General features: G+C 40.9%; 10 protein-coding genes across 16 annotated transcripts; 7 read left to right on the top strand and 3 right to left on the bottom strand.

The window, feature by feature from the left end:
- Nucleotides 1–6224: 6224 nt before the first annotated feature.
- On the top strand, nucleotides 6225–28478 carry LOC133019019 (uncharacterized; the record flags this gene model as incomplete). Its single annotated transcript, XM_061085354.1, has 28 exons — nucleotides 6225–6365; nucleotides 7699–7955; nucleotides 8558–8706; nucleotides 8810–8935; nucleotides 9747–9908; nucleotides 10499–10628; nucleotides 10733–10869; nucleotides 10955–11114; nucleotides 14850–14916; nucleotides 15026–15273; nucleotides 15364–15512; nucleotides 15777–15905; nucleotides 16008–16169; nucleotides 16273–16399; nucleotides 16496–16629; nucleotides 16749–16908; nucleotides 16999–17102; nucleotides 17224–17319; nucleotides 24746–24867; nucleotides 24978–25225; nucleotides 25316–25464; nucleotides 25712–25840; nucleotides 25938–26099; nucleotides 26203–26329; nucleotides 27542–27675; nucleotides 27795–27954; nucleotides 28047–28150; nucleotides 28272–28478. Coding segments are annotated over 28 exons (4083 nt in total), but the record flags the coding sequence as incomplete, so codon positions are not given.
- A 5463-nt stretch (nucleotides 28479–33941) lies between these two features.
- LOC133019018 (uncharacterized) lies at nucleotides 33942–43440 on the top strand. The gene is made up of 20 exons (XM_061085353.1): nucleotides 33942–34040; nucleotides 34191–34438; nucleotides 34518–34666; nucleotides 35425–35553; nucleotides 35660–35821; nucleotides 35985–36114; nucleotides 36199–36332; nucleotides 36417–36576; nucleotides 36667–36767; nucleotides 37209–37304; nucleotides 39718–39860; nucleotides 40924–41171; nucleotides 41296–41444; nucleotides 41516–41641; nucleotides 41716–41889; nucleotides 41972–42143; nucleotides 42662–42786; nucleotides 42904–43063; nucleotides 43153–43256; nucleotides 43337–43440. Exons 1-20 carry the CDS (start codon nucleotides 33942–33944, stop codon nucleotides 43438–43440), a joined length of 2913 nt encoding a protein of 970 aa, XP_060941336.1.
- A 1814-nt stretch (nucleotides 43441–45254) lies between these two features.
- On the top strand, nucleotides 45255–53341 carry acat1 (acetyl-CoA acetyltransferase 1). Its single transcript, XM_061085759.1, has 12 exons — nucleotides 45255–45355; nucleotides 45904–45951; nucleotides 46368–46485; nucleotides 46724–46819; nucleotides 47330–47430; nucleotides 48429–48572; nucleotides 48923–49073; nucleotides 49169–49264; nucleotides 49438–49551; nucleotides 50574–50638; nucleotides 50842–50999; nucleotides 52961–53341. Exons 1-12 carry the CDS (start codon nucleotides 45305–45307, stop codon nucleotides 53079–53081), a joined length of 1263 nt encoding a protein of 420 aa, XP_060941742.1. The 5' UTR covers nucleotides 45255–45304; the 3' UTR covers nucleotides 53082–53341.
- A 2239-nt stretch (nucleotides 53342–55580) lies between these two features.
- On the top strand, nucleotides 55581–64306 carry tmprss2 (transmembrane serine protease 2). 4 transcript variants are annotated; one of them, XM_061085251.1, is made up of 15 exons: nucleotides 55581–55654; nucleotides 56353–56469; nucleotides 56896–56952; nucleotides 57116–57311; nucleotides 58411–58503; nucleotides 58678–58794; nucleotides 58872–59001; nucleotides 59668–59784; nucleotides 59946–59986; nucleotides 60556–60724; nucleotides 60833–61008; nucleotides 61097–61192; nucleotides 61347–61489; nucleotides 62153–62305; nucleotides 62718–64306. In XM_061085251.1, exons 3-15 carry the CDS (start codon nucleotides 56938–56940, stop codon nucleotides 62727–62729), a joined length of 1458 nt encoding a protein of 485 aa, XP_060941234.1. In that variant the 5' UTR covers nucleotides 55581–55654; nucleotides 56353–56469; nucleotides 56896–56937; the 3' UTR covers nucleotides 62730–64306. The 4 variants fall into 4 exon arrangements, with proteins under 4 accessions (XP_060941234.1, XP_060941236.1, XP_060941233.1 ...); XM_061085253.1 differs by having other exon boundaries at nucleotides 56335–56469; nucleotides 62721–64306; XM_061085250.1 differs by having other exon boundaries at nucleotides 56335–56469.
- A 15442-nt stretch (nucleotides 64307–79748) lies between these two features.
- On the top strand, nucleotides 79749–187359 carry dscama (Down syndrome cell adhesion molecule a). The gene is made up of 34 exons (XM_061085352.1): nucleotides 79749–80003; nucleotides 101939–102203; nucleotides 122958–123275; nucleotides 123395–123544; nucleotides 154312–154458; nucleotides 155231–155509; nucleotides 155696–155971; nucleotides 156486–156782; nucleotides 158470–158745; nucleotides 159974–160252; nucleotides 160522–160641; nucleotides 161720–161899; nucleotides 171864–172060; nucleotides 172381–172477; nucleotides 172581–172709; nucleotides 172957–173124; nucleotides 173599–173669; nucleotides 174612–174855; nucleotides 175690–175836; nucleotides 177611–177766; nucleotides 178200–178333; nucleotides 178848–179001; nucleotides 179556–179673; nucleotides 179807–179970; nucleotides 180609–180707; nucleotides 180793–180981; nucleotides 181275–181565; nucleotides 182729–182905; nucleotides 183019–183049; nucleotides 183136–183251; nucleotides 183367–183516; nucleotides 184963–185160; nucleotides 185334–185636; nucleotides 186980–187359. Exons 1-34 carry the CDS (start codon nucleotides 79749–79751, stop codon nucleotides 187357–187359), a joined length of 6555 nt encoding a protein of 2184 aa, XP_060941335.1.
- Nucleotides 187360–192852: 5493 nt separating this feature from the next.
- On the bottom strand, nucleotides 192853–220521 carry pcp4a (Purkinje cell protein 4a). 2 transcript variants are annotated; one of them, XM_061086173.1, is made up of 3 exons: nucleotides 220334–220521; nucleotides 201316–201367; nucleotides 192853–193066 (listed from the first exon to the last, which is right to left on the bottom strand). In XM_061086173.1, exons 1-3 carry the CDS (start codon nucleotides 220340–220342, stop codon nucleotides 192936–192938), a joined length of 192 nt encoding a protein of 63 aa, XP_060942156.1. In that variant the 5' UTR covers nucleotides 220343–220521; the 3' UTR covers nucleotides 192853–192935. The 2 variants fall into 2 exon arrangements, with proteins under 2 accessions (XP_060942156.1, XP_060942157.1); XM_061086174.1 differs by lacking the exon at nucleotides 220334–220521 and adding an exon at nucleotides 215764–215824.
- Nucleotides 204564–205562, top strand: LOC133019629 (rab5 GDP/GTP exchange factor-like). Its single transcript, XM_061086172.1, has one exon. It carries the CDS (start codon nucleotides 204564–204566, stop codon nucleotides 205560–205562), a length of 999 nt encoding a protein of 332 aa, XP_060942155.1.
- Nucleotides 220522–231622: 11101 nt separating the features above from the next.
- igsf5a (immunoglobulin superfamily, member 5a) lies at nucleotides 231623–241795 on the bottom strand. Its single transcript, XM_061085351.1, has 8 exons — nucleotides 241729–241795; nucleotides 240120–240434; nucleotides 235108–235398; nucleotides 233514–233633; nucleotides 233131–233155; nucleotides 232935–233032; nucleotides 232718–232782; nucleotides 231623–231730 (listed from the first exon to the last, which is right to left on the bottom strand). The coding sequence occupies exons 1-8, from the start codon at nucleotides 241793–241795 to the stop codon at nucleotides 231623–231625; spliced, it is 1089 nt and encodes a 362-aa protein (XP_060941334.1).
- Nucleotides 241796–250395: 8600 nt separating this feature from the next.
- Nucleotides 250396–253429, top strand: hmgn1b (high mobility group nucleosome binding domain 1b). 2 transcript variants are annotated; one of them, XM_061085472.1, is made up of 6 exons: nucleotides 250396–250596; nucleotides 251792–251812; nucleotides 251978–252007; nucleotides 252093–252137; nucleotides 252229–252336; nucleotides 252428–253429. In XM_061085472.1, exons 1-6 carry the CDS (start codon nucleotides 250579–250581, stop codon nucleotides 252470–252472), a joined length of 267 nt encoding a protein of 88 aa, XP_060941455.1. In that variant the 5' UTR covers nucleotides 250396–250578; the 3' UTR covers nucleotides 252473–253429. The 2 variants fall into 2 exon arrangements, with proteins under 2 accessions (XP_060941455.1, XP_060941457.1); XM_061085474.1 differs by having other exon boundaries at nucleotides 250397–250596; nucleotides 252096–252137.
- A 4416-nt stretch (nucleotides 253430–257845) lies between these two features.
- On the bottom strand, nucleotides 257846–264237 carry slc37a4b (solute carrier family 37 member 4b). 2 transcript variants are annotated; one of them, XM_061086337.1, is made up of 9 exons: nucleotides 264090–264237; nucleotides 263342–263574; nucleotides 260537–260783; nucleotides 259399–259551; nucleotides 259236–259321; nucleotides 259033–259146; nucleotides 258890–258955; nucleotides 258675–258813; nucleotides 257846–258128 (listed from the first exon to the last, which is right to left on the bottom strand). In XM_061086337.1, exons 1-9 carry the CDS (start codon nucleotides 264235–264237, stop codon nucleotides 257962–257964), a joined length of 1353 nt encoding a protein of 450 aa, XP_060942320.1. In that variant the 3' UTR covers nucleotides 257846–257961. The 2 variants fall into 2 exon arrangements, with proteins under 2 accessions (XP_060942320.1, XP_060942321.1); XM_061086338.1 differs by lacking the exon at nucleotides 258890–258955.
- Nucleotides 264238–274870: the final 10633 nt, after the last annotated feature.

Below are 274870 nucleotides of genomic sequence, written 5' to 3'. Positions count from 1 at the left end.
ATGTGTGTTGGTAGTTTTCCTGTATTTGAACTAGGAAATATTGGGGTAGGGAGAGATAAACACTGTCTTATTTCTAACAGTGTCAGTTTATAGAGAAAAGAGCTGAGGTAAGGTAAACAATATCCAACCTTTGGAGTCATGTCTCAGTGAGCATTTATTGACCGCAAATATTTTCAGGCAAGAAAGAAACATTTAAAAATAAAGATTGCATATGTTACTGTATTGTAGATACAAAGCTTTGATTTACTTCCCCTATTACATCTGTTTCTCTAGTTTAATATATTGCCTTCATGCTTAACTTTGAAGCCACTTGCTAAAACATTTGGTTTTGTCATGGCAGCTTGGTGTTTGGATAGTTGGAACAGGTCAATAAATATGTACGGGTCAGGGGTCTCACACACAAAGAGACAAACAATCATTCACTCTTGGATGGTGGGAGGTGGGAGGAGGCCGGAGTACCTCGAGAAAACCCACACAAACATGGGTAGAACAAGCAAACTCCACACAGAAATGCCCAAGCCGAACTGGGATTCCAACCAGTTCTTTGAACAGTGCTGACCACCACACCACTATGCTGCAGCTGTGTTTATTAGGACTTTGCATTGACTTCCATTCTTTATGGACAGCCCAACCAAAACCCCATCCCTAACCGTAACCATAATAAGTTCATGCCTAACCCCAACATCTCAGATCTTTCCCTGAGAACAGTACACAGTACTCATTGCAAATTTCCCCATTGCAGGGATAATACAGGTTTTTCTTAAGGTTAATCAAACAGAACCTCAGAAATTATGTTATGCTCCATTAAGACCAGGCTTAGGTTCCTTTGGGGACAACTGGACCAGACAAGGTCACTGTTTGTCTGTTTGCAGGATTAAACTACTGAGCAAAGTTTCTTGAAACTCAGAGGAAGGGTGGGGGTATTACTGAAAAAATAATCCATTAAATATTGAAGTTAAATAAAAACATGCATCTACAGCATATTTTTTACTTTCATTAACATGGCGAGATTGGGTCTAAGCCTTCTGAGGGCCCTTCTAGTTCTTTAATACAATTCATAAACTGGATAGTGTGGATGAGACCTCTGTAAATTTCCTCTCATTGTTATATCTCCATCCTGCTGGTGTCACAACTCACCTCAATGGGTAACTCTTTGTATTTCACAATCTGTGAGTGTGTAGTTAGCGTCCAAGAGGGTTTGAGAGGCGGTGGACTAGTGGCAGAAACTTGGACTATGGGCAGAAAAGGTCTCTGGTTCGTCTCTGGTTCGACTCCACGGAGAAACAACAAAAAGATGAACCTGGATTGATCTGTCCAAAAATCCAAGAGGATTCTCCCTTCCCTGTCTAGTGCCCCTGAGCAAGGCACCTTACTCCCCTAACATCTGCTCCCCGGGCGCCATACATGGCTGCCCACTGCTCTGTGTGTCCTGCACCAGATGGGTTAAAAGCAGAGGTTAAATTTCCCTACAATTGCATGAGTGTGCTTGTGCATGTCTGTGCATGTGTTTGGGACAAATAAATAAATGTATCTTATCTTTATTGGTTGTTGATATATGTATCAAAGTTTGACACGAATGGCACTAAAACCACTAAATTACTGATGCTCAAACAAAAAGAGTTACTACCATCCCTGGTCTCGTCTACTAGGTTCAGTTCAGAGCTTCCTGTGGCTAGTGTTACGAAACTTCACTGTTTTACAACAACATTACTTCAACTTACTCAGCAGACCATGCAACCCACTGCAATTGCAGAGATTGAGGAAACTGTCACCAATTTGAGGAAGTGCTGACTTCATTTTTTATCATTTAAAGGCCGCAAACATTCAGAAAACAAACACTGTGGGCTTGTTCCTGAGTAAAACAACGTGTCTGTGTTGGACTCAGCTCAAAATATACATCACCAGGACTTTTCATCCAAACAGTTAGTCACTGGTTTTCTTGTAAAGTCATTGATCCCCTCCGTCAAATGAGTCACAAGGAATTGCTCACAGGTTCCATGAATAAAGAGTGATATATTCTTTGTTATGTTGTATGTGCAGTAGAGCATGATGGGACACACCCCTAAGATAAAGCCTAATGACAGTACACAGGAAATAAGCAATATATATCACAATATAATGGTACATGTTTTCAAGTTTTATATTGTGATACATAATTATATAACATGGAAATAAGTTGGACAAGGCAGTGAGTGAACATACGTGGGTTATTTTCCTTATCACCTTTTCAGCTGAAACCTACTGAATATATATACGTCTCACATATCGACTGGCTACTGACATAACAGGGGAACAACGTGACAAGAACAACCTGAGCATAAAGTCACAACAAAGAGATTCTGTGATGCATCATTTCCAAAAGTACATGGAGTCAAACCGGGATGTGCAAAATCAAGCAGGTAAACTGACGTGCGCTGACACGTACAGCTGTACATTACTAGACTGCAATCTTCCTCACGCATCTTTCAGTGTAGTATGAGAAGAGCAAGTTTTGACAAAGAATAATTACAACATCAAAAGGACCCCCTGCATTCCTGTCAGGCTATCGTACATAAACACTGTTTCGAAAAGGCACTCAATGCCGAGTGTTACATAAGGGCTATGGTGTTATGAACACACATCCTTCCAGTGTCAAATAATGTTTCAGCAGCGTTTTGATGTATGGTAAGCTGTGAAAACAGAACTGTCATACCACAGTTCCAGAAAATGACATCTTTCTGTGCAGACATCAATCAGACTTTGCCTTACAGCTTATAAAGACAATTAACTCATTGTTTAAAGCACACAACTATGGCCTTACGTGTCAGAGTTTCTGTAAAAAACACAGACACACACATTGTGACACAACCTCAATCATGGGTTGAGAGGAGGAGGAGGAGGAGAAGTAGGAGTAGAGCGTAAATTAGGTGACCAATCTGTGAAAATCCCGAGACTGTGGTACCACATATAAACATATTCCATAAAAGGAGAAAAAAAATACGTTGTTTATATGTGGGAGTTTTTGTTTTTGAGTCGCATTTCCTGTTTATCATTATCTGCACATGTTGACAAAAAGGGGGAAATGACAAATGGTTCACGCTATGCATTAATGCAACCACATAGTGCAGAGTCATGTGAAGTCAAGTGTATTCATGCTGAAAAAAACACCCCATCAGACATCATCTGGGAGAGAGAACTATCACTTCAAATCAAAACCTAATTCTTGCTAAACAACTGCACTTTGTTCATATAATGTTACAGGGATGCGGGTTTGGCCTGCAGGGACAACCGCAACAGTTTGTGAGTCAGTGTCAACATGTGTGTAATAGAATCTAAATGAGTGTCCTTAGCAGGTTTTCCCCAGTGCTCCCACCTCCTTTGAATCAAGCTCTGCTGTACCTGCTGGACCTGGTGATTAGATTGTGATCAGTCACTGAGGTTATGAGCTTGCTTCAAGTGTAAAACCACCTCAATCCCAGCAAGTCTTCGTCAGCGCTGAGGTGACTCATGTTGGGAATGCCTGATCTGCTGATGGCACTTCCTGAAAAGCAGCTGGTTCCGACATCACTGGTGACGTTTTGGCACACCTTTGAGTAGTTGATATACTTTTTTCAAGAATAGAATTTAGGCCATATTAAGAGTATAATGTCTTAATATTCTGAGCGTTGGGAAAAAAAATATATTTTTGTTTATCAAGCTCATTGAAACAGAGAAACAGTGAAATCCCCTCTACTGCGCAGATTGCAGTCAAATACCAATACCAACTTCCTCCAATTCTATCTGGTTCTTCCTTTGGAAAAGAGTCCTGCTACTTTGATTATGTGGTGCTGATGTGCTTAAATTGTTTTGTTATTTGTGAATCCTTTACTAAAGTATAACTTTCACATTCCTCATTTTGACACAGGCGACAGGCCGATCTTCTGATATTCCTCTAAAAGGACATGTAGCCTTACATGACTTTACGCTCATAATACTACATCTTTGATCTCATAAAGTTACGACTTCTTGTATTATTACTACTTTATAGCCTAAATACTCTCTTGCAGAATGGTTTTACATTGATGCTGAGCGTATTTCACTTTAAGGTGTCGGGTTATCTATATTTTTTTTCTACCAGGTTCCAGCTTTAGTTGCTGGTTGTTTTTAGAGTAATCATAGAATCTAGAAGGGTTGATTTAGTTCACATTCACATGTTCTTAAAAGTGCAGGTTACTTTAATGGTGGACATTTGTCTATAAGGAGAACTTGCCAAAGGAGCTGCATCAGCTTTAGAAGTGAAAAACGTTATATAAAGCCTTTTGTGGCTCCAGAGGAAGCAACAGAAAATGAGAAGGACAAGCAATGGACACAAGTGTGTGTTCCAAATTTTATGTAAATGCATCAAACATTTCAATAAGTAAGGGGATCGCCAAGACTCCATCTTCTCGCGATCACAGCCATTTAGTGTCAATCCAATCCATTCGATGATGATCTTTTTTACAGTGTTAGGGGTAAAATGGACCTGCTGGTGGCGTAAGTGGAGAAGTCTGAGGATCACCCACGTCAGTACAAATCATTGTCTAGGGACCACAAATATCTAAATTTAAACACAATCCTTCCGTTATGGAAGACAGTTGGGCCCATTGTAGTTTGGAGCAAAATGGTGGAACAACCGCTTGACATTGCCAAACAAACAATACATAAATTGAAATTAAAGTAATAGCGTTTATTGTGGATTCATGGATCGAATACTTTTTGTGGATTTAATGCTAGTCACTGGTGTGTTCCACCTTGTAGGCTGTCTACATGTCTTGGATCATTTTTGAGACAACATAAAGCCGAGTACTGCATCACACTCACAGTATTGCATGACCCTGTCTGTCGTGTGAATTTTTGAAGTTCACTTAAGGATGCACACTTGCAACATTCTAGACCTGAGTGAAACAACACTTGTTTTGCTTCTGTTAAAACATGTGTCCATGTGCACGGATCAATAAATGCAAAATAAATGAAGGATGCAGAGCAATAATTTTGCATTTTTCCCACCTTGCAGACAGTAAAACAGTAAAGATAAACACTATAATTTATTTTTGTCTGTAGGCTGTGAGCCAGAGTGCCTATCTGAGTTTTTAACCCGGCAATTTTCTGCCGCCATAAAATAACACTGTTATAGTTCATAGCACCTCATCTATGCAAATCCACTGCACACACCTGTACAGTAACTACATGTTATTACTAGACATACATCGATATACATACACACACACACAATCACACAGACACATACACACACACTATATCACTACAATGTGTAACAAGTCTGCATTAGTGGAAGAAGTCCTATAGAAACTCAGCTCTCAGGTGACTGAGAATGTGATGCCCCTATATTCACTGGTCGACACGTGAGTCCTCCCTCAGGTGGACGCGTGCATGTGTAGAGAAGAACGGCTCAGGAGGAGGAGAGGGTTGTCCAGTGGACAAAAGCTGCTGGTTCGATCCCAGGGTAATTCTGAAGTGTCCCTGGGCAGTGAAGCCAACTGTCTAAATACGGATAGAAGAGCTGGATGCATGTGTGTATGGGCTTGTACTTGTACTTCTGCTTTGACTGGTTGCAGTGAAAAGCACTCTATGAAGTCATTCCACAAGGGAATCTACAACTGCAAATTGTGGTTCGGGTCATCAAATGAGGGAATATTTTTTATCAGAATTGTGCTTTTCGAATCAAGGGTAAGATGCCTTCAAGCTGTTCTGGTCGCCCAACCCCTCACTAGGACACCTTATGTTGGTTTCTCTTTTAATTTGACAGTCTGGCCCATTAACAAGATTATACCTGGAAACACACTAATCCAAATTTCATTTCTGTAGCATTCTGGGTTTTTTTCAGTTCTTCCCATGTGCATATACCCTCTTTGTCATCTTAGTCAGCTGTAGATTCTGGCAGGTCTGCAGTTACCAGTAACCTTTGAGGGGATCTAATGGGAGAGTTTCCTTTACAAGGTAAGTATTCTGATCAAATTTGAACATATTAAGAGCAGAAATGCTGCTAATAAGGCCAGTCAAGACTGATGATCTACTCTGAGATTCCTTTATGGACACTGTTCTGAGATACATTTTGAAGAGACATTAAAGAAGACCCTGTTATGTGCGAAGCCACCTTGCAGTTCTTGTTGGGACAGGAGCATTTAATTAACAGGTGGTCCCCACTGCAGCTCTGCACACAGCCCTGTGTACCAGCGCAGCACAAGTCAGACTGACTCGCTGGGACAAACCTGAAGATGCTCTGGCTGAGACTCCTGACTCTCCTGATGCCCGGCCTGGCCCCTGGGACGGGCCTGCCTATCCGAGCCCCACATCTTCCTGCACAACCCCACGCTGGGCCATCTGAGGCTGACCAGGAGTTTGCAGAGGTATTTGTGTCTTTATACATGTCATACAATACCTGTTTAAAATAAAGTAAAGACATACTTAGATTTACAGGTCTATGTGTGGTGTTTTATTTCTAACCCTAACCCTACTCTAGTTAAGTTTCCCTAAAAGCTTCTTTAATGACCCAGGATGCACTACCAGGAAAATACTTTATAATGCAAATGTTTCACCGGCTTATAGAACTGTTTCTGTGATAGAAGATAATACATGTAATGTTCTTACTCAGAAAAATATTTCTCTGGAAGTTCCTTATCCCTGTGAACGTCTGCCAGGGTATGCACAGCCAGCCTTATCTGGTGATAATAGATAAATAACAGTAGAGAGAAGTGCAACCACACACAGAGTCAATGCTATCGCCACAGATCAATCCTCTGATTAAATGTCAGATTAGCGTTGCAATGACTTTGATTAAAGTTTTCCATATTTAACTTAATCAATTTATCATAAATAATGATAATAATGGCTTCTTTAACTGAGATCACAGATTTGGATTTTTTTTTTTACTTTAAATGATCTATCCTGCAGATTGTCTTTGATTCAATATTCCCAGGTGTAAAACTGTGATTATTTTATAGGCCTGGATATTGAAAGTCAATACATTCTGAAAACTGACAGCAGCATGTCTGTCACATCAAGTTTATTCAACTGTGAAGAATCGAAAAATGATATTTAATAGTAATTCGTATATGTTGTCTGATCAAATAGTCCCTTATTTGAATTGAAAACTTATCCAACTTAACAGTACATTTTATTACAGTAGAGTGCTTGTTTGTCTAACATTAATTTCATATTGTGTACACCAATATTAGCCCCTGTTGCTAGTTTTTGAATAGTTTATTTTTAGTTCCTAAATAAGTAAGATCATATTTAATATAGGTTTTATTTTCACATATTTTGTGTGCAAAACATTTAACAGGATGATTTCTATGTATGAAGATAAGAACATGTGATGTGTACTTGGACTTTTATCAATAATACTTCCACTACAGAAGTTTTTCTTATTATTAACTTGTTTACCCACTCATTGCTTTTCTGTGTTCATAGACCATATTACACATTCCTATCTCGAATTATCAGCACTGGTATTACAGGGCTGTGAGCAAAGACAGTAAACAACATCTGGCCATTAAGAATACTGTACAAATCTATATACAGAGCTGCAGGCTACACAGTCTTTATGTGTTGTGTGGCTGCCGCAGCACCTACACTCACGCGAGTACATCACAGCGTACCGTTATTAAAGGTGGGAGAAAATGTTTGGAATGTTTTGAGTAAAGACAGTTTTTTGCTGACAGAGTGACTGATCATTTTCAGGAGTATCTAAGGCACTTTTACGACCACCGGCCTAAACCGGAGAGACAGAAGAGGAGTGTGGACTCAGGTGGAGATGCCGAGTGGAGGAGTGGACTCTGTGATAAGCTGCAGAGCATGCAGCGTTTCTTTGGGTTACCTCCGAGCGGAGAGCTGACCAAAGAGACTCTGGCAGCTATGAAGAGGCCGCGCTGTGGTCTGTCGGATGTGGAACCATTTGGAGAGACCTTCCGATGGAGGAGGAGCACCCTCAGCTACAGGTTAGAAGTGATCGTATACAGCAGTGCAGTAAAAAGTTGTAGATGGGATTCTCAGGTCCCATTAGGTTAAGTCACAGTCTGCAACAGTGCAGAGCTATATCATCGCACAGCTTTTTGATTTGAGCTAAATGCTAATATCAGCATGCCAACATGTTAACAATGAAAAAAGGTGATCGACTCTTTTCCAATTGCCAGTAAGGGTTTGCCTTTCAGATTTTTACCACCATTCAGTATGTTCGAAGTAGCGAATGCACTAAAATCTGAGGCACTCTCTCTCACCTGTCTTGCCAAATGCGCACGATCACCCGGGTGTCACGTTTCCATCAATACCCATCGCCACAGCTCAGAGCACAAGACCAGTCTTCAGTCGGGGCCATTGCCTACACTGCTGAAGGAAAGGTGAAAGTCAGAAGTTAGAGAGCGAATTACAGAAAATTCGGCTTCTAACAGTGGTCAGTCATTGCACGTTCATATAGGCGTGGCTTTGAAGTGAGGGCCAATGGCTATGGTTTTCAGGTACTTGGTTGCAAACTAAGTGCTGGATAAACTGAAAGAAGAAGATGAAATATATCAAGTAGTAAAATTCTGCACATTTGCCTCAGGATTGCCAACTCCAACCCACCCATCTCAGCCTCCAGGTTTCGCAAAGTCATCAGGGCAGCATGGAAAGTCTGGTCCAGTGTTGTACCGATAAAATTTCGCAAACGAAGCAGGAAAGAGGCCGACATTGTCATCTCCTTCTACAATGGTGGTAAGCTCCTAACACAAACCCCTTTGCACAGCAATCCTGACACTGGTATATGACATATACAATTTACACAAATTCAATGCTTGGGATGCACTGTTTGTTGCAGACCATGAGGATGGCTCACGTTTTGATGGCAAAGGAGGAATCCTGGCTCATGCCTTTCTACCTGGGTCTGGGATTGGTGGGGATGTCCACTTTGATGCTGAAGAAGACTGGAGCCTTAATTCGACCGGTACAAGCAGGAAGAATCTCAAAAGAGACGTATTTCTCTCTTAAAGTGGTCTTTTGTTAACTTTGGAATTCAATTTCAATTAATATGATTTTTTTGCTGAGATTAAAGCACAGAGCCTGGAAATATAGCCTGGATGACTCTAAAGCTCACTATGAAACACAAGCCACAGCACCAGGCACATGTTTTAAAAGGTTTGTAATTAGTCTCCTAATTAATAACGGATGTGTTTAAGGCCTAATGTGAAAAAGACCCATCAGAATGACATCTACCACACCTGCAGCTTGGCGGATTGCTATTATAATGGTGGATCTGCCCCCACTTCTCTGCTTGGAAAAGTGCACAATCAGAACATCTGTGTGTGTAATCCAAACATTTGTATATTTCTTTCCGACCATGCCCCCTTAAGATAAAATTATAAAAGCACATTCGCGTTCATCTGCCTCATGATAGCAATGCTTCAACAATGTACGTGAGCACACCTCAATTCAAGACCATGGGCATCCAGATGAGTGCTAGTGCTTTAAAGGTCTGAACAACATGGCGGCTGGCGCTCTGAAACTTGCAAGTACATCGCTGCTTTGCATAAGGTGCCAGATATATAATATGGTCCTCCATCCTTTTTGTTTTACCCATTAACCCACCCAAACACATGTACCTACTCTTTATGTCAAGGTGGCTATGGGTTTATGTTTATAGAACTTAGTGGCATCCATCATCTCTACACTACATTAATGCTTACATATGTCTGCTGCTTTGTGCAGCCTAACAGCCTTTCCACCAAACCCTAACTTGGCTTCTCTTCCAGCACAAGGCTTCAACCTATTTGCTGTGGCAGTCCATGAATTTGGCCATGCTATTGGCCTGTTCCACTCATCTGACCCTGGAGCCATTATGTACCCAGCATACAACTTTGCCTCCAAAAATGAGCTGCAGCTCTCCTTCCGCGATGTTAAAGACATCCAACACCTTTATGGTGAGTTCAGCTGGTTTCACCGTATTCATGAGAATCATTTCACTGCTTGGATTGATTTGAATGCGGAAATATATTTTGGTTATTTTTTACACTTTACATATTACAAATATTGCCAGTTTAGATATGTAACACTTAACACATTTGTGTAGATTAGGATAATGTGTGTTTGATCACATCGCAGTAGTGTGGTAAAAAGCTACAACCCACAACATCCTCTATCTGTTTCATCATTATACTGCAGAAATTTGCTCAGTGACAGTGAAATAATTGTCCAGTGTCAACAATTTATTTTGAAATCTAAATTCTCCGTTATGTATTTCCTAATGCTCTCTGTGAAAATGTAAGCTACTTTCTGAATGCCTATTTTTTAGTCCTTTCAGCAATGACTGGATGGAAAGCATTACAACACAAACATGTTTAATGGATATATTATACTGCTTGCAGACAATTGAGGCCTTGCCTTTGAAGTGATTCTTGCATTTGCCTGCAGCTTTATTTGAATTTATCTAAAAAATGAAATGTGTTGGGAAAGTACAAGGTGTTGTTGTCTCTGTCAGTAAGGTACACATTCTTTCTTAACTCGCCTGCAGGTATCAGTCCAAATTTTGCTTCATTATTCTCAAAAAATCCGCCTCCGAGAACACCTAATAAATGTGATCCAGATTTGTCCTTCGATGCTGTAACAGAGTTACAACAGGAGCTCATGTTTTTCAAAGACAGGTATGTAAACTCTTCCAGTGTGTCTACATGATGAAGGAGCCAGACTCACATCTGGTGTTTTGTTGGTCTAAGGATAATGAAAAAAGAACTTCCTGACCCTTCAGATTTATGTGGCGCAAACATCCTCAGTTTGAGGAGACAGGGATGACTCTGATTACCAGTCTGTGGACAGACATTATACCTCCCTTCCTGGATGCTGTCTATCAGAATTTGGAGATGAATGTAAATGTGTTTTTTAAAGGTAACATCACAATTAACTTTTCTCCCCCCAAAAATGGCATATTTCATACCTGTGTATATGTATCTGAGTAGTGTTTCTGTTTCAGGTCATCAGTACTGGATGATGAAGCAGCTAAAACTGGAAGAAGGTTTTCCTAGAAACATCTCAGACTTGGGATTTCCCTCCAGAATAAAGTCTATAGATGCCGCTGTTCATTTAATGAATGACCATTACACTGTCTTCTTCACTGGCCTGGAGTGTTGGAAGTACGTACGATGCTACAGTCCCCTACAATTCTTTCCTTATTTCCAAAGTCCCGTAATCTAACTCTAGACAGGGAAACTATTTTCCAAAATTTTAAACAAATGTTACTATTTTATCTTATTATTAATGTCATATGTTATGGGTCATTATTTATAATCAGTATTTTCACAATTTAAGTATAGCTGTGGGGCATCTGGATACTTGGTATCATATACAGGAATTCTAAATTATTTTTAATAATTTATTTCTGAAGTAGTTGTTGGTTAGGATTGGCCTACAGCAGTGGACACAACACTATTCTCCTGTAATGAAATGCAGTGTAATGTGGTAAAGAGAATCAGGCTCACAGTTAAGCAAAGGCATGATTGTCAATAATCTAAGGACCATAATTAACCAAATTTATTACACTAATTTACCTCAAATGTAGCAATTGTAGTATTACAAATTTGAATATGTATACATTTATACATTCTTGAAAGTAAAACATTTCACTTTAAAGCCTTCAGGGCAAGTTTAAGATAACAGAGATTTAAGATCAGAGACTTGAGATTTAAGCTAATTACAGAAATGTCTGAAGAAGGTTAAGGCAAAAGACAGAGCTTCTATTGGAGAAGAAAAAAATGTAAACAATATGGTATAATCGGCATATAAACAGTTATATAGTTCTGTGTTGGATTAGTACTATCGATTATTTAGATAGGAAATATTAAAGGACAGAACCCTGTGGTACTCCCCTCTGGTTGTTACATGGTGGGATGATACTATCCCTGCAGTTTGCCTTATAACATTAGACTAATATAACTACTTTAAGATAGTGTACTTTGTCAAGTCAAGCAGAGCAGTCAGCTGTACTCAGTCTAACCCTTCCTTGATAATCGTCTCTGCATTGGATGCTTTGTGTTACTTTAGGTCAATAATAGATTTATAAAGATCCATGTCCTAATTATATCCTTAATGCCACGGTTTTTAAGGCAGTTGTTCAAAGAAGTTCACTTTGTTACGCATTGGCACTATGAAGCTGTATATTGAGTAAACCATACCACATGTTACCAGACTACTTCCTCATATTGTTTTGGGGTAATAACAACATTTCCCGTCTGAGTAAAAACAAATGTCATGTTGTCACCGACTCAGCTATTTCTCATACAACGCGGGTACAATGATACAATGATATTGGTGTCATAAGACACAGCAGGAACACTGTAACCATACTTACCCAAAATGTCCACCTGTCTTTGGAGTGTATTGTAACTGATGAGCAGGAAAAGTTCTACCCTGTTTCTTTCATGTATTGTACTCAGGTATAATGAGCAGCAGAAGATGATGGAGGGGTCACCTGTTCTCATAGAGCAGCTGTGGCCGGGGATACCAGCTCCAATAGATGCAGCTGTCTTCTATGATGGTAGATTAATTTCCTTCCTTCTCTGGATTCAACAAGTACCATGCATAGGATTTCAACAACATACTTAGTTTAATTAAATGCAACAGAAGAGATCTACTGTGCAGTTCTGACTGATTCTGTGTTGCTAGATTGATATTCAGCTCAAATATAATATGTTGCGTTCCTGGCCAATAAAGCACTAGCATTACTTTGAAGAAAGATCTGATATCTAAAAATGCTACACATTATATCATTTACAGCATTATACTCTTGATTCACATTATTCTTGATGATGAATATTGATTCTTCCACAGGAATTTTGCACATCTTCAAGGGAAACGTTCATTATACTTATGACTCTAACACCAAAAGTGTTGTCTCCACCAACCCTGCAAACGACGTGCTGGAATGCAACAGGGACAAGGAAAACAATGAAATACTGACGCAGAGGAGATGATTGAAGGGAGGTGCTCTATGAAGCTTGATGGTGATGATGCTGTGTATCTGCTGTGAGTGTACACAAGAAGAGTTACAAATCTGTATTCACCAATAACCACAATGTTCCTAATAACAAACTGGGAAGTGTTGAATAAAAGGGAAGTGGTTGTTTGTCAATGTGGCATAAAACCGTGTAATAAGGGCGTATGTACCTTTATAGTTTTTTATGTTGTGTTCCTTCTACTCCATAAAGTTGCATCCATGAATTTCTCTTTGCATCACTTTTACAATGTAATTAATTGGTCACTGATTATGGGGGGAAATGGAAATGTATATATTTTTTATCATTTAAAAAATGACTTGTTGCATTTGTTACTAACACATGCTAATTCCTCCTGAGGGTCTGCGTTGGCAGCTGTTGCTTAATTAACTTGAGACAATACATTTCACAATACAATGATTACTGTTCTTTACAGTTTCCAATATTAGCTAACAATGAACACACTGTAGCTTTCCACAGTTATGTAGAAAGTGTAGATGGAGTTTTACAGACAAATCAAACAGCTCTTCCATCAAGTACAAAACTAATAAAAATGTATATGCAGGACAGCATCCATAAAGGCGGCGGAAATACATTTTTCCATCAAATCGATGATTATAAGATTTGATTATCTGTATAGAAAGATTAATATAGTGCTGTATTGTAATAATTAATTTGCGCATATAGATTGGAAATAATAATGTACCAAGAGGAGAACCCTGTGGTACTCTCTGTATTTATCACTTGGAAGGATAATCTGAGTCAATCAGTTTGCCTTTGTTCCATCACACAGAAATAACAACTTAAATACAGTGTATTTTATTAAATCAAACAAAATGATCAGCAGTTTAAAGAATAAAGTTTTTTCATGTCTATGAGCCTTAAATGACGCACAAGTCAGGGTGTGTGGAGTGTTAGATTGTATGGGTGTGTTGAACAGACATTTATCTTTGTTATCTATAAACAGAGTGGCAATACATTAAAATTCCTATGCAATACAATAGCCATATGTGTGAAAGAAAGAACCTATTACATTTTTTCATCAAATCACAGCAGAAATGATTATCGATATTTCCCTCAAAGTGACATTAATAGATGTATTAATAAAGACCACTTGACTTTGTGACAACGTTACTGAATGCAGGTTGACGGTGGACAAGGTTGCCCTTGCCTGTGAGAACTTATATTTTGAAATGTAGTGAACAGGGATTGTATGATGACTGATGAATCATGTCTCTGCTTGTTTACGAGGCAACGTGACGTCACAGGCTCGGCAGCGGCAACAACAGCATCAGGGCAGGTGAAGAGGGTTTGTGATTCAAAGGTTCGACTATTGAAGAAAAGAGTAAAGCATATAATCCACAAAAGCACAAAAAAAAGCATAATTCGTTTATCTATCAAATCTCTTATTTAAATCACTAGAGAAAATGTTTAAAAATACTTGTAGGTTTATGATTATATTTCGCAAAATAAAATTGAAAAAATAAGCGAGGGAATTATGGTACCTTGCCAGATAGGATATATTTTTGAAACATATTGACATGAATATTGGTAGTTTCTACGATGTTTTTTTTTATGCTTTTTTTTGTATAACATTTTGTTTTCAATGACATACAATACAATCTCTGATTTACATAGTAAACCTGACGTTTCATCATAGTTACAAGGTCTGATTTGGAAAAGTTTTGGTTGTATGAGCAATCACATAGTCGCACTTCCTCTTCTGTCCATAAAAGGAATATGTCCTGAGTCACTTACTCCAGGAGTTTGTTGCTCAACCTGGCCAGTCCCCAGCCTATAAAGCAACAGCCTCTCCAGCACAGTGAAGTTCAGTTCAACGAGGAACATGATGACTTTCAACCTGAGCATTCTACTAAGCCTGGCAGCTGCAGTTTACTGTATGCCAATATCACAGGAAACAAATCAAGATGAGAGTTTTGCAGAGGTATGTATGCTTGCTTTTCTGCTAAATGCATATATACTATTTTACACTATTAGATCAGTGCAACTGATGCACATCATTATGACAAATCTAACAAAGTATTTTCTTGCAGAACTACCTGAAGACATTTTTCAACCTGACAGAGGAGAGCGGCCCAGCTGTCAGACGAGGGATCAGTCCGGTGACCGAGAAGCTGGCTGAGATGCAAAGATTCTTTGGCCTCCTGGTCACCGGGTCACTGGACACTGATACCATGGCCATGATGAAGAAGCCCCGCTGTGGCGTTCCAGATGTCAACATCGCCAGTTACTCCATTACTGGAAAAGACTACAAGTGGGAGAAAAACAGCCTAACCTACAGGTGCAGGATCTGAAGAATGTGCTAGAGAGAGCTGTGGTCACAACTTGTGATGATACTAATTATATTCAGTTTTTTTTCATTGTCCTACAGGATTGAGAACTACACACCTGATATGACCATGGCAGAGGTGGACGACTCCATGGAGAAAGCTCTGCAGGTTTGGGCCAAAGTCACTCCCCTGAGATTTACGAGAATCTACAGTGGCACCGCGGACATCATGATCTCCTTCGGCCGTCAATGTGAGTGCAAAAGAAACAGGAGCATCATTCTCTCTATCTCTCTCTCTCCCTCTCTCTCGGTTAACTGATAGGTCCTAGCAGGCATCTCAGTTTTTAGTTTGCTGAGTCTTGAATCTCATTGGACAGCTGATCTATGATAGCAGGATGCAGAGGATGCTTTTTTTTAAACTGTTGTAATTTGTTAGTTTTTACAGGAAACCAGTTCAGGCTTTGTATCTGTTTTTGGTTTAGAAAATCTGACCTGAATGTGCTCTTACTCAACAGCTCACGGAGATTATTATCCCTTTGACGGCCCTGATGGCACTCTCGCTCACGCCTTCGCCCCGTCTCCTGGCATTGGAGGGGATGCTCATTTTGATGATGATGAGACCTTCACCTTCCGTTCCAACGCAGGTGAGTTTACTATTCTTACAGAGAATAGTCTTACTAACTACTCTATCAGTGTGTTTGACTTAAAGCTGTAACTCAACTGTAAATCTGTGTTTTTTGCTATAGGCTACGTCCTCTTCATGGTAGCTGCCCATGAGTTCGGCCACTCCCTGGGCTTGGCTCACTCTAATGATGCTGGTGCACTCATGTACCCTATCTACACATACAGAAACCCTGAAACCTTCGTTCTGCCCCCTGATGATATCAAAGGCATCCAGTCTCTCTATGGTTAGTATTAGCTGGATCACAAATGCTTTGTCAAAATCCCTGATGCACACAAAAGTCACTGAGTTCACATGCAATATGACAATGTTTTTTATTTTACCTCCAGGTTCAAACCCTGATAAGGATCCTAACCTTGGACCCACATCCCCCACCACCCCTGATGCCTGTGATTCAACCATGGTCTTGGATGCTGTTGTCACCGTGAGAGGAGAGATGTTATTCTTCAAGGACAGGTAGCTGAAGGCTCAAATATCTGAATGCTACAATGTTTTTTCCCCACTGAAGATCTGGCCTGTGAGCTGATTTCTGATTTGAATGTGCATTCTTAGCTTCATGTGGCGTAGCCACCCCCAGAGCACCACACCTCGGCAGTTTCTCATCGCAAACTTTTGGCCTGATGCCCCAGACAGTATCGATGCCGGGTATGAGAGTCAGCACTTAGACAGGGTGTTTGTCTTTAAAGGTATGTGTTCCCTGTGTCATCTAGAGCTCTTATTATGTCGCACTGTTTTCAAGTCAAGATCATTTATCTTTACTTATGACCACTGAAAAATATTTTCTTTTGAATTTTCACTTCCGCAGGTCGCAAAGTTTGGGCGTTCAGGGGCTATGACCTCGTACAAGGCTATCCAAAGTCAATCTCCAGTTTTGGTCTGCCCAAAACCCTGGAGAGAGTTGACGCTGCTCTCTACGATGTGCACTCTGGCAAGATTCTGTTCTTTGTCGGCAGAACTTACTACAGGTGTGTTCACAGTAATTTCTGTGCCTTAGGCAGGATGTTGATGCAAATCTTTAAATAGTGAATCATTCTAATACCCGTCTGTTCCTTCAGTTATGATGAGGTTGAGAAGACTATGGACCAGGCACTCCCCAAACATGTTGATGAGACCTTCTCTGGACTGACCAGCAAGGTCACTGCAGCTTTCCAGTACAAAGGTCAGTGGCAATTCAAGCTCATTCATAATTTTCCAAGACAAGATGAAAATGTTGAGAGCTCCTGAGTCTTTCCACACTTTGCCTGAAACGGGAACTAACGTCCACTATCTTTGCTCTGCAGATTTTACTTACATCTACAGTGGACCCTTCATGTTCGAGTACGAGATGAGAAGCGGCAGATTGTTCCGCACCCTCGGTAACAACTACTTCTTACAATGCACTAACTACTAGACCCCTTTACCTATGCTGTTAATGTAGCTCCTCTGCACGAAAATGAAGGCACCAAAGATGAAACAAAAACATCCATGATATGTAATTTATATATTTTCTAATATATAATTTTATTGTTACACATTGATGGGTATACTGGCTTCAAGTCCTTTCCCAGAAAAGCACCTTGTTTTTTTTAAAAGCTTTTTTAAATTATCATTTTGTGATTTCAGTTACAATTTTTTTTTTGATTTAAAATCATATTATTTATTATGTTTTAGTATTGCTGTTGCATTCAATGAAGTTCAACCAAATGTATGTATTCAGGATGTTTACAAAACTGTGACACGGTCAAAATGTATTGGTGCGTGAATAAAAAAAAAAAATCATATATATTTTGATTGTGTTTTGTTATTATTAAGAATGTACATCAATATTTGCCATGAGCTTCCTGCTTCCTGTCACAGGAGGCTATATATATATATATATATATATATATAGTTGTACTTTACACTTAGTCAGTCAAATACACTATTATGGCTGGGCACATATTATTACAGATATAAAAAGTAAGTTTTTAAAATATACTGTCATATTTGGAGTTTGTTCTTAGTGAGACCCTCCAGCACCAGGATCAGCTCCAGGCCCAGGTCATAGTCTAGTAGAGACACAGGTGCTGATGCTCATCAAGAGCTGCCTCCCATTCTGATCCTCAAACATTAGAACAAATGAGGGGATGAGGAACAGAAACTCCAGTGATAATTAAAATAAAATATTATTCGTATAGCCCATATTCACAAATCACAAATTGTCTCATAGGGCTTTAACAAGGCGTGACATCATCAACCAGGAAACTTCAGAGAGAGCCACATGTGAGGGATCCCTCTCCCAGGACGGACACAAGTGCAATAGATGCCGTGTGTATTGTAAACCAGAAAAATAAGATTATTTACAACATTGATTAGAAGAAAACAGTTTGTAGCATAATGGGAATGAAATGAATTGAGGAGTTATTGTCAGAAATGGGGGAGTGTCTTTAGCAGACATATTGTATATCAAGCAGTCTTGTTGAAAATAGTACTCCAAGATCAACTGCTGCTACAATCAGGATCCACCACTACAATCAGATGCCACGATAGTCCACAATCCATCAACATGATCCAGTGCCACCATCAGGATCCACCATCAGCTGCCACTTTGATCAGGGTCTGACACCACTATCCATGATCAGATGCCAACTTGATACAGGCTCTGCCAATACGATCTTGATCTCTGATTCGTATTACACCATCATGTTGCACGATGTGGCCGCGGCTGCGGTCCTGGTTCTGCAAAAAATAAAGCACAAGGACTCCAGTAAAGAAGTTACGCCAGTAATATGGATGATAAGACATCAATGTCTATAATGTGATACAGAGGGAGAAGAAGAAAGAGAAACTCCATTTGTCATGTGTCCCCCGACATTGTAGACCTATAGCAGAATAACTAAGAGCAGGTCAAGACAAGAAAAGCCTGAACCAGCTCTAACTATGAGCTTCATCATATATAAAGGTTTTAAGCCTACTCTTAAACGTAAAGATGGTGTCTGCCTCCCAAACTGAAAGTGGGAGTCAGACACCATCTGTACGTTTAAGGAGAGGAGAGGAGCTTGATAGCTGAAAGCTCTGGCTCCTACTCTACTTTTAGAGACTTTGGAGACAAGTAAGCCTGAATACTGGGAGTGCAGTCATCTAGTGGAGTGATATGGTACTATGATGATGCCATATTATTAAGAGCCTTTTAGGATCAAGGAAACGAAAAGTGGACAATGAGTGCCGAGTGTTTAACACGGAGTCGACAACAAAATACTTTTTCACTGAAGTCCAATCGAAGGCTGTATGCCTGATATGCCGAGAAACTGTCGCAGTTTTCATGGAGTACAACATCAGCCGTCACTTTGCTACGAAGCATGCTAACTACGCTAGCAAGCAGTCAACGCAAGAAAGTTTTTGTTAAATGGCCCTGCAAATAAGTGCTTTGCTACTTGGTAAAGGCCAAATCCTTTCATGTAATGATTTTTCCATGTCATTTCAGAATCAGAATCAGAATTCTTTTATTTGCCAGGTATGTTTGCACATATAGGAAATTGACTTGGTGTCATTGGTGCACTGAACATAAAACAACAAATTAAAAAAACAACAATATATAAGAAATAGAATAAAATAAAATAGAATAAAGTAGAATAAAGTATAAACATATATACAGTTACAGAGTAACAGAGTTATGGGCACGTGCTGTGCGAAGGTGCAGAGATTGGTGATAGTGCCAGTAATATATAAGTTATAAATTATAAATTATGTGCAGGGGGGGGGGGGCTGGTGGGGTAGAGTCAGTGTGATGCAGGGGGCTTGTTTGTGAGCCCCACTGCCACGGGGCACAAAAACACTCCATCCATCTGTTCCTGGCCCGGCCCCTCTGTCAAATTTTAGAACCCATTGTGGCCCGCAAGTCAAAAAGTTTGCCCACCCCTGTGTGTGTGTGTTGGTCTTTGTACAAGGGACACCTTTTGATGTGCTGTCGGCTTGTGGTCGTTGCGGTCGCAGACAAACAGGAGTGTGAAGACACCCCTTCATCATTTTAGTCTGCTGTGTGGGAACACTTCAGTGTCTCAGTCAACTATAATGATGACGGACAAAGAGGAGTTAGAAACAGCATCACCAGAGTGATGTCCACTTACATCAGAAATAACACTAACATTAGTGGGACAAGGAAAAAACGCATTCAGCTCAAACCCAGCTCCCTGCAACATTAAAGGACCGTCATAGGTTGTGGGGGGGGGGGGGGTGCGACCATTCTCTGTTGTTGAGAACGCAGGGTTCGAACCATAGACTGTATATGAAGGTTCGAGCCCCTTACGAAGTTCCCTCTTGTCTGCATTTCAGCCAGCGAGTCATACCAGGCCTTTATAAACCTCTGTCCCTAGCGTGAGAATGTTCTCCACAGTGGAGACATTGTTAGTGCCAGCAGGGCAGCAAACACTCTCTGCAAATAATTTTGCCTCATTGTCACGGACAAGGTCTTCCTGTTTGCAAATCATTTTAACCCTATATTTATTTGAAAACATACAAAGACAATAAATCCAATTTTCAAACTGTTTGGATAAGGAAGAAAAATAATATAGATCACATAGAATTGCCGGGCTATTTTATAAATAACTATTAATGTTAGTACTCTTGAAAGCATCCCTACTCTCACGGCCTTAAACTTTTGGAGATTACTGTTTATTAGTGCTGTCAGTTAAACGCGTTATTAACAGCGTTAACGCAAACCCATTTTAACGCCGTAAATTTTTTTCTCACGAGAGTAACGCAGCTGCTCAGAGATGTCTTTCGCTCCATTAAACGCATGTTAATGCTCAGTAGTACATGTATGGTACTTTAATGTAGTTGCATTGTAATAAAATGTGATCATTTTCAATGGGCATATATGCAGCTGAAGCGGGTAGCCTAGTGCATCCCAGATTTTTCAACATAACATTTTAATATATCATTATAGTCATAATGGCTCTTAGAAAAAGGTTGTTTTTGGAGGAGGTGGGGTAGTGCACTAAAAACCCCTGAGACGCGGCTTAAGAGTTTGTCCTTAATGGGGAAAAAATAGCATATTGTTATTGATAGGCCTGACATGTCAAGGTTAGGCTATTGTTAATGTTAGGCCCATACAGACAATTATTATTGTTATTTTATCACTAGGCCTTTCTGATATTCGGCGGGACACAGTGTCATTTGACATAGGTTTTGCTGAGTTTAGCAGCTGCACTCTCTCCTATCATTATTCTACACGTCTTGCTCGGCCGGCAAAATCAGTGTTTCTGCAATTGTATGGGGTTTTCCAAGCTTAGCAATTCTACTAGCAACTACATACAATGCCTCCAGACACTGCTTGGAGACAGTGCTATGCTTGGATAAGGTGGCTTGTTGTAGCTGGAGGCCATCACGTTTACATTTAAAGAAGTCCACAGGCTTCTCTTTCAAGTCCGGGTGTTTGGTGTCGAGTTGCCTTTTTAATTTGCACAGCTTCATGCTGTCATTTGCCAGCACCTCGGCACACAAAACACACTGAGGACGTTGCTCAGTCGTGCCAGTGACCATGAAACCAAACTGGCGCATCGGTTGCCTGACTTTCACGAATCAGGAACTTGTCCATAGTACAGTGTGTGTGAAGTTAATAAAGTTTTAATTGCAACGTTGTGGTCTTGTGAGTGTGTTTGTATGTGTGGCTGTGAGCGACTTGTGCACGAATAATGAATAAGGCTGCGCTAGGCAGTGGTTCCTAACAAAACGAACAGTACACAATGTAGACAGGGACAGCACAGAATAGTATTCAAGTGCTGGTGTTTTATTCGTTGCAACACGGTGGAAGTTAGCTAGAAGGCTAGCTCTTGGGGCTACGAGCTTTCTAAAAAGACTGTGGAGCAAATGACTCCTTAGATTAGGTTACAAATAGCTTACTGCACATGCAGGAAGGTATTACTAAGGAAGGAGTGAGTCTTTAAGAAGAATGTTTATAAAGCAATGAATAAAAATTAATTAATTAATTTTAAAAAAAAATTCTCTGTCTGTGGCATCGCGCCCCCCCTGGAGAGTGTTTGCGTCGCCCACTTTGAGAACCACTGGACTAATATAACTACTTTAAGATAGTGTACTTTGTCAAGTCAAGCAGAGCAGTCAGCTGTACTCAGTCTTACACTTCCTTGATAATCGTCTCTGCATTGGATGGTTTGTGTTACTTTAGGTCAATAATAGATTTATAAAGGTCCATGTACTTTTTAATTATATCCTTAATGCCACAGTTTTAAAGGCAGTTGTTCAAAGAAGTTCACTTTGTTACACATTAGCACTATGATGCTGTATATTGAGTAAACCATACCACATGTTACCAGACTACTTCCTCAGAATTGTTTTGAGGTAATAACAACATTTCCTGTGTGAGTAAAAACAAATGTCATGTTGTCACCGACTCAGCTATTTCTCATACAACGGAGGTACAATGACAGAATGATATTGGTGTCATAAGACACAGCAGGAACACTGTAACCAAACTTACCCAAAATGTCCACCTGTCTTTGGAGTGTATTGTAACTTATAAGCAGGAAAGGTTCTACCCTGTTTCTTTCATGTACTGTACCCAGGTATAATGAGCAGCAGAAGATGATGGAGGGCTCACCTGTTCTCATAGAGCAGCTATGGCCGGGGATACCAGCTCCAATAGATGCAGCTGTCTGCTATGATGGTAGATTCATTACCTTCCTTCTCTGGATTCAACAAGTACCATGCATAGGATTTAAACAACATACTTAGTTTAATTAAATGCAACAGAAGAGATCTACTGTGCAGTTCTGACTGATTCTGTGGTGCTAGATTGATATTCAGCTCAAATATAATATGTTGCGTTCCTGGCCAATAAAGCACTAGCATTACTTTGAAGAAGCATCTGATGTCTAGAAATGCTACACATTATATAATTTACAGCATTATACTCTTGATTAACATTATTCTTGATGAGGAATCTTGATTCTTCCACAGGAATTTTGCACATCTTCAAGGGAAACGTTCATTATTATATGACTCTAACACCAAAAGTGTTGTCTCCACCAACCCTGCCAACGACGTGCTGGAATGCAACAGGTACAAGGAAAACAATGAAATACTGACGGAGAGGAGATGATTGAAGGGAGGTGCTCTATGAAGCTTGATGGTGATGATGCTGTGTATCTGCTGTGAGTGTACACAAGAAGAGTTACAAATCTGTATTTACCAATAACTACAATGTTCCTAATAACAAACTGGGAAGTGGTTGTGTGTTAATGTGTCATAAAATGTTGTAATAGGGGCGTATGTACCTATTCTGTTTTTTATGATGTGGTTGTTTTTCAGAGTTAAAACTAAAATGTGCTTTTTAATGTTTTCCTTAAATTTCACCATGAGATAGGGTTTTTCTTAATAATATTCAGGATCCGTCTACTCCATAAAGTTGCATCCATGTATTTAATGGATTTATATTTGAATCACTATGACACTGTTATTAATTAGTCAATGATTATGGGGGGGAAATCGAAATGTATATATTTTTTATCATTTAAAAAATGAATTGTTAGGTGTTTTATTAACACATGCTAATTCCTTCTGAGTGTCTGCATTTGCAGCTGTTGCTTCTTTTTCCTGAGAAAATACGTTTCACAATAAAATAATTACTGTTCTTGACAGTTTCCAATATTAGCTATTATTCATCTGCATAGAAAAATGGATAACGTGCTGTATTGTAATAATTCATTTGCTTATAAAGATTGGAAATAATAAAGGCCCAAGAGGAGAACCCTGTGGTACTCTCTGTATTTATCACTTGGAAGGATAATCTGAGTCCATCAGTGCAGGTTGCCTTTGTTCCATCACACAAAAATAACAATTTAAAGACAGTTTATTTTATTAAATCAAACAAAATGGTCAGCAGTTCAAAGAATAAACTAAGTTTTTTCATATCTGTCAGCCTTAAATGACGCACAAGTCGGGATGTGTGGAGTGGCAGGTTGTATGGATGTGTTCAACAGACATTTATCTTTATTATCTATAAACGGAGTGGCAATAGATTAAAATTCCTATGCAATACAATAGCCATATGTGTGAAAGAAAGAACCTATTTAATTTTTATATCAAAGCACAGCAGAAATGATAATCAATATTTCCCCATAAGTGACTCACATTAATAGATGTATTCATAAAGGCTACTTGACTTTGTGATATAGTTACTGAATGCAGGTTGATGATGGACTGTTGACACTAACAAGGGTGCCCTTGCCTGTCAGAACTTTTATTTTAAAGTGAAACAGGGATTGTATGATTACTGAAGAATCGTTTCTCTGCTTGTTTACGAGGCAACGTGACGTCACAGGCTCGGCAGCGGCAAAGGGTCGACTATTGAAGAAAAGAGTAAAACATATAATCCAAAGAGCACAAAAAAAGCATAATTTGTTTATCTATCAAATGTCTTATCTTAATCATTAGAGAATATGTTTGAAAATACTTTTGTAGGTTTTTGATTATTTTTTTACAAAATAAAACAAAAAAAAATAAGGGAGGGAATTATGGTACCTTGCCAGATGGGATATATCTTTGAAACATATTGACATGAATATTTGCAGTTTCTACAATGCTTTTTTTTGAACAACATTTTATTTTTCTTGATATACAATACAATCTCTGATATACATAGTAAACCTGACGTTTCATCATAATTACAGAGACTGATTTGGAAAAGTTTTGGTTGGATGAGCAATCACATAGTCGCACTTCCTCTTCTGTCCATAAAAGGAATATGTCCTGGGTCACTTACTCCAGGAGTTTGTTGCTCAACCTGGCCAGTCCCCAGCCTATAAAGCAACAGCCTCTCCAGCACAGTGAAGTTCAGTTCAACGAGGAACATGATGACTTTCAACCTGAGCATTCTACTAAGCCTGGCAGCTGCAGTTTACTGTATGCCAATATCACAGGATACAAATCAAGATGAGAGTTTTGCAGAGGTATGTATGCTTGCTTTTCTGCTAAATGCACGTATACTATTTTTCACTAGTAGATCAGTACAACTGATGCACATCATTATGACAAATCTAACACTTGTATTATCTTGCAGAACTACCTGAAGACATTTTTCAACCTGACAGAGGAGAGCGGCCCAGCTGTCAGACGAGGGATCAGTCCGGTGACCGAGAAGCTGGCTGAGATGCAACAGTTCTTTGGCCTCCAGGTCACCGGGTCACTGGACACTGATACCATGGCCATGATGAAGAAGCCCCGCTGTGGCGTTCCAGATGTCAACATCGCCAGTTACTCCATTACTGGAAAAGACTACAAGTGGGAGAAAAACAGCCTAACCTACAGGTGCAGGATCTGAAGAATGTGTTTGAGAGAACTGTGGTCACAACTTGTGATGAAACTAAGTATATTCAGTTTTTTTTCATTTTCGTACAGGATTGAGAACTACACACCTGATATGACCATGGCAGAGGTGGACGACTCCATGGAGAAAGCGCTGCAGGTTTGGGCCAAAGTCACTCCCCTGAGATTTACGAGAATCTACAGTGGCACCGCGGACATCATGATCTCCTTCGGCCGTCATTGTGAGTGCAAAAGAAACAGGAGCAGACTCTCTCTCTCTCAGTTTACCGACCTAGAAAGCATCTCAGTTTTTATTAGGTGTTTGCTGAGTCTTGAATCTCATTGGACAGCTGATGTATGATAGCAGGATGCAGAGGATTTTTTTTTTTTAAACTGTTGTCATTTGTTAGTTTCTACAGGAAACCAGTTCAGGCTTTGTATCTGTTTTTGGTTTAGAAAATCTGACCTGAATGTGCTCTTACTCAACAGCTCACGGAGATTATTATCCCTTTGACGGCCCTGATGGCACTCTCGCTCACGCCTTCGCCCCGTCTCCTGGCATTGGAGGGGATGCTCATTTTGATGATGATGAGACCTTCACCTTCCGTTCCAATGCAGGTGAGTTTGCTATTCATACAGAGTCTTACCAACTACTCTATCAGTGTGTTTGACTTAAAGCTGTAACTCACCTGTAAATCTGTGTTTTTTGCTATAGGCTACGTCCTCTTCATGGTAGCTGCCCATGAGTTCGGCCACTCCCTGGGCTTGGCTCACTCTAATGATGCTGATGCACTCATGTACCCTATCTACACATACAGAAACCCTGAAACCTTTGTTCTGCCCCGTGATGATGTCAACGGCATCCAGTCTCTCTATGGTTAGTATTAGCTGGATCACAAATACTTTGCCAAAATCCCTGATGCACACAAAGGTCACTGAGTTCACATGCAATATGACAATGTTTTTTATTTTACCTCCAGGTCCAAACCCTGATAAGGTTCCTAACCCTGGACCCACATCCCCCACCACCCCTGATGCCTGTGATTCAACCATGGTCTTGGATGCTGTTGTCACCGTGAGAGGAGATATGTTATTCTTCAAGGACAGGTAGCTGAATGCGAAAATATTTTTTCCCCCACTGAAGATCTGGGGTCTCATTTATAAAAGAGTGCGTAGGATTCATACTAAAAGTGTACGTACGTACAAAAGCCGGAAATGGCGTACGCAAAAGATAATTCCAATTTATAAAACTGTGAGCACGCTCACCTGAACGCAATGTTCGCTTTATAAATCATAGTCCACCTAGAAACGTTAGTTCGTTGATCTGCCTCCAAATCCGCCCTCCACACGCCCACTTTCCACCATAAATGGTCAATGCAAAGCACGGCGTGAATATTAAATTATGCTGCTGACCAATGGGTTTCCAACGTGAGTACTGACGGAGTCACGGCATCAAGCGATGTGAAGAGGAAATGAAACTTTCTGACACTGACATCGAGGTGTTTGTTAGTGAGGTGGAGGTGAAGAGTGACTTTATGGGACAGCAGTGATGTCACTAATAAAGAAAATACACTGATACTCTGCTGCTGCTGCTGTGGATAACACACTGTGTGAGATCAGAGATCGCTGAAGCCTCGCTTCCTCCTCGTACTCGCTTCCTCCTCGTCCTCCCATTCACATGCACACATCGAGCAGATCCCCGCTCCACTGTCACGGCAGTATTTATTTATTTAGAGCACTGGACCGATTCCCTCACATCAGTGGATCTTCACCTCCTCTGGGATATTATTTGGAAAGTTTCTTCATTTCTTATAAGTAATCTCCAGTGCGCTCTGTGCTCCTGATGGCTCAGTCCCGTTCACCGCAGTGATCTGATGATAAACGCACAGTGTTAGAAGATATTATTAAAACCTATTAATGACTTGGCTCCGTAACTCGGCTGTTAAATTGAATCTGAACCTAATTTGCTTTAAGATGTTTTATATTTTTTTAATTAAAAGGCTCGTGTGGAGCAGATATGTCGCGCGAGCAAAACTAAGCTGCTGGTTTCAATGTAAATTATGAATTGGATCAATAATCTGCTGCAGTTCACCACCTCACGTCTGTGTCGCCGTTTTCCCATCTCCAAAACAGTTGTAAGCATGGGTCTAAGTTTGCGTAGAAATACGCACATTTTCCCGTCAAGTTTGTTTTTATAAATCTAACGTTGGCGTGAGAGGTGGCGTACGCACGTTTCAGGCCCGTTTTGTGCTTAGGCAAAGGTTATAAATGAGACCCCTGGCCTGTGAGCTGATTTGTGATTTGAATGTGCATTCTTAGCTTCATGTGGCGTAGCCACCCCCAGAGCACCACACCTCGGCAGTTTCTCATCGCAAACTTTTGGCCTGATGCCCCAGACAGTATCGATGCTGGGTATGAGAGTCATCACTTAGACAGGGTGATTGTCTTTAAAGGTATGTGTTCCCTGTGTCATCTAGAGCTCTTATTATGTCGCACTGTTTTCAAGTCAAGGTCATTTATCTTTAGTTATGACCACTGAAAAATATTTTCTTATGAATTTTCACTTCCGCAGGTCGCAAAGTTTGGGCGTTCCACGGCCATGACCTCGTACAAGGCTATCCAAAGTCAATCTCCAGTTTCGGTCTGCCCAAAACCCTGGAGAAAGTTGACGCTGCTCTCTACAATGTGTACTCTGGCAAGATTCTGTTCTTTGTCGGCAGAACTTACTACAGGTGTGTTCACAGTAATTGCGATGCCTTAGGTAGGATGTTGATGCTAATCTTTAAATAGTGAATCATTCTAATATCTGTCTATGTTCCTTCAGTTATGATGAAATCGAGAAGACTATGGACCAGGGACTCCCCAAACATGTTGATCAGATCTTCTCTGGACTGACCAGCAAGGTCACCGCAGCTTTCCAGTACAGAGGTCAGTGGCAATTCAAGCTCATTCATAATTTTCCAAGACAAGATGAAAATGTTGAGAGCTCCTGAGTCTTTCCACACTTTGCCTGACACAGGAACTAACATCCACTATCTTTGCTCTGCAGGTTTTGGTTACATCTACAGTGGAACCACCATGTTCGAGTACGAGATGAGTAGCGGCAGATTGTCACGCAGGCTCGGTAACAGCTACTTCTTACAATGCACTAAGTACTAGACCCCTTTACCTATGCTGTTAATGTAGGTCCTCTGCACGAAAATGAAGGCACCAAAGATGAAACAAAAACATCCATGATATGTAATTTATATATTTTATTATATATAATTATATTGTTACACACTGATGGGTATACTGGCTTCAGTTTTTTTCCCCAGAAAAGCACGTTGTTTTTTTAAAAGCTTTTTTAAATTATCATTTTGTGATTTCAGTTACCATTTTTTTTTTGTTCATTTAACATCATATTATTTATTATATTCACTGTTTTGATATTGCTGTTGCGTTCAATGAAGTTTAACCGAATTTATGTACTCAGGATGTTTACAAAACTGTGACACGGTAAAAATTTATTGGTGCGTGAATAAAAAAAAATATAGATTTAAATATATTTTTATTGTGTTTTGTTGTTAATAATAATGTAAATCAATATTTGCCAAGAGCTTCCTTCATATATTGTTGTACTGTACACTTAGTCAGTCAAATACACTATTGGAGGTTGTTCTTCATGAGACCCTCCAGCACCAGCATCAGCTCCAGTCCCAGGTCATAATCAAGTAGAGGTAGAGACACAGCTGCTGATGCTCATGAAGATCTCTCTCCCATTCTGATCCTCAAACATTAGAACAAATGAGGGGATGAGGAACAGAAACTCTAGTGATAATTCAAATCAAATCAAATATTATTCGTATAGCCCATATTCACAAATCACAATTTTCTCATAGGGCTTTAACAAGATACATCATCTGACCTTAACCCTTAACAAGAGTAAGGTGAAACTATTTTAACACATTAGTCGTATTAGAGCGCAACAAACATCCGGCGTCTGTCCATTTTATAACAGTAGATCTTCGTTCCTCCTCCTCGGAAGTGCGCAGTCCATCCTCCTGGCACTTGAATACGGAAGTAGACAGGGAGACACTCCCAATCACGTTCCTTCTACTCTGATAGTTGCTAGACAACTCTATCCTGACAGTCTGATGTTGTCTCATCACCTAGCCTTGAGTAGAAAATGTCATGCTCCTGCCATCTCAGCTGCACCAAATTAACCATAACAAACTCTCCCTAGACTCTCCTATCAAGACAGCTGTGAGACTGACCATTATTAAATCATTTGTACAAAGCATAATATCTAGCTAAAACTACCAGCTAAAACGATGTCTTTATTTGTTAAGAGTACAAATATAATTTGAAATGCTTCTATCTTTATTTGTTTAGAATTCTGTCAGCACAGACTTAAAATTTAAAAGTTAAAATTTGAAATCCTAACAGGATCCACCACTACAATCAGATGCCACGATAGTCCACAATCCATCAACATGATCCACTGCCGCCATCAGGATCCACCATCAGCTGCCACTTCATGATAGGTTCCCTGTCAAAATCCTTGAGTCTATATACGGGGGGTATAGAGTAAATGTTTCGATCACCAAAGCTTTTAGGTCACTGGCTTAGCAAAAAGTACGATACCGTTCTTCATCATCAGAGCCTGAAAACTCTCGTTGAGAAATTCTTTACCGGCATCGGTTTGTATCTTTTCTGGGATGCGACTGTCAATGATACCACCTCGGTGGCAGCATTGATCAGCAGACCATCGGAGACATTCGTATTGAGCGCACATATGTGCGGTTACATTTTACACTTCTTGGTGTCGGATCAAACATATGAGTACCATCCTCCTCTTTCATTCAACAGATAATCCGTACTTTTTTAAATGTACGGAGGTTACGAAAACCTTACTCGCTGTATTTCATCCAGCATCACTCCTTATTTATATATTTTTATCTTAGGAGGATTGCAGTACGGAAGGGGGAAGCCTTCAAATGTGTCAAAATGTGTTTTCTATAGCTACTGCAACTGCCCTCATTGTTTTAAACAGTCGAAACACTGCAAGACATGTGAGAATAATTCCCTAATAAATTATAAAAAGGTCAAAGAGTGAACAGACCGATGAGCTGATACACTCTGATTAGTGTTTGTGCGTGTGTTTCTCAGGCAGAGCCGATGAGGAGCTTACGTCGTAAATACCACAGGCAGAACATGAAAGGAGCAGAGTAGGAGCCACTACCCATTTCAAAGAATAAATACCCTTTAATATTCAGATAAACTTATCTCCAATATATATGTATATTTATAAAATAAACTTTATTTGTATGTTCATGCGACCAAATGGCAGGGGTCAGGAAACCGACACACCCTCAGAGGGAGGGGGAGGGGGGGGCCTGGGGGCAGACTTTGATGACATGCAGCACTTGATTGGTCGAGGGGCGTGTCACTCAACCTGTCACTTTGACATACAATGTCCCTCTTTTCTCTCTAACTCCGATACAATCACGATCTCTGGTTTACGAAACACCATCATGATCCACGATGTGGCCGCAACTGCGGTCCCGGATCTGCAAACAAGTAAGCACAAGGTCTCCAGGAAATAAGTCAAGTCAGTGATATGGATGATTAGACATAAATGTCTATAATGTGGATAAAGAGGGAGAAGAGGAAAGAGAAGCTCCATATGTCATGTGTCCCCCAACATTCTAGAGTCTAGAATGATGGAGGACACAGGTCTAGAATCTAGACTGAAACTGAAACTTGGGCATGATTCCACAGGAGACGAGCTTGAGAGAGCTGGCTCCTCCTCTACTTTTAGAGACTTTAGGGCCTAACAAGGTGCGACATCCTCAGTCCTTGGTCCTACAATGTTAGCTCAGTATCCTGTGGTAGAAGTTGGCTACAACCATCACCTGAAATCGTAATCCAGGAAACAGCAGTGGTGATTCATGCACATGTATTCAATCTGTATTCACTCAGGATATCATCAATGCTGCACTTGTTTTTGTTGGAGGTACAATCTGCAGATATATATATATGTATATATATATATATAAAACAAAGACAGTTTTGTTTCTTTGATGGGACGTGAAACATCTTTAAAGGTGACATATTATGAAAATTCCACTTTTGTAGTGCTTCTACACGTTAATTTGGGTATCTAGCATGTCTACCGTCCCAAAAACTCTGGAAAAAAACAACTCCCGCCATTAGTTGTGGTCAGAAACCTAAAGCTAGATGGCGCCGAATGGGATTACGACCCGAGCCAACGTCATAGTCTCGCTATAGGGAGCCGGGCGGCCCGCCAGTCAGCTCGCGGCCAGGCTAGCGTTAGCTCGCCGAGCCGGGCCGTCTCTCCTCGGAGCCATGCTTCGGCCCACCTGACTGGTTCAAAACGATAGGGTTGCAAGATTGTATCTTCGTCTCCAGTAGCAATATTTCTACTGAGGTAATGGACAGCTAAAAATCTGGGCGCTTGTATCTCGTGAAGGAGGGAGGAGGGGTGAGGGGGGGGCACTCAAAACATCCAGATACAGAAGGTATAATTTGTGCTTTAGACTGATGTCACTGAGTCTGACATTGTGATTGTGACTCAGAGATGTGCTGACTGGCCTCTGCTCAGAAACCATAGTTTCCTCTTCTTTAGGGCCACCTTCTGGCCAATGTTCACATTTCTTGTCCCAGTAAGTATGCATCAACAATTTAGTGCACTCAAAACAGGTCAATCTGAGGAGGGCTGCTTTAGACAGGGTAAAAAGGGTGCTGTTTTAAATGATCCTTGGTTTTGACCAAAATATGTTTCAGACCTTTCATTAAGACCCCAATGAACCATATCAACTGCGGTAAAATGGGCATAATATGTCACCTTTAAGAAACACAAGCAAATCCAGTTGCCCTTGAACACTAGACAGCTCCTGAAGATTTTATTGGAAACCTCAGCAGCAATGATGGGACTCTATGTACAAATTCAGATGAAGTTTGGTTCAACAAGAAGATTCCATGATGGCTTATTTTAAATTTGTTATCAAACAGCGTTTTCAAAATTGTATCTGTTCAGTGTCTTAATTCCAGAAACTCTGAAACATTTTACTTTATTAATTTAAATAACAGCTGAAAATGGAGCTGTTCCATAAATATTGTACATCAAACCAACCACAACACTTGAACTAATGGCACTCATACCTTTGCAATTGCCCAGCAGTCCCCTTATGAAACCACAGATCGTGATTTTTATTTTGTTCTGCACCAAATTGCACATACACATATATATCAGTCCTCTAAACATGCCAATTTTTTTTCATCAAGATCCATTCATTATTCTCAGAAATGAATAAAAAAATTTAAAAAGCCATACCTTGCCATGTTTAAGAAAGTGAAAAATTGTGTTCTCTCCCAAGTTATGTGGTAATCTGTTCAGTTCTTTTTGTGTGCATAAAAAAAATACAACCACATTTTAGATTCCCCTGGAGACACAACAGATAGAATTGTTTGTGTGTATTAAATTAAAGGTTTTTGTTAACTGTCAATGCTTGTATCAAATTGTATGAGAAGTTTAAATTAGTTCTTTCAAAGCACTATTTAATTCTACATTTGTAAAATATAAAAGAAAAAAAAGAACAACAATTTGGACATTTTTTCACATCAAAGACCTCATGTTAAATTGGTCATAGATTTTGACAAAACATTTCAAATTTTGTGGTTGTAAAAAAATATTATATTTGGACTTAATTAGGGTTTTGCTTTTTTCTCACTTCATATTAATTTCCCCAGAATGTTTAAAGGTGAAGACATGTACTGCATTCTAGTCAAACCACAATATACATCTACACAATGTTACATGAATAGATTTGATTCACATAATGAATAAGAATCTCGCTCAGTTTATTCATTGAATCAGGTTATTATAAACTGGCTGAAACTTATCATGGATATAATGAAACAATATTTAGCTAATTAATAGTGAGTCATAACCACAAACCTAATTGTTACATGATGAGATAAGTTGCTGGGCATGTTGAGTGATCCCCAGTGGTAGCTACACATATCCCTAAGGACTTTGTTATGGCTATAGTCTGGTTGGTTTAGAGATAAGAGGGATTCTGTTGAAAACATGACCCAGCTTGCCGGTGTTTACTCACAAAAGACATCTCTATGTTACCAGCAGAAACAGCAGCCCCAGGGGTATAGAGAGGGCAAGGACCCTAAAATCAACTTCCTTCAGCTTTAAGAATCAGTGTAGAACAAAAGCATATTACTCATATTTTGATTTTAAGAAACAAAGACATCAGCGAACATGTTTAATACAAAATAGCAAGGTATTGTATTCCAATATTCACATTAAACTGCTCAGAAACAACAGTGTATTAGTGTAAGTACTGAAGGTAGTCTGATAAAGTAAAGTGTCTACATTCTCTATATTGCCAGCATCTGAGTTAAATGGTTGTATTTTTCACATATGATTCTTGGCATCTAAACTTCCTCATGACATATTCTATTCATACAGTTTGCGGTTGAAACTATTTCAAAATCTGTTATTCCAGTAAGGACATATCAAATGTCAAGTGTCATGTCATCATTGTCATGTTGAGCAAATCATAACCAATCCATAAATGGAATACTCCATACTCCCTGTGTCAGTGACTCAAAGACGTAGTTGCCCAACACGCCCACTCCTCAACATTTCCTCAGCCTATATAACAGCTGGCCTCCAGTGCAGACACACAACAAAGAAAGGATGAGGTCTTCTACTGTGTGCGTTTTACTGAGCCTGGCAGTGGCAGTTTACTGTGTGCCAGTAGCAGAAATTACTTTGCAGGATGAAAGCTTGGCAGAGGTACGTTTGCTTACTTTGCCTCGTCTGCATGCATTCTCAATATTTTGCTTTTCAGATATGTTTTTGATTTGTGCATTTTGGGAAGCGCCATAGCTTCACAAATTCAAAAAGACTTTCAGTAGACAACTGAATTCTCACCCTCTTTCACAGAGCTATCTGAAGACATTCTTCAACCTAACAGAGGAAAAAGGTCCAGCATCCAGGCAGGGGATCAGTCCGGTGACCAAGAAGCTTTCTGAGATGCAGAGATTCTTTGGTCTCCAGATCACTGGGACGTTGGACGCAGACACCATCTCCATGATGAAGAAGCCCCGCTGTGGCGTTCCAGATGGCAACATCGCCCGTTTCTCCACGTTTGGAAGCAACCTCAAGTGGGAGAAAAACAGCCTTACCTACAGGTGAATCTGCTGAAGAGAGAGTTTGAAAGGAAGAGTAATAGTAGTAAGTCCATTTAATAATACTGTTGTTGTCTTACAGGATTGAGAACTACACACCTGACATGTCCAGGTCAGAGGTGGACAACTCCATGGAGAAGGCCCTTCAGGTTTGGGCCAAAGTCACTCCCCTGAGATTTACGAGAATCTACAGTGGCACCGCGGACATCTTGATCTCTTTCGGCCGCCAATGTGAGTTCAAAAGAACTTAACTTATGTAGGAGTATAACACCAGTAAAAAGTCTTATCCGCAATATGCTACTCAAAGTACTCTTCATGCAGATGGTTCCTTTCAAATTATCTTTTTTATTTGTAGGACATAACTTATTATTACAAAGTTAATGCATATAAGCACTGCCTAAATGTCATAGTGTTTTCACATGGAGACAACATTGATAACATACTCCTATGAGTACAAGTATGATAGGATAAAATAGCACTGCAATATACTTGATAACCTCAAAATTTGTATCGGAGTAAAAAGCTTATATTTCCTTCTGATATGTGGTGGATTCGAAGTGTAAAGTATCTATAGATACTAAAGGGTATCACTCAATGACTGGCAGAAGATCTTTTTGAACTATTACATCATAGTTTTAAAGTGCACATCACTCAACACAACAAACAGGCAGCAGTCATTCCACAGTGGCATGTCAGTGCTCCAAGCTATTTTTTTCCCACTGTTATTATGGGTCTATGAGTTGTTGACAATGATCTGTCTTTCCTCAGCTCATGTTTGTGTTAAAGATATATCAAGGCATATTTTTGTTTTGTAAATTGCACAAACTTAGAGGTGATCCAACAGTGAGCAAAGGGATACGTTCCAAGCTTTCTTTCTGATACAGAAATGCAACAAGTGCAGAAGAAAATAAGATCACAAACTACATTTAATCGCAATAAAGATCTTCATTGTGTTGAAAATCTCATCTGAATGTGCTCTTACTCATCAGCTCATGGAGATTATTACCCCTTTGATGGCCGGGATGGCACTCTTGCTCATGCCTTCGCCCCGTCTCCTGGCATTGGAGGGGATGCTCATTTTGATGATGATGAGACCTTCACCTTCCGTTCCAACGCAGGTGAGTTTGTTATTTGTGATGTGTAAAGTGAGATATTTGACAGAAGCTGTCAGGATGTATGTTGACATGCTGTAACTTGCCTGTAAATCTGTGTATTCTGCTGTAGGCTACGTCCTCTTCATGGTAGCCGCCCATGAATTCGGCCACTCCCTGGGCTTGTCTCACTCTGATGATCCTGGTGCCCTCATGTACCCTACATACACATACAGAAACCCTGACACCTTCGTTCTGCCCCGTGATGATGTCAAAGGCATCCAGTCTCTCTACGGTTAGTACTGATTAGTGGACAATTGCTTCCTGTTTGCACAACCAGCACTTTGCCAAGATCTCTGCAGATCTCTTGCACAATGTGTTGTGATGGATTCAATGTTTTATGCAATGTGATGCAGGGCTTTCTAAATACTCAGCAGCTCATCTTGTTTCAATTCAAGGTCCAAATCCTGAAAAGGATCCTTCTGTATCTGAACCTACTGCCCCAGCCACCCCTGACGCCTGTGATTCTACTATGGTATTGGATGCTGTCACCACCCTGCGAGGAGAGATGTTCTTCTTCAAAGACAGGTATCAAACATTTTGTCCACCAGAGTGATACAACATCCAAATCTCTACTTGGATTGTTTCTTAACAGAACACTTGTGTTTACAGCTTCTTTTGGCGTAGCTACCCACAAAGCAGGACACCTCAGCAGAGCCTCATCACAAACTTCTGGCCCAGTGCCCCCGTCAACATCGACGCTGCTTATGAGAGCCGGCAGTCAGACAGAATCTTTTTATTTAAAGGTACGTGTCCTCTGTGTCAGACAACACAAATCTTCACATTTTATTTCAAAGATACCAACGTTTTTAATTTTTTCGTTCCTACAGGTCGCAAAGTGTGGGCCTTTAGTGGCTATAATCCAGTGCGGGGCTATCCCAAAAGACTTACCAGTATCGGTCTGCCAAGACGGGTGAAGAAAATCGATGCCGCCCTCTATGACGTACAATCTGGCAAAACTCTGTTCTTTTCAGGGCAATATTACTACAGGTGTGTACAGAGTATAAATAAATTCCTGATTTAACAATAATTAATTATTAACCCTTATTGAATGTAGCTAATTATTGCCTGTTTCTTCAGTTATGATGAGGTCAGGAAGTCTATGGACCAAGGATTCCCCAAACGTGTTGATCAGACCTTCTCTGGAGTGAGAAAGGTGACTGGAGCTTTCCAGTACAGAGGTGAGTAGAGAAATGACAAGATGTTCACAGTTAACCAGACAAACTGCAATCCTCAAAATGTTTTATGGTTTTTTGGTTCATACACCAGCTCAATGTTGATGAGAAGACCAAAACCACTCACACATCTGTGCATTGAGAAGTTATTTTATCTACCTTTAGTTGTCTATTATAACCTCTAAAGCTCCCTTTTGACTATGTCATATCTTGTTTGTTTTTGTTTTTTATTCAAAAGTGTCAAAATTACAAGTTCTGGCTTTACAAAGTGCCATAGCGAAATAGGGTTTCCATCAGTTGGCTGGTAATCTCATTACAATGACTCAAGGAAACAAATAGTCTCCAGTTATCAGTTTGGCATAAATTTTATCTAACTATTGAAGCCATGCATGCATTTAACTAAACTATTCCCATCACAGATGTTAACATTGAGCCTCTGTTCTGCAGGTTTCACATACATCTACAGTGGACCCTACATGTTTGAGTATGACCTGAGGACTGGGAGGTTGTACCGTGTATTGAGGAACAGCTACTTCTTGCGCTGCACTAACTTCTAGCACAGTTTACCATCTGAGTTGTTTATAGCCATGCATGTGAATGAGAGTGAATGTACAACTAACAGTGTTAAAATATTACATTTGAATATTTTTATTCAAGTCTATAAAATTCCTTTATTTTTGAAAAGTTCATACGTAAAGTAGACATTATTTTTGTATACTTATCTACATTTCAATTTTCTTTATGTGTTAAGTCTAAACATCACAAAGCAATTTATTGGAATCAACTCATTAACCTATGATAATATGTTTCATGTAATGTCAATCAACTTAAACTTTTTTTTATAAATTCCGACCACTTAAGAACTTATAAACATGAGTTCTAAATTTAGGTGTTTTGACGAGAAAAGATGATTAAATTAACTATTAATCGCTCACTCAACTCTCTAAATTAGGTATCTCAAGAAACTAGCATATTGGCAGACTGACCCCCCCAACAAACTTGCCACGATGAGTTGAAATTTCCACTTTTCAGAATATAGTTCTGCATTCCCCCTCTACACCTATTTCCTTTTCGATTCTTACGATATCACTGCCAGCAGCTGAACATGAAGCCTTTGAAAGAACAGTGGAATGAATTGGCTTCTATATCAGTGATTGTAAATGTAAATATGACGCTTTGGTGACTGGTACTTCATTCAGTTATAGAACAATCCACAAATGAAATAAATCCAACTTTCAAGCACTTTCACATATCAGCTACATTACGAAATAAGAATTCCTATAAAATGTATTTTTTATTTAATTTGGGTTTGGATTTTCTGACTGACCTTTACTTATTTTCTGTTTGCTGACGGTATCATTTATTTACTAAACTGCAGGCAAAATGTAGTAAAGGTTCAGTTCATGAATCAATTCCTCTTCATGTTATCAGGATCCTTGTGAAAACGTTTTATGTGCATGTTCAAATTTCAAAAGGTGACATTAATAAACAGTGTAGCATCACTAATTTACAAATACAAAATACATTGAATTGTTTTCATTTTGTGAATGTACATTTATTGGGAGATGTAAAAAACTTGTAGAGAGAACTTTTTATGTACGGTACTCTTCATAAAGCGCGCAAGACTAAAAACACAAAATTGTTTTCTGCAAATAAAAGTACGAACAAAGAACAAAGGAGGATATTGTGTTAATTTCTTGTCATTTGTTTAGTTTTAGTTGCAAAAAGAGGTAATTCAGCAGAAGGTAGTATTGCCTTATATTTTCTTTAGAGTGTATTTTTCTCATTGCTAATATTTTACTCTTGGTCAGGAGTCCTTTAACGTGTTATGAACAAATGAAATTATTTCATAAAAAGCAAACAGTGGACAAAGACTTGTTGACAGAGACTAGCCATTGATAGTGTTTTTTAATAAGAAATCAGGAATTTAGGAGTTTTTGTAAATTTTTCTCTCATAGAGAAACTGGAGACGTGGTCGAAACGAGATGACTTTGGGTTACAGCCAGTATTCATATTAAACCAAAAAGTAATGTTACAGGATTTTACACAAAAATAATGCATAACTGTAGTGTTGTGACAGAGATAAAATCCAACATAACAAAAATAATTAAAACTAAAAAGGAGTGATGCATATGTGTGCACATTGCACAGGATAAGATTTACACACTACATATATTATATTTGTCCTGACAGTGTTTCATAATAATCCAAAACTTTTTCACACAAAATAAAGGTTTTGTGTGAACACTTAACCGTCGCTTTCTATCTCTCTGTCTCACACTCATCGTCGGCCTCAACAGGATGATATAACGCTGGCTCATTAAAACATCACAAGACGCCATTCTCCCAACCAAAGATGCTATTTTGAGATATGACAAATATAAATATTGTGCTACTATTCTTTACTCTAACAGTTCCCAACCTATATGTGTGCTTCAGTCATCCAATTCTCAATACAGACAATTCTAACGGCTCTGGATATCTGACATATATCCGAATCAGGTATCTTCATCAGGTAATTTAACACAACGTAACAGCAATTTAAAGGGATACATTGTGTATGTTGGTATGACTGAAAGTAAGAAAAGAACTTTGTAAGGTGGGCTGGCAGAGCAAAGAGCAACTCTACTTCACCAAGAAACCCCAGATGTTAACTCTTGTCCTCTCTTGTCTCCTGTTGATGGTTCATTCAGTACAGTTTCTGATCAACGTCGTGTCCACACAGGCCCACGTTTCTCCAACTCTATCTAACTCCAAATCTCAACTCTTCTCCTCTCCAACTCCCCCGGACATCATCGCAGCTATTATCTCTCCCCTGTTCCTCTAATGGGCCTGTTGAGACACTTGCAGGAATGTTTTATTGCCCCATCATGCATCCCTCTATGCTCTTGCATCTAAAACACTGAAATTGACCGTTTCAGGAAATAACAAGTCTCAGTATCTGAGCAGAGCTGAGCAGAGACGGAGAATAAAGAAGAGAAGAAAGGAGTCATGGAGGGTGCATTGGCTGTTAAAACAGTGATGGTAGTGGTGGCTGTAGCCCTCTGCGGAGCAGTGCCCACAACTTCACCCAGACCAGAAGAGCTCTCTAAAGCCCAGGTAAACATGAGGTGTGGAGTTATTTAACCTGCTGATTTGGGAGAGAAGAGGGTTTAGTATTTTTGTTTGTGATTCTGTAAGAACTATTGATTTCAACCTTGTTAAACATTAAAGTTTCACATGTTTTAATGTTAACATTAAATTAATTATTTACTTACCAATTTCAGTTATATAAATTTCTTACTAAACCCTGTATGTATTTAAAGTCAGCTCTTCTGTATAACAACTGGTTTTAAGACTTTGAAGTTGAGGTTTCAATCAGGTATAGTTTAAAAAAATATAAAAACAGGTGGACCAAAGCCTCTGTCACACATCACGCTGGAAACAGCTTTTTTTTACCTGATGAGGAATCATCATACGATGATACAGATTTTCAGAACAGGCATGTTCATTTAATATGTTGTAGCTGGTGTTGCAACAGGAGAGCAGCTGGTAGTCACTAATCAACCTTTTTCCATTAGCAACAACAATCTGATTTCATGTTGAGCATAACTGCAGAACTCAGAAAATAGTTGGAACTGCAAACTGTAAGGAAAAGCCAATACTCCCTGCAATATTAGAGTTTGCTCCGCTGAGAATTAAGATGATAAGACAATGATCTGTAACCCATGTTTTGCCAGTTGAACACTTTTAATGTGAAGCAGCTGCAGGAAATAGGACATGTTCAGCTTCACCTTCTTAATACAGCTCTGACACAGAGTGAACAGTAAACTGCAGGGGCTGGTAGCAGTTAGATAAAATGCATGAACCGTATTTAATCTAGTGTTAATGCCTTATTACACAATTGTGCAGGAATGATGAACTCCATCAGTGAAACAGTGAAAAGGAAAGTAACTGGATTTTAGAACAGTGAATTGCTATTACAGGAAAAAAAAATGTTTTATGCACACAACTGAATTAAATAAGTTAGAGATTAGTCTATATTTTTCTATAAGGTTTGATTTCATGAAAACCTGAACTTATTCCTTATGAATGTTCACTTATCTTATCAAAAAACTCTGTATATGCTGCATTTTAATTGCATATAAGAATGTTTTATTTGTTATTTTTTGTCTTCGACCAGGATTATCTGTCTCAGTTTTTCTCCGAAGTGGGCGTCAGTGCACCCAACAGTGTCTGGCGCAGCTCTCTAGACTCCTTTGAAGAAACTCTGAAAAAAATGCAGGGCTTTTACGGCCTGGAGGTGACAGGGCAGTTAGACACCAACACTATGGACGTGATGAATCGCCCCCGCTGTGGCTTCACAGACGTCAGCCGATACAGCCACTTCGACGGTGGACCAAAGTGGGAGAAGACTCTGGTCACATACAGGTACTGAGCAAGATCTCCATGCCAGAACAAAAGGCAACAAGTCCCTGCCTGCAGTTCACACAAACACAGAACGAAACAAAGCTCTTAAATACTTAAAGCCTTGTCACTCTCACACTGCATGTAGGATAACTAACTACACACCGGACCTGAGTCAAGGGGATGTGGATGCCACCATAGCCAAGGCTCTACAACTCTACAGCGACGTCATTCCTCTGGATTTCAAGCAGATTTACAGCGGCACCGCGGACATCATGATCGTTTTCAAGAGTCGAAGTAACTCAGTACCGTCGATGCCTTTGAGAAAATGTTTGATCCAGTGGTAACTTTGTTCCTTTTCTTACCAGACCATGGAGACTTTTCTCCATTTGATGGGCAAAGTGGGGTGTTGGCCCATGCATTCTCCCCTGGAGAAGGTCATGGAGGTGACACCCACTTTGATGAAGATGAAACCTGGACTCTGACCTCAGGAGGTGCAGCACCATTGAGATGATATGATTCCATAGCTAATTAAGTACCTCCAGTAACTGTATATGTGTATGTGCAGGAACCAACCTGTTCTTGGTAGCAGCCCATGAGTTTGGCCATGCACTTGGACTGGCTCACTCTCAGATCCAGACAGCGCTGATGTTTCCCACCTACATTTATGTGAACACAGAGGGGTACAAGCTGCCGGATGACGACATACAGGGAGTACAAGCAATCTACGGTGAGATGCATGGTGTTATAAAATCAAAACAGTTTTCATGAATTCCCTGACAGAGTTTGTTTTTTTGCTTTTAAAGGAATCAGAGAACCATCAGTTCAACCAGAGGCTGAACCTGAACCAAATCCACAGCCTACTATAAAACCTTTGCCGAGACCACAACCTAGACCCGAACCAGATCCTGAACCCACACCAGACCGGTGCAGCAGGGACATGATTTTTGATGCTGCAATCGCCATCCAGAGAAACCTTTACTTCTTTAAAGATGGGTGAGACATTTCAGCCAATTATTTTGTTATGTTATCATTGAGGTTTGACGTTAAAGCGAGGGCCGGTGAGCCTGGAACAGTTAGAAGAGCAGGCTACAATGTGCAACCAATGACACTAGCCTTCTTTTCAAAGCTATGCCCCCAAAAAACATGAACGTGCTCTGACTGACAAGCTGACTTTTCCATGACTCGCCCACTAACTTCTGGCCATTGTTGCTGCTTCAGTCGTGTATGCCTTCGAGGCTGAAGCCTCCGGTCATATGCAGTGAGAGCACAGTCAGTAAGTGACAAAGAGGTATTACAGCCCATCATTTCTACATGAATTACGGTTCTATAAGGGGCATAGACACCGGCTTTTTTGCAGATATCTTTATTTATTGATGGCTATCTGGGCCTGAGTGGGATTTCAACAAATACAAAAGTTTTTAAACCTACCCTCCCTTTAACATGTTGCTCCTCAGAGCTGTGATCTTCAGTGCGAGTCAGCATATATTGGTATTTTGTGTTTTTTTGGTCAGACATTTCTGGAAGAGGAGCAGCTCCTGGGATGGCATCACTAGGAAGAGTATTCAGTCTACCTGGCCCGGAATCAGTCAAGTTGATGCCGCTTATGAGTATAAAAAGACTGTCATTTTCTTTGAAGGTAAAAAATGAAGCCTTTTTTTTGTTTTTTTTGTTTTTGAGAAAATATAAGCTATTAAAAAATGCCTGTGCACAGGGATATACAACATTAGTAATTGTCTATCTTTTCATGCCATAGGGGATCATTACTGGGGGATCAGGGGAAACACTGTCCTACCTGGTTATCCCAAACCTCTCAGAGACTTACGCATCCCTGTCTATATCAACAAAGTCGATGCTGCTGTCCACGTGGAATTTACAGGCAGAACCCTCTTCTTTGTGAGGAACAAATACTGGAGGTGGGTAATGTAAAAAAGCCATGTACATAAAGGCTGAATCCGTATATAGACTTTGTGTTGCTGAAAACCTTTCCTCATTTTATTCATAGCTACAATGAAAGAAGGCGCAAAATGGATCGGGGATACCCCAAACTCATAAAGACAGAGATCCCTGGGATTGGCAATCGAGTGGATGCTGTTTTTGAGAACAGAGGTAGGTAACAGTGACAGTCCCTCTGCTGCAGCATGATGTTCCTGTTTGGCTTGATTTTAATGATGCAACCCTCTCTTCAGGTTACCTGTACTTTTCAAGTGGATCCAGACAGACAGAGTACGACTACCTACGAAGAAGAGTGATCCGCACCTTATCAAACAACGCATGGATGGATTGTGACTAAAAATACTAAAAGGCTTCCACATAAACACACAAGAAAAGGGAAACAATTCTACAAATCAGTTTTCTTAAGATCTTGATTTCTTGGACAATGGATCAATAGATAACTTTTTTTTATTTTGGATGTGGGTCCCTACCTTTTAATATAGTAGTGATTTAGAAGAGAATAAAAAAAATGTTTAAGTGTTGATCGTGAAATGAAATATAAATGTTTTTACATTAATAGAATAACAGAGCTCAACAGGCTGCTGCAGCGGTGGTGGCAGTTTTTGTAATAACACACACACACACACACACATGCAGTGCTAGCGTGCAACAAAGCAAAGGCCTTTTCCTTTAACTCATTGTGAGTTATTGTAGTTTTCAACAAGAGATGTATAAAGTATGATAATCTTTGTTATCTGGGGTTGTTTTTTTTGGACATTCATCCATTTATTAACTAAACATTTACTGTAATCAAGTTTTAAATGTGAACAATAAAGAATCAGTTCAAAAACATTGTGTATGCATGTGAATGCACACATCAGCCTGGAAAATAGAAACATATGCAATTCATGATTAAAACTATGGAGCACGTTGAGTATTCTTTCTCACTAGAGAAACTTTTTTTCCTGTTTATGTTTTATTGGGACCTGCAGTCAAAAGAAGAGTTCTTCAAAACACACCTTACAGCTCTTTTGGTGCTTTGAAGAGCTTATTGATGATAATTTGTCTTTCATTGTTGACATTTCTTTTGACTACTGAATTCAAAAAAGGATTCCTTGGGTTCAGACATTCATATTTGACTCGAAACGGCATCATTTACAACCATGTTTTTAGCCTAAAAGTCTTCTGATATCGTTCGGCGCGTTCGGGGGGGTGTTCACGTACACACCTGAAAACCGCACACACTCATGCTTAAGGGCACTCACACCGGGCTGGTTTGCATCGCTACGTCTGCTGGCTACTATATATGTACATCTCTGGAAAAAATTAAGAGACTACTCCAAATTGTTCATAAATCAGCTTCTCTACGTGTATGGCAGCCGTTCCATTCCAGTGTCTGTTGAATTCCAATACAGGCAGACCTGATTCTACTTAATGAGGAACTGATTAGGTGATCACCTGAACCAAATCTTATTCAATGAAGAAAAGTATAAAAAACAGTATTGTGGTCATCACTACCCTCTTGCAATAGGACCAGCTGGATGGCAGAAACAGTGCTGGTATCACAACATCAGCATCACACATTGACGTAGACATGCAACCTGGATTATTTTTCCTAGACCCATTCTGTATAAGTGATATAAAATAAATACATACAATATAAATAAATATATTAACACAATTATCATTTTATGATGCATTTTAATGTTAGTAGGGTATTGATGTTATGGCGTTAATAATTCCTTTTACTTCTTTGACTGAGATTTATTGTTTTGTGTGTCAAGCCAAAGATTACAGATAATAAAGTACAAATAGGCCATGCATTAGTTAAAAAAGGTGCACGATATAATATATTTAATCAGAAATATCAGCTGATCTCTGTCATTCGGCTGCATAATGATCAAGTACTAATCAATACTGATCACAAAGCTGAGGCTTATCGTTTAGATTTCAGGAATTTGTTGCGCTTTGTTAGACATTAAATGCTATTATCCCCTTAACGTGTAAGTCAATTGAAGAGTAAAGAGTTCATAAAGCTCTATCTAAAGATGAACGCCTGGATTCTACTGTAAAACTACAACGACCATGATGCCCGGCCAGCCGTGACGTTAGAGGGAACACACCTCTCACTATGATTGGCTGCTGCGTGTCGTCACTCCGCTGCACGTCTGAAGGTGAAGTGGATACAGGCGTGTGAGTCCCAGTCCAGTTCTCGGTACAACATGTCCTCCGCTGGACTTTTAAACATGCACGCTCACGGCTGCAGACGCCTGGTAAGCGTGCGTGTGTGAAAGAACCCGATGCTCAGTAGCATGCTAGCTGTAGCATATGTTTGACCGCGAGTAAACACGAGGCCCTGGCTGGGTTAAAGCTTCTCGTTTAAGCTGTTTGTGTTTGTCCTTGACCATAATAATGAAACAGCCTGGAAACAGCCTGGAAACAGCCAGTAACCGCAGCAGGTGTCTCACAGTGATGTAGTGAAGCTAAACCAAGTCAATGCAGTAACTGTAAAGTGGTATTTCTCAAGAAGCTAGCAGTTATAACAACAACTCTGCAGCTAAGCTAACTGGAAACAGAGACAGCTAGAAGAGACTCTTTTCTGCACCTAGCGTAAACAAAAGCTATTTTAGCCACATCATAAGCTGATGTCTACTGCTTCTGCTTACTCTTCATTTTGCCATTCATTTTGCCATTGCTAATAACCTACTTGTTATGCTAACAGCTGTCTAGCCTGTGTCCCAGCACTGATATGGGGGAGCTTCAGGTTAGACCTCACTGTTTGTCATGAATGGAGCATAAACTCTTTGTCTTCACGTTGCAGGCTCACAAGTACCTGTCAAGAACCTACACATCTCGGCCCTCGCTCAATGTAAGTCAATGACACGCACTCCTAACGGTCCAGTGTGTCAGATTTAGGTGAAAGGGATCTATTGGCAGAAATTGAATACACCTAGTGGTGTCCTCACTAGTGTGTTTCATTTAAACTGTAAGAATTGTTGTTTTCTTTACCTCAGAATGGGCCCTTTATTTTTAAATACTTTATATTTACATCTTGAGCGGTTCTTCTCTACGGAGGCCACTATGTTTTTTACAGTCGTCCACTGGACAAACTAAACACCTTTTTGAGTTTCTATGACAACTGAAGGCCACCACAGGTTCCGATTCATGTTTGGAAGGGGAGGATGATGTGAGGGGTATTCAGCTGCAACATGCAGCTTCACCACTAGATGTCACTTAATATTACAAACTGAACCTTTAATGCATACTTGTCGTGGCTGGTTTCAGGAAGTCGTCATCGTCAGCGCAGTCCGCACTCCAATGGGCTCCTTCAGAGGAAGCCTGGCAGCAGTACCAGCCACTAAACTGGGCTCCATCGCTATCAAAGGAGCCATAGACAAAGCAGGTATGTTCACGTGGGTCGTTTGGAGTAGATTTATTCATCCAGTCATTATATAAGTTGTGACTACATGTATAACTCAACTAACCCCGTGCATTGGTTAATCATCATCCGCAAATATGTCAATTTATGACAAAGCTAATAAACCTGATGTAAAATATGAAAATATTATAAGTAGATTATGAATGAGTTGTTGGTCGGATGTGTGTATTTGGTGAGTTGACTTATTGCTTTTTGTGTTTAGGAATCTCTCCTGAGGAGGTGAAGGAGGTCTACATGGGCAATGTGCTTCAGGCAGGAGAAGGACAGGCTCCCACCAGACAAGCCTTGCTTGGCGCAGGTGTGGACCTAATTTCTTAATTTTTTGTAACCACAAAATATAGATGTCCAGAAATCAGCTGCATATGTGTCGTCTTGGTTGGAACGAAACCAGCCCTGTCAGCTCTCTCCACTGTAAGACTGTTCACAGCCAATTGATGCTGTTTCTGTTCAAATTCTAATCTGAAAGTCACAGAATATACATGTCCAGGGCATCAAATTTTCAAAAACAAGCGCTTACCTGAAGGTTGACAGAAGCGTGGTTCATCTCCAGCAGCTTTGTGAGGCCTCTTTCAGGGTTTGATAAGTAAACCCAGCCTCTGAAAGAACATTTTTTATAATTGATTATAATTGATGATTAATATTAATTTCACTGGAAGATTGAAACTACTTTCAGAATGTACACACAGCTAGTGTCAAATATACATATCTATTGTGACAGAATGATGCACACAAACACACCAAGGCAAAAGTAGTAGATGATCATTTAATTTTTTTCCTAACTCGAAAACGTCTCTGATTTCATCTCCAGGCTTGACCCTCGGCACTCCAGCAACCACCATCAACAAGGTCTGCGCCTCTGGGATGAAGTCCATCATGATGGCAGCCCAGAGTCTCATGTGTGGACACCAGGTACTACTAAAACACTGCAGCTTTTCAACTTGATAGAAGCTGCTTGCAACCAATGCAATGTGCATAGTGAATAAAGTAGAAAAAAAACATAGATTGTTGTCACATATGGCTTTGCTTGCCATGAAATATGTTTTTCTGTGTTAAAAACACAAATCTGATGTGAGGTAAGATAATAGGGGACTTTATTACGACCAAAAACAAACTGTGTTTACCACACACTGTTAGAATGAAATAGGTCATCACAGACTTTGCCTTGCTGATGTAAGCAGACGACAGGAATAAGGGTGGTGTTGTAAGACATACAGCTCTACTGACAGAAGAGTCTGCCTGTCATGGCGGCTAACAATGGCTTTAGAGAACAGCAACAGCAAAAAATTTACTGTGTTTCACACTGCCAGATGGGTCTTAAAGAAAGTACAGAAAGTGCGGCAGGATTTTATTTTTGTGGCATAAATTAATCAGACTCTGGTTATAATGTTCTGGTTAAAGATCATTTTCTCTGTTTATTCTGTTGTGAACCACAATGTTAATCTGTCTCTGTCTCACACAAACACTTCCCGAACCCGATTCAAAGTAAAAGCACTCCAGCGTTTCACTTTCTGAATCAATTAATTTGATCAAACAAGTCATTGATTGTCATCGACAGACCGGAAGAGGCACGTCTTTATACTGTAGAGTCCTGTACATAATCTGACTTGTATTGAAGGAAATGCCGAGGATAAACCAGCAGCTCTGCCACCAGTAGCGGACTCAAAGCCAAGTGAACAACAGACAACTGACACACAGCTGATCTGCGGCGCAACCGCAGCCCTTGAGTCCAGAAAGTTTCGCGGATCGACAGTGAAGGTTTTGAAGATCGACCCCTAGATCGCGATAATAATCCCTTCCTGTGTTCACACATTAACTTCTCCTGGATTTCTAAAGACTTTGTACTAGGGGGCCAGGTAAATAAAGTAAACCTGTAATGTAAAGCATTTATTTATTTATTATTTTTTCAGGATGTGATGGTGGCAGGAGGAATGGAGAGCATGTCCAACGTACCTTATGTAATGACCAGAGACACCCCAGCGTATGGAGGAGTGAGGGTTGAAGACCTCATTGTGAAGGACGGACTCACTGATGTCTACAACAAATTCCACATGGTAAAAGTCAACTTTATGTGGATTGTCGCCTCACTTAAAATCTTAAGCGTTAATGTAGTTTTACAACATCATAATTCTGGAGAGAGTTTCTTCTATACCTCCTAGTTATACTTTTTAAAAAATGATTCGGACATATGATTACATCTTGCTTCAGGAATTGAATGTAAAGTGTTTCTGATGATGTTTGGGTGGGAAGCTTTTTCAGAAATTGAACATAGGGGTTTACCGTCTTTATAACATGACTTTCCCCTTGTCCCGATCATTTGTTAAGGTAAATAAGATTAATTTATAATTTTGTGTGATTTGTATATATTAATTATCCATTCCTTCTGTCTTTTTCTATTCAACAGGGAAACTGTGCAGAGAACACAGCCAAAAACTCCAACATCACCAGGGAGGAACAGGACGCCTATGCCATCAGCTCCTACAGCCGCAGCAAAGTGGCGTACGAATCTGGAGTGCTGGCCAAGGAGATTGTACCAGTCAGCATTCCCCAGAGAGGTACAGCAAGTTGGCAAAATATGTTTTTCTGTTGGGCAGCATGGGGAGATTGTTCATTCCCACCGCAAAGCATGTCTGATGATGGGATTTTGTAGGCAAACCTGATGTGGTCGTGTGCGAGGACGAAGAGTGGAGGAGGGTCGACTTCAGCAAAGTCCCCAAACTGAAGGCAGTGTTCCAGAAAGAGAATGGTAAATATTTAGTTGTCATGAATTTTTATTTTATTGGATGATTCACCTGTGGAGCTTCAGCAGACACATACGATACTAGTTACTATAGTTGTATTGCAAATATATACATAAAGAATAATTAAGTAATGAGTCTTTCAGAATTTTCTCCTAACTAGTTCACGTTTTTCTAATAGGCACGGTGACAGCAGCTAATGCCAGCACGCTGAACGATGGAGCAGCTGCTCTGGTTTTAATGACAGCAGACGCTGCACAGAGACTCAATGTCACTCCACTGGCAAGGATTGTCTGTAAGTTTTACACACACACAGACACACACAGACAGACACACACAGACACACACAGACACACACAGACACACACAGACACACACAGACACACACAGACACAGAGTAGGCAGTACTGGCGGAGTTTAACTGAAACTCAGGCTGGAACATATGTTAGGTCTTCAGATGAAACATTGGACTGTTGCATTGCATTTATTCTACAGGTAATACAATGAGCATAATAAAAATAATAATAATAAAGTATATTTATATAGCACTTTTCAAAACACAGTTACAAGGTGCTCCACTATTAGCAAGACAACGAATCAAATAAAAAGACGGATTAAGGATAAATGCATAAACTAGTTCAAAGAAATAGGCTTCCACAGACCTGTCTGAGCTGGAGAGGTTTTTGTATCTAATGATTAAAGTATCTTAGAACCCCTCTGAGGAAATTTCTTCTAATTTGGTACAAAGGTTAACTTGGACATGACAATGATTTTAATGTGCAACCGTCTCTGGTTCCACAAAACATCTTAGACATGATGTCTCTAGATTACTACTAAATTACTACTAAATTCTTCAAATTTGCCACAAACATTCACTTGTGAAGGAACTGATTCGAAATTGTTGGTAAAAGGTCACTATGACATCACAACTCATGTTATTGTTTAAAACGCAAAGCAAATTTATATGCTCATTATGCCAAAAAAGCATAATGTATTTTTTATTAACTATCTTCAGTCTTCACTACATACTTATATACATGCGTGTAAACTGCAATTTTACTGGATAGCAGAGGCATAAAAGCCCAAGACAGTAATCTTAGTAGAGTATGTTCAGCAGTTAGAAAATAAAGTTAACTTTATGTTTACATACTTTGTTTTGCTCGGATACTTGTCTGTATTGGTCAAGTTCAAATAAAACAGCCAGTGGTTTAGATATTTCCTGTCCGTTCATAGTTAAACAAATTGAGAAAGTTTTTTTTTCTTCATTTTATTCTGTTAAATTGTGAAGTAACAGAATATGTTGTTTTTTCCACACAGCCTTTGCCGATGCCGCGGTCGCACCCATTGATTTCCCCATTGCTCCTGCATTTGCTGTACCTAAGGTGAGTCCAAGGATTTGATCTGGTGCATTGTGAGATGACCTCAGGTTTCTGTGCATGTGCTTTTCATTGTGTAAGTCCAAAGGCGTTAGCGATCTTACTAAAATGATAAAAACATAAAGACTCCATTTGCCCTCTACTTATATTTGTCCTTGGATGCAATACCTTAGAACATCCTAACACTTCTATGTGTGAATCCATGTCAGGCCCTGGATGCAGCAGGGTTGAAGAAGGAGGATATTGCTATGTGGGAGATCAATGAGGCCTTCAGCGTAGTCGTCCTGGCCAACATCAAGATGTTGGACATTGACTCAGAGAAAGTCAACGTCAATGGTGGAGCTGTGTCCCTGGGACATCCAATTGGGTAAGGTGCTGAGGCCGATGCAGTCTGGCTGTCTGTTTGTTTTTAAAATCAAGTATCTGAGCTGGAATTAAGAGGAAAGCTAAAATGTACAAGCTTTTAAACATTAGCTTTTCCAGGAGTTACTTAGTCAAGGTGAGGAACAAGGTGTGTCCTGTTTTTTCTTTTCCTGTTTCATCCTTCTTCCTTTGCTTTGTGATCTAGACATCTTGTCTTGATACTTTTTAATCTGTTCCACTAGAGGTTCACACAAAAGAAAAAACTGTTATCGATGAGGTGGTTCAGTTAAACAAACTACCTGAATATATATTTACAACTTAAGGCCTTTATTAAAAGTTGGCCCATAACATGGACATCAAATAATTTACAAGACACTGACACATGTTTACATGGAAATGAATTGTTACGTTATTAACCAGATTTAGACAAACTTAATTTTTTGCTTAACCTGAAATAAGGTCATACAATAATCCAATATCAAATTAAAGTTGTAGTTTGTAGAATTTAGTGACATCTGATGGAGAAGTTGCATGTTGCAGCTAAATACCCCTAGCCTTATCCTCCCCTTCCAAACATGGAAGAGAACCTTTGGTAGCCTTCGGTTTTCATAAAAACTCAAAGGGTGTTTAGTTTGCCCAGTCTGGGCTACTACAAGAAACATGACGGCCTCCATAGAGAGAACCCCCCTGATGTTATGTAGAGTTTTTCATTATAAAGGGCCCAGTTAATAAAACAACAATTTGTATAATTTAGATGAAACACACTCAGTATTATTTTTAGGCTAAATTTCTGTCAATAGATCCCTTTCATAGATGCTGAATGCACTAATTGTAAGTCGCTTTGGATAAAAGCATGTGCCAAATGACATGTAATGTAATGTTTCACCTAAATCTTACACATTGGACCTTTAAGACATGTGGAGTATTCTGTAGATATGTCGCATTGTGTAGACATGTTTCTGTCTAAAATGCAGTATAACATCCTATTTGAGTTTTCACAACATTTTACGTCTTCGTCACACGGAGGTTACCAACTGTTTGATGGCACATGTCCTGGGTGCAAACCAAATGAAAACAAAAAAAATTGGTTGCTGATTCTGCAAAATCAAAAAAACATCCAAAATGGTATACAGTAGCAATGTAAATTAAAATATTAAACCTCAGGTTGGGTTTTTAAAAATGGTGGAATAACGCCTGATTTAATGTCTTAGTGGCAAAATGAAACTAAATAAGTGCTTCAAGTTTTTTGTCTTTGCAGGTGCATGTCTGTTGTTTGTGCATGTCAACTTTTTATGGACGTTTTCTTATCACTCGGCAGTACAACAGTTTAACACAAGGCAGACCACTTATTTATTACATGCTACTATTTATCTGTGAGCCAAATCACACCATTCGTATCCGTTACAATCAGAATATGTCAAAATGAATGTTATTCTTTTCTGAATTCTTTATTTTGCACTTAGTATTTAACAACAGACTTTTAGAAAATACACTTTTTAAAGAACTGGCTGTGAGCATAAATCTGCTGTAAACCCTTGGGGGTCAAGCAAGATGAGCTGTTCCAGTTTGTACCTTCTGGATCATACTCCCCCTTTAAAAAGTAACAGATTCAGACACATTCATTCCCACTGCCATTTCACTTCTGAACTCAGGCAGATGGCGTTCTTGTTGGTTGTTAAGTATTTATTATTCTAGTTTCTATTGTACTTATTCATTAATATTTTATTTATTCAACAATTTTAAGGTCAACTAGGGACGACTATTGTTTTTCCTAATGGGACGTTCTGTGCCTACCTCCCCTTCTATGTTATGTCATGCTTTTTATTGTCCATGTTTTGCTGCAAAAGCAATTCATCTCTGGTGACAAGGTTGAAGTTAAGCACAACATCAGGTCATCAGCTGGGTTGTAAACAAAATATAGTTGGGGTTTATAACTAATACTTTATTTGCCTTTCCATTTGGCAGGATGTCTGGGGCGAGAATTGTCGGTCACATGGTGCACAATCTGAAATCAGGTCAGTACGGGCTGGCAAGCATCTGCAACGGAGGCGGTGGAGCTTCATCTATTATCATCCAGAAGTTGTAGGAATCTTGAAACTTTTCTCTCCCTGATACACTCGTTGAAGTATTTGTTGACAAACTTTTGATTCTGAATGTTATGAAACCTGTTAACTCCCTTTTCACTGTAAGGAAAGCATCTGTTACAACTGTGGCCTTAGTCCAACATGACATCATGACTCCAGCATTGAACACTCCCTTGTTTGTCAAAACCACTTGTGAAAAAAATTGATAAATATTTAACTCTGTTGAAATGGTTGAATAAATACTGTAGTTTTCATGAAACCACTTTTGTGTTATTGATCCTTATTGCCACACTATGATGTTGATAGAAAGGTTTGACCATCAGTTATTCAAATTTGACAGCCAGCTTTATTGTTTTGTATTTCATTTTTAATGCTTAACCTAGAATTTGAAGTACAGTAATGTAGATGTGGTACTGTAATTTTCAATTTGGCCACTAGATGTGGCCATTTTCATTGTAATAACTGTCTCAGTAGAATTGTTATGGTGTCCATAATATCTTAACACATTTAAATTTGTTGGTGTATATATCAAATGACACACCTACAGTCTATTATATTAAATGAGAATTCACTTAACTGTTTTGAAGATTATCTCAAGATGTTATGCTGATGGTTATCAATCCATGAACTTTAATATAAAAGATCACTTTCATTCACATTGTTTAATATAGTTAAATAATTGTTAAGTATAACGGTTTAGACAATTTATCTATGGTTTGACTTATTTTAAATACAACAACACCCTCTATTTCTTAAGTAGTTTAAAATGTCTATGTTGATTTCTGTGCCATACAGGAAACTAACCTTAAATCAAAGAAAAAACAGCGCTTGCCGTTTTCTGTTTCACTGACACAACTCTCCTCAATAGGGAACATCTATTGAAAGTTAAAACTGAAATAAATAGGGGCCTCCTTCACTAGTTTAGGGTGGTCAGTTAGAGCGCGCCAGAGCCTGGGAAATGCTGGTGGATGTGGCTACGGCCAGCAGCTTGCAGTCCCATCACAAATAAAAGGCCAACACCCTGTGTGTCATTGTTTGCTTCGTAGGCAATGACAGAACCCTGTTGATGAAGTATGCAGACATGGCATCTGAGGTTAAACAATAAGGCTAAAAGGGAGGTTGACTGCAGGGATTTTATTTTCAACATCCCCCCCTTGGTTTGATCAAAGAACCAGGAGTCCATGGACAAGTAATGCACCAGACCATCAAATACATATCAGGGACTGCAGAACGCCGCAGCCGATGACTGGATCACGAGGAAATGACCCCAACTGGGCCTGACTTTGTCAGAGTGTTTCAAACTTTTAATCACCAAACTGAGGACACGCCCCTGTCATTTGCTGGTGATCCCTGACATCTGGGGGGTTTGTTCCTTATCATCAAACCAGTGCAGAAGACCTAGAGATATTCACCATCTCAACCATCCTGTCACTCATCCGTATATCCTGCATATGACAAAAAACTCTTGAATCTTGAATCTTAAGCTTTACACCCAGGGATGAGTTTATATCACATCACTGTTTTCTACCTACAACAAGGAAGTTGAGTTTCCACCTGTGTGTGTTTATTTTGTTTGTGTCTTTGTCAACAGGACTATGCAAAAAGTACCAAACTGATCTGCACCAAACTACTTGAAGGAATTGGACATGAGCTGGGGAAGAAGCCATCAAAGTTTGGAAGAAGTAATGTGTAAATACTGATGTTATAAATCTATGGTGAGATCTAGGAATTTGTACAATTATATGCTAGTAAGGGATAATAGTGGGGCTCCTGTAGAAGAAAATGTTTGGCCTTGGCAGAAGTTTACTATGTTATTTAAGTATATGAGAAAGTTGCGTGACCTCATATGTTGCCTTTGATAGGATGTTGTTCTGCATTTTCATGTCTGTGAACTATTTGTTTTCTAACCTGATGATGCATATGAAAATGTTCCTATCATTTTATATAGCTTTATACACTTTAGTAATGCACTGCCTCTTCATAAAAGGGTGACTGTTCTCAATGAACCTCCCTCTATAAATATAGGTCATAATGACAAAATATATTTTTAACCAAAGTTATAAATACAAAAAGGTTCTATTCACTATACCCTTTATTTTCCATTCACGCTGTTTGGTCCTTTTGTAGGCAGTTTGTGATGCTGTCAAATTGTATTGCTTTATAGCAATGGCTGATTTTATAATTTTATCTGCCCCATTTATACGTAGGCAAAATAACAATCACCTGTCTTTATGATACAATCCAGTCTCTAAACCATAACTTCAGTTGTGCGAACGTTATTTAATCTTGATCGATCAGAGTTGTGTGTTTGTTGGGTACAATCTAAGAGCACCCCCCATGTAAAAAGAATAAGGTTGATCTGTTATGACGCAGTGGGACATTATGTTTGTCACAGTCTATTACTGGAATGGCATTTCTTTCCTGCCAGCTAACACAGTGAAACACTGAGTTAAGTATTAACAGAGTCTGAAAGTCATTGGGCCATCAGTATTTGTCGGTCATTTGTTTGGATGTTACTGATTAAACACAGGAGGGGGAGCTTCTCTTTTGGATAATGGACGATAGCATGTGAAACGTAAGAATCTAATCTTTTACAGCTTTATATCTGATTAATATCTTTATTTTATCCTAAGCGAGCAGTGATCCCTAGCTACCGGTTGAATTTGCACATTGGTGACTGGAAAACATGTAAAACTTGTAACCATTTTCCGATTTTTTAGAAACTGACGCTTCTTTATATAGGTGCCTTTTATTTTTTACTGTTTCAGGCCAAAAAGCAGATTTTGTTGCAGCATGCAGACCTCAGTGTGTTTATGGCCTTGAAAGTTTACAAGTAGAACAAGAAGACAGAGTATTTTCTAAAGTTCCTTCAAATGCTGAACAACAACAGCACAAACTGCTCATTCAACAAGACAGAGCTGATGATTTGCCAGGGAAAGTCAGAGATATGCAAACCTACAACATAAACCTCCAAACTTAGATACAAATCAGTATCATGCAAGCAAATCACTTTAGACGAGCATCACTCTGCTCATCTGAGTTTCTAAATCTTTTTTTTAGAAATAGCTTTTTTCTCATGAGATCAGATATCAAATCAAAGGAAGCATGAACACAGCCCTGCGATTATTAATTCCACTTCAATCCCCTTATCCGAAAGACAGACATTAATGAGTATCAGTGCTGGCCCTTCTCAGTACCTTGCTGTTTGCCCCTGTCATTGTGAAGTGTTATATATTGCTAAGTGGTGTACAACAGGCCGGCTTGTGCACACAGCGGGAAAAGGTGTGGTTACGCCTGTTGATTACTTGGAGGAATGGAGCGAACATGAGACAGAGTGGGAAACAGGGAGTGGAGGGACAGAGCGCTGAAGGAATCTCCGGGAATCTTAAGGTAAGTAGTGACCACGAGGAAATATATGTATAAAAGTGTTTGAAAACTCAGGGTAAGTCAACCTGCTCTGGTAATGTGTGAGGTTTTTTTGGTGTAATATTTAGAAATTTTAAAAACGTAGCTTTTACATTTCCTGTTGTGAAATATAAATATACATTTATTTGCCAGCTCAATCATCTTGGGGTTATGAAATATTAGGTTTAGCACTAGCAATCCCTACTTTGGAGACATTGGAGTTTTGATTTTATGTTAGACATTGATATCTCCTTTTTGCTTTTCTATATATTTGAGTCTATGTTCGGTTGCATTTCAGGTGATCACCATTGCTTCAATGAACAGTGTCATTTAATTATGCGGTGCATCATGTATTTGCTTTGTATTTGCTTTCTTAATATTTAACTTAAAAACCTGTTTCATGTTTTCCAGGTGTGACAGTATCCCAGCCCAGGCCGTGTGAACAGTTTCAGTATGAGTAATAATGAGGTAAGCCCAGTTTCACAGGTACAAGCAACATTTCTAAATGTCTTTTCACTTTTTATGAACAGTGAACTCTTTCTAGGATCTCTCTGTTTTAACACCACATATTCTAACATCATGAATTTCTGTGATTCTCATTCTGTCCTTGTTCTTTTCTCTTTAAATGTAGGGAATAGCTCCGGTCTACGTCAACAGAGGGTTCCAGCATGACGAAAGAAGACCCCCCCCATACAGCCCACAGAATGCGATGTACCCTGCCCTCCCACAAGAGACCCCCACCTATGTTGCCACAACTTTTGGACCCTCCATCAACACCCACCACACCGTGCCACCTGAAATGATTCATAACACAGGACAAAGGATAGGTACAGTAACATCGTTATCGTGAGACTTTACAAGGTGGAAGAAGAAGATGTGTTAACAATGACTTCCAGTCAGTCACAAGATAAAAACACACACTCATAAGAACAGAATCAAATACTGCACCTTAACTGAATCATCCATTAATTTAGAATTTGACAGTTTCATTTACTCAAAGCAAGAGTGTGGAACATTTTAAGAAGAAAAAAATGAAAAGTTGATTGTGTAAGCTATAACACACACTCCATGTAAAGTGTTACTTGGTCTGATATGACTATGCTGAAAAACATTAGGTATAATGTAAGAAAACATTTGAAATAGAACACGCTGTATGACGAGTCCAGTTCGGTTGTTGCACTCTGTGACTGTTGCTGTCATCTCTAGTTAAACATGATTATCCCCTGTGCTCACGGTGACCATTGTTATCAGGCATTTCCCTTACAAAGACTCTTGTTTGAACTTAAGGAGAGTAAACAGGGACATAACTGGAAAGAACTGGAAAGAACTTTAAGTAACGTCACGGACTCTCTCCTTGACTCGGAAAATAAATGTTTAACACCCACCTCCACAGTACGTCAAAATAATGAACTCTAACAGTGATATAAGTTGCAGTCATAAAGCAGAATTTTTGACAATTCTTGGAGAATATATTAGGATGTGACAAGTTTCCTTATGATGCCTAACTGAGTCAAAATGATTAACTCTCCTCCCTGGTGTCACTGGAGGTAGAGAGAGTCTTCCAAGGTTAATGGCTCAATCCTTAATTGGCTCTGTCTGCATTTTTCAAGTGTCCTTGGGCAAGATATTGAGACTTCTACATTACAATCATTATATGCATACTGTCTATTTACAGAATTTCAATTGTTCCTAATACCATGAATTGTAATATAAGTACATATGATCAAATGACCATAAAGCTAATGCAGGAGGAAAGAAACTTTACTCTTAGTTCTGTATCAAACAGTATGTTTAGGTTTATGTCTGTCATATCTGCAATGCAGTGTCTTCTGAACCTGTCATGTTATACTCTGTACATCCTACAGGACATGCTGTGACCAGTTTATCAGCCATGTCAGTGACTTTATCCTGTGTCCACCTTCACAGGGCCAAAGAGATGTAACAGCAGACTTATCCTCAGTGGGTGTCTGTGTGTGCTTCTCGTCATGGCAGTGGTCGGCATCTTGCTCTGGTACTTCTGTGAGTTCAGCTGAAGATCTTTATATGAAACGATCATCTCCGGACATTCCTGTGTGCTCTTGTATCAGTGCTTTACACTGTACTGTGTGTGTGTGTGTGTGTGTGTGTGTGTGTGTGTGTGTGTGTGTGTGTGTGTGTGTGTTTGTGTGTGTTTGTGTGTGCATGTGCTTGCAGTATACTACCAGTGTTTGCTGGGGAAGTCATGCAGAAGCGGTGGGAAGTGTCTGAGCTCGTCGCAGTGGTGCGATGGTGCCACGGACTGTCCACACGGAGAGGATGAATCTCAGTGCTGTAAGATCTGACACTCACAAAGCACATACTGTATTAGCATGACATGGGTGAGCAGCCTGGTTCTCTCTACATCACAGTTCGTCTTCATGGGACCAACTTCATACTGGAGAGTTACTCAACAGGCAACAAGATGTGGATGCCCGTGTGCGCTGAGAAGTGGAACAACGACTATGGGAAGACTGTCTGCGAGCAGATGGGCTACATGAGGTGCTGACTGTTTCCTTCTCCGCTGTATGAAAATCAACACATGCCACATCACCTGAGAGTTTCTCAAAGAGTTTATGTTGCTAATTCAGCTCGATAAAGAGCATTTTTGCAACCAAACAAACGGCGCTGTTTGCCTGTTTATTCAAGTTTTAACAATGAATGTATGTGTGTCCAAACCGCACCAAATTTGACACTGCCCTTCCCTGGGCCATTAAGATTACACATATCAAGTGCGAAGATGAACAGTTATTGAGATATATTCCACAGACAGACAGTTAAAAATACAGACAGAAAGATGTGGAATTAGTAAATTACATAATGATTCCTTGTCAGACAGGAAAAGCATCTGAAACAATACTGAGATTATCATGTTGTGCTAAACTTGACATTGAAAACCAGGTTAGCAGCCTTTAAAGCAATGTAAGGAGACATTAAACATTTCGTTTTAAGAGAGAAGTAATATATTTTTCATTTTTCATGTCAAATAAAAACATATCAACCGATTCGTCACACTTGTAACAGGGGAGGAACCTCCATCATGTCATATAACACTGGATGACATGACTGGTTGACATCCAAACTTATTTAAAGATACAATTCCAGCTGAGTGTACTGCGTTTGTCTCATTTCACTGATCACATCTTTGTCCTTGTGTCTCTTCCACAGGAAGGATTATGTGACCTCAAGCCAAACCAGTGCAGGTTCTTTGGCCTCTAAAGGATACATGAAGCTGAAGCCTGAGAGTACCTATAAATCAAATATACAATCACAGCTCATTCACAGGTAATTTTACACACAGCATTGATGAGATCAATTTCCACAGTGAGCTCAGTCATTGTTATTTATCTCTGTCTAATGTGAAACTCCTATATAAATGTTATATATTTTGTTTTTGCATTTTTTGTCTCAAATATCAGTTTTATGTTATGTTATTTTCTTTCCAGCCAAAGTTGCTCCACCAGTGCCATCAAACTTAATTGTATAGGTAAGCTTCACTTTTCTAACTGGGACATACAGTAACTGCAGTGCTGAAACAATAGTGGAATCATGTGATAAGTGCAAAGATATTCAGACAGATTGATTTAGCCTGACAGACACTGGAACCTCCTGTGGATAAGGGCACAAAACAGAACCGAACTTTAATTACCTCCGCTGAGGAGCTTCTGTTTTCTTACCCAGTCCCTTTCTTTGTTTGTTTATGAGCGAGATTACACAAAAAAAATGAATAGATTTCAATTTAAACTTGGTGGGAGGATGAGGTATGGGTCAAGGGAGAACTCAATCAAATCTGGTGCATATTTGGATCCAGATGCTGTTTTTTTTCTCTTTCCCTATCCTTTCCAGAGAATAATTAATGGATCTCAATAAATACAATCAGACGTACTTGGGCAGCTGATATCTGATATGTGGGAAATTTTGGGAAGCTTGATTTGAATTTAAGGGGACTGAAGGGATGCGCTCACAGTTCAGTTTCTCGTGAATTCATTTTTTTTTTGTGTTTGACCCATGCAATATATGAGTCACATTTAAGTGTTATATTACCTTCGTCTTCAGCATGTGGAGTGAGCTCAGCAGCCCCCAGTACTCGTATCGTAGGTGGTACGGAGGCTGTGAATGGAGCGTGGCCGTGGCAGGTCAGTCTCCAGTTTAATGGTCATCACGCCTGTGGAGGTTCCATCATCAGCCCTAACTGGATCGTGTCTGCTGCACACTGCTTCCAAGAGTGAGCGTCTACGCTTTACACCATTAATGATCCCACTGATTTTAGAATGTACTTTTGGTAGATATTCAGGAAGAGAATCCATATTTCACATCATTCTGTTTCCCATAGCGTGTACTCCAATGCTGGCAGCTGGAGGGTTTACTCTGGTGACGTGAACCTGAATAGAATGAGCTATGGCTTTGGGAACACTGTTGACAAAATCATTAATCATGAAGATTACAACGCAGACACTCATGACAATGACATCGCCCTACTAAAGCTCAACACACCTCTGACTTTTACAAGTAAGTGCTGGTCAGTAAAAATCTGATTTTATTACATGAGCTAATGCTTGATAATAACAACTCTTAAGTACTTGGTTATTTATTTCAGGCAGAGTGAAGCCAGTGTGTCTCCCCAACTTTGGACTGAATATCTCCCCTGAACGTCAAGCCTGGATCACAGGATGGGGAACATTGAGCTCGTCTGGTGAGCCCAGAGTGTAGAAGCCAGCTAACAGTGTTTGTTTCTGCATGCTTAGATTCAAATGCTTCAAAAGTGACCTGTTTTTAAGGCTTAGAGTACAAGTCAAAAGTGCTTCTGAAGGCTTATTAGTTACCTGTGGGTGTTCAATCTTTCTCAGGATCCTCCCCTAATATACTAAACCAGGCCCAGATCACCATTTACAGCAGAGAGACCTGTAACGTTCCTCAGGTGTTAGATGGACAAGTGACTCAGACCATGATCTGTGCTGGGAAACTGCAGGGAGGAGTCGACTCTTGTCAGGTGAGCACCCTCACACACACACACACACACACACACACACACACACACACACACACACACACACACACACACACACACACACACACACACACACACACACACACACACACACACACACACACACACACACACACACACACACACACACACACACACACACACACACACCAACCACACACATCCTTTACTTTATTATTGTCCTGGAGACTTTCTCTAACCTTGCCTGTTACAACTTGCCTAACCCTTAACCCTAACTTTAAACTACACCTAGATGGGGCAACTATCATAATCTGGACTTGGCATTGACGTTCATTTAATGTGGAAAGTCTGACTAAAACCTGAACCCCAACCTGAACCAGAGGTCAGAATGTTTCGCATCTTTGAAACTAGACTTTGGTCCCGATGAGGTCCACTGGTCCTGGACAGAGTCAATGTCCTAAAGCGAGAAGAATAACAACAAGAGACACACAAACACACACACACACACACACACACACACACACACACACACACACACACACACACACACACACACACACACACACACACACACACACACACACACACACACACACACACACGCACACACACACACACACACACACACACACACACACACACACACCCTTAAACCCCAGATATGATTTCTCTTGCACAATGCAGGGTGACAGTGGAGGACCTATGGTGGTAAAAGAGGGAAATGTATGGTGGCTGGCGGGGGACACTAGCTGGGGGTATGGATGTGCTTGGAGGAACAGGCCAGGAGTCTATGGCAACGTAACCTACTTCACCAACTGGGTACATGGAGAAATGCAGGTACAGTGTGTTCATTCTGTAGAGATTTGGCCTTCTGATATTGTGAGCTTTGAACTTTTACATATTCATTGTTGTTCTCTTGACAGTAATTATAGTGTTTGAAGTTTTAACAGACACTGCAGGTCGTCTGTCGTTAGTTGGATTCAAGCTCAATTAACAGCAGTGATCATACTTATTGCTTTTTTTGGCAAACATGTCTGAAAGCAGCAATTGGGAGTTGAAGACATGACAATGGAGTCTGTGTGCTTGCTTTGGCTTGAATCAGGTCAGGTTTGGTAAATTATTAATAGTTTAGCAAAGGGTAAGTCACAGCTCAGTAATTTACATGAGTGACATGTAGTGGATAAGAATAAGATACATTATTTTTTTTGTCACACCTGACATCTAATTCTAATGTTTCCTTTTATTCCAGCAGGAAAACTGATGGAAACATCAACAAACATGAAGAAATACCTCTTTGATTAATCGGTGGTACTCACACACTTTGCACTTTCAATCCAAAGGAAGAAAGGTTTACACCCAAAAACAACCTGATCATTCAATTATTTTTCTATAGCAGTCATGACTACAGATTTAATCTTTGTATTAGAACCAAATCAGGCTATTTTGTATTAATAAAACAAAGTTCACACAAAATTCTAAATGTCTGTTTGACATTGTGTCAGAGCAGACATGTGCCTGCTGTCCCCTGCTCAGTTAAGTAACTGTGAAGCAATGCTGCTGCTGTTAATGTGACTATAAGAGCAGATCCCAGGGCTCCACACTACTGCATCAGATCCACCTGTTGGCTCTCACCTCAGTACAGTAGAGCACAGTCCAGTACTGTACACTACAGTACCTAATAATAATAATACATCTTATTTATAGGCAACTTTCACAGCACTCAAGGTCACCTTACAAGGCAGAGATAAAAAAAGTACAGTGCAGTACAGTGCAATAATAAAAATACAACAATATAGTATATGTAGTATAATACAGTGTAGAGCAGTGCAGTAGAGGATAGGTTAGCCCAGTATCTAGAGAGATCTGGAGACATTCTTGGCAGAAAGTACAGTGTAGTGCTGTACAGTGTAGTACAGTGTGTGAGAAGAAGAACAGTAAGGTTAGAATTGCAGAGTGCACTGATTCAATCATTCAAGAGGTCAGAGAGGAATGGTCCCACTGGTTGGACAGGAAATCTATGGTAACTCATATGACCTCTCTTTACAACTGTGGTGAGCAGAAAATAACAGCTGATTGGCAACTTTATCACCATATTGCTCATAATTATATTGAGATCAGATACATATGCCATGTACACAGCACTTTTCTGCAAACTGTTAATATCCAACTCAGGCAAATATTCATACTCTGATATAGTTGAAAGGAGTTATGTTACCGTATGGAACCTTAATGTCACTGACCTCAAATTACTTGTTTTGATCTAAAAATCGTTATCCAGATATACGCTAAATTTCACCTGTTCAAAAAGAAATGACAAAAATACTCATATACATAATCTCACAATTGTAAACAAGATGTTCCAATTATCCCTCCAGAAGTTAATGGTTACTCTTTGGCCCACACTCTTCCACCAAGTTTGAAGGAAATCAGTTCAGTAGTTGTTGTGCAATCCTGCTGACAAAGATATCTAGACAAACAACAATGAAACCATGTGGCGGAGGTAATGCTGAACCTTGAGGTGGATGGTTCTACAACAGCAGAAACCACGTCAGGTTCACATCTGTCAAAGAAAGAACCGAAACTTAAAGCTGCAGTGACACAGACTCACCAACATTTGACATTTGAAGACTGAAAAATGTGGTTTGGTCTGATGGATGTGGATTTCTGCTGAGGGTGCAGATGTATGGCACAGAGTTTTGTGTTATCAGCATATTTGTTTTGGCGTACACTTTATTCTCAAATGCTTTGTTCTCACCGGCCTGAATGGATCAACCTGAAGGAGTAATAAAAGCGGAACATGTTCAGGAAAAGTCTGATTGAAATAAATGTTACAAACACCCTGGCCTGCTGTGAGGTTTATTTTACAAGGATTGAAGCATAGGAGACCTTCTCTCAGTGAATGGCAGAAGAGGCTGTGGCAGCTGAGCAGTGTATCATGGTTGCAAGTGGACGTTTTAGAAGGGTTTTAATGTGCATTTACTTTCAGTAAAAATAGAGTATTACTCACACTCAGTGTATGCTTATGTGCATGTGAATGTATATGTTCATATGTGATAAATGCACGTGTTTTTCTCAGCCGGGTGCAATGAGAGAGGAGGGCTGTAGGGACTCATTTTGAAATGACCTTATCTATTACGTTTCATTAGGTCATTTACTTGGTAGAGACAGTGCTTATTAATTATCATATACAAAAAATGAGCCATAGTTATCTATGTAAGCTAATTTCCATCTGTTGTCCCTATAGCTACTTCTTTCAAGGCAACGTCATATAAAATAAAATGACCTATTTTATAATTAGAAATATCTATGGATAATGAGCATTATAAAACCATCCAATCTAAATGTGCAAATAACCCATGATTAAAATAAAAATCATCAAAACTATGCATCAAACATTATTAAAACCCCACAGATATACATCTAAACTCACTCACGAAAGATAGTAGATTAATGACACATGATCACAAGTTTACGTTGCTTTAGGCTTTGTCTCAAGTTTGTATTTTAAAGTTAGATAATTACATTGTTTCTTAAAACAACAGACACATTATTCCAATGGTTTGTGTTTTCATAATGATTTAATGAAGACAGCGACAGCCTTGATGTCACATGACCTCGGCCCAGTCAGATGTGTTGAGAAGTGAGATAATGGATAAAAACTGTGACAGTGTTTTACCCTGTGTTGACAAACTTTGATTTCTGGGTGTTTGTAAGTTTTCAGTTGCAGTTTGGTTTTTAGGCAACAGCACTACTTCGTAAGGTTCGAATTATGTTGATAGATTGGGTACAAATAGACACTAACATAACATTTACCACATGCAAATGCTGTCTGGGAGAGAGCCTTGAAGCTAAACCTCCCCAATGTGCATTTTCATCGGACCTTACTGTATGATTTACATTTATGGAAATCCAGTTCCAACATGACATCATTTCCAGGGACAAGTTTTTCTTATAACAACTTCCAGCCATGAGCCACTGCATACTTTTTTGTGAATTTGCTTAGAGTAGCCTATCTCATCGCTCTACTCTGTGCCACCCTGTAGCTGCAACGCATCAAACATTACGTCAATAGATGTGTTTTTACATCCTGCAGGTTTGATTTATACATTTATCTTCAATCTTGATGGGTCTCTGCACTCAGAAAAATAAACTAGGGCATGTGTTTGATTAGTTAACTACAATTATGTTTAAATTAAATGAATTAATCGGGTTTATGTTCATTAAATTATTCGTTCTTGTTTGATGTACAAGACTCAAATACATTTCTGATGAATATAAATCATTCATGTCAACCTAATGAGAATGAGGTCCTTCAAAACAATGAATCCGAAATTAGTTCAGCTATTGCACATGCGCTGCGCCCACCGGATACAGACATATTTCGAATAGGCGGAAGTGGAACGTTACATGGATGTTAACCAGCTGACCAGCACCAGCAACGGTTCTCTCACCTGCTCGTTGGCATCCTTGATATTAAGGTGAGTAACTCAAATATATTCAATATTTAGTTAAATACGGTGAGTAATACATGAAGTTAATCGATGGCAGGATGGAGTCACGGTAAACGGTATTGTTTGGAGTGGTGAAGTTACTTTAAGTCATTAGTCAGTGTCCAGAGATGCTTAAGTTATTGCGCAACACTTATGGGCGGAGCTGTGTAATGTGGAGGGATGACGGGACGGCGTGTCTCTGCGGGGGGGCACGGAGCCAGGAGCAGAGCAGCGCGACCATCAGAGACAGCGAGACGCAGGAGAGGCTCCCACACGGAGCTGAATGAACTGAGTTCACGTACATTAAGGCAATAACATATCGATGCTCGACTGTGTGCTCTGCTGTCCCGTGTGGTCGCTTTAGTTTCTTGTCTCTTCTCCTCTGCACTCCGTGTCATCGCGGTTGGGGCTCAGCCCCCCCCCCACACACACACATACACACACGGAGCGGAGGAGAGGAGACAGCGCTGGAGAGTTGATGACAACTACACTATGTATATGTTACTGTAAGTTACTGTAAAAGCCGTCACGATTAAACAGCCAAAAAGAGTAATTCATTAATATAATCCGCCAAAAAAATAGACTTCAATTGATAAAAAATAGACTGACTTGTGACACTACAAAATAAACAATGGCACCTAGTATAAAAAACCTTACGTAACATACTTAACATTTTAGTGTATGTAATTATAGCTATTGTAATACTGTTTTAACTTTTTTAAACGATTTCTCTTTTTTTTTTTTAAACTTTAGTTTTTATTGAGTTTTTAGCACATTCACAACTACACATAGTAAGATCAACTTGCAGATGTTAATTCAGTGCAGATAAAACAAACATACAGTAATGAACAAACAATTATAACAAAAACAAACAAAAACGGAGCCTGCGGGAAAACTTGGTGTAGATAAAAAGATGAAATACATACCTATGTAAAGATTAAGCGCAGCTCAAGTAGCTGCCTTACACTTGAATGCAAACAGACTGTGAGCCAGTGTCCTTATAGTTCGTCGAAGTAAAGTATCCACTTCTGCCATCTCTTAGCATACAAATCTAACCTCAAACGTATCACATAAGTCAGTCGTTCCATTGTCCTTATTTCCTGAATGACATCAAACCATTGTTGCTGTTTAGGTGAATCAGGTTTATACCAGCTTCTAGTTATGGTTTTCCATCTGTCCCTCTGTAGAGTAACCAGTGAAATGTGACCTAAGTACAAGACAGTGCATGACAAAGGGATCTTATATCCAAGCACATTAATTAAGATTAAATGTACCTCTTTCCAAAATGACTTCAGTTTTTCACAACTCCAAAAAATATGCGTGTGGTGTGCTTCTAAGCAGCCACACTGTCTCCAACATGGTTGGGGTGTTGAAGATGCTTTACTGCTGATTTTAGGTGTAATAAAAAACCGCACCAAATTTTTCCAGTTGAAAACCCTCAGTTGTTGTGAATTTGTGGAAGTATGTTGAGATTCACACATATCGTACCATACATCTGATGAAATGTCTACATTTAATTCTTTTTCCCACCTTTTTTTAGATTTAGAATTTTAGATACAATGTTGAGTTGCCCTTACATTCCATAATACTGTCATAAAACATGGAGATTACTTTTACACTTTTACTATTTGGTTTATATGCATTGATCATATTTTTTTATAACTGGGTTTATTTCGTGAGAAATTTCCATCTTCAATTCTTTATTATAATAATCTCTAAATTGTATATACCTAAATAAGTCCCGATTATGAAGAGAAAATGTTTCTTTTAGTTTTTGGAAAGTCTGTAATTCTTTGTTTTTTTCCATCAGTGTACTTACTGCCTTAATACCTTTTACTCCCCATTGCTTAAATATGGCATCATTTTCTCCTGGTCTAAATTGAGTGTCAAAGGCTAACCATCTAAGTGCTTTCTGGTCTTTCCTTAGTTTGAATTGCCTTACAAAATCAAACCAAAACTCCAGTGAGGCGGATGTTATTGAATCTATTTGACTTTTGACTAATAGGGGGATTTCTTTTTCTCCTAAAACCGACTGGATCTGATAACCCTCAACATATGTCTCAATTTCCTTCCATCTAGCAAAATAGTTATCATTACACCACAGAAAAAGGGGACGGAATTGAGCTGCATAAAAGTAATCTTTGAGATTTGGGAGTGCCATTCCTCCTTTATGCTTGGCCAACTGCAGTGTTGTGTATCTTATTCTAGGCTTCTTTCCATCCCAGATAAACCTAGAAATAAGTCTATCCCAGGTAAAGAACTGGTGTTTAGGAACCCCTACTGGCAAAGCTTGAAACAGGTATAGCAATCTAGGCAACATGTTCATTTTAATTACATTTATCTTACTGCCAAAATCCAATGGATAGGTGGACCATCGTTCAATATCCTTTTTAATATTCTGATTAATCAAATTATAGTTTGCCTCGTATAATCTGTTCAAATTTTTTGTAATGATTACGCCTAAATATTTTATTTCTTCCATATCCCATTTTAAATCATGCCTATGTTTTATTTCTTCTGAAGGCTTGTAATTAAATGACAAAAGTTGTGTCTTTGTATTATTTAGTTTGTAACCAGCATAATAATTAAATTCTTCGAGGATATCCATCAATATGGGGAACGACTTCTCAGGATCCACTAAATGGACCAAAATATCGTCCGCGAATAAACTAATTAAATTATCTCTATGTCCAATTGTGATGCCTTGTAGTTGTTCATGTTGACGGATTGTCTGGGCTAGGGGTTCAATATAAAAAGCAAACAATGTGGGGCTGAGACAACAACCTTGTCTAGTTCCTCTTTGTAATATAAATGATGGAGATAATGACCCATTAATTTTCATTTTTGCTGTTGGCTGTTGATAAAGTGTTCTTATTAGATCTACAGATTGCTCATTGAAGCCAAATCTATCTAAAGTTTGATACAGGAATTGCCAATTGACCCGATCAAAAGCCTTTTCGGCGTCGAGGCTTAGCACTACTGCCTTTTTATTTTCCCTTTCTATTCTATCCATCAAATGTAGAGTCCTTCTAATATTGTCATGCGTTTGTCGGCTTTTTACAAATCCTGTTTGGTCCTCGTCTATTAATTGTGGGAGAATATTCTCAAGTCTTTTTGCGATAATGGCTGTGTACATTTTATAATCTACATTGAGAATTGAAATAGGCCGATAATTACTACTATATTCCCTATCTTTGCCCTCCTTTGGGAGTACTGTAATGACTGCCTCATTCCATGATGGTGGAAGTTTACATTCTCTTTTAATCCAATTAAATGTTTTTAGCAGGAGTGGAGCTAGTTCTTCTTTAAAGGTTTTATACCACTCCGCAGGGAAGCCATCACTACCTGGAGTCTTACTTGATTTTAAGTTGCCAATTGCATTATTTATTTCTTCTAGTGTAAAATCTGCTATAATGAAATCATTTTGTACTTTGCCAATACAAGGCAAATCAAGCTCATTAAGAAACATTTGCATGGCTTCCACTTTGGTATCAGAGGTCTCTGTATACAATTGTTTATAATAATTTAGAAAAATGGCCTCTATTTCCTGTGGTTGATATTTCAAATGATTTGTTTCTGGGTCCCGTATCTTATGGATGGTACTATCCACTTGTTGTTTACGCAAGCGTCGGGCAAGTAATTTGGCTGCTTTAGGACCTGATTCATAATAGGTCTGCTTATAGAATCGGGCCGTCTTCTCAACTTCTTGTTCTAATAGATCATTCATCTGTTTCCTTAATTGTTTTATATGCACCAGCAGTTCTGGGTCTCTGTTTTTTTTTATGTTGTTGCTCCACATTTGATAAATCTAATACCAGGTTATTATATTCCATGATTTTCTTTTTTTTGTTTAATGCTGTTAAAGCAATCAAATTCCCACGCACCACCGCCTTCAATGAGTCCCACAGTATAGATGGGTCCACCTCTCCGTTGTCATTTATCTTCAAATAATATTTAATTTCCAGTTTTATCTGTTCTACAGCTGCTTTGTTATTTAACATACCTACATTTAACCTCCAACCCGTCTTCCTCTTCCTTCCTTGTATTTGAACTGTCAAGTACACAGGACTGTGGTCAGAGACATCAGCTACCCCAATTCTACATTCTTTTACCCTATAACAGTCACTTTTTGGCATAAAAAAATAATCTATCCTGGAGTAAGTACAATGTGGAGCCGAGTAGTGAGTGTAATTTGTGTCAAATGGATTAATATGTCTCCAGACATCACAAAACCCGATATCATCCCAGGCTGTGTTAATCAATTTTGATAATTTATTTCTATTTCTCGTTAAGCTATTTGTGTCTAAATGTTGATTTAATACTACATTAAAATCTCCACCACATATACAGACACCCTCAGCTTCCAGTGCAATCACATCCATTAATGATTTGAAAAACAGTTTGTTAGTATCAGGTGGTGCATATACATTTACTAAGGTTACTATATCCTGTTCAATCCTACCCTTAACAATGAGATATCTGCCCTCCTTTTCTTTTATTTCTTTAAAAGATTCAAATTTGAATTTATTAGCGACCAGAATAGCAATCCCTCTTCTATGACTTTGCACATATGAATTATAGAAAGTATTTTTAAAACCAAATCGTTTCAATTTCTCATGCTCTTGTTGGGAGAGATGGGTTTCTTGCATAAAAATAATATCTGCCTTCTCTTTTTTCAATTTTGCCATTACCTTAGACCTTTTAATCGGGTTTCCCAAACCGTTCACATTTAAGGACATTAGCTTTACCTCATCAGGCTGCATCGTAACTTAACTGAGTCAATCTTACAACATTATGTTTCCACAGGCTTAACTTAGTAACCAATGATAACTGGAACACAATAACAAGCCCAGAACGGCTTAGAACAAGCATTATAATAATAAAGTGAAAGGACTTCCAAAGTCTGAAGAGCATTCTCCAGTTTTCAGCTGAGGGGGAAATAAACCTCTCACAAGGAAAGGGCCCCCTCCCCAATTAGTCCGCTACAAACTGTCACTTGAACTTACGTGTGAGTCCGTTGGTAGGGCCGAATTCTCGCCGCCCCGCCAGCCAGCGCATGAATACAATGTTTATCTCTATGTTAAGGGTCGCTTGTATATCATCAGTTTTTTTAAACACTACCGTTCTTCCTGGCGTCAATGCTGAAATTTCCGGAGGCGCTCTTTAGCGCGTCTGGCAGTGCCTACATCTGCATTTGATCCCACTCGCTGCCACGGTGTAGCCCGCTGGAGAAGCTTCAACAGGTGACTCCTACCGGGTGGTCTCTCTGGCACCTCCACGCTGTATCCCCGCTGCCGGAGCTCCTGCGCTGCCTCCCAGGCACTGCCGTATACCTGCACACCGCTCTCCCAGTGAATGCGTATCCGCGTGAAGGGCGTCTGGAAACGAATGCCCTTTTCCTTGAGAGCCTTTTTGATATTGGTGAACGCCTTGCGCTGTTGTAGAACGGTAGCTGTATAGTCATGATCAAAATACAGCGGTTTCTCTCCCATTGTGATTTTCTGTCGCCATGCTTTTTGGATAACCATCTCCTTGGTGCTGTATTGCTGAAAATTAATGATAATAGACATCGGAGGCGAGTTTGGGCCTGGTTTGGGCGCAAGGGCTCTGTGTGCGCGTTGTATTTGTAAATCCACATCGTCGTTCAGCTTGAGTTCGGACCGGAGCATTTTTTCGACAAACTCCATCACCGAGCCTCGTTCTGCGTCCTCCGGCACACCGTGGATCCTCAGGTTGTTTCGTCTTGCCCTCGACTCTATGTCATTCAGCTTGTCTTCTAGCTTCTGCTGATCCTGTATGGTTTGCTGAAGGGCTGCGTTAGCCTCCGCGCTCCACGTTTCGGTGTCGTCGATCCGCGTGGCCATCTCGTTGATTTTCTCGTTGTGCTCCTGCATGGCTAGCATGTTTGTAGCTAGCTGCCGGTTAACATCTTGTTTGAACTCGATGAGTTCTTCTCTCATGTCACGTTTAATTTCGTCTTTGAACATTTTTAAGTCTTCCTTTAGTTCAGACTTGAGATCGCTGATCTGCTTACTTATAGTTTCAAGCCCTGTGCGCATCGCTCCCGGTGTTGAGTCGCCGCCATGTTGGCCCTCATCTCCCCGCATGTCGTCCTCGGCTTGTTCTGCACGGTGGGAATCCTTTTCCGCTGTATCTTGCGCCCCTTTACCTCTTCCTTTCTTTCCCGCCATCATAATCTTAAAAGAGACCACTTAGTTATATTTTAATTAAGTTAGCGGGGGTTAATAATACGCTGACTCGCGGGAGCAAAGTGCTCAACCCGCCATCCTGTTCTGTAGCCAACCGGAAGTCCACGATTTCTCTTTTTACCAGAAATACATCACAACATAAAGCCCCATGCCTTGAGATTTGTATGCAGCTCCTCCCCAATACATGGTAAGTTAATACTATTATTGTTATCTGTTAACTAGTTGGCATGCAGCATGGTCCAGGAGTTTATCCACCCTTGTTTGTCCCCCCAGACTGTAATTGGATATTTTGTATTTGAGAAATATGGTATATTTATTTTTTTCATTTGCTAATTCATTTTTTTTTCTTTAAGTGACCTGTATGTGGCAGTGCAAGCATTGGGTTGCTAAGGAGAGTAGTAGGTACAAATTACTAAAACATTATAAACTACATCATCATTATGGAAGAGGCCAACATTATCTGTGCAAATATGTGAATTGTCCATGCACATTCAAGACGTGGAGTGGACTCAACACCCATGTCTATAAAGCACATTCATCTCAGTTTACACAGACAGCTTCCAGTTCTGTAACTTTTAAATGCGAGTTATGTGAATGTAGTGACCTCTCCATAGAGAGAGATTTTTTTGTTCATATTGGAACACATCTTCGAAGTAACGAGACTGTTAGTTGTGTGTTTCTTGGTTGCCCTTTCAAGACAAATATTTACAGCACATTTTATACACACAAAAAGAGAAAGCATCATCCACACACACTTAAAGATTTAAAACCCAGTGTAGTTGCATTTGTGCACCCATTGCAAGTGTCAGATACCTCTGATAATGTGAGAGCTGGCTGTTCTGCTGATGTATCATATGGTGATGTTGAAACTGAGTCAGTGACAGAAAATGATGATGGTGTTGTTGAAAATTTGCCCGAACTAATTGAGTGAAAAATAGCAGTAATATTATTAAGACTGGAAAATATATTTCATATTCCAGCAAAAGGCGTAGATGAGTTATTGGAAGAGTTGCATTTTTTGTTAAGTTCAGCTAGTGTGCCTGTCACAAAGCGTACAGTTACAGAATTTTTCAAAAGCCATAACCTCCATATTGGTCAGGCTGTTATTGAAGAACTTGCCAATTCTTTGTGTGTTTCTAACCCTGTAGCTAAACTTTTGGGAAAGTGCGGCCCTCTTGCCACTTCTTATAAAAGAAAACAATACTACAAGCTACATTTTAGGGTTGTAGAGCCTATTGAATATTTATTTGTAGGCCAAAGGAGATCATTTCAGTACATCCCTTTATTACAGTCATTGCAGGAAATACTGAGTCACAATAAATTACTGGATAAAGTAATTGAAGGACATATAGCTCAAGAAAATAGAGAGGATTTGCATGGAGATCAGCGGGTTTACAGGTCTTTTCGAGATGGTGAACTTTATAAAAAAAATGGCTTTGTAGATGTTGAGGAGTTGAGAATTTCCATCAAACTTTATATTGACGATTTTGAGGTTTGTAATCAATCCTCTTGGGACCTCACGCAAAAAGCACAAGCTTTGTGGAGTATACTGGGTCTTGGACAATTTGCCTCCTGGCTCTCATTCTGCTTTCTCATCAATTTATTTGGCTGTTCTTTGTAAAAGTGAAGATTTGAGGACCTTTGGATAAGTGTTGGCTCCACTTTTGAAAGATCTGGTCTTTTTGGAGCAACATGGTGTGTTCATCAGTCAGTTGAACGAGTTTATCAAAGGGACTGTGAATAGCGTAATAGCTGACAACCTAGGAGCCCATGGGCTGGCAGGTTTTGTAGAAAGTTTTTCCGCTGCATATATCTGTAGATTTTGCACAGCCAAGAAAGCAGAAATCCAGTCATTTACTGCTGGATATTTTGGGCGTAGAACACGGGAACTTCATGAAGCCCATGTGAAGACTGCACTCGAAACAGCAAGTTCGTGCTGTGGAGTTAAACGGGATTACATTTTGAGTAAGAATCTCACCCATTTTCATGTCACAGCAGGCTACCCTCCAGATGTAGCACATGATCTATTGGAGGGCGTAGTACCTGTGGAGCTTGCTCATTGTTTTTGTCTTTTGATCTCTAAGAAATATTTCACCTTAGAAAAACTTAACAAAAACTTAACAATTTGAGTACAAATGGGGGGATAGAACCAGTCGGCCTCACGCAATACCACAGACTTTCTCAGCAAAAAAAAACATTGGTGGAAATGCACACGAAAATTGGTGTCTGCTTCGATTGTTGCCTCTGATTATTGGTTCACTTGTTCCAGAGGATGAACCTGCATGGCATGTTATTTTGGATCTCAAGGACATACTGGAGCTTTCTGTAGCCCCTGTCCACTCTGATGAGTCGATTTCATATCTTGAGTGCAAAATCAGTGAACATCGCCAGAGATACCAAGAGCTTTTTCCAAACAACTGTCTTCTCCCTAAACATCATTATTTGGAGCACTACCCTGTTTTGATTCGCCTCTTTGGGCCTCTTGTCCATAAATGGACGATGAGATTTGAGGCGAAACATAGTTCCTTTAAACAGATTGCTCGCCATACCAACTGTTTTAGAAACATACCTCTCACACTTGCCAGAAAACATCAGCTCACAATTGCCTCTGACTTGCACTCTTTTGACCATAGGACACCTTTGGTGGTAACTAGTGTGTCATCAGTACCAATTGATGTTTTGCAAAGTGACATTGCGCTTGCTATTAAGCAAAGACTACCAGATGAGGCTGATGTGCATATTACAAAAAGTGTGTCATACAATGGTATGAACTACAACAAAGGAATGATTGTTGTCCATGGGCAATTATTTGGTCTACCCGAGTTTGCTGAAATTCTGCAGATTTGTGTTTTGCAAGGCAAGATACATTTTATTGTGAAAAAGTTCACCGCTTGGTATAGGGAACACTTTAGAGCTTTTGAACTTGACACGTCACATGTGAGGGAGGTGTCTCTGATTGAGCATGGGGAACTACTTGATGACAACCCATTAGCTGCCTATTCAGTGGGAGGCCTGCGTCTGGTTACTCTGAAGAGATGCATTCACTTACAGGGAAAACGGGAATAATGTTTGTAAGTATTTTCCTCCCACAACACTTGGCATAGTAAGTTGTAAAATCAGTAATTGGGCACTTGTGTTTTGAACTTGTTTACAGCTTGCCTTAATGGCTGATAATATCTGCCCAGCTTTAAAAAAGCCTGACAGTTGTCGTCATCCTTGTGACTTACCTGTTCCTCAGTGCTCAGTTACAAATCAAATGGTACTTGAAATAATGCTTTTTAAGATTTCCCTGCAGTAGAGGTAATTTTTTCACTTGTTAGTGAGAGTAAGGTTAAATCAGAATACCTGTAAAGCGGAGTACTACATATCACATAAGATCCTAGTTTTGATTAAAAAACATTAAAAAAAATATCAGCACAAAGTGGAATCTATTGTAAATTATATACTATAAAAAACGAATAATATAAAGTATCAAACAGATGTTCATTAGACCATGTATATACACATACCCACACATAACCACTACTAATTATAAATTATTATAAGTGCCTATGAGTTTTTTATTGTGAAATATTCAACCAGTGTTTTTGTTGTTTATTTTTTAGGTTTACACAATGGCCCACACTGTAAGACTGAGGATTATCCTTGATGAAGATGATGCCAGGAAGCTAATTCTGCCAGCAGGGATACCGGACTCCATAGAGGAATTGTACCAGACAATTAAGACAAGTTTTGGATTACAACAAGATTTCCGTCTGCAATATCAAGATGCTGATTTTGGAAATGACTTCATAAACCTGTCAGAAATCTCAGAAATAGATAACAAAGCAACTTTAAAGGTTGTATACTTGTATACTTTAAACTTGCAAAGTTCTACAGAAGCTCAGGCACTGACACGTCAACCTCTAGCAGTCCAAAGCTCACCAGATGCCTTATCAATCTCCTCTGTTAACACGGATAACACAGACCCCGCCTCATCTTCAGGTTCATCAGGATCTCCAAGGCTCTCAGTTTGGCCAAGTGTCTTCAATGTCCCTAGTTTTAGCTATGAGGCTGAACTGCAACTAGAAAAGGCCAATGCTGATTGCAGTTCTAGTGGAACTCTTTTGAGCCCCTCACCGAAACTGAAATCCCTCATTCTAGAAGGACTGGCAGAAGGAATTATTAAATTCAAAGCCTACCCAACTGACAAAGATCTGAACGATGTAGCGGAAGCCCTTGTGAAAAAGCATCCCTGTCTGAGGGAGCAGGGGTCCTTCAATGGCTGTTACGGGTGGAAGATCAGCATCAAGTATAAAATGGCCAACTTCCGGACCAAACTTAGGGGCCTGGGATGTTATGAGGTGACGATAAATTCACTGAAGAACAAGGCCCAAGACAAACGTCAGGCAGCGTTGAATGTGAAAAAGCCCAGAAGGGCAGAAGTCAATTACTGTCCGCAGCATCCAAAAGGTGAAACCACTGACACTCTGGAAAACGAGAGAGTTGCACTGCTTTCGGAGATAAAGAAGAGAAACAATGGCCCTCTGGTGACAGAGAAAATGGAGAAGACCTTCTCATATAGAAGGCAAGAAGTTCTTCAAGGAGAGCCCTTGGTTGCCGACTTCAAAAGCAGATGGCCAGCTCTGTTCACTCAGAACGAGGTACATGTCATGTGGTTTTACATATGCCCCCAGACCGCGCACACACAGAGTACAAAAGATAATGACAAATCAAATATAATAGTGTTGAACAGTTTTTCTCCTCATTGACATTGATATAATATAGTGATAAACCAGCTAGTAATTAATTGTTCATCCTTCCTATGTTGTATATTGTTGTAATTTTTGAATTAGGTGAGTAACAACATAGCATTGTTGATGTTTTTCAGATCGATAAAGAGTTCATGCGCATATCAACTGTACCTCTGCTATCTACATTCTTTGCTGAGCTTGACCGGCACTCTTCACGCATGATGGAGATCTTTGGAGGCAAAGGTGGGGCAGCTGGAAGAAAAATTCGACCTCTCATGGTGGCCATCTCCAAGGTTTGTATTAAAAATGGGTAGACCTATTCTTATAAAATACTTTTCATGCCCCTGTCATGAAAATTGCATGAGCATAGTTCTGTATACATATGCTAGGCAAAAGTGCCAAAAGTATGCATATTTTTACTTGATCAAAACACTTAATCATGTTATTTATACTGATTACATCAGCTTCAGCCAGAGATTGTGAATTCATTGGTAAAATCCCATAATTAACTTTTTGGTCATAATGAAAAAACACCATGTGGGTGTGTGTGCCTGCCTCATTTCATGCCTGATTTGGTTGAGATTTGGTATATATGTTGAGTATTTGTGTTTGGGGCTCCTGAGACCAAAGTATTGTCAACCACACAAAAACCATGCTCAAAACTTGCAGATTGCAGCAAAATTGTTTGTTTTTGTACTTCTGCCTAAAATTCAGAATATTGTCAGAATTGGTTCCCTTTTTTTCCTCAGGATGATGCAATACATACGAGAAGAGCCTGCATCCTGAAGTCCTTGTGCGTCTACCTAAACGAAGACCATGAGAAACTTGTCAAGGAATATATGGTGAGTTTCCTACAGCAGGTGTTACAAAGTAGCCATAGATCAGTCTGAGAAAGCACATATTTACTTACTTAATTACGTTTTAAAGGACCTAAAACAATATTATTAACCATTTTAACTTATATTGTACTGAGCCAGGCAGGTATCATTCATGCACACTAATGAATTAAAACACAAATGAACAGAACACAGCATTAAGATAAAGGAAGTCTTCACTGATCAACAGATGGGTTCACTGTGTACATACATCTACTGATGCCTAATCTGGACACATCTTCAGTGATGTTCCTGGAATCATTGGACGTTTCGGGTCTTTCAACATCATACGCCCTCCTCCAGGTGACCCAGCCGGGGCTGATCAGACCCCAGCTTGTGTCCAGATGACTAGCTAGCTACCATGACTCCATGGCTCCCCTCTTTTGAGCCACAGCCATCTTGAGGCTCTCTCTGCCGCATCGGTGGTACTGCGGATGGCTCTCCTCTTTCTCTCACCCTCGATGCCTAAACTACTGAAGGCTCTGGCCAAGGAACGGGCTGCAAATCCTCTGCATCCAACCTCCACAGGGAAACACCTTGCTCTCCAGCCAGCCTGCTGGCAGTCACTGACCAGTCCTGCGTACTTGGAGAGCTTCCTCTCAAAGGCTTCTTCCAAGCGATCTTCCCACGGGACTGTCAGCTCCAGCAGCACTGCTTGCTTGGTGGATTCAGACACAAGGACAATGTCTGGTCGCAGGGTGGTGACTGCAATATGGCTGGGGAACTTCAGCTGATGTTCAAGGTCCACCAACAACTGCCAGTCTCTTGCAGACGTCAGGATGCCTGTAGATGATGTTCTTCTGGCAGGAGTTGACTGTCCCCAGCTCTGACAAAGGCGATGGTTATCTTGGAGGGTCGGAATTGCTTTGCCTACGCCAGTCCTGCGCTGATGGCTTCAGCAATGGTCTTGAGGACTTGGTCATGCCTCCACCTGTACCGACCATCTCCAAGTGCCCTTGTACAGCAGCTGAGGATGTGTTCCAGGGTTCCTCGCTTGGAACACAGTGGGCATGCTGGTGTATCTGCTATGCCCCATATGTGCAGATTTGACGGGCTTGGAAGCACGTCATACACTGCCTGGATGAGGAATTTGATGCGGTGAGGCTCGGCTTTCCAAAGCCCAGCCCAGGTCACTTTCCTTTCAACCGCATTCTCCCACCTCGTCCAAGCTCCCTGTTGCTTCATTCCCACTGCCTTGCAGGTTCTCGTCTCCTCCACTGCTGCTCTCACCTCCTCCTGAACAAGTCGTCGCCTTTCCTTCCCCCTGGTTCAGTTCAAATCAAAAATGTATCCACGTATTTATCTCTGTCCGAAGGTTATCACATTTTATTCAAGCAGCTCCTTTTGATCATATTGGCAATTGTTTGATAATCTAATGATTCTGCAGCTAACACCATAACCAGTCTCCAGTTACTGTACCAGCAGTAAAGTGTGTCTGTGTTAGCAGCAGACTAGAAGCTGTGTTTGGGTATAGAAGTGCCTACAACATCTAATTATTATATATATTTTTTTAAATAAACAGCTGTAATGCTGCATTGGACGCTAATGGTCAGCTTTGTGTTACCTCACGCAGTGCAAAATAAATTGCAGGTTGATATGGTTCTTAGGAAATGGCCGGCCAGTTTTATGCAGTGTTCTTGATATAGTTGATCTCTATTCTGTCATAGCAGCTGAAGTCTGATTCTCTTTTATAGTGATTGTTGGTCTCTGTCTTACTCTTTCCCTAGTTTTCAAATGAATGCTTTCAGTGCTCACTGGGGTGTCCAACCTTAGATTTCACTTTGTACCATTTTTGTAATGTATGCATCTGTATTACTTCTGTACCTCATCCTCATAACATTTTTAATGTTTGTTTTACAATTGACAATTTTATGATCAGCAATCGGCATAATTAACTTTGTCTAGACTAAGATCAAATGTATTTATTGTCATATTTTACTTCACAGAACATAGACACTGAGGCCATCACTTCCATGGGGGAAACTGTGATGGGAGTGTACGTCGTGAAGAAGGTGGGTGCGGAGCCTGAAGATGAGCCAGAGGACATTGGAGTCTTGATTGAGGGTGTGGAGGTCCTCAGTGGTTTGGGTGACATTGCGATTGCCTGTGCTCTGCTCTTTGGACTTATCTACTGTCTGAACCTGAGCTACCCACCAAAGCTCAAATGCACTTTTGAAGTCCTGCAGAAGATTCTCCTAAACCTGGATGGGCAGAGGTTGTCATCCAAGGCACAATTCCTGAAGAACAAGCTTATGCACTGAATAAGCTTGCAGAGGACTGATATTTGTGTATATATATATATATATGATTTCTTTGTTTTTCGTTTTGAAATTTTGAAATTTTAAGTCAATTTTTTTCAAAGAGACTATTTAATTTAGTGTGCGCAATGGACTGAGACTGTTGTTGAAAAGTTTTGTCTCAGGTTGAAAAGTCTCCTACCTTTTGTGTGTGGGTGGAGCAGACACATAGCATTGTTTTTGAACAATCTACACTTATTTTACTACATGGACAATTGTGGCTTTTCTGTGAGTGGAGCAGTTTTACTCGCTTACAAACACACAATGAATGCCTTCTCTTAAATGTTCTATAGAATAAATACAAAAGTTATGTTAATAGACTCCTTTAAAATTTTGTATTTGTATATACAAATATTCTTTGTAAAGATTATTTATTTTACTTTAGTTTTTACACTACAGATTTGTTTTTATTTTTAATTTTTAAGTCTCCTACCTTTTGTGTGTGGGTGGAACAGGATCTTGGCAGTTTTAAAAGCCAAATATTTAATAAAATGTTAAATGGTTATGCATGTTGTCCTTTTTTATGTATGTTTGTGTATATTTGGTAATTTAATTAAAAGGAATGCTTACACTAGCAATGAAAACAACACTAATTAAAACAACAAGATTGACATTAGTATAGCAGACAAAACCTACATTAGTTCATTCAACAAGACTGAATTGTATTGCACTAAAGTGTTTGACCAATGTAAGCTAAACGTAAATGAATTAAACTACACTAAGTAGCTACAAACATTTTAATTCAATTAAAAGCACATAAGTTGAATGAAAATATTCAAATGACATTCAACCCACACATCTATGTGGTGTTCAAGTAACACAATCAAGATAGACTGATATAACTTGATTTGTTTAGATGGAATAGAAGTGGCAAGATAAAATTACGTTCACCCAATGAATTATTTTTTTGAGTGTGCATATATATCTGGGTTTGAGCCACCTGTCTGTGGGACCTGCTCAAATTAGGCTTTGTTAACATATTATCAGTTTGGAGTTTGACATGAACGAACCCCATATGAAACTAAAGATAACATTTCTCAAAGAACATTTAAGATATAACGAACCCCATATGAAACTAAAGATAACATTTCTCAAAGAACATTTACGATATCTGATGCTTTACTGAATTCAACACCTAACCAGTCAGGGCTGTAGAATAGTACAGAAGCTACTGTAATTTACTCCATTTTATGTTATATATACAAAGCATTTATTCGTTATCACAATCAGAGGGCCATGTTTAACTTCTTACTCTATTGAATTACTCCTATGATTTACTAGTTTTTTAGCAGATTTAGAAAAATAATATCGTCAACATAAATGATAACATATTAGGTTTGGATGACATCAACCTGCAGAGGGAAACTCAAAGGGACCTAATGCAGAGGTCTTCAACGTTTTTCAGGGCCAAGGACCCCCAAACAGGTGGAGAGATGGAGCAGGGACCCCCTACTATATATATTGCATAAAATTGTGTTTTATATTAAACTGGACCTAGTGCCATGTTCAACGTATCTACCCTGATATTGTGCATTCAATACTAAGCTATTCAAATATTACACGGGTTCATATATTCATGTTTTTAATTTAAACATGTGCAAGGTAGTGGCCATGCCACTGCCATTTATAAACATACAGTGGGTACGGAAAGTATTCAGACCCCTTTAAACTTTTCACTCTGTTTCATTGCAGCCATTTGCTAAAATCTAAAAAGTTCATTTTATTTCTCATCAATGTACACTTAGCACCCCATCTTGACAGAAAAAAAACAGAAATGTAGAAATTTTTGCAAATTTATTAAAAAAGAAAAACTGAAATATCACATGGTCATAAGTATTCAGACCCTTTGCTCAGTATTGAGTAGAAGCACCCTTTTGAGCTAGTACAGCCATGAGTCTTCTTGGGAATGATGTAACAAGTTTTTCACACCTGGATTTGGGGATCCTCTGCCATTCTTCCTTGCAGATCCTCTCCAGTTCCGTCAGGTTGGATGGTGAACGTTGGTGGACAGCCATTTTCAGGTCTCTCCAGAGATGCTCAATTGGGTTTAGGTCAGGGCTCTGGCTGGGCCAGTCAAGAATGGTCACAGAGTTGTTCCGAAGCCACTCCTTTGTTATTTTAGCTGTCTGCTTAGGGCCATTGCCTTGTTGGAAGGTGAACCTTCGGCCCAGTCTGAGGTCCAGAGCACTCTGGAAGAGTTTTTCTTCCAGGATATCTCTGTACTTGGCCGCATTCATTTTTCCTTCAATTGCAACCAGTCGTCCTGTCCCTGCAGCTGAAAACACCCCCATAGCATGATGCTGCCACCACCATGTTTCACTGTTGGGATTGTATTGGGCAGGTGATGAGCAGTGCCTGGTTTTCTCCACACATACCGCTTAGAATTAACGCCAACAAGTTCAATCTTGGTCTCATAAGACCAGAGAATCTTATTTCTCATAGTCTGGGAGTGTTCTCCATGTGTTTTTTGGCAAACTCTCTGCGGGCTTTCATATGTCTTGCACTGAGGAGAGGCTTCCGTCGGGCCACTCTGCCATAAAGCCCCGACTGGTGGAGGGCTGCAGTGATAGTTGACTTTGTGGAACTTTCTCCAATCTCCCTACTGCATCTCTGGAGCTCAGCCACAGTGATCTTTGGGTTCTTCTTTACCTCTCTCACCAAGGCTCTTCTCCCACGATTGCTCTGTTTGGCTGGACAGCCAGGTCTAGGAAGAGTTCTGGTCTTCCCAAACTTCTTCCATTTAAGGATTATGGAGGCCACTGTGCTCTTAGGAACCTTGAGTGCTGCAGAAATTCTTTTGTTACCATGGCCAGATCTGTGCCTTGCCACAATTCTGTCTCTGAGCTCCTTGGGCAGTTCCTTCGACCTCATGATTCTCATTTGCTCTGACATGCACTGTGAGCTGTAAGGTCTTATATAGACAGGTGTGTGCCTTTCCTAATCAAGTCCAATCAGTTCAATTAAACACAGCTGGACTCCAATGAAGGAGTAGAACCATCTCAAGGAGGATCAGAAGAAATGGACAGCATGTGAGTTAAATATGAGTGTCACAGCAAAGGGTCTGAATACTTATGACCATGTGATATTTCAGTTTTTCTTTTTTAATAAATTTGCAAAAATTTCTACATTTCTGTTTTTTTTTCCCGTCAAGATGGGGTGCTAAATGTACATTAATGAGAAATAAAATGAACATTTTTGATTTTTGCAAATTGCTGCAATGAAACAAAGAGTGAAATATTTATAGGGGTCTGAATACTTCCTGTACCCACTGTACATCTTGCATACAACACTGAGCTATTAAAGTAATTCACAGATTCATGTTTTTATTTTAAACATACATGTAGAAGAGACAGTGAATCCTCATCTGTGGATGGCACACATACTCCCACATACACAATATTGTCTCCATTATGACCATATGCACGTTTAAAAACATGACTGCTTTTGGCATATTTTCAAAAAATTGGCTGGATATCACGACAGTTATTCGGTTACTGCACCGATTCAAAGTAGACTTCCTCCAACAGCACATCCTTCCACAACCCTCTTTAAGTTGTATCAGTGGTGGCTTTGAACACATTCAACTTATGAACCATTAATGAGGAATTCTAGAAACAGAGGCAACATTCTCATTGGCGGCTGTGGCTGAGGGGTAGAGTGGTCGTCCTCCAACCTGAAGGTCGGCGGTTCGATCCCCAGTCTGAACCATCTGCATGCCGAAGTGTCCTTGGGCAAGATGCTGAACCCTCAATACAAAGTGCTGCAAGTAGATGCACTGTATGAATGTGTGTGTGAATGGGTGAATGTGAAACTGTACTGTAAAGCGCTTTGAGTGGTCTTCATCAGACTAGAAAAGCGCTATATAAATACAAATCCATTTACCATTTGTGAGATGTCGGACCCTGATGGGTAGCACAAATTAAATTTGTGAAAAAAAAAAAAAAATTATAATCTAATCTAATCAACCAAAGATTTCGCGGACCCCCTGCAGTACCTCCGCGGACCCCCTGTTGAAGACCTCTGGTCTAATGCGTATATGTTAATACGATTGTACTACAAACACATTTTTTAGGCAGCATTTCAAACAGATTGCCACATGCTGTAAGTCAGAACCTCAGTAGAATAAATATCAGATATATTTTTATTGTCAGGTGTAAATGTAAGAGGCTTCTCTCTCCAGCCAAAGATAGACATATAAGTGTTAGAGTGTAAATAAAAACAATAAAAACAGTAGTTGCAGCAAGATTAAAAAAAATTAACATAAACAAACTTAAAACTTAAAATGATGTACTCTTTTTAGAGTACATCGTTCTTTGAAAATCTTTAACAATAACATAAACAAACAAGGCGGATCTGTCCAAACAGATCCGATAAAAATAAAACGAAAGAAGTAATTAAATAAATAAACAAACAAATGTTTTCGTCAGTGTTCAGGCACAGATTGCATGTTACGGTGGCTCTCTCAGTGGTAGTACCAGTGAATCTCCTGCAGATGTCAGTGTCGCCCTGTGCGTCAGACAGTGAGGATGTTCGTGAGGATTCTGAAAATGGTCCAAGTCAAACTCCTCAGAATCAACAGGTGAGCTGCTGACATTAGTTTGAGTAAAACACACGACGACCCTCCACTGCTGCTCCTTTCTGTTGGTTTCACCGCTGTGTGCTCTTTCTTAAATCAAAGTTAAGGTACAGTTTGAAAGTTAGCGAGCTAGCAAAGCAACAGGGAAACAGCCCAAAGCTGCTGTGTCCCTTCACATTCACCTACACTGTGTCACACTGAGACAAGTGTCTGCTCGTGTGTTGTGTATTTCGGTATTTATTTGTCCTCACGCACACACACACTCACAAATGTTTGTACTTCTGTTTTAGTGAGGACACTTATTGGCATAATGCATTCCCTAGCCCCTTAACCTAACCTTAACCACCCCAAATCCTTCCCTTGTTCTAACCCAAACCCTAAAACCAGGTCTTAACCCCCAAACAGTCCATTAAAGGGCGGTCAGAAAGTGGGGGCCGACAAAATGCCGACAAAATGTCCATATAATAGGTTGTATGCTCAAAATGGTCCTCACAAATATATCGGTCCAAGAGCACACACACACACACACACACACACACACACCTTCCCTCACCCCACAGATTAGTTCAGGAATTATTCTATCCCGATACTCACCAATTGAGCCAAGGCAGTCTAATATTATGGCTATTTAGCCAGACTACAGTAAATACATGAAAAATATCAGTTCCAAGACATTAATTAGTTTCTGACTCTGCTGCTTCTAGTGTATCTGAACTGTCTCTTCAATCCCATCACACAAAATTAGGCTGTTCGACATGATTATTTTGAACTTCTATTCACTTCGCATTGAATCCTCACAGAAGAATAAGCACGGTTATAGTCAACCAAAGGGACTCCTGTTGACTCAAATCATGGGCTCAGTACAAAGAATACCATCCCTAGATTAACTGAATTGTGAACATTACAGTGAGTACACTACGTCTGGTAGCCTTACCTAAACATATTAAATAAACAGTTTTATTTGCAGTCTTTTTCTATTATTTCAACCTGATTATTAGACTTTATTAGACAAATGTTTCAATATGCAAGTTCTGATTTGGTCATACTCAAAGTCTCAAGTGTCAAAGTGTAAGTTGGCAGAGCATCCTTACACAGACAAGTTAGTGCACTGTTGTTGTTTTTTGCTGCTCTACAAACTGCCAACATTATTTTGAGCTCTGTTCCATTTAGTTGCTTCAAGGTCCTGGTATCGAGCATTAGGCTCGCTGGCAGTGCGTATGGACACCTTAATGGTACGGAGCTATTGTTGGTGTCTTTAGTAAAACATATCCCCAACGACAACTTAAAATAGGTACAGTGCAAACGATTGGTGTGTCATTCACATGATGGTGATATCCTTTCTAAACGATACAGATATTACTTCAAATGTGGACCTGATTAATGATAACTACAAACATGTTTCCCTCGACTCGGCTAAGAATAGTCACAAACTACAGACATAATCTGTCTGTAGTTTGTGAGATAACATGGCAGCCAAATCCAATACAATTGAAGTAAATGGTGACCACTTCACTCACTTCAAATGTAAAAATAAAAAAACATGTTTCGGGCCACTTTGGCGTGAGACTAAAGGCGAGAGCTTGTACGGTGTGTGCCCGTGAACATGGTTCCAGAAGAGGATATCAGAAGACATTTAGGCTAAAACTGGGTAAATTATGCCGTTTCAAGTGACACCACAAGAGCAGTACGGAGGCATTTTATGTTTATTTTTCTGTTGGTTTTTAGGTTTGAAGAATTTTACTTCAATTGTATTGGATTTGGCTGCAATGCTGTTTATTCCTGAGACTCTAAAAGTGTTTTGTGGACTCAAACACTTCCCCACTCCTCCATCGGCATAGTGGTGACTAGATCATGAGTAAATTTTCATTTTCGAGTGAACTGTCCCTTTAAAGAAGAACATCTGTTATCTTAAAAGCATATAAGAAAGAAGCTGAAAACAGTCTTAAGCCAATGTTTTAATGTCAGTGCTTGTATTCATGTTTTCTTTGCTTTACTATCAAAGTATGATACTTAAAAAGAAAAACCTCTAGTTATAGTACTTGATATTAATATCTGATTGGCCCTAATTAGCTAATGGACTAAATATGAACACACCACACATCATATACCACTCAGGGCAGGTTTCTTTTCATAAGGCCAGACACAATCATGGGTTCTGAGTTGTGGCTGGTAGATGATGGATAATTATACAATTTAGGGATTTTTCATGGTTTTTAAAGTTTCAAATAGTCAAAGAAGGATAAACAAATCTATCTATGGCACCTATTCCGTTTTTTATCGACAGCTGACTAACCTGGTTTAGTCTTAAATAGAAGTTCAATCAATCTCATGTTAAGACAAGTGGGTATTTAGTTGATAGACTGCATTACAACATACACAAATAAATCCTCACAGCTATAGATGCCACAAAATCCTACACACTGGCCATTTAAGCGAAACTGTGTGAAGACAGTGAAGAATAAGTAGAAGGTGAAGAAACTAATGCGACTGCAGATATCTTCAGGGAAATGGCCAAAACACTTTCTAAAAGTGGTTGTGGATAACGACTTGTCTGACAAGTGAAGACAGTGATGCGACATGCAAAGCTCACCAGGGCAACACGTGTGACCTGAGGAAACAAACACAAAGTATCTTAATGCGTGAATAACCAAATATCAGCTTCATTCAATGTTAGCACGCCTGTAGCCAGCTCTGAAAAGGTTAAATCCTACACGGACAACAAAGCATCAAGTGAGGCAGCATCAGCTCTGACATCTTCAGGTAATAGTCAGATTAAGTCATTGGAGATAACTGGCCTCTTTTCACTGTCTCGTGGTCATTAGCTTAGCATCTTTGCACCAACAAACACCAACAATCACCCAGAGGCTGCACCCTTACTAAATTCATATTTATAACAGGTTAAACAGCACGTGAGATTTATGAATATGGATCTATTTTCGGGCACTGAATGTTTTCAAATAAAACCTGGGATGGAGCTCTGGTTTTTCGTAAAGTGGAAGAGTTGTGGTTTCAAATCATGGTTGCCTCAACTCTTTGGCACAGACTCATTGCTTAGACGCCACCAGGAGGTCTGACGGAGAACAGTCAGCCATAATCTTAATCAGCATCTCCTCTCCCCTCCTCTCTTCTCCTTTCTCCTCTCCTGTCCTCTCAACTCCTCCTCTGCGATCTCCCTCCATCATCTTGGCTGTTTAATCACTGCTCATGGAGGTTGGCTCACTAATTGGCAGATGCTCAATCCCAGAGCCTGCATCTGCTACCTGTTTGTACCAATTAACAGACCCGCGATACTGCACTGACACCTCTTCAATGGGTTAACAGATGCCACAATTAGCCACTCATTTGAATGGCTGCCTGCTTAGCGTGAGGACCCTTGTTGCATCATCTCCCACTGTGGGGACCACCTTTCATCTATTTGCCTATTTTCTTGTTGCCTCTCAAATGAGGCATAGGAAGACCAGGGAACACCAGAGTGTTGCGCAAACAGTCTTTTCACGAGATCTCCACTCTAACTGTTGCAGTGAGGGGAAGCTTCTGAGTTTGCATGCCATGGGGACGCTCCTGCATGTACACACATTTGGGACGTGCTGTGTGTTCTGTGTATTGGTCTTAGAAACCCATTTAAGCCAGCTAACTGTTTGCAGCTGATGCTTTGCTCCATAAATTTTTTTGAAATGACTGATTTAATCAGTTTTACCTCTGCCAAGGAGGTTATGTTTTCATCTGTTTGTTTGCTTGTTGGTCTGTTGTTCTGTTGGTTAGCAGGATTATGCAAAAACTACTGGACAGATTACATTGAATCTTAGAGGAAGGATTGTGTATGGGTCAGGGAAGAAACTGTTTAATTTTGGTACAGATCTTGATTAGGGGTTGGATTCAGAATTTCTTGAACATTGTGGCCTTTTTTGTGGATTCCTCAGTTTTGATTCATGGATTTTGATGAAGGAAGTCAGGCATGTTTAGGGGACTGATATCTATGTGTAATTTGTTGCAGATCCAACTGTAAATATAGTTTTTAGTGTAACCTTTGTGCTTATATTATGTTATGGCTCCTTGGAGAGGCTGTAAGAGCAAGCTATGATTCTATTTAATCTGTGCTTGAAGACCAAATATTGAGCTCCTTGAGCAGAGGGCTGCAATACATTCAGAGTGTACAATACACTATCAGTCTGTAGTTTTGCTGATCAGCACACACTTTAATAGCCTCTGTAGCCACTGAGAGCTGATCTATTTTTTTCTTTAAGTGTTAAAATAAAAGGCTGTAGTTTGCACGGTTTCTGTTATCTAATGTGAACAAAAAAGCTGGAACTGGTCTTAAAATTATTCAGTATAAAATGATATAATTGGAATTTTCTATACTAATATCAGACAATGGTTTATAAAAAGTCAGATCTTGGAATTTTACTACAAACTCATTTGAAAACCTGTTTCAGCCCATTTCTCAGTGACTCATGGGGTCAACATAACTTCAAATCCTATTTTAGTTCAAAAGTGAGATTGACTGGAAAAATTACATTTCAGTCCTTAGTCATGCTCTTTATGTAAAAAGCAGCCAATTAATGAAACAGAGAAAAAAGAAAACGGTGTTGATACAAAGTATGAACCATGGTGAGTGAAGTGTAACAACGCGATGACAGCGCTGTTACTAGGGGCTAAGTGCTAATCTTGGGTGGTTGGGAAAAATGAATTCTCAGAGGATATTTAAAGACAACAGAGGCTTACATGTGTGATTCTGCCCTAGTTCTCACCAACACTTTGTCCGTGTGTAAATATCACATGTGTGTTTGTGTGTAATTGTCTGTTCGTGCGTGAGGGTGATAGCGGGTTCATGAGTTTGTGCATTTCTAAGCCTCAGACTGCGGACGTGCATACATACACTGCTGCGAGTGTGAGCATGTTACTGTAATCCTGCCTGTGCGTGGATCAAACCCATGTGTCATTTTTCACAGAGAGTGTGATCAATGCAACATTCAGCTGCAGCCAATGAGGAGAGAGCCCTTGTTACTGGGCAGCTATGTGTTTACCCCCCCCTCCTTCCCAATTCTTTCGCGAGGTCGATGTCATGCGTCAGGCCTCATAGACTCTCAGATCAGCATGAGTCTTTACGACACACCGGGGTCCTGCGGTTGTGATGAACGTCAGCACTCTCACTGGTTTTGTAGGTCAACCAGTATTGAGCTACGGGTGCAGGCCAGCTCACAACACATGTGCTTGTGTCCACTGCTTTTATACACAGAGCAAAGGTCATTAAAACATTTATTTTCACAAACATCCACATAATTGCCTCAAGTAGGTGAAGGAAATTCTCCATGTTTTGAAACAAAAGTCTGCAAATCTCATTTCTAAATAGATGAAATCATGACTTTTACTTGTGGTACAGTTTGCTCACCTTTGAGGGATGACATATGATCATACATAGATCTGCCATCACATTAAAACTGGTTACTAGTTGAAATCAATATGTATCCCGGCTGTTTCTCAGGATCTGATTAAGTACAGAAATACTCCAATATTTAACTATAAAATCATTACGATCAGTTCCCGTGTTTAACATCTAGGCTAATTGGTGTATTACATAATCTTTATTACTGTACATTTAAAAGAAATCTTTTTTTTCTTTCATAATCATCCACTTTTATGTTCACAATTACTGCATTTACCAATCATTGTGAATTAAAACATATTAACTTAATTACCAGTGATAGAAGATGTATTGAAATGTTTCACTCCAGTAAAATTAAATACTTTACTATTATTACTTTTTAGATTGCTGTTTGGTTTAATTTCTATTAGTTAAGATATTTTATGAGCTGATGTTATGATTTGTAAATATTAGTTAAAATGATTGACCAGTTATTTTGCCAATTGTGCAATAATCAACTTCTTTCTTTTCAACTTCTCTGAAGATTTTGTCTGACACATTTAGATAAATATGTCCAACACACAATGTTACATCTCTAACCCTAACACATGCAGCGTTGAACATTTTGTTTCTATTACAAGGTTACTTTACGGCCCTATTGCTGGTATTGATATTACCTTCTCTCTCTCTGTGTGTGTGTGTGTGTGTGTGTGTGTGTGTGTGTGTGTGTGTGTGTGTTTATATACGATTTTGAACACTTCAGCAGATATGTCTGTCTGTGAGTTTGTCGCAGTGATAGCGCTGCAACTGTAGTGCTAATGTATAATTTAGTAATAACTCATGACTCCTCTTTGGTTGGAACATCAACATAATGTGGAAGGTGTCGTCCCATTGCATGATGGTCCCGTGTTTATTAATATACTCATGTTGCATATTTAGAGTTTAACTCTAATCACAGCATCATAACCTTGTAATGTTTATTTCAGCTGACAATGATGGGTTAACGGTTTGTGGGTTTACCCTCAACCATGTCCCTGTTAAGATTTAGGAATTAAAAATAGTGTCATCATCAAAATGACATATTGTTACAGTGTAATGGCATAACATCATAACAAAGAAAAGAAGTTGTTGTTCTTAGGATAAGCCTTCCAAAGATTATGGAAGATTATTAAAACTGTAACAACAACAAACACATGAAACTGCAGGATTTCCTTTGGACTCCACCACTCCTGACCACATGGTGGCATCAGTTCTCATGCAGGGACTCAGTTCGATGAATACAGCCCCACTGATGAGCTGAACGTAGATAAATCCTCTTTACTGGGAGGGTTAAACTCTAATCTTAACAATCTCTTTTCACCCTTCATGTAAAAAAACATACGGCAACAAACCATAAGGAAAAAACAGCTAAACAGTCTAAACCCCTCAAGTAAACAATAGGAATAATAGAGGGATTTACAGCAGTGAGCCAGCTAGTCACTGAGGATGAACATAGATATTTTGTGCACAGAAAGCATCAGCATTAGTATGTTTACTGCTGTTGTTCATGGCCATGTCTCACCGGTCACAGTCATGAATTTGTCCTATGAAACATTCAAACAGCCCTCGGAGATGCTGGTTCCCAGATGAGGTGTTTGAACTGACTGTTTTTGCAGAGTTGAACGTTTGTTTCCCCCGTGTTCTCCTTTGGTTGGTCAGTGTAGGATTCCTGTTGACAATTTTGTATTTAGGTCAGTGTGGCCCCCTCAGGGTCTGACAAACCACTTTCTCCCAGAGTCCCCGTGATTGACACATTTTCTTATAGCAAACGAAGTCCTGCTCCTCCGGTTTTAAATTCTTGATGAGTAACATGTTATAAAATACAGCACTAAATGCTGCTGTTGGCACACTCTCATTTAGATATCCCTGAATACCATTTAGTTATCCCCTGGATAACGCTCACACCATTACTATTAACGACGATGACAGGATATTTGTATGTCTGTGTATCGCATCTATCAGTTTATTCTGTGAATGTTAAACCCATCACTTTGTTTTATACTGCAAACAGACCTACGTCCCCTCTGGGTGTTGAAGGTCTTGTTTTGCATAGACTGCAGCACCACGTGACGCAGCCAGCAGATATGGCTACCTGTTGTCCTCAGCTCTGCCTCCCATTCGTACCATTTCTAAACAACACGTTAATAATCAGCAGCCTGGCAAAAACCAGAATTACCAGGACATCCTCTAAGAACATAATGCCTGTCTTAGACACTGGGCATCTGTTGGTATTTCAGAGCGATATGCGGGATACTGGGGAGGGGGGGTGAGGTGAGGAGGCGGAGGGAGGAAAGAAGGGAGAGGGAGGGTGGGAGCGTCAGGCTGGGATTAAAGGGGGGAGCTGTGAAGAAGGGGAGGAGAAAAGGAGAAGAGATGACCTGACCACATGCTCCATCCGTAAAGCGCTTTTCTTCTGTGCTGGCTCTGTGCCCGGGACAGCCAGTCCAGGTCATACCCAGAGCCCATTCTGAGCCACGTCCCCGGCTGCAGTCAACAGTCATTGTGATCTGCAGGTTTACTCAGACGCTCCTGTCTCAGGCTACATTTTGGGGAGGGTCTGTGGAGGTCTGCACCTTGATTCTTTACTCAGCACTGAACAGTGTATTGTCAAAGACATGGAAAGCATGAGAGTTGAAAAACAACCCCAAAACTTGGTTTTAATGATGATAGGAATCTCCTTCTTTGAATATGTCGCTAATAAAATTGACTCCTTGTTGAGATTTTATATGGCCTCTTCACCAACTAGTTTTTTAGTTAGAAATTTCTTGAGCTTTATTTATTTTGAGAGAATTTCTTAAAACGTGTTTTTGACATGTTTACCACATGAAAAGTCACATTCCCTAAGTCCATCAACTTCAAATGGAGAAGTTAGGAAATGGCTATCAACATGGCTCGTTGCTGATTGGAGGGATACGTTTTGTGATTTGTCATATGCCATTATGATTTGCACTTCAGGGCCACCGTATACAAGAGCTAGTTTAAGGTTTGACTTATGTAAATTAAATATCACAGCCCCAAAAGGATAATGTCATGTCCACTGATCAGTGTCTAATACCTTAAAGTACTTCATTGATGTTGATACATTTCCTGAAGACACAATATCTGCTTCCTCTTATAATAATAACTGCCTCTATATATATACTTCATTTTAGTTTTCAGAAAATAAAATGTTACTTGCAGGTCAAAGGAATAATTATATAACTTTGCAGTGATTATAATTCATTTTAGGTCAGTTAACTTAATTGGTCCCTGAAATAGGCTTAAAATTAATTACAAATCCAAAAAGCAGTATTATATCAGTGCAGTCATCGGCTTATCATGCTACACAAGTGCTACAAAACTTTTTGTGTGTTGATAGCAACATATAAACTTAACAGAATCAGGCAAAAAAGTTGGACAAGCCATCGCCTTGGGATTAATTAGTCAGTAACAGCTCTTTTTTTTCACTGTCTGTTCAAATTAATGCAGACTGCAATGTTTGATTTTCAACCCCCCCACCCACCCTCCTCAACTCCAGGGAAACTGCCCAGAGATTACAATGTTTTGCACAAGGTGACTTCCAACTCCTGACAGGCTTTCTGTCGCGTAAACGCCGAAGATGCCCCAGGGCAGAGTGCCAGCACTGAGGCCAGATGGGAGCCCCACTCTCTACCTGCGACCCGCTCCACCCCGTGTCAGTTTCCTGACACCCCTTCCCACCATCTGCGCCGACCTGCCCCCGGCTGTCACCAGGGGAAGAGCTGGTTGTGGCGTTCCTGCCTGTGCGTGGCAGACGACAGAGCAGCTGTGCAGATGTTGTCAGGGCGACAGCGAGGCTAACATCTGTGCTCCCCACGGAAACAACAGAGCAGCACTTTGGTTGGAAGCCCGTCTCTGTGATACTGTGTCAATGAGCTGACAGACATATTGCTTAACGTCCTGTGTGGGGATCATCAGCGCTGCTCCATGTTTGTAGAAGAGTGGAAAACCCCACTACAGCATAAATATGTGCAGAGGCTCAAACCCAGATTAAGACACTTTAAACTAGACAAATTTACATCAACTAAGTGAAGTGGTGTGATACTGAAAGCACCTCTGATTATAGGTTACAGGACATATAATCCAATTGTCATTATATTTCTTAAATCTGCATCCACTGAATTCATTTTTTTCTTCAGGGGCATAATAGAGATATTTCTAGTGAAAGTGAAGCAGTTCTCACACTTGCATCCTGTGCACATTTCCTGTGTGGGTTGTGAGTGCTGATTTTCCTGTTACTGCATGCACCCCCCCCCCCCACCTCTCCCTCTTCATGCTGCTTGATGTAGTGTGTGGCATGTGTCAGGTATAGCCTTTCATTACCACCATGCTGTTCTCTCTCACGGACACACACACGTACACACAAGAACAATACATTTAGGATGTGTTCATCAGAACTGTGTGTGGATCGTTGTGTGTTTGTGTGTGAGAGAGAGAGAAAGAGAGAGAGAGAGAGCACAGCAGAGAAGAGAAAATGAATAAAAGGACTTCATACATTTTTATGACCGCACCGATAAGGTCAGTCATGTGCTGTGGTTACTAAGCAACGCTGCCACCCCATGTTGGACAGTTACGGACCAGAAGAGTCAAACTCTCAGAGGTTAGGCCTGCCATTGCTGTATGAATGACAGTCGAGCAGCCTCTTGTTGCCTAGATCTCTGGTCCACATGAGATGAAAGTATGCATCAATTTATGAAAAGCTGCTGCAGCTTAATGTCTTGAGGTGATTCAGTGATTTTGTTATGAAAATTAATTAAAAAGGTTATTAGGCTTTAAGGCAGAACATGCCTTTTATAGTACATAGTTTAAAATATAATTACAATGCCACATCTTTTTCCAGTATATTGTGAAAATATGCACATTTTAATGAAAACAGTGACTATTAAATTGACACTTAGTGACATTGATAGAGAGTTTTGTATTTGTTTGATAATTCCATTTATATAGAGTATCAGTGGTCAATGCTTCTGAGGTTTTAAAGAAAGTCGAGGATCCTCTTTTAATCTTCAGTATTAATGTTTTTTGATTAAGCAAGTTGCTGCTGGTGAAGTAATCAATCCACTTTTTTATCCTCCAAGAAAGATGTCAACAACACTGGCTGTTCCAAGAGCAGATGTAAAAAAAGAGACCTTAGGAAATTGGGACTGATTGCCTAAATCGTTATAATCGGCCTAATGAAGTTTTGCACAGTATAGGCTATGCAAAGAATATCACTGATAGGCATATATAAAGGTCATATCCTCTGGAAAATGTGTTATGATTGGATAATCTGTAAAAGACATTATATTACAAATGAATTATTAACTCACATTTGTCTTCATGTTAAAGGGAAAATTCCCTCATTATCTAATCACCACTATGCCGATAGAGGGGTGGGTGAAGTGTTTGAGTCCACAAAACACTTTTAGAGTCTCAGGTGGTAAACAGCATTGCAGCCAAATCAAATAGAAGTGAACTAACAGTTTTCCAGATGTAATAAAAAAAACAAAACAAAAAAAAAAAAATTTGCCTCCATACTGCTTGTCTGGTGACACCACATGTGCAGTATGGAGGCATTTTATGTAGTTTTTACATTTGAAGAGTGACTCACCATTGACTTCAATTGTATTGGATTTGACTGCAACACTGTCCACACAAGTGTTTATGGAATCAAACACTTCACCCACCCTCCCATCGGTGGTAAGTAGATAATGAGTGATTTTTTTTCTGTGAATTATCCCTTTAATCTATTCTAAACAGAAAGGTTTTGTTACAGCAGTTTGTATTGCGTTTATATATTTAGCTTGTTCTGCATTTTAGTTTAATTATCTGAATGATCAAAACCTTAAACTCTTTACATAATAACATTTAAACTACTATTGAGACATTTGTGGATGACTCCATCAACTACGGAGATGTTGTTAGTTCCAGACATGGTCAAATGACATTGTTGAAAAGTGACAATGACCTGGATCTACAAAATAAAATGTGTCTTCATGAAGCAATGTTTCAATAATCACTGAAAATATAAAATCATTCCTTAAATCCAAAAACCTGTGGATGACCCTGCTGTGCTCTCAGTCAGGTGTGGACATGAGTGTATCGACCTGTGAGATGTAAAGTAGTCAATAGAAGGAATCAATAAGTAGATCTGTTAAGGTGGACAATCAAGGACCTGTCCAGTCGATTGGTCACTGCCTTATGATGCACAATGATTAGGGGAAGCAATAGAGGAAGCAGTGTTTTTCAGGCTTGTTAACTAGGTTTCTACCAGACATTAAGTTAGTTCTCCTTTCCTGAAAGGAACCAAATATATTAGAACCACTGTGACTAACATACAAGGAAACATATTTAACACATCTAAAGAGAAGGAGCAACACATTTTAGGTTTAGTTTAAATACTTTTAATGCATGGAAATAATTAATCTACTTCTGCCTGTTCTCAACAAGGGTGTCTTTCTGATTCTATAGAGTTAAAAGTAATTCTCTCCATTGTATATATACTGAACACCAGGTCAATAGATTCATGAACACCAGGAATGTCTGTCTTTAGCCATTCCTTACTAAGTTTCTTATATGCCACCAATAGAATTTTAAATTATCACCTCAAAACAGTTGTCCGGATGCTATAAGAATTATAGCCCAAATTGAGCTAGACTGGGACAATTTCCAAATATATAAAAACTATTAGTGAACTCTTTACGTAGTCTAGGCTATTTTAAAAGTGCTGCAATAGCTATAATGCTGCATATATGGATTAGATTTCAACAAAAGATGTTTGTATCATCATTAAGTGAAATGTATTGTTTGATAACTGCTTTCTGAATTTTGACCTTTTTCTCTACTTCAATGTTTTTGACATTAATCAAAGATTTTAGCAATAGTGCAGTGCCCGCTCTAAACATGTCTGTGGTAATGCTCCGGAGCTACCTCAGAATTATTCCTTATTATTATTGAGTAGAAACTTTGGGTTCATCCTACCTGGTTTAACAAGGATTTTATAGTCAATGTATTTAAAAAAATGAATCTGAATTAGCTTTATTACTTTTCACGCATGTGGTTTATAAATGAACTCTAAAGATTGACTCAAATGCTGTTCTTTTTTCATACAGTTCATGTTGGTTATTTCAGATGTCTGATAAGCAGCCTACACAATCTTCAGACCCCAGTTTACTACTTTTCAAAATGAAAGCTTTGTCACATAAACATAAATCCTCAACAAACCTAGCAACTTAGCTAATAGGCAGCGCAGCAGTTGTGGAAACTTGAGCCTTATGGAAGTATATGTGAAAGGCTAAACAGCAACGAACCAATACGAGCTGGGCACAACATCCACAAATGTTTAGGTAGAAGGTGCATTTTGTGACATCAGCAGACTGAATGATTGCTACTGTACAGTTTATGAACCGCCTCTAAGGGACTGAAGGGTGGATTCGTCCTTTCCTTTCTTTGTCGATCTGGCTTTTAGAGCATAGTATCACTTCTCGTGCAAGTACCTGCAGTGGGAAGCTTATGGCACATAGCTTATTTTCAAGCAGACACAGCACTTTCCACCCTCTAATGGCGAGGAATTACTCTCAGAGGGAACACGTTTTCTCCATTTCTTCATTCTGCAGACATGTCGACTCATTAAACTTGAATTGTGACTTTGTCTCACATCCTGCTCATAATTAATGGTCAGCGAGGAGGATTCAAAGATGATCTAATAAAAGGAGGGTCTCAGGATGTACGTTAAGACGACTGTTCCTGCAATGCTATCGTATATGGGGGTTTGAATTATTCAGGAGTCTGACCCAGGCAGCAAATCCCTTACATTCCGTATAAGCCATAGATGTGATGAACCTGCCATCATTGGTCATCTTTAAGACATCATGAGATATCTATTTTATTGGGCTCTTCTAATTTAACCAAAGTACTTGGGAGCATTCCTAATAAGAGACATAAAGGTTTTCTTCTGGGAATCCAACTCTTTGTCACCACGATTAATGGAAACTATTATTCCCCACTGTACATTGGCTTGGTTTTGAACTATATACTCACATTTATATATATATACATTATTAGCAGCTACAAACTTCAACCACATAAATGAAAGTAAACAGTAACACTGATAAACAAGTAGCATAGTTAAATGTCATTTTGAAAATATAAAATATAAAGATTGATATAAAGAATATAAAACTGCTTTCCAACCCCTCTTGTGTCTGTAGTTAATCTTGGATATACTTATGGTTTTTACACCATTGGTAAATTTTCTGTCTCTGCTTTTTGCAACCACTATTCTAATACTCTTTAATATCTCTAAAGTAACGATTTGTTGGATATCTCATACACTTGATTTGTTGAATGCATCTGCATTTTATTACAAGCAGTTCATAGGCAGTGTGACATAGGATCTGACAAATCAACTTATAACAGTCTATTGTTGAACTGTTCAAAAAGCTGCCAACAACACATTTCTTTAAACTGGAAGGGCACTCAGAGAACCCATCTCTAACAGCTTATATCACAATGTTAAAACAAGGGAAAAGTACATACTGGGGCCAACCCTTTGATCAAATATGTTCCAAAGGTTAAGGATTGCCTGAGAACAAATATTTGTTGGCAATCTAAGAAGGAATTTATCCAGCCCTGCTGCTTGTCCTCTTACTTCCTGACTGCACCAGAGTTGAAGATGTGTCTGGATGTGTATATTGACATCTATTGCTTGTGATCACGTTGAATTTGCATTTTAACAGATATCTGATAAGTTTTCTGTTGGAACAGAGTCACAGAGTTGAAGCCTGCCAAAGATGAAGTGGAATGATAGCATCGCTGCTAGCATGGCTGTAGACTAGCATGTTGTTTAAATGTCTCTTGATTGTTCTACTAAAATTGCACTGCGCCAAGGCCCAATAGTTCCCTTAAATTCAAACAAGCTGCACTGGATAACACACTTATAAATATCAGTCCCTTATTCCCCTGATGTGAATCTGCACCAACATTGTATGTGCAGCTCCCTGACCCATACCACAGCCTTCCAACAAGTTTTTGTGCTGTGTCGTGTTCATAATCCATCCTGTAATCTTTGCCTAACCCTGCTAGAAAAACAAAACAAAAATAATACAGATGAAAACACTACCACGAAACAAAACAAGGGCTGCTGTGTTTACCCTAAGAAACTGTGTTTACATCTTTGGAGATTGAGCGTTTAAATTACAGAAGGGTTTGAAGAGGATAATACCTTTGATTTCATCATAACCTCACAACATATCATGGAGTTAAATCAGGGATTACAGAAATACGGATTAAGCTCTTTATGACCATATTGTCAGATTTTAATCTCTGTACCCAAACAGTCCACTGGAGTGGCACCATATGGCAGAGTGATTGGACATAACAAGACAAAAAAGCCAATCAGGAATTACTCAGTGCAACGTTATACCTGTGTGTTTTGTCAACGACACAAACCCCTAATTGTGGTTTTGTGAATCTTGGGTCCATTTTGACAACAAATATTTGGAAGAATTCTGGTGACAATGGCACACACATTACTCATAAACATAAAATTGTGTGTTAACGCATAAAACAGATTATTTAATTAGTTGCCACAATCACTGTAAAATTTGTAAAATTTCAATTTATACAAAAAAAATTATTCGAGGGATTACCCTGAAAAGATGAGTAAATAAAATATTTACCTAAGTTTAAAATTCTGTTGTAGTTGTTCAAACTTAGAAATGAATGAACACCAATGCTGGATGGTTTCATACTCCTCTATTACATGTGTGAGTGACTGAGCTCTCATTCCCTCCAGTCAACCGAAGTGAGCATAGAATTTTACTTGTTTAGGGTAAAACAAGTAGGTTACATTACTATCATTGCATGAAATTTAAATTGAGAAAAAGTTGAGAATTAATGTAATGTTAGTAAGCATAAATATTACCTTTAACAGTAGTGAGTCTGAAACCTGGTCCTAGACTTTTGGACCCTGTTGTAATTGAAGGTAGTCTAGGTAGCTGCGTCTCTGCAATAGAGCAGCTGTATAATTTCTAATAGTCATCTTCTTGAAATAGGGAGGTGGGGCATTTAGAGTGCCACGCTGCAGATCAGCACTGCACAGAGGCAAGTAGAGGAAAAGGAGGTGTGCACATCACAACGAACACGGCGCCATAACTGGATGAGCAGCAAACCCCCGTCACTGCTGGGAGCCAAGGAGACTGACAGGGAGGGGGATTTGGCAAAATCAACACAAACAAAAAACATACTTTGTATACAACGTGTGAGGAACAGCATGTTTGGGTGCCCGGAGTCGGCGATAATGATCTGTTTTATTTTGGGGATGCCTGGCTGGAAGCCCATGCAGGGGCCAGACAGGCGGTGACAGGTCCTGCATTCCTGGTGCAGAGCATGTTCATGTGTGGGTCTGATGTGGACGCTAAGTCTAAGAGACAGACACTGTATCTGGGAGGAGGACTAAAGCCTGGCTCGCCTGCTATTCCACCATAAATGGGCCACGCTAAATTCAAACAGTCACATTGCAGTGGATGTCACAGCAGTTACTGTTGTGTCACTGGCTGCAAAATCATTTCACATTCAACCTATAATGCAAATGTGACTTTCTTATCACAACACTGTGCCTGAAGTACATAACACGGAGGTTTGGCTGCTGAAGAAAAAAGGAAACATTTACATGTTCCTTCATAGTCCCGTCATCTCTCCATATACAAAATAACCATTTAAAAACCTAAAGAAATGCTCATAAATGTAAATTGTTATTTACATTGTTAATATGGAGGTCACACCTAATCCGTTCAAATAGAATATGTTCACAAGTCTTCCTCCCTTATCAGCGCAAGCTTTGGTTTATTAATCCACTGCCTCCTCTGTGGTTTGATTGGAGGTGAACACATGCAGGGGGCTGTGGATGTTTGACATGGCTGCCGTTTGATGCCCCCTGGTGCATTGGGGGTGGTCGCTGCTTATATTTGTCAAGGTCAATTAATGAATGCAAGGGTAAGGATGGCAGGATCCCCAAAACACCCCCAGGGCTCATAAATTATCCACAGAAAACACATTAAAAGACAGGACTTGATCTTCTCCAATTAAGATAATTTAGATTTTTGTCCTCCCACCAAATGCCTACATAGCATCCAGTCAGTTGTAGCCTACATCCCTCCCTCTCCCTGCCTCCCTCCCTCCCTCCCTCCTCAGCATCCATCCTCCAGCCTGCATGCTACACCACAGCAGTGCCAGCAAACCATAGAAGGATGTCCTGCATGGACTTATTCTCTCGCTTATGTAAATGCACAGTTCTCCCTCTCAGAGTGGGACACTTTGACCCGTCTTCCCAGTGATAAAACAAAAGAAAGGGTCTGGTTTTTTGTCTAGCCCTCCTTCAGAGGCTCAGCTGTGCGCCCCCCAGCCCCCGCCACCCCCGTCTCCCCACCCCTGCACCTTTAAGGCAATGGAGAGGGAGAGAAGCGGCTGCGGAGAAGGAGGCGAGGGTTTATTCCACAGTGCTCTGAGGCACGGCAGGTTCTAAAGCGCAGGGACCAGTGTGCGCAGTTTGTGTGTGCGGCTGCGGGGGGAAGATGCGTGTGCTTGTTGCTCGCCGGACGGAGAGAGGCGGCGAAGAGAGAATGAGTTTCCAGCGCAGCTAACAATCAACTCTATGCGCTTTTTTTAAATCTTGAAGGGAAAAAAATCCAACTTTTACGCATTTTCCTTTACGCATGAGATGAGACGTTTGGCTCTTTTCCGCGCATAGACTTCTAATTTATTTATTCGTTATTTATTGATTCCTTTCTTTATTCCGATTTTGGAGGCTTTTGATTTTTGTTTCGTTGTTTTTTTATTGTTTAACCGTGGAGTTGGGTGTGCGCATTGGCTGCTTGTCCTATGCGTCTCCAGCCTCTGACTCAGCAGCAGCAGCAGCGGCAGCAGCGGCACAGCTCACCTGGACCGGAGCGCACCGAGCCCAGCTCCACCCAGACCTGCGCTCCGACACGGGGGGACGGCTGCACTAAGGCCCGGCGCTGCGCTGCGGTTCGGTCAGACCGACAAAAGGTTGAGGTGGACGCACAGTTGTGGATCAAATACTATCCCCCCGCTGCACCCGGAGACAATCAGCAGCAGGAAGAAGCTCAAACCTCCTCCTCTTCATCTTCCTCCCAACGTGAAGGATTGAGAGAGAGCGAGAGAGAGAGAGAGAGAACTAGAGAGAGAGAGAGAGAGAGAGAGAGAGAGAGAGAGAGAGAAAGAGAGAGAGAGAAGGAGAGAAAGAGAGAGGGAGAGAAGGAGAGATTTGCGTGCTCCCTCTTCTTTCATTGCGGTTGACTTGTTGAAGAAATAAAAGAAAGAAATAACAAGAAGAAAGAGTGCCGGGAGATAAGAAGAAAAAGCATAAGCTTGGATATTGAACGGAGCGGGGCATGTGGATATTGGCTCTCATCTTTTCCCAGTGCATCTTGAATGGTAGGTGATGCATTTGTGCACATTCAACTTCAACTTTATGCTAATTATTCCAGAGGACTGAGTGTACACATGCTTTTAGAAATTGTCTTTAAACATTTCCACATTCAAGATAATGATTCTTTGATTTTTTTTGGTGCTGGAAAATTGAACGGAGGAACAGGCTGTTGCTATGTCCTGACACATGCAGCATGTATAGCTTTTTAGGGCTTGATACATCCACATTAACATTATTTGAGACTAAGACTAAGAATGGTTAACCACTCATGCATTTTCAAGGTTTAGGTTTGACCTTTTCCTCAAAAAATGTCGGCTATTGATATACATGGAGAGAGAGGTAAGGGAGAGAGAGATAGGTGGAGAGAGAGGGAGAGAGAGAGAGAGAGAGAGAGAGAGAGAGAGAGAGAGAGAGAGAGGAGAAATGTAGGTTGAGGATATAGGTGCAGCCTGTACTGCACAGGAACAAGATATTTTAATGCATTTTTAGTTTAGTTTTTGCATGATATATTTCTAGGCCTCAAATAAAACCTCACAATTATTTTGTTTCATCCTCTCTTGATACTGAAATGACTATTTATTCTCCCCAGTCAAACTGCACTGGGCCTCAGTCTGGGTGCATTTGCCTGCATTATTTTTATGTGCTCATTGAGCATTTCAACAGTTTTCTAACACATTCTCGTGAATATGGCTAATGAGAAAAATGATCTCAGAGTAAATAAATTAGATGTAACCGATTTGTGTGTTTAACTGAGGGGTTCACCATCAGTTTGTTTATGATTTTCATTCAAACACTTAGTCAATTAAAAAAACTGCAATATTTTTTGTTTTCACATTAAGTCAATATTTTATTCAAAAACGATCTCCTAACCATAAAGTATATTGATAAAAATGTACAGTATTTATTGGAATCTCGTAATATTTACAATTAAAAAAAAAAAAAAAAAAAATGAAGTGACTTTTACATCTATAATTGTAGGTTCATATACATCTTGTTAGATATATTTAAGATACTACAAAAAAAAGGATTAAATAGGTTGGCTGTGCTTTTTCTGGCATTGCACCCGCCATATTAGAAGCAAAGACATGGAGTCATTTTGGATTGGAAAAAAAAACGAGACGAGTCCTATCACCCTTGCCCAAGTGCAAATCCTGCAGAAACTGTTTATTTTGCAGGGTTAATTCCTCAATGTATTTTATTTCTTTGCTTTGGATTGAGGTTGACTGATTTTTACAGCAAATACACGAAGGGTGTGTAAAAAAGGGGGGGTATGAGGAGGACAAGGGGCTGTGGGGTAAGGGGTGGGATGTGCGCGTGTTGGGGGGCAGAAATCAGCTCAAAAGAAAATTGGGGTATTAAGGAAATCTTTTGAAAGGCGTACGGAGGGAAAGGGTTTTAAATAAAATCAAAAGTGGACACAATGCTGTGAACTGAGAGTAGAGGGTGATGCGTCAAGCAAAGATGACAGGAAAACCATTTTGTGGCCATGCTGAAGGGTTCAATGAAGGCAGCGGTTATTTATAGGGGAGAATAGAGTAAAAGCAGTGACAATATCGGAGCAAAACAGTCCTTTCTTTGAATGAGGCAAGACAATTTCAGGAGACCGAGAGGACTCCGATGTCCATTTCAAATCTCCTTCAGTGTTGCGCTGAACTGTATGTTTGCTGAGCACGATCTATCGCTTTGCTTGTGAATGGCTTTTTCAGTCTCTTTGGTCCAGGCAACAGCGTTGCAAAATGGCTGCTGCTAGACACATCTACATGGAAACTTTGAATGGCAGCAATAGCACTCGTAATTGTGATGAATGCTACGTTTGTGCTCACTGCGGTTGCAGTGCCATTCATATCAGCGGACTTGGTTCATTTGACGCTGACCTTTTCTATTGATTTGAAGATTTAAATGTTGGTTGTGTGGCGTAAACTAGAATAATCCAGAGTGCATTATGACAAACCTCTCTTTGTGTTGTGCTTCTGTGTGCGCTACGCTAAATTGACTGTATAGGAGAATAAAAGGGCCGTCGTCGTTGATCTTAGACCGTATTCTTTCTGCTGCTGCATATTTTCTCTCCCTGGACGGTCCAGCAAAGATTATTGTTAATGAGCAGCTTCCATCAGAATCGTACAATCTGCACTTCTTCTGGACACAGAGATGTAGCTTCCTGAAATAAAGGCTTTTAGGGCTCTGGTCCTGTACAGGCTGCTGAGGTAGTCTCTATGGAGACCTGGGTAATGAGTGTTGTTGCAGTGTGGGCTTTAGGCTTGCTTTGCACTCTTGTCAGGTGACCCTGGCAATGCTTCCTGATACATTCAGCCTGTAAGTTTCTACTCATGATATGGTAATGACATTTTATTACAACACGCTTTCAACCACAGATTTAAACGTTTGATTGTTAATGTTTGATTGTTTATCTCGTTATATAGACATTTGATAATTGCATCGCCTGTCAGTGGAGAACAGATGATAAAGATTAAAACTCCTATCCACCTTACTGCACTGCAGCTCTAGTTTGCCTGCGTAGTGGTCATTTATGTATAGTACCTACTGTACAAACTCCATTTTGCTCTGATTCTCTGTTCCTGGACACATTTTCAATCTCATCTACAGTAGATATAAACAATTCACTGCTGTGGAGAGTAAAATATGCTGAAGAGTTCACTTCATTGGTGCTTGAGCTTTTGAAGTACTCTTGCAAAAGTGTCTATTAAAACCTAAATGGAACAGGAACAACATATTCCAGTTGTGAAGAGATAAAATTGGGGAAATGGCATAATGTTGTTTTTGCACAGCTACGCCGGGGGGGGAAATCTGACACATGCTCAATTGGACACTAATAAGCTGTGTAAATATACAGCAAAGCTCCTCAATTGGATCTTAGTATCACTCTGTGCATGTGTATTTTTAGCTTTCAGCTTCGGATGGCGAGGGGCTGCTGGAGAAATGGTACCTCCACTTATTTAAACATGCAGTAAGCATTTTCAGTATGACTTAATCCAGACATCAAACATGATTAATGATTATGCAGAATTTAGTTTCCCTCAACATTTTCTTCCCACTTTATATCATCACTTGTCATATTTTCTCCCTACTGATTTTGCAAGGATTAAAGATACAAAACACCCGAGCATCTGAGTGCCTGTCATCAGCTCTTACACTGCTAATTTTTCACAAGAGAAAACCATGCACGATATTAACTTTGAGAAGGACAGAGAGTATCAAATATATGAACACCGTTCAGTGTGATGCTTCCATCTCAGTTGACCTATTAAGAATACGTTGATTTACTGACTTATCCAGGGGACAAATCTGTGGTTTAATGTTTTGTGTAAGTTTCAAAACATATGTTACATCACAATATACCTTGGAAACTGATACTGATACTGATAGGTTATATTTCTATTAGGAATAAAACCTTTTTAATGAATCTACGGCTCCAGTAAAACCTTCAGTCACTGAACATAATCCTCGCAGTTTTTATATTCCCCACAAAAAAATGCATTTATCCCAAAAATAAGAAGACACAGGCAGGGTTGAGGTTACCCCACTGAGAGAGCCTATTTTGCCTGCGTTTCTATCTACAAACCTGTGTTGTTTTTATCTTTCTTTGTGCCAAAGTGAAATATCTATCCTGTCCGTTAGTGGAGCACCTTGATTTAATGTCTGTTCCCCGAGTTTGGTGCCAGTGCCTTGTTTTGACCAATTACCAGTCAAAACAGCATAGCATAGAGGTCACATTAAGGCCAGTGGGGACTAGGCATGTGCAGTCTAGTGTCTTCTGGTATACATCTGTCACTTCACATAGAGCCACGACGGGTTGACAGAGTCACAGCAACACACAACAGCCAACTACAATCAAGTTCAGTCCTCAGACGCACATTAATATCAGCACAATGTAGGCCAGTGTGTTAGTTCTGTGATTATTCTTTGTATCATCTCGATGTGTTATAGTGTACAAAGCTGTTGTATTTAGCCATGCTTCATGGTAGAATAGTTAAACAACAATTTTAACTTGGTTTGTCATATTAATTATGCTATTGCCGTATAATAGTGTGGTACATTTTTTAGAACTTGACTAAAACCAGACTTTACCCTCATAAAGCTGGCAATTTAAAAAGAAACAGTTTTCAATATAAACCTATTCCATGAAATACCTGCAGTGTCATCTCATTTATTGACACATTTAACATGTCACGGTAGTGATGGTTTCATGTTTTTGATCACTCAAACCTGTTAAATTCGGGTTCAACGAGATTTGTTCCCTATTATTTGGTTTAATTATTCACAAGACTTAATACCAGAAGGTATTAGTGACATGCTGTTTTCGTAGACTCACTAATCACTCCAGGATTTGTCAGTACCATGGGGTCAGATTTTTGTGTCGCTCCACTGTGTGTGTGCGCTTGAACCTGAGCGTGGCTGCTCAGACAAGAGTAGACTCAAGCATATGTTAATGGATGCACATTGAACTGTTAAAGGTTTCATTTAACCCAGACCAGAATGCTTAAGGAGATGGTAGGGTGTAGTGAGGCAGAAAAAGAGGAGGAAGGAGGAAAAGAGGGGGAGGAAGGACACACAGAGGCAGTTTGTATCTACAGCTCAAAGAATCAAATCAGTGTGATTCTCCATTCAGAAACAGTAACACTGCCGGACACTGATGAAGGCACAACAGTCTTTATTGTGTATCCAACAGGACACACACAAAGCATTTACTTTATCATTTTGTCCAGTTAGTTTAAAGTTTTGTGCATCACAGTGTCGCAGATGCTGACCACGATCTGTCATTCCACTTAGACGTCACAATCACAGAATTAGTTTGACAGTTGATCAGTTGTTACTCTCTGACGTTCCCTTTTAGATTTTGTGTGACATGTATTTCCAATGTATTCTGAATGGCATCGCTTGAATGTATGAAAGGACATTGCGAGAGTCTTGGTGTACCATGGTTTTTGTGTGCGTTTATCGGTCTTAACAAGATAACAATTAGTTGTGTTGTTTGTGTCTGAAGGCTTTCATTATAAAATAGGGCAGTAGGTTAATGCTGTGGCCACGAAGGTACAGCAGAACTAAGCCGAGTGGAGCTCAGGTAATTCTTTAAATAAAGGCTCTGACCAGCGCTGTTTTCTCATTGCCATGAGTGTCATACTTAAACCTGTATTGCTCTATTGAAATATTTCGTGGTGAGAAGAACTCTGGATATCTCATATGACAGATAAAGACGTACCAGCAGACTCTGTTTGATTTGGAGAAACTCAAACACAGATGGCTGCTTGTTATTCTTCATTCAGACTGATACAATGAGAGTCTGGTTGGCAGGTGCAGCTCCGCTCAGGTGACCCACTGCAACCGCTCAAAAGCACAGGAACCTCAATCTCTTCTGAGGTCGTGATAAATGCAGTCATTTCAAGGAGAGACATGGAAACAGATATGCTCAGCCTCTGTTGCCAGGTATGAAGATGTAAGAAGAAAGAGGACACTTTCTCTAATGTCATTTGTACATTATGTATTGTCAAACACTTATGTTTGCTGCCAGATGCACATTGGCATTCAGAAAGTACAAACACACTGCCTGATCTTACTCCAGGGATTAGTCTGGAAATCAAGTGTTTTTATCTTGGAACATACAGTTTCTGAAAAATACATCTCTACTACTCACGTTTAAAATATTCTTTCTATACTTGTTCAACAGGTGACATTCCCTTCAACACCATATTATGTATTTTTAAAGCCAAATACTGCAGTTGCATTATATGCTGTATAGTTACTCATGGGAGAAACCCCACAGAGACTCTGCCTGGTGGGGTATCTTCATGTCCTTGTTGGATGTAGACACCTGTCTGCATGCACAGAGAGATCAGCTTATTACAGCATGTGTCTGATTTAACGTTATTTATGTATATCCCTAAAAAGAAGAGAATGAGTGAAGCATGCTGACAAAGAGACACCCTCCACCTGCCATCAAATCAGCAGCAAACTGTAGGTATAGTAGGATGGTGCTGGAGAAATATCTGTGTGAGCATGTAAACACTACAATTCATATACAATAATGTACAATAACAACACTTGAAGCTCATTCATATATCATATAGTAAACATTTTTAACATTTTTAGATATAACTTACAGTGTTACAAGCGTTAGAGTGCTCTACCTTTGTGTAGTGTTTATTGTTGAGGCCCTGAGACCCAAACTCTTACTGAAGTAAAAAACGTTGTAAAACCCTCAATTCAATTTCAGCATTTTAAATAATTGCCTTAAAGAAACGACATAACTACATATTGAAATTTACAAAAGGCTGTTCTGTACACTGCATGCACAGAGAGATCAGCTTATTACAGCATGTGTCTGATTTAACGTTATTTATGTATATCCCTAAAAAGAAGAGAATGAGTGAAGCATGCTGACAAAGAGACACCCTCCACCTGCCATCAAATCAGCAGCAAACTGTAGGTATAGTAGGATGGTGCTGGAGAAATATCTGTGTGAGCATGTAAACACTACAATTCATATACAATAATGTACAATAACAACACTTGAAGCTCATTCATATATCATATAGTAAACATTTTTAACATTTTTAGATATAACTTACAGTGTTACAAGCGTTAAGAGTGCTCTACCTTTGTGTAGTGTTTATTGTTGAGGCCCTGAGACCCAAACTCTTACTGAAGTAAAAAACGTTGTAAAACCCTCAATTCAATTTCAGCATTTTAAATAATTGCCTTAAAAAAACGACATAACTACATATTGAAATTTACAAAAGGCTGTTCTGTACACTGCAATGATTGGTCCACATAATTTAGTGTCTTAAATTATTTAGAGTCTGAAACAGCCCAGTTAGTTTCTGTGATATGTTTCATATTGTTAATGACATTTGAAGCAGCCCACATATTTATGCTCTGTATTTTCCATTCAGAACAGATCAACCCTGCTTCAGGCTGTACAGTTGATTGTTATTTGGTAAAATGCAAAGTGTGAATATCCCAGACCACGGTATATGAGTCTATAGCTGCTTTGGTGTCTGCACAAAGATGTAGACTGGTGAATTGAGCTTACAGTGTTATAATATCAACACAATAACACAACTTGAGTTCTGTGGATAGTAAATGAGGACATAAGGCCTAATTAAGGCATGTTGTTAATGAAAAAAAAGAACACGTTGAACCTGAGACTCTCAAGTGGTCATGTCCCTGTGCTACCGTCTTCACAACAAAACAGTAAGAAGATATTTCAAACACACAACAGAGGGTGTGGCTTCATCAGGTGGAATCAAATTAAATGGAATTACAAAAAAAATAAAAAGAGTAAATATATTTAATATCCGCCAAATTAAATGTGAAGAATTATCCGGAATTATAGTAAAATATGAATGTTCCAGAAATAAAATGATCCTGCCCTTTTTGATGAATTGTAGTGAAGAATAGCTGGGGAGTAGATCAAACTATCAACAAAAAAATGAATCAAATCAGGACCTCGCATGCAATTCCTTCCCCGGCGGCTGCCCACTGGATGTATTCATTGGGCATAACCAAACTGTGCTGATTAGCATTCGAGATCCAGCTCTGTTCCTGTTGCCTGAAATGTGTAACATTTTCAAACATTCTGGCAAATGTTCCATTAAAGTGTTGCTAGCCCCCAGCTCCATTCCGCTCTAGTCTCCACGCTATCAGGCCTTTCCCAGAAGTGATTATGCTAATTGCTGTTTGATCAGATGATTAAATTATAATTTGATTAATCCCGGGCAGTAAACGCTCTGAATACATTGATGTGTGTTTTGCAGCCTGGCAGTGTTTGCAGAAGCCCCCCTGTCACCAGGCAGGCAGTCTGCTACATACGATCCAGGTATAGGACAAGGAGAGATAAATGTTAGGCTGCATTGAGAGGTGGTTATGAACATAAATGAAATGCTGCTTTTGATGTAGCGTGGTCTAGTAATCACAGAAAACATGACGGTTAATAAAGCATGACTCTTGTCTGTGTGTAGATTGAGTACAGCACTAATGCAGATAGCTGCCATCGCCTGTCTCCGCTACTCTCAATTGACTTTGTATCTATCAGGGTGATTTATAATAGTGCAGTATAGACCGCCTCCATAGGACTAAACGAGTAGACCCTATATTGTATGTCCACTATGGGATTCAGTGTGTCACATTGTGCTCTGTCTCTTTTCAGTATTGTTATGCTTCTTGATTCAAGGTAAATTGAAGAGTTGAAGTGAGGATGCACAAAATAAGACACAGATTCGCATGCATTTATCCGCTGTATGTGTTTGCATATAGGCGCAGTAAGGGAGGACTCTCCTGCAGTGGGGTTATGGAAGATGTAAAACGACCGCCTTTGAGGCAAATGGAGGGCTGTTGAGAGGAGGGCGGGGGGGTGACATTTTTCTGAGGCTGAGGATGGCTGTGAGCGGAAGGGCAGCGATGTCTAGTCATCTGACCCACAATCCCATTTAACCCCGGGACTTTGATTTGCCCTCCACTGTCGACTGCCAGCTCATTTTGCCTCTTTGTTTCCCTCCCGCAAATAGCTTTCGTTTTTCCATGATCCAAAAATACAAAAACATCATAGCAACAAAGCATTTTTTTCATATAGAGATATCTCTAACCTTTTATTTCATCTTATCAACTTATTATCATTGTTTCTCATATCTTTTGTTTATTGCTTTATTTTGTTCATCCAATTTGATGCAATTATCTGGATTGTTTTTGTAATTACTTGCTAATGCACTGCATACTAAACACCATGATTGATCTGGTGAAGGAAGTCTATTTTATAACCTTATTTATAAGGCTATAAGCTAAATCAATGTAAGTAATTCATGCAGCTTTAAGGGCAACACTTACATACAGAATGTATATCATCCCAAGTTTGTGAAACACTGCCAAGGTTTGCAAGGACATTAGATCGGGTTCAGATGCTAAATGCAGAATACTGCAAAATCCTCCATCTTTTGTTTGTCCATCTATTTCTGAACCACTGCAATAATTTAGTTTCCCATCTTCTCTTTTCAAACTTATCTTTTTGTAGAAATTAACAATATAAAACAATTAAGGTTTTCATCCACATAGGCCCTTTATAATCAATATAATCAATACTCACTGCTTTCTCAGTGTGGATCACTGGTTTAAAACCTCATATGAGGGCAGGCCCTTAGAAATATGTTGGTTATATCAGCAGAGTTTTCATTTATTCCTTGATGAAAGGATTAAGACGGGCCATAAATGACTATATTATTGCATTATATACAGTATATAGTGATAATTATTATAATTTTATGGTCCAGGCCTATAATTCTTTGCATCAAATAAAATAAATATTTATAAAAACTCTGCTCATTTAAATCCTATACAGTATATATCATTAGAGGGTTTATAACCAGTGATCCAAATTGAGGAAAACAAAATTAAATTTTCAATTCAAACTGTTTGGAATATTTTACTGATCAGATATGTGAAAAGTGTTGCCCATAAAGAAGAGTTTAGATACAAAATCAACTGTTCGATAGATCAAACATCCTCAAGTCAAATAAGGATTTGAATTATTCATTTCAATAGATTTTACTGTTTTTGGCAATATCGCCGTGCCCTATGAGTAACATGATCTACATCTTCTATCTGATTAATTGTTTGTCTGTTTCCGGCAGACAAGAACTCATCACCTGTGTCATGTGTTAAACATACACTTGTCATTGAGGATCAAGACAAACCAGACAACAGCAGACAAGCTGACCACATCAGTGCTGCTGAAACATTATCCAGTCCCAGTTTTGGCTTATGGTTTACTCACCATTTTGCATCACAGCTCTCATTCATTCAACTTTCATGTTCTATCAGGGATATGGCAAAGACATCAAATATGTAAAAAACTTTTTAAAATTATAAAACTAAAGGAAAAACAGGTTAGTCATTAAGTACTTTACAGAGTTTCCACTCATGTTCAGGTGGATGTGATGTGTATGGATATAGGCCCCTGAGTTGTGCTATGCAATGCTTTACAAAGATGATCTTCAAGCTGTTAGCCTTCCTCCTTCAGTTAATCTTCCTGTTCATCCTTCCCTGCTGGGTTTAATGTTGTCCCGCTTAGCTCACCTGAGATCCACCTCCTTTCTCTCTCTCTGTCAGCTCCTTCACAGTCGCACTCGACAGAAGTAGCAAGCAGGGGTGGTAGAAATTTGACTGAAAGTGAAATAATGCCACTCTTCCTCCCTTTGAAAGCAAGCACAGTGTATATTATGCTGCAGTATATGACATGGAGACTTGAGTCAAGTACTGTCGAACTGTTCAGACAAAAAAAGTCAATAACTAACAGCTTTAACAAAAACATATATTATCTCTGCGAACCCCTGTTTTAAATGAAGACCTGAAATTTTACATCACAGAATTTCAGCACCACCTTGAAAGTCTAGAGTAGACTCTGCACGTTGAGAGACTTTATACCTTTGGTACAACTTCTAGATATTTGAAAAGAAGAAATAAATACTGGGGAATGCTCAAGTTAAAATAATACATCAGAATTTTGGAAGATAAGCTTGTTCACGTTCTTCCCAAGATGATAATTCACCACTGTCAGATATTTTCTTTAAATATGATGCTACTACCAAGCTGGTGAGCAGTGCAGCATGGCTGGAAACTCAAAATCAAAAGTGTAAAAGAAGGACAGGGGTGAATAACAACAATAACAAAGACAAGTTTGAACTGCAGTGGACCGACCAGTTGAAATTGCTTCAAGCATGGCTAGAAATCTACCATAGTGAATTTCCACATTTGTTTTTGGCCCAGAGGAATTTAAGAACATTTAGATTCCATCATCTAAACATCTGATTCAGTGTCAGGGGACAGTCATACAAAGCTGCTGTATGTAAAGGCTTTTAATATGGCTTTGTTAAGCAGTACATGTACTAACCTCTGTGGCTCTAGAGGTTTGAGAAGCATCTACATCAAGATATGATTCATACTTTAATATTCATGTTGAGTAATACTGGAAGCTGCTGCATCAGGTGCATGCTGCTGGCACCTCAGTGCTTTGTCATTTCCGAAGGATAATGGAGCATTATAAACATCTCTTTTTTTTATCATTTTTTCTTCCTTTCTCTTGTTGTTCCTTTGCATATTAACTTCAGTGGCAGCAGCTAGAGCTTGTTTACCCACTCACAAGAGTTTCTCGTCCTCTCACTCGCTTTTGTTTCCCTCTCCTCCTCTGTCGCAGTTGATTTGCAGTATTTGTCCATTTCCACCTTGGTGATGTAATTGATTAAGGTATTCAAAGTACCCAGTACGTGGGAACTCCCTCCTCTCCTGTAGGAGCTCATATGCAAATGAGCATTCATATGCATCAACTAACCCTCTCCACACTGACTCCCCTCTCGCCCTCCAGAGAGTTGACATCAGAGGAGGGTATCATTGGTTTTACATAGCGGCTGCATGGCACAGAGTGCACCGCTCAACATTATTCATGAGGGCAAATTGGGAGCCGATGATTTGGGAGAGTGAGGGGACCCCGTTCTCTGATCTGTGCATCTCGGCTCCGCGCAGCACTTTGCTTTACGCTCATTGTGTAAACCCCTAGGGCAAGGGAGGAGGGTGGAGAGGTTGTGGGGGTGGGGTGCCGTGGTTGGGCGGGATGGATGCTTACTCACTGTCATCATGAGGCCATCCTGTCCTCCTCTCTCCATCCCTCCCCCTTTTCTAACCCCACAGCCCCCACTCACCCCTCCCTAGGCAGCCTCTGCAGAGCTCTGCCTTAATTACCTGCATCGCCTGCCATGAGCTGTCAGTGTGGCTCAGTGCTTGTTTGCCTCAGTGGAACTGCCCTAATGTCTTGATGCCCCGGTGCCCACTGTAGCCCCACACAGACCTCTGACCTGGTGGGGGCCACACTGTGGCTGAGAGCCAGTGTGCTCTCTAATGTTTAAATACATTAGCAGGCTTGGGTAGGGCAGACATGTTGTGGTCAATAGCTAATTCAGAGCGATAAAACCTTTAGAGGGAGAGAGTGAATATTAGGCTATTTTTGCCGAACGCCAAACAGTCAACCAGGATAATATGCATCAATGAGCTTTTTTGTCACTTGAACAATAAAACAAGAAGCTCCGAAATGCTTTCAGCTTGGGTTGATTAATGGTGTTTGGTTGAGGTAAACACAGGCTGAGCAAAAAGCCCCTGACACATCAGTGGGCTAATGCACAGGCTAATGCATAGGCCTATTTATGTTGTGTGTTAGTGGGACCTGTATTGATCGGACATTTACTTAAATAAATTGCCTGGGTGATTGGGACGCAACCACTGATGGACATTGTCAGAATGGAAGTCCATGGGTCTTACTTAAGATGCATTATAGGAAACATGAAAGACTAGTCTGTTTATTCTTTTGAAGGAGACATTTCACTGAGGATCAAGGTGCATCTTCACACATGGAGATAGGTCCTTCCTACCGTGTCTTCTTGTCCAGTTTCAACGTACAGTACTTACAATATTCTAAAATGGCTGAGCTGACTCGTCTTTGTCTTACCTGTCAACCAAACCCTTATGTCTGTGGGGCTCTCATACATTAGCGCTCATCCCCCCACATCTCTGTGACACGCCTGCGTGCACTCTCCTTGACCGAAGCGTGTCTGGTGCCCTTGAGCTACAAACGCAGCAGCAGAGGCTCCACAATATGACGACTGCATCAGGAGTCACCTGCAATCTATGGTTATGGGCTTCAACAGAGCCTGCTGCCATTAGGTGCTGACATCTTGGACTTTGCCCGGCATTATTTCACACAGCAAAAAAGACGGGACTCCACTTCACTAAATCCAAAAGGGCCCCCCACCTCCTGCCTTTCATCTCAGCTGTTCTGAGGCAGAAGAAACAGAGAGAGTCCATCTATTATAGATGAGTAATATTTATAATTGAACGATACCACTTCTTCCTCTTTGTGGTTTTGGCTGATCGAAAAACTGATGTCGATTAAGACAGGTTCTGCAGAGGCTGCCATAGGTTTAATGTTAGTGAGAGCCTGCGTGTGTGGGCATGATATGCAACCGAGTGGGTTGGTGTTCCTACAGCATGATCTTGTAATATTATGTTTGCGATGTCAAAGCCATATCAAGGAAACTGTTTGAACAATTGAGAAATTAATCATTAAAAATAAAACATTTAAACAGCTTATAATATTTCAACTTTTGTTTTCTGGCTCCATGGGAAAGAGCAATAAACAACAACAGCCCAATCAGTTTTTTTAGGGCAGCTGCAAAATCCAAAGGAGATTATTTATTTAAAAGTAAATTTCAGAAAAACCGCACTTTCAACCAAGACAATCCTTTGAGATTTGGACCAAAGTGTTGCAGATCTTGCAGCCCGACTGACGGCTGACCGGTTATCGATAGGGTACGCATTAATCTTTTATCTAGATTCAGTCAGCTCTTGATTTGATCTCACTCCCGTGTTCCCAATGTTATCAAACTATCCTCGGCTGTATGCACAACCAGTGTGTTACATATCTTAGAGATGCACATTTGAATGTGTTACATCTTACTGTTTTATGACAGCCGTTAATTAGATTATTATTTAACGGTGCTGAACACAAACACGCTTGATGACAGCCAACAGCCACCCACCCACTGTCTCCTTTGCTTGCAAACTAGCATCATGATTAATTGGGACGGTTTGTCTTGGGCTATTAATTTACAACTGAATATTCTAACAAAATCCCCTAAAATACAAATTATCTTCATGTAATTTCTATTAGATAACTATCAGTGGGCAGTTACAGGGAACAAACATTAAGGATTGTTGTGAACTAACCTGATTCAGATGCATTATTGGACAAGTTGTCCGAGCAGGGGATTTTTTTTTATCAATACACCGACCAATAACAATACAGAAGACAGCAGATATATGTGTTTCTGGTTGTTTTCTATATATTTACTATAGCACTTTGATTTTGGACTTCAATGCTTCAAGCTTCCACAACTTGTGAAGGTCCAGTGGATGATAAACACAGATGAGGAGAGTTAGTGGACAGCATGCGTTCTGTGCCATACACAGACTTCCTCTCTGGCACCGTCCCTGCACATTTACCATTTTTGTTTTGCACCTGTATTCCTGTGTAAAGAGAAGCGTGAAGGAGAGATCAAGGTTAGAGAGGTGCATAAACATGCAGAGCAGAGCATGACAATGAGGAGAAAGGAGAGCGTAGAGAGGAGGAATAAGAAAAGGAACAAGATATATACAACGAAAGGTTGTGGAGTACTACTAAGATGGAGCATACCTTTGACCTCTGTCATGGTACCTTCTCCCATCCTTCTTTTTTTCAATACATCCTCTTTCTTTCTCTCTGTTAATAGTGGCCTGTGTTTTACTGTCTGAGTGCTTTGCCGCCTCCCCACTCAACCCCCACCCGCACTGTTTTCCTTGGCACTGCACTGAAAAATAAATGCACTCCCACTGTATTTATCTGAACTACTGGGATCTGTCAGGGTTTTGTGTCCATCAGGCTTTCACTTCCTAAGGAATCAGCCACCCAGAAGTGGTGGTGGTGGAGGTGTCAATTTTTTATGAGTTGGTGCAAAGCCGATTGAGACAAAAGCAGTTTTAAGGCAGCCGCTCTTCTTCGCTCGTCACCTTTCAAATGCACTCAGACTTCATGATGGCAGTTTGTTCTTATTTAGACAGTGTCAGCCAATACAGCAGCCGTCACACTCTCTGCACAGGAGCCTCTGATCAATGTTTATAGTCAAATATGGGATCCTCTCGTGCAAAATCATTGCTCCTAACTTTTTATACAACAGCCAGCACTGTTCTAGAGATGTAAAAGCAGTCAAATGATTTGTCACAGCACATCTTCCCTATGTCATACAGTAAGGACAGTGTTGGCAGGATCACTGATGTCTATGGAGGAAACATTCCCAAACATCAGTTAAGATTTTTTTTTATTAAAACTATGTGCCTTATAATTTCATATACTGACTCATATTCATTTTTTTTTATTTCACTACATTTTTTGATTAGTCTGAGTCCTTGGGATAACTAGACAAGTGTCACCTGGGCCTCACTCGAATATGCACACAACCTCTGACCTGACACTTCACATTCAAATTACATTCATTACAACATCTTCTTATTTTATTCACAAAAATACTGCAACAAAGGATACATTTTGGGAGTTATGATATCACAAGCTACAGTATCTAATGTGAAACACGTGAACACTAACAAGTACACATGCACGCATGCCAAACCCTACTCTCAGACCAGCTAAATTGTGAAATATATGGTTAGCAACAGCGGAGATATAAATTAGGCTGCGCTGTCCCTTAAGAAATTAAATAAAAACAAATTGTGTATAAATCAGTGCATTTTAAATGATAACTACAAGGGATATCGCACTAGCAGAAGATTGAGATCATCACTCAGATGATGAGCGGCTGTTCAGGAGCCAAATTAACTAAACTGTGCTGAAATATTTACTCTGCTGATAATTCACACAGCCACAGCGGCTCCCTGCTCTTCATAACAGATGCTGGGATTTTATGACCATCTTGACAGCAGATTTTCCTACTTGAGAAAACCACTGACAAGCTGTTACTCAGTGTGATTACATGGCAGTAAATTAACCCCCGAGAAGTTCTCCATGCATCATCAATGTTATAGAGAGGAAATTCTTAACAGGATATTTGATGCTTTTTTATAAATTTAGTGTAGCCATGGAGCTATATTAGAGCTCTTTGCTATGCTGAGAACAACTTGCTATTTTGAGTGGCTAACACAAGTTTATATAAGTAGTAAATCATATTTTACATACTAATTCCACAAACATCTGTCTGTCTGTCGGTATGTGGAACGCACAGCTCACAAACTGTTCATCGTATTGGCTTCACACTCGCTATGTTCTCCTGAGAAAGTGCAGTGTTTGGTGGGATTAGGACGTGCAAGACGTTACATCTAAATAATAATTGAATAAACAGGTGACCAGCGCTCTGTAGCAGTCAGTGGGGCCGGGGCAGTGGGCCGTCAGTTTGCAGGCCGAGCTGGATATGTCTTCTTCTAAACTACAGCAGTTGTTGGCAATTCGGTCAAACCGCAGATTAAAATCAGCGGCAGGTCATTTTGATAATTATATCATTTTTATTTCACTATATTGGAATGACACAGACATTCACTGGTGTCAATGGTGCTGATCTCTGTCAAAGCAACTACATTTAGATTCACTTCTCTTATTTTTTGCTGTAATGTTGAATTACAAAGCTTTTATTTTGAGTTTTCAGTTTGCGTCTAAAGATTGTATTGATTCCTTAGCAGACCTCTGAAATAGTCAACATGCAGTGTATAAAAAAAGTTCAGTAAATCAATCAAACTGATGTATGAGCCTCACACGTGAAAAATAATTAAGTTATTACATTAACCATAAAACTGTCATTGTGGATAAACCAGGTAGGATGAACACAAAGTTTTTAAACTCTGCTCTGCACCACAGACTGTTTATAAAAAGCTCTGCAAACAATGTCCAACACAAATATAGAAGTGACAGTATATTGTAGAACTGTTTGAGGAGGACTCATGAGCTCTGCATTAGTTATTAAAATGCACTCATGCTTAATCATTGCAAAACGTTTTAAAATGCAGCTTCCAAACAAATGATTGATCGGTATATTTTTACAAATGCAAAGAAAAGAGAGAAGAATCGTAATGACAGAAAATACAAACTCAAACTGTACATGCACAATTCAGATAAAAAAATATATTTAATTTATCTGATGACTCTTTATGGGGTCTTCCCTGTGGACAGGTTACTTCTACATGTGACTCCTCAATGATTGACTCCAAAATAGTCTGTTTTAAAGGTAAAATAAAGGTCAATAAAGAAAAGTCGCCCTGAACTGTCCCGTGTCGTGGCTCCTCTGCCTCTTCCACCTCCTCTCGCCTGCCCTGGGAAAAGATGCCACAGCCTTGTAGCTGTCGACAACTACAACCCTTTACTTTTCAACACCACCAGGCCTGGCCCTCTGAGTCCCGCGCGTGTGAAGTGAGTGCTGCCAGTAATGTGCGGAAACATGTGTACGCCATGATGTTTGTTTGTCCTAACAGGTTGAACGACCGGTGGGTGGAAGTGGCCGGTGATTTGAGCACGCTCATTAGGAATTTATGGAGCGCTAAAATGTTTGGTCTCCGGGGAGGGGGGATTGGCAGCTGTCGCACAGGCAGGCAAGCTGGCGACAGGATGGGAGAGCCTACATTAGCAGAGAGATACAGTAGAGATTCCCTTGAAATATTTACCTTCAGCGAGTGACAGAGGTTGTTCACACAGCAGCTCAAAGGACTAGCTTTAAAGGGCTATACTGTACCTTTTTTTAAACACCAGTGTTTGTTGTGGACTTATTATTTGCAAATTAGCTTGTTTTAAAATGTGGTTTTTGGTGCATGATGCCATGCAGCACAAACCATGACAACAACTCGAGTATGGCAGTTTTTTATTATTTTGTTTCTTAGTTCCTTTTTGTTATGTACAACTATCAACCTTTCTGTATTTGCTAGTTTTTTGTAATGTAAATATAAAACAGGTTGAAACATTAAAAGCATTGTAATGCCTGGTTTACATTTGCAGCACAGTGCAATTTAACTTGTTTTTTCTCTGTACTCACGTCAAGTTTAGATATTGTTCAAAATGTCCATATAATATATAAATTCCAGCTTAGTAGAACTACTGAGACTGAAGAGAAACAATACAAAAACAACACTAAAAACCGTTTCTATAAATATTTTGTGCAGACTTAGCATAGCCTAGGAGCATAAAACGTAAATTGAGACATATTTAATATACAGAGGTGAAAACTAAACAAGCAGCAACAACTTTGAGCATTTAGGCCATTCATTCTGTTTCGGCAAATGCAAAAAAACAATTTATACAATACTGTTTTTGATTGTAGTTACTCAGTTTAATGATTCATCTATATTAACTCCTTTAGTTTCTTTTTGCATTAATTACATTTATATACTTATGTAGTTTAGGAAAGTATTTTATGAAGTTACCTGTCCCTCAGAAAAGAAACAAGTCACGGTTTTGTGTGCGTTTGAGTTGTAAATTCTCTGTATTTAAATGGATTTTCTAGTCTTGACGGCCACTCAAAGCTCTTTACAGAACAGTTTTTCCACTCACCCATTCACTCACACATTCATTTAGCGTATTATGTGCTGCACCTTCTGTATCACACATCATTTACACACTGCCGGCACAGCCATCAGAGGCAATTTGTGGCTGGTATCTTGGCCATGGGCGCTTGGGGAAGCAGAGAAGGTGAGACGGGGATCGTACCGACGACCTGGTGATTAGTGGACGACCTTTCTCTATCTCCTGAGCCCTGTATGTGTGGTCTGAAGGTTCTTTATTTGCAGAAGTGTGCACAGAGTATACAGATATTCAGAGCTGCAGTTATCCCGCATTATGAATTTCTGGACAACTTAAATATAAAAAAATTAGGGCTGGGCAAGTTAACTAGTTAATTACGAGTTAACTCAAGTGATGAGTTAACTCGATTAATTATTTTATCTCGCATTAACTCAGATTTGATTATTTATTGTTTTATTGTGAAAGTCAGGCTTTTATTTTGTGAAAGTCTGTTGCTGACTGCTGCGGAACCGGAAAAAAGAAAATAATTGGCGGATAAACAACCATGGATAAGGCTACGGAGCTTTCACATGGCCATTTTCATTTTAAAGTTCTTCCAGACGGCGGAGTCGACAGAACCAAAGTAATTTGTAGCCACTGCCGAGGTGAATTTTCTTATCACCGGAGTACTTCCAGTCTAAAATATCACCTGAATGCAAAACACACAGTTGATATCAGCAAATCATTCAACGAAACAGCGAGCGGAGCGAGGCTTCGGCAGACTACGTTAGACGCAGGGAGGAGTATACATTTTTCATAACGAAGAGGATAACATTAATGCCCTGGCAGTGGCATTGAGCTTTAACTTTGTATTTGCTTTGATAACATTGTTAAGTTGAGATTTACATTGAATATTTTATTTAACTGCTACTGTATTAAATGCTGATGTTAAAAGTGTTTGCACAACAAATGTTATGGAACTTTCGTTCATATGGCACAACATTGAAAATAAAATTGCGCTATACACTACTTTTTAATTCATTATTGGATTTTGCGTATATAAATGCGATTAATCGTGATTAATAAGGGAAATCATGCGATTAATCCGATTAAAACTTTTAATCGTTGCCCAGCCCTAAAAAAAAATATTTAAAAGGCACTAGAAGTATAAAACAAGGCATTCACTCTTGCTTGAGATCCAGCAGTTCACATATTCTGGCTTTGTGCCGACAGTGTAGGTTGTCCATAACAGCAAAGAGTTGTATTGCCTGCACAGTAAGGTGCTAGGTTGGAAGTGCATCACATTAAACTGGCCAAAATCTCAATATCAAGAAAGAATGTTTGCTTGGTTGTGTGAGAATAACACAAACACACAAAAACAAATAAATAAGAACCTTGAAAACACCAATATGACCTTTGGCATTCTTACTCAAAAGATATGATGTAACCACTTTCTGATACACCTCCACCAAGGAGGTGAAGTTTGAATTGCTGTTTGTCTGTCTGTCAGCAGCAGGATTACGTAAAAACAACTGAATTGATAATATTGAAACTTGAGGAAAGGATGGGTTAAGGGCCAAGGAACTTGAATTCCATTGTAAGATGGTATGTTATTTGACATTTAAGGTGAGTTTATCAAGAAATAATGCAGAGATCTCATGAAGACAGGGCTGATAACCATTTACAGGTGAAATGCGGCGTGGATCTGGATAATGATTCAGATGTATCTTATTTTTTTTACATGTAGTTTATCCAATTTGAAGATATAGCCGATATCAGCCTTGGCGGAAGTATGTACGCTCTGAGTGACCTTTCATGAGTGCACTGTTTGAGTTGATAGCATTTTTTTTCCCATACCTTTACCAAGACATGCCCCTACTCTTGGAAAATGACTCACTGGATTTCTGAGACATATAGTGGGTTGAGAAAAGATTGTGATGTTTTGTTTATCTCTGCGTGTGAGTGATGTATACACTCAGGTGTATGTTGTAGAGAAAGGGTGTGGCTACAGGTATACATGTTCTGTAGGCCAGCTTGTTTTGGTGCTCTGCTGGCTGTTGCCCTCCCACTGCTGCTCTCCCAGAGCTTTGCTGCAATGACTCTTCATAGAAAACAAGAGATACACTTCTGCAACCATCCTCCACTGCAGTGTGCACAAACACAACGGGCAGCCAGGGAAAAAACACTCAGGGTAAAACAGAGGAGCAGGATAGCACAGTTCTGTCAAATGTAGTAGCTCTGTGATGTGAGGGGGTCACCAGTGGTTGGCGCACAGTTTGATCATGTTTAAAACGTCTGCAATAATAAATCAAATATTGTAGGAAATACAAAATTATAATAATCCAATGGTTTTATTTGTGATCTTCCTTCTCTCCCTGCAGTTTTCTGTGAAGATCTACGTTCCAGCTTATATTTTGTCAATGCATCTGTGCAAGAGGTAGTGTTCGCCAGCACCACAGGGACATCGGTGCCCTGTCCCGCCGCAGGCCTGCCCCCAGTCTCACTGCGCTGGTACCTGGCCACAGGCGAGGAGATCTACGACGTGCCAGGGATCCGCCATGTGCACCCCAATGGCACCCTTCAGATCTTCCACATCCCCCCTTCCAGCTTCAGCAAACTCATCCACGACAGCACCTACTATTGCACAGCGGAGAACCCCTCAGGGAGAATCAGGAGCCAGGATGTCCATATTAAGGCTGGTCAGTTTTAATGTCTTCACTCAACAATCATGTTCAATAATGAGGGATATCTTGCCTTAGCTCAGTATTACTAGTTTGTCAACTTATGCCCAACACACCTCTCTGTCCCCTCCTCCCAGTCCTTCGAGAGCCCTACACTGTCCGGGTGGAGGACCAGAAAGCCATGAGAGGCAATGTGGCGGTCTTCAAGTGCATTATCCCTGCCTCAGTGGAGGCCTACATCACTGTTGTGTCCTGGGAGAAAGACACAATGTCAATCAACGCTGAAAGTAAGTCACAGCATCTGTCTTTATTTTATCCAAAAGAACTAACACTATTTGGTACTTTGATATTCAGGATCATATTTCTCAGGATCTTGTTAAGTTCTTTGCGGAATTTTCTTGTAAGATTTTTTCTCACGTCTCATTTTGATGAGAAATTACACTAATAAACGCAGTATGGAGGAGGGAGTTCATGTAATGGGGAAACATCCCTGACTATATTTACAACGCATATGGTTTACAAACCAATCAGATCAAATGAGTGTGTGCCATTTGTTCATTTGTGGAAGGAGGTTCTTATATTAAGCTTTCTTGCCATGATTACAATGGATGTACTGAAAAGTCGATGCTACAAATGTAAAAGACATTAAGTAGAAAGATGTGACAAAGCTACATCTTCTTTAACATCAGGGGAACTAATATGGTCTTCATCCAAAGTTAGATGTTCCCAGTTTCTTTTATCATAATTTTACAGTGGTATGAAAGTGAATGTTCCAAAGTTGTTCTGGCCAATGACAGTTGCTGTTTGTGAGGTGATGAGCATTGGGACATCAGAGGTGTGGTTGGTCTGGATTTGACCACGCAAAGGCCTACCTTGTACCAGCTGGAGGGGCACACTGGGTCACCGAGTGGGTGTGTGTCTGTGTATCTACGTCTGTCTGACCCAATGACAGTGAGGTCCCGCTCCTCTTCCTCTGCCCGGTCTTCCATGAGAGCCCAGGCTGCCAGCCGTGTCACTTAGTCTCAGTGTATTGACCCATTTCTCTGGCTGATAGGAAGCACTGCAGTGCCCCGATCATTCAAATCACTTAAATGGAATGCTCGCCTGCGTGATTGTTTCCCAGCCCTGGGGGGCAAATTCACTTTATGTGGTGCATTTAGCAAACTCAATAGACAAGAGCTAATGTCATTTTGCTTTTGGATGGAGGGCAAATGCTGGCCAGCGACTGCTTTTTTTGTTGACGTTTCACATTTGTCCACTGAGGTGAAATCAGCCATGGTGAAATCTATAGCAATCTCTTAATTGTCCACAAATGGATTAGCCGCAAGCATGTTGTGTGGGTATATACAATGATTATGTCGTTACTGGCAAATATACCGTCGTTTTTCACATCTTGAATACATCTATATGGTATAACCAAGTTTTATAGTTTGAAGCAAACCAAATATTTTAGAAGAAGAAAGCTTGTTTTTTACAAAAAAATGTGGCCTTTTATACCTTCAGTATATAGACAGAGAATGAAAGAGGAAACCAGGTAGAAGGAAGAGTATTGATACACAGTAAGGAGGCCAGGAATCAAACCAATAACCCGCTGCACTGGGTATTTTCTGCTCATGTGGGCCCTTACGATTCAGGAATATACCGTATCAGGTCATCCAAAAACCTTCAGCCTTTTCACTTTTCACCCAATCTTCATAGAATAAGTTCTGCACTGTCAAAACAAAGTGTTTATCTTGAGCCGTAAAAATCGTCACATCTGTAGCCGTCAGCCATGTAAACGCTGTCAGAAAAATCACCCAGCCACCAATCCACTGCTCTTCTCCATGATAAATAATGGATGACAGAAGCCTATGAATCCATGAGCAAATGGTCTTTATTCACATCTCAGTGCACGCATCCGACTGACGCACCGTCCACTCCCCTCATCCTCCTTAGTACACACATTTAAGTACACTTTGAGTGCATGTGTACCCACGTCTATACGCACACTGACTGACAGCTCAACGCAAGATGGCTCAAACCCTCGTCTCTATGACCAAGCTTCAACATTTTAATTTTTAACGTATAAAAATAATATCAACACTTGGACTTGCAACAAAAACTTTGTGAAATATAGCTTCTCTGTCTTTGACATGAATAATTGAATTGGCTCTTCAGTTTGGAAGGTGCAGCTTGATGTGGAGCGCCTGTCAGACAGGCCCTCTGGAAGTCTCACTGGACGTAGAGCTTTTTGAGCTGTTGCAGGGTAGACTAACAAAGCACCACTTAAAGAACCCTGGTGTCCATTAGAATAGAATAAAAAATAATGTTGAAAAATGCATTTAGTCAGGACATCCAATAAAAGGAACAGGTCGGTAAAGCTGTCTGATACAGTGGTTTTATGGTAGGCTGGGGTTTTAACAGAACCACTGCAGAAAATATAAACTCCACTGTGCTCCAATCTGGACTCTAAATTTTACTGTTTAATGTTTCTAATGTATTTTCTCTTTTACTCTTTTTGACAAGTTGATTTGCTTTGGAAACAAGTTTAATTATTCCACTGAGCAGGATACATTGTTTTATTCCACCTGCAGTAACTGAACCACGTGTGGAAACATATACAATATGGTGGAAACCAGCGGTTGGGCTGACTAAATCAGCTGGGTAGAGGTAGTTGTGTATCATTTGCCTTTGTTTTTATTGTATAATATGCTCACGAACAGTCATTTATCTATGTGTGCAACAAAGAAATTTGGGTTATTCATTGGTTTAAAGGCTGCAAACTGTCCAGACTAAGAGGATTTGAGTTATCGTTTATAAAGGGGAGCCAATCAGGAGCACGTCTGATTGTGATGTCCTTCTATGATTTATGGACACAATAGAGGGAATATGTCGTTGTATGATGAAGCTTTTAAAGAACGCCCATTCTAAGGATTTATGAAAATGGAATAGTTAAACCGAAGCCCTGCCATAGTCCAAGTCGTCAACGATCAGCACCCACCTTTATATATATAACTATTCAGTTATTCATTGATGTACAATATTTATATTTTCATAATAAAACGTGACTTATTATGACGTCCATTCCTCCCTAATATATAGAGTATATTATTATTAAATTCAAACTGTTGTTTGTACAATGAATCCAATTGTCTAACCATTACTTACTGTAAATTACATCTTTACCTGATCTCTGCACTTTGTCTTATTGAACAGATTTAGCACATAATACTGCTGCTTAGTACTGAATCGTTACAGTTGTCCCTCTGTTGTTTTAGATAAATGCATCCACCAAATGATTAAGATGTAAAAGCCCCGGACACAAGCACCGCAAACACATTCATTTTACTACACTGTACATCAGACCGGTGTCTCGTGCTTGACCAGCAATATTCATCTTTGTCAAAAAAAACATCAGCAGGAGTCAGGGCCAAAATAAGAGGATGTAAGAGGTCAGCAGAAAAAGAAGGTGGATATTTTGTGAATCAGATGTTTCCACAGTAACAGTGGACATCTTGTTTGTCATAGTTTTTGGTTGCAACAAACTCTGGAACCTGTCAGACAAACGATGATGTCAGGGAATAACATAACGTACATTTGGAAGCTGCATGCTTTACAAAAATAACAGTTTTTGTCCTTATTGTTTAATGTCACAGATAAAAACATAAGCTACTACATTTTATGCATTTTGATCTTTTACAAGATATACAACACGGAATTGACATGTAACACTGGATTTGTGTGGAAACAGTGCAGAGAAACTGCTCTTTCCAGTATGAAAAAGCTCCTTTGAGATGGCTGCTGCTGGTACTGGTGCAGTGGAGCAGTGTGCATATGGTTGTGCAGGTGTTGTGAATCCATAAAAGCTGGAATCCCCTTTAAAGTAGAGCCTGACTGATTTTTTTTTAACAATGTAGCCGTTCTATAATGTGCACAGTAGTGGCAAGTCAATTTTTTAACCATAAAAGGTATTGCAGAAAAACAAGATTAGGGAACCTAAATCTTTTTTTCCTATCGTTTTTCTAAGTAAAATAAATGTGATTTAAACCCTCCAATACCAGTATCAGTACGGGCATCAAAGGTTGTATATCAGTTGGGCTGTATTTTAAGATACTGTAGCATCAAATTAGGTGGTAAAAAATCAAATAAAGATACAAAGGCCCAGATCATTGTGATTATATTTGGATTTAAAAGAAAATGGTAAAAATGTTAAATAAACCTGGACACGTGTGCGTCTCCTGTAGGGCTGCTCTTAGGGATGCGTTGTGATGGACTGTGTGTGGCTGCGGCTGTGTTGCTGTGCAGGGCCAGTCCCCAGGTGCAGCCCGTGCTGCAGTCACTGAGGAGGCCTTGTAGTCATTTGCCTTGGCCTGATGCTGCCTGCTCTGCATTCAGCACCAGCAGGGCCGAGAGGGGGCCAAACCCCCAGCACTATACTGCAGACGCACACACACACACACACACACACTCACACACACACACACACACACACACACACACACACACACACACACACACACACACACACACACACACACTGGGGCTTCTTTTCATTCAGAACACGAGCTAAGCACGAGGGCCGTCGGCCATCACACCACAGATTCTCTTTGCTCTGCTCAGTCCACCCTCATCTCTCCTTCGTTTCAATCTTTTCCTCTTTAAGTCATTCTCCTTATTTCACTTTGTTTCTGTTGCTACCTCATTCACACATGCATGAATAATTACATTGGTTGACTAATATCTTGTTTCTTTTTATTTATTATTATCACAAAATCAAATTAATTAATGGTCAATGCCTCTAATTACCCATCACTCAGTGCTGCCGGGTTCAGTTGCGTGTGGAGATAGTTGGTTCAGGATATTGCATATTAACACTTTGGGTCCGGCCAAATGCTGAGCCATCTTGTATGTTTCACGGGTTCTTTCATGTTTGTTGACATTTGGGATGTGTTGGAGTTATTTCTGCAGCCAGTCATCATCCCTGCAGCCACTGCCGAGAGGAAGACGAGCCAGCCGCTCTATGCCAGTTTAATTGGCTGTGTATAATAGGCCTTTGAAGTAAATATCAAGAGCTGCTATCAAAAGGCTGCTGGACGTTATCGTGTGTTTCCACAGCGCCCACTGTCTCTCCTCCAGTCCTCCTTCATTTCAAGGAAGCTAAAAAAGACGCACTGGTATGAAGCCATGCAAATTCGGTGAGTTAAGGGTTGCACAGATGATGACGGCAAAACTGAGCTGACCTTTGCATTTTCAACTCATCCTCGCCGCCATACACAGAGTCAACCCTGATAGGTCCATGCAGGCAGTATAGTAACAGTTAAGATGAATAACATAACAGCATAAATGAAAATTAAAGGAAGGTATGAAAGCGAGTGTATTTTTCGATAGTTTGTGACGTTCCTGGATCAATGTTGCCCTAATGTAGACAAGTGTCTCCAGGGTAGGGAGGGAGTTGATCATATGCCATATATTGTGTGTTGTTGTAGCCTACAGGTAGCATGTAATAATTAATGTCTTTTGTTGGGAGCAGCCTTGCAGCTCGCTCGCTGTCAGTTTTTCGCTTTTCTTAGAATGCTACGTAGGAAGCACAGCCATTGGTGCAGCACAACCTTGAGCTGGGGGCTGGGGTGGGTGTGTAATGGTTTTACTGGTCCCTGTGTGGTGGAGATAGAGGGAGGGGAAGGAAGAATGGGGAGAGAGAGGATAGGATAACTAGCTCTCTCTCTCTCTCTCTCTCTTTTTTTCCTTCTCCATCCCTGCCTCGCCTCTGTCGACAGGCAGGGTTGGGACTCTGACGTGTGACAGGCTGGATGTAGAGTCTTTTTCCAGCATTCGTCATTCTGTCTGCCCATGATTGGCTGGAGTATTGTTATTCACACAGAAAAATGGGTCAGGTGGCCTGTGGAGAATGGAGTGTTTGTATGGACGGGTGGATGGATGGACATTGCAAACACACACACGCAGGAATACACACACTGACAATCACACACACGCATACATACACATGCATATCTCTACATGCATCCCACACAGAGCAGGATTATACTATACAGAGCAGCGCTGGCAGATAAATAACAGATAAACAAAAATAAATCCAGGTTACGTGGTAAGCGTCTCCCGTGTCGAATTCACTGCTTCCTCTCACAAGCTACGAGCTGGTTCTCTCCTCACACCCTGTGGCAGGGGCTTAGCATGATAAATAAAGGGTTGTGCTGAAGGAGAAAAAAAAACTGGGAAGAAAATCAATACCTGTGTGCATGAATCTGGCTGCAGCTGCTACAAAGAATTATGGGAACATGATGGGTAGATACACTTGGGCTGGGCAGCATGCAGGCTGCATGATAAGCTTTAAGGGTAAAATAAACAGTGAGAAGAGAAACAGAAAATTCACCAATGCGATAGATAGATAGATCGATAGATAGATCGATAGATAGATAGATAGATAGATAGATAGATAGATAGATAGATAGATAGATAGATAGATAGATAGATAGATAGATAGATAGATAGATAGATAGATAGATAGATAGATAGATAGATAGATAGATAGATAGAAAGATAGATAGATAAGTAAGAAAATGTAATACAAGTACAAATAAATCTAGAAAACGTATATATCAGAGATCAATGAAATTATAATGTAAGATTATATAGCTGGCTTTAATTTTACTGTTATTAAATTCACCTGTACATAACAAAAATATGGAAACATCCAATCCCAACAGCTGTAGTAATTTCTGTTTCAGTTGTGTACTGCAGTTTAGCAATGTTAGGAGTGATTTATTACAGCATAGCAGGTGAAAAACATGATGCAGCTATATATCGCACTTTTCAATATGTTACGAAGATGTTACAACTGTCCAGTGCAGTGAAACATCACCTATAGATTATAGTGTGTGTGTGCTTACTACATCCCTCTCCACACAGCTCGCTCCAGCCTTAGCCTGAGACTGACAGAGATATTAATTAAATTGGGTGATGCCCTTTCTCTCCTTTTACTGCACCGACGCTGCAATGATCGCACTCCCTCCTCCGTACTGTGCTGTTTGCTCACCAATAACCGCAATTTGTTCTTTATTAAACTCTCGGGGCTGGGAACAATTAGGGTGGGAGCTGGAGGTGGTGGTGTGTGTGTGTGCATGTGTGTATATTTGAGTGCAGGCAGGAGGTGGAGGGGGGAGGCGGAGAGGGTTGGGGGAGAGATACTAAACGCTGCTTAATCTTTGATAAACAGTGAGGTCTTCTTTGTGCCGCTGCAGTTTGACACATCTTATCCAGTGCTGTGCTGTGCTGTGCTGTGCTAGCTCATGGCTACTGCCTCCGTGACACCCAGACCTGGACAGAAGCCAGGTCATGCCTGGCTCCCTGCCAAAATACAGATTAGCTATAAGCGCAACATGAGCTAATCGTGGAAGGAGCCACCAATTAATTAGCACTTAGACATTCTATGGACTGTATAGATTTGAGGCTGGATGGTATCAGTGGATCACAGTGATTGGCATAGGTGGCACTGACAGGCCCATGTTTTCACATGTCACATAAAAAGAAAGATAAATTGTGTAGGCGGATGCATGTCGAATGCATCTTATGATAAAAAGGCTGAAGCTGCCGCTGCATGTAAAGCAGAGCGCTGTATATTGAACTACTATGAGGGCTGCACTAGGGCAGGTTATGTGTATTTGAGCTGGTGTGTTTGTTCAGAGGATATTCAGACGCAGAGATGTTCTCCCTGTCTGGGGCTGGAGGAGGCAACATGACACGGGGGATGCATTCAGGCCTAAAATTCCTTTGAACGCAAGGTGACATAATGCAAGTTGCAATTTTGGTGCAGAGATGATGAACATCGGAGCCAATTCCACAGCACATTACACAGGGATGACAGAGCCGCGTGTGCAGCACAGTGACACTAATTTGTCGTTAAGGGGCAGCGATTTTCAGGTATTTAACCAATCGTCATCCGTATATAAGATTATCATAGAGAGCTGGGTGATTTCTGAGCGGTGGACAGCTAGAGGAGGGTCAGTCAGTGTTGGAGATAAAATATAAGAAAGGTGACCCCCCCCCCCCCAAAACAAACCTCTTCATCTCATCCACGGTTAACCCTGCGGAATTTTGACGTCAGAGAAGAAAACTAAAGCAACGAAAACCAAATGATTTAGTTTTGACAAAGGCTGTTTGAAATGGGTCTTTGGAGGAACCTGGGAGAAATGTTGATGTGCATATAAATGATGTTTGTGTGTGTGTGCGCGTGCGGTGTGAGAGACAGAGAGCGAGAGGAGAAAAGTGTATTAGTGTGTGCTGGTGTGTAGGAGGAGGAAAAAGGGGGCTGGCAGTGAATGGTTGCTCTTATCGCGTGCATGCAGCTGCTGCAGTGTCTTTGAGAGACAGAGGGGCTGTCCATGCATGCCACTCACAGCCTCCCTCCTTCTCTATAACCCTCTCTCTCTCTCTCTCTCTCTCTCTCTCTCTCTCTCTCTCTCTCTCTCTCTCTCTCTCTCTCTCTCTCTCTCTCTGTCTTTCTGTCCCTGTCTGCACCACGATTTACAGCAAGGAAGTGAGCAAAAGAAAAATAAAGACAGAAAAATTTGAGCTTTGATGCAGACTCATGAAGTACACAGGCCTTCAGTTTCACATCCTCGTGGTGATTCTTACAATAAGGGACAAGCGAGAAATTAAACGTCACTGGACATCACCACATTGTCCCGACTAACTGACGTGTGATTGTTTCCAGCATCTCCTTTCCTCCACACAGGCATTTGAGCGTTTCAATAATTCAATAATTCATGGTTGTTAAAGTGCATAAGGTGGACAGGCCTAAAATGAGGTTTGTGCTGGTGTCACATTGTACAGAGTTTAATCACTTTAAACGTTCAAAAAAGGTTGGTGAAATGCAAATACAATACAGGAATTATTTGTATGAGGCATAGAGAAATGAAGACGCAAAGACAGAGCTATCAACCTTATTTGTCCCACAAGTCGGTGAGAAGATTATACCAACAGGCCCCCCCCTCTCTACTCCTATGATGCTAATCAAAACTACGAATAATGAAGTGAATTAATTCAGTTGGGAGCTGGTGCCTGTATAAAGGTGACCTGTGGAAAGATATGTTTAAGACAAGCCACCATGAGAAATCACCTTGATAGATGGACGTCTCAGGCAGCTATGAGGCAATGATATCCTCCAGTACTGCATATAATGCACGCAGAGGGTACTCTGGGATTTGTACCCCCCCCCCCCACACACACACACACACTCACACATACACCTCAGCCATTTTTGGTCCAGGTGCCCTGTCATGTTTCGCCTGGCTCCTGCAGCAGTGTTTTTTCAAGCTGTGATGTGTAACCTTGACTCTTGATCGAGGAGCGGAGGAGCAGATGGTGAGGAAGGATGATTAAGAGTCAGGTTGGTACAGAAGGTCTGAGAAGACTTCATGTGTTTATTCAAGGTGATCCCCCCCCCCATCCCCCCATTGTTATTTAACATTTTTTTTCTCTGACTGTAGCTGAAAGCATAATTACAATTAGATATTAGAACAAATAAAAGTATTGTACTAAAATATTTAACAATTATCAAGAGCAAATTCTTGCATTTTTAAGACAACATTAATTTTTTTGTACCAATGCCTTTTTTTCTTAGATGGAGGATTAATCTCATGATTTATATCTAATATGACAAAAAACAATGTTTACAATGTTTTGCAATTTGTAAAATCTTAATTTTGATCATTTAATAATGTGAAATCTACAACAGTTGGATTTACATTTATTTTAGGACCCTTTAGTCTGGTGATAACATAGATTTTCCCTATTATTTAAATGCAAGAATTTATAAATAAAACGATTATTCAGGATTCCGTTGAAGATATGTTTATTCATTTGAACTGAATTGCTTAGAAGAATTTAACTCTCAGTCCTAAAAAAATATATTTATAGAACCATTTTGTTAAAGTGAGGATTTTTTTTTTTTTTAAAGAAATGCTTGCTTAATCCTTTAGTTCCACTTGACAGATATAGAGAGATACAATACTGATGGACAAAGACATGAAATTGATGAATGCATGAAGAGTCCTTTGCATAATCAGGTTAATCTATGAAGCACAATACAGAATAAACTGTATAAAAATATCCCTGCCAGCTGAAAGTAAAAGGAAACATGTTCAATTAGTATGTTAGGTGCTGCTGTTCTTTCATATAAATTTTAGACCTTTTGTTTTTACATTGCTTTTTCCCAAGCTTATTGATAATAAGAGTGAAAAATATTATATAAAATGAAATAAATCTAATGCATTCATGTATATTTATATTTAAATGTAATGTTCTGGCGGGTGTGAAATTTGGACGAGCAGTGATGAATCGCAAAGACATTCTTCTCTTGCATACAGTAAATAGTCATGTTGTTGCTGAGGGCCTGAGTGTACGCCGTCAGCTCCTCCTGATTGGCTGGATCTTGCTATGACTCGTCATGCGTTTGGCCAATACGGTTTGCTCAGGCTCTGCTCCTTTTTCTTTTTTTTCTTCCCCACCCTTAATAAATTGCCTGGAGAAATAGAACAAAAAATTAGAGAAAGAGAGAGAGAGCCTTTCATCTAATTGAGAAGCTCATATTAGCTGTGGTGGGAAGATAAGCTCCGCTCTCTCAGCAGCTATTAAGCTCACTGTATGTTTGCCAGTTTTTCTTTTTTTTCCCACTTCAGCTTGATGTGTTTTCTTTTTTTGAAGATGTCACCTCTGTGCGCTCAGTGTCCGCGATGGCCATGTTTAAAGTTATAGTGCGTTTATGTTTGTGTGTCCCAGGTCCCAAAATGGAGATGCGATCATGTGACCTTGTGCAGCTATTAAGTCACACACACACATACACACACACACACACATGTCCTCACTTCATCAGCTTTGTGGAGTTTAGCACCCTCCTACACTTGTGAGCATAAATTTATTATATCCATGTACTGTGTGTCGGTACGGAATACATTATGAACTGAAATTGAATTTGATATTTTTGCAACCATGAAGTAAATCTAAAAATAACTCCTTAATTTTTCCTATTTACAAAGAAAAATAAAAAACCTGCTACAATTAAAGTGTATGAGTTTTTGTAGAACATTTTGTAAATGTTAAGTGTGTGTTGCCCTCATTGACCAACCATCACTCAGTGTGTCATTTGCCATTTAATGTGTCCGAGCATATGTTCTAATTGATATCGTGGATAAATCTCTATGTGGGTTTATCTCATGGTCTGACTCTTGGCGTGTAGACGTTCTTTCTGATTACATTGTGTCTTCTAGTGCCTTGATCCCTTCAGCCCCCCCAAACCAGGATTACATTTCCACAATGTAATCCTGGTTGGGCGGCCTGGGGGTCGAACTGCAACCCCCCCAAATGTCTTGCTGTGATGGTGATATTGTGGAAGTCTTATGGGGGGGGTGCAATCAAGTGGTGGTTTGCTGGTGATTTGCTAATCTTTTCCCAGTAAGCGTGAAGAAGCAGAGGGAGACCAGTAAAAGATTTGCTCCGTCTGGGCTGCTGCTGCTGCTGCTGCTGCTGCTCTCTCTTACTGCCTCTTTCAGTCCAAGGCAGCCATTTTGTGTCAGCCTCTCTGAGATGTTGGAACAGTGCTGGTTCTCAGTACACACTGAAAGGCTGAGCTGGTTTGAAAACAGTATTATTTTTGGATTCCTAACCAAGGCCCTTTTCAGATTAAGAACATTTAGTGAAGTGATGCATTATTAATGTGGTGATGCTCTTCAGACAGAGTAACAGGACACAGTGATGTCTGGGTTGAATCAGTCAGTTTTTTGGGGGGAAAGTCGAGAAATGGAGAGAGCTGTTATCAGATTTAAAATTTAAGCGGAAATTTCATTCTTGTTGGTGTCAAGTCTGTATTTTTTTTTTCTTAAGGAGGTGAGAGCATCTATCTCAGGAAGCCCTCCCAGCTGCTCACAGACACACGCACACACACACACACACACACACACACACACAAACACACACACACACACACACACACACACACACACACACACACACGCACAACCACACACACACACACACACACACACACACACACACACACACACACACACCAACAAGCAGGTGCGCTGCTCATCAGCCTCATTCTCCCGGAGTTCAAATAGTTCCTTATCTGTGTAAAAAATACCAGTGCCATTGTATGGGCCTGCGCAAACACACTGTCCATGTAAGTGATAGGTCGGCCCATTCAAACAGGCCCCTTAATGGCCAGCTTGTCCTGTGCCTTGTTTGCTCTGTGTGTGGTTTGTGGCTTTGGCAGATGGGCCATCGGGGATTATACCTGCTAATGAAGAGAGGTGGAAGAGTATAGGGTGGGGGGAGTGAGGGGGGGGGGGGTGGGGGGTGGAGGTTTATTGCAAGTTAGGATGTGACGATGCGAAGTGGAGGACAGGGCCCCTGACAACGCTACAGGCTCTCCATGCATTAATCTTCTCATCGGACTGGAATTTGACTGGTTATGAATTTTGGTGTATGTCTTACTGAGTCTATCTGATTTCATTTCATACATGATGGTGATGGTGTAGTTTAAAGCTATGGCCACGCTCAAGAAATGAGGCATTTTATGTGATACACAAGAAGTTACATGCAATGCAATTTAATTCATCTTTACACTTTTTACGCAGTTCACATCACTGGTTCTGTGGTTGGTGCTATATTCAATTGTCAGTTTGTAGGTGCAGGGCAGATGCTTTAATGCTTCTCTGTAGCTTTTCTTGTTTGTTTTTGAAGTTACGACACAGAATCCTGAGCACAACAGTACCATACTGGACGGTGATGCACAATGACCAGCCGCCCCAGCATGATTACACAAGGCGTATGTCCAGACAGGATGGTCTAATCCCTGACACCCCCTCCCCTTCACCCCTGCCCGTACACACTTGCCCACACGCACTCCCCCCTCCCTCTTCGCCCCTTAACATATGGAGATGGGAGGAATTAGCGCAGTGGAAGAAAATAAATGAGTTAAAGCGGCCAGCGGCTTAGATCACACAATATTCTTGGGTAACTCGTCTGTGAGTTTCCTAGAAGTGAGGCCACCGTGGAGAAAAGCCTTGAATCCTTATTTGATCATTCTTACCCTTCAGAAAATTGTAAAACCCTTTTTTTCATATTAATGCACACTTTGCTGTGATAATACTGCTCAGAGGCACTTAACATGCATTTATGTATCAGTTTCAGGACAAACACAGGCAGTGAAATGCGCATTGTTTTTAAGACAGACAATATTTAGGACCAAACCACCCACAAAGCCGCAGCCTGACCCCGCCGGGTTCCTTGTGTGACCCCACCAACACGCCCCATCCCAGATTCAGCCCAGATCTCGTTAAATAGGATTACGCTGGCTACCTGCCATTCAATGGCTTGGACAGGACCTCTTATCTCCTGTCTTCAGATGGCTGCCAAGAACAAAACAACGACCTACATTAAACAATGCCACATGCAGGTTTTGTACTGGGCTTAAGTCTCATGGTCAGTGTATTGTCTCCCTTATGCTGATTTCCATGGTTAAGTCTAGGTCACCCGGCCACTTACATGCCTAATTGGGAACCAATGACTGGCCTCATGTTAAAAGGCTTCTGCGCTCGAGCTAATTAAATGTTTTGAACCTTAATGGCCAGTCGCGTGTGTGTAGGTTTCTGTGTGTTGTAGCTTCTATTGACAGTGTCATTTTGTACAGAACTGTAGGAACACATGTTTAGTTAATCGCATCTTAATTCTCTGCCCTTATTCTCCACCCCCTACTCTAATACACAAGGTTTGTCTATGTATTTGTCGGGATGTGGCGAGACTAGAGAGAGAGCAGTGGAGTCCATGTCCTCCAAAGCACATGTGACATGTCTCGAGCACCCTCCCATACTCTCCCTCGAAGCAGGGACACCAATTCAGTGGCGTAAGAGGCTTTGTGGTCCAATCCCCAGTTGATCTTCATAAAGTTTGTGTCTTACAATTAAGTACAGATGGTTTGCAGCTGGTTGTAAGGCTAGTAAATAACTTGGGCCTCTATTTTCGCCGGGGATTTGGTGGGTTAATCCCTCTCTCTGACAGTTTACCAGATTCAAATCAGTCCGGGCTTTGCTTTCCTTCCACTTCTTCAGCCGTTTTTTTTTTCTCCCTCCCCTCCTATCCCCCTCATTCCATCAAAAGCTCCTTATCCTCATTTGACTATGTGATCACGTAGGGGTAGCATCCACATGACATGACTGTGTCTAAGAACAAGGATGTGGGGGATGCAAACATCTCGCTGAATTACCCCTTAAAACCCCCTTTGCAGTCAGCGGTGTGGGTTGGAGTCGGAGTTTATGATGCTAAGAAATCTTTCAAGGACTTTATTATCTAATTCTGTTAATTGTCTTGGAGCAGACTGTTTACAATGATATATGTAAATTATTTTACTGCAGGTTTATTATAATGTAGGGTTTTATAGGCAGGTTTTATATACTGTATGTTAACCACATTTAAATTGCCCGTTGTAAGGTACCATTCCCTTCTATTACAGGGACATTATGGGTATAGCTTAGCATCTCAAAATAGCCTAATAGCTCAAATAATGTATGTCAGTGCGCATGGAGGACCCCTGTTTGGCAGATCTCTCTCTTGGGACGGTGCTTGGGGCCCAGAGGAAGGCAAACCATAATGAGGACATAGTTAGGGCTCTCACACAGCCTGAAGAAGCTGTGATCATTTAATGGTAAAAAGCAAACAGTCCCCAGAAAACAGCTTGACCCTGCTTGTTTCCCCATCCAGTCATTCCTATTATTCAAATATATTTGAATAATATATCCGCTGTAAGTGGAAGGAGCTGGCACAGCAACACCTCATCTGCATAAGACTGTAGCTAACTGGCCGAGTAGCGCCTCGGGATATGAACAGATGGGAGTGTTTAGCAACCTTACCCACCTACCCCTCTCACCCAAAACACACACACACACGCACATGCCAACACCCACACGCAACTCCTCCACCTCTTCTTCCCCACCTCCCCTCTACCCTTTTTCTTCCCCACGCACCCCTACCACTCGCTACCCCCCCCCTGCCAAATGTTCAGTTAACCTGTCAGATCTCATTGCCCAAAATTCAAGATGCCATATGTCTTCGCTCTGACTCTCTAACCCTCCACCGCTGCTCTTCCCCCGTCTCCCTTATAGTGACATAAAAGTCCCCCTTGAAACATGAGGCTGTCTCTCCTCGGCTGTTTGATTCCGAACGCCTTGCTGAGATCACAGCGATCGCAGGTGTAGCTTGTCTTGTATAATAAAGGCAGTCATTTAGCGTTACATGACATAGCGGGAGCACGTTCACCACCGCAGCATCGATGAGACTTTTGATGATCTTTCTGGGTAAATACAACAAATGCATTTCACGTCGGGGTGCAAAAATGACTGATGCTGTCATGTCAGCAGGTTGATGAATGGATTTAAATATTCCATTCCAGATTGAGGCTGACTGATTGTTAAAAACCCCAGCAGTCTAAGAGCCTGTCCTGTGTTATAATGTCTAATAAGAGTCTCTTCTGTGAGCTTTGGCAATCCTGTCCAGTGGATTCCAGGCCATTTGCCCTTGCACATAGGGCACCTCCCAGCAGGCCTGGCCATAGTGACAGTTTGTTGTTGTTTATAAGGTCATCCCCGCCATAGGGGGCAGCATATTCATTACACCCACCCCATGGCTCTGTTTGTCTCTGGCAGTCTGTTTCTCTGTGGGCTCCTGTCATAAGGTCAGAGGCTATTCACTATCATCCTCCTCTTGTCTTCACAACAGGCTGGGAAAGTCACAACGCCTCTGGAAAGAGTTTAAAGGTCAATTGGCCTCTTCTAAACAATGGGCCAAGTTTGAATTGAGAAATGGGACCAATGTTATAATCTGTGATAGCTGTAATCTGTAATAATCTAGTTGTGTAACATGGAGGCATGGCAAGATTCAGACAGATCGTTGAAAGTAGCTGCAACTGTAAGTCAGTTACAGAGAATAAATCAATTATTTTGAATACAAATGAATAGTTGAATTCATTAGCAGTAACATGCACCCTTGAACGTGCATATGGGTCATGCTGCTGCAGTCTTTCTCATTCTGCTTGGACCAATTAGCTAATGTTAGGTCATTTACTTCTGCTATTGTTACATCGTGTTTTAATAATAATTGCTATCCCTCATTTGGCAGCTACTGTTAAGTGAAGGTATTGCATAGTTTCATGAATTAATCTTGAGTTGAACTTCAGCCAGTGTGTCGACAATAGATCTTTACCGAATACATACTGCTTTAATGTAATGTAGTAGTAGCAAGTGGAGAAAAGCTTATCCTGGAAAAGTTAAATCAATCCATCCCACCCGTTGTCATCGGTCCTCTTGTCAATGATAACACGACAGTGCCTGACAACTGCTAGAAGCCGACTTTTCCATGGCTCATCACGGTGTAGGCTGGCAGGTTGGTTAGTGAAAGACAAGAGCACCAGCCAATCACTTTGTTTAGTCCGAATGAAACAACATGTCGTGTTTATCAAAGTCCTTTCATTTATATGTTTGTAGATATCTGATTATCATTGGGTTTTCTACTGCTGGTTGGATAAAATTAGAGATTTGTTGATGGTAATGTGGGGAAAAAACGCTCTAATCCAGCAGTTGGACATTTTATAGTGGTAAAATTTTATCTGAGAATGACTCAAGCACGTTCTGAAAGAGCGATAGAGAGAGAGAGTAAGGAAGTGTCTGGGAGTGGGAGCAGCAACCAGCTAAGTGAGGTTGTTAGGAGGAAGCGCTGACAGTCCAATCCAGCACAGCGACCATTCAAAAGACAGCTCCTTTTGTTTCTGCCTCCCTTTCTTCTGCCGGGGTAGAAATAGAGGGTGAATCTCTGTGTGCGCAGTAACCCACTGACACCTCCCTCTGATCTGCCTCCTGCACTCTACCTCCTCCAGCCCCCCAACACCACCTCTACTACACCCTCCCTTTACATCCCTTCATCAGCACACACACACACACACACTCTCTCTCTCTCTCTCTCTCTCTCTCTCTCTCTCTCTCTCTCTCTCTCTCTCTCTCTCTCTCTCTCTCTCAATCTCTCTCTCTCCTTCTCCCTCCCTATGCATATGCCATTGCCTAAGAGTCACTCTCCTGGTTGCCACAGTAACCAGCTCACCTCTCCCCCCCCTGTCTTTCTATCTGTCTCTCACAATGCACCTTAACAGGAGAATCCGTCTGGGAGAGAAGGGGAATTGGAGGGAGGCGTATTTCAGAAGGATTGCTGCTGCACAATTGTCGTCCTGTCTACAAGTCTTTTCTGCACAGGCACAGAGCAGACGAGGCAAGGCGTAAGAAAAGAAATGAGGAATAGCAGGAGGGTACAAAGACATAAAAAAAAAAGAAATCTAAGCAAGTGCTCCCTCAATGACATTTTTTTTCCTCGTATATTTTATGCTCCAGGAGCACCACTGCTAACCAGCACTCCCATCCTGCTGGAGCCATACTTCCACATCCCCCTCCTCCATGTCAGTTCCCCCATCCCCTTCATCCCCCTCTCCTCTGCCTTCTCATGAGTCAGTGGCAGTCAGGTGGTCATGGTGGTGGAGTCAGCCCATGCAGCATCGTCCCTTTGACAAGTCAATGAGCACCCGAGCGCCCTCCCTGTCTGTCTCCCTCTCTCCTTCTCTAAATGTGCCCACTGCCCAATAACACTCTCATTATCTCCTAATTACCCTGGACACAACAGCAACTGGTAGCACAATCACAAAGAGAGCAGAATGTAAATCACTTACATTCATTCTGATTATTTGTGGGACCCTTTTTTTCCACTGGGTGGTGGCATGTTAAATGCTCCCCCTGTGATTGTGGTAATTTAGAGCAATATGGTAATAGGGGTGCTGATGGCTAACTCGCCTCAAACCAGCCGCTGTTTTTGTCCTTTCATCAGCTGTTGTCAGCTAAATTACATTGAAGGTTTAATTAGGTATTTCAGATCACTGGCTGATGAATGATAAAAATCAGCCCAGTGATCATTGGTTATGACTTTTTAGGGCTTGCATCATAAAGTAGACCATAATCTAGATCATTGGCGCAGGCTGTTATACTCGTGTAAGTTAAATAAGAATAGAAGGCCTCCCTTGTTTTGAACTGGCAAGCTGACTAACAAGTCTTTTCTTTTCTAATTGTGTTAATGGTTCGTGTAGAACAGTTGTACACACAGCCAAGCTATTTTAATTATGATCTTTGTTATTGATTATTAAGAAAGACTTTTTCAATTCTGAATAAGACATGTTAGCTGTAATCTGAATACAATTTTTTTACCATGGTGGCATAAAATAAAATAATATTAAAAGCATACTGAATAGAGATTTCAGCGTTACTCCTCTACATGTCTGCCGAAACAGGAAACTTTTGTGGTTAGCTAAAAGTCCACCACATTTAATGTAATTTTGTATTGGGATTATTGGTGTTTTGGTATTTTTTATACAATCAATCAATGAATCAATCAAATTTTAATTGTGTATTCCATACTCACAAATCACTATTGGCCTCATAGGTCTTAAAGGTGCTGCACACTCGGCCCTTAACCCGCAACAAGAGTAAGGAAACACACAATACCATTAAAAATGACAATCTATATGGTGTCACAGCTGCTACATGTCTCTTCTCCTGACTCCCTTACTGTATGTCCCTGTTGACTCCCTGATTGGTTCCCGTTTCTCAATTTGCTTATTTGAAAGCTTTTTACCAAACAAAGTGCATCCACTCAGCCCACACATCGAGGCTTTAATTACACATTTGATCTTTTGCCAGACACTACTCTCCTCTTCCTTGATGCCTGCACACTTTTTAGGGGTTAAAAAAAATAGCCATGGAAAAAATACATGGAGGAATCACCTGGAGCTGAATCTCCTTCAATTTCTCCTTTTGGTTTCAGCTTTTCCTGTACTGTTAACAACCCAGGTCTCTTAAGTGCTGCATTGCGTAGAAATTCAAAATATAGACACTGACCATTTAGTCATATGGATGTTACTGCTGTGTTTCAAGGTTAATCACTGGTCTCATGGACCTCAGTTACATCCTCATGGTCCAACTTTAAATTTGTTGAATGCTTCAATTTTATGAGCCAATACCTGAACCTAAAGGAATTCCCATCAGCCTTATCTACACTTGGTACACTAATAACAAACTAAACTAAGATGGGGAGCATGGTAAACATATGCTAAACATCTGCATTCTATCACTGTCAATACGAGCATGTTATTAGCTGTCAATTATGGCAAGGCTTATGGTTAACTTACTCCTATTAAAGTGTTAGCGGTAAAATAGCAAAGCAAACACTCGTGCACTGGTCACATCCACCCATCCATCCTTCCATCCATCCATCCATCCATCCCGCCCCTCTCTCCTCCACCCATGCAGGCTGGTGTCTGGTGTTTATGGGCCTCCTCAGCAGGCAGGGTTGTTTAACGAGGGCAGGGGGACGGCGTGGCACTAATTGCTGTGTGTGATTTATACCAGACTGGGACCAGGCAGGAGCACAGGCAGACAATGGCACTTTGAGAGCAGATGCTTCGCCCAATATTTACTTAACCCTCCGCTGGCGGGCCTGGCATCGGTGCCACTGACGATGCGTCTGTGGGGAGCCATTTAACTGCTCGCTATTATGTGCAGCAGCAGGGCTGGAGCCATGTAATGGGAGAGGGAGCTGCATGGTAAGGTAGATTGTAGCAATTAGACAGAAGAACTTGATTGGTCTCCTGATAGTTCGGGTTTCCAGGTGGAATTGTTGCTAGGTGATATAATCACAACCTGTTTTCAGAACAATAGGAATTATCTTTATAGGGTTTATTTATTGAAGGCTACTGGGTTAAAAGCTAAATATATACAAGAAAACATTTTTAAAAACTACATACCAAAAGCATTTCAACACTGACTTTTTTCATGCATGGATGAGCAAGGCTTCATGGCGATTATAGCATATTGAGTGTTGTTCTATATTGAGCAGCTTGATTTGTACAGTGCTCACTCTTCTGTCATGTGCTCGTAGTGATAGACACTTCCGTCCCACGCCTGTCTGCCTGGCTCGTCTCGAGTGATAGTCTGAGACATCTTGGGTTCTCGCATCCGCAACTCAATTAGTCACACCTCAGAGAAATTAGCGGCAAAAGATGCCATAGCATGCTCCTGAATCAGCTCAGTTCAAGTTGTTAAATATATAAATATATGAAAAAAACAAACAAACAGTGGATTGTGTTCAGCACACGAGCAGCCACATGCGAGACGGAGACGATGCAAGGGAAAGAAGGGATAGAAAATAAAGGAGAGCCTGTTTCTGTCTCCACAGCAACATTGATTGATATTCTTCAGGTGGAGCAGCTGTCAAGCGGCCTGACCACTGCAAGCTAATGCTCTGCGGGGAGAGGGGGATGGGGAGCGGAGGGGAAGGGAATCACCAAGGAAAAAAGCAAGAGATGAAAAGCAAGGAGACAGAATGGACAGCAACAAAGAGGGACAAGGGGAGGGGAGAGAGATGGGATGGAAAAGCAATGATATAAAGGAAAAGGAGAGAGATCTTCTCATTGTGATTTTTGAGGCATTGTAGGAAAAGTGGAGGCTTCTGTGAGGATTTGATTACATGGTGGTGGAGTCATCCGGTAAACAAGCGACGACATTCTAACTGGAGATGTAACTGGGATAAGAGGGTCAGAGTGTCAAGACTTCCCACCGACATGAGCTCAGTATTGGTTGATGATTAAACATGTCACAAACTTCATCATTGTTTGAATGTGGTTAGCACTGGTTTTATATTTTCCTAAATTTATTCCAAGGTTCTTTTTACATCAGTTTCCGTACAACAATTATACATTTTGAATTATAACAATATGTATTAATTGAAACCAACACAGAACGTATACTCATAGGTTTCACCTATTTCACCTACCTACCTATTGGTCTTTGACTTAAAATTATATTATTTAGCTAATATGCAGCATATCTTAGTGTTTATGTCACATGTGTGTCAGTGTGCAGGTCCTTTAAATGTGTGTAGCTCGACCCTTAATATAAAGCTGGACTTATAAATGATTGTAGGTCTTAGTGAAAGGAGATTGTTTTGATTGATTCTGAAACCTTCACATGGAAGTTGGTGCTGATGAGAGAAGAGCGAGGCCTCAGTAGTTCCTATGTGCCAATGGAGAACACGTGTTTATCAGTTTACATCAGCATCCATAATTACACCAACATGTATACACATTTATGAGCCTTCAACACATCCTCATGACAGGTTTTTAATCTCGATTAGCATGAAAATCAATAGATAAAGATGTTATATATATAAAGTATAAATGCAGGTTTTCCTGGTAGGAATTGTATTATTATTATGATCTTTATTATTATTACAGTGTGTAAAAGGTTGTTTTTTTTACATTTTACTCTGTCTATTCGTGAGTCAGTTTGGTTTGTATTTACCAAAATTCACTAGTGTTTACTCAAGTCATGTAATTATTTATTTTTTGAAGTTATTTTATTTTAATTTAGTATTTTAATTTTCTTTTATATTATATTTCTCATCCACTACATTCTCAGATTGTACTTAAAAAACAAACACACCACACATAATTTACTTTGGTCAACCTTTGAAAGCTGAAACTTTAAAATGCTGCGTTCATATTTATCCGTCAGTAAGAGTAAAAATCCAATACAATTTAAGATAATGCAGGAACTTTTAGAGACATTTGCCGACATAAAAAATATTAATAAAATAATTCAAGTCCATTTCTTAATGATGAACATAATTTGCATCTACCTAAACCTATGGAAACATTTGAATGTTGTATTGTTTACACTGTAGTATTACTATTTTCACAGATCTGGGTTACTTCTTCCATTACTTAGTAAACCTGTGTATGTGTCATATCAAAAAAAAAAGTTTAAACACAGGGTTAATCTGGACTGTTTAGTTAAAATGTAATAATTTAATTTGTTTCTAATATAGACTCTTTTCCTGGAAATAAAGCATCGCATAAGCAGATCAGGCTAAAGGCAGATTTTATCAGTAGATAAGTAAAATCATCTCACTCCACTGGCAGGATCTTTTTATAGAAAACATGTTTTTACAGTCTGAAGACCAGATTATATGTCATGTCAATATGTAGTTCATACAGTATTGTAGATGAAGGCTGTAGCTCGGGGCCATGATCAGACAGGGTGACTCATTACAGAGCAGCACTTTGTCTCTTCAGTTCCTTCAACATAATCACTGTAATGTGGTTTTCAGTCTTTCCATTTATAGACTCTCATTCACACAGCATGTTGCAGTGGTTTTAACTTGTGGGGATTTCTTCATGTTCAAGTTGGAGAGAGAACCGTTTGCTTCGTCACTAGATCATCATCATCAGTCTAATACAGAGCAGAAGAAGATGTTTTCTAGAAACAACTTCATTTTAGCAGTCTACAGTAAATCTCTATCTTTATAGTCCCTTTAATTAAGTGTTAATGTATTCCATTAATACATTTGTTTTATGGTGTAGCTGCACTCAAACCAGTGGTCTTGTTCTCTGTAATGTCTGTGGCGCAGTTCAGCACCATGGAGAGCTCCATTCAGCACAGCTAGGAAGTGCATTGAAACTGCTGAGATTGTATTTTTTTCTTTCTTTCTTTCATTCTCCCAAATGATGCTCCTTGAATAAAATAGTTCTGTTTTAGATAAACACCGCTTAGTGCTCCTTAGGCTCAGTTTTTCTATCACTTGACATGAAATTCTAACTCTTGAAAGTAACAAAAAGTGAAAGATCATAAACATGCAAGATTATTTTATGATTTTCTTTGTGTGTTCTAAAACAGTTACTGGAGGATTTAATTGCACCACCTATTAGTTATAATTGATGTGAGGAAATAAGTGTGAAGGGTTGATTTTAACTTGGCAGGCAAATCAATATATATATTGTGTAAAAGTTAATTTGCCAATATGTGAGCACATACTCACAAAATGGGATTCTACTAAGCAGTTCTTTAGTTCAGTTTGTATTTGTCTATAGGGCTTGTTGTTTTAAAGTTCAAAATATAGTTTCAGTCTTCCAGCAGTGACCACATGCGCCTGCTCTTGCCACTATTTCCTCCTACTCTCCTTCTCTCAATCCTCTCTGTACCATCATAGTTCTCTCATCACTCCCTCCTTCCCTCCCCTCCCCAGTGTGGCTCCTGAATATTTAATAAGCTTGAATTACTGAGGCCCTCAACAGTAATGACGGGAAAATCAGACAATTAAAGCAGAAGGGCTCCAGCTTTAAGTCTCACCTCCCCCAGAGGAGCCAGAGATTATTTAAAGTGGCACACTGTTTGATTATCTAATCCTCCTCTTGCCCCCTCTGCTTTACTCACACAGCAGCATCGCCTGCTTCACTTGCCACTGCAAATTACCATGAAACACCAATGAGCGCTGTGTTTAAGTCCTTGTCCATAAGCAGGAATGCAGTGCAATGGAGACTCATGGGAATTGCACTGTGGGAGTAACTCTTTTACACTCAGGTTATCACAGTTTAGTGGATGGCTTGAAGGCTCATCTCGTTCTCACTTAGGAAATGTAATTAATAATCATGTCGCGATGTGCACATTTACATGAAAACCACATTACTTTGATTCAGAAATAGCTCTTGTGGGTGCACAGATATTATTAAAAGTGAGTGTCTGTGGTGTTGAAGAGACTGTTTGTTACATTTCTCTGCAGGGTTAATCAAGCCCTTCCTTGTTTTTGCTTCAATCGTAAGCTTTCATCAAGTGTAAATGAACGGGGAAACAAAACAGTGAGAAAACACTGTATGGATAACCCTGACCTGGTACAAGGAAACAGGCTCAACTCTTTCTCAATCCCAAAACAAAGCCTGTTTTGTTTTGGTTTGGTGATAAGTAGAATTGTTGTCAGCTTGACTTATTATCCAGATAAAGTGAAGGACTGTGATTGAGTAGATAGTAATAGCTTCCTTAATGCCCGCCAGTACACACACACACCCACACACACACACACACACACACACACACACACACACACACACACACACAGAGATGAATATTCATGATTATACAGCTGAGGCTCAACAGTGGCTCATTTAGTGTTGGCCAGAGAGGGGCCAATGATAGCATTGTAAACACACAAGCACGAGGGGTTTAATAGCTCAACTCCAGTACTGGCTAATTACGCCACACGCATACACCCACCCACTGATTGAAACACACAGGCAAAGCATTGAAAGCTAGTGTGATCAATGTGTGATTTCTCTCCTTAGTACAAACATTTGTCTGGTTGAGGAAGTGCATCCTCACAACAGACTGGTGGAGAATAGACACAGTGTCTTCTAGATGAATCCTGTGTACAAATATAGTCCATTCAAACTCTGTCCATTATTTGATTCAGTTTCTGTTTGATGAGATAGTTTCATTGGTCTGTCCACACAGCTAGTGTGCCTGCAGTCTATGAAAAAAACTCTCACACTCACTATATTCATGTCAGTACCCAAATAATTGACAAATACATTTTTAATACTGCCCAAGATTACTACAAAACGAACAGCTGCCATGCCCACGATCAAATCATTGTGTTGGAGATCTCAGATGTCTTGTGAAACATCACTCTGAACACAGACAGTATCTAAAATCTCTTCTAACATGACAGAGGAATGTGGAGCAACCGTGGGGCCAAGCGCCTCAGGGTTTAAGCCTCCCTGTTGCCTCCTGATTTGAATTTCGTTCAACGTCTATTTGCATCTAGTTTTAATAGTGGTTTAGTCAGTCAAGCAGAAGATGACATCTTTATCTGTGGTTGACATATGAGGCCGTTAGCCTCAGGCTAGCATGTGTCTAGTTAATGAGCAGAGGGATGCTGCTGCTGATTACCAGCGGCATTAAAAAAATAAAAAGCACAGTCTCCTACTCTGACTCGGCTCTCAGATACTGTAGGTAGCTCAGGAGACGCTGCTTCAACTCTGTTGTCCAGGTGTGACAAGAAATTAGGGCAGGTGCTCAGTTTGTGTGTTTCTCACTGTACTCCTGTATTTGTGTGCCTATGAAGAACAGTGATGAGACAGGAAAGTTTTTTCCTAATTGAGTCATAAGAACATTTTTATGTGTCCAATTGCAGTTTTATGGTTAATTAGGTACAGGATGTTTAGCATCATTTGACTTACCTCGTCTCTTTGATTAGATCAGTAGCAGCTTTTCTGAAGGGTAGAGATCTACCTTTAAATGCCTAAAAGTCTGACCTGACATCTTCAAATGTCTTATATTTTAATGATGCCAAGATATTCACTGAAGTCAAAGAGATGCAGTGGTTGCTTACAAGTGAAAAGCGAGAACCAGATGATATGTGGCAATTTTGCCAAATAAATGCATACAATGATTCATTTAATGTCAAATCTGTGGCTGATTAAGGATTTAATTGTCACTGACAAACAATTGTCACTGTTTATATAAACATGCAAATATGTATGTTATATTTTACATGTACATGTTATGTTGAATGTATTAATAAAGACAGTATTTGTCATTCATGGCAGGCTGGGTGTTGGATGAGGTTGTTGATGGGAGACACAAACATTCAGGTAATAAACCAAGACCATTCCATAGAAGAACCTCTGCATGTACGGACAGTTAAGATGTTTACTCCAGCGTTTGAAAGGGAAAATATTAACAGTACATTTAAAATTTAGAGATTTTAAATGACAATTATTTGGCAGGTACCTTGCAATCAGTATTTAGATTTTTTCTAAATCAGAATATCACTATAAGATTATAAGAGTTTAGCTGAAGAATTTCTGCAGTATTGTATATTCTTGCATATGTTTTAACTGGACGGTGTACGTGCATGTTTGTGTTTCCACCTCACCGCCATTTACAGCACTGGGAGGATTGCTTGCTAAGGGAATGGTGGCCAGTACGTTGCCATAGCAACCCCCTAGCAGCTGTCAGTGTGCCTTCTGTAAGAATGACAAATGATTTTTATTAAAGGGGCTCTAAATTGGTGGGATCTCCCTCTCTATAGAGATGCTTATCCTAGCCTGATCAAACTGGAGTCACTCTGCCAATAACTCTAACCGGGCCTAATTACAACACGGCCCTCCTGGGCTCATCATACACTCATTATTACTCACAGACTGCTCTGGCAATTTTGGCGCCAGACAGTGTGTGACATTCTCATAGTGAGAAACAGTATGGTGTCGCATATGGCAGTAAGATAGTGGCAGTTTTAGATTATTAAAGAGACGGTGCTCGCTAAATTTTCATTTTACGACATAGGAATTAAATTGACAGGGTTTTTTCATGGATGGAAAGATGCAATCACTCATTTTGTTACTATTGCATAAACAAATCATCTCAATCCATCTTCCACCAGTCTCGTGGATTTGTGTTTATGTTCAGTATTTGTTTTCCTGTGTAAATTGTAGCTTTGAATGTTGCTGTGTTAAATTATGTTTTGCATACTAACTGTATTTAAGAAACTCCATAGTTTGTTTTACCTATCACCTTTGCCAAAATATACTCTCAGTATGTATACACACAATATGTCACATATAACACATTTTTCACTCGTATAACCATTTTTCGCTACTTAGTGAAAACCACATGCACACTCATCTAACTGCCGCACAAACAACAAAAACATTTTTAGATGCAGATTGCTAACGGTTTTGTTAGTGTGCAGCCGTGGCCTGGATTACAAATGTTCTTATTCTATTTATTTATTTGTTTTGTCAAGCTACATGACTTTAGTGGCCAAGGTTACGGTGACACTGTGGGCCCCTGCTGTCTCCAGGGACCACACTCTACTCACTAATACACTCCAAGACAGTTGTACAATAGGGACACAGCCAGCAGAGTGATGAGGAAGCATTTTTTTTTTTTTATTGATATTGTTTAGCTGACACCATGGGTTTTCCCATAAGTGGCACCCAGACTGTTGGAGTCGTTCTTCAGAGGAAGTTGCAGAGTGTAGGTTAAGATGTTCAAAATCATAGAATAATATAGATTGTGCCATGTATATGCACACCTGCAGTATGTAAAATGGATTATCTCTATACAAAATAATTTATTATTAAAGCTTTTTGAATCTGAGGAAAACAGACAAGGAGCAGAGACAGAGGCGCTGGGTTCCTGTTCAGATCTGTCAGACCGAGCTGACATTTTTTTGATAATTGCTCTGCATGATCTGAATTAGCATATGAAAGTTGTGTCTTTTTTTCCCCCTTCACTGGGAGCACACCGCTGTAAGCTAATTTGTAAGTCATTTTAGATGACAGAGAGTGGTTGTATCCCAGAAGTGCTCTTTCCCTCTTGATCTTTTTTTTCTCTCTCTCTCTCTCTCTCTCTCTCTCTCTCTCTCTCTCTCTCTCTCTCTCTCTCTCTCTCTCTCTCTCTCTCTCTCTCTAAATCCCCCCTCCCTACCTCCCTCACTCCTCCAATTTTCATATTTCCTGTGCTCACGTCTCACTTATCAAACACTGGAATGACGAGGTAACTCTTGCAGCTGAACATGATGGGCAGATGGCCGCCCAGCAAGCACAGTCCAACGTGATCAGCTTTGTCACCATGTGTCATTATGTCCCACCTTATCAGACAGCCTTCCCTCTCAGTCCTTATCACATGTTAACCTGCATGTGTGTCCAGTGATTTCACTTGTGCAAACTGGCCTAGTTGAAGGATGTAACAGCAATATTTATATTGTGTCTCACAATTAATGTAGGTTTCACTGGAAAGCTGCAAAGCCTCCCAGTTTGAATGAACAAAGAGTCCAGTTGCAGGCTCAGTGTGGCTTATATGGGGATTAATTGAACCTATTGAGAGAGGATCCACAGAAAGGGACTTGTGTTTGTGGCATCGCTGGTGCCAGAGCAGCTGGGTGGACAGAGGAAGGGAAGAGGAGAGGACTGATAGGCCTGCAAGCCACCTGGGGTGAAGTGAAGCCATAGTTTCAGAAATTTACACAATTCACCCAGGTGTGGACACAAACACATGTTCATATGCCTAGTATGCGCTCTCTCTCTCTCTCTCTCTCTCTCTCTCTCTCTCTCTCTCTCTCTCTCTCTCTCTCTCTCTCTCTCTCTCTCTCTCTCTCTCTCTCTCTCTCTCTCTCTCTCTCACACACACACGCACACTGCAACAACAGTGGAGGCTGTCTCTCAGGCGGTGTTAGTATGCAGTAGGTGGAGCACAGAGGAGCAGGGAAAAGCGTAGTGGAGCGCCTTCGATCGTTATTATTGACCATGCATGCAGCTGTGTGCTGCATACACACATGCATCGAAACCCATATTATGTTCACAAGACTTTAATATATGGACACATAAGCCAATAGGATACGAAGGAACTGCAGAGGCACGAGCACACACAGAAATTGCCCTCAGCTACAAGGACATGCACACAGTTCAGTACACGTACAGTTATTACAGTACATGTACAGTTATGTGCAATGTGTTGTTCACTGAGGAATCAAGAATATAATCAAATGCACTGAATACATGCACAATCAAAAAAAAATGTTCTTCATCTGCACTGTAGGCCTGTTGATGTAGCTCCTGCTGCGTTAGCAAACTGTAAGGTGCAGAATCTACTAAAATCAGAACTCATTACTGTACTCCCCTATTCCTCAAAGGTAAAACAAAGCTCAACATACTAGACTTTCCAAGAATTTCCCTCGCAGCTGCACACATTTTCTCGAGGTCAGGAAGTAGCAGTAGGAAAGACATACAGTAGATGTTCAAACACTTAATGATGACACCAAGTTTTGTACTGAATAGGAAATAGCATCCAGGTGCTAATATACTTTCAGGGGAAGATACCAAAAGTTGAGGAGTCCAACTCCATTGTAAGGAGAAGGGTTTGTGATAAAAAGAGGTAGATATTTGACACCACATCACATGATTTATGATGCGGTGTCAAATAACGTGTTATTTGTTATATCTTCATGTATCAAACAGATGCTTAAGTAAGAAAATGAATAATGATCCTGAACCAGTTTATTTCACTGGGAGACATGAGACAACCCCACACTCCCACATGTAAACACGTATGAGTATGTGTCTGTTTTAACGCTCATTTAAAACACAGGCGTACTCCCCTCTCCCAGCCCCGGCCCATTGTTGAAGTGACAGCCAGTCTGCTCTAATGAAAGCTCTGCTCATTCATAAGCCTGCCTTGTCAACCTTTCATGCCAGGCAACTTTCAGAGGGAAAGAAGGGAAAGGAGACAGAAAGAGGAGAAAGGAAAGACAGGAGAGACAGCCTGCATTTCTCTTTCCTTTGATATCTGCTTTCGTGGAACTGTTCCTTTCCATGAAAGTAAATCAAAACCAGTACGATTCAGATTTGATTACATTTCGTGTCCTTACTCTCAGTCTTATGCGTACAGTATGGGTGTCTACTACCTCCCCTGTCCCCCTCCTTTACCACCAGTTGTCTGTCATACATGAGAGCATCTCGACCACAAGCTGAAAAAAACCCTTCAGGATATCAAATCCATGGTCTCTCATTTCTAACTAGGTCAACACTTGCTCACAATAGCATCCTCGACACGTTCCTCTGTGTATTCCTCCCTCTCCTCCTCCACCTCCTCCTTATTTCCCTCTGTCCTCTCAGTCACCTCTTTCTCATTGCAGCATTAATGTAATCTGTAATTGGAAGTCATCTGTGATCTCTCCATCCACTGTCTGTGGACTGTCTGTAGGAAGCTCAAAGTTGATTTTTCCTCCAAAACATATTAAAGATTAAACTCATTTTCTGCTAAAATATATATTTTTTTTGTAGGTATGGGAGATTTATAGGCTTCACTTTTAGGCCTCTTTCCATTATTTCAACGTTCAATGTGAACAGGCCTGTACGTGCAGTCTTAATCAGTGTTAAACTGTCGTGACAGGGCTAAATGAGAGTAATTCAACAGCCCATAAAGTCCACATTATGATATCTACCAATATTGCAAGAATCCCCCACCCTGCAGTGGCCCCATTTGATCCCAACCTCAGATTGGCTCCTCCATCATCAGGGGACATGAAAATTCCCCGGCAGCCACCAGCTACAGCACACATCACTCCTCATAAACACTGACTACCTCTCTCCGCTTCCATGTGTTCATACAAATTAGCATAACATTAGCATGATATTAGCACAGCCGACCTGCGCAGCCATGCCTTATCAAAGTGCTCTGTGATCCCTGGCTGCCTGTGCTTTAGTCTGGAGCTGAGAGAGGGAAGGAGAGAGAGAGAGCGAGAGTTCCCCCAAGAGAGAGAGAGGGAGGGAGCGAGAGAGAAGAGAGCGATGAGCTACATGATAACGAGCTGTGTTACACTGCTACACAACACACCGCCTTGTCACAGCGCCTCAGAGCTGTGCTGAGCTAAATGGGCTGCAGCAGATGTCTGGTGACTACAATCACACAGCGCTGCGTACCTCACTTGACTTGCAAATATTTGCTAAGAGACTTCAATATTGGATTTTCTGTATTTTCTTCTTTTAGAATGTGTAAGGTAGTGATTCCAGTGCATAAAAATGAGCATACACACACACACACACACACACACATGCACACACTCGCACTTCATTGTATTCTCAGCAGCATGTTACTGTTGAATGGTATTTGTTGTAAAATGCTTGTGTGAAGTCCCGTGATGAAATCAAACGATGTTCTTTGTTTGTTCTTGTCATGTATTCCACACAATGTTTCATAAACATATTTTCATCTGTTCTTTCGTGTTCAGGATGTTTGTAGTCATTGCAATTCTGCTGTGAATATTCACACTATTCTTTATTATTTCTTTTTATGAAAGCCTAGACAGTAAAGCTGGGTGGGGAGTCAGTGGGGATCAATGAAAGATGAGGAGGTGATGGTTTCAGCACTCCGTTAAGAAGGGGATCTGCTGGGTTGTTGTTGTTGTCAGTCTGAAAGCTACAAATAGCTCCAGAATGTTCAACAATACTGATTAACCAGAGACAATATACAGTACTTACAGGTCACTGCAAGGTGACACACCAGGTACTCATTGGCCAAAAGTTGTCTTTTTAAATCAGTTATGTGTCGTAACTCAACATGATTTATTTATTCATTTCCAGTGTCTCGGTTTCTCATCACGTCCACGGGAGCCCTGTATATCCTGGATGTGCAAATGGAAGATGGGCTGTACAACTATAGGTGTATGACACGCCATCGATACACAGGAGAGACCCGACAGAGCAATAGTGCCCGCCTCATTGTCTCAGGTAAGAGCGACCCCAAAACATCTGCATTATATAGTAGTTTATTGAGGTTCTTTACAATATACTCATCTCAACACAAGTTAACAAGTTGATATAGACAATGGAGTCATTGATCTCTGGCTTCAAAACCCATTTGAATAGATAATATGCAATCATATCTATTTTTACTTTTGTTTAGCTGTTGGTTTTGGTTGGTTTCCAATTGTGAGTGCAAAATAACAGAGGAACATATGGAAATAAAGTCATGCTTGTAAAAAAAGATCCAGATAATGTGAGTAGAATAGAGAGTGACAGGAAAAAACACATGAATTAAAGGGAGGCTGACAAGTGATAAAGGTCATATGAATTGTGCCAGCACAGAATGCCCCCTCTTACCTTAAACCATTTAAAGGGACACGCTACCAATTTTACACATGAAGCTCAGTTTACTTGTCATAAAGATTATTTCTTAAACTGTGAAAACAGCTGTGCACTGTCATTTGTCGCCCTGGACTTAGAGGGTGGCGTTTCAAAGGAATTCACAAGGCATAGCTTGCTACTGTAAATATAGGATCTTGTGCTTTTGCCATGCACAGCACCACAAGTCAAGACATTTCAGCCAAATTAAAGGCCCTAAATAGATACTAGTCTTGAGCCACATAGTGGATACGCTAATCTTCAATTATCCATTTTTAAACTCCCAGTGTTTTTATGAGTTTTCGAAATTGGTCAGAATGAATCAGCAAAAACTAAAATCAAACCTCTATTAACTATTATTTATTCCCTACCTTTACAGACCCCATCAACTCAGCGCCCCACATCCTGGACAGCTTCGAGCGTCGTGAGGTGATGGCATCTCATCGAGTGGAGTTACCCTGCAAGGCCTCTGGTCACCCCGCACCCAAGTACCGCTGGCTAAAGGACAACCGGCCTCTGGAGCCTGACACACGCTTCAGACAGAGTGTGACAGGCCTGCTGATAGAGAGAGCCCATTCCAGTGACACAGGGACGTATGTGTGTGAGGTGTGGAATGGCTACGGCAATGCTGAGGTGGTTGGCAGGCTGCTGGTAAAAGGTCAGTACCATTGGGTTGTTGGTAAGGTATCTGGGATGGTTTATATCAGTGGTATGATGCCATACTGGGAAAAGCAAGTGCTTTGAGTCTTTAAGGTTCTTACGGTAGCATATTTAGCACATTTCACTAATTATAATACCATATACTTGATAGAACTAGATTTTTCATGAACTTTGTATCCCGCAGAGCCCCTGAAGGTGGTAGTGAGTCCGCGGAAGGTGAAGGGCAGCGTGGGAAGCCAAGTTTCACTGTCCTGCGGTGTCACCGGCTCCGAGGAGTACCAGCTCTCCTGGTACCGTAATGGAGAGCTCATCTACCCCAGTAACAGCGTCCGCATGACAGGCGAGAACAGGGAGAACCTGGTTATGGCTGGTATGGCCAAGAGTGATGGAGGAGCCTATCAGTGTTTCGCCAGACATGGCAAGATGTCAGCCCAGGACTTTGTCCAAGTCATACTTGAAGGTCAGAATTCACAGTGTTTATAAGAGAAGATATGTGGGTGGTGCAAGTGTTTTTATATGGATAAGTAACTAAATTAGCATGTATTTTCTCTTAATTTGTGTAAATGCAAACTGTGTGTCTGCATGTCCCTGCACTCATCTAGGGTAGACATGTTGTTGAGTGCTGCAGTACAGCAGAGGCCCAGCCTTTTTGATTAGATTTTGTGAAATAAGCTTGCATACTGTCACAGGGGCTGGGGGTGCTGCAGTGTCTGCCTCCCATGACCACACCATGATAAGGAGAATATTGATAATCAATGATGCTGTGGAGCCAGAGAAAGGAGCTGTATTTATCTGCTTTATAATCTGATTCTTCTTGTTATACCACAGACAAGTACTGCAGTAAAAAGGCAAATCAAACTGGATATTTGAAAGGATTTAGCTTTTGTTTTAAGGCTTCAGTTATGCATTTGTATTATTTATTTATGTAGTAATAAAAATGTCCATAGTCATGTGACTCTCCTTCCACTGACCAGATGGCACCCCCAAGATTCTGGCTTCATTCAGCGAGAAGGTCTACAACATCAATGAGTTTGTGTCGCTGTCGTGCACTGTGAAGGGCACGCCGGAGCCACGGATAACATGGACTCTGGACGACGAACCTGTCATACGGGACAGCCGCCACCGCATCTCACACTACACCAACGGCGAAGGTCACATGGTCAGCCACCTCAACATCAGCCAGACCCAGGTGCCCAACGGAGGGGTGTATCGCTGCATCTGCAACAACTCGGCCGGGACAGTTTCCTACCAGGCGCGAATAAACGTAAGAGGTGCTTGTCAGATCAACTCTTCCAGCACACCATCACATATACACATCAACATGTCTTGATTTGTTCGGCCTTGACGCATTTTTAATTGGCTTCGATGTGCAGATGTTTAAAGAATGCCTGACTAAGTCTGTCAAGATATTTGGATTTTTAGGCCGATGGATTGCTTGTCTCTCTGTTACGTTTAAAACCTGATGGTGCAGCCTTGGTCTGTGTCTACTTGATGACTTGAGACTAGGACAGGGACGTCCACAGGCTCCTGTAGTAGCTCTCCCCACCATTAGTCACTGGTGTCAGCATTAACTTCTAATGCCCCGTTCCCTACACCTGCTGATAGCTTTATATTGAGACACCATTAAGGTGACTCACTGTCAGCTCGTGCAGTGCAGTGTGCTCTGTACAGGGACGTGGTTGGCTGGATGCTGTTGTCATGTAGCAGTAACACTGGGGCACTCGAGCTTTCTGTGCATAGTGCACTGCCATTAGCATTGCTCTGTTGCAGAGAGGGAGGGGTACAGTCTGTACACTGATTGGTTTAATTTGATTGTGTTCATTCTTGCATGTTGTGAGGCTAAATAGGGTGATCCTCTAGCCCTTTAGCGAGGGTCCATGGATGGCAAATGCAGTCAAGCAATGAAGATAAATCTCCACAGGTGCCATTGCAGAGAAAGTGTAATGACTGTTTCTCACATCGTTGGCTCCTTAATCGTGCTAAAGAGAGTAGCAACCCAGTATATGCGTGTGCTCAGAGTACACTACAGAGCCCAGTTAAACTGTCTTCTGCAGTGCTTTAAAGAGAAGCCTTATAGTCCATTTCCCTGATAGGCATTGAGCTATGGAAGCCTGTTGGTTATTCTGCTGGTATTTCACGTGTGTTAAGTGTGCGTGAAAGCCAGCAACATAAGTAATGGATTTGATAATCGCTCCATGAGTGGAGAAAGGGAACATTCCACTCTGATGTTGTCAGAGGCTATCACAGCCAGAACAGACAAGGTGGGGAAAAAATAATTATTCACTATAAGCTCAGACTGGAGGTTACATGAGACCCTGGTTCTGAGAAGGCAAAAAGCTCTTTGAATTTTAGAACATAGGACAAGATGGGGAATATCCCTTGTATGTTCGAAGGTATTTCGCACTAGTTCGATGTTTAGTGGCTTAGCACAAGCAGGGATCACAAGCAGATATTAGGGATATATATCTTCAGTTGCATACTTAAGTGTCATCTGGTGTTTCAGCCATTGAATCACAAGACACCCTCTGCTAAGGCAGTCCCACCGTAGGCTGAGCAGACATGGGTGTGTGTCCCTGCCATCTTGGATCCTTCCTCCTGATCCACAGCCATTGGATGCAGCGTTCTGCAGTCCCTGATGTTTCCTTAATTTTCTGGTGCAGGGCTTGTCTGTGGATTCCTAGTTCTTTGAGCAACCTGAAAACAAAACAGAGCAGAAAGTGTAAACTGAGGCTGATTTTATTTAAGAGTTGACTGAACATTTGTCCATGGTGATACTTAATCAGGCAGTCTGAAACTTCTAGCTAGTTATATTTCAATTTGATACTATTTGAATGAATTAAGGCATGTAAACTTTGTGTTGTCTTGAAAACACACACACCACAGCACAGCTATCTTTAATCCCACCCCCCTGCCTCAAAATCATTTTAAGAGAGTTGTCTCTCCAATGTGTCCTTCAAGGGCCTGCCAGCATCAGACCAATGAAAAACCTCACTGCCATCGCTGGCCGGGATATGTACATCCACTGCCGTGTCATTGGCTACCCGTACTACTCCATCAAGTGGTACAAGGACTCCAACTTGCTGCCGTACAATCACCGGCAGCGGGCCTTCGAGAACAACGGGACCCTGAAGCTGTTTGACGTGCAGAAGGATGTGGACGAAGGAGAATATACGTGTAATGTGCTGGTGCAGCCTCAGCTCTCCACTCACCAGAGCGTCTACGTTACTGTTAAAGGTATGAACCTCAGTCTGATCTGTCTTCAGTCACCTGGAACTCTGCATAATAAAGCTGGGCCTAACATTCAGAAAAATTAAATAGGATTTAGCTACTGTAGCTGCGTGTAATCACAGCTACTCCATCATGATTATTACCAATCTCAAGTGTCAAGTAAGCAGCGGAGGGAATTTATTTGAGATTGGAAATGACACTCTATAATATACCCGAGTATTTGTTGAGTACATTCAGAGTAGTCCATCAATAATCTCTCAATCTGCGGTGACTAAAACAGAATCACTTCATCAGTCTGCATCCTGACCCTGGTGTGTTTTTCCATCTGGAAAACGTGCTGTACGTCACATTAAGAGATACATTGGTATCTACCCTTCCTTGTAGAAAACACAGATATGCAATGGGATATATGTGTATCACAGCCCATAAAAACAAACACACACACATCACTGATAGCAATGCACCATCTCCATCATCCAGCCAGTTTATCTGGAGCTCATCTGAATATGCAGTGGCACCGAGCTGAGCCAGATGATGATAACCTCAGATGGCTCTTCTTTCTTCAGTGACGATGCATAATTTGAAATGTCGGATGGGCAACACCCCCCCCTTAGATCTCTCTCTCACACTCTCTCTCTGGCGGGTCTTGACGTGCTAACGAGTGTGCGAGGGGGAAATCACACACCGTAGACAAAGCTACGGCGCCATTCCGCCTCAGCTAATTTGCCTCTCAGCTGCTTAGCATTCCACCGCTGCCGAGAGGGAATCCCCAGGAGCCTATTATCCCTATTTTGTTGTGAATTAAATAAGCGCTGAAGTGCCGCTTATTCCAATGTTATTTTAAATCATTAATTTTCCAAAGCATCTGGTTCTCACGATGGCTACAGTGTCCCCAGAGAGCGGAAAGAGAGTGAGGGAGAATGTTACATGCATGTTGTTTGAGAGAGAATTCAGCTGCTCTACATGGAGAATAAAATATTTCTCTCATTCGTGCAAAATCATTGCATAATGTTATATGGAGAAGAGGTTGATAAAAAGAGAATTATTTAATCAACTACTGAGTTACCATGGGGAGGCTTTATAAAGTAGCTCAGCCATGACAGCATCTCAGCTGAGGTACTTCTGAGGCTGGAGTCCTAAACCTGTTCAAATGAAACACAAGTTATAGACATGTAACCCACAGGCCTAAGGTACACTCCAAAAAGGGAACTTAATCTCCATGTCTCCTCCACAGTCCCGCCCACCATCCACCCCTTCGAGTTCCCTCGGTTTTCCATTGGCCAACGAGTCTTCATCCCCTGTGTGGTCATGTCTGGCGACCAGCCCGTCTTCATCACCTGGCAGAAGGACGGTCGGCCGATCCCAGCCAGCCTTGGTGTCACCATAGACAACATCGACTTCACCAGCTCCCTGCGCGTCTCCAATCTCACACTGATGCACAACGGCAACTACACCTGTGTCGCACGCAACCAGGCGGCCGCCGTGGAACACCAGAGCCAGCTCATTGTCCGAGGTGAGGAAGGGGACATGAATTAGGAAGGAAGGACTGAGGTGAAGAGGAAACAGAAGACAATCTCTTTTAGTTTTTTCTTGCATCTTGTGCCATTTGCAACCAAATATAAAACTTTCACAGATTATCTATGGAATTGTTGTTGACATATGATACTGATGTCTGTTTGTGTCAAGTTTAGTTTTAATTTGAATATGACAGCCAATAATTATCTTTGATTTTATCCCTGGTTACGATAAAACAACCTATGAATGTGGTCACTTGTCTTACAGTCCCTCCCAAGTTTGTGGTACAACCTAAGGACCAGGATGGCATCTATGGAAAAGCGGTGATATTAAACTGCTCGGCAGAAGGTTATCCTGTCCCTACCATCCAGTGGGAGTACTCTAAAGGTAACAAATGGCACATACACTTTACATTCTGTATAAACACACAACTCACCCCCCTAGGTTTGGTGAAAGTATTGATAGTCGTGCTGAATTTGTATATGTTTCGATTTTTTGTCCTACGGCAAAACTTATTTTCTGAGGTAGATGACTTATTTCTGAATGCCAACACAACAAATCTAATGTCCACAGCCTTAAGGTTGTATTCATAAAAATACTCACTTTCAGTTAAAACAAGCAGTATGACATGAGAGACAGCAAGGGTTTTATTTTACACGTTTCGATTCAGCCTTTACCAGTAGCAGTGATTCTGAAAACAAGGATTTCCCCTCTAATGAGTGACCACTGCTTTTACTATGTCAGTTTTCATTTGGTTACTCTTTATAATATGTAACTGAGGCTCATATGGTGACATGGTTTATGTGTTATTCATTAAAAAAAGTTTATTATCAAAGACACAGAAGGCAAAAACCATTTAACCCTGCCAGCAACTTGTCTCATTCCATTCAGTGGTGTCGGATGATCTGGGAATCATGCAGCCTTTGAAGAATCTGATAATGATTCATGTAAAATTAATTTCTAACAACTGTGAGAGCATAATGTAAGCGTTTTTTTTCTTTGTCATTCTCCACCCCTCTATGGAATTTCATGGAAAGCAATAATTTTGGTGTTATTCTGCTAATTTACAAACAAACGCAGATGAAAACATACCAGAGGTAAAATATATATGAATTCATCTGGACATTAAGTTTAAGCGTAAATAAAACTAAGAATGTCTTGTTTTTACGCTGAATGTCAGCAATAGTAGGTGCACTGGTACGATAATGCAATCTAGGACAAATACTGTTCCATAAAGTCCAAATCAAAATCAGTCAAATCCTCAGGGTTTGCTTTAAATGCTAGTTCCATTACAAACTTTTACAATTGAAATGCAATGTAATTACAGGTATGACAAAATGATATAGCCTCCTGCCATTATTGTTCATTAGTTTCTTTCACACACTGATATAAATAGGGACAAAATTGTGAGCCAGTGTAAGTATCCGTCTAAAACTCTATTAACACTGCCTCTTCTCTGTGACAGGTGCCGGGGTCCCTCAATTCAAACCCATCGCCCTCAACTCAGGCTTTCGGACCCAGGTGCTGGTCAACGGCTCTCTGCTCATTAAGCATGTGCTGGAAGAAGACAGTGGCTTCTACCTGTGTAGAGTCAGCAACGATGTCGGAGCTGATGTCAGCAAGTCCATGTATCTCAATGTCAAAAGTAAGTCTCCTGGGAAAACAGCACCTTTCTACACTGAGGAGCGCAAATTCAAACATGTATTCAGTGTTGGTCCGTGCTATAGACGGTCATGTCTGCCTTCGATTATCGTAGTATTTATGGTAATGTCCCATATGGGGTGTCAGAAAATGATTACACCTGACTGTATCTGGTCCAGTCCTCTCTTGTGGGATCAGGTGCTGGTAACATTAAAGTCAAACATTGTCACTGAAGCACAGAGGTCAAGTGAGTTGATCTGGATTGGGCTTTGTCTGTGACAGTCAGGCCACCAGCAAGATGCCATCATGGTGCTTTCTGCCTGACTGAATCCCACGAAAGCAACGCACATAGCCATCCCCACCACATCCCTTGGAAGAAAGTACAGCATTTATCCACTGTGTGGCTAAGGACTTAGCTCCCCTCCATTAAGCCTTGAATTCTGCATGCAGACAGGAGCTGCCATGTGGAAAAGAGGGGCTGAGGGATGGAGAAGAAGGGGGTGGAAAGAGAAATGCCTTATCCACAAATGTTCCCCATCTCCCTGTGCCTTTCTTTCTGTTTTCTGTCATCCTTCCTTTCCTGTGCATGAGATACAGACACTTTTTATATTATTTTTTATTTGTTATTATTAACTCTCTCATCCTCTAAGTACATTAATGTCCCTCCAATCATGTCTATCCGATGTAAAATGTAAATGTTGGGCTGTTACATCACAAAATCAAAGGATTGGACCTAACACCCATCATGCTCTCATTACCATACATGCATGGAATACAGTTATGCAACTAACTTTTCAGCTTCTAACCGATTATAGATCACCAAAAATAGTTTTAAGGTAACTTTAGTCGTAATTGTTGAGATGTGTCTTGTACAAACACAATTATTACATATAATAACATAAATTGAGCAGTTTATTTTACCAAGGCATTTCAATTCATGAATTTCAATGAGAATTATTTATCTAGTAATATTTCATATTTTAAACAGGAAGACTGCCCTCTTCAGGTTGAAAGAACACTTCATAAATAATGAGTGTCTAATACATGAGTATTCACTATATCTTCTCAAAAACAGAACTGCTAAAAGCATGGATCTGACAGTCTGCATACACCAGTTCTTCCTCTATAGCACAGAGAGGGTCACAAAAAATGCATTCCTCAATTCCATGAAGATACAGTTCGTCGTGGTTCTGTATGAGCTTATGATCGTGGATTTACTTGTGTTAGTGTGTGTGTGTGTGTGTGTGTGTGTGTCTACTGTGGCTGGGTGCTCAGTTTGATCTGTCACTGCAAGATGAGGCTTTGCCCTTGTGGCTCTTATCAAGCCTGAGCAGAGTACTCCCTGCTGAGTGTCCCACTGTCTGCCAGCCGCAGCCAAATAGCCGACATGACCCCTCCTGTCTGACTCCAGCCCAACATGCCTCCTCACAAACATGCATGCACCAACTCTCAAACCAACTCTGTTAAGCCCTTTATGTCATTCAAATGCTATTCACAGTTTGCATGTCTTTGAAGTGTATTTGTAATTATCTGGTAATTGCTAAAATAATGTATAAATATGCAGATCAAGAGGTTTCACTTCTTAAAGTCCTTCAATACTTGACTGCATTTTGTCCCTTGACATAGAAGTGTAGATTGAATCCTCCACACTTTTTTATTTTACAACACTTAACCAAAACATCCTATCATATATATATTATATATCACACTGTCTTCTGGCCAATCAGAGTAACATAACCATATAGCAGGATAGGATTACTGCAACATATGGACAATATGACAATTTGGCAACTAAACACTGTGCTAGCATTTTACTGTTGATTTGTCTCTATGGTAAATATGTTGACATGCTGCTTATAGATAAATTGCATGAATTGAGCCACAAATCAATTAAATATGTTGATTTATCACGTAAATAATATAATATGTATTATAATATAATACATTGAATATCTTTGGACCTTCGGCAGACAAAACAATTTGAAGTTGTCAGCTGGGGTGAGTTTTATAGACCAATTTGTTAATCGATCAATCTAAAAAGATTTATTGTTAAAAAAAAAAAAAAAAATTAGTTAGTTGCAGCAATACTGCATTATTTTATATTTCATGTCAGCTTGTTTTGTGCACACTTTTGAGAGACAGCATAGAGAATGATGTACTGTGACCCTGAATTTTTTAACTTAATCTAGCCATATGTCTTTGCCGATGCTGATTACTAAACATAGACTAGAAATATGGGAACAAATCGCTTTGTGTTGTTTATAAGACTTTCAAAAAACTATTTGCTACAGATAAAGTTTTCACAGATGACAAAGACTGGTGCTGTAGGTGAAGTTGTCACTCAGTGGAGGCAGCTGCTTCTGGATTTTAGTTCTAGGATAAACTTCTCAAAGAATTTAAGTAGTATTTAAGTTGGATTTCTTCTGTAACATATTATTAATGATCTTTACGACTGTGTTTATTAGTGCACATTTACTTCTGTCTTAGCAAGGACCAGTTTGAGTTTTAAAAATATGGACTGAGGACATTTTGGGAAAACAAGGATATTTTGGCAGATCCTACCAATTTCAAAGGGCTGTTTAAGGGTTAGGAATTGGTTTTAGGGTTCAAAGTGAGGTTAAGGTTAGCGTAAGAGGCACGAGGAATGCATTATATCAATGATTATCCTTGTGTCATTGAAAAGTGTGCGTGTCCTAATGTGCAGGCAAGGAGCTTGTTAACCCTTAAAGCCTCTCCATGTGCATAAAAGTAAAGCGTTGGGTCCACTATAACATCTGAGGCCGTAATGCTTGGTAATGTCGGACACTGTGATGTTCTGTACACTCTGTGGTGTTTTCATGTTGTTTATCCTGGCCAGCCTACACCACTTGAGCAGTGGCAGCTACTTAAGAGGCTTAGGAGCCAATTAGGGAGCACACAAGCTGACGCATGCTGAAGTGCTCATGTGATAGATAGCATGATCTCCACTGTGTATTATTAGCTGTCCAAGTGAAGCTTGATGTATCAATGTGACTCACCGGATGTAGACTGCAAGTATAAGCCTGCCATTGGCCGTGTTTCTCACACAACACTTTTCTTCCCTTCCACTATCTGCATGCATCCCCGTCGTGCATCAGAGAATTTGCTATTTTATTGACAACAGTCGACTCCCCATCTGCAGATTATTCCACCTAAACACTATATGGCATGCGCAATGTTACTGCCTCATCCACCCAAGACCAAAGAGAGGTCTGGCTATGCAAGACTCATGTATCTATATACGAAAAATCATTAGATCAAATAGAAACTGAGCTGTACACTGTAAACACATGCATGGTGATAATGGTATCAGGTTACATAGGTGACACAGATGAGCAAACATGCTCATAAGCACACACAAGGACAGACATTAGCACACAAAGGGCTGCACACATCAATGCAAACACATCATGTAAAGGCACAGATATAGTGCAGCACAGTGCAGCCATTACAAAAGACTGATGGGCCAGGCTGCTAATGCAGTGGTTGAGATAGATCCCACTCTGCCAGGCTATTGTGGTGGACTCCGCAGGAAATGAATTGCAGCTATTGTGATGTCGTAGCTCTGCACTTTCATTGTTATGAGTGGCTGTGCATAGGCTAATGTCTCATCATAATACACCATGTATCATCCTGTGTGAACGTGGCCACTGCACTAACAGCCAGCATAGATTGCTTGCACTCTGTGCACCAGGAGTAAGTCGTACATGGCTGAAAGTCCATGTGCATGGATGAGCTTATAATTGTGCAGCCCTAGTGTTACATTACACAACCATATCCACATACTGTTGACATGTAAATGTCAATAAGTTAAATATCCAACTCTGAGTCTGTCAGAAAGCCTCAAGTTCATTATGATGCTATGTTGTGAAAATTGTGAATTTTGACAAAAACAGTGTTGCCCTGGCAACACGTCAAATTTCATATGTTTGATAAAAGTCCCTGCCTGAAGTTATCTACTTGCCAATATTGAGTCATGGAGCAACACAAAGTACGTATCATGTCACAATCATCATTGCATTTATATGATAGTTTCTTGGGCTGGTCTACATGCTATACAGAGCACCAAAATGCATGGTTAGTCCATGATCTTACTCGTTCGTACAGTGTTTGCCCGTTCAAGGCTGCTTGCAGCCGATGTCAAGTTTAGTTTATGATTACATGTGCGGCTTAAACAAATCACTTTTTGGCAATTTCCAGTCAAGCATCCCTACCTCCAAAACACTTGCAATTCAGTCCATTCATTAGCAATCCATGGTGGATGCTATCAGAGTCAGTCAACAGCCACTCAATGTGTATCAGGGCCAATTAAGACCAATCAAGCCTATTAGGCATCATAATGTCAGCAGACAGTGATGAGGACGGAGCACATAATGAGGCCTCACTGAAGAGAAGTGGTAAATGGTCTTGTGGTCACTGTGCAGTCTCCAACAGACTAACCATGAGGATATCCCTTCTTCCTCTAGTCTCTATTTCTTTTATCTTATTTACTCATCTGCAATCCATCCCCCTCCCTAGCTCCTCTGTACAGAATCCACCCAGTCTGCAGGCATCCATTTGGTATCATGCTTCACGTCCAAGCCAATTGTGCAGCTAAGAGAATTATTTCAGTACATTGCAGACTGCCAGTGAACCAGTCATCTTTGTGCATTCACCAAACCCACCCTCCCCCCACACCCATCCAGCCCTTGTCTTCCCCCAGCGCCCACTTACATTGTGCCTCCAGGGCAAGGGAGCTATACACAACCCGGCTCCTCTTATGTTGTCTGGCCCTCGTGGCCCCATTGAGCTGGGCGTGCCCCATGGCTTATAGACTAGCCTTCCAGGCAGCCAGTGACATAGTGTGGGGTGAAATGTAGACGAGCATCCCCGTGTTCTCTACATATGCTATATTACTGAGGATGAGGCCAGTTAATGTGGACAGAGGGAAAGAAAAGCTGATTTACAGATTTTCATCATTTAAATAAAATGTCAGAGCTTGAACATAATGCCCCTATTGAGAAATCCAAAACAATTCAATCAATCGAACCTCAGATTTCCTAAAAGCAATAACTTACAACTTTTATAGACTTAAAGATAACATGAATTTCATTTAGCAAAAAAATGCAACTTCCAAAATTAATCTTGACCTTTCAGCCTTCTGTCTTGCTTATAACAATTGTGCTGAAGTAACTGTAATGCATTTCATCACCTGTCACATCTCACTGAACCTCTGCTGTGGTTCATTCTTTGATCTCTGATGAATAGTCCCACACTGAAGAAGCAATTTTGTTATAATTCAATTATGTGTTAACATTATTCTCCTGACTCCTCCGTTGGGCTAATTCTGTTTCTAACATCACTTAGACTTAGAAAGATTTTCTATTTGTGTCTTTTTTTTTTGGCCCTGCATTGCGACATTCAAGGCGTGATTGTGTAATCATCATCATACTCCTGTGAAAATCAATGGCAGGTCCATGTTCTATTCCTGGCTACTAGAAATGGCCCTTTTTTCGAAGTGGAGCCTGGAGATAGAGAGAGCTAGAGAGGAAGGAGGAGAGGGAGGAGGGAGGGAGGTGAGGTGGGGAGAGAGGAGGAGAGACTGTCCGATGCTGGTTGGCATGGTAACCTGGCCAGGTGAAAGGGAGCCTGGGAGAAGGGGGGGTTGGCAGGGAGGGGGGTTGCTTTTGTCTCACGGGAGTAGCCTATCAGCAGCCAGCCTATCCCCCACAATCCCCTGCAGGCTTAAATGTATCATCACTGCCCTCTGGGTTGCTGTGGAGGAACAGGGCTCTCCTCACCTCCACATAAAAGACACATTGTGCCGTGCAGAAAACACACACTGTGTGCTCCGCTGCTGTTCTTTGGTTTTCCCAAAAGCTGCAGTGGTAATGTTTTCTTTTTTGTTTTCCTTTTATACTAAAGTGAGCTCCAGATACAGCAGCAGATTTCTAGGAATAATCCTAGGGTGAAAATAGACACGTGTGGGACTGTAACACACACGACTGGCATCCATCCTCCTCTCATAAACACATCACATTGAATTGGTTTCCATACAGAATCAGTTCATGCATGCTTGTCCTCTGTGTGTCTGCGTGTGTGAAGGGTAGTGATCTCTATTTAGCCATCTATTTACGCTTCATTTGAGCTCATCATCGTTGTCGCTTGGTTTACTCTTTAGATCTTTACAGGTATTTATGTGAAAAGTATTAATAAATCAGTGAGATTCAACTGGACAAGGAAACATATTTTAGTGACAGAACGTTGTTTAGGATTAAGCCATTTGTGTGTTGTCTCATATGTTTCCTTTTGTCTCTTACCCTTTTTTCTTCACTTTATTATATTCAGACATTATTCCCATATTTCCACTCAGTATTAAAGAAATACATCAACACAACAATTACAGCGCCACAAATTGTGCCTCAGGGCTGGCTCAGCTGGGCCACTCGCGCACATAAATATTCTTGTTCACATATGCATATACAAAGACACAAGTTGCATTCATGTTTTATATTCTGTTGAGTGTAGAAACATCCAATGGACGTGTGAAGTTTCAGTCAATAAATTAATGTAGATTTATTTTCTGCAGTTCTTACAACGGAAAAGCCACTGCTCTGATTGGCTGAGACATCGAAAGATCAAAAGAACCTCCCACCACCGACACACACACCAAACCTGAGCTGATTGATCGATTGCAGTTAGTCTTCAATTCAATCTAACAAAGCTCAGACTTGCTCCTTTGAGATTTATTTCCCCAAATAAAAATGTATAAATTGGATTACACAAAGTGAACATTTATGAAATATATATTTTTCTTAAAAAATTGAAACACCAAACACAAATTTTTGTGATTATTCCATTGGTGCAGTGCGATCAAACCATTGTATTGGCACATCAATAAACATTGTCTGTTGAGCTATCTAAGTGATGGGAACTACAGTATTAAAGTTATCTGTAGCTTTCATGTGTTTCCCTTCTACATCCTGGATGTTGAAATGCTTTTTATGTTTACAGCACAGACACCCTCGACACATCTCTTTTCACTGACCTCCTTTTTGTCACCTAGCACAGTATCCCGATGTGCCAGTGTGAGTGTCAACAACATGGCCCTGTGCTACCTCCAAGCCACTTACACGGCAAAATGAAAGTAACTGTGCTCTAATACGATAACGTTTACGTAAAGCCTCAGCAGTTATTTTTTTCCCCTCACTTATCCAAATGTGTCTCACAAAAAATTCATACTTGTCATGCAAAATAAATCAGCGTTCTTTTCCACAGCCGAGCCCCAAATGGCTGCAGAGTGAATAAGAGATGAGGCTTAAATGTTTGCAACCTCTTGCCTGACACTTCCCATCACATCACTGGAGTCACTCTTTGTGTGTGTGTGTGTGTGTGTGTGTGTGTGTGTGTGTGTGCGTGTGTGTGTGTGTGTGTGTGTGTGTGTGTGTGTGTGTGTGTGTGTGTGTGTGTGTGTTAGTGTGTGTGTTAGAGAGAGTGTGTGTGCTCACAAAAGACAGAGAACGAGAGCATGCACAAGCTTGCATGTTTGTGTTTGTGTGTCTGAGCGTGTGTGAGCATCTGGGAGCAGAGGGTTGTTATACACTCGGCTGGGGTGTAATGAGGCATGTATATAGTTAGTGTGTGTTTAGTGTGGTGTCTTCAGAGTGTTGTTAGATCCTCACTGTACCATTTAGGACCCTTAGATACAAGATACACAGCATTGAAGGGCAATGTTGCGTTCGTCACAGTTTATTAACAAATCTCACAATATGTTTGTTGTCTACTCTAATTGGGTTTTATGCCATGATGTGTTTACATTTCAATTTAACAAGTTACAAATTATTAGGATTTTGCATAGTGTTTTGATTGAGTAGTTGAGTAGTTTCCCCTTTGCTGGGTATTACATTAAATGCCACAAAATCATTGAAACAAGAATACTAAGGCCTCAAAGGGTTAAATATGAAATTTATAAATTCATGATACAAAAGTCATTTAAAATTCATTAAACCTTTATTCTCATGAAGCTCTCCACAACCACAGGGGTTATTTAGAAATGTTTGATTTCCAGAGATTATTTTTACTTCATAATGACATTTTTCAGTATTCATCTATCACTTCCCTTCACCTTCATATCCTTCTGACTTTCTCAGTTAGTTCAACCTCAAACTGGATAACAACCCAAAGTGTAACACAAATTTGTTTTTACAGAGGTGTGAATGTTTCTTTGAGGAATGTTATGAATACCCTAAACACACCAATGTTATTATCCAGGACTTAACCAGCTAACACCAGCTGCTGCTGACCACACTGTCAGGAGATTAGTCTTTGCACCTTGGACAATGTCTAATTCAATTCTGGCAGTCACCAGTAACAGTGTGTCCTCACCTTGCATTCATGACATCCAGTCAGGATATCTGATCATTTGCACAGTGGTCAAAGACGTTTCACCTCCATGCAGAGAAAAACTCTTACTGTGGGGTTCAAGGGTATGGAGGCAAGAATAGTATTGACCCTTATCCTGGCCTGTGCATCAAACTACCCTGTGACTGTAGCCGAGCAGTGATGCAACATGACCCCACGCAACCCCAAGGGTCAGGGAGTTTCTTGCCCGTCGACTTCTCTCCTCCGCTGACACAAGCCGATTATGCAGGTCATCCAAAGAAATGGGACTCTGTTTTGTAGGAGCTAGTTAGTCAATTGTGTAACAACAAACCATCATCGGACCGAGCTGCACACATTGTGATGGTAACTTCTCTTTGGCCTTGAACATGCTATTCAATCACATGTCTTCCTCTGCAGCGTGCTTTTATCATGTTGATCCACAAAGTTTCATTCACAAAGACGAATTTATGTGCAGTTTGCATCCCTAACACCATTACTCTAATATACAATGATTCATAGTTTTATAGTATATTATTCTCATTCTTATTCATAGCTGAGTATCTTCCCTGTTACATTACTTAGCAGAACAGCTTAATAGTAGAGTTCTGTCACACGTTCACCATGTGAAGAGTACAAAGGGATTCATCCTTATTATTTAGTCTTTCTGTAGGACTCAATTATTGGCAATTTCCTCTGTGCTTACCATATTTACAATTCCTAAAGTGATATTGTGGTAGTAAAAGTAGTATTATTCCTCGTCACTATGTCAACAATGACAATATCCAGTGCATCTCTCACTCCTTTGGGAAGAAACCTTTGCATCCGACTGTAAAACATAAAACAATCAATGGATGTTTGGCTCGACTGGTTATGTAGAGAGGAGGAGAGGGAGGAGGAGGTGAGGTGTTTTTATGCTCTATCATAATGAAAAGAAGTCAGCAGACTGGTAAACAGTAACAGTGCAAGGTATGGTCCATTTACCTTGATGGATGCAATTACATTTGCATTTGAACCTTATCCATCCTTGAGTGGGGTTTTTCTATTGTGACATATTTGTATTTTACTCTTTTGTATCTATAAGTCTAAACTTGTTTGTATTTTTAGATATGTCAGCAGCAATGATTGCAGAGAGAGGGAGAAGTGCTTAGTGTTCCCCAGTCTCCCTTCTTCCATGTTTCTAAACCCAATCATTCTGCAGCCGCCCCCTCAGTCTGTTTGCTTACGACACTGAGAACAGCAAACCTGGAGGCATTCAGCTGCAATTGCAATCAGCGTTTCTGTGAACAAATGAAACATTATTTACAGTTTAGTCCACATGTACTTGCAGCTTATGTCAATGACTGTGTGAAGAGTTTTACATAACTGTGAAAAATAATAATTATTTTTAATAAGAAAGGGTTTGGTTATAAATTTAAAATAGTTTTACAGTTAATAGCTATGTTTGTATATATCGACTCTTAATGCTTTATACAATATTGAACACTAACTTACACTATGTTTCTTTGATCAACACATCTGAATGTTTTCCTTGCGAAACAATTCCAACAATAAATCGCCTTCTCTTTCTCTCCACCTTATTTTCACACCAGTCCCGGCCATGATCACATCCTACCCCAACACCACGCTGGCCACGCAGGGTGAGGAGAAGAAGATGAGCTGCACAGCTCACGGTGAGAAACCCATCATGGTGCGATGGGAGAAGGAGGAACGCATCATCAACCCAGAGACCAGCCGCTACGTGGTTTCTGTCAAAGAGCTGGGCGATGAAGTCATCTCGACCCTGCAGGTAGGAGAATGGGCAACTCAGTGCATGTGTAACATTTGAGTTGGGGACAGTTTATTGGATTGCTGCTATCCATTACATACAGGAAATGAAGCCATAGCGTGAGCAAAATAATTTCATTTGAGTTCTATGTGGGTCTAAATCAGTGGTCCCCTGATGGTCAGGACGCCCGCGCTTACTTGTCTAAATTACATTTCAGAGGGTTTTCTAACGCTGCCAAGTATAACCTTGCAAAATGTGAAGATATCAAATATTGGCAATTTTTTCAGTTTTTACATCAATGTCACAATTCCAACCTCCTCTCACGTCTGTGCATCCATCAGATCATGCCCACAGTGAGGGAGGACTCTGGCTTCTTCTCCTGCCACGCCATCAACTCCTTCGGTGAAGACAGAGGAATCATCCAGCTCACAGTGCAAGGTATGAATACACCTATCTAAATTGTCCTAAAGAGAAACAGCGTATGTCAACCCTTGAAGTTTGAGTGAAATAACAATCTGCTTGTCAACTGTTTGACTTGAAGAGCCCCCGGACCCCCCGGAGGTGGAGATCAGAGAGGTGAAGGACAGGACCATTGCCTTGCGTTGGACTATGGGTTTTGATGGCAACAGCCCAATCACAGGCTTTGATATTGAGAGCAAGAACAAATCAGGTACAAGAAAACCTGTTTCTATGATTAGGTGGTAGTCTATCATAATGCACACACATTTATTTCACATAGAACTAGTTGAAATACTTGCTCATGGTGTTTTCCTGGGTTTAGGTTGATAAATTATCTCTGCATTCCCTCTGTCTCAGCACCATCACTTAAATTAGCCTGTCGTAATGCACTTAGCAGGATCTGACCTCTCCCCCTGACTGCTGCAACCCCAATAAACCCCGCCCTCTCCCCTCCACAGCCTCCTGGGATACCGCTCAGAAGACCAAAGATGTCTCACCTCAGCTCAACCAGGCCACCATCATCGACCTGCACCCCTCCTCCACCTACAACATCCGCATGTTTGCAAAGAACCTGATCGGCAAGAGCGAGGCCAGCAACGAGCTCACCATCACCACTGATGAAGCAGGTGAGAAGGAACATAAGAGTATTTCACCCTCAAGCATATTTACAGTCTGATTTTAAAGAGCAAAAAGGATTTGCAGAGACAGGAAGGGCAGAACATTTTGTTTGAAATGACAATCATAGCAAAGAGAAAAGAGCAGTGAGATGGGAGAGCAGGTGGTGAGTAAAAGACAAGAGGCAAAAAGAGGTAAAAGGCCAACAGAGCCAATTCATTAAAAGCCCGGTGACATCAGCTCCATTGGCTCTGTTGCATTATTGAACACACGCTGACCCCGCACTAAAAGCAGAACTTTTCAATTAGCGGCCTCAGTAGTAAATGTCACACTACAGTCAATAGACTGCGGCTGAAGCCCTCTACGCCTTCATCTCCCCCCTCTGTCCCCTCCTCACAGAGCCACACTCACTCGTTGTAATCTTTGAGACAGCTGTTGGATGTGTAAGGTGTTTTGACGTTCATGTGTTGGTGCTCTGATCGCAGCTCCTGATGGACCCCCCCAGGACGTGCAGCTCGAAGCCCTCTCCTCTCAGAGCATCCGCGTCTCGTGGAGGGTGAGTTAATCCAAAGGCTGTGGGTTCAAAACGTGTCTGTGTTTCCATGAAGTGAGAATGTGGCTGAGTCCAAATAAGTAAAATCAGGGAGAGGACAGCGCTGATCTTTCCTTATTGACCAAGAATTACTCTTTTCAATCTGCAAAATAAATCAGTGCTGTTTAACGCCTGGACATCATTTAGTCATTTAACCTACTGCTGCTCCAGAGGAGCTGCTCAGCAGCAAACTGTAGAAGACTGAAGCCCCCAGGTGTGACTTTATTTTACTGTATGAATGTAAATCAGGCAAACAGCATGCGTGCACAGTTGGTTGTTCCTGTATAAATACTGTGTGGTTGTGTGCGTGTGTTGAGTAGCTACTGTATTTGAGGAATTATAAGTCTTCTTCTCTTGTAGTTTAGGTGAGGTAACACATTTATGATTGTTACCTCAGTTTTGATTCATTTTCAATTGTGTGCAATTTGTAAACCGTAGATTGTGTCATGCTGTGTTAATAAAAATATATAATGAATATTAAGTGGCACCAGAGTGTATCTACAAAACATTATGTGGTTCCAAGCATCCCTGACCCTCTCTGTCATTTCACATTGAACAGTCAGATTTGAATGCATCATTCTAGGTGTATTCAGGTGTGTTTCAGTCTTCAATTGGATAACCCAGGATGCATTTCAGTGTCAGGGGAGAACAGGGAAAACAACTGAGGGTATCTCCCTGGACCTTGTAAGGTCTAGGGAAGACAAGGTAGTCAAGGGAGAGCACAACCACCATGAACAGAGTTACTGTAATATGTAACTGTCAAAAAGTGATAATACTAATGTCAGCAGTGAGTTCAAAGAATCTATAAGTTTGTCTAACAAAATGTGGTACTTGTGTACCCAAGTACCGAAAAACTGGGACACCCATCCCCACTGTCTCAAATACTCTTTGTCACTCCTCTCTCAGCCTCCCAAGAAGCACCTCCAGAATGGGGCCATCCGGGGCTACCAAGTGGGCTACAGAGAGTACAGCTCAGGTGGAAACTACCAGTTCAGTGTGATCAGCGTGGAAACAACAGGGGACAATTCAGAGAGCCTGGTGCTGGACAACCTGAAGAAGTTCACCCAGTATGGAGTCGTGGTGCAGGCCAGCAACAGCGCTGGGACTGGGCCCTCTTCCACAGAGGTGGCCGCTACCACACTAGAGGACGGTAAGACAAGAGGATGTGGAGACAGACTTTAAAGGGACTCTTACCTTTGTTGCATTTTTACACTTTTTTTGGATAAGGTTAAATTGGTATTAATAAGGTAATGACACTCTAAAATGCAAGACAGACCCACCAGGAGTAAAAACAAACAATTATTTCACTCTCATAATATTTAGTGAAAACTTCAACCAATAAAATTCTTCGGACCGAAGGACCTTATTGGCCGACAGACCTGTCTGTTTGCTGCATGGACATGCAGGTTTTCCGTCTGCTTCTTGTGGCGCATTCGGGCCCGTCATCATATGTGAATGTAAATGTATATAACTTACCGGTGCTTCTGAATCCGAATCCATTGCTTTGGTAAACAAAAACTCACGTGCGTGCGCGGAGGCAGTATTGTAAGTCTGCTTGTAAATAAAGTTTCTTCAAAAAAACACCGCGGATGGGAACGAGGGGGTGGGGCATTGGAGGAAGGCGGGATGATTTGAATGTGCTGTAATTCTCAAATGCAACAAAGGTAAGAGTCCCTTTAAAGTGGAATATTGTGTAAAAAAAAAATAAACATTAGTATAGGGAAGTAAAGGTCTCACAATATAACTATTAAAAAGAGATATGCTTGAAATGTTCACTGCACCAAACACGTGATGTATTTATTTCATGTTGTCTTTACCCCTGTGTGACCGACACAGTGTGGTTTAATCTCAGGGATTTGTGAGGATATATTACAACCTGGTGGAGATCAGTGGGTACTGCCACCTAAAACGTTGCTGTGAGTCTATTGGTGTCTTGCTCCAAATCCCCTGATTTCATTGCTTGTTCTCTGGTTTAACTCTTCAGTGCCCAGTCGTCCTCCAGAGAACGTCCAGGCCACAGCCACGTCTCCAGAGGTCATCTCCCTGTCCTGGCTGACCCCTCCCAAAGACGCTCTGAACGGCAACCTGCTGGGATTTAGGGTCATCTACTGGGCCAACCTGCCTGATGGAGGTACACAGTAACACCTGCATGTTTCTAAGTAACAAGGCGTATCAAAGGCATAACCCTCCCCCATACATGCTCTCTGTGCCATAGAGAAATAAATTGCATTCTAGTTGTCATTAATAATTACACCAGCCCTTTATATTAGCAGATATGAATACCTACATTGCCTGGAATCCGCAATTGTCACCAAAATATTTAGGCAGAACAAACAGTATATACAGCCACAAGCAAATTCATCACCCTGACAGTCTTGGTCTGCATCTGCTCTCAGACAGGACCAATCAGAATGTCTGACACACACCATGTGTATGATCCAACACCATTCACTCATCACATAAACTCAATAAAGTAAATAAAGTATTATTAACAAATATATTGCTTTCCCGAAAGGGTTTAAGTGACATTGGTTATCTGAGCAGTATGCCAATCGTTTTGACTGGTAAATGTAGAAAACCAAAAGGTTCCCAAACAGAAGAGACAAGAGTGAGCTACTGACTTAGGTGTTTCCGTCTTCTTCAGCTGAAACATTAATACGTCATTTCCTTACATAAGAATAAATTGTGCTTACTGTGAAGTAAGTACTATAAAGGAAGCGTAAACTACAAATTTACAGTGGATTGTGGGTATTTGAGTGTCCTCTACTGTGGGGCCAACGTCTGTGTGGTCCTGTGGAAGGGAGGCAGCATGGCATGCCATTGTCACATGCCAGGTTTGTGTCAGTAGGATTGGTTGTGACAGCATGATTACCTTTGACCCCTGCCCTGTCACATCATGTTGGCCTGCCTATAGAGGCTCTCTGGGCCTGACAGCTAGGACTAGTTTGCATGGTAACAATCTCTAACTCAGTGAGCGATTGGTCAAATCGTAACTTACATGCTGTTATTCATGTGTGGGGGTGAGTATACTACACAATCAAAGAAAAGGGCAATTCATCATTATGAGATTATGTATTGACAGAATATATTCTCATTGTCCAGCAGAGGGGGATATAAACCCTTTCTAACACACCAGTGCAGGCTCAATCACTATACCATTGATATGTGAATCAGCTTTGCTGCATACACTGTTGTCATTGTCTGTATCGTGTCTAAAAAACAGTGTCATGTGTTTAAAAGTCTCATATTTAAATTCCTTGTTTTGGTTTGCAAACAACATGTAAGAACTTTGTTTTTCCTTGAGTTGATTGTCTTGGTAACATTACTTCATATCAAAACAAGAGTTCAACACACATATGCAACACACGCAGACACATTTGTGTAAAATGCTTATATTGTGTTTTAAAACGTCTGCAGTCCTGCAGGTGAGATGGTATCCCTGTTGTTTTAATTGCTCATTAAAAGCCAGAGAAGAAGAGCTGCAGCTGGTCCCATAGCTCTCTGTAGAGGAGAAAAAAGAGAGGGAGAAGTAAACGGTATGAAGAAGGGATATGGACAGAGAGCAGTGACACATCAATAATTCAAACCCTCACAGCTGAGGTAGCAGGTTGCCAGTCAAGGCCTGACACCACAGCAGACCTTGGATCTAGGGTTGTTTAAACTTTGTTATTGAACATGAAATGATATCCAAGGCTGTTCTATGACAGGCCGGGCCCTGACATCTATTCATATGTGTGATCAGCCCTATGATATATGAGTCACATGCTTGGGCCTGTGTCATCTTCTCATATCACTGGATTATTTACGATAAGAGATTGTATTAGATTATGCCTTTGACTGGAGGTGTCATCACAGAATTTAATTGTATCCCTGCATTCTCTCCTCTGCTGCTTTCTGCTCATCAGAGCTCGGAGAAATCAGGAACGTGACGACCTCCAAGCCCTCTCTGGAGCTGGATGGACTGGAGAAGTACACAAACTACAGCATCCAGGTGTTGACCTTCACCAGAGCAGGAGATGGTGTTCGCAGCGAGCAGATTTACACCCGCACCAAGGAGGACGGTAGGACATTTAAGTTCCCTCTAAAAAGAAAGGGCCCAATCTTCCGACTTACTTACTGCAGTGGGAGTTTGACTCGTTTCTCTGGGGTCACAATGTCTTGAGAACCTCCACCTCCTACCCCTCAGCCTCTACAAACACAGACGTCGTAAACAAACACACATATGACATACCTTTGTTAAGCTAAGTTATTTAGGTTGTCTAGCTAGGATTCCAGTAGCAGCACACACACTATAGATTATAGATTTGGTAATAAATGTGTTAGTAAAACCAACATGTGTTTCCTCAAAGAGAACATTTAAGTGCAGTATGTCTTTAAAATTTGGAAATTTCAGTTTGAAACTATTGTCCTGAGTGAACCTGTACTGTCCATAAAGCAGTAAGCCCTGTAGAATATTACATCTGTCTGTATGTTATCGTCATCTTTTCCTTTTAGTTCCTGGTCCTCCGGCAGGCGTGAAGGCCGCAGCTGCATCCAACGCTGTGGTGTTTGTGTCCTGGCTTCCTCCTCTCAAAGTGAACGGCATCATCAGGAAATACACCGTCTTCTGCTCCAACCCCCACCCCACGGTAACACCTCAAAAAATATAAGAAATCAGATGTTCAGTATTTCGACTTTAACGTCTGTGAATATTGGAGATATCAGATTCACCAGGTAGCCTGAGGCATGACTCCAAATGAATGCTAAGGAGACATGACACATCTTATCAGTGTTTTCCACTGGCCCCTAAAATGATTATGACAGGTTTAACACCACTTTGAAAAGCACTTTGAGTGGTCATTACTCAGAAAAGCTCTATTTAAATACAGACTGTTTACCATAATGTGAGCAAGCACATGGCAAATAGTGCTGCACACATCAACCCAATGCAAAAATGGAGCGAAACACCAAGTTGGAGATCTCTTATGTTATCTTGGGAGGTGAAAAAATAACTTTGGTGGGACAAATGAGAAAATGGCGGACCGCCACAGTGGGAAACACTGTCATCAAACTGTTTACTGTTTAAAAGTAAATGAACATGGGAAATAATTGTTTTATCTGCAGCCTCATGTGAGACAGTCGTGGATGTTTTTCCTTACCCAGGTGAGCAGTGAGTTTGAGGCTGCCCCAGATGTGTTCTTCTACCGCATCCCCAACCTGAGCAGGAACCGGCAGTACAGCATCTGGGTGGTGGCCGTCACCGCTGCAGGCCGTGGAAACGCCAGTGACATCATCACCGTCAAACCCATGGCTGAGGGTAGGTGAAGTCTTATGGACTCTAGTTTGTCTGAAAGTTTACATTGTTTAAGGTTTTACCGGGACAGAAATGCACAGTGCAGAAGTTTGAATGCTAACAGCATCTCTTGGTAGTGATTACCCTGTGTGACCCCATTCTCCTCAACTCACTGCACCCATGTGGATTGCTGAAAAAGTAGACTGGCAGGGGAACATGAGCTGAGTGTAAATCACTTGTTGTTTGGCCCTGTCAGCATAATCATGCTTGGTGAGAGCTGATAAGCTGATTGCATATGCTGATAGGTCCCATAGTGTCTGGAGTGAGGACCCACAGTGCCTGGGACATCCACACCCTGCCTGAGGTTTGGGTGATGGATGCTCTCTCCTCTCTGCTGCACGGCTCTGAGAGAGAGAGAAACACCATCGCACTCTGTCCCCAGAGTCTATAACGTTAGGGGCTTAGAGATGACAACAAATGTGAAAATGTGAAAAACTCAGTCTGTAATCATTTAGAATTTTTTTATTTGCTGACGCGTCTCCTGAGTTGCCTGATGAAGCATTTGTGTGCTTTTGTAGCTCCGGCTCGGATTCTGACCTTCAACAGGACAGTGACGACCCCCTGGATGAGGGACATCGTGCTGCCTTGTAAAGCAGTAGGTGATCCATCCCCAACCATCAAGTGGCTAAAGGAGATGTGAGTTTCTGTCACAGCTATTAATCCATTAAGTAATAGATGATTAATAAATACATGCATACATCTTCTTAGTCATTTAAATTTGTCTCTCTTCAAAAACTTGCAGCCTATTCTAAACACATCTGTTTTTCAGCAATGGCACCCCAGCACCTGTTGTGATTGACAGCCGACGCAGCGTCCACGGTAACGGCAGCCTCGTTATTCGCACGGTGAAAGCAGAGGATTCTGGGAACTACACTTGCATGGCCAGTAACAGCTTTGGGTCTGACAAGATCGTCCTCAACCTGCAGGTTCAAGGTAAGAAACACAAAGTGTGGACAAGCGGCACATCTAAGACTGTAAAAAGATGTGTCTCGACCGCCACCTGGTGGCTGGCTGGAGTATAAGTCATAAACTCTGCCTCCTCCATGTTAGCAGATGGGATATAGACCTAACTAAAAAGTGAAAGTTAACATCAAATACATTTTAGGTAGTTGTGGTCAGGCTGTGTGCCCAATGTTAAGTGTCTCAATGAGTGTGGTCTTCATTTCTTATTTCATGCTATAAAAATTTGGGTGAATTGTCATGAAAGACATCTGAAACTGACTGGTGATTGGTCAATCACATGTATCGGTGGGACCTTGCCCGACCCGAATGCTGCGCAGTCTCTGGCTACAAAGTCCTTACCTCAATGTGGAAGCGTTCTTACCTGGGATATTTTCCCCTAATTTCTGGATAGTGAGAATAAGTGGAGTTCCGTTGTCCATCTTTATACACAGTCTGTGGTTTCTACCCTCAAAACACAGCTGGTGATTTGAGGATCTTGTCGACTTTTTTTGGAGGCAAACGAAACTTTGTGTGTGTTCAGATTGTTGTACATTGTTTTTGTCCCAAGACTAATCTTAGTGACCATAATCAAAGTAATTTTAGAGCTTTGCATGTTTTTTTTCCTTTAGTTCCACCTGACCAGCCTCGTCTCACTGTGACCAAGACAACCACCACCTCTATAACGCTCTCCTGGATCCCAGGGGACAACGGAGGCAGCTCCATACGAGGTCAGACTCTCACCACTATGTGTATTCTTCACCTTTTGCCTAGTTTTTGTTCTTTTTTAATCCCCCATCTTGTACTCTTCCTCAGGCTACATTCTGCAGTACTCGGAGGATAACAGTGAGCAGTGGGGTAACTTTGCCATCAGTCCCAGTGAGCGCTCTTATCGGCTAGAGAACCTCAAGTGTGGCACCTGGTACAAGTTTACCCTCACGGCCCAGAATGCAGTGGGGCCAGGACGCATCAGTGAGATTATTGAAGCAAAGACTCATGGGAAAGGTATTATTTTCTTTTTTTAAGAAATTGCACTATAGAGAAATTTGAGTGTGTAAAGAGGTTCTTCCCAATGATGTACAAAACCATCTCTCTTCTCAGAGGATTTGTTTGTGTTGTAGTATTTGTTGCGTCAAACACCCATCGGGTAACTTTTAGCAAAATATAGACCCTGACACACATTATTAGTGTCAATCCTTGGATTTACTGAAACTTTTGTCCATGCTTTGCAGTTTTTTAATTTCTCAAGGACGCATTCCTCCTGACTTCACATACTGAGGCTTTGTTTCCCTCTACAGAACCTCAGTACGCTAAAGAACAGGAGCTCTTCACGAGCATCAACGCCACCCGGGTCAAGATTAACCTGAATGGCTGGAATAACGGTGGATGCCCCATCACCTCGTTCACCCTGGAGTATCGGTCTGTAGAAGCGCCCACGTGGACCACAGCTCAGCGCACCTCCATCACAAAGAGCTACGTCCTGTACGACCTGCAGGAGGCCACCTGGTACGAGCTGCAGATGAAGGTCTACAACAGCGCCGGCTACGCTGAGAAGAGAGTCAAGTTTGCGACGCTCAGCTACGATGGCAGTAAGTTCATATTTCATGCTGACTTTAGTGGCTGTAGCTTAGATTGTGTGTCGCTGGCTATGACACCACCCTCAATCCCACTGATTGCAATATCATCAGATCATTTGAATGATCTCCGTTGAGATAAAGGATAATTGCAACCCTGGGAAATCAGTGGTATTCTGCCGCCACCACTTCTGAACTTTGTTCCCACCCTCACTGACACGCTGCAGCTGCTGAAGAGAAATATCAGGCTCAGCACGTCACTTTGAGGGATGGGTTCATTCTCGAGTGCAGCTGGGTAGAATAGGAGCCAGGTATTTTCTGCAAGTTCAGCAAAAGGTTGAGCGATATTAGCAGATTGCAGCTTCTTGTTGAGGAACCGTGCACATGACCAGTGTTTTGCAAGTTCACACTTAAAAAAAACAAGCTCGAAGTTCAGTTCGTAAACATTTATTTAAGTTAGCAGTTCACGTTCAGTTTTTTAACCTCTTGAAGCACACCAGGTTGCTTGTTGGTATTAGAGACAGTGAAAAGTTAATTTATATGAAACCAAGTTTTGTCATTCCAGACATACTATACCTTGTCTAAAAGCCCATAACAACCACGTTCACCCAAACCAAACACCAAGCTACTAATTTGCACGTCGATACAAATGATCATGTTATTTGACAAACATGTGTCTTTTCAGCATTTTATTACTTCTTTCACAGGTGCAAACATATACTAAATACATACACTCAACTTAAAGTCGCCGACAGGCTTTTCAGCTCATCTCTATGATAACTAGTCTCAGCTAGGCCAATTCCCTCTCCCTGGTTCACCTGGAGGTTTTCACTGAGCCTCCTCCACACATACAAGCCCAGACTCCACAGATTCCAATGGTTTTAGTCCAGCTCTTTAATTCTGCTTCTCTTTTTTTACAATAAAATGTGGCACAGATAATGTTCAGATGTTGTGCCATGGTTTACTAGAGGTTTTGGGCTACAAGGGATATTACGTGTAAAACTTTGTATTAGGTGAAATTTTATGGCACTGTAAAACATGAGCATTGTTCAGTCTCCCGATAGTGATGGATGCTCAAGTACTGAATACTTTGGTGTAAAGCTCCTGAAAAGAACAGTTCCTGTGATTCAGTAGTGCCAACATCTGTTATAACATAATAACATATAACTCCTGCACAGGTACCATCGCACCTCAGGTGAAGGCGCCCAATGTGAGTGAGGACCAGTCAGGCGGGGGCGAAGGTTTGAAGATGATGGTCACCATTTCCTGCGTGCTGGTGGGCATCGTTGTAATCTTCATCGGGCTGCTGGTGCTGAGGAGGAGGAGGAGGGAGCAGAGGCTCAAGAGGCTCCGAGGTGAGACGAGGGTGACCTGTGAAGATGTTTGCCTCTTGTCGGTCACATGACATATTTAAGCTGCTGTTGTTGAACGTTTACCAGTGAGGTGACGTTTTCTCTTTGTTTTCCAGATGCTAAAAGTTTGGCCGAGATGCTCATGAGGTAAAACTGCAGACCAATTTGACTGTTTTGCTTTAGTATCTCAGAATGAACAAGATTTTCACATGTTTTTGTTTTGTCCTCCTCAGTAAAAACACACGCCCAGCTGAGCCCATTAACAAACAGCAACAGACGCTCCGCATGCACATCGACATCCCCAGGGCCCAGCTCCTGATCGAGGAGAGAGACACCATGGAGACTGTTGGTACGCACACTGGTGGTTTTCTGCCTCTGACAAACAACAAGCAGCTTTTTTTAGTCATACAGGAAATGAACTTGGTTATGGAAATCCTGAGGTTGTTCTTGTTGCTGTCCCACAGACGACAGGTCCACTGTGCTGCTGACCGATAACGACTTCGGGGAGACCCAGAAGCAGAAGTCGTCCACAGTCACTCACACTGTCCACTACCAGTCGCTGTCCCAGGCCACCGGGCCGCTGGTAGATGTGTCCGATGCCCGACCAGGAACCAGTAAGTCCAGTACGGACTCCTTTTTTAAAGACTTCAACCCGCAGAAGTTGCACATAGGGATTTGTTTTGTTTTCTATTGGTGTCCAGTCATGCACCTTTTCCCAGTACCTTTTGATTTTGTTACTTTTCTCTGGTGTGCCTCTTTTATTGCTGGTTCATTCTGCATGTGTTGATGACTGCACAGAACAAAGGGAAGTGAGCTAGTTCAGGTTTAAGCTGATGCCCGTATGTTGCCTCATCTGAAACCTCTGCTGTTGATTACTGCTGCTGCTCTTCACGTAGCATTTCATTAGCTCCGCCTCTACTGCATCTGCCTGTAGCTGCATTCAACTTTCCACTTCAGGAGGAGTCTCATCTTCACCTGCTGGGTTGAGCTTAGTGTTTTCTTATCTAACAAGATCAGAGGATACTACTTTCAAATAATAAATATTTCCACATGAGATGACTGACTGGAGAATGGCCTTCAGCCTCCTTCCCTTAGTGTAGATTAGTGCAGACCCTGTTCTAAACCTGCCAATTTGTTTGGCCTGTGTTAATGCTGGTTGCAGCTTTCTCTCTGAAACTGTGATAGTGACCACGTAGTAATTGAGCCGTGGCGAGTAAAGACAAGCTAAGCTGCTGGACTCAGTCCACAGAACCCTGAAGCTGCATAAAGAGCTGTTCACCTGTCTATTCAAAGTTGAGTGAAGCTCAACTCAAAGTTCGCAGAAGCCTGATCTGGAGAATCAGCTGTCGTGAACTTGCTGGTGTCACGATTGATCGTCTTACGTTGATGAGTTCCAGTTCCCAGCCGCCGCAGCCACAGAACGCTGGTCTACTGTTTAGTCAAATGTTATAAATATTGAACACCTAATAATTGTGAAGCCGATATGATGAACCTTTCACGAGATAAACATTCCACATACAGATGGACAGATAGAAGATCTATGATTTAAAATAAATAGGTAAGACAGCATAGTGGGATATTCTAGAGATGTTCAGTTATTTTATATTCCACAGAACCACATTATGTCTGTTTATATCACTCCTGAAATGGCTGTGAGCTGGTTATTATTTCTATTTGTGTCCAGAAGTGAATAGTTCAATAGTAGTTCAATAGTAGCTTTATTGTCAATTTACTTTACATGTTCAGACATACAAAGAAATCGATAAAACGTTTCCCACTCTCCCACGGTGAAACATATAAAGTGCACAGGCACAACGGATAAGACAACAAGACATTTCCTAATACTAAATAAACATACAGATAAATAAACATACAGATTCACGTACAGCACGTAGAGCAGCATAAGTTAAGTTTCTGTAAAGTAAAGTGTTAATGTAATAAAGTGATAAAAGTGAAGTTGCTGGTTTGGATGAGTTGGTGATGGCAGTGGCTGCAGGGGCATTGATGACCATCTCATTATCTTTACTGAACTTTCCGTCCTCTTTGCGTTTAATTTTCAGACCCCACTGCCCGCCGCACAGCCAAAGCCGGCCCAGCTGCTCGCAACCGCTACGCCAGCCAGTGGACGCTGAACCGACCACACCCCCCGGTCTCCTCCCACACCCTCAGCACTGACTGGAGGCTGCCCACACCCAGAGTCGCAGGCTCAGTCGACAAGGAGAGTGACAGCTACAGCGTCAGCCCATCTCAGGACACAGGTAAACAGCAGTCTAGATGCAGTATCTTTAAATGTTTGTTATAACACTGTAACACTTCATCTCTAACAACAAAACGATATCAGCTGTCTTGCAACTTTAACAAAGTCACATTCCAATAATTCTGTCTCTAACACTTGTCACTAATCCCTCCACTAACTCCGGCCCACGTCCAGACCGAGCAAGGAGCAGCATGGTGTCGACAGAGAGCGCCTCCTCCACCTACGAGGAGCTTGCCCGAGCGTACGAGCACGCCAAGATGGAGGAGCAGCTGCGCCACGCCAAATTCACCATCACCGAATGCTTCATCTCTGACACTTCCTCCGAGCAGATGACGGCAGGAACCAACGACTACACCGACAGTCTGACCTCCAGCACGCCGTCCGAATCAGGCATCTGCCGTTTCACTGCTTCCCCGCCCAAGCCTCAGGACGTCAGCCGGGTCATGAACATGGCCGTGCCCAAGGCCCACAGACCGGGTGAGGCCACGCTGTCCAAAGACCGTAGATCTGTCTGCCTGCCTAGCTTTAACTACAACTGGCCTCATTATGATGCTGACAACACTAATCACTAAACTCACTCTTTGTGTTAGTTACATCCAACCATTAACAAGATGACTGTCTCAGTAAAGTTCTTTTACAGAGGAAATGTGGAGCCATAACATGGGTTAGGGTTAGTGTACCCTAACCCTAACACAATCTGAGTTAAACGCAAAAAGATATTGCAAACATTAGAAATTACCACAGATAAAATAATTGATCCAGAAAAGTAACGGTAAGTAGAAGTCTAATGTAGGAAGCTGTGGCTGCTCTAGCTAAAGTTGTACTCAAACCCCACTATGGTCTTTTTATCCCACTAATGCCTGATGATGCAAATACTACACATACCATGAAGGTATTGGAAGTACTCTGCCGCCATCTAGTGGTCGGACTGGAAAATACATACCAGCCCCTTGGTACTGTGCAGCAAAGTTATTTTGAGATATTAAGCTGTATTCGAAATACTGTGATGATGGAACAGCAATGATTGTACAGAAAGATATGTTGTTATTCAATTTCAAGCAAAAGCAGCATCAATATAATAATCTACATACCAGAGACTGAAAAATGTGCCTCATACCTAAATTTGATTTCTATTGTATATGCTATATTGAAATTATCAATCTCAACTTAATTAAGCATCTGTATGACAGCCAAAAACACAAATAATATTTCTTTTATATAATTGGAAATTAATTCAGGCAATAAGGGGTTACATAAAGCATCCAACTGTTTCCACTGTGGATGTGGGAGATAGTATATATTAAAAGCTTCATCCATTGTGAAGCAAACACCATTTACACTGTGGTAATGAAGAGATCATGTTCATTCAGACACTGGAGACGGCTGGAGGGATTCATGTTCTTTGACTTTTAAAAATGTGACAAATGTGCAGAATCTGCAGTTAACAAATGTCAGTCCTGGTTTGTGTGAATGTAACATGCTTAACTGTTGAAAGTCGAGCTTGACAGGATTAATATTAACTTCATGCTGTGCAGTGAAATTACTCATTTTACGAAAAGAGTTTAATATTGTGAGGGGACGTGTCAGAGGATGGAGGTCAGCGAGGACACAAGAAGATCATACTGAATAGACTCTGTTAGTTTAATACTTACATAAGCCGCTGAAGTTTTATTTATCATAAAGTTTTATTGAACAAGATGATATTTAATGTGACTTTACTTTTCTTTAGCCATGAATGTTGGAGATGAGGTGACATTGGACTTGAATGTCTCCATGTGTTTTCTCTTATGTTTAACTCTGTGGTCTATGTCGACCCACAGGGGGCGAGTTGGTTCACCTTCCTCCGTACCTGCGCATGGACTTCCTGTTGAACCGAGGCATGTCCTGCTCGGGGTCGTCCAGGGGCACAGCGAGTGGGGAGAGAGCTGCCATGGGTCAGGCGTGTCTGGAGCCTCAGAAGAGTCGTTCGCTGAAGCGGCCTTCTCGCATGGCGCCCCCAACACCCACAGAGGCCCCTCAGGCCAGCAGGGACCCAGGGCCCCAGTGGCAGCCTGGCTCCGCAGCCACGCTCCCCCACAGAGAGGGCTCGGAGCTGGCCCAGGCCGCCAAGCTCAGCACGTCCCAGGAGTCCCTGCTGGACTCGCGAGGACATCTCAAACAGACCAGCAACCCCTACGCAAAGTCCTACACGCTGGTATAACAGCAGGGGCACCTGGGGCGGGACTGGAACTCACTCACACTGGACTTAACACTCAAGTGCAGTAAACTGACTTTCACCACGCAGTTCTGTATATATGTCCCCTCCCTCCAAGGGCGGGGTCACTTTTACTAATCTCCTTTTATTTATTTTAGAACTTTATTATCTCGTTTGTAATTCTTTTTTCTTTTTTTGTTAAGATTTTTTTGTTTCACTTTCACAGAAAAAATTCACTCATCGGAAACGACTCCAGACGGAGCTTTGCCAAACTAATTGAGTAACGAGGGAGCGTTATTTATTCTTCATTCTTGTTCATTCTTTATAATTAATCAGTGATTATTAATTGTTAGTTGTCAGCTATTAATGATCATTAATTATTGATTACCAAATGATCTGTTCTCATCATTGCTACGATGTTTTCATAAGAAGCCGGACATCTTTTGTTTCTGGAGTGGAAGATGACGATTTGGAGTCATGTTTTTTCCTATGGAATATCCTTCTCAAACACTGAATGAAACTTGGGAGAAATCTTGGAATGAAAGCAATTAACACCAGTCCAAACTTTTCAGCTGCTCTCAAATTGTTACTTTTTTTGAAGAAAAAAAAATCTATTTCCTATGGATGCATGGGGACTGACCAATTAAAAGACAATGAGGATTACGATCGTGGCTGGACAGCCCAGTCGAGCATTTTGTCACACTATGAAATGATCCAATGTGAAGATTTATTATTCTTATTACTATAAATATATATATAAAAAGAGAAATCACTTTTATTTGTGGATATTACAGGGAAGAATTGATTTGGTTAATAAAGTCCTTAGTCATGTTTGCACATATCTTGTTTTAATTAGGAAATGGAGTCTCTGTTGATCTTTCTCTGTGTCCCATTCTCTGATGGTGCAATATGAAAAAAGATATGAAAAGTATATGAAAAGAAATGCTCTATACTGTACTGTAATGATGAAAAATAACTATGTTGTGAGTATACTTACAGGGCCGGACACACTCCAGCTATGTATTCAGGTGTAGTTTACCACTGCTTGTTTGCCAGGGTGGTAAATGATGTTAGCTAGAACAGGGAGGGTTTAGAGAACTAATGGTTTGCACTTCACAACACCCCGACTCAAGTGTGTCCAGATAGATCCCCCTGCTCTCAGTGCACTAGGTAGAGTCTCCAAGGCTCTCACTGTCCTCAGTAGATTTACTGTTGCTGCATTGCAGTGATGCTCCTCTACAGGGAAAAAAAACAAAACGTGAGACAATCCAGCAGAATCCCCCCTTCAAACCAAACCTATAATGTCTATAGGAAATATCTAAAAAAAAAATGTGGATATACGTAAGAAGCTGTTTTTTTGTACCTGTCTGCCCTGGCCCATTTCTGTTCTTTCTGTTTCTTTGAGTTAGCCTGAAGGGAGAAGAGTTTGATCCAAAATGCTGTGAGGTCATTCTGTCAATTTCTATGATTAGTTTCTATGATTAACTGTCTTCATTATGATTATACATTTTAACAAGGAAAAAAAAAACAATGTCACTTTTTATTTTTAACATGGGTGTTCACCATGGTGGCACTGGAATAAAGAGTAACTAACACAAAAGTTCAAATTTGATTAATAAAATGGCTGTTCCCCAAAGTGTCCTCCACGGCTTTGACATGAGTGACTGGTGTGTGGAGATGAGGCGGACGCACGGAGAGCGGCTCCAGGCTTGGCTATCCGGCTGTTCGCTGGGTCGTGAGTCTGAACAGTAGACCCTGAGTATTTCACTTTTATCCCAACAGCCTCATCGTCTTGAATGCCTCAGAGATGATGGTTTCTCCAGCATCGCCCAACAATACAGGTTGATCATCCTCTGTGACCGTGTGGAGGTCGTGCCTGCAGGTGGCAGTGTTGTCCAGAGTTGTGTTTCTCACTAATCCATCCTCTTTCTTTAGCTTTATTCTCAAACCACATGTCCTGCTAAATTGCTTCCATGGTTTTAGATCACAACAAGGGGGGTTTGCTCAGCATGACGACTGTATCTGCCCTCTCCCTCTGAAGTCAGCAGCACATTTAACATGGTGACAGAGATTTACTCTTTACTGGGGAATTCATTCTGAAAATACAGTTCTAAACATGGATCCAGGTCTCAATGAACATCGTGGCTTCCTGAGCAGATTGACAGCTGCTATTGCTTCTGTTTTCATTTACTGGATTTTGGGTATTAGTTTTTTTCCCCGCATATTTATTTACCTATACATTTCTTTTTAATCTGGCACAGAAAAGCTTCCATTCATTATCATTTTTAAATTCAAAGGACAAATTCAGTCCACTCATCAATTCACTGTCACATACACAACCTACGCTGTATGGATTTCTTGATACCTGTTTAATTTAGATTATAAAAGCACATGTTAGAAATATCCAAGCAGTAAGTGGCATCTGTTGTACTGTCATGTTATTCCACAGTTGACATAGTGGAGACACTTCCTTGTGGATCAATAAGGAGAAGGTCATCCACTATGTACAAGGCCGGCGGTTCAATCCCTGCTCCTCCATTCCGTGTGGCAAAGTGTCCTCGGGCAAGACACTGAGTCCCAAATGGGTCCTGATGGCTGTGATGGTGTGTGTGTGAATGGTAAAACTACTGTAAAGTACTAAGTGTAAAAAGCTCCATATAAATACAGACCATGTATCTTCTATAAACATGAGGCCGGTGTCAGGCCCCTTCTAAATCTGATCTTCGACACAGATTTTTTTTAAGCCTTCAGATTTAGCCACCCTACCCCCATCCTCTAAGAGCTATGTTTCCATGGTAACAATCAGGGACTCCAAATGAGGAAAAAAGAGGAAAACATGGCTCATCATCTGTCCCTTGATCCCAGTGTTGTGGAGTGAGTAAACTGGTCCCAGGTCTGTGTGGCATTCTCTGAAACCTCAGACTTTACAGTTTGAGGGTGAAAGCCTATAATGCAGCAAAATGTAAGAAGCAAAATGTAAGAGGTACCACAGTCAGAGCTGTAATAACCTAAACTGAACCAGAGGGGACGCACATCAGGACACATCCACCGCTGGGGGGTATATTGGTTTAATATTTCCTGTGGGCATTTTAAAACTTTCAATGTCCCTAAATCAATAAAAATCTACAAATGTGCAATACACATGTAGGCCTCTGCAAATACTGCATGAGGAGACATTATTGTCTTCTATTAGGATCTAGCTGCACTGGTTATAATGGTCTCTAGGGCATCACAGTGATCTTAGGGTCATTAAAGATTGTCTTCCAAATCTAAAATATCAGTTCAAAAATCTAATTTAAGTATACAGCCTCTTGTTTGAGATACTTATTAATAGACCGATGTTTGTACAAATAGTGAATCCTTTCAAATATGATCAACTGCACCCGCTGCACATAGACTACTCTAATCTTATGAAGCCATTTATTATCATTATTAGTATTACTATCACCATTATTTTTGCTATTATTATATTAATAACAATTTTTAATATTAATCAAATTCCCTTCATGTACTGCCTTGCTCTGTATGTGTGTTTGTCTGAGGACAGGTTTTGTCCCAGTAATAACTTCACACACGTGCAAGATGCAGTCACTTCACAGATGTTCCAGAGACCAAAATGAAGGCTTGAAGATCAGTTTGGTTTGATCAGTGACTGCTGAGTACTCATGTGAATAAATACGATGATTACATTGTATGTAAGGTAGTAAGTGACACAGGAGTTATCTTTCTCTATGAGTAACCATACTGTCACATTCACTCATTGACAGTCTTGAGTGGCCATATCTGACTTAAGGTCTGTCCTGAATCAATCACTTACTAAATTCCATCCTGAAATATCATTTCTATTCTGCCCGTCTATCTGACAAACAGACAATTGCACGGCCGACCTCCCCATCACCACTTTGACCTGTATGATGTCCAGGGACACATGTGCAAAGATTTTAATCAACCACCCGCTGCTGAGCCAGTCCTGACCTCATGGGGACCCTCAACCCATTAACCATGTAATGCCTTTTCAAATATAAAATCCTTTCATGGATTGGCTGAAAACATAATGGTTATTCTTAACATGTTGCTCAGATTGACTAGCTAATAGATCTTTTTATGTTAATATGTAAGTCCATTTCTTTCTATCTTACAATAATGCACTGTTGTAACTAAACATTGACGGAGAAACTAGATAATCATGGTTTTATTTCGAAATGGTGTGTTTGTGTGAAGAGTGTCATTGTGCAAAAATCATTAGAAACACAAAAGCCTGTCTGTGATCATCAAATGTAATCATTACTTTTATTTCACTTTTGCAGAAGGGATGAGCTGCTGTGGATTCTTAGTATGCACAAAGTCACAGAACAGCTCAAGTAGCGTCTTTGTGTCCAGAATCTTGCTTTACTTTATGACCTAATTGAGGTTGTATACATTTTTGTCACCTACGTAGACCAGGGGGAGGAGACAAGGACCTTGCATATTTTTCAGGGCCCTACAAACTTGTATAGTGAGCGTGCAGGGCCGCCTGGCTCTGGGTCAAACCTTCTTGTTGGACATTTCAAGCACTCTTGCGCCTCACTCCCACAGAGGCTCTAAGTAGGTGCTTAGTTTGGGTCCCTATATTTCATGAAGGTGCTCCACATCGATGAGATTGATATTGATTCTCATCACTAAAGTTCAGTTGCCTCAATTTTTTTCAGGCTTTAATTTCATAATGAAATTTATGTCTGACTCGCTGCAGCCTCAACAAAGTGAAATGAGAGAGTAAATCAACTTGCACTCCTTTACAACTCTTTATTTGTTTCTGTGTGTGTGTGTGCGTGTGTGCAAGCTTGCATGCATACGTGTGTGTGTGTGCTTGTACAGTATACAGTTGAGCCAATTGAACAATGATATTGATTAAATCACACTGGAACACAAACAAGGACAGAAACACAATAGGATTGAAACCACGAGCACAAACATCTAGAGTCACACACGTCGGTGATGTTAATGACGTCAGGGGAACCTGATGGAGGAGCTCACCCACGTCGACGAATCAGAGACAGATTTTAAAAGCATCAATCATACAGTGTGGAAACAAGAGCATTTTACAAGCCAGAGGGAAAGCTCCAGTGAAGCCCAACATATTTTGCTTATGATGTTTTTCCAAGATGAAATCAGGAGCTGAGTTGAAGTGTCAATCACAGAAATGCACGTGGCTTTAAATTACCCCTGAATTTAGGAGAATAACTGACTATTTGTGACATTTCAGTTTGTTCTGTTTCCATGGTTATATTACACTGAATGTGCCATAGGAAACACCAATATTAAGTGTGACCCAAGTAAAAAACTGGAAAATGATACAGAAATTATAGGAAAGATTTAAATACATACACCCAGAATTTGATCATTTATCATTGTCGTATATAATAGTCATTCTAAGTTACAAATTATGCACAGACTTTCACAAAGAACTGTTTACACCCCCACCTCACCCCACCTTCAGGAATCCCACCCACCACCCTTCCATCTCAGTTCATGACAGTGCAGTTTTGGTTGACATGCAAGACCAGGCCCGAATTATGTGACGGCTGCAGGAGACGGCGCTCGCTCTACGACGGCACATCCTGCTTTTTTTTCTGGAATTTCCTAAACTGCGACTGGATGGCGACGGCAGCCTTCTCCGTCTCGGGATCCTTCATGTCGATGTCGAAGTCCTCCGGCACGTTGTTCTTCTTCTCATCTACAGAGAGGACAGGGACCGTGGTGAGAAAAGGTCACGACTGAAGTGTCTCAATAGCACCTTTAGCGCTAATTAGTGCAGGCCAGGGCTGTTTCACATTCAAATACAGATTATTATATGTCTCGGGCAAGAATATGGCTGTACGTGTGTTTACACAGCTATAGAGAACCATATATTTGTATTAATTAGATCTTATTTATTAACGAGAACCTTTGTTTATAAGTGTCAGTTCAATGATTCAACTACTGACGGATTCATGCTGTTTTTTTTGCTGTTCAGGGATGAGTGCTGAAAAGTTTGAAAGCGGAGATAGTGGAACGTATATGTTATGCTCGGATTAATTAACATACCAGTTTCCAAACGAGGAAGTGCGTAGTGCATGCATAGTGGCATAGTAGTGCATTTTTTTCTACCTTCTTTGGGATAACAGGAGGATTCATGTTTAGAGACCATTACATTAGAGGCTCCTGTCTTTCTGAAAGCAGACGTAATTTGCACTGCATCATTCATCCATCTGACTAGTAGCTCACTAGATGAAGGTTGTAGCATCTCATTCACGGTTTAGAGTTGGACCAGCTCAAAGACTAGATTTACAGGGTTCATGTTCATATTTACTTCATTTCGTGAACCCTCCTCCCTTCATTCTTCTCCTGATCTCAAACCCAAATATACACGTCTACTTGCTTTAAGCCCTGCAAATATTTGCCCCTTGACATGCTAGATATGATGGAGAACTAAATTACAAAACACCTGCTAAACAACTGCATCAATTGTCACTGTGATTGCATTGCATCAGCATTGTTAGCATGCTAATGTTAACATTTACCTCAAAACACCACTGTGGTTGTTTCTCTTTTTATAAAATATATATCAAGATTTAAAAGTACTCCTCAAAAGTACAAGGGAGTAAAACAACACAGAACAAATCAAGACAGATATAAGAAATATAACATAAAATAAAATCTGTTAAAATCCCATAATCCCACATTTCCCATAAATATATGTTTGAAGCAATGATTTTAAACAGGGCGGGCAAGTCTAACCTTTTCAGGCAATGAATTCCAGAGCCCTGGGCCCTGATGGCTGTTCACTAAACTGAGGAGCTACAGTAAGTGATGGATAGGGATCGTAGATTCCAGGTTGGAGCATATGCGGTTAGAAGCTCTTTCATATCCCTAGGGGCCAGACTGAGCTTTAAATTAATCTTAAAATCAAATCTACGTTGAAATGGGAAATCGTGTTTGCACTGATAATAAGACACCAAGCACATTACATTTGGGTTTAATTACATATAACAATCAATTATGCTGATCTTCTATTTTCATCCAAAATAATTGATTCTATTTCTCCTACATTTTTTATTCTTGTCAGAGAGGAAAAGCATAACCTGTTCAAACAGAGGCTAAATAAACTCTGGCCTATAATCCAGCAATTATTTAACCAAACAAAATCTCAACAAATGATTGAAGTCATTGTGTGCAAAGAAACTAAAACGTCTTTGCAGGATTTACAGACAGTTTATTAGGTTGGAGAATTAAAGAGGGAATTTGTTCAGGACAGTCGAGAAATCAAGAGAACAGCTCTCCACAGATGAGATGTCAGTGTTTAATTACACAAGACAAACTCCTCTAATCCTGCATTTATAAATAAACTGTCATCATCTCCATACACGCAGCAGATCAGTTTATATTGTCAGACCACTTTTATTAATCCTCACACTGTCCACTAATGAACAGAGTGGGACATTATCATGTACAGGCAAAACCACAATGTCAGTGCTCAAGTGGCAAAATGGTGAGTACAAGACTGAAGTAGCCAAGCCAGTGTGGAACGGCTCAGACACGTGCGCTGTGGAACTGACACAAGTGGAAAGGTTGTGTTTTATTTTAAAAGATGTGGCTGAACTTCTTACTGTAGAAGAAGGATTTACAGGAAGACAAAATTGCAACGTGTCAGCTGTGTCCAAATTCAGGGGCTGTGTCCTTCAGAGGATGTGGTTCATGAAAGAGACGGTCTTCTTGGGCCGAGTGGACCATGCACCTGGACTGAGAAGGTCTGGTCTACAGGGGATTTCTTCGATCTGTGTCACCAGCTCGCCCCGCCCTCACTGCTATCTCCTAGCAACAGAGCTGAGGTTTTTTTTTAACATGTTCCCTGTCAGCTGTTTGGTTGAACTAAAGCCTAGGACGTCTCGTGACTTGACAGCGGCATTCTGGGAGGGATCCACCCGTTGGAGCGTTTGTGTGTCTCGGACGAAAGGACGCATTCGTCGGCCACATGGAAATGGGACCGTCTGGTCCCGCCACTGTAACACAATCGATCCTCAAATGAAACCCAACGAAAGATCCAGCCCCTGACTTGAGACACAGCTATTCGCTCACTGCTACCAAAAGGTCAGTCGTTTATTCAAGCAGCAGTTGCCATGCAGTACAGTGCTCCGTGCATGGTGGGGCTGACCTGCCGTGCAAGGTGTGCGCTCCAGCAGAAACAGCGATTTTTACGAGTGACCTACTTACGTTTAGATGGAACCTTTGGTTGACCTTGAGGTCCTTGGATGAAACACGTGACAGTGAAAACAAATTCATATTTCATGATTGCAGAAGCCACACAAACCTCTGTCTCTCTTCTACACACACACACACACTTTCTCAACACTCTAACCTGCCCCACAGGGTCGATACCCTTTACACCACAGAGAGCGACTTCATGGAACATCACAGGCTCAGTAATGTGCTATGCTGCAGCGTGAATGAATCATATTGCCACAATGGATGATGGGATTATTTCCATAAGAGGTTTGTGAAAGGTCATGTTTAAATTGGTTCCTGTGAGATTTAAGGAAACCTGAGAGTATGTGGACAATGATTGATGAAGGCTGGAACAAACCACAAAGACACGACCTGTGAAGCCAATCAATGAACACTGAACCACAAGTGTGGCCCTAAGTGGGAACACTCTGATCCCTCATGGTGTGTGGTTGTGTAAGTTGGTGTTTTTTTTATACATGATTCTCTTCAGGTGATTCCTCTTGTTATAGCTCCCTGAACAGAGTTAGCCTGTGAGCTAGTTGGCAGGCAGAGGCAGAGAACTGCCTTTCAGACGATCATTATTTTATGTTTGTAAAAAAAAAAAAAAGTCTACAAATTTCCTTTTCCTTTAAAATCCATGAAACAGTTTTGACTGAAGATTTTTCATTTGAAACCTGGAACTTGTATGCATTGATTTTGGATAATTTTAGCTTGAACAAAAACAATGAGGAATGTTAAGAAATAAGAATGATCTACTTTCTATTGTCACATTGATACTGAGTCAAGGAAAACAGGGAAATTAAGAAACATTTGGATTTAAATATGAAATGAATTCAAATATAATTTGTATATTTAAATAATGTTATTATAACCTTACAATTTATTCTATAAAGATGATAATAACAATAATCTTGATTTATAGCACTTCTCTTAACAGTGCTTCAGGAAAGGATAAAAACACAATAAGACTAAATCAACATTCACAGAGAGATGAAAGTTTTTATCCAAGCAGCAGCATTTTGGACCAATTAAAGGCAATGGAGGGAAGCTCGACTAATACATGTATAGAGAGGTTTACAGAAATCTACTCAGAAAAAGGTTAAGACCCGGAAAACCCTGTGTGTCTCCTCAAACCACCATCTTTACATTGTTCTCACAAAGACCAGAATCTAACATAAACATCAGATGTCTTACAACTGGTGATAGGGCTCCAAACAAAGAGAAAAAGGTTTCACAGTGTGATTTATTTCTATATCCTACCTTTAATTTGTTCTATGACCTTCTCTCTATTTGCATTATAATCTGCAGGCTGTGATCCAAAGTGCCACTGTACAATATAACGCACAATAGATCTGGGCTGGATTTTACTGCAGCTGCCAAAAGGAAACTGATGAAGATTTACTGCTCGACAAAAATCTCTTATTTTCTACATAATACATAATGTCTACTGGATTTGCCTGCAGTACCCACTAGTAATTGAGGGATAGTGTGTAGGTGTGTGTAAGATGTGTCTGTTTTAATATCTTTGATGTGTGTGGTCACTTGTACCACCCACTCCCCCCTCTCTCTTATATCTAATGCCTATAATGTTCTATTATATTGAGAAACGATACTGTATGATGCAGTAAAATTATTTTTTTGAAAAGAACATTTTCTACACTGTGAATTTATGAGACTGAGTTTAAGTTGAGTAAAAATTCAAAACAACAGAAAGTGGAAAGAGATAGAAAGAAAAGAGGGCACATGTCAAATGAATTGCATTCAACTCGGTCAAATTCAATGAAGCTGCCTAAAATCTCTCCCGATCTCTGCCGAGGTGTTTCCCTGGGGACCGAGCCGGAGCCGCACTACACTTCATCATCCCAGAAGTCGGGACAGGAATCCATTTCAGTTTGGCTCCTAACAGTGTTATCAGCGGCCCCAGAGAGACGAGAGGTGACACGTGGTCTCAAGGTGCACAGGAGCTGCTGCTTTGTGTGCTGAATGGGTGTGTGGAGCCATTTAACAGTGAACAGGCTCCTATTAACCTGCAGCAGCCACTGTGTGAGGAGGAGATTACTCCGACTCCTCTGTGTGTTGTATCGCACGCTGCCATGAAACCTAATTTTTAAAGGCGCAAACTGCAGGAAGTGCTTAAAGGATTTAAAAGCATCTAAAGTAGAGAAACCCACAACACGACATGGTGAATGTTTATTTATGATAAATATATCAGCTTTTCTCCAAGCCTCGTCAGTATCTGTTCATTGTGTGACGCAGGGAGGAGAATGTCAAAGTGACTCTCGAGCGTCTCTCCTGAGCTGAGGCTGTGAAAACAAAGCAGTTCACTGGTCTGAGGTTCATTAGAAACAGCCCTTTGTTCCTGTTTCTTCTCCTTTTTGCCAAGATGACAGTTCTGCACTTAACACCATTTATGAATTTCAAAGGGTCCTGCCAAATACAGCGGGTCCAATTTTACCGTTTCTAACTCAAGGGATTTGAATTACATTATTATGCCAAAAATACCATGGCCTAGTTTTCAAAGTAGGTCTTCCTGTAAATTGAAAACCATAACCACTGAGGTGAGTTGGTCCTCATAGGAGAACAGGAGAGAGGCGTGTTCAAATCTATTCTACTGGCAGATTTTCTCAATGATTCTGTGATCTTTAATACACTGATATTTTACTCAGTGTGTGATTAAGAGATAATAGACAGACAGCGTTGTGATACCCAATGCTTTTACATCTCTGCTCCTTAGCTTAAAGACAATGACATTGGGAGTCAAACACCAGGTCACCTTTCTCACTTTTCCACTGAGCTCAGAGACGCAGGATCACAGGCTCGGCGTCACCTCCAGTTACATTTAATTTGTAATTTGGCAGTTTATTTACGACTCTTTCCTCAGTAGTACTTACATTAACAAGTACATTTACTCACTATTTCCTCTTTCTAATACTGGTGCACTTTACTTGTGTAAAGAACAGAGTCGTAACATCACAGTAGGTCACCTGCACACTAACTGGTTGCTTACTGTTTGGAAGTGGTTTTGTGTGTGTGTGTGTGTGTGTGTGTGTGTGTGTGTGTGTGTGTGTGTGTGTGTGTGTGTGTGTGTGTGTGTGTGTGTGTCATTTGCTGTGAGCCAATGGCTGTGATTTGTGTGTTGATTGAAACACACACATTGGAGTTTATTTGTGTCGCCTGCTACAAACACTCTGGTCCCTCCTCTCCTGTGTTGCTCTATGTGCAGGGACGTTGTGCCTGTGACACTGAACCATCTGGATATTGAAAGGGCCTCTCGCCTCATCAGCTGAGGGTGGTAAGATATATTCGACTATCTTAATATAGACTAAAGTGAATAATTTCCAGGTGGTCTCCTATTTCCTCGTGTCTTCGTCTGTGTGCAGGCCGGGGTCCATGCATAGTTGTCCTGAGGCAGAGTTGGGCTCCTTAAAGGCTGAAGGTGAAGCCTTGTCCTCAGTGAGGATTTACAGAAGACTGTAATCAAGTGATGTTGAATATCTATTCTGAGGAAGCGACCGCCCTGATGTTTGGCTCCCCCCCGCTGTGACAGTGACTGTTTCCTCCTCTTCTACCAACTCCAAGCATAAGATTATTGCCACAAGCACAGATGGTTTCTCCAAATTTCAGAATGCTTTTCCAGGTTTATAAAATAATCGTAACTTCGGTGATTTGGTTTTTTTTGAATGCAGGAGTTTTACTTGTAAATTGTGCTATTGCTCATTTTATTTCAGTAAAAATTAGTAAAAATTGTACTTCTTCCACCAATGCCTTCAATACAGTATTAAACGTATAATCAGAAAGATTATATGACTAGTTCATGTTTTACAATATAAATAATGTATTTAAAGTTCAGTGTATTGATAAGATGTGAAATCAACAGATCAGTAAAACCAGTTCGGTATTAATAATAATAATAATAATAACTAGGGCTACGTTGTAGCACTAACGGGCCCGAGCACACGCGCGTTTCAAGTCTGTCGCGGTCGGGGAAAAGACAGCGTTCAATGACCAAGTGCTCATCTCCGCATTGCATGGGTTTTTTTGCACTGCGGCAAGGATAAACGCTTCACTTCCTATAGCCAGCAGGTGGCGCTGTGATTTTAAGTCATGGTGTCTTTGTAGATGTCATCAGGTCACGACTCTTGTCTTACATGCTTAGTTTGGACTTGATTGAACCAAATATGCCTGAGATACAGAAGCTCGTGTTTCAATGGCGTGTAATCAAACTTTGACGCCAGGCTACGATCACAAGGAAAGACGAAATGTTAAAATTCCAATAACTTTAGATCTCCATCTTGTTGTGAAGACACTCATCTTAATTTTAAGTTGATCTGATGAAAGCCCTACGACAAGTATGTCAAAGTAAATATGCTGAATATGGCCAAAATGGCCACCAAATCCAAAATGGCGGGCTTCCTGTTTACTCTAGCATATCTATCCAAAAGACTTATTTCTTTGTCATGAAAAGACACATGTCCCCGTCGATTTTCGTAGCTGTAGGCCAATCATAGTGCCAGGGCTGCCTTTTAGGGGGCGCTAGTCAGTTATTTTGCCACGCCCATTCCTTAAACCCATCTGACAGCTTTCAGGGGGGGGCTGTTGACACACACATGTAGTTTGAGGGAGATTGAACCTTGAACACGGAAGTTATAGCAATTTCGTGTGTCATGGCGAGTTGATGAACTTTGATGCCACGCCATTAATATGGCGTTTGACGAAAAGTCACAGTAATCTTATATCTTCATTATCAATGTCTTGAGACCCATTCGCCCCAGTTTGACATGGTTGCGCAAAGTGAATGAGGAGAAATACTTCCAAGTGTAAGACGTACAAAAAACAAGACAATTCCTGCTGCCACCAGGGGGCGCTGTGCTTTTAAGTCACGATTTCTGTGTTGATGTCATCAGGTTGCGACTCTTGTCTTATGTGTCTAGTTTGGACTCGATTAGACCAAATATGTCCGAGATACAGACGCCCGTGTTTTGATGGCGTTTAATCAAACTTTGACGCAACGCCACGGTCACACGCTCTGATGAAAAGTTGATCTTTTGATAGCTTTAGTTATCCATATTGTTGTGATGACACTCGTCTAAATTTTAAGTTGATCCGATGAAAGCTCTACGACAAGTACATCAAAGTAAAATTGTGGAATATGGCAAAAATGGCCACTAAATCCAAAATGGCGGACTTCCTGTTGCGTTTTCTATAATGCTCCAAGAGGCTTTCTTGTGCGTCTCGTCATGATACACAATTGTCTTTATTTTCGTGAGCATCGGTTAAAGCTAACTGAGGGGGCTTTCCGTAGGTGGCGCTGTTGAGCTATTTTGCCACGCCCATTTCAAATTACTCCAGAATACGTCAATTTCCACCACTCTCTTATTTACTGCAAACTTTATAAGTTTTTGAGCATGGGAAAGCCCTCAAAAAGCCCTTTCACTACGCTCAGAATAATCCTTTCAATTTCAATAGGGCCTCCCACCGGAGGTGCTCGGGCCCTAATAACAATAATAATCATAATAATCATAACAAAAATGATAATATCAGTAATTAATGTGAAACAATCATGATAATGGCATTGTGCTGTTGCATTGGAACATAAGAGGTAAAACAAATATTTGTATCTTTATAAAATGTTGGTTAAAGCAGCACATTACGAATATTGTCATAATAAATATTTCTAATTATATATTGGGGGGGTGAGTTCCGACTGGTGCTCAAAAATACCTTGGCCAGCAGATGGTTTGCTGCTTCCAGTTGTTGCTCCAGATGCTTGTCTCTGCAAAGACAACACAGAAAAACATCATCATCATTTGTTTCTGAATACGAAACAACAACATCACATGTGGATAAGTTAAGAGAGAAAAAAAAAACTTTCCTCCTGTTAGAATGTGTTTTCATTTATTCCAAAAAATGCACATTTACAGTGGCGATCACAAAACAAGTTTTAACACAGCCTGGCTTGTTCTCTCAACAGGAAAAGCATGATGGGAAGGCATGCTCACGCTGAACTACAGCCCGACTCGGTGAATATGCTGGAGGACAGCCTCTGCTCTGTGTGAGGGCAGACAGGATGAGCTGTGGTGATCTATAATCCATGTTTCTGCAGCGGAGGCACGCTCGCTCTGCTCTAACAGCTCCCAACTGTTCCCCCCCGACAGACTGGTGCTGCTCTGCAACATTACAAGAAGCACTCAGCTCCCAAAATAAGACGGCTGCTCCACACCGCCGCGCGCACAGGAGGAGACCTGTCTGCATCAGTAGCATCACTCCCGTCCTGAGCGTGTTTTTCCAAGAAAGATCATTTTTCATCACGTCGAGCTTTCGTGCATAAAAAGAAAACATTTTTTAACTTAACATTCTGCTCTTGCAAAAATCAATGTGTTTATAGTACGAGAGCATCACTCATACAGCTGAGCCATGTGGGTGTGATTTGATTTAGAGCACATTGTATTTCACAGCAGAGGCCGTCCTTCCATCCCGGCCCTCAGCCTGAATTATTAATCCTGTGTGTTCAATGAATTTCAAATGCCAGAGCAGTGTTGATGTGTTTGAGTCGAGTGTGAGCGAGGCGACTCAAGACACTCGACATCCTCTTCCTCCGGTCCCATGTGCCGTCTTGAGAGAGAGTCAGAGGAAGTGGAAGTTGCTTTGCAGTGTGGCCGCCATCTGCTTTTCTGTTTACACGCGCAAATCGAAGTGAGCGAACACCACTGGGATTCCCAGCAGGCTCATGACAGTGCCAGACATTGCACCTCCACCCACCAGAGCATGTGTGAGCATTCAGTGGCAGCCAGCGCCCACGAACAATAACGTGTGAGCGATTGTCTCGGGGCAGCTGGAAGACGCAATGCAATTTTGAGAAAAATTGAGAAATCAAGACAAATGCACATAGTTGATATTAAAAAGCTGCTGCAGGGCTGAACTTTCCGGTGTCTGCTTCTTTTGTTTGACTCCATTTTCTTTCTTTTCATCTTCACTCCATTCTCTACTGTCCTATCATTTTTGTCTCTCCTCTTAAAGCCTTTAGCTTTGCCTGGCACTCATGCACCTTAAGAAGATGGATCATGGCTTTAGACCCAACAACAGATATGAGAAACTTATCCCAAATTCAAAGATGTACACTTCCTCCAGCTATAAAACATTCGTGGAACTCACAAGGGACTAGAAAAAAAGATCTCCCTGAACACACTTCCTCTTGGTGCTATTTGTGTCTGTGTGAGTGGCTGTGTTGTGATAAAGGTATCCAAGTGTGAGTATTTTTGTCTCTGACTGTGACAGATAAAAGTCACAAAAAAGGAACTTCATTGTATAACTTTTACCTGAACTGTTTCTTTCCAGAATTAATGCACAATCATATATAGAAAATAGTATGAATATTCTAAATGTGCGCACATTAATCATAAAAAAATCTGTTTAGGCTGAAAACTCTGCTGTGAGGCACTGGTAGAGGTCAAAGCTCACCGGACAACAGCTGGCAGAGGTTTCACTGTGTTGGATGCCCCTTTTCCACTGGTCAAAAACCTCATCAACACCCACTAACATCTGGCTTTTGTCTGCAATGAAAATGGATTTTTCATCATTCACTCAAGGTTCAAATTACTGTGCAGCTGACTCCGATCAGTAGTGAATGTGACACCCTCTATAATTTGGCAAGACAGCAAGTTGAGAGAGTGCCTCAGTTGTTGGTGCGATCTTGACATCGAACAGGTCTCACCAGTGTAAAAAAGGCAAACTCCTCATCTGGTGATGGGAAAGGTGTCAATCCCCCTTTTTTTACGGGGATTTGTCCCAATGTAAAAAACAGTGTATACACAATGGTAATGTGTATATTTACATTTTTGACCATCCTCATACAGTAAATCTGTTCAGTAAATCACCATGAGGAAAATACAGCCCGACTTATTCCAAAGATAATGCCTTCTCTCTCCGGGTAGTGCCCAAGGTCAGGTTATAGATAAAGGACCAACCAGCAGTACATTGTAGTGTGTAAGTTTAAGGACTTTCTTACCTAATTCAGATGCCCAGACAGGGAGGCACCAAACTCTGACTCTTTTGCCTATTACCAGTGGCAAGACATTAGGACACAATGTGATTTAGGAAGGCATACTTCAGGCTTAATTGTCGCACACCTACATGGAGAGTGAGAGCAATTCTAGCCTTTCATGAATGTGGTGTTGGAATGGGTGTTGCAAGTAGAGGGAGATAAAGGCAGATTTAGTGGGAGACATCTTCAGACTAGGGGGTGACAATTGCTCATGTTAGCGATGGTATATTGTTTCACCTTCTGGTGTCCTTGATGCATCAATACTACATTGAACGCTTCTGCATAAGACACCAGCTGCTGCCTGAGTTCTCGTTTCACCAGCTTCCAGAACACTTCTATCACAAGCTGCATGTCTGTGCTGCATTAAGAAATGTCTTTTTGTAAGATTTTATTACAATATGCACTGTATGAATTCCCTGCCCTGCAAACCACACAATTACAACAGTGTCCACAGGTGAATAGTCAGTCAAACTTCTTGTTCTGAGTCAGAATTTTGAGGCTTCTTTTTTGGCGTTATTATCTCAGAAAACGTGTTTGTCCTCTAAAATAGGTGTATTCCTTTGAAGTTGGAAGCCATTAGTAATTGTCTTCCTTTGAAGCTTTGTTGTCTCTCAATAGTAATCCCTATGCTTCAATTGCTTTAAAGATGTTAAATAGGTTGGTATATCTTACAATTATTGTACTACTTTCAAGTTGTCATTGAGGTTGAGGTTTTGTCATCTCACAATATCCGCATTACTTTAAAGGTGTGCCATTTTACATTGCATTACATGGAAGTATTGTCTTTGGGGTCTTATAAATATCCACCAACAGCAGACAGGAGCTGGCAATGTGACAATAACATTACTCATTATCCCTATGAATGTCAAAATCTTATTTATATTTTTATGACCTCTTCATTCAAAAGCTCATTGATTTGTTCAAGCCCATGACAGCTGGCAGGAAGATCTTCAAACACTGCAAGGCTTTCACTGAGAGCCTGGTCGGTAAGAGGTACATGGGTGCTGATGAGATGTCAGAGCGTGTGCAAGACTTCTACCAGCACCTGTCAGAGCACCTTGAGACTCAGTTCAATTGTTCGTCAGATCATGCACAGGACGTTATGGATGATGTAGAGAAGTACGTGATGACTCGTCTCTACAGGTCTGTGTTCTGTTCTGAAACATCAGATGATGAGAAAAAGGATCTGGCCATTAAGAAGAGAATCAAAGACTTGCACTGGGTCACCACTGAGATGTTGTGCTCTCCACTGGATGAGGAAATCCTTGAGGTTTCTGACCATGTATTCAAAGCCATCATAGATTTGACTGAAATGGAGTTGAAGCAAGTGCCCAAAAACAAACTGCAATGCATGACTAGCTGCAGCAAGCACGTCTTTAATGCCATCAAAGCCAAGACGAAAAAGACTGTGTCTGCGGACGACTTCCTCCCGACGCTCATCTACATCGTGCTAAAAACAAACCCTCCACGACTCATATCCAACATCCAATACATCATCCGCTTCGGCAACTCCAGGAAGTCCATGTCCGGAGAGGATGATTACTACTTCACCACACTATGCTGTGTGGTGACCTTCATTGAGAACCTGGATGCTCAGTCTCTGAACCTGACTTCTGAGCAGTTTGAGCTCTACATGTCAGACCATGCGCCCTCCCACTGGCCAAAGACCAACGGAGCTTCCTCATCCTCAGGCAGCGCAGCTCTCAGTGAGGTCCACACACGGCTAATCCAGCTACAGGAGCTTGAGGAAAGGCAGGCATGTGTCATGGAGAACGCTAGCCTAATGAAGAGCGACCTTATCGACTGGACAGATGAACTGGAGATGCAAGACCTCTTTTCTACCACAGTGATCGGGTCTGCATCACAGTCAGCAATTGACTCTGATATCATTGAGAAGGAGCTCCTGCCTCAGCCACTGCAGCCGTAGGTGCTTGGTTGACGTGTAGCTTTACTCCACCCTCCCCTGTTCCTAGACATTTGTCTATGTAACACCAATTATACATTGAGCCAAATACTAACGCTCCCATTGTAAATAATCAAATTAAAGTTGAAGGATTTGATCAAATATTTCTTCTTGGCGATACTTGGGGCTTAAAATACCCTAACTGCTGTTTCACAGTAACCTTCAAGGGGTGAGCTTCAAACACAAGATAACCCAAACAACATGATGTCAACTACACTAAACAGCCTCATGTTACCGATCTTAATTTGCAGATTACTGGAAGACATCGTCTCTTTTATGCTGCCTGCAAAGACTCAGTATAGATGATGAGGCACAGGCATCTTTCCGTGTGTGAGATCAGGTTAAAGAACTGAACTCCTCTCTCAGTGTGTGGCTGTCCACTTTTCATTAACCTGCACACCTGTCAGCTGTGACCTTGACATCAAGCCATCTCTGTCACATTGTAAGGAAACAGACAGACGCTGGCGAGGGACAACATGCTGTGGAGTCTGCTATCATGATGATTAACATGGGCAGAGGAGCTAGTGCCACTGGCGCTTTGGTGAGATATGATTAGAATGGCAGAAGAAAAGAAGAAGGAGAAGAGGAAGAAAGTTTCAAGCATATTTCGAAATCCCAGAATGCTTACACAGGAAGCATAATAACACCACTGGCAGTTTTATATATACATATAAAATACATTTATAATATATTTTTATTTAATTGTCTTTTTTTGAGCTGGACACAAACCAAGCCTTTAAACCAGTGATTTAAAAGATGATATAAGCCATGGCTAAGTCTCAGGCAGGTCACTGTATAGCTCTGGTGACAGAGGACTCTTTCTAATCTACATTTGGGAGCAGCCAACTGGGATCTTATACTTTTAATCTAGGCTTTGGAAGAGCTGATGGGAACCTGCTGGGCTCACACGCAGTAAAAAGAAGTGTGATGTAATGACATTCCAGAAATATCCACGTCTTAAAGCTGCATTTTATTAAATTTACCACCACTGTATCAGCTTATTGAGTGGGCCACAGTCGTTGAGCTACGGCACCAAATAGTTTCCTTAACGGAGGAGGAGTTACTCAACGAACCAGCTGTGTCTGACAATCAGCAGTATTTCCCGAGGTGAACTCTTTAAACTTGGGCTTGTATTGGGTGGAGTCGTGGCTCATTTGGCTCATTTTGTTTAGGTCAGTTAAAAGACTGATGTTGTTCAGAGGCAGTTCAGGCACAAACCACAGCATAATGTCAAACAACAGCGTTCCTACTTTGTTCTCAGTCTCAGGACGAATTAGCCTCGGGGGGCAACAGACAATATTTCGGGTCTTCCAGCGTCAGCAGTGGATATCGGAGCCAAGACTCCACCTTCTGTTCACAATGCCGTACAAATTGCCCCTGACAGCTATGCAGGCAGTGTGTGAGTTTGAATATGTGTGTGAATGGCTGAATGGCAAAACTGTACTGTAAGGCACTTTGAGGGGTGATCAAGATTAGAAAAATGGTATATAAATACAAACCATATTCTGCTTACCTGGGGACAACCAATGCCTGATCAAACGTGATTGGTCAAAATAGAATTGCAGATGCACAATTTGTTTGGAGGGATAAGTGCAAAACTACACATACAGGTATGGTTATCAGAAGCCTATTGTTTACAATCCAGTTATCAGGTTGTGAATGCTGAACTCCATGACTCTCTCAGTCATTGAATGGGTATTAATGAGGAGGTAATTTAGTGTTGTCAGTTAGCTCGTACACACATTGACCATCTCACATTTCCCCCGTATTAGACCAATGGGTGCCACTGCGGACAAACAGTCCCAACAATGGCGGAGATCCTCCCCCAAATGATTAATCTTTTGTCATTTTAGGACACCACAGTGTATACTTGTTTTGTGAATATTCTTTTCCTCTCTATACCAGCTTTTCTTGTGAGGTTTCAAATTAAAATCCTGCTTCTGTGATATTACCATCTTCATATTACCAGTATAAGATTCTCTCCAGCATCAAAGCCACAGTATATATCACAACTAAAGAGCTGAACATGTTTGGTGAAACCATTCTGAATAAAACAAGACATTAAAAGAGAAAAAGCCTCTTTCAGACACAGCCAAGGTCGGTGGCGGCAGCAATTATAGGGAGGGAAGTCTCCGCTCCTGTGAATTTGAACCTCTCTTAGGGGTTTATAATGATACAACTTTTTCAGCTTTGCCACTGTAGCTCGCCATGTGACCATGGCAACAACAGAAACCAGTGAGGGAAACAAGAAGCTGATTTTAGTCTGAGTTCTCTGAAGGACGGAACAGAAAATACACATCAGTGAAGAGAAACGGTTTTGCAGCAACATCAGCTCAAACATCAGTCTGATTATATGGTATGGGGCCATAAACAGCAAATGGACATTGCCATTTATTAATGATGTCATATCAATGATTATTTCCTTTTTACTGATATAATCAAACATTCCTCTGTGTTTAACAGTGTGTCAATGGTGATGTTGCCAGTTGCCAGGCAGCCGCCATGGCAGGAACCACTCGCTGTCTGATATCATCTTAAGAGTCTATACAGCAGCAGCTCATCTTAGTTACATATGTTAGCAAATATCTATCCATCCATCCATCCATCCATCCATCCATCCATCCATCCATCCATCCATCCATCCATCCATCCATCCATCCATCCATCCATCCATCCATCCATCCATCCATCCATCCATCCATCCATCCATCCATCCATCCATCCGTCCATTCGTCAATCTATCGATCCATCGATCCATCTACGTTCCATCCATCCGTCCGTCCGTCCGTCCGTCCGTCCGTCCGTCCGTCTGTCTGTCTGTCTGTCTATCTAATCAAGTCTTTCTTTGCTTAATTACTGCAGGTCACTTTTACAGTTTCAGAAAGAAAACTGCAACCATCATCACCACAAGCAAAGGCAAACAGCCACTTCTAAACAGGCAGGTTGAGAAAAGGCACTACACTAGTTGGACAAATTAAAAATCTGAACTGATCATGATGGTAATGAAAAGTCAAGGAGTCAAAATCTGTATCACATTTCCTGGTTTTACATTAAATAGTTGTTCAGACATTTCACCGGAAACCACAACTAATGGTGCCATGATACAAAACGTCAGGGCATCTTAAGGCCTTAAATATAAGTAGAAAAAGACTTTGACCTGAATTGGTGCTACATTAAAGATAATCATTCATTCTCTGCATCAAATATTTGCTGAGATATTTAAATTGTTGCTGCTGATACTATTTGTTTAAACGTATGTCAGTCGTGACATCAGCCTTATTACTGCATTATAATGCATTGAATTTTTCCCTTTTCCTGAACCGAGCTCACTGAGTAGATTGCTTTACTATCTGCATTTACACTAACAGTGATTATGCTCGTTGATTTACTCCAGGCTCATGCACAAACACACAAACGTGGACAGACACTCCCTCAGTCCTGCCAAACAGGACATCTCCTCATTGGGAAGCTGAGAGGAGATCACGAGTCTCCAACGCCTTCATCGCCAACAACATGGCGAGCTAAAGTGAACCAGCACAGTGTTGCTGGCAGGTGTTTGAACGTGTTGTGCACAGCTTGTGCAGAGATGCCACGTTGTCACTCTCCCAGAGGAGGAGCCGGCTTCTACCACCATATGCTGAAGACAGAGGGAGCTCTACAAATCGAGCAATGTTGATAATTATGTCGCTAATGATGACGTCCTTCTGTACAAGTCTGTGTGCCACATGGGTCTGTGTGCTATGGTTGGCAATGTACAAATCATAGGATTAGTTGTTTTGTTCTGGATCAGAATCAAGTGATGTCTCACCACAGTGTACCAGTGAACCATACTCATATATATATTAACTGTCACAAACAGCCATTTGTCCAAAATATCATTATCACTCCTTAAATTCCATGTAACATGACCCTGATTTAGAACACAATTACAATTGACACAATCTTTATCATTATCCAGATTCAAAGGTTAAACTCTAACAGAAAAAAAGTGATTCTGTCTTAAATTGCTGTTTTATTGTTTTTGCTGCATTTGAAATTCAGTCCTGGAAGTGATTTCACTCAAAACCCTGCGCTCGCACTCAAATAAACACTAGTTGTGTTTCAATTTCTAGCGATCCAGCTTCAGCTCTTCTCCCATGCTGCATTCTTTGTGCACGTAAGACGTCTAATCTCAGATTTCTCCTCTGCTCTCAGAATTTCGTCTGCACTTGGATTTCTTTGTGCAACAAGTCCCCAACAAATACTCTTACCAACATTGCCAGTGTTGATAACTGTCCCGCCAAGAGTGGACATTTCACGCCGCAGCCTGAGGGCGAGAGGAAGAGCTCAAGCTGGAACATTGGAAATCTAAGCACAAGCAGGATATCATTTAATGCAGGGTTTGGTTTTTAGTGAAAGCATTACAAAATCTCAACGTGAAGTTAATAAGTCCTGCTCGTGAAATGAAAAACCAGCCTCTAGTATTAAAATAAAGAAAAAAACATACAGTGCGATCTTCAGTGATGTTATGCACTGAAGTAAGTTGAAATAGACAAAACCTTTTTGGTGTGAATATTTAATATTTAATGAATATTTAAGTTCCACGTTGCAGCTGTATACCTCTCTACGCAACCTCCCCTTCCAAAAATAAACGAGAACAAGTGGTAGCCTTCAGATGTCATAAAAACTCAAAGGCATTTAGTTTATCCAGTCTGGGCTACTGTAAACAACATGGTGGCCTCCGTAGAGAGGCCACCATGTATGTAAATATAAAGTATTTGAATATAAAGGGTCGATTCTAGTTTAAAGAAAGTAATTTATTCAATTTAGATGATAAAACACTAGTGAAAATATCAGTAGGATTATTATTTATATTCAATATCTGCCAATAGGTCCCTTCAGCTAAATATTACACACTGAACCTATAAAATCTATGTGATGCTACAACCTGAGTTGATAAAACACAACACTGGTATGATAGTGGTCGGCGTGGAGGGAATTGGTAAAATAAATAAATCACCTTCCCAGTGTGTGGTGGGCTATTTTTGGTGCTTATGGCAGCTCAGGCTCCACAGAGAGGCTCCATGCTGCACTCGGGATCTATTAACAATTTAACGAGGAGACAGCAAAACTAGGTCAGAGACAGCTCATCCCAGCACCATTACAATTCCTCAGCAGCTTCCCCACCACAGGACTGGAAACAGGGATGACAGCGTGGAAGAGTGACGCCGCTGAGGGATGATTGACTCAACGAGCAGCGTTCTGCAGGCAGTCACCGCGGTCCACACTGTACATTTAAATTAAAACAACTCTCTGTTTCTTATAAAGCTAAATGGCTAATTTAAAAGAAGCTTTACAACTTGTCAACATAAACTATAGCTTGAGTTTCTAGGCTGGTGTAATGTTCTGTAGAGGAGGTGCAGGTACAACCAAGTTCAAACAGACGTTTTTTTTCAATAAGTGATAAAACACAAATTCTTACTCTCTCATTTATTTGAACTAGTGCAGTGCCTGTTTGGAACGGGCTGTTCTCTTGGCCTGTGTTAATGCTCCAGAGTGACTTCAGAATTATACCTTGCCATTAGTGTGCTGGAGCTTTTTCTCAACAGTCTATGGTGCAAAGTGAAGTTAGCGAACTTTGTATTTGTCCCACCTGGTTTATCTGCAATGATTTTATAGTCTAAGCTTTTCATAAGATTGAGCAGAATTGGCTTTTTTGGCTGTTTATCACTGTTCACATGGACAGCTTATTTAAGATAATAATTATTCACTGAACAAGGTCTGTTAAGCAATTCTCGGCCGCTCTGATTTGTGTAATCAAATCATAATTCTCTCGTGTAGCTTTATCTTGTACTTACTGTGCTTCTCCTTGTTCCCCCAGAACTCTACCCTCTGGTCCTCCTGCTTTTCCTCCTAGCTGGAGACATCACGGAGAAATATCCTTCGCCCTGCATCATCTAAACCCCATCCACGATCCAACATTTTGGATAAATAAACCCCCTTAAACTTCCAATACTGCCTCATGCTCTTTGTTCTGTCTCTGTGCTGGGGTTCAACACACTTTAAACGTAACAGAACGAACTGGCCAGCTATGGGTCAGACGAACTCCGCCAAGCCACCACGGTGCAGGGAAACCTGTTGGGACAACATGACCAGACCCTTAAAGGATTTGGGGACTCTGTGAACTGAGTCGGAGCAATGTTAACACAACTCCGAGATTCGCGATTCAATTTATTCTTCAATCAATTTCAAACTGAGACGAAGAAGGTTTTTGGCCACCCAGTTAGGGGCAAGGAGGCAGCCAGTTGCACAGACGGGGTACAAGTTCAGTCGCCAATTATGCAGTCCAGTTCCGCATTGAGGGCAATGAGTGGAAATGGGCGCTCAACATCCTCCCTGGGACACTTTGAGTAACCGATGATGCCTATTCCCCTGCTGTTTTACAGAACCCCACATACACTCCAGGACAGAGGGTATGGCTGTCCTCCCGGGACCTTCCACTCCAGGTTAGGTGACACAAGTTGGCCCCCTGATTCGTGGGCCCCTATGAGATAAAGAAGGTCATCAACCGAGTCACTGTTCGCCTCAAGCCCCCATTCGCCTCAAAATACACCCCACCTTTCACATATCACTCATCAAGCCTGTCTCCACCAGTCTTCTGCCTCGGGCTCTGTGTTCTGTCTCTGTGCTGGGGTTTAAAGACATCCTTTAAATGCAATAAAATTAATGTAATTCTTTTCCTTTGTAGACAATTTGCTAATGAGGAATGAATGTTGCTGCCATGAGGGAGATCAGCACTTGCAGCCCCCTTGAATGTCTGTCAGTCTTTAATAAGGAATTTTTAAATGATATGGTGGGACAGATATCATTGGCCTCATGCTACCAGTTGAAGACCACTGCTGTTGTTTCCACAAGGATGTCGCAGAGGACATCATGTGTCCAGATTGCACCAACTCCTGCACTGAACCTCCCTGGAACACTAGGAATTCACATGCCAAGTATGAAGTCAATAAGATGAATGGTTTGCAAGATACGTGTTCGACAAGCAGGCCGGCAGGCGTTTGTGGAATAAGTAGGTAGATGGAGCAGATCAGACGAACGAACAGCAGCGCAAACTGTTGGACGCTTTTTTGCACCAAATTTGTCCAGATCAAGCATTTGCCACAACAAAACATATCATCTGACGGTGGTTCAATCACATGCATGCAGTGTCATCCCTCTGGTAGATCACCGTCTACCAGGAACATGGTATTTCTGAATCCTGTTTATCCTGAAATTGATGTGACAAAAGATAAAGCTGCAGTCGTAACTTTCTGAAGTAAAACTAGTTGAAAAGACCACGATTCGACTTCAAGAAGTGTCGTCAGTGCATCTCTACTTTCTCCAGCACAGTATCAGCTGTCAGCGAGCATATTGTGCCACCTCACTGGCAACTAGCTCTGCAGTGTGTCTGATGATTAATTAGTTCAAGTGAAGACTTTGAGTTTAGCTTCTTTCCATTGTTCTGCATTTCTAAGACCCTCTTTAGTTTCCAGCTCATTAGCTGTCCACAGCAAAGAGAAAAACACTTCTGTCACATTCTACTTCTGCCAATAATACAAGAAACAATGACAACAAACTCAGATTAATTACTTGCTCTTCAGGAACATATTTGGAGAACTTTCACCATACTTTAGAAGTAATAATACGAATAATATTAATAAAGTAAAGTTAGAGGATGGTTGGTTATGTGATCCTATCTCCAGAGGTGCCTTTCATATATGAAAAACACAGCAGGAGATTTTCTGGGTCAGACTCATTCACAACAACAACGTTCAGGTGAGGGCTAGTGAGGCAGGCAGGACGTCCAGAGGAAGGACGTGCGGAAGTATTTAATCTTTCCCAGAGATCATGTGTCTTTGTTTACAGCACAACTTATTACCAGACACTCCCGAATCTCTTTTTGTCTTTCCAAATTGTCATCGCCTTTTATTCGTATGGCTCCTGAAGATATTTGTATTTACTCTGTTGTTGTTTTTTTGCATACGTCATCACCAGACACACTTACTTTCCCTGAATCCTCCAGAGAATACGAGTTTTTACTAAAGAGCTGGCAGGAAAACCATTTTGCTTTCACACACACATCCCCTCGGGATAATTTCAGGTCCAGTGTATGTCCAAAAGCTGGTTGCAGAGAAAGGATGTCTCCCTGCTGAAAGGGACATCGGACCAATCTTCTGGAATCACAATGAACCAGAGAGCTCTATTATCCAGAAGCACTGTTTCAGAAAATAGATGTTCTGTTGTTGTGGTAGCTCCATTCATCCTCACACTGGAGGTACTAGTCTGTGAGATATATCAAATCACAACCATCTGTATGTATAGATACCACTAAGTGAGATTTGATGTTGTTTTGTCATTGGCACAGTTGTTCTTTTGGCAATTTGAGCAATGCGCCCCTTTAAACCTCATCAGACTATTCCATATACACCCGGTGGCAACTTCTTGGCTGTTGAACAGCATCATTACAGAATGAGGTTGGTACATTTTGTCGTCCAGCTGGAGTCATTCAACTAAAACTAATGGCATAGCAGCATGGAGTTAGCAGAGTACATTAGCATGCATTAGGCAGAGTATGGGCCACAGCAGCAGAATACATTAACTGTAAAGTCCTCTCTCTTTCTAAAAGCAACTGTAAACACATCGCTGTAGGGATAATTAAAAGGGGGAATAAGCAACATTTTTACGGCTTTGTTAACTGTCTGCAGAATTTGAGCTCAGGTTCCATCCTGTTCTTCAGGTTCAAAAAGACACCAACCACAGGGAGTGTTCTGATCACAGATTGAAGAGAGCGCTATCCCTGACCGACTGAGTGGTCTGGTGAACAATGTCAGTGACAAAAACAAAAACTTCATTGCGTCTCAAACAAAATAAATATATGAATAATTGCTGAGGAGATATTTTTAGTCACATCCTCAGCGTCTTGTGTTGCTACTGTTGGATCTCTGCTTTAATTATCTGTCTCGACTTTGACTTCATTGTTTGTGTCACTTCCAGGCGACCACAGCAGTTGGAGACAGGTGAGGTGGTGGGGTAAATCCCGAGGCTGTGACTGGAAGATTTTATTTAATACGGTTGATTTCAAAAATTCTATTTTGGGAAGAATTGTTCTAATCCTCAGTGTCAACCAGAGAGAAAAGAAAAGGTGAATGGTGCACACAAGGATGATGTTGTGGTTTTCTATCACTTTTAAGCTAAATTAACATTGCAGACTGGAAACAGGTGGTGGTCTCAAGCGTTTAATGTCAACAGCTTTCTGTCTGTGGGATTACACATATATGATGTACAGGAGCCTTGGGGTGAGGTTCTTGGCAGTTTTATCGTAATCTGCTCTATTTTCTCCTGCGTTGACCATTCACATCCCCACTCTTCTATCACTGATGTTTGTCATTTTCCCTCTGCAAAAGCCAGGATTACCCCCTGGAGGCCGGGTTATGGCGAGTGAAGGCTCCACCAAAGCCTGTTGTCAATTTAGATGGATTACAGATTATTTCAGTGTAATCTCTGCTCATTGTTCAAAGTGGGATTAAGGTCAGTCAACATGCCTCATGACAAATCACAGAGAGTCGCAGATTAAAATGTGTTTATATTTCAGGTCAAAAGGTAGGAGAAAAAAATCATACTTCATATTATATCAACACATTTCTAATTGTCCTGGAAGGTTTCCCTCCAAATTTGCAAGCTTTCTGTTTCTAATCACCACTTTAGTTCAGTCTCAATCACTTTATCAGTTGGAAGTCAGCAAAATGGACTTTTAAAGAAAATCCTTCTCTAACCACTTTTCTCCCATGTCAGCTCGCAGCTCCTTTTTACATCGATCAGCAACTTTTAACACTCTTATCTCATTAATTTGATAAAAAGGGCTCTGGTCCACTTTGGCTGATGAAACAAATGGCTTTGCCAAGTAGCCACCACTCTCATTGTAATTAAAATACGAGGTAGGTGAACAAAGCTACAGACCACATGTTGATGCATTGATTGAAGGGCAGGTTGTCTATGACATATCGTTTAATACTGCTTATGGCAGTCTTTAATAATTACACTCTAGAACAGATTTTAAACGGATGTGTGAGGAATGGACATATAATTATTCAAACATCCTCCAACCCCCCCCCCAAAAAAATACAGAAGGCAATCAATACATCACCATAAAAACCACTGCGACGAAGATTTGTAGATCTAACTGTTCGACATGAATATGATCCTGATTCCAGTTAAAGTAGCCTGAATCAGCATTATGCTCTACTAGGAATGCTTGAGTAAGTGTACTACCAAGGAAATGTGTGTGTACTATGAACTGGATGAACCGGTGAACTGCTTGATCAAATACGCAGTGTCGGTGCACTTAGGAAAGAGAGATCAATATCACTATGCAGCAGGTTGCCGGACCCGTGATCACGGATCAATAGCAACGTGACTGAGGACAGCTGTGTGTTCCAAACTTTGTGTATAAAAGCCAGCTTGTCATCAGAGACGTTTGTCAGACTCTTGAGCCTGCCGTGGCTGTAAGAGCTCTGTCCCTATTTGGCCAAATGGAAACACTGTAACTTTGTTTGTGCTCTATATGCCTTGAAACTCGGTTGAGTGTTGATTCGATCATTCAGTGTAATTGTTTACTTCCTCACCAGTGGATTAAATGCTTATTCCCATCACAACCATCACCCCGAAGGCCAGTGCAAACTCTAATGTAAAATCAGCACTTTAAGCACAATGTGCTACAGTTAACCTGCAGAACTACAACGATCGCACAAGAAATTCATATTTCCCCTGATGTCCTAAGAGTTGTGTGCATCAGCTTTTGGCAGCTTTCATCAATACTCCTCAGTTACACTGATGGAACGACAAAGTGAATGACAAAATCTCGGTCGGATGTGAGAAAATTAAGAGATCATGTCAGTTTTTGACAACTTGGTCTTATTTTTGGATTTGTGGACATCTTCCTGTTGTTTATGATTTCCATCACTGTTGACTGACTCTCTGTAATACAGTAGTTGTGCACACGGTTCCCTGTACAATAAGGAACTACAAGTTAACTCTGAGAGCAATACCTCCTCCAAGGCTAATGTCCTATCTCACCAAGTCAAAGCAGTGTTTCCCATAAATATCTTGACTGTGGCGGCCCACCACATCCTAATTTTTCCTTAACTCTTTACACTTTTTTCGAAATATCATATGAGAACTTTGTGTTTTCTTTGGTTGCTGCATTATATAGCTGTTTGCAGAGCTGTTTGCCATGTGCTCGCCCGCACGCTAACATCCGCAGTTGTCACCGCTGTTACAGCTGCAGTCGTGTGTGTACACGAAGGGGCGTGCAATGCAGTTCTCTCTCTCACATTAAAACTTGTCTTTCACTCCTCAGTCTGTTTACCTGTCACACACAGGTTATTTAAGTTTTTATTGTAATCTGTCCAGTAGTTTTTATTGCTGCAAACTAACACAAACCTTGGGGGAGGTAATTATAAGTGACATTTTCACCCCCCTCCCTCCAAACAGACTGGTTGAAAAAATCACCAGTCTTAGGTTAAACACTCGACTTGTTTAAAGTCTGTGTGATGGTCTGAAGATGTCGCCGTGTTCTTGAATCTCAGAGGTCGATACAATAGCTACGGTCTATGGTCAAACCAACAAACATTAGACCCAAGCAGTGATAATTCACAATTATACTATAACATGTTCTCTATTACTCGCTAAACTCTTCCAAACAAGATCGATTTAACCTGACCTAACACTTGCTATTGGAGCTCTCCGTTCATGTTAACTAGCCACTGATCTCTTGAATTAGTCAGCAGATAGACTTTATAAAACATGCAGTCTAAATACAGAGTGAGTCTAAAAGCCCTGCCAGTGGCTCCCACAGGCTGCACTGCTGCTGCCGCTGCTGCTCACACTCCATGTGACCAAAGTGATCTGAGCACAACTGACCGACTGTGACATCTCCGCCGCCCAGCGGAGCAAAGAAGCTGATTAAAGTTTAAATTCTAAATTTTATTCGGAAATCGTGCATTTCGTATGAGGTCATTCAGGCAGATATGATTCTTGTTTTGACCACAAGCATTATTTAACTTGACCAAGCCCCTTTCCTCCACTTGCCTCCTTTCAACATACTCTGTAATCTGTAGCTTCTACATGTGACACTGAATCCTTTGACAGTTTTACTAGAACACAGACATTAAAGAGATGATGCATGACAAACACCAGTCCCATGATGAGTACCTTTACCCCCCTGATCCACCCGGGTGCTATGTAGGTGCATCTCCTGGTGAGAAACTAACTCGTAATTGGGTAGGGGGGGGGGGGGGGCGGGGGGAAACTATTTTACTGAAAACCACTGCAGTGGAACTGACATATCTTGGCAGCTGCACACAGTTGGCTGCAGTCTCTCCACTGAGTGCCATCTAATTAAAGTTTTGTTGAACAACCTGAGGCTCAAAATCGAGGGAGGACTAAGTCTCCAGATCATCATGTGAGACAAACAACATACCATTACAGCAGCCACTAATCACAGGGGGCGACACACAACTCTTTACACCAGCTGGATAGAAAAAGATGCTTTTTTTTAACATATAAAAAGCCCCAAAAATATCCAAAGAACACAATGACTCAAACGGACCCCATCATTACCTCCATGAGTACTGGATTACTAAATTTTGATTGATTAGAAGTAGCACGAGAAGGTGTCACTGAACTTAAAAGTTGTACAGATGCAGTATCTAAAATCAGATAGGAATAAATAGGAATGAGCAGATTTGACAAACCCTCTAAGATGATTCAAAACATGTGGGATAAATAGTGACATACTGGTAGTGATATTTCCAAGTGTATGATTGGCCGGATAGTGCAGCCTGGAAACGCTGCATTGTTCATTACTATGGAGACAGGCAACCCATTTAAGCTACTTTCACAGCAGGAGCCTCCAACTGCCTGACGTTTATGGATCCTACCAGAGATGACTCAGCGGCATGTCTTACCAGTTATGGCCTCACTTCTTCACATTAATCAAAGCACAGTATAATTAATAATATTGATTTTCAAAACACTCCCAATCCATGCAACTGCAATGTTGGCTAAAATGTGGGATTTTATTTTAAATAATGTTAGTAAATCATGGGAGGGCTATATCTGTCCATTAAGCAGTTTGGATTTAGTGGACAGTAGTTACAATTATATACTGCCTGTACTTTACCTGTGATGATATTATCAATATTTAAGAGAATTAAGACTGTATTTTCATAGGATGAAGACCCTAAGATGGGGTTTGACAGCAGGAAATGAAATATAATTAAGCAGGATTTCTCTCTTTGGTTTAAAAAAATTGCACTGGAGTGCCAATAATCCTGATAAGCACCAGGGCACATTTAAAACACCGTGTGGATCTGAACAGTCAATGAAGAGCAGTGGAGTAGATTGAGCCTGTTGTTGATTTGTTTTTTTATTATTATTATTAAATTATTCATTCAGAGCAACCAAATATTCATGAATCCATCGCTGACCTGAGATGCAGTTTTATTCCGGGGTTTTTCTCTGTGCAATTTCTTATTTATAAGACTCCAACTCCACTGGAGAGGGTAGAGAAGAAGATCAGCTAGGACTGTGCCGTGTGACACTGAACAAAAAGACAGTCTGCAATAAAAGATTCATAATGCCCGACGAGGCAGAGGGGCTTCACGGCAGTTTGGATGTTGAGGCAGCTCTGATCAGGGAACAAAATCTCATTCTCCAATGAGTAATATTCATTTTAATCCGGAACATGGTCTGCAACTATATTTTAAGCTCCAGGAGTGGACCCAACGCTCAGCTGTGTGGAGCTGGACACCATCCACCACAGGCAGCAGGACATGTAGAACAGGACACAAAATAAAAGCCGGATTATACAGTATATTAGTCGGCTCACTTCCTCTGGGTGAACAAACTCATGATAAGGTCCTAGTGGAGCCCGCACTCCCTCGAGTTATTTTTCTGGCTTAGCAGCAAGCCTTGAATAATTCAGTGACTATGTGCTCTTCGCCAGTGCATCGTCTTTAAGGGAAGATTCTTGCAGGGTCTTTTCTAATCTCCACTCTGGTATTGACTCATCCCCTGTGTCGTCCACATACAAGTTGTAATGGCTCAACCTCATGATATGATGCACAGCTCAAAACTCCCTCTGCTTCAAACCACAGAAATTCATGCTGGAATTTAAACATACTTACCAACAGAGATGTATTTAAGTCTCATGGACTCAATCACATCCTCATTGTCATTTGCCATTGGAAGTTTGGGAGATTTGTCACTTATGGTCTGTTACACCCTCTCTTAAAAATACCACAGTCTTTAATGTGTCAGCCCATCACAGAAGGAATCACTCATTGGGACACAGTAGGTGACTGACTGGTTTGAGTTATGGTCCAGTAGCCATATACAGGAAAATTATGAAAATCAAGTGTGTGTATTAGACATATTCTATTCTAACTCCTTACACATGGTGGTTAGGGGAAACATATAAATGATGGTATCCAGAGAAGGATTTCTATGTAATCTCCTCATCTGAACATCCACCCACAGCCCTTTCTTGATAAAACATTGTTGTATTTCACACCCGATCTTTAATTCTGTGCGGACAAAGTACCAAACGCTTAAGAGCGCATTAACCTGATATTATACCTGTGCGTCGCTACATGTCTGCTTCTGATCCTGTCCTGTGAACTTTTTGCACATTCAGTCAGCCATCAGGCACCTACCTCACTCATGGCTGCGCCGCGTGTGTCTTCGTGTGGCTCCGCTGCTGTGTGGTGCGCTCTGCTCCGGCTGAAGGCGCAGTCCTCTCCAAGACGCTGCGCTCGCACAGGCGCAGGCAGCTTTTATAGCGCGCACAGCCTCCGTGGAAACCAATAGGCTCAGGCTCTGCTCGCCTCCAGCTCTGCTCTGAACACCAGCCTCCTTTGTCCACTCAGCCGCCTCGTGTTTGGTTTGCAGCCACTTTCTGTTCAGCGTGAGATAGAACGGGATGATAAAGATGTGAGCAAAATCGTCAAATACACCCCCTGTTGGATAAATCCATCTGACAACAATGTGAATCATACAGTGTGCAGCCTGCACGAAGGTTATTAGAGTTTCACCACAGCCATATGCTTCATCATTTGGAGAGAAATCCTCATTTGACCAATGTGTACTTTCAATTTTGAATGAATTGTAATTAAGGGTGAAGGGCAGGGGATGTCGCACCTTGTTTAGCCCTATGAGGCAAATGTGATTTGTGAATATGGGCTAGTGAAATGAAAAATGTAATAATTTCTCTGTTGGTGCATGGTGACTGTAACGTGAATCATTTTCTGTGGATTCTGGACATTCCAAATATTTGACCGATTTGTTCAGCTTTTGACATGCAGGATGGAGGTAGCCTATATTCAGTAAAATAAAATACAGTTTAAAATCTTAAAAGACCTGCTATCAAATTATTACTTGAGACAAACATATAGTCATATGTAGGCCTCAAATAATGTTTGAATTTGATAATATTTTACATTTTAGGATGATGCATTTAAGCAGCATTTTGAAGTGTTGTTTTAAACATTTATCAGACTGTAGTTTGATCAATAACATTTTTGTAAATAGTGATTATAGTGATCATATACTTTGACTATAAAATCCTAGAGCACACACATATTCTGCACACATGCATTTTCACTAATGTTGCTCCATTAGGATTCTTTCATCCATTATCTATACCTCTTAGCCTTTTGAGGGTCATGGGAGCAACTGGAGCTAATCCCAGCCCCATTGGACAGGAGGCAGGGCACAACCTGGACAGGTCGCCAAAACATAACTCTCCTGACCGTAAAGCTAACAAAACAAAATGTCAACTTAATCAACAGACCTAACAACATTAGTCATGAGGGCAACATATATACTAGCTGACCAAACCAATAAACAAACACAGGGGAGAACAACAGAAACAGTAACTTCTCACATCCCCCCTTAATATCAGAGTTGTTGGTTTGGTCCTTTGCAAGCTCTGTCCACAGCTGGGGTCTTCTGCCGGACCAGGAAGAAGAACTCCTGGCAGGTAATTCAAAGCAAAGACAAATAAGTTAATACAATGTAAACCCGCTATGAAAAAGATTATTGACTAATGTAGAAAGCAATTGATTGTGAAGGTGCTAATGAACATATTCCAAACCTGAACTGTGATCTTTAATGACTGCAAATGAAAGTAGCTGAACATGTGGTGAAGGTGTGGAACTAAACCTCCAGATGTGGGTCTCTGTCAAACACACTCACATTCACACCTAAAGTCAACTTAGGGTCCAATTAGATTTCTTCTAAGGTTTAACTAACCAGAGTAGCTGAAAACATGCACCTGCATGAGTTTCAAAGTCATAACCACAACTGACAAATAGGCTTCAGAAACTGAAGTTGAGCGAAAAGTGTAATATTTTCCCTGAAATGTTGAGAAACAATGCATGCAAAGTACAGGTAACTATATCAATTATACAGTAATAGAGTGAATGAGAATTGAATATGTTTGAGGAACTGGAACACTAACATTAAAAAAACTTGAGCCTTCACAGTGCAGGGGGTCCAGTGTATGAGAGAAACAGCAATCATGCCACTCGTTATGCACAGCCCCTCCCATCTACCGCCATGAAAGGGATAAATACTTGTGCAATTACTTATTTCACACTTTAAATCTGGGCTCATTTGGATGCATTTGAGGTGACGGTTTTTCACTTTAACATTAAAACATAAAGCTGGTGCTAGATTGTTTTTTATTATCCGCTCCAGGCCTCTCTGCTCTGAGAAAGTGCTGAGCTGTGCCCAAGGCCCAGCAGCCCCCTTAAATTAAATCATGCCGCACCACATTACACACACTTGTAGATATTAGTTCCTTAAATATGTCAGATTTTTTTCATGAACATACATGAATTATCACCTGGAAAAAGGTGAAAATGTAAAAATAAAATCTTGTGTCTTGCAATGTTAAAGAAAGTGGGGGTTAAAAAATCCTATATCCACTCCCTTGTCTGGAACTGAGCCAAAATTGAATGCCTTGTTTCTTGGTCTGTGGCCAGATCTTCCGCCAAGTTTCCAAAAAAAATCTGCTCTGGAGTTTTTGGGCGTTATCCTGCTGACAAACCATTAATTAAACCAACGCACGGGGGAAAACATAACCTCTTCGTTGGAGGAAACAACACAAACCATATGGATTGTAATGAAATAATTTGTTACCCAGGGCAGCAGTGTGGCTCTTTTATATGCTTTTAGTTTTAAGTCAACAGCTCTGTAGCAGAGGGATAAGAACAAAGGTTGTGCTGGACACCCCAAACCTAAAGTAGATATTTTTAACTAAACACCACATAAAGACACTACAACAGAATGGCCTGCTTGGGATCAACCTCTCAATTTACACTATTTTGCTTTATTTTCCAAGGCAAACATCTGTGAAAACTGGATGTGAAAGATACAATACAATCTGTGATTTGTTTGCATCTCCACACTTTAACTGTCGCTGAAACTCTGGATGCTCCTCCGTATGACTAGACACAACTATCTGTCATTTCAGTTATTGCTGCTATAATGACTTCATTTATTTAACTGAAGGGGTTTAACTAAGTACTGGTTATTAATTCAAATGTATGACGCAAATCATCAAAATGTATAAAACTCCTGTTTTCACATGTTCCGCATCCCAAAGCAGCAACAGAAAAATCCTGTAGGAAAATTGCTTGTATTGATTTAGCTGAGGACACCCAATATCTTTCTGTGTGTGTGTGTGTGTGTGTGTGTGTGTGTGTGTGTGTGTGTGTGTGTGTGTGTGTGTGTGTGTGTGTGTGTGTGTGTGTGTGTGTGTGTGTGTGTGTGTGTTTGTGTGTGTGTGTGTGTGTGTGTGTGTGTGCGTCATTAATCAGGCTGACTGGCATAAATCAGTCACTTTTTAATCAGAGCACTCAGCTGCTCAGAGATCCCGCGGAGCCATGGTCCCTCGGGATCCTCGTTTTGGAACTAATTGATCACCAGCCAGTCTGAGCATTGATTTATCTGGACTGCCTATAGACACAGCATCTCGCCAACGAATTTAATTAAAGCTTATCTCTCTTGCACGGTGTGCAGTGACAGTATACTCTGCAGCTCACATCATTATCATCATCAAAGTTATTCCCATTTCTCACATCTTTAAGTTTTTGCTGCAAAGCCAGTCGATTATTTTCCAATTATTATTCAATTCACATGTGTAACAAGAGCAGTGATTTTCTTTAAAAAGCTCTTAACTCTTTCACCAGTGTAAACTTTATCAATGTCTCAGTTTGCAGTGGAGGCTGCAGCACGGTGCTAAGAGAAATAAATGTAGGGAATGGATTCAAAGCATCAGTCACTGCTAAAAAAGTAAGCGTAAGATTATTTTGGTTCATTCTGGTTGTAAGTCTTTGAACACGGTGCTTGTCAGAAGTACATAAACCGGCTGATGTTTTCTATTTAAAGCTGCTCAAAGTCTTTTTGATCAATGTTTCAAAGAAGGGAAAGGCTTCAGAAATGACAGGACACATTATCGTAAACAGACCTTACATAATGTTTCTATACCTTTAATAAGTTCCTAGTTTTTTGTTGCCCTATAAATATACAATATGCATATACTGAAAATGTATGGCTGTCGTACAGGATTATACTGTATTCTTAAATCCCAGCGTGTTGTGTTGCAGAGGGATAATGGCAGAAAATTACTTTTTGTGACTCACAGTTTATCACTTAGAAATGTGTTACCTTGATATTTAAAGCAGCTATAATCCACGTTTTTATATGAACAATGGATCAAAAGACTATATGTGGCTAATATGTCAAAGTTATCCCCCACAAAGACAAACAGAGAGAAAACTATCCCCCGAGTCTTCAGCTTCCCTGCGGAACATTTGTTTCAAAGCTGTAAAAACCCACCAAACACTATTTAGTGACATCAAACAGCAAGCTAAAGTCATGACATCATGAATGTCCTGGAACATGTGCTCCACTAACCATGTGCTCCACTAGCTCCTTAATCAATATAATCTGTTACCTTATCAGGCATTTCTCTAGTCAGTCTCTGAAACCATGTAGCATCTTCCTGTAGTTTAGTCTAAGACAAATCATCATCCACTACAGTAATAAAACCTCTGTAATGCGTTAAATTAAATTGTGATAATTGGTCAAATAGGGATCAGTGAGAGCGCATAACAATAATGTAGCTTGTAGCATTTGAACCCAGTTTCATCCAAATCTATAAACTCAACAACTCTCAATTCTAAAGTTATTTTTGTCAGTTGACGAGTCTTAACCGCCACTGTTCTGTTGTTCAATCCTCTCTTTCCTTTCCTGTTGTTATTACAAACGTCTGAACCCACCACAGACACTTCTCTTTCATGGGTTCACCTGAGATGGAGTTTGATGGCAGGCACTGTCATTACCAACACTCTGCATCTGCCTCACCTCATCTCTGCTGTTCAGCTGCCCCAACTCCACTGCACTCAATGTGTCCATGTTGTGCTCACTCCTGTATACTGCCACCATGTGGACACAAAGTCACTGACTACAGGTTTTTAAGGTTTAGGGATAGATTAAATAATTCAATTTATTTTTTCTGTGGATATGTGCCCTTTAGAATACAATCTACACTGTATATTTACTTTAGAACAAGAATCATAGGTAAAATATGTAATAATGCGAGCCAGGGGGTTTTAGAGGTCCTGAGGTAGACTTTCAGTCTTCTTGAATAACCAGAGTCTTTACAAAATAAATATCATGCTAGACTTCAAAAGAGGTGACATTTGGACTTGTCCTAGCACAGGTCCGTTTTATAAAGAATGGCTCAGTTGTGAGTTCCAACATGAAGCAATGTCAGTGTGCCAGCATGCACAATACCAGACCCTCCACTTAGCTCAGACTGGAATACTATTTATATTTCATATCTGTGTTTGTCCTGCTCTAGTGTGCCATAACGCCTTCTTTTTAAAATGTATATTTAACCCATTAATCATCGAAGTTACAACTGTAAATCAAAGGACTCCGTCATCTTCTTCAGTAAATGTCAACACATAGTTTTTAATACTGGCGCTTCTCTGGAATCAGGTAGCAGGCTTTATGCGAATTCATGTGTCTACCACATTGGATTGTATTTTCATAACACAGGTATTTACAGAGTGTACATATAAGTGAGTGAGATTACATCCACTGCTCAGCACTTGGTGAACATATTGGCTTTTGCAGGGATCAAACCTGCAAATCTTTTCTAAACTTGCTCTGCCCCCGTGTCCTGGAGACATATTGACAATCTGACAGAGCGAGAGCACCGCTGTGTTCGCTCTCTAAAAGATTAGTTGGAGGGTTATCCATTACTAGATACATGCGCAGTGCACCATCACTCCCTCAGTCCGACAGTCATGCTGCTTCGGTCTGACTTTTAATATTACTGAGGCATTTATAGCATAATATCTGCTACCTCTAGACCTGCTATTTTTAGTGCAAGTCTTCTATTCTTCTATTGTATTGCCTTTTTAAAAAAAGAGTGAAAATATTGGCTTGCTCAGTGCACCGTAATACACAAGGAAACATCTAAATCAGTTGTGTTTGCCTCTCTGAGATGAGACAGCATAAACTTGCACCATGATGTTGTAAATCCTATCTAAAAATAATCAAAATAACAGTAAAAACAGTACTGTTGACACATACACACTACTAATAATGATAATAATAATATTAATAGTAATAATAATAAGTGTAATTTTTTACAGTATACTATGCAGTGATACATGTCTATTGTAAATGCAGCAATGCAAATTTGCTCCCTTTGATAAATCCTCATGCAGTTTAAGACACTTGAATCATCTCCATGGTAACTTTAATCTAACCAACCTTTATGTATTGCACAATAACGTTCCCTGCAATTCAGTGCATCACACTGAGATTTGTGAGAGAAGAACATAAAAATGAAATCTACAATAGCTCAAAATTGAAATTGACATACTGAAATATATTTTGAACAATTTTAAAATATAGATTCAAAATCGAACCTGCATGAAGGAGGAAGAATTGAAAGAATTCACTCAGAAAACAAACATGCAACTGATTTTGAAGGTGAAACTGTTGCCTTTGTTTACAGAAAATCATCAGCTGTAGCCATTATTACACAATAGAAGCCTTTCTTTTAAATTCGAGCAATTAACTTTCCATTCTGTTTTGCAGGCCTGTGTCTTGCCAGCGGGAAGCAGCTGTGCCATCCCAGCTCCCTGCAGGGCCCATTTGATGACCTAGGTCTGCTTTGGGAAATTCATTTGCAAGACATTACTTATGTAAGGGTAAATCTGCTTAGGGAAGGGCCCTGAAAGCCTGCATGGCTAGACAAGCCACATTGTATATATGGCTTATCAATAGCAATTACCACAGCTCTATTTATTCATTTTACTGGTTCTATTCATTAACCCATTCAGCCACTGCCAGCCTGCTGCTTAAGTAATTATCCGTACAGTATTTATGAGAGCCAGGAGAGCACTGTTCCTCTGCCACAAACATGATCTAATTACAGCGCTACAAACTGCAGCTGTTACATAAACAGGCGTGACATGTAACAGTATCATGTCATATAGAGAAAATAAAAGATAGGAAAGAAAGGATCTTCTTCCATATTTATGCTGTTTATCCCATGTAAGAGAAGCTAAATGCAGGACAATGTTACTGACACTGATGTGATTTCCTATGTGGATACATAAACAGAGCAGGTAATCAGATTTAGTGTTTGGTTTCCCAGACCTGAAGGTTTCTTACAGCAGGAACCTCACTCCCTGTTAGGACACAGGACAAACATCCTCAGCATGTCAGGCTGACACAGCTGTCGACTGCATCAAAGTGAATCTGTATATGAGCTTGACTCAGAGGATGCACCACAAGGAGCCGACCAAGCAAGGAGAGGAGACATTATCCTCATTTTCTGAAACATTCACCTCTTCCACTCCACTTTGTGTCTCATTCTCCTTAAATTATCTCCAAAGTCCGATATGCTGTGACCTATGCACTGATATCATTTGTAGATGCTTTGTCTTGGGTTATAATGCATGTGAGAAAATGAATCAACAGGATCAGTTCAAAGAAACATCAGTGAAAACATTTCTTCAATTTTTCCTCTAGAGCTGTTTGCCAGAGCCAGTTCAGACTGGTTCTGTAGGCGCAGTTTGAGACAGGAATTAATACACAGGAAACTGATTTGCATACATCTACATTGGGGTCTTTGGACAGTCAATAAGTAATGGAAAGATCATACAGATATATAAAAAGGTCATACAGGTTTCAGGCTATAAACATTGCAGGTCATGGAGTCTTAGACAGGTATGCAAAAAGTTACTCTTCAACTAGAAAATAGGTTTCAACTACACTTAGTCATTTTCCATTACTTAGTTATTTTTCCACTACAGCATTTTTTCTATATTCTGTTAAAAACCATAGACTGTATGGATGACATGAAAGTGAAGTCAAATTGCCACCAACTGGCTGGCTGCAGAACACAGTAGGTCAAAAACCCTGCCTCCTCCATGTTAGCGGCCAGAATCATGGACCAAACTAAAAAGTCAAATAAAATGTCTTAAATATTGTTTCTGCCTTTTTAGGTATAGTTCTCAAAACGCTAGTGTATGTTTCATGGTACTTATTGAAGCCCATTGTTGTACTTAGCCAAGATAGATCATGCTGTACCATTTAATCTGAATGTCAACAACAGGGCCCAGTGAGTAACTAGTAGGTGAAATGGGTCACATTACCGCTCTAATCTGCTGTTGTCCTCAGCTCTCGAAAGCTTCATGGGGGTTTTCAGGTCACTGTTTTGGTTTTGCATCCCACAGCTTTACTGTTTGATTCAGTAACCAGCACTCTCATTAGTGCTGCTCTCAGATGCAGCAGAAAAGCTGAGGTTGCAATTTAAAAGCCCAAGGGTGTAATGTCCATTGGGGCTATTTTGAGGTTAGACGCTGTAGCTACACAGCTTTACCCTCAGTGGTGTAAGCTGTGGTCATCGTTGGGTGAATGGTGGGTGATGAATACTCACCACTGTCCTACCAGAGACTGGAGTTTGTATCCACTGTCCCATTTTTAGGACTGGCAAAACATCCACAATCAGATACTTTCTGTTTCAGTGAGTTTGATACTAATCAAGTTTACACTGGCACGTACTGCCTCCATGCAAGAGATTAGCCTTTACACTCTGAGTCTGACTGTGTCAGTCTGCACCTGGGAGAGAATAGTCACACAGTAGCTAGTGGGCAATTTATACCCAGCTCCCTGCTACATTAAAACTTAAACAGACCATTTCCAACAACACTACGTTTCCTTGCTGTTTGTAAATTTAATTTAAAGTTTTGGAAAAGGCAAGAGTTAAGCAAATGGCAATTGGTTGCTGGTTAGGTTTGTCTCTGCCGACACAACCAGGTGTACATGGACCATAGATGTCTTTAGATAATGGATGAAAGGACAGCTCCCCAAAATTTAACCAGTGTCTTGATCGCCACCAGGTGATTGGGTCCAGGTCATAAACCCCGCCTCCTTCATGTTAGCTGTTGTCAATGTTAATTGTTGAGTAGGAGACTTGTTTATTTACTGTAAAAGTGCACACATCAACACTATTATGCCCATTTAAGACATGTTATTGTCCCCTATCAAGTAACAGTGTGTTGAACTCAACAGCAGTTAGAGGGATGGGTCTTTCCAGGAACCCTGAGAACTTGTGAATCTGCTGATTGGTCAAATATGAGTCTCAAGGCTGAAGCATCATTCATAAACTTTTAACCAAGAGGCCAACCCTTCAAACCTCATCTGAGATGTGCAGAGCCGATTGGAAAGAAATCACATTCAATCCAATTACCAATTGAATTAAGCCACTAATGAGCAAAGAAAGAAAATTATGAACTCTGCCCCAGCACAGTAAACATTATGTTATCAGCTAATTGATCCATGCTGAGTGATGCCATCACTAGTTTTTATCTGATCCTAAAGCTCAGCGTGGGTGAGCTGGTGCCCTGCTGGTGCATCCGAATGTTTAGCTTAGTTTGTTTACGAGCCAGGAAAAGGTCATCTGAATTCAGCTGACTCAGCAGAATGAAAACTAAGCTAACCATCACTCTGAACCTCAGTTAGGTACATTCGAGAACTACATGTATTTCCAAAGTAAATATAATGATCGACCAAATGTGGAGGAAGCTTAGAGAAACTCAAGCTGAACCAGGGAGAGGGGACTGGCACAGCTCAGAGCAGTTGGCCAATGAATTCTCCCTGGATTCAGAAGGCAGCAGTGGAGCTGACACAGAGAGAGACATGAGGAGGAACACAGGAAGAGTGAAGCGCAAGTAGCTGAGAGTGAACTGACCTGAGCTAAAATAGCTGGCAAGTTTGTTTAGTTTTTTTGAGTTTATGTTTGTTCACGTGATTTAATAAAGTATGCTGAAAAGCAACTTGTCTCTGGCTGTTTTGATGAGACTCCGGTGGCATCATCTCTTGCCACCATGGCCCCCAAAGCACCATACTTTATTAAATCAGTTCAGTCTCTGCTTCACAAGCTTCGCTGATGTGCATCTCTTCCTGCGTTACTCCTCATGTGACTCTCTCCTCTCTAGCAGCTCCTCTGCTGCCTTTTGAATCCAGGGAGAGTTCATTGGCCAACTACTCTCAGCTGGGCCAGCCCCTCTCCCTGGTTCACCTGGAGGTTCTCTGAGCTTCCTCCACACCAGAAAAAAACTTCAGTAATTCAGAAAAAAACATCAAAGAAGGAAGGAAAATCTGAAAAGTTAAACATCTAAGTCGGAACTTCCATTAAAAATATAATGATTGAATTAGCTCAATAGTGCCACCATCAGGTCGAACGTGTGTTTATTTCAATATATTTGTCTGAGAGAGTTAAAACTCTGACTCCAGAGACTTGGACAGAGATCAGAGACGTCTGAAAAATAAAAGATTTAGTTGTGAATCAATCTGTGAACAACTCATCTCACTGGATTTGATGGAAACATTCAATATATCTAGTTCATCTCAATGGGGCTGTAAAGGGTCCTTCATGAAATGTAAGGGGAGCAAAGGCCCCGACCAGTACGGAAATGAAGAGAAAATCTATCTCAGTCTTATGCTCTTAACAGTAATATATGTCATCCATCCATCCATCCATTTCTGTTTCCACAGAGAATGGGGAAGCTATAACATTAGAGAAAACCAACATGATCTTTATCATGATATTTAGGCCCTATACATTACTCAATGTTTTTCTTTTAGACTTCACTACTGTGTCCAATACAGCATGATGACAAGAAAATAGAATACATGATATACCAATGACACAAATCTGCTAAAAGAGGAGTACAAATTAAAGTTAAAGTTTAATGGCCTCTATTTACATTTTCATACAAGTGCATGCAGACATATGGCTCAATTATAAAATATAAATTAAAATGCTTTTTATACCAAATTATACAGTTAAAAAATGTGTAATTCCTCATAGGGACTGTTTCAAACATTTACAAGTTTACAACTTTTTATATACAATTATTTTATCACATTGTAAAAATAAGCTGCCGGTCACAGTACAGGCAATTACGTGTATTTCATTATGAGTCATTTTGAGATGTAGGAGGACAAAGGAAGTCTAACATCGTCTCTTTTGAATAATTTAACTCAATGTAAAGATATGGTTTAGCGTGAACTAGATAAACAGGGATAAAAGAAGTATGGCCCCAGTCCTGTTAGTCCGTTGTGAGAACAAACTCACCATTTTATGCAGCAGCATCAGAAGGCTGCTGTAGTTGTTTGTAAGTGCTAATCTGTCATGATGCTGCTACTGCAACTTAACTTGAGTACAGAGATAATACCCAGTAGTTTTGCAATATCAGCCTCAACTTGTGACTCCACCCACTCCATGTTATTTCATCAGTCTTTGCTCTGGGCAGATCCAGGTCTTCGTCCACCTTTTTTCAACCTTTGCAGCCCAGTTTGGCTTCAGGCTGCTGTTCAAGTTCTTTGTGGTTTTCTTTCTGTCCTTACACAAAGGTGAGATGTCTGTGTTTCCTGAAGCCTGATCCGTCCAAAGTGTGTTGGGCACTGTTGTAGCCATTTCCTGTCTGGTCACCATTGAGGATATCAGGCATCTACACATCAAAGGCACATCAATAACACATGAAAAATGTTACTACTGTACATTGCTCAGCTGAGATAGATCAGCTTGGTATATTACTAGGCTGTAATTAAATACATGTTTGTAAAGAGCTACCTCGTTCATCACAGTACTTAAATGAGTTGAATGATCAACAATGATCAGCACTGAATTATTCATGCTGTGTACGTAGCATGCCTGATAAATGACACATTAATGATTAGCAGCTTCGTAGTTAAACATGATCTATTCACGTGGCTGATACTTAGTTTATTTCATTTTCAGGAGCAATGAAAAGGGGTCGATATAAATAATCTCTCAGGCTTTCTAATGGCACAATCCAGCGTGACCTCTGAGCTGTGATAACGTTTTCCAAAGGTGAACACTACACCAACTGTGAGGCGTCTTCGTGTGTGGTGGATGGCAGTGTGGGTGCAAAGTGAGGGAGTGTTCTCCTTCATAGTGCATTATAATGAACTGGCATACAGTTAAATGATTTGGAGGCGTGCTGCCCAACATTTTTGTCTTTAAAAAAAGTCCAAGTTTAAAATAATTATGTAGAGATTGTATAGCCATGTTAATTAAGGGACTATGGATGGCAGTGTCGGCCATGTTGTGCAGTAGACTGAATATAAAGATGGATGACGTGTCTCCACTTCCACCCACTATCTAGAAATTTAATTTCCAATGCTGCCATCTTGCCCCGATGGCGTCATTTGGACCGAGAGTAAGTGCAGTTCTTTTTAAAATCCAAATCCTCCCACAATATGCCTCATTCCTTTGACTTTACCTTTTAATCTGTAAAAAAATTTCTACCATTAGTAACCGTTAGTTACTGTTCATGCTGTGTCTCTACCACAGGAACTTCTTTATTCTAAGTTACATGATCTTAACGAGTCTTTGAACACTGCTGTATGCAATCATTTTCTACTTTGTATTGTGTATTGTCATTGTGTATTACAGTACCACCCCACAACCCTACCTGGTAAACAATGGGGCCATTTGCCTGGTAAGAGCCACTGTCAGTGAGTTCACTGGGAGCGACACCTGTGGACAGAGACAATAGTTTGGACCTGGCTCGGTAACAGCAGCAGCATGTGATAGAGTGCAGCTTTTAACTTTTAAATTTGAATTGAAATGTACAGATTTTCATCTCGAACTTGTGTATGTGTTTGTGTAATTCCACCTGTCGCTCTTACTTTTTTGACCTTCTGGCTCAAATCCTGCATTCGCTTGACCCCGTCTCAGTCCAGCTTCACTGACAGAACTGATCTGGCTCTTTGTCCTCACCCTCCTGCTACAAACACACATAAATCACGACACAGTATTCAACTGGTTGTAGAAACACACCAAGCGTTGAGGTGGAGTATTTACTAAATGTTCTCTTGTTCTCACCTCATTTCATCTTGGTAGTTGGACTCTGGAGGGAGATCGTGAGATACCAAATGAATGTACAAATATTTACATGTAAACAAGACGTACACAACTGTTCATCTCAAGAAACAATTTTATGATTATAGAACAAGGTTGACTCAGTCTGATCTTAATCTGTCTTCCCACTGTTTCCCTTTGATTTACAGTATTGTGTTTGATCAAGAATCAGTAACATCAACTCTTTTGTGTTTTTGCCATGTATGTAAGAAAATATGTTTGTTAGTGACCCCGTTGTCATTAATATTTCCACGCACTTCCTACTCACAAACAAATTAGTACCACGTTCATATCAGATTAAAAAAAATAGTGTGTGGTGTGACTTGTGTTAGAATTGACGGCCTCACGTTTTTCTTTTCTGCGTTGGTAGCAGAAGATGATTCCGAGGATGAGTAGAGCCAGCAAAGCAGCACTTCCAAAAGACACGACTACAGCTATCAGCACAGTCCAGTCAGGAGGTTTGGGAACTGTAGCAAGAGGAAAGGACGGTATTCAGAATAGAACACTCAAAGAGATAAAAACCTATTCATTACTGTCAAAACCAACTGCCACATTAAAATACAAGACACAAATAACCAATCTAAATGTCCATATTAATGCCTGTGATGCATGTAGATTTCCATTTTCTCTTTTTTCTCCAGTGGGTTTGTATGTTTTCTGGAAGTGGATCATTGAACCATCACTGCCTAAACAGAAAATTTTGCCGACAGTTTAATGTCAAACAGACTCACATACTGAACCAGTCTGAGGTTTCAGCAACACAACTGAATGATGGGGTTAATACATGACTGTCTCCGACCAACCATAACCTCTCCCATTACCATCCACTAAACAAGTCTCTTAAACATTGTTGCTGCAGCACTTACTTCCTGTCTGGAATAATAAACTCAAGCTTCAGAAGTTGTTCAAGTCTACGTAGGCAACTGGACTTGCTCTTGTTTATTGAAACAGTTCCCTAAGCACCACCTACACATCTGAAGGTACCATAACCTGAATCTATGAGAATATTCACAGATATCAACTCAAGCTCAGACAGATATAGTCACTGCTGCCTGTGAGCACATCCTGGTTGCAATCAGTACAGAGGTGTCAAACACCGCATCAACCTTGGACAAAGCCTTGAGACAAAGCAGTAATGTAACCTACTTTCAGGTCTTCTTTAAATACTAGGACAGTAATGTTTGTTGATGATATGCTAGAATAACTATGTGTATGTGACGGTTGGTGCTCTACATTTGTGGGTCTATCAGTCCATCACTTCTTTGACAGGCGATTATCACCACCTGATGGGTGTTTGTTGTGGCCACTTCAAGACAATCCATCCATCCATCCATTATCTACAGTGCTTATCCGTTGAGGATCCCAGCCATAGCTCCCAGCCGACATTGGGCAAGAGGTGGGAAACACCCTGGACAGGCCGCCACCATATCGCCAACATATGGAGACACACAACCTTTTACACATGTGGTGTGTCTTTGGAGTGTGTGAAGAAGCCGGAGTGACGGGAGTAAACCCACAAAGACACGGCGTGAACATGAAAACTTGAAGTAAGACCCCAGCCAAACTCTGACTTGAACTGGGAACCTTTTTGCTGTGAGACGACAACCACAACACAACAACCCTATGTCACAACTAGACAAAATTAGTCGTCTTATTAATCAATCAATTACTTCTAAAAAACAAAAAAGTATCTCATGGGTGTAGTAAAAAGTGAATGAACTGTTCTCTGGCAATGATGTAGATTTGAGATTGTGTAATGTAGTGGTCAGCTGGATTTCCATTGTAATGGGAGGTATTATATGAATTTGTGTTGTTCTTGATATTAACAACACAGGGAACCAAAGAATGAAATCATAATACATTTAGCTCACTTTTTCCAAACTTTGATTGAAGCACAGAGGCAGAAAGTGTAGTAGGAGGCTGACAAGTTGACTTTCTTACCAACCACCAAGGACACAGAGCTGGACTTTGGGTTTGTTAGCGCTGGCACAGTTGCCCAACACTCCACCAAGGTGTTTTTGACTGCCTGGAACTTGAGGACGCTGGTGGAGTTAAAGAGGTCCCCATCTGCCATGCTGCTTGTGTTGTACAGGCTGCTGTTTATAGCGTTACTGTTTTGTGTCCAGCTTACTGTGGGTATGGGGAACCAAGCAGTAGTAACACACTGGAACTCCACCTGCTGGTCCTGGACCGCGGTCACGTTCCCTCCCAGGATGTTGACTGTGCCACTCGCTGAGAGACAGAGACCGGGACGATAGAGAGGTTAGTTCAGAGAATCAGTGCTTTTTTTAAGCAACTGACCCAGTAGTCTGAGGGAGCGCCCCCATTGGGTTCCCGCTCACTAGGGTTGGTGCTGTGTGACAAATCTGCCTGCGTGTCTGTGTGTTGTGTTGTTTTTTTGTGTTGTGTTTGTTCTCTTTCAGCATTACAAGTTCCTGATAAGGTTAAGTTAGACACCATCAAGAAACTTGGGGCCACTGTCTCCATGTTACGTGAGCCCTGTCCTATCCTGGTAGTTTAGCTCGTGGGGTTTAGATTTCAGTGTCTTTTAACAGTTTGCTTATTTCTGTCATTTTCGTGGCATCTATAATACAAGCTGAATCTCAAGTCCGTTATTTTAGTTAATCCCTTGTGTGTGCTTCCCTTTTCTTAACGGTCTCTGACCTGGACCACAACATAATGTAGCGATCGGTAAAAGTGTTTTACGATCCAGTTTTGCTGTTCACCCATTCAGACATACAGTCAAACAGTGCTTGTATGTACAGCACTTTCTCTATCACACAGCACACACTCAGAGCCATCATAGATCATTTTGGGTTCAGTATCTTTTCCAAGGACACTTCAACAAGCAGAATTGGGAACACATTTGTATCAAACCGCTGACTCTAGTGGATGACCTGCTCTACCTCCTGAGCCATAGCCACCCACACCCTACCACATGCAAAGGCCCAAGGGACTATTAAAAGTACTAGTTAAAAAATGTCTTTTTTAGTATTGTTGTGTTAATGCATTAATGTTATGACTTAGTTTAAGATGTTTTTACACTGTGTTTCCTTCTGTTTGAGGCTGGAGGTCTGGTAGTTCAGTTTTCGGCTCTATTTCTAGTTTAGGCTGACCTCTGGGTGTATTAGTTTAGAGGAGGAAGCTCTGGGTCCTACGGTCCCTGTGGGCTGGCCCAGACCTCCTAACCGTTGTTATTTTTGGCCAGACCTCCAGACTCCCATAGTTTTGGTAGATTATTGTTTCCAATTTTTGAAGATAAACTTGTTAAAACAAACTACTCGGTAGGCTTTCTTATTTAATGTTGTGGACACAAAGTTGAGCCAGGTTTTCATTTTTCTGTTTGTGGCCGTAGCAATACTACTGTCACTGCTGGGTGTGATATGTTTGACAGGGTCTGGTCTCTGTTTGTGTGATAAGATGGACAACAGAGAATAATCAAACTGTGTAGCCTACATTGTCATGCTACATGTGGAGCATAAATTGTGAACATCCAGTCTGCATACTTCCATTCTAGCTAGCCATGGACCTTTTGTAGAGACCATGTTAAAACTGATTTGAACTTGCCGTTTGTTGATATTCAAATAAACATAGTACATTCATGAATTATTGGTGAGAAATATTAGAGCAGCAGTGTCTTCTCAAACCACAAATCCCCTCTTAAACTCGCATAAACAGTGCAGAAGTTGAAGATTGTTTCGAAGGAGCTGCAGTGGCAAATCATATGTGTTTGGCATGAAGGTTTGAACTCAGTATATCCAGTGAGAAATGAGGTTATACAGGTCACTGTGTGCACCTGCCTGACTGTGGCTGGATAAAGGCACAAGGCTGATGAATGGGTCAGTGATGGTGAAGCATGAATAAAGCAGCTGATGACAGTCAGTTTATATAAGTGTGACATCTGTGCCCTGCCTGAAATAACACAATACCCATTCACATGGGAAAACATATAAAAACTCAATCTAACTGTGCAGCAGATTAACACACGGCTGCTGATGCTGCATGGCTAATGATTTTCTATAGGTTGAACAATAAGATCACTGATGTGTTCCCACGTTGAACAATGCCATTCATTGTATTGTTAGTGTGGATATGAAGGGATCACCTTGACATCATGTGAACCAATGGAACAATCTCACAGTTGTTAACATGATACTTTAATATGATATGAGCCTATCTGTAGTTTGCTGTTAAACTCCCTTTGCTATTGAACTGTCAGTGTCCCTCATTAACACTAGTCTTGCAGAAAAGCAATGAATGTGCCCAGCTGGCAGGTCTATTAGCTGGAATTATTAGCATTAGCTCCATGCAAGGAGAATAAGTCTGTAATCATGGAGGTCCTAATCAGCAGCATGAGATAGAGCTCCAGCACCTACATGATCAATATCCATTCACAGCCGGGGAGCAGGGCCCAGATGTTTCACAGTGAGATCACCTTCAGATTACTATCACGCTGGGAAGCGGGCATGTGTGGTGTTTTGCTGGATTTGCTTTATACTGCTGTGAAAGTGCACTGGTTTGTGGCTGGTTGATAAAACTACATTGGAGAGACAATTATTTATTGGGGGTGTGCTCACTATCATACCTCTGGCTAATCCAGAGGTTGAGGCTGATCTACTGATGAATGGAAAGGCTGAGAAGAGCAGATGTGTGGATACGTTCCCTCTGGAGAAATACAATGTTTCTCAGTTTTGTTTTAGGGGGAGTCAGAGGTTTTCTCTGAAGCCATATATACAGTATGTCCATTTCTGAATATCTGACAACAAATCGATTTTTTAAAATGTATTATGTATTTAATTTGCATTTTAAATCTCTATCTAACTTTATTACATATGTTCAGTCTAAAGGGTTCAAATTTGATTATTATCTATCATATTGGGTTAGTGTGAATAAATCAAATAACTTTAGAATGATTTATCAATCTAAAGTTAAAGTTTTTTGAGTAATTCATAAAGCAATCTTTCCAGAGGAATATTCATCACTGCAGTCAAATATTAATGACACTATTTACAGCACATTTACATTTTATATCTATGGTCTGATGCTTCACAGTATTAATGCCTCCATTTTCTTCTTTCAGGATTCTTTGTTATTTTTCCCGATGAAAGATTTTAGTCAAGGTAACACATGGACACACTGGGAACACATTGTTTTTTCCCGACTAATAACTGTCTTTGCTGCCTTTATAAAATTGAAAAAGATGCATCAAAGATTTTTCCTTATATTATTTATTTTATTTTGTTCACTTGTATATGTGTTTGAATTCCAGGTCTCTGATATCTGGCCGCTAACGTCTAACTAAATCGACATCCCCCCCTTACAAAAGCAATTATAGTTGCTCTCTGTCTCCCTGAACAAATAGCTGTTATGTTATAGGTCCCCCACCCCCCCGACCCAAGGAAGCCCCCAGTTTCTCTGACACCGCTTTCCAATAAATGTGATGGGGAGATAATGAGCCCCACACAGGCCATCTAGCACAGGCAAGCATGTGTGTATGTGTATGAGTATTATGTGCAGATTCATTGTAATTTTTTCCTACTGTAATTTATATTATTGTTGAAGCTTCTTCGGTGTTTGTTTTTGTATCACTATTCACTCCCTGCTGAGCCAAGTACAGCATGAACACTTTGATCCTTCTAAAACAACAATGTCCACAGCACCAGAAAGCTCAGGCTGAATGTTGGATGTCACAAATGTGATTATGTTCTTCAGAGGGGTTGCAGATTGCACAGATGAAAAAGAGTACACTGCTGCCCCCCACAGTGGATCCTAGTAACTACACCTTCCTCAAACTGTCATCTGTTTAGAATTCAATGTCTAGGCGAGAGCAGACTGCAGACAACTCCAAATCAGTGGCTGTTGATAGAGACGTCATGTTTGCATACACAGTGAAGGACATGTACTCAGTGGTGAATCCAGGATTTCTCTAAATCAGGGGCTACAATTTACACAGATGGTCTCAGTATTTGCAGATTCAATTACTTTTTTTAAATCACTTCCTAAAACCCATTTTACCTGACTTGCCTTTATATGATGCCATCTCTATTGCATCCTTTTATGATTCATTGCTTGTATTCTTTTTATTTGTATTTATTTGCTTTGAATAATGTTGTCATCTTTTTATTGTTCCTATAGGTTTTATTTCTAAACACTCCTCTAATGTGATTCTTTTTTTTTACTGCTTTTATTTATGAATCAAGTTTAATCAAAGTGACATGTATACCCTTTAAAGGTGCTATGTAATTTTGACATTGTTATTATTATTGTTGCTAAGAAAGCTTTGACCATAAAAAATATTTACAAATTGTCATTGTAGTGGCAAAAATTCCTGAAGTTGTTTCCTAAAGAGTTTTCCCTTTAACACCTATTTCAAAGTCATATTGTTGTTACCACATAGAGAGTTCGGGTGCAGTATGTCAGACTTGCAGCCTTGTTTCCAAGAAGAGATCCAGGGAGAGAGCATTGTTTACTGTTACTTAGAATTCATTGCAAAATAAACATAATACGAAAATCAGATGCAGTTGTTTCAGTTTTTCACTGTAGCGTTGCCAATTCACCAGCTGACACTTTCACAGCACTGAGGCTGAGGTCAAAGATGGTATCTGCTGTCACCCGCTTTCTCTCTCCCACCATGCACCATGCCCAAAAACTTATAGGGGCGCCCTACTCAACTGTGGGGCAATGTACTTGCTACTAATTGCCAACACAAATCTTTAGAATTAGAATATTATATACATAGTATTTGGTAATAAACTTAAATGCGGCTCCTACAGTCATATTTATTGTAAGTAAGTGACTAGCCTTTTTTTTTTTAAAGATGACCACTAACAGGACAGGGACAATTGAGAGGCCCATCATATTTCAGCAGGGGCCAGTGCACCTCTGACCCCGTGTGTCCCCCCCTGCAGGTACTAACATATATGTGCAGCCTGATATGTGTTTGTGACCCTCACCTTGAACGTTGAGCTCTGCAGTCTTGGAACCATTAACCCCAAACATTTCACAGGTGACCGGCCCAGTGTCCTTGAGGCTGACGTTGTGGATGGTGAACTCCACACAGTTGGAGTTACCTGCAGAGCAGAATCTGGCAGAGAACTGTTCTGAGGATGAGATCACGGTGCCGTCTTTACGGAAATTGAGGACAAAATCCCCTCCGACTCCCCAGTTCATGACCTGCCAGACTCCCTGCACAGTGGCGTTGAAGTGCACATCCGAGTCCTGCAGCACTGCTTGGTTCGCAGGCTTCAGCTCGAACTGTTGGGGCACCACTGAACATACAGAGACGAAATGTAAAGCATGACAACCATGATGTATTGACAGATGAAACAGACTGACTCATTCCTTGGTTCTTGTCATGACAACACCCCCCCCCCCCCCCCATACTTCCTGTTTAGTGCATCTTTATTTTCCTCTTGTGATTTGCAACAGTTGATACTTGGTTTAAATGCACATTGTTCTCGACTGATCATTGAGCTGTTTTCAGCTGTGTTGTTATGTCTGATTCTGTTTAATTATTGTTCTTTGAGCTGGCCTAGATTTTCTATTCATTCATTTCTATTCATTTGATTTGCAAAAATGACTGCTGTAATCTGTTTTTTTTTTCTATTTTTGTTATTTTCATAACATAATCTATTTTTATGCCCTGTCCTGTCGTCATTCAGTGAAAGGCAGCCCATTTGAGGTGTTGGTTTCACTGCTGATGAAGCAATAACATCAGTAAATGCACTGGAATGCAATTGTAGAGTCAAGCTCTTGAGTCAGGGCACTGGGAATGACCTACACGCTGTGGAAACACATAACTTGAGACATGTTTGACTTTGCTCAAGGTACGTCAATATCACAAAGGGCATTGGTTGTGTTTTTTTGTTTTTTGACAAGACTGAAACTCAAACACAACATCCATCCCTCACATGTCACCTGTTTAAATCTGAGGTAGAGATTGTGTGTGATTTTCTCACTATTGTTGGTTTTGAGTGAGAGCGAGCAGAATGAAAAAAGTCTGGAATGAAAGGAGTGGTTACATTTAGATTAAAACAACTGATTGTATAGTTTGGTTTGTTCAGTTATTTTTTTCTTCAAAGCAGAATCTAGGAGTAATTATTAGTAATGATCATAAAAGAAAAGAAATCTGTCTGACCTTGTGTGGTGGAAAGAAAGTTTTAATTCAAGTTTTCGTCCTGATGATGAAGAACCTCACAGGTCAGAATTGATTTATTAAAAATATTACATTTCAAAATCATTTCACATGCCAGATCATCTGATAAAAAAGTGGGAACAAGAATCTCTTGTACTTGAATTACTTTTCCTTTCACATGATTTCTCTAAAGGGACCCAATTTAATCCTCACACCATTCATCTCCCAGGGCTTTTAAAACTGTGATCATTATATTAATCCGTTTAAAAATGTAGTATTAAATACAAAGATTTACTTGACATGAACAGCAAATAAGAAACTGCTCGGTAAATGTTTGGACAAGTAATTAATACATTGCTGGACAAACATTACTCTCCTTCGCTGTTGACCTTATCAGGCAGACTGTTATTTGAAGAATGAATTCTGACCTCCAGTGGTGCACAGGAATAAGCAGATGTGGAGGAGCATGGGCAGTGATTTCCAGGAGACGGTCATGCTTGAGTTGTCCTGTTGATGATAAGAGAGACAGCCAATCTAATGTCATCCAAAATGTCCTGAAAAACAGAAAAATCAAATTTAAATGAAAAGCGGGAGATGGATAATGAGTGGCTATGAGTGGATAAATAGTGGCTGTGATGTCCCCTCTTCCTCTACTAATGAAAAAAACCTAAATAAGGTGAAGTCAGGGAATGTGGTACATTTCTAGTCAATAAACAATGACAATTAAGGTAAATCATCATCAAAAATAACTAAATGAAAACTTTTAGTTTGAGGTTTTTCTCAACAGTTTTGGCCGAGCACATTTGCAAAAATAATGTTTTGTTGTCAAGTGAGTCGACTCTCAGCTAAATTTGATTGTGTCGCCTATAGCACTCAGCCAAACTGTGTTAGACCCAAATACATCCCCAGCTTTTCAGGGCTATCATTCCAGAACATGAGCAACGGAGGGATATTATTAGCAAGTGGCAGGTAAATGGTGAAGATTCCAATAGTAATCATATGGTTTAAACTGCTGGAGTTGCAGAGATCTCACTGCATGTAATTGCACTGAATTATAGGGTGAAATTATGTCAAATCTATGTCTTTATTCATTTTTTATAATATCTTTATATATGCATAGTATGTTTTTAGACATAGTTACTAAGTAATTCACGAATAAAAAAAATGCAGGTAAAAATGAATACATAAAAACAAATACAAGCTCAGATATAAAAGAAAAACACTACATGTTTTTTAAGCATGACCTTCTGATATAATGAAAAAAACCTAAATAAGGTGAAGTCAGGGAATGTGGTACATTTCTAGTCAATAAACAATGACAATTAAGGTAAATCATGATCAATAGGATTATTTTTTACAAAGAAGTAAGAAATATTTGTAACATTGAAGGGGTTCATTGAAATCTTCAAGTTTATCTCATACCTCTGTACGCCAGCAAAGACTATTTAAGACATCAAATGTTTTTTATAATTATCATTCAGTCCCTCATTTATACAAAACAAATCAAAAACATAGAAAAGCTACATTATTCACTTTTATCCCTTCTATTACCATACTGAATGTATTGTTACTTCCTCACCACTGTCAGGTTGGTGCATAGCGTCTGTACATACTACGCCTTTCCATTCTTTCCATCCTTTAATAGCGCTGATATCAAAACCTATAACTCTAATTGGATAATGAAACCTCTGTGTTAATATGAAAAATAATTCTTAAGCATCTTAAGTTAAACAAACTCACTGTGTGGTAGCGGCAGCTGAGCTGTGTGGACTGGATCAAAGCCTCATTTCCTGGAACGGCAGGTGAGCGACGCAACTCCACCTGTGGCTGGGACAGGGAGCAAGGTTCAGGTCTGAACAACAGAGCCAACCCATTATAGACACAACACACCTGTCAGAGAGTTATGGTGATACTGAGTCCCAGTGTGTGTGGGAGGGTGACGTATATTTTTTGTGAGTCAGTTCATGTTTTTATTGCATGAAACAAAATGGTTATTATTGCTTAATTTGATTGACTGTCCACACGGTTTTCCACGTATTTATTCTTCAACAACCAAATCTGTCTAAATACATTTCTTCTTTAAGCTGACGAAAACATATTTTCTCAATGATTGCATCAAAATGAAAGAAAGAGTAGATATTTACTACTTCACATTAGATATTAACATGTTTCAGTGACAGTCCATTCAACCTCAGCTGTGATTTGTCTTCAGTCCTCCTTCACAAATGATTACATGCTAACAGATATGTTTTAGTTTGGATGAGTGTGATGAATGAATAAATGAAACCTTAAGATGTCTTTGGCGTGCTCTGTTTTGTACTTTATTTTATGCTTCTTTCATTATATAGATTAAAGGACTGAAAGGAACCCTGTTTTTCACACACAGGATTATTATGGAGCAATGATTTTGTAAGTCCCCCTCCATCTGTTTCTTTGTTTTTCTGTTTTGTGTGCACTCAAACCAGGGATCTGTACTAAAAAGCAGGATTTGTGTTCATCAAGGAAACACCAGATTTATTTCAGGTCACTTATATATTGGGAAAACACCATGGCAATATAGTTAATAAATAAATATTTTTTTCATATATTGAGCCATTTGTTAACCTATATTATCATTTTTGTTCTCTTAATATGAGTGGAATGGTTTTCCTGTTATAGACTTTGCATGTGTCCACCCTGGTTTTAAAAAAGGAGCTAGTAACTCCGTATTTTTATAAAGCTGCATTGTTACCTTTACCTATTCAGAGTTACACACCAGAAAGCTTCTTCCAACCTATTAAAATCATTGTGATGAAATCTTTTGGGAAACTCTCAATTATAGTTTCAGTGTAAACGCTTTAAACAGTCTTTTAGAGATATAGTCATGATAACAGCATCTTTGTCAAAGGGAGTTCTGACCTATGAGGTAGAAAAGAAGAAAGTGCCTCCAGCTTCAATATGATTACATTTACAGTACATGATCACCAATAGTCATAGTCTACTCAGCCTCTCATTTACATTGCCTCTCTGGGCACTGATCAGAGACATTCTGTATCTTCACTACCACACACATTGGAAACACACATCTTCAATGGAGAGCAGTTGTTCTGCTCTGCATTGAACTCCAATAACCATAACAACTGAGTGAGTTTTACTTTTTGACCAGTAGAGGTCACTGTAGGACTATGTTGAGTTAATACATAATGCCGTGCTCGGTTCATACAGAAATGCACATTTTATATAGCTAATTTGAAATCCTCTTACATTTTATTTAAATTGTTTGCCTTTTAACACATTAACTGTTTGTTTCATTTAAAGTTGAAGTTTATTTGAATTAAATATGGTATATATGGTGCCAAAGATTCAAAGGTCCATTGTGTAAGATGAAAGGGGTTTATTTACTTATTATAAAATGTGTGTCATCTAAATTGTATGAATTGTTGTTTTCTTGACCCTAGAATAGGCCCTTTATATTTAAAAACTTTATATTTACATCAGAAGCGGGATAATACATCGGTAAAAATTGCTCATTTTAATGAAAACATAGTATGGAGACTAAGTGACGAAAATGGACACTTTGCACATACATGAGTTTAAAAAGCATCCAAGTACTGGTTACTTGTTTCACGGACTGTTCCAAACTACTAGATTCATTGACACGCATATCCTAAGAGCACATGTTGTCCATTTTAAATGTGGATAATCAGACACAATGACCGGTGTCATACTAATAGGATTTTACATCACATGGTTTTACGTTGTTGTGTTTTGCTTGATTCATTTGCTGATAGAATTTTCCAGTGTTAAAAACCTGGCAAGAACAACAACAATGTGTTGGAGCTGGGGCGGGAGAGCTAATTGTCGGCCAAAGCTTGTCAAAGACGGCCTTCAGTGGAACAGCCTCCTGATTAGCAGGTCTCATATGATGCAGCAGAGAAGCTGGCAATGTGATCCGTCCCTCCACTGTTCTGCCTATAAGCTGCCCTGGCCCACACTCATGGCGTTATGAGAGCAGCAGTATAGCAGGAGCTGGAATGTCTCCAGACACAGCTGGTATTGTATAGGCAGAAGCAAGCAGACAACCATGAAAAACAGGAAGTAGATCAACGTGGGGGGAGGGTCAGCGCTCTGATGCCCTGCATGTGGCCCTGCGATGGAAGTGATTCAGAGACCTCCTCCTCCTCCGCCAGGACAGACTCTGTGTCAGGGATCATCAGTCATAACTCATCGGGCTCGTCCTCGCGTTGGCCGCTTGACTTAACCCTCCCATTGTTTTATGTGATTGTTTGCTACCACAGATTAGTTCCATCCAATTGCCCCCTTTATTTGAATGAATAAGATATGAATCCTCCATACCTCCCTGAGAAAGGGGCACGCCTTCAGAGCATGCATTAATCACCATTGTGGGAGTTGTTTCCGTGGGGTCAGCAGTCGGCCAATCAATGGTTAAAGCCGACTAAGGTTTATTGTTACTGAGCTTATTAGGCCATGTAGCCATTGGGGCAAGTCTCCGCCCTCTCTCCCATGTAAAGGCAGGTAATGGGCACTCCCCTCCTGAGAAGGCAACACATTCCTTTCACTGAAAAAACAACATTGTTACACATGTTATTTTTAGAAAGGCAGTTGAGACTCTGTTTCTACTGTATGTCATAGTTAATGCATCACCATTAAATATTCATCCCAAATGTATCAGCATACACATGTAGCATAATACAGAGTTTACAGAGAGTCATTCAAAGTGTTGTTGTCTGTGTTAGAAAACAAGTCGATCTCTGTGTAGTTCATCTTTGGTATTGACTCGTTTATCTTTTCCTTTTTCTTTCATTGGCTTCTCATCATACAGGCCCATACAGTTGCTCTGCTGAACTATAGTATCAGGCCTTAATGTCCGTGTGGATTCATGCTGTGCGATCTGCTGGTGCCACTGCCCCTCTCACACAAACTGGCGTAATCTGGTTTAACCCATACTGCTCCATATGGGAAGGCCACCATCCGCTGCCCGGGAGAAATCCACTTAGTGAGCGAGAGGAGAGAGAGAGAGAGAGAGAGAGAGAGAGAGAGAGAGAGAGAGAGAGAGAGAGAGAGAGAGAGAGAGAGAGAGAGAGAGAGAGAGACTCAGCTTTTCTTACGTGCAGCTGATCCATTCACAGTCATCTCTGTGACCTCTCCGACAACTGATTGGGAAATACACTGTGGTGAAATACAAGTGTGGCTCTGCACACCACAGTTGCTCAGCCTCACCTGTTCCTGGTCCACAAGACGTAAAACCAGCAACAAGTGGCCAGTGTATGTGTGTGTGTGTTAATGTGTGTGTGTTTGAGTGTGTGTGTGTGTGTGTGTGTGTGTGTGAATGTGGAGACACTGTAGATAAACAAGTAGCTGTCCGTCAAAGAGGCTTTACATGAGGTCACCTTTACCCTCATCCTGTCAACCTCCCCTTTGGGATTATACCAGTGTCCATGTCCAGTTACCTCTGAGACAGCTCAGTGCTCTTTTTATTCTTTCTTTTAAGTAATCACTAGGCCACTTTGCAATACTACCTCTTCATGTGGGATGAATCAGTCTTTTCTAGGTGGAGCAACAGTCCTCTCTCTGCACTGTGACAACTCATGCGGGAGGACGAGTAAAAAATGGAGGGAACGGCAGAAACAGGCAGCAGCTGGGATGGAAAGGCTCCTCCATGCTTAACACAACAACTGCATTGTTATTTGACACCTACTTAATGGCTGTTACCCTCCTCCTGCCATTCCCTCGTTTTAAGCCCGCCTCTGTCATATACATACATCTTTACGTAGAGATATAGTCACGCCACAGTTTAGCATGATAGCATGCGTCTCAGTTCAGAGGTGGAAGAACCCCCACATGATCATGTAATACAGCAGATTTTTGATGTTCTTGCTTCAGTACATCATGTGTTTATCTAAGCAACCTCCCTTCACAGTGTGCTTTCATTAAGGAATATTCTAGCCGTATAGGAAAAACACAGTGAGCCATAAAAAATCTCCAGATTTGAGCCCAAAGCAGATCACTATGTTGCTACTGTGTTACAATCCAGATTTACTTCTGTTAATAAAAGAAAAGCTATGGCTCATTGTACAGTACTATATAACCAGCGGTGGAGGAAATAATCAGACTTACTTTACTTATAAGTCAAAGTACTTTTACATGCTTTTGAGTAGTTTAATATATAAGATTGCATCAGTTTTAAGTGTTTCTACATACTACAGGTAACACTTTTTCATGAGTAGTAAAAAAAAAGGGCCAATGGTTTACAATACATTGTAATGTCCTTGTAAGTATTAAGTAATAATAGTAAAATGATGTTGTAAGAGTTTATTAACTATGATCACTCCTATGAGAACATATTTGTTTTAATAAAGCTATAGTCCTTCTTCCGTTTAACTTGTATTCACTTATTCTTCTTAGTCACTTTTTTAGCACCACACATTATTGTTGAATTATTATTATAACCACATGTTTAAATCTGTTATGCTGGACACAGCACTGACAAAGCACTTGCAAAAACCATAAAAGATACTCACATAATACTTAAATACAGTATAGGATACAGTAATACTGCCTTGTGAATTGAATACAAAGGCCCATCTTGATTGTAACAAATATGTATCAGAAAGCAGCCCTCATGTCATACAATATACAATATACCAGGGCCTGTATCTAAATCTGCATCACAAACCACATTTGTGCTGTGAAGGAAAGGTCATGTTAATTCATAGAGGTTCGGACATGTTTCTAGATCATGTAAAAATGAGAAGGACGGGACTCCAGCTCTGTATTTCCCCTGCAGCTCTAAACTAGAACCTATGTATGTAAATACTCTTCTGAGCTGAGGAGCAAATACAACGAGAACAATAGTGTAGAACTGGTTACATTTACTACAGAGTGTGATTCAGTTGCAAACTGTTGACGCTTCTATAGAGATGGTTGTTCTAAGTGGCCACAAGCGGTACAGGTACCTAATTTATGCATCGCACCCCCCTGTCCCTTTGTTGATGAATGGGGCAGTGGGGTGAAGTAAAGTTCTGTTGTCATTACCATAATAATGCAAGAAAGCATCAGCATAGACTTGGTCTAATTGTTAACACCTCTCTGCCCACAGGCATCAGGAAGAAAGCTTTTATTTGGACAGAGTGGGTGAATCTACAGGGTGTCACACGGGGGGAGGGACAGATTGTCTCCGCTATAAACTTGCAGCCCACTTTTAGGAAATATAAGTATCTATATACTGTATTTATTGGCTAATGTAACGTGCAGTCTGGGTCCTACAGTTTTTACCTTCATTTTCATCTGAGATTTTTGGTATTACTCCTGAAATAGTGTGTTATGTTGCTGCTGTGGCCACACAGAAAAATAAATTAGAAACTCAGACGGGCATTAGCATGAATAATACAGCAACAATGTATGAGCACTTCTATGATCTTTCACTGCAACTTGGACTCACTACCACTTTAACATTTGAAAGTCTTGTGTTACAACAACAAATATGCTGCAATTTATTTGAAAAGATGAATCAGCAGAATATTCAATGTCCACCTTAATCTTCTAAGAAACTACCCCAGTACTTTTGACACCTAGGCCAAGAAGAACAGCCTCAGAAGTCAAAAGATCAGATCTCCATGTCTTCCAACATTTGTTAGCAGCCATGTGTCACAGACAGGTCCGACATGGGTTTGGAGAGTTCCCCAAACATAATCAAATTTGGTGTGTTCGCAGACGGCTGTTGAATGCAACCCTGCAGGAAATACCACTGCACTGTGAAGTCAGGTCTGTTTGTGTAATGCTGTTCACACCAGATAAAGAAGATGCAAGTTCTAGCAGCAGCAGAGCGGCTCATAGATGCCTACAAAGAAACAGACCTAACGCCTCAATATATAGGGATACGCTGCATTAAAAGATCAAATATTATAAATTATTTAAAGAAGAATTACATAAAATACTTGATTTGACAATATATCGACCAGTCTGTGGTGAATGAAAGTCATATGAACTGTTTCTGTTCAGTTTCTTTACAGGAATATTTTCTAAAATGAGAAAAAAAAAACATCTCCATTACTAAAATGTCTCATGCCTAAAAAAAAAGCAATGATCATTTAAACCTTTCTTAAACCCTGCATTCACATTTCATACACAGTCAAACAGAGTTGACTTGGCTCGCTTCTCTGGTTTCATCCCAATACAAAACGTGCTCACAACTTTCATTCTCGTCTTCTTGCAAAATTAACAGTATGTTGTCACAAATGTTGCAGCAGTCATTCAACTCGGTTTCCTCTATAGGTGTGTGTCAGTTACACGTATGTTTATATCATGCAGCATATGCTATGTTTTCATCCACGTGCAGGATATACTGTGGGGTCGTTTTCTGGTCGTGCAGCACTTCTTGTTGAAAAGTCTTTCATAGAAACAGAAATCTATTCTCAAACAAACACAATATGCTCAGTTTAACTCATGGCTAACGACAGAGGAGGGCTAAGTGGACCGCTGACTGTGTCAGGGGAAATGATTGAAATGTCTTTGAGCACGAAGCTGCAGCAGATCCCTCCATTGCACTCGTGCTTCGCGCTGCACTCACAAATGGCGCAAAGCGGACGGTGACCACACCGGAGCTGAGGTTGCACAAGAGAGACACAGACACAAGCTCAGCGCTGCAACCACAAGTATCCTGTCGCCATTTTCCCGAGCTGAACTACAATAGAGCTGGGCTGCAGAACACACCCCTCTCTCTCTCTCTCTCTCTCTCTCTCTCTCTGAATCCTCCCCGGACACACACACGCCATGTTTCCCTTTCTCTGCCGCGCTGAGGACGCACAGCGGCTTTGTTTCTAACGCACAGCCGAAGCAGCGCTAGTTACAGTCACTGTGCGACACTTTATAAAAGGGAAATAAAAGCATTAACGAGGGAGGTGAGAGCGGGATGACTCCATGACGAGCTCGCCTCGTTGCACCAGATGGCTGCTCGGAGACAAATGGCTCGCCACGTCCGTTGAGTGACGTGTGACGCGGCCACACGGACAGGGGGGGCTGGATTCGAAATCGTCTCGCTGACCAGCGCCTCCTCCAATCAGCGTGCCGCGGGGGCGGGGCGGAGCGCCGTCAGTCACCGAGGAAGGATAACGGTTTGAATGGGGAGGGAGAATCCAATCCGGTTTGAGCTAGTTTCTCTTCCAATGGAACATTAAGTCTCAGCGCTGGGTTAGATTGCACTGGCACAGCTTTATCCAGAATATAGCGCTGTGTGTTCCGGTCCGTAAGCTGTTAAACACACCTCACACTAACCAACCATGCCTAAAAGAAGCAAAGTGAGTACACCGATATATCTTTCATGCATTCAGCAATACAGTGTTTAGCTACACAAGTGCAGCAGTGCTCTCGTCGCGATCCCAGTTGTGGAGATGTGGAGACATTGGTCGGTTTTGTGTCGCTGGTGTTTATCAACAGTGGAGCGCGGCGCGGCTCAGTTTAGCGCGAATCGGGTTCGATTTCCTCTGCAAACCCGTTCTCGGTCTGATCTCGTGTGCAGTGATTGACATTGTGGGATTTTGCCCTCGGCGAGGTGCACGGCTGCACGCGGGTTTGTGTACACGTCTGCTCGCGGGACAAAGCGGGGGTCGCTGCTCGCGGCGGAGGGGTCGCCGCTCCGCTGGGAAAGTTGGCGGCGAATCGATCGCCTTCGACCGGGGGAGCCGTCACGCTGGAGGCTGGAAGTTTCTCTCAGCGAAAATGGAGGGAAACGAAGTAACGGCGGGTTTATTCGGTCAAAGTTGGAGTAATTCGTGTGTTCGCGCCAAGTCCTGTTTATGTCTCTCGTGTGCAGCTAAGCCACATTTAACACGACGCTATTAACGCCTGTGCTTCGCTGACCTATCGTGCATATGTGCTTTTGTTTGTTACTACGCGGCTTCCGTCGCCTGTGCCGTCTTCGTCGTGTCAGCTGCCCCCTGCCTCTCAGTGTGTACTGTCGGGTTATGCAATGGCCTCCGTCAGCGCAGCTCCTGTTGCTGGGGGCCCTGGTAGATTCTGCTGCCGCCACACCGACACTGGTGTTCAAACTAATGGCGGGAACGCTCTCTGCACAGCTCGGTTTTCTCCCCATTTAATACCAATGAATGGATGTGTCGTGAGGAGGCGGAGTCCGCCCCCTCCTCCTCCTCCAGCGGAGTGTTACTGTAGGGATTTACAGCAGCCACACGCTGCCGTTCAAACTACAGTAACCTGGTATATCAGACTAGAGTTAAACTAAAATGTCCATGTGCTCTGCACGTTGATGTACAGGGATCATGGACTCCTCCATACACATACAATAGTTTTTATGCAGATAAGCTCCTTTGCATGAGATTTAACAACATACATGTCTGAATCCGAATGTGCGACCATAGGCTTATTTTCAGGAGGGAACGCCCACTTTTGAATTACATAACGATCCCTTGAAGCCAATGCCCCACCCCCAACCAATTAAATCCCCAACCTAAATTTTCTCTTTTTTTCTCCAAACAGACAGCTGCAGCTGATTCACTGGTAAGTAATACACACAACAACACACATTTCTTTCATATTATTTTATTCACCGTCAATATAATGTCTGTGCAGCCACCAGGGGTCAGCAACGCCCCATTAGTCAGCTGTTGGCGGATGCTGAATGTTAGAATTAATCTCTCTGTTATCTGTTGTCTCCTTCTGCAGCCCAAAAGGAGATCGCTCAGGTTGAGTGATGTAAGTACATATAAAAGAGACCTGCTCTATAATAAAAAAAAAGTGTTTTCAGAGTGTCGTAATACTTACACGTTATTCTTTCCAGCAGGCACCTGCATCTGCGAAGGCAGAGCCCAAAGCGAAGCCAAAGGTGGGATCTCGCTCTGATTACTTCTGAATGGACTCATTTCTAACATTCTGGATTGCTCATTCTAATAAACGTTCAAAAAAATTGTTTGCAGAAGGCACCTGCTAAGCCTAAGAAAACCAAGGAAGTGGAGAAGGCCAAGCCTGAGGAGAAAGCACCCGAAGCCCCTGCTGAGAATGGCGAAGCCAAAGCTGAGGAAGAGGCAAGTGCTATATTGTCGAATATAACTGTGCATCATAAAGTTTATATCTATGGTGATGTAAATTGGACACTGTTAACTTTTTGTCTTACAGGCACCAGCTACAGACGCAGCTGAAGAAAAAAAAGAGGCAGAATAACATTTCTCAAATCACGTCTTTTACCAGTGCTCCCTGTACCTCTTTTCTTGTACAATTCAGGGGAATATTTTTATCAACTATTTTCTAAATACAGGTTTTTTAGTAGTTTGATTGTAGAGAACACTTTTTTTTAAATGGAAAAAAAGTCAATTTGGAGACGGGAATTTCATCACATCCCACAATTTTGCATCGCCATGAATATTGCGGTCATGTTGTTGCTGTCAGTGGATTTCATTTCAGTTTTAAATGTGAAGGAAGGGAGGGTGCGGGACATGTTACCATGTCAACACGCAAGCACGGCGTTCACCAGGAGCAGGGGCAACAACCAGAAGAGCTTGCCTGCGTGGATTACATTCCATATGCTTTATAAGGGACAGCGTATGTAATCTGTGCTGGGGTGGGGACGGACAAAGTCACAGGGCAACTTGTTTTATTGTTTATAATGAAGAACAGTGTTTTAGAATGTTTGTAAGCTTTGTTCCTATATGTTAACCCTTGTAAACATGCAGTTTTTCTTAACGAACCTGATCAATAAACCTAAAATTCCTAGTACTGGAGCTCTCCTTATCAGAACTGCATCGCGTGTATTGGTTGTGTCTCTGTCCTGTGATAGCATCGCAATAAATTTGTATAGCTGCTGTGAAAAGGGTTTTCGATCTTTCTATACGCAGTGTGTAATGGTACATTGTAAGGATGGTAAAAATGGAATTTTTTTTCTTAGCCAAGCTAATGAGATGTGTAACCATAAAAAAAAACACTGAGACTGGATTTTTAGGCCAACAGTCAAACTGTACATTTATTTGAGATGTCAAAATGCATACCAGCAGTAGCAATATTCATGTGGGTTTTAGGTATCTGTATCAAGTACAAGTGTGCAGTTTCTTTTTATCTGTTTATAGATGTACCTGTGTAATGATTGTTATCAACAAACCAATAAAACTCGGTTGGTAGTTGTTACGCTGTTTCACTCTGAATTGGGTTTCTAATACAAGACTGAGGGTTCCATTTAAAATTCCCTTTAAAATTCAAATGGCTAACAATAAATTTAGCTGATGAGGCTATGAAAGCAAGTCAGATACACTAGTACACATTAAAAGCTTACAGCAAAGTAGTGCAATGAGACTCAGGACGTATGCATCAAATATACAGTGCTACAACTATAAATATATAACCCTAATCTTAATTCGTTTTTTCACACTTTATAGAGGTAAGATTTAATTTAACATGTTAATTACAAAAATAGAAACCAAAACAGTAAACCCTCTGTTAAATAGCCTACTTTTAGATCTGTGAAGATAACTCTAAGAGGACGTGATCACAATGTCTGTACGTCCCATTAAACAGACGAGGCTCTCTTCAGCACCATGGACAGCTTCACACAGATCCGCAGGTTTAACAGCTGTTATTTTTGTGTTGTCTTTTCCCATCGGGACACATTCTCATCCCTTCTCACTGAATTGCATGTTGCTTCTTGTTAGTAAACAAACTGATGACGACGTACGTCCTTGATGCACTTCCGGTCGGCAGCACGTTCTCTTCCGCACTCGCAGCTCCACTTCCTACCTACACGAGCTGTGATTGGACGAGAGGACAAGCGAAGAGAAAGGTACAATGGAGATTCACCTGAGCAGCTTTGGTCAAATCTATTCCCCAGTACACAGCACAAACCCCGCCCTGTCTAAATGTGTCGCATTAGTCACTGTGTAAATCCCCATGGTTACATATTAAAACTTACAGTGTTTTACATGGAACTTTAAACCGTTTATGAGCATTGACTTTGCCCTTAATGGAGGCATGCACACTCCTGTCTCTGAGCTAGTTTCATGTGACAAATGAGAATTCCAGGGTAAATACATATGTCCTCTAATGAAGGTCCACATTTCTGTAAACTTGCCTGCTGTGATGTGAATAGTCAATCAAGCAGCCCACTGTACCCAAGAGTAATTTAATGATGCTCTTCATTCCCTTTTATGCTTTATCTTAGTTTATTCCTGCTCAATCTTTACACCACTGCATTCATTTACAGCTAGGGCTTTGACTATTCACATAATATTAATTATAATAATACATGATGACCTTGTTCTATACAATTCCCTGAGATAGAATCAAACGCAGGTTCTGCTCCACCTCTACCCAGCTGATCTGTAATATCTTAGACATTGTTTCGATATACAAGTCTTCTCACATATACTTCCATTATAAGCAAAAACACGCTATCATTCCAATTGTCATTACATTTCTTTTGTGTAAATACTTCAAACATTGATAAACCTCTCATTTTATGGAAGACAATGTCTTTTCTCATCAATATTGTAATTGTGTTAGTCTATGTGAAGTGAACCTACATTCTGAAGTGTCCTTGGGCAAGGTACTGAACCCCAAATGGCCCCTGACGGCTGTGTCGAGAGTGGTGTGTGATTGAAAAAGCATTGCATGGTTGACTTGAGTGTGTGTAAATGTGACTTGTATTGTTATTTTTTAGAACGCTGTAAAAGTGCTTAATTGTTGCAGTCCATAAATACAGTCCATTTAGCATTTATCATTACCATTTCACATGATTAAATAATTAAAAACAATTGACCATTTTTACATGCTGGCCATTTTCCTCTGACATCATCATCACGGTGTGAAGCACATATGCAGTCATCAACATCCTGTGAACCAGGTTACAAGTCATATAAACATAAGGACCCTGACAAAGTGTTATCAGTTCACTGCTTCCTGACTGATCAGGAAGTTTGTTGTATTTACATCAATTTACATTCGACAACCTTCTCACAGGGATAAGGCAAGGGTCTTTTTAGAGGAGCATCTTCTTCAGGAATATTTGCATCACTGACAGAAACAGACGGTTTCCTTCCTGGGTGAAGTGAACTTCTATATCTAACTAACTGAGGTTAGATAGATAGATAGATAGATGGATACTTTATTAATCCCGAGGGAAATTCAGATCATCCAGTAGCTTATACAGTTAACACTTAAACACAACCCTGACATACATACAAAAATCACATACGGAGAACATATTTACAGATACAGGAATGGAATGCAATGATGTGATAGTGTCAGTGTCCAGTAGGGAAGTGTTCTTGTGCTGCTGGAGTGGAAAGTACAATAAAATATATATATATATATATATATAAAACAACAAAAATATATACATATATAAATATATAAGAATATGTGGTGGTAAAGTCCGTGCATGGGGCTAGTATAGCCATTAAAGGGATGAACAGTTGGTTGGTATATAATAATGAGATGAGAAGAGTAGAGGGGAGGGCGAGGGCAGACTGAGGTAGGCTCATGCAGAGAAGATCCCCCCCCCCCTCAGCGTGGTGTTACAAAGCTGAATGGCCCTGGGGACGAAAGACCTCCTCAGCCTGTCCGATGAGCATGACAGTGACAGGAGTTGTGCCTACTCCACTGCACAAAGTTCAATGTATGTTAAAAAGAGGATGTTGAATGACTTCACCTCTAGTTAACAGCATTGGTCACAAGCACGTTGATACTCCCCCGTCACCGTTGATGATCTTTAGGTGACCGTTCATTGAGGGGAACTCTTCATGGAGCATCAAGCCCCTCCACTTGAGTCCAAAGTTCTCGCCGAAATACTCATGAGACCAAATGTCCAATGACTACACTTTTAAATCTAAGTGTCAGTCTTCAATTCAGTTGAACAACTTACAGTAGCCCTTATACTTCAAGAGGTTCAAAGTTAACTAATTTACCACCAAGTCAACCTTTTTGTCATGAATGTTGTAAATATAGGTTCTATGTTGATGTGCTCTGCTATACGTGGCATCTATTGAGCTGAGAGGGATCCCTTACTTGTGACACTGACATTTCTGCGTAATTTCTATCCCTGTTAAAAGTTTTTGGGGAAGTTTCTCCCCTCCCTTAGTGGAGGGTTAACATTAGAGGATGTCAGACCTTGTTAAGCCTCAGACTAACATCTGTTAATGACATTTCTAAATGTTTTCATAGGCATTACTTGAATTTCTCTTGACAGCATGGTGAAATGAAACCAAAGGCCAGTACATAAATATGAATGCAGAATGCTGTACCATATTTAACATCCAAAATATCTCTTTTTTAACTATATTTCAACAGAGAATCTCAAATAAGTGTAAAAAGTGCAGGCGCAGAGTTTAAATCATCTAAATCATATCCAAAAAAAATAATAGGATTCATATTGAGATGTGGGTGTTTGCCTTGTTTGACACATAGTGTAATGATGTAACAAATGGTGCATACATATCACAATAATGCTCAATGGGGTTCATATCTGCATTTTGTGTTCATTGACCAATTGAGTATTTTGGATTTTCTTGTTTAATGTGTCATGTGTGAAATAAATGTAATGTTATAGTGGACAAAAGTGCTTTAGCAACCAAGGAAACAAACTAAGAAAAACTGCCAAGCCTTATTAAGTTTTCCATGTTCTACAAATGACATGCAAACTTAAACCCATCCTATAATTTTTTTCAGAAATTGTCTAATAGTTAAATTATTTTTAATACAACTATACTATAGACTTCATCTAAGTGTGTTCAACGGCATTTCCTTGCAGAAGTTGGAGGAATAGGGACACAAAAAGTGTAGTACAACAAAGAAGGAAGTAACCTCACAGTAGTGACAAGATGAACAACTGACAATATATAGTTTAATTCAATTTATTATTTATTATTAGACTTCTTTTGGAATTCCAAGTCCCTTGTAAAAATTCCGTAAGATATAGATTTATTCGAGTGGCTGTTTTTTGACCACAATTGTTATCAGAGATGACACAGTTGACTCAGATTGAAGACATGAGAAAGTTGTCAGTTTATAAGTTGTAAGTGCAGTACACAACTGACATGGCCTCAGAATATTGCAGTTTTTTTCTGTAGAATAAATATAAAAATCCCATGATCTCTAGTTACCTAATTTCAGTGACACAATTAACCTATTACATTCTACAAATACTTGAGGTATTAGTAAAATGATCGATGACCATGATACATGCTACATTTGTGCAAATAGAAGTCTATAATATACAGAACCATCGGTAAACATTCAATAAGTTAAATACCTCCACTGAAGGCAGGGTATGCAGTGAGGGGCACACATTCACTTTATCTCCACTGAATCCACCCAAACATTTAAAGACTTGTTCTTGTTCTCTTTAGCACACAGATGTCATAAAGCAACTTTGAAATATCTCTACAGTTCATGAAAAATGGCTTCTAGATCATGTGGAAGCACTAAAATGTAAGCATGTGATTCACAATAATGATCTTCTGTAGTTGTGTGTTAAGAAAGGAGCCTGATTGTGAATTAGAAGGGATTTGACAAGCTCCACCCACCCTGAGAATGTACACTTATTGGTCAGATAGGAGATGTAGTAATGTGCAGTATTCTGTATAAAGAGCACTCAACAGTGCATAATCTCAGTCTGTCTATATTCACACCAAAGCACATTGACAGGTGGCTCATTTCAGGCAGGTATTTTAGTCCATTTTCTCCACGATCTTTCCCATTTTGGTGCGCATGTTACGTACAAGGAAGAAAGCGATGGTTGCGATTCCCATTGTCACCTCGGCTACCCAGAAGGCCATGTCCCAGCTGTGCTGTTTGGCAATAGTGCTGAAGGGAAGCCCCGCCATAAAAGCGCCCACTGCAACACAAGGAAAATGGATTATATGCAATGCTGGAACATCAAATTTAAGACACTATGAGGACTTTGGCCAACCAATGGAGCTATGGGGCAAACATACTTCTACCAGAAATCTCTGCATGTCTGTATGTGGAATGCAAATCTCAAGAACCCTTCTTCACACCAGCTTCACACTTAGTATGTGGATTGTTAAGAGCCCAAGTGTCGACTTTGGTATGATTTAAACATGTGACGTTTTCAATGTGCTCTTGGTCGAGGTTCACAGAACCTTAAGTAAACGGGTGATCAGCTCTTTGTGCAGCAGCGGTGGCTTCAGTTCTGTGGACTGAGTCTTGCACCCTTTCTTTAAGTGCAGCAGTGCAATCACTGCAGATGACTTTTACAGTTTCAGAAAGAAAGACGCAACCAATGTCACCACAGGCCATTCCAAACAGGCGTGTCTAGAACGGGTACTTCACTTGTGTTTTAGAAGTGGCCCCCTTGTTGTTACAAACTACACAGGGCACCGTTAAATAATACTGTTGGTAACATGAACCGGCAGCTTACCATTCGCCATCAGGGCCACGACAGCATGAGAGGTTCCACAGAAGTTTGAAGGAGCACTTTCACTGGCTATCACCCCAAACAAGGCAATTGGTCCGTAAGAAGAAAATCCAAACAAAGCACCAAGGAAGAGGATCCAGATCTGTAAATGAGAAAAAATGTATAAACTGTGCTGTTTTCTGCATTTACTCCATGAATGTAAGAATTATTTATCATACCTCTTTTTCTGTCACCCCGATGAGGACGGACAGGGGATGAATGACTTGAGCCCAAAGAGGAGCCTCCTGAGCAAAGAAAATAAACTCTTAGAGTCATGGAAATATTGTACACAATGATTGTCGAGAATAGGAGGGTGAAATACCTCTGGGATTTCAGTTGTGATGGTGACTCTGAAGAGGAACATGGACACGGACATACCAGCCATCATGACGATGAGCAGGCCATGTCGGGGGTTTCCATGGGTGCCCAAACCTTTCTGGAGAAAAATCAAACACGGGCATATTTATAGCAAAGATAAAGAATTGATCGATAAAATCTTTGATTCGATCTATAACCGTTACTCACCCGAGCCACTGCTCTGTCTGAGATGAGGCCTGATGCGAGACTGCCCACAAATCCTCCCACCTCCAAGGCACTCATGTAGGTGCTGCCTGTAAAGCAGCACGGACAAGGTCAATACCCTTATCCAGTCAGAATAAATGAAAACCAATGTGAGCAAACCATGTACCCATAAGAGCGGTTTGGCCTTTCTCCTGCATGAGGAATAGCTGTCCCCAGTCGGTGGCAGCTGTCTTCACCCCAAACACCACCAAGTAGCCCAGAGACAACACCCACAGGAAGGGGGAGAGGAGGAATTCCCTCAGGGTGCTTTCGCTGTTGCCTGTTGAAGAAAGTACAGACACAAGTGGTAAATCCACATGTTCAAAAGAGATTATTGTTCGATATACATTCAGCAGAATGTATTGCAGTCACATGAGTAGGCAAGTCCCACCCAAATCAGTATATGTACTATATCTATGAAGTGTGTCCTGTAGGCATTTGGGGATATAGGAATCAGACTGTTGAGGTTGTAGTACATCAGCTCAGTCATTAAAGGCCTACATCAGAAAATATATACATTTTAAGACCAATGAGGTCTTATATGGTGGGCTGCCACAGTCTAGATAATTGATGGGAAACACTGAAGTCGATATAATGCTCATAGACTTGCAACAACAAAACAAAAACAACTGTAAGCACATTTTTAGATGCAGAAATATACATTTGCAGTATGGTTTGTGGTCATGATATATGAATCTATGTAACAGTTTTTCTTTGGAAATGTACTTTAGCGATGATGTTTCTAAATAACAGAGAATCCAGAGAGAACAAAAAGAACATTGCTGATCAATTGTTATTGATGAAACTGTGATGCACTGCCCTGCCTGTGTGTGGGAGGTGTGAGGACATGTTTGATGCTGGGTTCAGGATCATTACTGATGAGCAGCTCTGTCTGATGTGGGTAATCATTATAACTTCCATGGTGACAACAGTGATCATTGTGGTTGTATGAGGAATAACAAAGTGTAAATAAAACTGCAAATAAAATGTTTATATGACTTCTAGTCTGCAGTTCTTCTATATTCTTTCAGACTGACGGATTAGAATATTGGCTTTGCAGCTGATGCACAAAATCTTCTTCATATGTGTTCTTCATGTGTGAGTCGAGCTACATCAATTAATTGATCAATCAATCAAATTGTATTTGTATAGCACATATTCACACATTATCATTAATTCCTGGTGATTTGAGGTAACAATCTTCAACTACAGAGGAAGAAGCTACTCGCAGTAATTTTTAGCCGGCACCACTTTTCATTGCTTACCTCCCTTTGCCCCCTTCTTGGCCGCGGGCTGGATGCTGGGAAGGCCCACGTCCTTTGGCTCATTCTTTATAAATACCAGACAAACAAAGGAGAAGGAGGCACATAAAATGCCTGACATGGTCAGGATGGTCCTCCAGTCGTAGTACTGCAGGAGCACCGTGGCCAGGATTGGACCCAGACTCCCGGCCAGGTTCATACTGCAGGACAGCACCGACCACCATGTTCCAAACTGGGAGGGTTCAAACCACTGATGGGAGGGAGACGCACAGGAGAGAGCACAGAATAGTCAACAATTCCAATATTACACTACAGGTCAAAGAAAGTTGAATTATTTCCCCCTCATATGCACATTCACCACTATCATGTGTTGTGCATATTATTGGTTCATTTCCTGCTCCACTTTTCTGGTTCACACAATTTATTTACAATTTAGATTTCAGGGAAAAAATAGTAGCAACATTATAAACATTAAGAATTAATGTTCCACCCTGTTATGATGCGAACAGCTGAGGACGACAATAAACATTCCTCACCCAGTCGGCACAAGCAACAGAGCTACAACTTGACAATCCACTGGGCAAACAATTAAAGCCGCCAGTCAGGCTGAGAGCACAGTTAGATCCACAGTGTGTAGCTGTTAACTCAGTTGGGGAACAGGAGCTGCAGCTCTGTGCTTAAAGCTCAAGGCTCTTATATACTACTACGTGTCCGTTTCTCGGAGAGGTCTCAGCGGGAGACAAAGAGTCTTTTTGATTTTTACTTCTCCGTCAGTCTACGTCCGGAAAAAATTCACCGCCAAACCCATAGGTGGCGCAACGGAAGACGAGCTCAGAGAAGCCTACCCCATTTGGGAAGAAGAAGTCCACGTGTCTCTGTTGACATGTTAGCTTGCCTCCCACACACTGAACCATGGCAACTAACAGAACTAAATAAAGTGACACCCAGCGGGTCAAGATGCTGATGTTATAGTTTCTTAGCGCAGCGGTTCTCCGGTCTTGTTTCCGAACTGTGTTGCTGATTCCACAGCTTGAATCTGCTTGAGGCTACATGTAGCTAGAAGCTACACGGACCTAGCTCCCCCCAGCTTCCACACACAGTCAGCAGGGACTCCCGACACTAACTACTACTATCCAGTGTTTGCTTCTAACCTGACGGTATTATAGAAACAGTGTCATGATAGAAATGGAATTAAAGTCGTGACGGCGGGTTCTTGCACTGTTACCACCGCAGTTAGCATGGTGGCTAGCCTAGCCCGCTAGCCTAGCCTGCTAGCGCCGTTTTGAAAGCTCGTTATAACCGTATGTGACCGTGCACACATGCCCTCAGTGCTCTAACGAGCCACCGTCAGCCGGACAACTCCGCTGGCTTAACACACACGTCACATTAATCGTAGAATCATAGTTGTGTTCTTGTTTGTTGCTACATGTAAACAGGAAGTTTGAGGTCCGGAAATACGGAAATGACGTCATACGGAAATGATGTTGTTCGCGGACCAATCACAGCCAAGAGCGGTCCGTCGGGTCTCCAACATGAAGACGGATAGTTAGAAAAATCAGACGTGTACGAAAATTCGTCCGACGCCCTCGGAGTGGACGTTTCACGACGGATAGGGCGGTCTTATCTGTCCGTAATAGAAAAAACGGAGAGGCATAAATTGGCCTTCAAAGATTAAATGTTTCCTGTCCCTGAAGAGGGAAAACACCTTTGGTTAAAGTTTTTTCTTTCCTTTTGGAAAGATCTACTTAGGAACTACTAAAAATACATTCTCCTGTAATCTGATCCCCCACCGCACACTGAGCACATGCCAAAGCCTATTTATTCCCCACCTTTTGAACACTGCTGATTTGAAGGCAGCTTCTTGTGAGACACAAGGCACTGGATGGCAGATTACAACAGGCTTTGCTTAAACAACATGTACTTTTACAGTCCTGCTTATAATGCATAAATTCCGCTGCAACGTGAAATCAATGCCCAGATGTTTCAAGTTGAAAACATTCAAAGAAATCCCCAAATCTTTACATTTTTCACAACATTAACTCTGCTGATGTTACTTTAAACCATGAATGTCTCTCACAGCTAACATCTTCTGCTGCCTGACCTGGCAAACTATTTCCACCTTCTAGCAGACAGGTCCACTTTCTCTCTCAGACTACAGACTGCAAAAAAACACTATATCTGGCAGCAGGAGGCCTACAATCTGGGTTAACAACCTGCCTGTCAACACTGGGACTTGCATAAATCTGTCTGAATGTGGAAATCTGACCTCGAGACCCAGTCCTCCTGTCAGCTTCACACTTGGCATTTGTGTTGTTTAGGGCCCGAAGATGTGCATTGTCAGATTTGGTGTGATATTTTTAATATTAATAAACATTGGACAAACTGGCTCAGACTCATCAAAGTAAGTGAGTTTGTTGATAGCAGCGCTTCCACAACAGCAACTGGGTTCTGCGTACTGAGTCAAGCTTTACCAAACTTTGTATAAACCTGTAAACTTTGTACATCAGGGTTCTGTGGCCTGCGTCCAGCAATAGTTATTTACATAGGGCCAAAACATAACATATATTACCTCAAGGCACTTTATATAGTAAGGTGAACACCTTCAAAATGATAGAGAAACGACAACAAGCAAACACTTTGTTGATTGTGGAGAGAAAAATCTCCCTCCCATGTCACTTTTACAGTTTCAGAAAGACAGCTGCAACCAGCATTACCAAAAACCAAGCAAACAGGCAGGTTCATAACGCGCACTGCACATAGTTACAGTTAAAGTTGATTTACATCAGGTGACAGGAAGGATGGTATTACCTTGCGCAGCACTTTCCCACAGGGGGGCCAGCCGCAGCCCTGTCCCAGGCCGTTGATGAACCAGAGTAGTGAGAACATTGATACAGTGGAGGACCAGGAGAAGGCGATGTTGATGCCCCCCACCAGCAAGAGGCCGATGGAGAACAGCCAGCGGGCGCTGATCTGATCAGACAGCACGCCGCTGATAAACTTACTGATGGCGTAGGCCAATGTCTGGCTGCTGGTGATCAGACCTGCAGACACACCATGAGGGTTACTTTTGTGCAAAAAGAGAGTCTATACTATATAAAACCTTAATCTTCAGTAGTATTAGAAGCAGTTCCTTGCTCCACTATTAGATATGATGACATTGGCAACAAACATCCCTGTGCTCAGCCTCAGAGGTGCATGGCTGTTACTCATGAGCGGATTCCATCTAATACCCCTGACTGTTCTTTTTTTTTCTCTTAAAGCGTGATAACTCTTCATTGAAGTCAAATGAAGTCATGAGAACACTTGCATTAGCAAGGTGCTGAATAAGACATTTATACATTTTATGTGCAGTCAGAAGGTGGAGGGTCTAGCTGAAAAATAGCACCTCCATGAATAATAGGGTTTATGACTGGATGCAGTGTCACCTCTGCATCCAGTAGTTTTCAGTTTGCCACTCATAGTAATTATTTTGCATTGTGTGTATCTGGCTGGCACCGAAAAGTGATTTGGTCACACAATAGCCTCAGAAAGCAAAGCTAATGCTCTACCTCCTTACCCAAGTCATCTTTGTCCAGTTCAATCTCCTCCATCACAGAGGGCATGACGAAGGAGAAGGTCTTCCTGTTGAAGAAGTACAGCGAGTAGCCCATGAACATGCACGAGAAGATGACTACACGATAGTAGCCGTAGCCGGTGGCCCCCATGATGGCACTTGATCCAAAAAAAAACTAACAAAGAAAACTTCAAGGAGGAAAAACAATAATTATGTCCTCAGACTTCTCTTCAGCAGCGTCTGGGTGGAGCAGCGCTGTTCTCAAGACCGCTCTCAGGACGACGTTATCAAATAGGTGTTTGCACTGGGACAATGGAGATATGAAACAAGGCGTAGCATTGGCTGGGGGGCACTGATTAAATATATTCCATGAGGAGACAGTCCTGGGAGTCCTCTTCTTGCAGGCTGGTTGCTCTGTCTATCTGTGAGGCTGCCACGTGCAGGAGCGAGGACAAATAAAGCTACACCAGCCTGGAAATAAAAGACAAAAATAAATTAGACTTAAGAGAGAAGCAAATTGTCATTCAAGATATGTTTTTACTTTTGTTAGGTCAAAAGGTCAGATACAAATAACTTCTGGGGGCCCCAGCTGAAATCTGATAGGCTCCTGAAGCACCACAAAAAGGTCACTTACTTATAGTATAAATAAGTAAGTGACCTTTTTTTAGTGCATATATATATAAATATACTAACGGTCAATGTGATAATGAATTGTGCATGCATGATCGTACTACAACAACAACAACAACAACAACAACAACAAGTTTATAGAGAGATATTAAAGTGTTGGTGGTTGTGATGTTGTGTGATGACCAGCTGACCCAGTCCTCACACATACTGCACTGTGACCCCAGCTTCTTCCAAAACTCCACTGGTCGTATAAACACCGAAGCTTCTTCAGGAGCTGACCTGGGCCTGATGTCTGGAGGTGTACAGTCAGCAGCCCTCAAAAACTGGAGAGTAAACCGGTCCCAGTAGAGATTCTGCAGAGGGCTGTTTTAGCTTGGACACTGACATGTTCCAGGCGACATAAGCACTGCAGCTCAGACACTGACCAGAGGCCTGTGGCTGGACACAGCGTCCCCATCACCAACCCCCAGCAGACTGAGGGATTCACTGAAACACGCCGCCTCAAACTCACTACTCCCCCGGTTACTTGTTAGCGAGCCGGTTTGAGGAGCGAGCCCCGTGGACGTGAACTTCCCTACGGGCCTACATGCAGACAACACGCCGTCAAAGAGCGACGCTGCCCGGGGCTCGTCGCCGCCTGATGCCGCGGTGTCCCCGGTGTGGAGGACACAGGAGGAGAGCTGCTGTTACCTTTTACATCCGCGTCCCCGTGTCTGCTGCTGCCGCTGCGGCTCCCGTCCATGCGAGAGGACGAGGCGCGTTCACGAGTCTGCAGCCCTTTGAGCGCGTGACCGTGACACGACACTGAGACACCGTGGCAGTCACACGCACACGCACGTTGCCGCGGAGTATAGTTTCCTGCACACATGCACGAGTGCGTCTAATATTAGCGCTCTCGTCTCTCACAAACTCCTTTTACACTTCCGCGATTTTACATTTGTACACATCTCACTACCGGATCTAATCCAAGGCCACGTGCCGTTCAGAGATCACGCAATGGAATCTTACGCCGGGTTTACACCGGGCGCTGAAGCGACGCGTAAGCGTCGCGTAAGCGCAGCGCACTAGCGCGCCGGCGCTGGGCTGAACACCCAGGACGCTGAAGCCTCGCGTAAGCGCCGCGTAGATCCCTAGTGCGCAGGCGCCAGGCTGGTCACAACAAACACGCTTTTCTCCGCGGCGGTCATCCTGCGATTCCTCTCCGTGATCACAGATGCAGCTGATATTTGTCATTAACTGCAACGGCGTCCCAGCATTTTTCCTTTTTAATGTTGTCTTTATATAACACGTGCCGAGGATCATACACCTCACTGTACTTCTCCATATCAATTATTAATTTAATGTCATCCTTCTTCAAGAACTTCTCCGCTGTTTGCTCCGTTCAATGTCGGGTGTCGAGGGTAAATTACGTATTCTCCACTCAAGCCTATGGGGAGAGTACGTAGACACACACACACTCCCGCCGCCCCCCCCCCCTCTCTCTTTTTATCTTTATGACTGCTTGTGTGGCTGTAGTGGGGGGGCAGAGGGGGACATTTAATAATGTGATCGGTAAAATTGGTAAAATTAAAACTCCAGGACAACAGAAGGGGAATACAAACTATGGGATGCATATTTGATCATTTATATCATATGAAATATGTCATCAATATCGTTTAAAATCATTTTTCAGTGTGTTTCCTGCAGCGATACGCTCGCGTCAAGCGCAAAAAATAGACTCGACGCCGAGTCTATTTGGCGCAGCGCTGCACTTCAGCGTCCTGTGCGACCGGCACAAGGGATTAACATGAGAGTCGATGGGAGTCAGCTGTTATTTAAGGCATGGCGCTGCGCTTACGCGACGCTTACGCGTCGCTTCAGCGCCCGGTGTAAACCCGGCGTTAGCATTATCTCACACAGCTCACTGTCGCCCCCCTGTGTCCATTGAATCAACACATGTAATGCACTGACTGAGAAGGGTGGATTTTTAGTGTAACTGTGCACATGTTTTTCACAGCAGGCAGTTTGGGTTGTAGCAACAGGGAAAGACAACGTAAGAAACAGCTGCATGACATTCAGGTGTAACCATTCCTGGTCAGGTTTGTGTTGCATGATCTATAATCTCTGCTTTCTCTTCTTCAGACACTGCTGCATCTTCAGTACTATACTGCCATTCCCTTCTGATTCCCCTTAAGCTCCTAATCATCCCCCAAACATCTCCAACAGTTGTTGATCTTCCTATTTTATAATAAAAAAAAGATTGCCAACTTTGCCCTTCTGCTTTCTGCACTAGTTCCCTAACTTGTTTACGCTGGCTTATACTTAATTTCTAAGAGCTTCACTCCTCTCTTTCACTTCTTGGCCACACTCATCTGTCCACCAAGGAACCATCTTTCTCTTGATTCTTCCTATACTTCCAGAAATTGACTGCTTCTAGAATTACTGTTTTAAACTTTTTATCAATCTCTTTTATATCTTCATTTAATGAATTTAAGAAAGCTTTGGAAGAGAGAGGAAGAGGATCCGACTTGACCAGAGGCCATGTTGTGAGCCCATACCGATGCTGCGCTGGGGAGGCATAAAAAGGTCCGTCTGTGTGATTGCTGAGCACATGGAAAGACCTCAAGCAATGACCTCCAAGGGAATGAGGATATTCACTAATGAAAAGATGACAAATATTGAGACTCCTCACACTTCTGCAGCGGATCCTCCACCTGTAGTCAGGGTCAAGCTGAGGAGATGGAAACTCTTCTATTTAAAAGTAACTTTTGATTTAATTATTTTCTCCTCTTAAGTCAGAAAAAAATGTAAATTATGAAGAATAAACAGTCGACACCATGCAAAAGGTTTAGTTGTTAATTAACTACAGCAATGTGTGAGTGTTTTAGTGAGAACTTTGGACTCAATGCAAAAGTGGAATAGTTTGTCAAAGGAGGCCTCCTGTGGAGTGGTGTCCTTTGTTATTACAGAGAGCTGTCAATGCAGAGTCCACCAGACATTTTGGTGATCCATGCCAGTGGCAACGATCGGGGACATTCGCACGCCAACCAATTTGCCGCTACAATGAGGAGGGGATTGATGCAGCTCAACCAAGAGTACCCCTCAACGAAAATCCTATTCTTCTGCATCAATGAGTGGCAAGCGTGGTGCTACTGTCACCCACAGATCATTAATGGTGAAAGGAAGACTGTCAACGTGCTGATGACCAAGGCTGTTCACCGGTTTGGAGGTGAAGTCATTCAACATCCACTCCTGAGCTTTCTTAACAAAAAACTTGATCTACCTGACAAAGTTCACTTCACCTGGAAGGGTGCTCCTCTAAAAATACTTGCTTGTCTTCTCCCTGTGAGAAAGTTGTTGAATCTGAAGTGATGTATGTGGAGGTATAGCTGGGAGAACACCTCTACAGAGGATCCATCAGCGTAGATGAGAGCTGCCAGCAGATTGATTCTCTGGTTCAAAAGGCAGAACAGAGAGACACACTCAGAACGGAGAACAGAGGAGAGAGAATGTGGACAGAGACGCAGAGGAACAGGGACAAAGACAGGATAGCAGACAAATGAGAGATACTGAGCTGCAAAGCCAGACACCAGCCAAAAGTGCTGGTGAGTTTTGTTTTGTATTAATTAAAGTCTGCTGAAAAGCAACCGTCTCTGTCTGTGGGAGAGCCCTGTGGCATCGTGATTTGCCACAATGTAAACATAACAAACAGTGAACTGAAAACACGTTGTCAGAGTCCTCCACACCCTGAGGACGATGTCAGCGGAAAATGGCCACCATATTAATATTGTGAATTTGAATTAATTATTTGATCTTGCTTAATGCTAATTGGTCTTTTTCTATCACACACCATTCATAAGCCGTCGATACAGCTTCCAGACACAGTTTGGTGTTCAGCTGCTTGTCCAAGGAACCTTCAGAAGGAAGGGTCACTTATCTCATATTACTGCCAGCTGGAAGGATGCCTCCTTATGTCACATTCAAAGCTGAAGTCCCTCGGAGCCAACCCAGTCTCCTGTATGTTTGCAAGGTCTCAAAGTGAGATATCCTCATACATAACCTGTGGGGGTTGACTCACAAAGCAGGATTAATGAATTTAGATTGGTCATGGTGCTGAGGGCAAACCCAAAGCTCCAACCAAAATGACTCTGGACTGAATAAAAACAAAAGCTGAGGGATCTATAAATGCAGTAATATTCAGCTGAATCAATAAAGCTTAAAAAAAATGCGAGAGGACGAGGCGCGTTCACGAGTCTGCAGCCCTTTGAGCGCGTGACCGTGACACGACACTGAGACACCGTGGCAGTCACACGCACACGCACGTTGCCGCGGAGTATAGTTTCCTGCACACATGCACGAGTGCGTCTAATATTAGCGCTCTCGTCTCTCACAAACTCCTTTTACACTTCCGCGATTTTACATTTGTACACATCTCACTACCGGATCTAATCCAAGGCCACGTGCCGTTCAGAGATCACGCAATGGAATCTTACGCCGGGTTTACACCGGGCTTTCAGACATGCACAGAACTCTGGACATTCTCCGAAGGGGCTGTATGTGTGAATGCAAATGTCCAAGTGAGACTTTTTGCAAACTTTCTCAGGCCAGCCCCCGCTAGTACAATGTCTGCAGAGAGTCCTGCAGAGCTGATGTGAGAACACAGCAGGAGATCCTCTGCAGGATTCATCGGGAGTGAGTGGTCGGGTTGAAAACAAATATCTCAGCGGGGCTACACTAGAAGACATGAACGAACAAGTCAAGAAGGCTTTTGTTGATAAGAGCTGATGCTGATGTCAATGTGCTCTGAACAAAAACACTTCAACAGCTAACGTTAGCCCTCTGCCTGCTGCTCAAGCCCTCACCTGAACGCTCCAGAGATTTTTGTGTTGTTGTGAACATGTCTGAGCGGAGATTGTCCTGCTGCATGGTTCTTATGAAAAAACGTCAAAAAACTGAGAAAGTCCATACCTAATTCTTCGGGAATCCTTCAGAGGTCATGTCGGAAAACAGCTTATGTCTCTATAATTAAAAGAACAGTTTGACATTTTGGGAAACACACTTATTTGCTCTCATGCCCCAACTTACATGAGCTTTATGTTTCACAGTGTCGTGTTAGTTGAATATGAAGCTTGTGTGAAGAAAATCCACAGAAATTGATCAAAACAAGGTGGCTGAATTCCTCTCAGTTTCAGGGCATGGTGTTGTCCATGCAGGCTCTCTCACATGTTCATGTCTCACTCATAAGTGACACCCACTGTGACATGTCAAAGTATCTGATATCTGCGCTGAATAGTCTTTCCTTTTTGCTGTCTTTCTTTGATAATGGTGGTCGATATACTTTATTTATTTTTGCACTTCTCCAGTCCTATCAACCACCCAAAGTACTTGAGAGTACAAGTCATAATCACCCAGTCATACAGCTTTCCTATATGTAGTGCTTTTTTTATCACACAGCTGTCACACTGTCAGGGGCAATTTGGAGTTCAGTATCTTGCCCAAGTCAGAATGCGTACTGGAGCAGCCAGGGATTGAACCGCCGACCTGCTGGTTAGTGAGTGAGGCCTATGCATGTTTTTGAAACATTGTGTAAAATGTGTTATTATCCACGTAGGAGTAAAATGCTACAGTTTGGCCAGCACAATCCTTAGTGCAACACAAATGCACTTGGAGCAGAGCCTACATCTGCTACTACGAATTACAACCACATTATAAATATAGAGTGGGCACAGTTCTTATCATGTCCCTAGAAGCTCTGGTTAGACTGCTGCTAATGATTCTTTTCCTCTCCTCGCTTTACCATTTCTTTTACACTTGCTTGTGTCACTTCTTGCCAACAGATGGAGCTATAACAGTGTGTAACCTGGAGCTGATGACCCAACAGTCACAGTGACCTGTACATACAGTGAAATCCTTTTTTATGTATCGTTAAACTAAACGCTTGATTGTGAATCTGCATCAGCAAGAAAATAGAGATAAAATGGGATGTCTGATTTAATTAGAAATTATTTTTAAAGCTTTCACAACTGCCAGGGTTTTGGATTTTGTTGTTCTTTCCATTCACAGAGAGAGAGAGAGAGAGAGAGAGAGAGAGAGAGAGAGAGAGAGAGAGTGTGTGTGTGTGTGTGTGTGTGTGTGTGTGGGTGTGGGTGTGTGTGTGGGTGTGTGTGTGTGTGTGTGTTCAATCACCACACTAATTGGACAGCTGTTCCAGGGGCTTGTCTGTGATCACCTTCCAGAGTTTGTTGCAGGATGGCTGACAGTTTATTGAACCAATAGAAGAGCAGCACAGAGAGTTTCTCCATTTAAGTAAAGAGATAAACTGAGAGGCACAATATAACTGACTTGTAAAATCAAGAAATGCAAAAAATGTTGAATGATCATTTTAAGTAACTTCTAATTAATGTTGAAGAGTTTGTAATCCCTCATAAACGCCCAAATGTTACCGTGTGATTTTGTAACCATTGCATCTACTGACCATGACAGACTGAAAGCTCAGATAACAACAAGAGCCTTCAACATATCACAGCAAACCTCTAGACAGTTGGTAAGGATTCGACCAGGGCTGTTTTATACCTAAACACGACCTCTGTGTATGTACTGTACATATAGTAACTCATAATGTAATTCACTCATGTTTGTTGTGAGGTGTCAGTGGATATTAGCCATTTGTCTTTGTGCTTCATTTTTAAAACATCCCCACATTCTTTGATAGAGTAGATTAAGTTTTCAAAATAAAAACAAAGACTGTTCATAATTATTGTCCATCAGTACCTCTTGTACCCAATAAATAAAATAATAATAATAAGGACTCACTTATACATGTCTTGCTTGTCTATCTAAGCACAATGTTTTCATTTGGACCATAATCTTAATTGAAATCATAATCCGTGGAGGTAATTAAATCCTTTGACATTTTGTGGTCAGAACCATAATGTTAGTGGTAAATGTTCTGTATTTATATAGAGCTTTTCTTGTCTTGATGATCATTCAAAGTACTTTACTTTACAGTTTTGCCATTTACTCATCCACACACACAAACACACACAAATCCATACAGTGCAGCGATGTGCACTGTTTCTCCAACTCACGCAGCCCTCAAGGGGACTTTGGAGTTCAGTATGCTGCCCAACACAGGCACACGCAACGGGGGAGCCTGAACCTCTGACCCTCTTGTTAGTGGACAACCCGCTCCACCTCCCGAGCCACAGCCACCCCTAATGACTGATGTTCTGACCTACATTGTCTTCATCAGTATTCATTCACTGCTGATATACACTAGCTTGCAAACCACTTTTACACTTGCCTCTCTACTCTGTAACCCCCACATCGGCCTTATTGATTATAAGAGACAGTCTGCAGTAGGCGACCCAGAGAGAGCGAGAGAGGGGGACTTTACTGCACTGCATTAAATAACAATCAGGTTCTGGGGAGGAGACCATGTTCAAACACAAATGCAATGACGCAATACATACCTCAACCTGCTTTTAAATTATTGAAGAGAATGTCTCTATATAACTGGCGTGTATGAATTAAAGATACATTTATTCCCAAATGGCCAACAAAGCATTTGATATGTGTTCATGTGTTTTGCTATAGGTTTAGGAGCCATCATTCTGAAATAAAATCAACTTTAATCAAACTTATATGTATCCATTTATCTACTGTATCTATCTACACAGAATTATGTAAAGTTTGGTTTTAATTAGTTATTTGATGATATACAAACAGGTTGAAATGTTATAATTGACATATAAGACTCAGTAGGACCCAGATACCACGGCTCAACTCCATGATCACGACTGAAAAGACTTTGGCTCCAAATAACATCAAAGATGATGGCACCTATATCCAGCATAGTTTAGATAAAAAAAATTTACAACGGGAGGAAGAGGAGACATGTTGTGCATCTTTATACACAATCTACAGCACATCACAATGACCATTAAGTAGCAAAAACACACAAACCAATGAAATCGTGTAATGTGATGTACATGTAGCATCTGCTCTCATCTGTTCCTCTTGTTAATAACATCGAGGTTCCCTGATTAAATAACTACTCAACTAAACACCTAACTGACTGACTGCTGTTCTGTGTATAAACTCTCTTTCTCAGCACTGACACTTCAAATAGCACATCAGGAGAAAAGCAGAGACATAATAGGACTGGGACTGTCACATCTGTCCAGATGAGCAACGAAAAGACAAAGTTTTGTTGATTTGACTGTTACCAGCAGTGATTTCAGTTTCACAGCAGGAGAGACACGGAGCAGGAACCAGCTTCACATCGCAGTTAATACATCAAACTCATCCCCTGATGCTGGAGACTTGGCAGAGCCATTAAAGCCCCCCCCCTTGTCTGCCTCCAATTTCACCTGCGTGTGGCTGTGTCAGTCATGCTGTCAAGGAAATGTCATTTGCGCTTACCTCTTCTTTTTATTTTTTCATTCCCCAGCACCGGTGGTCCATTCATCCCATTGTCTTGGACGCAATATCTCAGGAACGTCTTGAATTCGAGTAAATTTCTTCAAACTTTGCACAAACATTCACTTGGACTGAGAAACCAGCTGATTTTAGTGGACATAGGTCAAAGGTTAAGGTCACTCTGAGCTCACAAATCACATTTTAGCCATAACTCTAGAAATCACATGCTAATTATCACAGAATGTCCTGCACATGTCTAATAGGATTACAAAGTGACATTTCAGACGAATCGACCAAATTCGATTCGTCTGAATCAAAAAGGTCAAAGGTCATGTTCTCTGTGACATCTTAATGTTCTGGAAAAACACATTTCTGGCCATTACTCAACACATAGCTTAAGAACAGGAGGTCAGGTTGTGAGCATAGTTCATATTTAAGTCACAGACACGCCAATACAAAACGAATAACGTGGGTTAAAGTTCCCTCCACGAAGCAGGATTTGTCTTGTCACCGAAAGCAAATGTATTATTTGCCTCCTTGCTCTCACAGGCTGGAAGGAGAAGATTCACCTCTGAAATATTCTGTATGACCGGACTCTTAGATGGTAATGGGGGACACAAATGTTGGCTGCTCTCCAATTTTTAGGTGCTTTACAGCAACATCCGTATTTCAAGCATTGTCTACTGTCATGGCTAAAAGCATTCAGCGTGAACACATACAAGGAAATGTAACTCCTTGTTCAGTAGTCTCTCTAAACAAATTTATAAAATAATACAGTAGAAAGATTTATTGAAGGAATTGATCAGCTGAAGCAATGCAAAAACACAACCAAACTAAAAGCAGCTACGGAGTTTCAAAAGTAAAACGGGGCCAACAACATTTCAAAACTTCTCCATTTCAAGGGCTCAGAGATGTTAATGTAGCAAAAGTGCTGCGTTTTTCAAACTAAAACGTAATGTAGCCCAACACAAGCAAAAATCAAAGATCGGATTTGGGAAGAGAGAGTAAACAGATGAGGTGACAGAGTAAGAGAAAAAGAAAAGGGTATCGACATGCAGGAGGAATAGCTGGTACACTGCAAACTGAAAATCTATGTTCAGTATTTCTGAAATCGTGCTGAGATGCGGTAATTCAATTGATTCGTGTTTGGGAGGAAGGGAAGTTAATGAAATCCTACGAGTTGAAATTAGAATATATGTAGCCTACATAGGCAATAGGAAAAAAAATACACATTATGCTCTCCTACATGAAAAGTGTTTGTTGGGGGGGTCTGTCGGTGTATGTGTGTCTCATTGAAGGTTCATCACACAGATACAACACGGATTGTCTGTATTTTATTAAATATTTAAAATGGAGCCTCTCTCTTCTACATCAAAGGCCGATGTTCCCACTGAGTGCCTCTGCATGAGGTTTCTCCGGCGCTCTGTACCACCTGACCCTGCGGGGCACAGACCAATGAGAAGGGAGGGAGGCAAATCACAGGTGCTGTAAGGGGAAAAAAAGGTGGAAATTTAATAAAAATGGAAAATTTATCTCAAGAGTTATAACAAGCAATATGAGAATCTGCAGTGCAACATTTGGATAATTGGACGGTGTAAGCACGCTGATAGGCTGAGGGGATTGTTTATTGAAGCAGAGCGTCTCAGTATTAGCTTTCTGAGCTATTAAAACCCTAGTGTGTTGGATGGGAACACACCAACAGAAGCACTGATTACATGGGGACGGAGGGTCATATCAGTGCAGCACTCACTTGT

Source organism: Limanda limanda, chromosome 14, assembly GCF_963576545.1.
Source record: "Limanda limanda chromosome 14, fLimLim1.1, whole genome shotgun sequence".
In the NCBI taxonomy this organism is placed as follows: Eukaryota; Metazoa; Chordata; class Actinopteri; order Pleuronectiformes; family Pleuronectidae; genus Limanda; species Limanda limanda.
This window is presented reverse-complemented; position numbering and strand designations above follow the sequence as displayed.

Bases quoted from the DNA above. Each gene is read 5' to 3' on its own strand.
- igsf5a (XM_061085351.1), bottom strand. From the start codon at position 241,795: ATGACCGTCTCCTGGAAATCACTGCCCATGCTCCTCCACATCTGCTTA. The intron at 235,399-240,119 runs GTGAGGGTCACA...TCTGTCTCTCAG, and splicing joins TGCAGAGCTCAACGTTCAAG to CGAGTGGCACAGTCAACATC. The intron at 233,033-233,130 runs GTGAGAACAAGA...GTGTGTTTGTAG, and splicing joins AACTACCAAGATGAAATGAG to CAGGAGGGTGAGGACAAAGA.
- dscama (XM_061085352.1), top strand. From the start codon at position 79,749: ATGGGGGAAACTGTGATGGGAGTGTACGTCGTGAAGAAGGTGGGTGCG. The intron at 172,710-172,956 runs GTACAAGAAAAC...TCCCCTCCACAG, and splicing joins TGAGAGCAAGAACAAATCAG to CCTCCTGGGATACCGCTCAG. The intron at 183,517-184,962 runs GTAAGTCCAGTA...TTTAATTTTCAG, and splicing joins CGATGCCCGACCAGGAACCA to ACCCCACTGCCCGCCGCACA.
- slc37a4b (XM_061086337.1), bottom strand. From the start codon at position 264,237: ATGGGGGCCACCGGCTACGGCTACTATCGTGTAGTCATCTTCTCGTGC. The intron at 260,784-263,341 runs GTAATACCATCC...CCCTCCCATCAG, and splicing joins GTGGGAAAGTGCTGCGCAAG to TGGTTTGAACCCTCCCAGTT. The intron at 258,814-258,889 runs GTATGATAAATA...TCTCATTTACAG, and splicing joins TCGGGGTGACAGAAAAAGAG to ATCTGGATCCTCTTCCTTGG.
- LOC133019018 (XM_061085353.1), top strand. From the start codon at position 33,942: ATGAGGTCTTCTACTGTGTGCGTTTTACTGAGCCTGGCAGTGGCAGTT. The intron at 34,439-34,517 runs GTGAATCTGCTG...GTTGTCTTACAG, and splicing joins AAAAACAGCCTTACCTACAG to GATTGAGAACTACACACCTG. The intron at 42,144-42,661 runs GTGAGACATTTC...TTTTTTGGTCAG, and splicing joins CTTTACTTCTTTAAAGATGG to ACATTTCTGGAAGAGGAGCA.
- tmprss2 (XM_061085251.1), top strand. The intron at 59,002-59,667 runs GTGCTGACTGTT...TCTCTTCCACAG, and splicing joins GAGCAGATGGGCTACATGAG to GAAGGATTATGTGACCTCAA. The intron at 60,725-60,832 runs GTGAGCGTCTAC...TGTTTCCCATAG, and splicing joins GCTGCACACTGCTTCCAAGA to CGTGTACTCCAATGCTGGCA.
- pcp4a (XM_061086173.1), bottom strand. The intron at 193,067-201,315 runs GTATTTTTGAGC...TCCTCTCTGTAG, and splicing joins CAAACCATCTGCTGGCCAAG to ATGAGAAGAAGAACAACGTG.
- hmgn1b (XM_061085472.1), top strand. The intron at 251,813-251,977 runs GTAAGTAATACA...CTCCTTCTGCAG, and splicing joins CAGCTGCAGCTGATTCACTG to CCCAAAAGGAGATCGCTCAG. The intron at 252,138-252,228 runs GTGGGATCTCGC...AATTGTTTGCAG, and splicing joins AGCCCAAAGCGAAGCCAAAG to AAGGCACCTGCTAAGCCTAA.
- LOC133019629 (XM_061086172.1), top strand. From the start codon at position 204,564: ATGACAGCTGGCAGGAAGATCTTCAAACACTGCAAGGCTTTCACTGAG.
- acat1 (XM_061085759.1), top strand. From the start codon at position 45,305: ATGTCCTCCGCTGGACTTTTAAACATGCACGCTCACGGCTGCAGACGC. The intron at 48,573-48,922 runs GTAAAAGTCAAC...TCTATTCAACAG, and splicing joins TCTACAACAAATTCCACATG to GGAAACTGTGCAGAGAACAC. The intron at 49,265-49,437 runs GTAAATATTTAG...TTTTTCTAATAG, and splicing joins AGTGTTCCAGAAAGAGAATG to GCACGGTGACAGCAGCTAAT.